We start from the raw sequence: 288,358 nt of genomic DNA, 5'->3' as shown, positions 1-288,358 counted from the left end.
ATAATACAGGAGGTAGAGTGAGTGCTGCAATTTGAGAATGCTGTAGTGTACAGGAAGTAATGGAGGGGGGACAGGACAGATAAAGCCTTGAGGCACAGCTGAAGCGGGCTGAAATATTTGGGAGCGGGTGTGGTTGCTTGTGACATATGTACGATGATGGTGAAGGAAGGATGCTACAAGTCAGATACAGCGAACTGGGAGTACATAGGTTGTAGCTTGAAGAGCAATCCAGAATACCAAATCTGGTCGAAGACTATTTGGGTTATCAAGGGAGACAAATATGGCGGATTTCCGTTTATTGAGTTGAAGGGGGATAAAGTACATAAGGTAAAAAAGTTGGTCGTCTATTGCGTAGTTTGGATGAAAGCCACACTGGGTTTCGGGGATGGATAGGTAGGTTGCAAGGTGTTGATGGATATGTTGAGTCAGAATGGTTCCAAAGACTTTGAGGAAAACTGACGTGAGACTGATAGATCGATAGGCTGAGGTCTGTGAAGGTGGTTTATCTGATTTCGAAAAAATTCATGAGGGTGAGGTAGTAATTGTATTGTGACCAGGTACAGTGCTTCGCTTTTTAGCGAGTGTTTATGTATTGTCTTCAGCTGTTATTGGCATGATTAGTCCCGTTGTAAGTCCTGTGTAAGAACTGAAAGTTTTGTGCGAGAGGTGGAAGAGTGTGTTGTAATGTTCATACACATAGGAGTCCATCAAATAATCAAAGCTGGGATCATGCAGTATAGTGAATGTGTCTTCCAGGTAGGATGTGAATTGATTTGCTTTGGTGAAGTTATCAGGAAGTAGTCTATTGTTATGGACGATGGGAACGGTGGGAGTTGAGTTGTTTCTGGAGAGTCAACAGAATACTTTCCTTTTGTGTTAGCAGAAGAGCCAACACCGTGTTACAAGTGTAGGCCGAAATGCACGCGTTTTAGCTCACGCAGGCTGGCGTGAGGAGGGAAGAACTATACTGACGTGAGGTCTGGAACATGACAAGGAATGAGAATTCAGAAAGCGGACATAATTAGTTTGATACTTAACTTTAATCCATTAATGATGAACGTCGCTCTTGACGGTACATGATTCACAATATTATCTGTTCAGAATACATTCTTGACGTAATTCTTATAGTAACTGAATATGGCGCCTTGCTAGGTCGTAGCAATTGACGTAGCTGAAGGCTATGCTAAACTGTCGTCTTTGCAAATGAGAGCGTATGTAGACAGTGAACCAACGCTAGCAAAGTCGGCTGTACAACAGGGGCGATTGCTAGGGAGTCTCTCTAGACTAGACCTCCCGTGTGGCGGCGCTCGGTCTGCAATCACTGATAGTGGCGACACGCGGGTCTGACGTATACGAACGGACCGCGGCCGATTTAAAGGCTACCCTCTAGCAAGTGTGGTGTCTGGCGGTGACACCACATTTCCAATACTTTATAAGGGTTGTAGGTGTGTTGTTTAGTCCAGTGCATGTCATGTGCCAGTCCGACATTGTTTAGCTTGTAAGTAGCTGTGAATATGTTGGAGCTGTCGGTGGCATAAGAGTGTGTCCCAGTCATGAGTATGAAAGAATTCTCTATGGATGTGACAGGATCCTTTGAGCATGACAAGAGCATATGGAGGGAGAGGAGGACGATCGCAGTAGATAGTTCACAGTGAGACATGAGTTACATCTGAGGTGGTGTGTTATAGGAAATCAGCCTCATGTTTGATATCGTCAGAATTTTGAAAGCTGAAATCATTGCTTATTATGGCATGGATTTGAGCACGATATGCATTCCAGTTTGCACAGAGATAATCCTGGATTTTTCGCAGTGAATGATTGAGAGTGGGTTGGATGATAACTTCTAGTTGGGTGTAGTACTGTAGCTCAAGATTTTAGAGGAGACAATAATGGCATCGGGGGTAGTATCTGTGTCAAGATGGGTGTGGACAGCAATGTGGGTATCATGGCCATTGAGGATGTTAGCAAACTAAGGTCACCGCTGTTTTTCCGAAGGTATGCAGGAATGAAGGATGAGATCGCCAGGGATCGTTTGTGGTAAAGGTTCGATCTACGTGGCTAGTGAAATTGTAAGGGCGGACATAGATAGCGACAAGTATTAATGTGAGTTATGGTAGAAAGACGGTGAGGATGAGGTGCTCAGTCAGATAATTTAGCAGTGGTTGGGGTATAGAAAGCATATTTCGGAGATTGGTGATGGCTACTCCAACACAGCCAATAGGACTGTGATTATCAGTGTGACGTAGGATCTAAGGAGACACGTGTATGAGGTAGTGGGGTTGGAGAAACGTTTTGTTTAAGAAGAGGCTATGGTTTTTGCATTGTTGGTGGGTACGGATAAGAAAATGTTTACTGGAATGGAAACAACGTATATGTTCGTATACGATTTTGCATGTTTGCACGCCATTTTCGGTATCGTAAGAACGTGTTTGAGAGGTAGTTTTAGACTAGTGTTTCGAGGTAATCAAAAATGAAATGGGTGTGATTCTGTGAGTCGGTGATGTACTATGTATTGAGATGGAAAATTGTGCAGGTGGCGAAGCTTATTTGCTGTAGAAAGTTGGGTACTTCAGAAGTGTGTATGTCTTCCAGGACTAAGGTAACAAAACGGATAATATCCTCAGTTGTGGGTCGAGTAGGAGGAAGTTGTTTCTGTAGAGTGGTGGATCAATTAGGCAGATGGAGATGGCGAGTTCAGGTTTTTGGGGAGGAAGGGTTTGTGGAGATGGTGTTGCTTCCAGTGTGGATAGATGGATAGGTTTTTGCAATTTTCGGTCAGATGGTTGTTATACTGGAAGTAACACTGACAACGATATGCTTCCATGTTTGTTCGATTTTTCTTTTCTACAGGATGCTTCCTGTGGTAAATTAAGATCACATTTTTGATAAGTTTGTCGATCGTGTCTGATGATTCAGAGATTGCTCTTACTAAGAAGCGATGTCTATTATCACTCTTAGAAAGTAGTACCTTGCACACATTAATCCATGGTTGTGAGTTTAATTCACTTTCGATACCTCGTGCGTGTACTCTAAGTCAGCCTTTTTGAATACTGCTGTGAGTGTTGGGGGTCGGTATGGATGCTGAGGCTGTTTTGGTGGAGATTTGGTGAGGATCATTATGGTTGCATTTCCTCCAAAAGAGGGGATAATTCCGAACTTTAATGTTGATGGAATCTCTCTTAGGAATGAAATGCTGGATTTGCATTGCTGGTATGTATCGCTGAGTGTGAGGGAGGAGTGTCTTAAGATTTAGATATTTGGGTTCACATCTGAGCAGAATCGGAGAAGAATGTACTTAGTTTTCCGATTCTGGGATGATCTTTCAAACTGCAAGTCATCAGTATCTGGAAGAATTAGCTGAATCTTTCTACACTTCTGGAAATTGAAATAAGAACACCGTGAATTCATTGTCCCAGGAAGGAGAAACTTTATTGACACATTCCTGGGGTCAGATACATCACATGATCACACTGACAGAACCACAGGCACATAGACACAGGCAACAGAGCATGCACAATGTCGGCACTAGTACAGTGTATATCCACCTTTCGCAGCAATGCAGGCTGCTATTCTCCCATGGAGACGGTCGTAGAGATGCTGGATGTAGTCCTGTGGAACGGCTTGCCATGCCATTTCCACCTGGCGCCTCAGTTGGACCAGCGTTCGTGCTGGACGTCCAGACCGCGTGAGACGACGCTTCATCCAGTCCCAAACAAGTTCAATGGGGGACAGATCCGTAGATCTTGCTGGCCAGGGTAGTTGACTTACACCTTCTAGAGCACGTTGGGTGGCACGGGATACATGCGGACGTGCATTGTCCTGTTGGAACAGCAAGTTCCCTTGCCGGTCTAGGAATGGTAGAACGATGGGTTCGATGACGGTTTGAATGTACCGTGCACTATTCAGTGTCCCCTCGACGATCACCAGTGGTGTACGGCCAGTGTAGGAGATCGCTCCCCACACCATGACGCCGGGTGTTGGCCCTGTGTGCCTCGGTCGTATGCAGTCCTGATTGTGGCGCTCACCTGCACGGCGCCAAACACGCATACGACCATCATTGGCACCAAGGCAGAAGCGACTCTCATCGCTGAAGACGACACGTCTCCATTCGTCCCTCCATTCACGCCTGTCGCGACACCACTGGAGGCGGGCTGCACGATGTTGGGGCGTGAGCGGAAGACGGCCTAACGGTGTGCGGGACCGTAGCCCAGCTTCATGGAGACGGTTGCGAATGGTCCTCGCCGATACCCCAGGAGCAACAGTGTCCCTAATTTGCTGGGAAGTGGCGGTGCGGTCCCCTTCGGCACTGCGTAGGATCCTACGGTCTTGGCGTGCATCCGTGCTTCGCTGCGGTCCGGTCCCAGGTCGACGGGCACGTGCACCTTCCGCCGACCACTGGCGACAACATCGATGTACTGTGGAGACCTCACGCCCCACGTGTTGAGCAATTCGGCGGTACGTCCACCCGGCCTCCCGCATGCCCACTATACGCCCTCGCTCAAAGTCCGTCAACTCCACATACGGTTCACGTCCACGCTGTCGCGGCATGCTACCAGTGTTAAAGACTGCGATGGAGCTCCGTATGCCACGGCAAACTGGCTGACACTGACGGCGGCGGTGCACAAATGCTGCGCAGCTAGCGCCATTCGACGGCCAACACCGCGGTTCCTGGTGTGTCCGCTGTGCCGTGCGTGTGATCATTGCTTGTACAGCCCTCTCGCAGTGTCCGGAGCAAGTATGGTGGGTCTGACACACCGGTGTCAATGTGTTCTTTTTTCCATTTCCAGGAGTGTAGTTTGCCGCGCGAGATTAGCCGAGCGGTCTTGGACGCTGCAGTCATGGACTGTGCGGCTGGTCCCGGCGGAGGTTCGAGTCCTCCCTCGGGCATGTGTGTGTGTGTTTGTCCATAGGATAATTTAGGTTAAGTAGTGTGTAAGCTTAGGGACTGATGACCTTAGCAGTTAAGTCCCATAAGATTTCACACACATCACATCTTTCTAGTTTCACCCTGACACTCACTCATAGTCGACCTTTTGTTAGTGCTTGTAGCAGGTTTTGATTTGGTGTGGAAGCGACGACTGGTGGTAGGGAATGTTTGACTGCTGGTTATGGTGTATGTGTCGTAGCTGCTTTTGTGGTTGGCGGTGCTGGAGCTGTTCTCAGCGATGGTGTGGCTGCTACTGTTACTGGTGATGCTATTGGCGATGGTGTGATTGTTACTGTGATAGCTGGTGGTAATGGTAATTGTGCTGTGTCCTAGATGGCCGGTGACACTCTTGGTGAAGCTGGAGTGTTGTCGAAACGTCCTGTCATCGTTCATGTAGTTGTTGCCTATGTTGTTGTCCACGTAGCAGGCAGTGTCATGTAGGCTGTGGGTGTTGTTGTTGTGGCAGCAGCTCCTGGTGATGTCCTCATTCTGATGGCTTGGTTGTAATAGTACAACCTGACGATGAAGGTAGTGTCCCTCCATGGCAGGAGAAGTTATCGTCTCGGCGTTAGTGTTGTGAAGATGGCTTGCGATGTATGTAGTGGCAGTGGCGACAGTCCGACGTGATAAAACAACGGTTTTAACTAAGAGATTTCAAGTGTATAAGAATATCTTCTAGCACTTCAGTTCCTGTGAGTTAAGGATTCCAAACCTTGCTGCTAGTTCTGACTGAAACACCCATAATGCTTCCACCAGATTTGAGAGTAAAAAACGTTTACATAAAGTTAAAAGGCGAATCGTAACCGTTAAAAATGTGGTAAATATATGTGACGAAAGGAATGATGTGTTGCGATAGTAATGGTCTGCAACATAGGAATGTGCAGTGGTTTGGGAAGAAAAAATATCAGCAGCGATAGGCGCAGAACCACCAGTTCCTCCTCTTGTACAAAAGCTGAACACTGTAACCACAAGCCAATCAAAGGAATTCGTGTGAGAACGTGCCGCCCGCGTCTAGGAGACACGCTTCATGGGTGTTCTCAAATCCTAGTAGAGCAGCGAGGCTCTGACAGCTGGCGCGCCCTCCGCCCGACTGGAGCTCTCCAGCAGCAGCGGTATTATACCGAAATTTGCTACCTTTGTTGGAGTCAAGTTTAACATGCAGTGGTAAAACGGCTTGTTAATGTTTTTGCAAAAATTCTCGAGAATAAAGACGGAAAATGACAAAATATTATGGCCCTTACTGTAGTAAACATAATACGATGGGAACTTTACTGCCTGAACGAAAATAGTCAACCAATGTAGAAGAGTCCTGCATGTTTCAGCGAAATATTTCTAACGAATAGTTGGTACAAATATCTATGAAACTCACTGTCTGCGCTAGAATGGCAATGACATTTAAAATCTGCAGGATGCTTACAGTGAAACCTCACCTTGTATTGAAGTCATGTGACTTTGCAGCCAGTTGAGGAATCTAAAAGTGTGACTGATTAACATGATCAAAGAGCACACTTCAAGAGTGTCAATACAGATGGACCGAAACAATGTAACCGCATGCTTAATAGCGTGCTGATCTACCTTTTTGCTCCGAATACAGCGTGACATAGAATGGACAAGTCCTTCATAGGTTGAAAGGGACTGAAATGTGCGACTTTTGAACAGTTAGGCCAGTCTTCAGCTTCTTCAGTCAAATATATTCAGATGAAAACGTTTACTGTTGAATCTGACTGACCCTCATTAGGCGAGAATATTGTAGTTAGATCACTGCTGATGAAATTTCTGTGTCTGTAATTTGCACAAAAGTTAGAATCCATCCTATAATGCATAGTTATTATCCAATAAGAGCTGTCAAAGATCGATCCCTTGGTGCTTAAAATGAGCACTTGGTCGGACACCTTTCAACTCTCTAAAAGTCTCAAGAACGTCTTCCACATTTGTATATCAGGATGTCCATAGATATGTCTCACAAGAGTGCGTATGTGGGATTGTCTTGCTGAGCACAGTGGATACACCGAGATGAAGATGTGCAGTTCGTGATTTCAGTCATTCAGCTGCGGACCAGTGCTTTCCAGTGGTTAGGATCATTATGATTTCAACCTAAAGGAATCGCTGAATCACTCCACATATCCTCATTTCTAAAATCGTAGTTTGTAGCTCAGCAGAATTAGGGGGAAAGTCTTGTAACTGCAAGTGCGCCAATTAGTTCCAGATGTGGCAAAGTAGCCCACTTTATGAGGGGCATGTCAAGTTGCATATCTAATGAGCAATGACAAGGGTCCAAGGTTTGTGACTGGAGGCAATTTGGTGGCACTGTACACCCATTTGGAAGCATTGCAGAAGACGTGCAGCAAATTAATTGTCAGCCACAGACATCAGAATTATATGATCAAAAGTATCCGGACACCCCCAAAAACATACGTTTTTCATATTAGCTGCGTTGTGCTGCCACCTACTGCCAGGTACTCCATATCAGCGACCTCAGTAGTCATTAGACATCCTGAGAGCAGAATGGGTCGCTCCGCGGGACTCACGGACTTCGAAAGTGGTCAGGTGATTGGGTGTCATTTGTGTCATACGTCTGTACGCGAGATTTACAAACTCCTAAACATCCCTAGTTCCACTGTTTCCGATGTGATAGTGAAGTGGAAACGTGAAGACACACGTACAGTGCAAAAGCGTACAGGCCGACCTCGTCTGTTGACTGACAGAGACCGCCGACAGTTGCAGAGGGTTGTAATGTGTAATAGCCAGACATCTATCCAGACCATCACACAGGAATTCCAAACTGCTTCAGGATCCACTGCAAGTACTATGACAGTTAGGCGGGAGACGAGAAAACTTGGATTGCATAATCGAGGGTCTGCTCATAAGCCACACATAATGCCGGTAAATGCCAAACGACGCCTCGCTTGGTAATGGGAGCGTAAACATTGGGCGACTGAACAATGGGAAAACGTTGTGTGGGGTGACGAATTACGGTACACAATTCGGCGGTCCGATGGCAGGGTGTGGGTATGGCGAATGCCTGGTAAACTTCATCTGCCAGCTTGTGTAGGGCCAACAGTAAAATCCGGAGGCGGTGGTGTTATGGTGTGGTCGAGCTTTTCATAGAGGGGGCTTGCATCCCTTGTTGTTTTGCGTGGCACTAAAACAGCGCTCGGAGAGCAATTAGGGGATGGTGATTGCATCTTTCAATACGATCGAGCACCTGCTCATAATGCACAGCCTGTGGCGGGCTGGTTACACGACAATAACATCCCTGTAATGGACTGTCCTGCACAGAGTCCTGACCTGAATCCTATAGAACACCTTTGAGATGTTTATGTTTTGGAACGCCGAATTCGTGCCAGGTCCCACCTACAGACATCGATACCTCTCCTCAGTGCAGCACTCCATGAAGAATGGGCTGCCATTCCCCAAGAAACCTTCCAGCACCTGATTGAACGTATGTCTGGGAGAGTGGAAGCGTCAGCAAGGCTAAGGGTGGGACAACGCCATATTGAATTCCAGCATTACCAGTGGAGGGCGTGACGAACTTGTAAGCCATTTTCATCCAGGTGTCTAGATACTTTTGATCACATAGTGTATTTGCACATGATTTCTAAACCATTCCTGATAATTGCAGGTGTTTCCTTCAAAATGGGTGTTTGTCTCGACTGTAATTAGACTTACATGTGACTCGCATTGTGTGATTCCGTTGAGGAACGAATAAATGCAGAGGACTGATAATGCTAACTTATACTGTTATGTTATGGAAACTACATGAGACATCACCACATACAACAACATTTTACCGGAAAATTGTGATACTACATTACTCCAGATTACAGTAACATTGTAACAAAATACACCATGTAACATCAAAATTATAACAGAATGCTCCAATTTAAACAAAATTGTAAAGTGTATTATAATGCCTCCGTTACGGGGAACTTGTACCAAATAAAAGGCATGTTCAGGAAGTAAGTGTACTATATTTCTACGGTTTTTTTTTAGAAAAATTGCACTTCAAAAAGTTACAAGATATTGTTGATATACATGCTGACTATTTTCCACATAATCACCATCCCGTTCAATGTCTGTGGTAAGCCCTGGCACAAGCTTCTTTCTGTCTCCTTGAGTAACTCTCCTGTCATCTCCTTCCCCCTCTTTGTAACCTCTTCCTGCAACGGCTCGTCGGTTGAAAATTTAATTCCACTCATGAGTATCTTCAGGGAGATGAAAAGATGATAGTCTGAAGGCTCCAAGTCAGAGAAATATGGTGGTGGTGGTGGGCGACTGTTTTTCCCAAAACTCTGGTTTTGAAATTTTTGGCAGATGGAGAGTTGGTGTGATGCCACTGTGACGACTGTCTTTTTGCCTCAGGCGTGTAATGAGCCACCAACATTTCATCTCCAGTCACAACAGAGCTTAGAAAATCCTCATCTTTCGATTGAAGTCGCACAAGAAATTTATGGTTGTTTGTACCAACTATTCGTTGGAAATATTTTGCGGGAAGATAAAGAACTCCTCTACATTTGTTGACTATGTCTGTTGAGCCAGTAGAGTACCCACTGTATCACGTTTACTACGGTCAGGGCGATAACATTTTGTCATTTTCCGTCTTTATTCCCGAGAAATTTCACTGCAAAAACATGGCTTTCAATGTGGGTTTATATAATTCTAGTTGTCAGAAGAGTAGTCTTGAAGAACCCTTGTATGGAGATTGGGATGGGTGCAAGGAGATTAGGTAGTGAGTAGAAGATAACGAAGATATTAGTTGGGTGGTCAGCTCTAATTGGATCGAGGACTTCTGCAGTGAAGCATCCAAGGCGACTCGGAGACGCTAGGGCGGTTGAGAAGGGTGTCATAAGGCCGTTGCATCCTATCCTGAGTCAGAAGGGATGATAAATGTTGTAACTGCTCCTTGATATCACAGACAGTGGCACTGGGACAGAGTTGATGTCACCTGGTCCCAACACATAGTCTATCACAAATAGGCCTGAGGACACTGCTGGCATAAGGAGTACCTCAACAATGCGTAGAAGAGTATCATTCTGCTGACAAATGACAGGATGATACTGTTGCATGAGAGGTAACACATGACGGTGCAGGATGTCTGTGAGGTAACTTAGTTCCATCAGAGTTTCCTCAAACACTATCATCTATGACGTGAAGCCATACTCGATGGCCCACCACATCATGGCACAAGGAGTGACACCGCTGTTCCTATCCAAAACATTGGTATAATGGATTCTCTTCAAGGTCGCCACCATACTAGTCGACAACGGTCATCTGGGATGGTCGAGAACTGTGCTTCATTATTGAACACAGTGTGACTTCAGTAATCAGTAGTCGATGCATGCGGGTCGTAGTACGACTGCCAACACATGGAATGGCAATGACCTATTCCAGTCGCTGCTAAAGTCCGAACAATAGCTAGAAGAAAAGAGCTAAGAGGGGAAAAAAGAATTAAAAATAGGGCTAGAAGAAAAGATAGAACAGGCGCAAAAAGAATTAAAGAATGGGCAAAAAATTACTTGCTGATAAAATAGAAGCAACAATCGAGGAGATAGCAAAAATTAATGGTAAGTTTAAACATTTAGAGAACAGGATTAATTCTCATGAAACTAGAATATGGGCTTGTGAGAAAAGAATTGAACACGAGAGTGAAGAATGGGGTCAAAAATAAGATGACTGTAAGCAAGAGGTTAATCATAAGGTTGATGATGAAGTAAGAATCAAGCAAGCTCAAGATACTTTTGAATTGTCAGTCAGGGATGAAACCATTAAATTAAGTAATGATCAGAGTAAAATAAACAAAACTTGTAAAGACACCCATGAAAGGCAAAACAAACTAGTCTTACACTTAACGGACGAAAATGCAGTCTCTAGTCGTAAAGTATCACGAATAGAATCTGTCCGAACTGGTAATACAAATACAATTCAAGGTCGTTTGAGAGAAATAGAACAGAAGGTAGAAAACATATCTCAACTAAGTGAGGTGAGTAAAAATATAGATAATATGGAAGTTGCTTTAAAACAGAAACTCGAAAAGTGGGTTGAACAGGAAAAGTGTAAGGGTGTTGTTCATTTTAATGAAGTAGTCAGTAATGACAATGCTTACAAATTTCATAACTTTTCTAGCAAAGGTAGTATACATCCTGTTGCTTTCATTCGTCAGTTTGAGGGCATCATATCTGACAACATGACAGAACACCAAACATCAAATTTATAGCCAGCGGAGAGGGGAAGTCGGTAAACGTGTAGGTGGTTCGGACATAGTCCAGTCGCGAACGTCCGATATAAGTGGACCACTAATGAGATTCTTGGGATATGATGAGAGGAATAACATTAAATATGCACTTATGGAAGAGGATAGGCCTGAGGTAGAAGAAACGTACAAAACAGCTGTAGAAATTGAAGTTCAAAGCATTAAGACAGTTGCGATTCTGGAATCAGGTAGCGAAGTTAGTGCAACCTCAAGTGACTTTTACAAGAGAATAAAGAAAAATAAGCATATTTCATTGGAATTTGCACTGCAGGAAAAGACAATCACAGTTAATGCCATGGTAGTGACCGGCCTGTATGTCAGTTTAATCCTGAGAGCAGATTGGTTAACTGTTAACTGTTAATAGACCAATTCCAGATTTTGCCGAAGGTGTAATGAAAATGAAAGAGGGACAGGAGGAAACTGTAATAAAATTTGTAGGGAACTAGGGACCACAGCGTGATGAAAGCAATACCAGAATATAAATACTCAGGGAAAAGATGTGTTGGGAACTCAGACCGAGAGAAACCCTTACTTTATTTACAGGAGTAGAGTTACACGAAGAGGTAAGCATCGAGAATAGGATCATAGAAAAGATTGCAAGCATTAAAGGTTTATTTGAGCAACAAGCCTATGAGTTAGAACACATATTGCTACAGCCTTATTCCATTCCACTGGCAAAAAGGGAAGCTGTGGACAAAGAAATTAAAGAGATGATTGCATGGAAAGTAATAGAGCGCTCCAAAAGTAATTATAGTAGCCCTCTCGTCATTGTAACAACGAACGATAACTCAGAATTACGCTCTATACCAGGGCATTGAACAAAATAATACAGCCACAAATGGATCGGCCTGAAGTGTTGGAGGAATATGAGAGACTGTGGTAAACAACTACTGGTACTGAGAAAAAGCCTTGTTTACTTACAGGGAAAGCGCTGTTGCTGAATTGTTGCTGCTGCAGATACAAATTGAAATTCATTAATGGCGGAAAAGTTACTGTTCTTCAGGAATGAGCCTGTGACAGAGGTCTAACAGGCGCTTTATGCTATTAAGAGGCGCTTTATCTGTTGATTAATATCGAAACACAATGTAATGAAGGAAAAACGTCGTGGGCTTAATTTATGTAGCTGTATGGCCATACATTTATTAGACAAGTGCTAGATAAATTCGGTAGTATGAAAGTACCCTGCCAGTCCGACCGATGAATGTAAACGTGTTTTGACCAATTGCATCTGCAGGTAAGATTTATATTTGACAGCCTCAGTCATTATCTCCAGATTACACCTATCTCCCAACAAGTGAGCTTATTTTGAAGTAGTCACAACAGGATACACCACTACCTATGATGCAGACAAGGAGTATGTGCGATTAGTATTTTACGAGGGTCGTCCACAAAATAAGTTCCGTTTGGTTATATAAAACAAACGTGTACAGATACAGAAAAAATATTTATTGTACAAAAATCTACAACTATTAAACTACTTTTCCACATACCTTCCGAAATTTTATAGGCACTTGTCATAGCGTGGGAAAAGTTTTTGTATGCCTTCTTCACAGAAGGTTGCCCCCTGTGTATTCAACCATGTGGTACCATGTTCTTTCAGCTCGTCATCATCGTTGAAGTATTGACCACCAAGGACAGATTTTAGGTGTAAGAAGAGATGAAAGTCGCTAGGAGCGAGGTCCGGGATGTACGGAGGATGATCAAACGCGTCCCAGTGAAATTCCGGCAAGAGTTGTTTGGTCACATTCGCCGTGTGAGGTCGGACATTATCGTGGAAAAAAACAACAGCTTTTGACGGTAATCCTCGGTGCTTGTTCTGTGCAGTTTCTTAATGGTCTTACAGTAACCATGTGCATTGATCGTTTGGCCTCGTGGTAAGAAATCAATCAGCAAAATGCCTTTTCTGTCCCAAAAACCGGTTCACATAACTTTCGAGCTGTCAAGATTGGCTTAGGCTTAACCTTCGTTGGGGATGAAGTGTGCCTCCATTCCATTGATTGCCGTTTTGTTTCAGGGGTTTTGTACGATACCCAAGTTTCATCCCCCGTGATCTTTCGAGATAGAAAACCATCGCCTTCTTCATTGTAGCGTGTCAAAAACTAAAGTGCACTGCCCATCCGTTGTTTTTTGTGTTGTTCAGTAAGAATTTTGGGTACCCAACGTGAGCAAAGTTTTCGAAATTTCGGTTTTTCAGTAACAATTTCATGAATTAGTGATCGTGAGATTTGAGCTACTTCCATAGCAGGGGCACTAAGTGTAAACTTACAATTGTGCTTAATATTCTCTTCAGTTGTGTGATCCAGTTCATTAGTAACCACAGACGGGCGTCCACCTCGTTCTTCATCGAGCAAATGATTGCGGCCTTCATTGAACAGTCTGACCCATCTTCTAACCATTGAATCACACATAGCATTTTGTCCGTAATCCTCGCAGATTTGCCGATGAATTTCCTTTGGTTTAACTTTCTTTGCATTTAGAAAACGAATCATAGATCTGATTTCACACGCGGCAGCATTTTCAATTACAACTGACATTATAAAGAAGCACTACAAAGCACACGTCGGAAAAGAAGGGCAGGGAGAAGCTCCGATAAAGAATATGCTGACAGATAAGAAAGATTCAGTAGAGCAAAAGAGAAAAGCACAACATAAAAAAGGCAAATGAAATTTTGAAAACAAGAACAAACAATGATCAATAAGAAGAATAAAAATGAACAAATCAAAATTTTTCGTAATGACAGTCCTACACCAAGCACTTCTCAAGATGTTGTAGATGCAAAATGTACTGTGTGTGGAGAAAGCTATGGGTAAAACTGGATTCAGTGCAACAAGTGTGAAGGCTGGGCACATGAGCTCTGTGCGGACATTGACGACTTATTTTTTTTTTTTTTTTTTTTTTTTTTTTACTTTTACGATCTCTGTAAGCTAAATTTCAAATGGTTCAAATGGCTCTGAGCACTATGGGACTTAACATCTATGGTCATCAGTCCCCTAGAACTTAGAACTACTTAAACCTAACTAACCTAAGGACAGCACACAACACCCAGCCATCACGAGGCAGAGAAAATCCCTGACCCCGCCGGGGTAACCCTTTGATCGCTACGAATGTGCTCTCTACATTCTGTGCTGAGAGCAGCTTCGTTGTTGCTGTACTGCTCGCCTAATGCTGCGACCTGTGCTAAGAGATAGCGTTACGGCCCCTATAAAATACTTGTCATCCAATTTTAAGAAAACTACTGCGTGAAAAATTTTGATTTTTGCGCATCTTATAGATTGACACCTGAGCTCGATAAAGGACCTTATTTCTTTTCTTTGTTCATTATAGTTACTGAGCTACGCCAGATGAAGTAAAGCATAGCACGAAATTTTAAAGAGCTTGCAGAGCTGAAAGCGCACTGTGTAAACTGTGTGTGTGGTTGGTTTTAGCACTTGCACTGCTGGGCATGAAATGTAGATAAGATATCCAACTTTTTTTATAAAAAATTGAGAGAAGAACTATGTCTCATTTCGTCCTTGAGTTATTGGTTTCTATATCCGGCTGACGGTCATGTGCGATTCACCCATTTCCATTCCTGAGCATCGGGAACTATGTGGTCATAACAATCGTCATATTTCATAAATGGTTCAAGATATCTAAGCTAGATGTTTTTGCCAATGGATAACGCGGAAAGAGGCGCATATGTTATATGATACTTTTTTATTCGCCAGGATATGGAAGTACCTCGTCTGTAGCAGCGAGAGGGTCGGCGGGATTGGACACATAAACAAGTCAGTAGCACCAATGTTCCATTATTCATATGGTATGAGTGAGTTTTAAGTATTGGTACATGTATGAGCCCTATAGCCCTTTGGTAGCGGGCACGGTAGCTCAGCGTGTTCGATCAGAGGGTTAGCTGCCCTCTGTAATAATAAAAAAAAAGAAACTGAGTTAATAGATCAAGTTGAACAGGAATAAGCCTCATGGGACGTCCGCCCCGAACAAATACAACGACCATTAACGGACAAAATGAGATAAGAAAAATGTGGTCAAGCGCACCGACTGCCAGTTCGTTGGCTCGGCTTCGATTTCTGCTGCTTCCATTTTCTCTCTTTTTTTCTCAATTTATTTTACTCCTCCAAACGTTAAAGAATTAACTATACGATTTAAAAAGTAAGATTAAATTTAAGTGAGATTAATATATTCAATTTAGTTACGATTACCACCCTCGTAATTCAAACTGTAGTCACCACATTGCTAAAATTTTGCACAAGTTGCCACTGCTCGCGTTTGAAACACACCTGTCACCATCTGTGCTGCCCTTCTCTGTTCATGTTCAGTATCCTCGGCTAGTCCTATTTGGGATGGGTCCCACACACGAACAATACTCTAAGATGGGTCCTGTAATTCTTGTAGAGGACACAGGCTCCACAGGAGAGGAGAGTACTTAAGGCACCTTTGGCATCTCTGATACTTGACAAACGCATTTACAGAAATTTTCCAATCGTTTAACAGGAGTCCGTGCGTTTCCCAGATGCTTGCAATGTCAACTAACTCGTCCCATCTTAGAGGACAGCGTTCACAGTGGGGTTGCATTGTGTCAGGAGCAGTGTTTTACGCAGTAGTACACAAATAACTTTTAATTTTTGTATCTGTAAAACAAAAAGAATTACTAATTTTCCTTTAAGAAATGAAGCACTTAGCATGGAAAACGTGATTTCTATAAAGACAACGGAACAACTTGGGGTAAAAGTTACTAATCTCCCGAAGCTTTGAGCTTATAGTCGCCGTCAAACTTGAAAACAGCGTTAATTTACGTTAAATGGAGACAATGTACTCCATTGTTGAAACAGAAAATTAAATGTAACACGACAGCTTGGTTATAATATGTGCTACAGTAATCGTAAATCACAAACACCAATTTACTACAAAATTCAACAGTCGTAACTTCCAAAAATGCTCAAAAATATACGCTTATTAGCGTTGATATACTCAGCAATTCGTGGTGGACAGTTCTTTGAAACGAGGTTACTATTGAAACTTCCTGGCAAAGTGCTCTACCAGCTAAGCTACCCAAGCACGACTCACGCCCCGTCCTCACAGCTTTACTTCCGCCGGAAGTTACATATGAGCGCACACTCCGCTGCAGAGTGAAAATCTCATTCTGCAAACATCCCCCAGGCTAAGGCTAAGCTATGTCTCCAAGCCGGCACGGTAGCTCAGCGTGTTCGGTCAGAGAGCTGGTTGGCCTCTGTAATAAAAAACTGAGTGGAAGGATCAACAAAACGAACTTGAACGGATGTCATGTGACGTCCGCAACGACCAAACACAACGATCAATGAAAAAGAAATGGTAGGGCACTTTCCCGCGAAAGGCAAAGGTCCCGAGATCGAGTCTCGGTCCGGCACACAGTTTTAATCTGCCAGGAAGTTTCATATCAGCGCACACTCCGCTGCAGAGTGAAAATCTCATTCTGGAGAGAATACTATTGCTAAAACTGTATAAAATAGGAATTTTGATTTACAGTTGATGTTATAGGACAAAATTCGAGGGACAATTCATAAATACTGCACACCGATTTTCAATATCTTTTTACAATCCTTCAATATAGTCTCCCCCCTTCTCTATGACTGCATCCCAACGTCTCGGAAGCTGTATTATTCCACCCAGGACACAATTTCTGTTCATCTATCGAATGCTTCGGGTAAAGGTGGTAGCTAGAACTTGCAGAGAAAGATGACGTCCACGCATACGGTTTCTCAACTTCGGGAACAAGTAAAAGTCTGGTGGATCAGTATTCACGCAGTTTTTGAGCTAAAACACTGCCGATATGCGGGCGAGCATTGTCGTAGACAGAGTGGCCCAGCCTCCAGCAACTGAGGTCGGGTTTTGTGCATTTTTCTGCGCAGTCTTGCATGACGTTACGACAATACACTGCTGTGACACTTGTTCCACGTGTGCCTCTGTCTGTCATGATGATTACTTGGTGATCATAAGCAAAAATCGTCATCATTTGCTTGAGCTTCGACTGAGCGCACCGAAATTTTTTGGGCGTGGAGAATATGAACCTCTCCACTCACTGGACTGTGATTTCAACTCAGGTTTAGTCTCTATTCCACGTTTCATCAACAGCGACAGTTCGACACAAGAACGTTTGAGCTTCACGGTCGAAGCATTGTCTGAGCAAGGTTGCAATGTCCAGGCGTTTCTACTTCAATTCACCAATCAAACATAGTGGGACCTATATTGCAGAAATTTTTCTCTTCTTCAAATCATTTGTCCGAATACGGTAATTCCCGTGGCTTCAGAGAGTTCCTCACACGCCGCACTCCAATCATCTTCAGGAGCATCTGCTCCAAGTATCACACTTCGTTCATTTGTTGATGTTTTTGTCCTTCAAGGTCTTGGATTATCGTCGGTTTTCATTCGCCCACCGCGAAAACGATTAACCCAACGTAAAACTGTACTACGGTCCACTTTAAACTCACCACAAACTTCTATCAACGCACTATGGATTTTTGTCGTGTTTTTGCCACTTAAATCTTTATGTACGACCTCCGACCTTCAGCGGTCACAGAACCCTAGTCTCCTGCACGGTCCATTTATAACTCTCGCCAATTTTATGTTAAACAAAAACACATTCTTCTTCCTCAAGCTCCCAACTACATCTGACGTAATTTTCATTGTTGCTGCATCAAACAATCCACAACACCAACCCGTGCATTATTTATGAAATGTCCTTCGTATATTTTTCGTGGCAACATATGATAGGCTACACAATACATCACAACACATGGACGAGTTTTGATACATGAAACACGCAAAACACATTTAAATTTTGCGTGAAGTTTTTGACCTTAGGTTTCGAGGGGAATTTATCTGACATTTGATTTTATTAGTACACAAAGGAAACGCCGAAAGGTACGGATTTTGCACTTATTTGGTTTCGTGACACCTTTTACACAAGCGTACCAAAAATGAACATTGTAGCGTCGGTATACGTCCCTCAAGCGACTTAAAATGTGGAGCACAGCAGACCATGGCACGGATGGCACGGATAATAATGCATCCTCACTAAACACCTAACCATTATAAAAAATAAAAAAAAATCATTTTTGTTGAGACGTAATTCTGCGAAATAATGAAACTATCATTTTCCTTGCAGCCACATCAAATCAGTAAGTGAAAATGTTGCAAATGGACTCAAACCGTTTTCGGTTGACTGTATAACTTCGTTTTACTGAAGGTTGAAAATGGCTCCAGAACCCGTTGGAATGATTTAGGACTAGAAGAAACCAGTGTTGGCACTGGGATGAGCGAGGATATGAGCCGAGCCATTGTACCGAGGCAGTTGTCTTCAATTACCGAGCCATTACAACGAGTGACACGAGATCTAACGTGACGTAATCTGGACGAAACCAGCACCCCTGCGAGAGCGCAGTGCCGTAAGTTTTCCTCGTACCAATTGACGACTAACAAGAAGGGAAGCATGACGCAGCCGGCAATAGTTGATCCAGGCCCTAGGTTCTTTCCCGATAAAGTAGCAGCTTTTAAATGAACAGCAGCAACTTCGTGGAGATCGGACTTCCGCTTTCTTCGCAAATCTAAGAAAAATCAGGGATATTTGAAGTGATGAAAACCGCTACAGCTGCGTCAAAAGGATTTATTAATCACGACTGCTATCATAACATTACAGCCATATCTTCAGATAATAAACGGCGTAAAGAAGATACTAAAATCGTAATTGCAACTATCCTAACTACCTTTTTGACGCCAATTTTGTGCAGGAATATAAGGGACTACTATTATTTATCCTTATAGAGATTTTAAGGTCATTATGTACTGAAAGGTCCACATACTTCAAAATATGGTTCAAATGGCTCTGAGCTCGACGGGACTTAACTTCTGAGGTCATCAGTCCCCTAGAACTTAGAACTACTTAAACCTAACTAACCTAAGGACATCACACACATCCAGGCAGTATTCGAACCTGCGACCATAGTGGTCGCGCAGTTCCAGACCTTAGCGGGTAGAACCGCTCGGCCACTCTGGCCGGCCCACATACTTCACTTGCTAATCAAGATTATATTAAACTTCCTGGCAGATTAAAACTGTGTGCCCGACCGAGACTCGAACTCGGGACCTTTGCCTTTCGCGGGCAAGTGCTCTACCAACTGAGCTACCGAAGCACGACTCACGCCCGGTACTCACAGCTTTACTTCTGCCAGTACCTCGTCTCCTACCTTCCAATCTTTACAGAAGCTCTCCTGCGAACCTTGCAGAACTAGCACTCCTGAAAGAAAGGATATTGCGGAGACATGGCTTAGCCACAGCCTGGGGGATGTTTCCAGAATGAGATTTTCACTCTGCAGAGGAGTGTGCGCTGATATGAAACTTCCTGGCAGATTAAAACTGTGTGCCCGACCGAGACTCGAACTCGGGACCTTTGCCTTTCGCGGGCAAGTGCTCTACCAACTGAGCTACCGAAGCACGACTCACGCCCGCTACTCACAGCTTTACTTCTGCCAGTACCTCGTCTCCTACCTTCCAAACTTTACAGAAGCTCTCCTGCGAACCTTGCAGAACTAGCACTCCTGAAAGAAAGGATATTGCGGAGACATGGCTTAGCCACAGCCTGGGGGATGTTTCCAGAATGAGATTTTCACTCTGCAGCGGAGTGTGCGCTGATATGAAACTTCCTGGCAGATTAAAACTGTGTGCCCGACCGAGACTCGAACTCGGGACCTTTGCCTTTCGCGGGCAAGTGCTCTACCAACTGAGCTACCGAAGCACGACTCACGCCCGGTACTCACAGCTTTACTTCTGCCAGTACCTCGTCTCCTACCTTCCAAACTTTACAGAAGCTCTCGTGCGAACCTTGCAGAACTAGCACTCCTGAAAGAAAGGATATTGCGGAGACATGGCTTAGCCACAGCCTGGGGGATGTTTCCAGAATGAGATTTTCACTCTGCAGCGGAGTGTGCGCTGATATGAAACTTCCTGGCAGATTAAAACTGTGTGCCCGACCGAGACTCGAACTCGGGACCTTTGCCTTTCGCGGGCAAGTGCTCTACCAACTGAGCTACCGAAGCACGACTCACGCCCGGTACTCACAGCTTTACTTCTGCCAGTACCTCGTCTCCTACCTTCCAAACTTTACAGAAGCTCTCCTGCGAACCTTGCAGAACTAGCACTCCTGAAAGAAAGGATATTGCGGAGACATGGCTTAGCCACAGCCTGGGGGATGTTTCCAGAATGAGATTTTCACTCTGCAGAGGAGTGTGCGCTGATATGAAACTTCCTGGCAGATTAAAACTGTGTGCCCGACCGAGACTCGAACTCGGGACCTTTGCCTTTCGCGGGCAAGTGCTCTACCAACTGAGCTACCGAAGCACGACTCACGCCCGCTACTCACAGCTTTACTTCTGCCAGTACCTCGTCTCCTACCTTCCAAACTTTACAGAAGCTCTCCTGCGAACCTTGCAGAACTAGCACTCCTGAAAGAAAGGATATTGCGGAGACATGGCTTAGCCACAGCCTGGGGGATGTTTCCAGAATGAGATTTTCACTCTGCAGCGGAGTGTGCGCTGATATGAAACTTCCTGGCAGATTAAAACTGTGTGCCCGACCGAGACTCGAACTCGGGACCTTTGCCTTTCGCGGGCAAGTGCTCTACCAACTGAGCTACCGAAGCACGACTCACGCCCGGTACTCACAGCTTTACTTCTGCCAGTACCTCGTCTCCTACCTTCCAAACTTTACAGAAGCTCTCGTGCGAACCTTGCAGAACTAGCACTCCTGAAAGAAAGGATATTGCGGAGACATGGCTTAGCCACAGCCTGGGGGATGTTTCCAGAATGAGATTTTCACTCTGCAGCGGAGTGTGCGCTGATATGAAACTTCCTGGCAGATTAAAACTGTGTGCCCGACCGAGACTCGAACTCGGGACCTTTGCCTTTCGCGGGCAAGTGCTCTACCAACTGAGCTACCGAAGCACGACTCACGCCCGCTACTCACAGCTTTACTTCTGCCAGTACCTCGTCTCCTACCTTCCAAACTTTACAGAAGCTCTCCTGCGAACCTTGCAGAACTAGCACTCCTGAAAGAAAGGATATTGCGGAGACATGGCTTAGCCACAGCCTGGGGGATGTTTCCAGAATGAGATTTTCACTCTGCAGCGGAGTGTGCGCTGATATGAAACTTCCTGGCAGATTAAAACTGTGTGCCCGACCGAGACTCGAACTCGGGACCTTTGCCTTTCGCGGGCAAGTGCTCTACCAACTGAGCTACCGAAGCACGACTCACGCCCGGTACTCACAGCTTTACTTCTGCCAGTACCTCGTCTCCTACCTTCCAAACTTTACAGAAGCTCTCCTGCGAACCTTGCAGAACTAGCACTCCTGAAAGAAAGGATATTGCGGAGACATGGCTTAGCCACAGCCTGGGGGATGTTTCCAGAATGAGATTTTCACTCTGCAGCGGAGTGTGCGCTGATATGAAACTTCCTGGCAGATTAAAACTGTGTGCCCGACCGAGACTCGAACTCGGGACCTCTGCCTTTCGCGGGCAAGTGCTCTACCAACTGAGCTACCGAAGCACGACTCACGCCCGGTACTCACAGCTTTACTTCTGCCAGTACCTCGTCTCCTACCTTCCAAACTTTACAGAAGCTCTCCTGCGAACCTTGCAGAACTAGCACTCCTGAAAGAAAGGATATTGCGGAGACATGGCTTAGCCACAGCCTGGGGGATGTTTCCAGAATGAGATTTTCACTCTGCAGCGGAGTGTGCGCTGATATGAAACTTCCTGGCAGATTAAAACTGTGTGCCCGACCGAGACTCGAACTCGGGACCTTTGCCTTTCGCGGGCAAGTGCTCTACCAACTGAGCTACCGAAGCACGACTCACGCCCGCTACTCACAGCTTTACTTCTGCCAGTACCTCGTCTCCTACCTTCCAAACTTTACAGAAGCTCTCCTGCGAACCTTGCAGAACTAGCACTCCTGAAAGAAAGGATATTGCGGAGACATGGCTTAGCCACAGCCTGGGGGATGTTTCCAGAATGAGATTTTCACTCTGCAGCGGAGTGTGCGCTGATATGAAACTTCCTGGCAGATTAAAACTGTGTGCCCGACCGAGACTCGAACTCGGGACCTTTGTCTTTCGCGGGCAAGTGCTCTACCAACTGAGCTACCGCAGCACGACTCACGCCCGGTACTCACAGCTTTACTTCTGCCAGTACCTCGTCTCCTACCTTCCAAACTTTACAGAAGCTCTCCTGCGAACCTTGCAGAACTAGCACTCCTGAAAGAAAGGATATTGCGGAGACATGGCTTAGCCACAGCCTGGGGGATGTTTCCAGAATGAGATTTTCACTCTGCAGCGGAGTGTGCGCTGATATGAAACTTCCTGGCAGATTAAAACTGTGTGCCCGACCGAGACTCGAACTCGGGACCTTTGCCTTTCGCGGGCAAGTGCTCTACCAACTGAGCTACCGAAGCACGACTCACGCCCGGTACTCACAGCTTTACTTCTGCCAGTACCTCGTCTCCTACCTTCCAAACTTTACAGAAGCTCTCCTGCGAACCTTGCAGAACTAGCACTCCTGAAAGAAAGGATATTGCGGAGAGCTTCTGTAAAGTTTGGAAGGTAGGAGACGAGGTACTGGCAGAAGTAAAGCTGTGAGTACCGGGTGTGAGTCGTGCTTCGATAGCTCAGTTGGTAGAGCACTTGCCCGCGAAAGGCAAAGGTCCCGAGTTCGAGTCTCGGTCGGGCACACAGTTTTAATCTGCCAGGAAGTTTCATATCAGCGCACACTCCGCTGCAGAGTGAAAATCTCATTCTGGAAACATCCCCCAGGCTGTGGCTAAGCCATGTCTCCGCAATATCCTTTCTTTCAGGAGTGCTAGTTCTGCAAGGTTCGCAGGAGAGCTTCTATAAAGTTTGGAAGGTAGGAGACGAGGTACTGGCAGAAGTAAAGCTGTGAGTACCGGGCGTGAGTCGTGCTTCGGTAGCTCAGTTGGTAGAGCACTTGCCCGCGAAAGGCAAAGGTCCCGAGTTCGAGTCTCGGTCGGGCACACAGTTTTAATCTGCCAGGAAGTTTCATATCAGCGCACACTCCGCTGCAGAGTGAAAATCTCATTCTGGAAACATCCCCCAGGCTGTGGCTAAGCCATGTCTCCGCAATATCCTTTCTTTCAGGAGTGCTAGTTCTGCAAGGTTCGCAGGAGAGCTTCTGTAAAGTTTGGAAGGTAGGAGACGAGGTACTGGCAGAAGTAAAGCTGTGAGTACCGGGCGTGAGTCGTGCTTCGGTAGCTCAGTTGGCAGAGCACTTGCCCGCGAAAGGCAAAGGTCCCGAGTTCGAGTCTCGGTCGGGCACACAGTTTTAATCTGCCAGGAAGTTTCATATCAGCGCACACTCCGCTGCAGAGTGAAAATCTCATTCTGGAAACATCCCCCAGGCTGTGGCTAAGCCATGTCTCCGCAATATCCTTTCTTTCAGGAGTGCTAGTTCTGCAAGGTTCGCAGGAGAGCTTCTGTAAAGTTTGGAAGGTAGGAGACGAGGTACTGGCAGAAGTAAAGCTGTGAGTACCGGGCGTGAGTCGTGCTTCGGTAGCTCAGTTGGTAGAGCACTTCCCCGCGAAAGGCAAAGGTCCCGAGTTCGAGTCTCGGTCGGGCACACAGTTTTAATCTGCCAGGAAGTTTCATATCAGCGCACACTCCGCTGCAGAGTGAAAATCTCATTCTGGAAACATCCCCCAGGCTGTGGCTAAGCCATGTCTCCGCAATATCCTTTCTTTCAGGAGTGCTAGTTCTGCAAGGTTCACAGGAGAGCTTCTGTAAAGTTTGGAAGGTAGGAGACGAGGTACTGGCAGAAGTAAAGCTGTGAGTACCGGGCGTGAGTCGTGCTTCGGTAGCTCAGTTGGTAGAGCACTTGCCCGCGAAAGGCAAAGGTCCCGAGTTCGAGTCTCGGTCGGGCACACAGTTTTAATCTGCCAGGAAGTTTCATATCAGCGCACACTCCGCTGCAGAGTGAAAATCTCATTCTGGAAACATCCCCCAGGCTGTGGCTAAGCCATGTCTCCGCAATATCCTTTCTTTCAGGAGTGCTAGTTCTGCAAGGTTCGCAGGAGAGCTTCTGTAAAGTTTGGAAGGTAGGAGACGAGGTACTGGCAGAAGTAAAGCTGTGAGTAGCGGGCGTGAGTCGTGCTTCGGTAGCTCAGTTGGTAGAGCACTTGCCCGCGAAAGGCAAAGGTCCCGAGTTCGAGTCTCGGTCGGGCACACAGTTTTAATCTGCCAGGAAGTTTCATATCAGCGCACACTCCGCTGCAGAGTGAAAATCTCATTCTGGAAACATCCCCCAGGCTGTGGCTAAGCCATGTCTCCGCAATATCCTTTCTTTCAGGAGTGCTAGTTCTGCAAGGTTCGCAGGAGAGCTTCTGTAAAGTTTGGAAGGTAGGAGACGAGGTACTGGCAGAAGTAAAGCTGTGAGTACCGGGCGTGAGTCGTGCTTCGGTAGCTCAGTTGGTAGAGCACTTGCCCGCGAAAGGCAAAGGTCCCGAGTTCGAGTCTCGGTCGGGCACACAGTTTTAATCTGCCAGGAAGTTTCATATCAGCGCACACTCCGCTGCAGAGTGAAAATCTCATTCTGGAAACATCCCCCAGGCTGTGGCTAAGCCATGTCTCCGCAATATCCTTTCTTTCAGGAGTGCTAGTTCTGCAAGGTTCGCAGGAGAGCTTCTGTAAAGTTTGGAAGGTAGGAGACGAGGTACTGGCAGAAGTAAAGCTGTGAGTACCGGGCGTGAGTCGTGCTTCGGTAGCTCAGTTGGTAGAGCACTTGCCCACGAAAGGCAAAGGTCCCGAGTTCGAGTCTCGGTCGGGCACACAGTTTTAATCTGCCAGGAAGTTTCATATCAGCGCACACTCCGCTGCAGAGTGAAAATCTCATTCTGGAAACATCCCCCAGGCTGTGGCTAAGACATGTCTCCGCAATATCCTTTCTTTCAGGAGTGCTAGTTCTGCAAGGTTCGCAGGAGAGCTTCTGTAAAGTTTGGAAGGTAGGAGACGAGGTACTGGCAGAAGTAAAGCTGTGAGTACCGGGCGTGAGTCGTGCTTCGGTAGCTCAGTTGGTAGAGCACTTGCCCGCGAAAGGCAAAGGTCCCGAGTTCGAGTCTCGGTCGGGCACACAGTTTTAATCTGCCAGGAAGTTTCATATCAGCGCACACTCCGCTGCAGAGTGAAAATCTCATTCTGGAAACATCCCCCAGGCTGTGGCTAAGCCATGTCTCCGCAATATCCTTTCTTTCAGGAGTGCTAGTTCTGCAAGGTTCGCAGGAGAGCTTCTGTAAAGTTTGGAAGGTAGGAGACGAGGTACTGGCAGAAGTAAAGCTGTGAGTACCGGGCGTGAGTCGTGCTTCGGTAGCTCAGTTGGTAGAGCACTTGCCCGCGAAAGGCAAAGGTCCCGAGTTCGAGTCTCGGTCGGGCACACAGTTTTAATCTGCCAGGAAGTTTCATATCAGCGCAAACTCCGCTGCAGAGTGAAAATCTCATTCTGGAAACATCCCCCAGGCTGTGGCTAAGCCATGTCTCCGCAATATCCTTTCTTTCAGGAGTGCTAGTTCTGCAAGGTTCGCAGGAGAGCTTCTGTAAAGTTTGGAAGGTAGGAGACGAGGTACTGGCAGAAGTAAAGCTGTGAGTACCGGGCGTGAGTCGTGCTTCGGTAGCTCAGTTGGTAGAGCACTTGCCCGCGAAAGGCAAAGGTCCCGAGTTCGAGTCTCGGTCGGGCACACAGTTTTAATCTGCCAGGAAGTTTCATATCAGCGCACACTCCGCTGCAGAGTGAAAATCTCATTCTGGAAACATCCCCCAGGCTGTGGCTAAGCCATGTCTCCGCAATATCCTTTCTTTCAGGAGTGCTAATTCTGCAAGGTTTGCAGGAGAGCTTCTGTAAAGTTTGGAAGGTAGGAGACGAGGTACTGGCAGAAGTAAAGCTGTGAGTACCGGGCGTGAGTCGTGCTTCGGTAGCTCAGTTGTTAGAGCACTTGCCCGCGAAAGGCAAAGGTCCCGAGTTCGAGTCTCGGTCGGGCACACAGTTTTAATCTGCCAGGAAGTTTCATATCAGCGCACACTCCGCTGCAGAGTGAAAATCTCATTCTGGAAACATCCCCCAGGCTGTGGCTAAGCCATGTCTCCGCAATATCCTTTCTTTCAGGAGTGCTAGTTCTGCAAGGTTCGCAGGAGAGCTTCTGTAAAGTTTGGAAGGTAGGAGACGAGGTACTGGCGGAAGTAAAGCTGTGAGTACCGGGCGTGACTCGTGCTTCGGTAGCTCAGTTGGTAGAGCACTTGCCCGCGAAAGGCAAAGGTCCCGAGTTCGAGTCTCGGTCGGGCACACAGTTTTAATCTGCCAGGAAGTTTCATATCAGCGCACACTCCGCTGCAGAGTGAAAATCTCATTCAAGATTATATTAGTTTGATAGTTCCTATTTTAAGGTAGTTCTAATTATGATTTTTGTACCTTCTTTATGTCAACACTTTGTTGCCTGAAGATATGACTATAATCTCATGATACTAGTCATGACTAATAAGTCATTTTCATCATTTGAAATATATCATCTCACCTTTGGTTGCGCCTATTACCACGTGTTTTGTAACAGACGTGGGAAACCAACAAAAATATGGATCAGGAAATGCATTTACATACCACATCTAGGTCAGCAGCTGAGCTCCTGATAGTGAAAGACGGCCTCTAACGGCCAGCCATCCTTTTAGGCCAATTGACACAATGGTGACGGCCAGCAGCACAATAGTGGCCTAGTTTGATACTCTGATACTTTTATGCTATCATGTACCAACGAAGTCAGCTATAGCAGTACATTACACATATTAATTCAGTGAACTGGTCATTTGCCTGTACATGATAGCCACAAGTGTTAAATTCATTTTTTGAGAAAAGTGTATTACATGCCCAAAAATGGGGCACACCTATAGAAATTAATCAACGATCAGAAAGCTTTTCTTGTTACAAAAAGTTTAGATGACATTTGTTAGAGGAAATGGAAGCAAATGACAAGTGGGTACTTTCTTTTTTGCCGGCCGGAGTGGCCGTGCTGTTCTAGGCGCTGCAGTCTGGAGCCGAGCGACCGCTAAGGTCGCAGTTTCGAATCCTACCTCGGGCATGGATGTGTGTGATGTCCTTAGGTTAGTTAGGTTTAATTAATTCTAAGTTCTACGCGACTGATGACCTCAGAAGTTAAGTCGCATAGTGCCCAGAGCCATTTGAACCTTCTTTTTTCTAGAAAATCCTTCAGTCTTTATACGTTTAGGTTAGAATTCTGCTGTCTTTTTTGTAAATTCTGTTTCGAATGACTGAACATTCGTGCATTTTTCTCTCTTGTTTGCCCCCAACTTGACTGGACTTTAGTCTAAAGTGAATGGGGTACACCACACGTTATAACATTTTTTACAAGAGGTGTAATGTGATCGAAACGTTGAAGATCACTGCGTTCATCAGATCCGAAATCCTGTTTACTCTTAAAGTGTTTGAGCACTTTGTTACAATTTATAACTTAGGATGGCTAGATGCCTACAGATTTCTTGTTTGTTTTCGATCCCGTATTCTTCTCATTGTAGGTGGTAGAGTGCAATTTATAACTGAAAGCATTTACTGCTAACTTCTTCTTCATTTTTTTAATCTCTTTGTTTTTGTTCGTGTCATCCCGTGTACGGTTGTTCATTGACAACTGGCCATCACCTTGTGGTCTTACTACTTATCACTGGCGTATCCTGAAAATGTTGGTAACGTATGCAACATGAAACTTATCGGTTTTATGCATATGTACTTTTCTTACTCACCTTTGTTTTATGTCTAGGGTAATTCCGCTCTGCAGTTTTTGCAGATCTCCTCAGTAACGACGTCGGAGAATACGTTTCGAACTTTTATCTGCACCAACAGAACACGATGGGGAGTGCAGACAGACGACTACGTCGTTTCCCATTCCTAATGACGGTCTTTATTCTTTTCAGTCCGCAAATGATCGTTCCAGTGGTGACGATGTAGCCGGTATGATTAAAACCACTTCAAAGAGGTTACACAGTTCTGGAAGTCCGGTGTGAAGCTCATTGTGTGCGAGAAACTTTGTTATTTCCTTCACAGAATTGGCTACAAGATGATGCGACGTAAACATAGTACTCGCGTGAGACTTTAACCTAAGAGCCGGCCGCTGTGGCCGAGCGGTTCTAGGCGCATCCGTCCGGAACCTCGCAAATGCTACGGTCGTAGGTTAGAATCCTGCCTCGGGAATGGATGTGTGTGATGTCCTTAGGTTAGTTAGGTTTAAGTAGTTCTAAGTCTAGGGGACTGACGACCTCAGATGTTAAGTCCCATAGTGCTCAGAGCCATTTGAACCATTTTTTAACCTAAGAATATCAAAAAATTTCCCATATGCTGCCATTAATTTTTCAGACGCCTCCTCAGGAAACACATCTACAAAGTCTGAGAACTTCTTTAGTCAAACATTTCAATAAACTTTAAGCCAGGCAGCGAATAAAATCTGATATTGAATTGTGTGACTGTAGTATATAATATGCAAGTTACATCATCCTGATGTCGTCCTTTGCGGATGTTTAGATGTAGTTTTCCTTTCTTCCCTTCCTTGGAGTATCACATACCCTTTCTACCTTGCACCATATTTTCTCAAAGCCATACTACCTCTTAGAGCGCACCTTTTCTTTCCTGTCGTCCACTTCCATGCTGCGAAGTGTAATTTCTAAGGACTGTGACTGCGCACTGTTAAATGTTACGTCCGTCAGTGAAAACAGTTCTTTAGACAAACACAAAAGGAAAAAATGGTTCAAATGGGTCTGAGCACTATGGGACTTAACATCTGAGGTCATCAGTCCCCTAGAACTTAGAACTACTTAAACCTAACTAACCTAAGGACATCACACACATCCATGCCCGAGACAGGATTCGAACCTGCGACAATAGCGGTCGCGCGGTTCCAGACTGAAGCGCCTTGAACCGCTCGGCCACATCGGCCGGCTAAACACAAAAGGATGTTAAACTGAAAATTTCGCAACATTATGGGAAATCCACTTGCTTTAGTAACAGCAGTTGTATCCCAATTTTGTGGATTTACGAAAAAGTATTCGTACATATCTTCAGGATCAACCCTTTGATCTGCCACAGTTTTTACCAAGCGACTTGAACAACTCTATCTTGCTGGTGCAACTTTTGGAAACATTTTCCGCGCTACTGTATATAACAAGTTTGTTCTTTTCAAAGAATGGACCAAAACGTTAGAAAACCATTAACATTAGCAAAAAAGAAAAAATAACCTCTACATGCACTCATACAGGATACTGTGATAAAACTAAAGTTTACCTTGTGAGCGTAGCAATATACAAATACTGTATTGCATGTGGAATTACTTCTGTAAATTTTGTTTGAACGCCGTTTGATGTTGCGCCATGATGGTCGCCACGTCATACGTTTGTGCGACCAATTAATTTTTGCGCTCAAGTCCTTCAAGACGGTCTACTGCAACCTTCACTGTGACGTCACCGGTCTATCACTGCTAGCCTCGGTAAACCCCACTAATCTTTAACGTATCTGTCCCTTATATAATATCTTAATACAAGCAGTAATTGCGAAAGATTTGTGACCTCCGATGTCTCATCTAGTAAAATAAAAACAACTGTCATTGCTTTCATGTGAGTCTCTATTTCGCAGAGTATAACGCCATGCACGCTTTGAATTAAATTGTGTTGACTGAGAGGAGTTAATCCGTTGAACACAAAGGCTGCAAACGAGTGGTCTCTCAATTTGTCCTCAAACTCAGCCAATAAATGAATGAACTCCACATAAAACTGCCTCGCTTGCTCGAGTCTCAGCTTTTCCTGTATCCTCGAAATGATAATACTTCGTTGTCCTAAAAAGGAGGTGACTGCTGTCAATCCCGGTTCTGTCTCACTGCCTGATTGTGCTTTAAAATGCTTGCAAATTTCTGTTGATATAATTGCAAATCAATTCTACTTTTACCAAATGTTCCGAGGGCTACCCATGCATGGGACTGAGATTCTGGTGTTTCATGCCTTGAAACTGCAGTGGTGTGCAAATTATTAACATCCGAATAACCTCGGCCTTTGTTTCAAGGTTGTCCTTCCCAAACAACAAGTTCTCAGTCATTAAATTGCTAAGATACGGGGTAGTTCGATCATTCTGCTACCTTTTCACTGAATGGCCGTGAGTGCAAATATTTATTAAAAGCAATTACTATAGCATCGCTATTATAATCACTCATTTTGTGCAAATGATGGTTAAAATATTGCTCACACATATGAAACATGATGCATTCATCAGTCACTAAAATGACTAATGCTTGCTAAAGTCAGGTTAGCAGAAGAGCAAAAGTGCTGAATGCTATCTTGCTATTGCATGCGTCTACCCACGTTTCATGCGATCTTGTTCTGACGTCATAAATACCAAATGGGAGTCGAGACTACCGCAGGGCCCCATGTTATGCGTTTCAAGAACTATTACGTCGAAGTGCCCATGCAGACGCGCCTTCTTTTGTGGAGCACAGAAACTAGCTTTCGGTTCAAACGAAAAAAAAAAAAAAAAGTAGCGACTATGAAGTAGGTGTTATATTATGATCTAATTATTACGGATGAACCTATAACGTACATGTGTGACTTTGCGACTCGTATATTTCATTGAACATGCAATGCATGCATTGCGTTCCTGGAAGATACGTCCCTGCCATTTATTTACAACGACCGCTGGTCTCTTGTAGCGATCCCTATCATCTGGACGCCTTCGAAGTTAGCGAATCAGTATAGGTGGACATTCTTGACAGTTTAGTCTTCTTCAACCTTTTGAAAACTTCCAATTCGTGTACGGCTTCGTGCAGGTAATAAGTTGAAAGTTCATTAAGTCTGTTGTCTCTGCAAATGTGTCTTCGTTGCGTTGTCCCATTCTGCGTATCTATAATCCATGACTCGTCTGATCTAGGGGAGGAATATACCAACTCTGCATTTGATTGATAGTACAGATCTTTCAGTGAGCAAAGGATACAACACCCTTTTTTGTCGTTTTACTGCAGATTCTCTTATGTGCTATGCCACGTGAGTATACGAGTAGTGTCCCAGGTGACTCCTAAGTATTTGACAACTCCAATCCACTTGATCGGTTAACCAAATAGCTTTTCGTCCTCATACTTGATCGCTGACACTTTGTGAGGACCACAGCTTGGCCATTAGCAACATTCGTTTCCACACGCCGTTGGACTATCCATGTTTCCAGATCTTGACAATCTTCTTGGAGCCTATGGTCTATTGCATGTCAATATATAATTCTGCTGAAGAAGGATATGCCATCTGCATAGATTTCTCCGCTTATTTTAGTGACTTGGGTTGGTCGGCTATGTAGACACAGCACAGCACTGGCCCAAGCACTGAATCCTGTGGCACTCGAACCTGAATTCTTCGTTCGATATTTGTCGTCTCTCCTGCTACGTCATTCGTCGACGTGCAGCCACAAAACTTGATGTTTCTACACCCACGTCCAACAATGAGTTACATAACACTGAAGACAGATAAGAAGGAATGCCTACTTTCCTTTGTGAGCTGAAAAGCCGGTCGTTGGCACCCATTCATCCAATTCTACCTCGGAAACATCACGTCATTGTGTGAATCTCAGACTGTACCGACAATCTTGGCATTTATATGTAGCATATTTCTTGCGAAAAATTTCGCTTCACACTATAAAAGCATCATGTTAGTACCTTCCTCTTTGCAAGGTCTTTCAAAAGCCATTAAAATATTACATAGCTCCATTTTTAAAGGATTGCAATCAGTTTGTGTCTCATGATTAAAAAATTACGAGTATTAATTTTTTTACCACACAAAAAATCTTCGGACCACTTCATAATCGTCACTTACCAAAAATCTCGTTTCGTTATCATACAGGAAAAGCTGAGACTCGAGCAAGTGAGGCAGTTTTATGTGGAGTTTATTCATTTATTGGCTGAGTTTGAGGACAAATTGAGAAACCACTCGTTTACAGCCTCTGTGTTCAACGGATTAACTCCTCTCATATTAGGGCTATTCACAGTGTATAAAATTATAACATAGGGGCTACTGAATGTTAAAGAACATTGCCCAAATTAATTGTCAACTACAATGGAAGTCCTCTGCAATTGTCTATATAGATACCAGAGTTGAAGAGGTCAATGAGACAATGATTTGTACTCACGAGACAACGATGGGTTTCCGTGAGCGCACGTCATCAAGTAGTGGGAATAGCGTGGCTTAAAGTAATAAAATACGGGTAGTTTGTAATGTAAATCTAGCGGACATTTTTACCCTCAGGTTGGGTTGGAAACTAAAGATGATCATTTTGGTAGTATGATCCTCTTGGTAGTGACATCTACATCTATCAGTTAGAATGGGCTACCTCTCACGCAAACAACTAAAAAGTGTCCTTTGTCAAACATACGTTGCGATTTTCTAGAATTCATGACTGTTAGTGTTCCTGCTGCTTTATTTTCCGAAAGTTAGTTGAGAAACTTGGAAACTGCTATATGTAAAAATATAAAGGTTTGCAGTAACATTACGTACTCAACACATTTCTAGTCATGCCTGGAGTCCATATAATATAAATTTTACCACTCTCAAGTAGTAGGGAAAACAGGATCTGGCACACTTCGTTAGTGCCAGTTGCATACATTCATGGCCAAACTTGATTGATTTATGACCCCTTCCCTTTAATCTGTTGTTTTGCCACTTGATTTATGACCCCTGAGGATAATCTGTCCTTCTGGGAGACACCACAACCCTCTCCTTCCCCCTCCCCCTCCCCTTCAATCTCCACCTCGACCTTCCCCTCCATCTCCTCCCTCTGTGAATCCCCAACACTTCTCCCCTCCCCTTCGCTGATGCAAGCCAATTTTTTATATCAAATTAATTGAACAATTAAATACATCGATAAAATAATTAACCCCTTCCCCACTCGGAAATCCCCCTGCGCCCCTCCTATACCATACTACCTCTTCTTTCGCCCATAAGGAAACTGGTGAGAAAAGATTCTGTGTGTGCTAGAGAGGAAGGATCTCATGGCACAAAGTTCAAATCAATGTCAATTACATGGCAATGGATATGCTGTTTATTTATAAAATTCAATCCCCAGGGGTTGGATCTCTTTATCTGGCAGAAAAAGCTCTGTTGTTTTGGACGACGTAGTTCTTGTAAAATTCATCGAAAAAACTGTAATTAAATATGTAGAAAGAGCACATTTTTCCAATCACACAAGGAATACCATCATGAAATGGACGTCAACACAAGTCACCACACGTAATTATACTGTTCCAGATCGAACTAAACATACCTCGCGGAAAAAAGTCCTGATCGCGATAGCAAAGTGCGCGCCAGCCACTGGGATCCACCACGCACAGACTGCTGCCAGGCTCATAGCCACATGTGCTTTGAATCGTGGAAAGCGATGGCGGGAGTGCCGGTCCACCATTGGTGCCAGCCTCTGGTCGCCTGTTACTTAATCATCAAATAAAGCATCAGATGCCAGCACTCCTTTGATGCTGGGGCCCCTCCCTGTTTTGCTCCCGAACACTTACCTTGCATACCAGGTCAGTGGAAGCAGCTGCTCTATGTGCTCGCCCTGCTATGCAAATACTGACTGAGTTAGTTCACAATACCACTGGCAGAGAACACCTCCCCACCCCTCCTCCCTCCATTCCCCTCCTCCCCTCCCTGTCGCATCAGGTGACAGTAACCCTTTGATGCTGACACCTGGGAAATTCCTATCGAAACACATGCTCTCTCTCTCTCTCTCTCTCTCTCTCTCTCTCTCTCTCCCTCCCTCCCTCTCTCTCTCTCTCTCTCTCAAGTAGCTACTTGCTGTCTGTGTGTGAACCAGTGTTTCCAAGCACACAGACAGACATTTTCATCTCTCGTCGGAATACTGTGTTCCTATTGGCTAATGCTGGGGGCTAAGGGAGACCTGTCACAGATTCAATAGCAATAATAGAGGGAAACAACCCATTTGCACTATCCTATCAAATTAATTGTTTAACAATTTACAGGAGACAAATAGACTGCTTAAAACACTCTGTACCACCTTACAGTGATCCTTCTTCATATTAAAATATGTTATCAACGTTTGAGTGCCACACACAAACATTATGCAAATCAAGCAATTAAATTTCCGTCACAAATAGATCGTAACACTAAATATATCTGAGGTCTTGTATGCATTGACATTTAAAGACACAAGCAACCTCTTCCACCGCTATCTTTCCACTGAATATATCTGGTGGAAAAATCCTGCCAATCACACACTCACGATCGCAAAGAGCGCACTGTCCACCAACTTTCGAGAGCCAGGGCACCACCTGAAGCTGAGACAATGTGTCGTCATGCAAGCGCCAGTCAGGAGAGACAAGCACATGCATCATGAACTGTATACCCATCCCCGACATACACATAAAAGCCCTATTGAATGCTTTGAGGTCGGAGAGACTGTCACCAATCAGTTAACCAATCAATTTACACGGGTGGCATAATCGTTGAGTGCAGATACCCATCATGTTTAATCTTCTCATACAACACATATGTCCACTTCTATCGCCTCTCAGACAGCTACACTGGTTACACTGTTAGTCTCCATGGCTATCGACAAGAGCTGACTACCCGGTAACCAGAATCCTTTCTTTACACCTACTCGTCACACAAGGCTAAGCCGCCACTTGCAGTCGACCGCTGGTCACAGACACTGCTAAACAAGCACGCTTGGCTTGGACATATATAGTAGCTCTAACCAATTCCACCCCATCACAGACACCCCAGTTTAAAAAATCCAATTATCCAATCCGAGACAAGGATGCCATTCACCATACACTTCGAATTTCTTATAAAAAAAAATTGTAGATTTCTCACTTTTACACTTGTTATTTTCGAAGACAGAAGAAGTCAGGGCATACACGTGTTTTCACATAGCTAAAGTGTCGTTACTTGTTGTGAAATTCTGTAACAGCAGGGCATACCCTGTATTTCCTCTAAGTATTCTCTCATCAGGTAAAATAATCTGTTCCAGCCAGCTTAATATCTGTTACGCCCTGCATCGCAGGGCTAGAATATTTAACTCATTTTTGACTTGTGTTAGACTGCCTCTGTCACAAGATGTTTCCACACTTTCGAATTCTCTGAAAGTAGCCAAATGCTTCATCGCACACAAAGTCTATTACGGCAGTACCACAGAGAAGTTGTAAATATCCGGTTTATACGACAAATCACATCCTAAATCTGGTAATATAGCTGACTTTATTGCCATGGTCATCTCTCCCTCTGTAGGTGAGAGATCTAAATTTCATTAAAAGATCTCTCTCCAACGAAAAAGCGTCTGATTACCTCTCCAACACCTGAATCACATCTGCGGTACTGTAACACTTGCTCCCAACCACCCAGCAGCACGTCACTGACATCGAATTGATAGGCTGAATAACTAAACTGACCATGAGAGTCACTTTGCACGCTAAGTAATTTTTTTGCAGCTGTAGGATTACACTCGCCATATAGCTCAGATGGGAATCCTTGGAGGGAAGATGATGTTCTTTCCGAGGAACACTATTGAGCACAGACATTTGAAGCTGACCACAGAAGGATTCTACCTTCGGCAACATAAGGACCACGAAAATAAGACATGAGAAATTAGCGCACATGAGGAGGCATATAAGCAATCTTTTACCCTCACTCTATTTGTGGGTGGGATAGGAAGGGGAATGACCATAGTGCCACAGGGTATCCTCCACCATGCATCGTATGATGGCTTGTGAAGTAAGCATACAGAAGTAAATGTAAAATTAGTCTACCTAATAAGTTGTCACTACATCCATCTATAGGCACACAAACCTCACAAAAGAATGTTGTCTCTAATTTATCGAAAAAACAAAAGACAGAACACCTGCGGCTGACTGTCTCTCGGTAACAGTCTTTGTATTAGCTCCTAATTTTCTCACTGCAGTCACTTCGCAAGATATATGTGAGAGGTTGTAATATGATTGCCCACAATACTTAGAAGGTGCGGTATAGAGCTCAACTCTCAACTTTCGTACCTACTGTATTCTTACGAATCTTCCAGTATTCATTTTATAGCAAATGAATCTACATGATTTCCACGATTGGGAGATGTGCCCCACCAAGTCACAGACGCCTGCTAATTCCCTTGAATATCCATCATGTTCTGACAGTATTGTTCCATTAGTTAGAAGGCTGTCTAGTCCTCCACTTATCTCTGACTGTGTAGAGATCTATCACAACCAAAAAAATAGCGCACTAACATACAGGAAGAAATTCATAATCACGCAGAGTATATGTGTTCAGCACAAAGTAATTCAGAAGCATAACGCATATAATTCATTGATATCGAATGGCAACCTATAAATATCACCCTGTACATATCCTGATCTCCTTTACCATATTCCTACAATTACTACATTAGAAATATGACAGTGTAATGGTGTCAGAGACTTCATTGGCAGCACATTCAGTCTCTCTCTCTCTCTCTCTCTCTCTCTCTCTCTCTCTCTCTCTCTCTCCATCTCCTCATCAATTTTATAACATCCAACGGAGTAAAACTATGATCTCTCAACACTTCGTTAATGTTGCCCAGTAGAGAACTTGATAAGATGTTACCACATCTCTCTCTTCCTATAAATCGAAACAAGTACAATCTGCATGTTGACGTCGACCAAATGTGGTCCTCCTATTAAACATACATGTATTGGTCCATTGGAGTAGGTGGCCAGTGATCAATGTCGCTTCCACAGACCTGTGTAAGGTTCTGTCACCTGCACTGTAGGAAGGCCATATTCCACAGACTAGCAATCACAAGAGAGGATTCCTGTGTTGTTCTTAAATAAACGGCTTGATACATAGTTTTTCTGCTGTAACATATCCAAGCAGAGTAAGACTACAGTTTTGTGCTCTGCCACTCATTGTTTTTCTACCATGACTTTGAGGTCTGTGTCAAGTGGTAAACTGGCATTAACATGTTTCTATCCATTGGCTCTCACAGAAAGCTGGACATCACATGGCATAAATTTAGCTGCTTCTACAACACACAGGATGGTTTAAGTAAAAGACAGAGGCAATGTTTCTTATTGACAAAAATGTCGAAGACATAGTAACATATGGAAACTGGAAGAGTTTGCAGCATCGTGGAGCATCTCCAAACAGCTCCCCAAAGGCGATGACCACATCATTTAAACTCATTTTTTTTTCTCAATATGGAATACCACCTCTGTCTTTTTTTATAAATTGTCCTTAGCTAAAGAACATTGCATTACCAGTGTGGGGATTGCAGTATACAACTACAGAATGGATCACATATTTGACATTTTGCAGGACTGTTGGTGTGTTTTAAACTCTGATGCACAGTACTTACAATGTGGTGCTCTGTTCTCTCTACCAATCACAACCATGCAGTGTCAACTAACAAATAACAGTTGCTGCATGGTTTTTAACATCATTCTGCTGTAGATCTATTGAGGTAACAGGGATACATACAAGTTGACTGGTGTCTTTGATGCTTTGCTGGAAGAGAATACCATCTGCCTCTAAATTCAGACAGATCTGCAATAAAGGATGACAGAAAGTAGATGAAGTAATTGGTCGAGAGGGTTTGTAACGAGGTATGGTGTAACAGTAGACTGATGACGCATTCTAGAGAGAGGGAGATGTTGTGGCGGGAGATTCATCACGTATTTAACGATTTTTTTTTCTTTATTCTCTCAGAGTCTGTAACAACAACGACGTTGTACTATTGTACATATAAATAATATTTTTTTCCATCTGATTTTTCGTTAAACTTGAGTAATTGATGTTCTGATTTCATTTGCTTTTTGTTTCATGCCATTGTGTTAAGAAAACTGTAAACAAGTTTCAATGTGAAGGTTAATGTTTATGTCAAATGTCAAGCAATATTGTAATAGAATTGAAATGTAACAAATGTTGAGACTGTTGTAAGATGCTTAAAATCGTAACTGTGCGTCAGGTCCATACGTAGGCAATGTGTTAGGATATGTAGAATGCAAAACCTCGGGTGAATACCCGGCCTGTCAGGGAGCAGTAAAAGGTGGATGGCAGGCGAGCGCGGGGAAATGCACGCGGGCACTGCACGGCACAACGGGCTCAGCAGTAGTACGAGGTGCATTCAACTTCTAAGGCCTCCGATTTTTTTTCTCCGGACTGGAAAGAGATAGAAACATGCGCATTGTTTTAAAATGAGGCCGCGTTCATTGTCAATACGTCCCAGAGATGGCAGCACCGTACGGCAGATGGAATTTTACCACCAGCGGCGAGAATGAGAACTGTTTTAAATACTTAAAATGGCGACGTTTTCCTTACTTGAACAGCGTGCAATCATTCGTTTTCTGAATTTGCGTGGTCTGAAACAAATTGATATTCATCGACAGTTGAAGGAGACATGTGGTGATGGAGTTATGGATGTGTCGAAAGTGCATTGTGGGTGTGACAGTTTAATGAAGGCAGAACATTGTGTGACAACAAACCGAAACAACCTCGGGATCGCACAAGCCGGTCTGACGGCATGATCGAGAAAGTGGAGAGAATTGTTTTGGGGGATCGCCAAATGACTGTTGAACAGATCGCCTCCAGAGTTGGCATTTCTGTGGGTTCTGTGCACACAATCCTGCATGACGGCCTGAAAATGCGAGAAGTGTCATCCAGGTGGGTGCCACGAATGCTGACGGATGACCACATGGCTGCCCGTGTGGTATGTTGCCAAGCAATGTTGACGCGCAACGACAGCTTGAATGGGACTTTCTTTTCGTCGGTTGTGACAATGGATGAGACGTGGATGCCATTTTTCACTCCAGAAACAAAGCGCCAGTCAGCTCAATGGAAGCACACAGACTCACCGCCACCAAAAAAATTTCGCGTAACCGCCAGTGCTGAAAAAATGATGGTGTCCATGTTCTGGGACAGCGAGGGCGTAATCCTTACCCATTGCGTTCCAAAGGGCACTACAGTAACAGGTGCATCCTATGAAAATGTTTTGAAGAACAAATTCCTTCCTGCACTGCAACAAAAACGTCCGAGAAGGGCTGGGCGTGTGCAGTTTCACCAAGACAACGCACCCGCACATCGAGCTAACGTTACGCAACAGTTTCTTCGTGATAACAACTTTGAAGTGAATCCTCATGCTCCCTACTCACCTGACCTGCCTCCTAGTGACTTTTGGCTTTTTCCAACAATGAAAGACACTCTCCGTGACCGCACATTCACCAGCCGTGCTGCTATTGCCTCAGCGATTTTCCAGTGGTCAAAACAGACTCCTAAAGAAGCCTTCGCCGCTGCCATGGAATCATGGCGTCAGCGTTGTGAAAAATGTGTACGTCTGCAGGGCGATTACGTCGAGAAGTAACGCCAGTTTCGTCGATTTCGGGTGAGTAGTTAATTAGGAAAAAAATCGGAGGCCTTAGAACTTGAATGCACCTCGTAGTTGGAGTTTGGCATTGGTCTGAGCTATACCTTCTGGAGCGAGGAGGCTCTCCAGGAAGACGTAGTTTCACTGAGCCTCGGGTACGCCGTTCCAAATCCCACACAGCATGGCAAAATTCCATAGGCACTAAATGGAAAAGTATTGCGACGTTAGGAAGAATTAAACTGCCGATACGTCAGGAGCCATAGCTGTGGTTGTATGTGTGCTCTATGCCTCGCCATCTAGCCGCTCGCCAACCGCAGCATCGATACAAGCAGGTTGAAACTTTTAGTACTGTATTCGTATGGACGATAGAGTGAACTGTTCAATAATAACCTAAATTTTACTAGAACTTTCCCCTCATTTAATTATCCTCACAACTAACCTAGACAGGGTCCTTTCCAAATGTTGTGCAATCCGAGTGTCCCGAAATGAAAAATTAAACATGGGTTGGTTCAGATAGCTCTGAGCACTATGGGACTCAACTGCTGAGGTCATTAGTCCCCTAGAACTTAGGACTAGTTAAACTTAACTAACCTAAGGACATCACAAACATCCATGCCCGAGGCAAGATTCGAACCTGCGACCGTAGTGGTCTTGCGGTTCCAGACTGCAGCGCCTTTAACCGCACGGCTACTTCGGCCGGCTGAAAATTAAATTTTGTGTTAATAATAATTACTTGCAGACCTAGCTATGTTAGAATGGTGTTTAAAGAACTGTTTTGTTAATGAACCAGTAAATGATTAACGAAGGTCTAACAAAGTTGAAAGATAACTTTAATATTGATATAGTAATGAAGTTTAATTATTTCGACACAGATATAAAGGTATTTAAATGAGAAGTAAATAAGATAAAAAGAGTAGTAACTCATATACTGGAAATCTTGAATGCATGATAATCTCAGTAAAATTTTTTTAATATAGTGATCATAACAGTTTCAAGGTCGTCGCCCCCCCCCCTTTATCCATTTGAATTCTGAAGTGTTCCACATTGGTTTGACCAGCAAATGTTAAAGTCAATATATAAGTCAAAATTTATCAGTGTTATATCTTTATCAAAATTGACATTTTGTGTGTGTCACGAAAGTGCTATTGCTAGGGTAACCTATGCCCGATTTTAATCAGATTAATAGACAGTATGAAGTTTTGTAGTATACATTATTGTGTAGTGTTATGTATTCATGGTTTTTCCGTGTCAGTACAGAACGTGAAACTATCAGTTCAATAGATTTTCTGGTTCTAAAATTCTACTATATTATGCAGTGTTATTACGTGTTGTTTTGCATGAATATACACCAACTTGTACAGGGAAGAAACTCAGTTAATGCCTAATTAGGCTGGCAACCGTATTATTATTAAATTGGTAGCATCTTCAGTGTTGCTTTTGGTCCATCCTGACTTGAAGTTGCATTTTGAACTTACTTGACGAATCATTTTTATTACAGAGTGGGTGTAAGTCTGATTTGCCACCATTCAGGTACATGCGGTCAATATCTATGCAACAATCCTGTCTCGTAAGGTGAACCCCGCTCACTTACCATAGTACAGGCTTTAATGAGTATTGTGTGCCCCACGCGCACGTTACAAGTCTATCAGCTGTTTGGTATAACCTGTGTTCGACTTGTATACAATTGTGTGTTCTATGTGTGACTAAGAGTGCCATCTACCTGTGCTCATTAGCAGCAAACATCTCCATACCACAGTCAGCAGAGGACTTCCAGCGTACATGTGATCAATTGTGTCCACCAAGCCAATGGAAAATCTGTTTCGGTACTGCCCTTGAGACGAATGAAGATGTATGAGAAGTACTCCAGTCCCCTACCACATCTCTGACATAAATCGGGTCTTCGGTTTCATAAGCACAGTGTTTCTAAGTTAGTGACTGGAGTTTGTAAGATACTACATTCCCTGTGTATACATTTGCTTGACAGGTGTTGTGTGTATGGAAGAGGCTGTGTTCTGTTCACAGGATTAGTGCATCATGGCATATAATTTCACATGTCAAACACAGCTGCCATGCATTCCTCTATTTCCTCATAAGATGTCGTAGTTTCATTCACTTTCTATTGCTGATGATCAGTTTATGGGATTGGTGCCAGGGTAGCACAATTTCTGAACCATAATCAGATGAAAATTGTGAGCGCTATACACTACCAAAAAGCCATATAGTGCCATATATGACAAAGAATATATGTTTTCTTCTTTGGTGTAGAAGATAGTAGTTTTACTATCTTCAAGTTTCTCACCATAGTGAGTGGGACAGAAAACTTGCACAGTGAATGTATGACAGGTGTTGGAAATATATTTGCTGCATTTGGGTATTAACAGCATTGCATTCCATGTGACTAATGTATCAGAAACCACACTGCTTTAGCATTATAGCATGTTCAAGTGCAGAATTGTAAGGCCTTAGGAGTGTATGTTTATGTTCTACAATCATTTCTCTCTTTCCAAAATCTTCCTGGTATGGAATCCAAACACTACAACAACATTATAGAATAGATAGCACAAGTGGTTAACGTAAAATGTTTCGAACTCCTTCTGTCTGGAGCTCTGCCATACGTAAACTATACATTTCTTCTTTTTCTTAATCGTCTGTTATATCACCACAACACTCTCAAATGTGTCAGGCTGTATCTGATATACATCAATAAAGGGGGCCAATCTCCTCAGCATGCACGCATCTAGAGATATTGTGTGTAACAGGATTGATGTGAGTAAGATTGGTACAGAAAAGTCTTCATGGGATGGTAATTATCGGATTGGAAAGACAAAGGCGATCTATATCACAGGCATCGGTTGGTTGTGCAAGTTTGGAACACATGTTATGATCTTCCTGAAAAAATATCTTAGTGTACTGATTACGTGGAACTCAGATCGTTCTGTTCCTTAGCGAGATATCGAATGTAGTGGGTATTGTGCACTCCCACTTCTGGTCCATTCCAAGTTAAATCTGAAGCAATCTTGCAAAGGAGGGGATGATTAAAGACAGAGGACCAGCTACAAGGTGCATCGAGAGATCATCTAGACGTTTTCTCAGGAATGACAAATGCGAGAATACTTTGTGATGCCCATCCACATGGGGAGAGATGGCCAATCGTAATAATATCTTACCGAATTGCTAAAGTATTTTGTCTAATGAATGTAGTCTTTGCACCTCCTCTCTGCTGACGGCTATTTCCTACACTAAGAAATAATATTTTTCGTTATGTGGTGTACGCAGCGTAACAGGGTTTGTGATGTGTCGACTTGTATACAGCCCTCACAGACCCGTCCTAGCAATGATACAAAAATTGGGAATCGTGCTGCAATGTCATTGGCTGATAGCATCATGAGATCGTCACAATGAAATGATCTGTTGACATGACAAGTCATTGAGAGTGGTGGTTTGGAATTCGAGTAATTGCAAAAAATGCGTTTAAATCATGGGAAACTTGATGGGATATACGTAAAACTGAAGTATACACGACAGAAATGTAGTTGGATGAGTATACTTAAATATTCGCCTAAATGTATGAAAATCATTCCATTCCTCCATACGTGCAATTGACAAGTGATGGTCCATACTCTCTATGCCATATAGGTTTCAGTCCTGCAGAATAGCCGTTGATCCACAAGCAGTTATGCATTTGTAAACCATAAAAATGAAAGACACAGTGTCCAAAGACTTGGCAGTCATGATGATGGCCACCTAGGACACCAAAAAAGCTATCATGTACATCGTTGCAGTACGCCATGACAACATCAATGGTCTTCGTCTCTTCAAAAATGGAAAACCAGGACATCTGCTATCCTGTGACTGTGGAATATGAGTTTAAATGTAGTGGTCATCACCTTTGGAGAGCTGTTTGGAGATGCTCCACAATGCTGCAAATTCTTCCAGTTACTATGTCTTCCACATTTTTGTCAATAAGAAACATTGCCTCTGTCTTTTACTTCAACCATCCTGTGAGTTGTGGGAGCAGCTAAATTTACACCGTGTGATGTCCAGCTTTCTGTCAGAGCTGATGGACAGAAGTGTGTTAATGCCTGTTTACCACTTGACATGGACCTCAAAGTCATGATAGAAAAACAAAATAAATGATGGTGTACAAAGCTGTAGTCTTACATTCCTTGAATGTGTTACAGCAGAAAAACTATGTATCAAGCTGTTTATGAAAGAACAACACAGGAACCCTCTCCTGTGGCTGATAGTCTGTGGGATATGGCCTTCCTACAGTACAGGTGACAGAACTTTACACAGGTCTGTGCAAGTTACTTTAATCACTGGTCATCTACTCCAATGGAACATACATATATACACTCCTGGAAATTGAAATAAGAACACCGTGAATTCATTGTCCCAGGAAGGGGAAACTTTATTGACACATTCCTGGGGTCAGATACATCACGTGATCACACTGACAGAACCACAGGCACATAGACACAGGCAACAGAGCATGCACAATGTCGGCACTAGTACAGTGTATATCCACCTTTCGCAGCAATGCAGGCTGCTATTCTCCCATGGAGACGATCGTAGAGATGCTGGATGTAGTCCTGTGGAACGGCTTGCCATGCCATTTCCACCTGGCGCCTCAGTTGGACCAGCGTTCGTGCTGGACGTGCAGACCGCGTGAGACGACGCTTCATCCAGTCCCAAACATGCTCAATGGGGGACAGATCCGGAGATCTTGCTGGCCAGGGTAGTTGACTTACACCTTGTAGAGCACGTTGGGTGGCACGGGATACATGCGGACGTGCATTGTCCTGTTGGAACAGCAAGTTCCCTTGCCGGTCTAGGAATGGTAGAACGATGGGTTCGATGACGGTTTGGATGTACCGTGCACTATTCAGTGTCCCCTCGACGATCACCAGTCGTGTACGGCCAGTGTAGGAGATCGCTCCCCACACCATGATGCCGGGTGTTGGCCCTGTGTGCCTCGGTCGTATGCAGTCCTGATTGTGGCGCTCACCTGCACGACGCCAAACACGCATACGACCATCATTGGCACCAAGGCAGAAGCGACTCTCATCGCTGAAGACGACACGTCTCCATTCGTCCCTCCATTCACGCCTGTCGCGACACAACTGGAGGCGGGCTGCACGATGTTGGGGCGTGAGCGGAAGACGGCCTAACGGTGTGCGGGACCGTAGCCCAGCTTCATGGAGACGGTTGCGAATGGTCCTCGCCGATACCCCAGGAGCAACAGTGTCCCTAATTTGCTGGGAAGTGGCGGTGCGGTCCCCTACGGCACTGCGTAGGATCCTACGGTCTTGGCGTGCATCCGTGCGTCGCTGCGGTCCGGTCCCAGGTCGACGGGCACGTGCACCTTCCGCCGACCACTGGCGACAACATCGATGTGCTGTGGAGACCTCACGCCCCACGTGTTGAGCAATTCGGCGGTACGTCCACCCGGCCTCCCGCATGCCCACTATACGCCCTCGCTCAAAGTCCGTCAAGTGCACATACGGTTCACGTCCACGCTGTCGCGGCATGCTACCAGTGTTAAAGACTGCGATGGAGCTCCGTATGCCACGGCAAACTGTCTGACACTGACGGCGGCGGTGCACAAATGCTGCGCAGCTAGCGCCATTCAACGGCCAACACCGCGGTTCCTGGTGTGTCCGCTGTGCCGTGCGTGTGATCATTGCTTGTACAGCCCTCTCGCAGTGTCCGGAGAAAGTATGGTGGGTCTGACACACCGGTGTCAATGTGTTCTTTTTTCCACTTCCAGGAGTGTATTTAGTAGGATGACCACATTTTCTCGACGTCAACATCCAGACGGTATTTGTTTTGATGTTAGAGAGAGAGAGAGGTGGTAATATGTTATTGAGTTCTCTACCACTTTGGCGAAGTGATGAGAGAGAGAGAGAGAGAGAGAGAGAGACAGACACAGACACACAGATACACACACACAGACACACACACACACACACACACACACACACACACACACACACACACACAGAGAGAGAGAGAGAGAGAGAGAGAGAGAGAGAGATAGAGAGAGGGGGGGGGGGGTGGGAGGGAGGGAGAGAGACCGAGAGAGAGAGACTGTGCAGTGAATGAAGTCTCTGACACCATAGTGTTATGCTTCTGTACTTCCACTCATATGTTAGTGCGCTATTTCTCTCCTTGTGATAGCTCTCTGCACAATCAGAGATGGGTGGAGGACTAGACAGCCTTATAACTAATGGAACAGTGCTGTCAGAACATGACAGGTTTTCGAGAGATTGAGCAGGCATTTGTGACTTGGCAGGGAACATTTCTCAATCATGGAGATCATGTGAATTCATATGCTATATATCGAATACTGGAAGATTCGTAAGAATACCTCAGGTAAACGATACTCTGACGGAAGAGGAGTTGAGAGGTGAGCTCTATACCGCACCTTGTGGGCAAATATATTACAACCTCGCACATATGACATGCAAAGTGACTGCAGTGAGAAAATTGGGAGCTGATACAAAGACTATTACCGGGAGACAGTGAGCAGCGGAAGTTCTGTATTTTGTTTTTCAGATAAATAAGAGACAACATCCTTTTGTGAGGTTTGTGTGCCTATAGATGGATGTAGTGACATCTTATTAGGTAGACTAATTTTACATTTACTTCTGTATGCTTACTTCGCAAGCCATCATAGGATTCATGGTGGAGGGTATGGTGTGGCACTACTGGTCATTCCCCTCCCTATCCCACCCACAAATAGGGCGAGGGTAAAAGATTGCTTATATGCCTCCTCATGTGCGCTAATTTCTCATATCTTATTTTCGTGGTCCTTATGTTACCGAAAGTAGAATCCTTCTGTGGTCAGCTTCAAATGTCTGTGCTCAATAGTGTTCCTCGGAAAGAACATCATCTTCCCTCCAAGGATTCCCATCTGAGCTATATGGCGAGTGTAATTCCACAGCTGGAAAAAAATTACTTAGCGTGCAAAGTGACTCTCATGGTCAGTTTAGTTATTCAGCCTATCAATTTGATATCAGTGACGTGCTGCTTGGTAGTTGGAAGCAAGTGTTACAGTACCGCAGATGTGATTCAGGTGTTGGAGAGGTAATCAGCCGCTTTTTCGTCGCAGAAGGATCTTTTAATGAAATTTAGATCTCTCACCTACAGAGTGAGAGATGACCTTAGTAATAAAATCAGCTATTTTATTGGATTTAGAACGTGATTTGTCGTATAAACCGGATATTTACAACTTCTCTGTGCTACTACCGTAATAGACTTTGTGTGCGATGAAGCATTTGGTTACTTTCAGAGAATTCGAAAGTGTGGAAACATCTTGTGACAGAGGCAGAGCACGCTCTTAGCAGTCCAACACAAGCCAGAAATGAGTTTAATATTGTAGCCCTGGGATGCAGGACGTAACAGATATTAAGTTCACTATAACAGATTATTTTACCTGATGAAAGAATACTTAGAAGAAATACCTACTATTACAGGATTTTCACAAAAAGTAACGATGCTTTAGCGATGTGAAAACAGGTGTATTCCCTGATTTCTTCTGCCTTCGAAAGTAACTCATATCAAAGTTAGTGATCTACATTTCACTTGAGAAATTATAAGTATATGGTCAGCAACATCCCTATCTTGAATTAGGTAAGGTAGATTTTTGAAATGGTGTGGGGGGGGGGGGTGTCTATGTCGGGGTTGAACTGGTTAGAACTGCTTTATGCATCCAACCCCAGCCTGCTTGCCAGTGGCCAACTGAAAGTGGAGGTTTAGCCTTGCTTGACCAGCAAGTACAAAGAAAGGATTCTGGCTACCTACTAGTCAGCTCTAATCGAGACTAGCGGGTAACTAGAACAGAATGCCGGGTGAGCAGCAACATAAGCGGACATCTGTGTTGCATGAGAAGATTCCACATGATGGGTGTCTGTGCTGGACGATTATTCCACCTATGTAAATTAATTGGTTGACTGCTTGGTGACAGTCTCTCTGACCTCTGAGTATTCAGCAGGGCCAGCGCGTGGATGACAGGGATGGGCATGCAGCTGCTGTTGCATGTGCTGGTCTCTCCCGACTGGCGCTCATGTAACAACTGGATGTCCATGCTGGCTGCACAGCCATGAATCCTGACAGTCGCTGGTTGCTTCACTCCTTGCAAAGAGGGTGTTTGTGATGGGTAGGATTTTTTCGGCAGATATGTTTAGTGGAAACATTGCAATGGAGGAGAGTGCTTGTGTTCTCAAATGTCAGTGCATACAAGCCCTCAGATGTATTTAACAATATGATCTATTTGTGGTGGAAATTTAATTCCTTGATTTGCATAATGTTTGGGTGTGATACTCTGGCATTGAAAATATGTTTTATTACAAAGAAGCAGCACTATAAGCTGATGGTGAGTGTTTTAAGCAATCTATTTGACTGCTGTAAAGTGTTAAACAATTACTTCGATATGGTAGTGAAAATTGACTATTTCCCTTGTGTAATACCTTAACAATTAACCCCCAATATCATACCTTTTATTTTTTTCTCGTTATTAATTTAGGTCAATGTTTTCTTTTCCTCATTAGTAATAAGAAATTTGTACACTGCCATACAATACAAAAAAGATAGGGTTTTAAATTATCTTTGTAGCAAAAGAACAATGTCTGGGGGATATTCAACTTTTTTAACAGCTTCTGTTTCAATCTCGCTTGAGAGTGCATATGTTTTAGATCCCACACAAAAAGGATATGTAATTTATACTCATGTGTCAACAATGTGTGTAGCAAATGCTATGTGTGATAAAATGCAGGAATATATATATATATGAAGAGTTATCATAGATGCGAGAATATTTTTATTTCTGGTTCACACACCAACAGGAAGTAGCTACTTGAGAGGGAGAGAGAGAGGGAGAGGGAGGGAGAGCGGTAGGCAGATGCGGAAGCAGAGGCAGAGGTGGAGGCAGAAGCCGAATGGGGGGGGAGGCAGAGGGGGTGGCGGAGGGGGAGGCAGAGAGGGAGGGGGAGACAGAGGGGGAGAGGTATGGCGAGCCGGATTCCGAGGCAGAGGCAGAGGGGGTGGAGGGGGAAGTGGAGGGGGAGGCGGATGGGGAGGGAGAGAGGGAGATAGAGGGGGAGGGGAGACGGATTCCGAGGGGGAGGCAGATGGGGAGGGGGAGAGAGAGAGACAGAGAGGGAGGGGGAGATGGAGAGGGAGGGGGAGAGGGAGGGGGGAGAGGGAGAGGGAGGGAGCATGTGTTTCGCAGGAATTTCCGAGGTGTCAGTATCAAGTGGTTACTATCACCTGATGTCATGGGGAGGGAGGAGGGGATTGGAGGAAGGAGGGGTGGAGACGTGTTCTCTGCCAGTGGTATTGTGAACTAACTCAGTCAGTATCTGCATAGCAGGGTGAGCACATAGATCAGTTGCTTCCACAGACCTGGTATGGAAGGTAAGTGTTTGGCAGCAAAACAGGGAGTGACTCTTGTATCAAAGGGGTGCTGGCATCTGATGCTTTGTTCGGTGATTAAGTAACAGGTGACCAGAGGCTAGTACCAATGGTGGGCTGACACTCCCGCCGTTGCAGCCTGCGATTCAAAGCACGTGGGGCCATTAGTGTGGCAACAGCGGCTGGCAGCACTTCGCTAACGGGTTCAGAAAATTTTTTTCACCAGATATGTTTAGTGCGATCTGGAACAGTATAATTACGTGTGGTGACTTGTGTTGACGTCCATTTCTTGATGGTATTCCTTGTGTGATTGGAAAGAGGTGCTCTTTCTACATATTTAAATACTGTTTTTTCGATGTACTTTACAAGAACTACATCTTCCAAAACAACAGGCAATGATGAGGTTTTTCTGACAGATAAAGAGATCCAACCCCTGGGAATTAAATATTATAAATAATCAGTATATCCATTGCTATGTAATTGACGTTGATTTGAACTTTGTGCCATGAGATCCTTCCTCTCCAGCACACATGGAATCTTTTCTCACCAATTTCTTGGTGGGGGAGGGGAGGGGGAGTGTGAGACCAGAGGGGAGGGGGCTGGGAGATTTCCCAGAGGGGGAGAGGTCAATTAATTTATCTATTTAATTAATTGGACAATTTGATATCAAAATTGTATTGGCAAGGGGGTAGGTTAAGGACTTCACATAGAGGTGGGGAAGGTGGAGGCGGAGGTGGAGGGAGAGGGATTGGATTGGGGGATTCTCAGAAGGATGGCTTATCGCCAGGGGTCGTGAATCAATTAGCATAGTACAATCCTATATTGTCGTTAAAATATACAAGTGCTCTCTGTAAATGTGTCATACACCTGTTCATACACACAAGCACCACTTGTTGTGGGCTCAGTTCATTTAAATATTTGGACATGCATTAGCAGACAATGTGCTATTTGGGGACATATCCAGGGCTACCAAGATACGAGGAGTGGCTATTAAGAGGCACACTTTACTCGCTATCTGTGGCTTATTGCCCTTACCATCAGCCACTCCACATCCCACAATTTCACGGCTATTTCATTCAGCAGACAGATGAGTGCGTGTGCTTGAAGGCACATTTTGGTGCACAGCATGCACTAAAAGCCACAGTGGCTTATTTTACGTGAGCTGGTGGTACTCAGCAGAATCATATACACTCCTGGAAATTGAAATAAGAACACCGTGAATTCATTGTCCCAGGAAGGGGAAACTTTATAGACACATTCCTGGGGTCAGATACATCACATGATCACACTGACAGAACCACAGGCACATAGACACAGGCAACAGAGCATGCACAATATCGGCACTAGTACAGTGTATATCCACCTTTCGCAGCAATGCAGGCTGCTATTCTCCCATGGAGACGATCGTAGAGATGCTGGATGTAGTCCTGTGGAACGGCTTGCCATGCCATTTCCACCTGGCGCCTCAGTTGGACCAGCGTTCGTGCTGGACGTGCAGACCGCGTGAGACGACGCTTCATCCAGTCCCAAACATGCTCAATGGGGGACAGATCCGGAGATCTTGCTGGCCAGGGTAGTTGACTTACACCTTCTAGAGCACGTTGGTGGCACGGGATACATGCGGACGTGCATTGTCCTGTTGGAACAGCAAGTTCCCTTGCCGGTCTAGGAATGGTAGAACGATGGGTTCAATGACGGTTTGGATGTACCGTGCACTATTCAGTGTCCCCTCGACGATCACCAGTGGTGTACGTACAGTGTAGGAGATCGCTCTCCACACCATGATGCCGGGTGTTGGCCCTGTGTGCCTCGGTCGTATGCAGTCCTGATTGTGGCGCTCACCTGCACGGCGCCAAACACGCATACGACCATCATTGGCACCAAGGCAGAAGCGACTCTCATCGCTGAAGACGACACGTCTCCATTCGTCCCTCCATTCACGCCTGTCGCGACACCACTGGAGGCGGGCTGCACGATGTTGGGGCGTGAGCGGAAGACGGCCTAACGGTGTGCGGGACCGTAGCCCAGCTTCATGGAGATGGTTGCGAATGGTCCTCGCCGATACCCCAGGAGAAACAGTGTCCCTAATTTGCTGGGAAGTGGCGGTGCGGTCCCCTACGGCACTGCGTAGGATCCTACGGTCTTGGCGTGCATCCGTGCGTCGCTGCGGTCCGGTCCCAGGTCGACGGGCACGTGCACCTTCCGCCGACCACTGGCGACAACATCGATGTACTGTGGAGACCTCACGCCCCACGTGTTGAGCAATTCGGCGGTACGTCCACCCGGCCTCCCGCATGCCCACTATACGCCCTCGCTCAAAGTCCGTCAACTGCACATACGGTTCACGTCCACGCTGTCCCAGCATGCTACCAGTGTTAAAGACTGCGATGGAGCTCCGTATGCCACGGCAAACTGGCTGACACTGACGGCGGCGGTGCACAAATGCCGCGCAGCTAGCGCCATTCGACGGCCAACACCGCGGTTCCTGGTGTGTCCGCTGTGCCGTGTGTGTGATCATTGCTTGTACAGCCCTCTCGCTGTGTCCGGAGCAAGTATGGTGGGTCTGACACACCGGTGTCAATGTGTTCTTTTTTCCATTTCCAGGAGTGTATATGTCTCCTTCTGTCATCGGAATCCGGTGTGTTTTATATCATTCTGTCTGCTGGGTACATTATCAGTATGCCTAAAGGGCATACAGGGAACTGAAGCAGAATGGAGGACGGCTACTTTAATGACGCCATATCTACAGCTGTATCTTCCGCATACAGATCTCTGCAATAAGTGCAGCAAATTTGTTGGAAAGACGAAACTTATAGTGGCATAACGCATGCCGTATACATAATGTTTTAACAAAATACTAATTGCACCCTAGATAATTATAAATGGCTAACACATCAAGGAACTCTGCCAGCTTAACTAGGTACAGGTTTGCTGTACCCCAAGCTAGAAGCTGGGTCCAGTACATTCAGCCAGTCTTTGGGCACTTCCAACATCTGAACATGATTCAACAACTGCCACTGGGTGAGACAGCTGCTTGGTTTACCAACAGTCAGTGGCGAGTCTACCAGGACACCATTCTAAGAGGTGCCAAAGGCTGAGCACACGATCCACCACTAAGTTAATTATCAATGTGCTCTCTTAGCTACTATATTTCTAGTTGCATTCTGCGTATAAACATGGGCAACAGTTCCATTTTATATGGTTGGCTGGCATTTAAACATTTCAGATTCGCATATTTCACTGACTACCCCTTTGAATTCAACTGAAATTAGCAACATTGTCAAGAATTTTGGGAATACTCGAACTCAGAAATTAAATTATTTGCAAATATTCCCGTTGAATATTAAAACTGGACGACTAACTAGCTGTAAGTTTTAGATTTGTGTGTGCAATGATAAATGGAGACTCTACAAATGTGTACTTACAGAAATGCCTAAACAAAATTAATATCCAAAACATTTGTAAATACTAGGGCTGGATTAGCTAAACATCACTCATGAATTAGACCATAGGCCTATTTAAACTGACCACTTGCTGTCTAAAAAGCAATATGAAGAGCTATGGTATCTATGATCTTAAGACAAGATGAAATCTGATGGTGTTGCTGCTTCTGTATTTAAGCAGCTTCTCATTTGGCCTCACAATTGCTGAGTGGATCCCATACCAGACTTCCCAACCTCAGGAAAAAATCGGAGGAGGTACTGGGAACGAAACCCCAGGTCTTCCACACTGAAGGCAGTGATGATAACCATATTTTTATTGAAAATAGCACCATTTTTATGGGAGAAGATTGATTCAAAATTTGCTGTTGAGAACATTCGAACCAGAGACTCGTCTGTTACAAAACTATGGCGTTATCCTTTCTTTCTATGACAGCACTGTATTTCATTAGCAAACTATATAAAACAGAATATAATTATTGCTAATAATCAAACTAAGGTACCCTTCCTGTTGTAGTATGTCAGAATGTCGACCACACAAGAATATCATAAAATAAATGCTGTCTGGGCCAAACACTCCACAGTGGGGACTCACGTATGTCTATTAAGAATACAGTCTTGATCAATTTTCCATTTCGAGATTCAGATCAGTGTCTAACAGAATCAACTTCTCTTACCCGATACCAGCCAGCAGCAGGGGGGAGGCAGGGGATCCATGAATAAACTGTTTCAGTAATTACCTAAGGTTTGATTATATCTGGAAATGTACTGCAATGGATTGTGTGATTCCTGTAAGAAAGTCCAAAAGTCAAGCACATCTTTGAGACAGTCCCGAAAAAGGTAGTACACAGAAAGTATTTTGATTCAGTGAGTCACATGTGTCTTTGAGAGGGTAAAGTAGATCTTAACTGGGAGAAGGAACATTCTGAGCTCGATCATGTGGGGTGCACTCAGATATAGAAGGCAAGCATCTTCTGAATTAGAAGTCATACATTTACAGAAGCTCCACATTCCAGGTTATGTTCATCCATATGTGTCACATGACACTGCATGCTCATTGGGGAGTCAGCTAGAACAATGTTGTGTAGTCTATATCTTGTCAGCAACTTTTACTAAATGATGATTTACCAGGTGGTGCAGATCTCCACTGTAAAATATCTTTGATAGATCACTCACCATACTGCAGGCCATGCCACTTCTGGCTGGCGTCTTTCAGTCAGGTCCTGAGGATGATTCATCATCAGCTGGCCGTACACATCATGCACCATAGGTGCCCTGATACAGGGGACGTTTGTGTGCACATAGCTATAATTGAGGAAGAATGTTTTGATATGGGAGAGTGGAGGTGCTATGTGATCAAGTCCAATAGGGGGACAGGCGGTATGGAGTCGCCATTTCATCAATGAGGAGACTTTTGAAACTGTATCAATAGTGGGTTCACATCTTGATCATGGTGTTGATGTAAAGGGCCATCACACACGCTCGAACATTGATGAGTCCCAGTCATCCACTGTGAGGTCGTAAGGTGAGAGCACTGTTTCATACCTTGAAGAGAAGTCTATTACCAACAAAGCAGCCAAAAGCATCTGTATCCGCTGTGCTGTCACATGAGTCATCAGTAGGATCTGCACCAAGAGGTATCTGGGATACCATGTGGATGTTAATGAAGGCAATCCTTTGGACCATATCTAAAGCTCAGTGGACATGGCATCAGACACTTATGTGAAGAGCTTGTAAAAGGCATTTAGAATTTAATACCATCAAACAGTGGACATCTTTTGTAAATACAATGCCCATACGTCAAAGTGTATCCATCATCTGCAGTGAGGCGACACTCCCTACACAGAGACCTCTGCCAATTTTCATGGCACAGGACTTGACCATGTTCAGTTGCTGCCTACCACGTCATCATACTGCTCGATCTGTCCTAACACCATCCAGATTTCCTCCTCAGAATGGGCAAAGAGGACTAGATCATCTGTATACGTATGGCACTGGAATGTGTGTCCTCTCAGCGTGATCCCCTAAAGATGTTATTTCAGCCCACAAAGAAGTAACTCTGTTGCTATTGCATAGAGGATCATCAAGAGAGGACAGCCAGTTGAACCAAACGTAAGACAGGAACGTGTCCTTCCACCCTACCATTAATCACCATCCTCAATGAGACGCCATGGAGAACGCACACGGCCGGCCGCGGTGGTCTAGCGGTTCTAGGCGCGCAGTCCGGAACCGCGCGACTACTACCGTCGCAGGTTCGAATCCTGCCTCGGGCATGGATGTGTGTGATGTCCTTAGGCTAGATAGGTTTAAGTAGTTCTAAGTTCTAGGGGACTGATGACCACAGTAGTTAAGTCCCATAGTGCTCAGAGCCATTTGAACCAAGAATGCACACGATGATTCAGGTAAAGGCAGCTAGGAAGACCATCCAATACATCACGACAGCCAGGAAAGAATGGCTCACTTTATCAAATGTGTGATCAAAGCCAATTGAGACCAGGGCACTGCGCTCCTACAGGTCGACACAAGGGCGATCACATCACGATAGTCCCTAAGGGCTGTCTGGATATTACTGTCCCCCCCCCCCCCCCCTCCCTAAGATTTTTGTTCGTATGAAATAAATTGATGCAATACTTGCTTAAAACGTATCGCCTAAATTCTGGCGAAGATCTTGAGATGTAGGTTGAGGAGGGTGACGGGCAAGTAATGTACAATCCGTGTGCTGGTTAGGGCACTGGAACAACGAGACCTCCTATGAAAACTGCCGTAATGGCGACTGCTAATGTCAGCAATTCTTGGTACGTCTCCTTCCACTGTGATGCCATCAGACACTTAAAGGTCCAGTAGAATTCCACTAGAAAACTGTCGGATTCTGCTGATTTATTAACTTCCCCCTTGGCAAAGGCATCTGCAACATCATCATTCGTTATCTTCTCTAAAAGGGATGCTGATGCCGTATCATCAAGTGTGCCAATGTGGGTCTGTGGGAATGCCGCCAAGGCCGTATCTTCGTGGTGCACCTCTTGATATAGTCGGCAATTTCGTGAAATCGCGTTCTAGGGACGTTCATGGTTTCAGAGTTCATTTGCAGGAACACACGCATGCCGGGCAGCAACAGTATGACAACTACGGCAATGGAAATCAAAATATCACAGTAACGAAGTCTGTATACAACGTTGTATATTGGTGTCGTTATTTCGCTTACTTTTCTGTACAAGTAACTTTGTGGTGATTTGCCACCATTACCAGAAAATTTGAAGTAAGTTCCTGATTTTTAATTTCTAGCCGGCCGGTGTGGACCAACGGTTCTAGGCACTTCAGTTTGGAACCGCGCGACCGCTACTGTCGTAGGTTCGAATCCTGCCTCGGGCATGGATGTGTGTAATGTCTTTAGGTTAGTTAGGTTTAAGTAGTTCTAAGTCTAGAGGACTGATGACCTCAGATGTTAAGTCCCATAGTGCTTAGGGCCATTTGAACCATTTTATTTCTATATTTTTAATAAATATGATTCCGATTTCCCTTCTTATACGGTAACTATGTTTGTTGTAGGCTATGCCTCAAAGAAGAACACAGATGAACTGAAAGACAAATAGTTAGATATAATTTTTGCGTAGGCAAAGTAATAGGAATAATGTAGGCATTAATAATGATAATTCTATTGTTGTTTTGAATGATACATTTAAATGTGCACTGAACGTAATTCCAAATAATATTGAAGGCTATAATTGCGATTTGGCGAATGTAGGCTACAGTCCAAATGTAATGGAAATCACTTCGCATCGGTGATTACCGGTACTTTAGCGATACAACGGTATTCATATTGTGTTTCCATAACAGATAAGTTAATTTGCCGCCATTAATATAAAATTTATTTTTCAATGCCCCGTAGCAAGCACTCACTTAAAATTATCGAACTGTTAAACAGAAACCGAAGAATTAATTTCAGAATACTCGTACCTAAAATGTAGTATTAGCTGTGGTTCAGTTCTGAGGCTCAAATGTCCGGCACATGTTTGCGTGGGGTGTGTTACTTGAAGATACAGGACATTGTCACAGATCAAGTCCACCAACTTAAATGGTCGAATTTCGACCACAGACGATACCAGAATAACTTAAACTCTGAAGTGTTTTTATCTAAAGTGAATTACTGCATCTACCTTGCCCTAAAGTGTATTTGTCTGTTTCAGCATTAATTTGAGACGAGGCGTCGTGGAACACTTGATAAGGTGACGAAATTGGTCGGCCCTTGTATGCAAATTTGCGTGTTCGACCATAGAACCTGCCTTCATTATCTTTTCATGGTTTACGAAGCCCGATTACAATTTGTTGTGCGCATTTTCATGCACGCCAGTATTGGTGATTTACACCTTTATTACCTATACACGGTCTTGTATCACCCTATTAATGACTGACCACGGAAATCAGCTATGCCGAACTTAAAGTAATACTTTTATTCATTTCATTTTCTTTATTAGAACGTCTCGGCTTTTCTTATAATAACGCTCCTCTCATCGATTTCATTAGTAAACATCTTTACCTCTGAACCGGAGCAGAAATACTGCAAATGGCGAGATCAAAAAAATTTTACATTTATTATTCTGTGTTCCATGGAATTCTGCCTGAACGGTGTCGCACGAGAACATTATTATTGGAAGTTAATTAAAACATATTTCAGACCAAAATTAGACGCAGATGTTGAAGACAACTCTACGTCATCGCTATTTCAGTTACAGACATTGGGATAGAAAGCTTTCTGCTTCAGTGGGTACGATTAATAACCCTAAAGCATTCGTCCATAAATGCTTAATAAATGTGAACTTTCCTTTATTGAATTTACTTGTATGTATAAATCTTTAACGAGGTATGTGCCACAAGACGGCCTCTCTTTTCCTGACGTCTGTAATAGTGAATAACAAATTTCATAGTGTGCGCCCTGGAGTCAATTGCTTATGCTAGCCACTACTTATTCTCACCTTAATTTTGTAGATACTTTTCAAGTCTTTGATTGTTTCAAGATTATTTTATTAAACTTATTTATATCGTGAAGACAGGAAAAGTTTTAAAAAATGACTTCACACATAACAAAAATATTGAGATGAACATTGAGCACAAGGAACTTGACGCTATGGATGTAGGAAAGTCTCATGTTTATGAGTTGAACCAGAATCAAGCTCTGAAATGCAGGTACATATTTTAGCTGGAAGTCTTCTGTGTAAAGGCACTAGTCACACAAACAATCAGCAACCAAATGTAGACCTTGAAATCGATGCTTCATATTAGGAGAATGATCCAATGGACAATACTTCCCATGCATCTGATTTGGAAATTAATGATCAGCTTATTAATCCGATTGTGATAATGTTGCAAAAGTTACGAAAGGATTTTAAGAGTTTTAATACAGAACAGAAAAAACACCCCAATGAATAAGCAACTTTAATGGCCAATTTTAATAATTCGTGTATGTAGTACAATAGCTTAGCAAGCTATGTGTCACAGCTGAAATCAGCTTATTGTGACATTCCAAATGGTATAACAGTTTTGTCAAAAGAGAAAAAACAAATACCACAGTACCACAAACAAATCAGAGAATAAAATAAATACTTTCATCGATGAGGAGGGGGGGTGAAAGTGGAGAAACAATTTAAAGATCAGTGCTAATTCGTTCTTGATGATTTGCAGTGGCCGACAAGGAATGATATAGAAGTAAATGATCAATTAAATTCGAAACAGAAACAAACCCTGAGTAAAACAGTCTCATGCTGTATAGAACTGTGACAGTTCTGGTGAATCTGTTAAAACAGAGCTTGAACAGATTAAAAACACTTTAAGTAAAGATGATACGAATGTGTGTTTTCTGTTCTTTTGGACCTGTCTGAAAAAACAGATACCATGCATTCGTGCAATCGATTCACCTCGATGGCTAATGAATCCACAACCTTTGGTGCAGAAGCACACTTAATTTGACCTCAAGTGGGAATTTAAAATTACTGAGCATGCAAGACATGAATAGGGACTGCAGATAGGTGGCACCAGGTAGGAGTGCGAGTCAGCTAGGGAACACGCAGAGATGTCCACACATTTTCTATAAACACTAATAAGCAGGAGATCCCAGGTTAAAGTTTTAGTCCGGCATGCATTTTCACTCATTGCTGCTGATTCTGCACTAAGTCTCGATGCAGCTGATGTCATTAGTTCCTTCCCTCCTCTTTCCTTTTATATTGGATTGATTCATAAGTTTGTTCATTTTGCTCATGCATTCCTTGTACAGTGCCTACAAACCCAGCATCTACCATGCCTCCCAGGGTAACGCAGTTGTCTAACTGACCCTATGACATAGATGTCGACATCCTGACGCACCACTGAATGTATCAGTGTACGTTTGTGCCTGGCATTGGATGGAACAGCGTGGACATGTGTTTACAAGCTATGTAAAGCGAAAAGTTGTTCAAATGGCTCTGAGCACTATGGGACTTACCATTTGAGGTCATCAGTCCCCTAAAACTTAGAACTACTTAAACCTAACTAACCTAAGGACTTCACACACATCCATGCCCGAGGCAGGATTCGAACTTGCGACGTAGCAGTCGCGCGGTTCCAGACTGAAGCGCCTAGAACCGTTCGGCCACCGCGGCCGGCTATGGAAAGCGAGAAGGAAGATTTCAGACATCTTGTGCTGTTTTACTATCATGAGGCAAGACCTGCTTCATAATGCCGGCAGATTTTCGCTTTATACGAGGATGATGCAGTAACAGCTCAAACGTGTGAAAAGTGGTTTAGTCAGCTTTGAGCTGGGAATTTCGCCTTAACAGACAAACCTCGATCTGGACAGCCAATAATGATGAACGTGGGATGGCTTAATGACATGATGGTGAACGACACACGAATTCAATGCCGTTTTTAGCATTGAAGCTCAGTGTTGCTCATGCTACTGCAGCCAGGAACTTGAAGCTGTGTAATGTCAGTATTCGTGATGTATGGGTTCCTTATGAACTGAGTAAAGCAAATTTGATTCAGCATGTGTCTATCTGTGACTCGTTATTGAGATGCAATCAGAATGCTCCTTTTTTGGAGTGGCTGGTACCTGGAGATGAGTGTACAACAATGCCTGGAAGACCAAATCGTGACGCAACATGGGGCAGCCACCAGTATCAGTTCCTAAACCAGGGTTGCATGCAAGAAAGGTTCTGCTGTGAATCTGAGGGGATTTCAAAGGTGTCATGTATCAAGAACTTTGTCAAAATGAGACTACCACTTCCGAGAAATACTGCTCGCAGTTGGTACATCTCAAGGCATTCATTAATGACAAACCTCCGGATTTGGGACTTGTGTCAATTTTCACCTTGACAGTTTCGGACGACATATCTCTATGATGACCCATTGAAAGCTGCATTCTTTTAAGTAAGATGTGTCATAGAAATCCCGTATTCATCATACAATGCCCCTACCGACTTTCATCTATTCCATTCCCTGCAGAATTTCGTGAATGGCAAACACCTGACCTCCTTGGAGGACTAAAGACTGAGCCTCCAAAAGTTCATCAACCTGAAAACCCCCACATTTTGGAAGAATGGATTTATAAGCTGCCAGAGAAATGGCAATATATTGTCAACAATAATGGTGTATACTGCAGGAAATACGAGGGCAGTTCAATAAGTAATGCAACACATTTTTTTTCTGAAACAGGGGTTGTTTTATGCAGCATTGAAATACACCAGGTTATTCCCCAATCTTTTAGCTACACAACACTATTTTTCAACGTAATCTCCATTCAATGCTACGGCCTTACGCCACCTTGAAATGAGGGCCTGTATGCCTGCACGGTACCATTCCACTGGTCGATGTCGGAGCCAACGTCGTACTGCATCAATAACTTCTTCATCATCCACGTAGTGCCTCCCACGGATTGCGTCCTTCATTGGGCCAAACATATGGAAATCCGACGGTGCGAGATCGGGGCTGTAGGGTGCATGAGGAAGAACAGTCCACTGAAGTTTTGTGAGCTCCTCTCGGGTGCGAAGACTTGTGTGAGGTCTTGCGTTGTCATGAAGAAAGAGAAGTTCTTTCAGTTTTTGTGCCTACGAACACGCTGAAGTCGTTTCTTCAATTTCTGAAGAGTAGCACAATACACTTCAGAGTTGATCGTTCGACCATGGGGAAGGACATCGAACAGAATAACCCCTTCAGCGTCCCAGAAGACTGTAACCATGACTTTACCGGCTGAGGGTATGGCCTTAAACTTTTTCTTGGTAGGGGAGTGGGTGTGGCGCCACTCCATTGATTGCCGTTTTGTTTCAGGTTCGAAATGATGAACCCATGTTTCATCGCCTGTAACAATCTTTGACAAGAAATTGTCACCCTCAGCCACATGACGAGCAAGCAATTCCGCACAGATGGTTCTCCTTTGCTCTTTATGGTGTTCGGTTAGACAACGAGGGACCCAGCGGGAACAAACCTTTGAATATCCCAACTGGTGAACAATTGTGACAGCACTACCAACAGAGATGTCAAGTTAAGCACTGAGTTGTTTGATGGTGATCCGTCGATCATCTCGAACGAGTGTGTTCGCACGCTCCGCAATTGCAGGAGTCACAGCTGTGCACGGCCGGCCCGCACGCGGAAGATCAGACAGTCTTACTCGACCTTGCGGCGATGGTGACACACGCTTTGCCCAACGACTCACCGTGCTTTTGTCCACTGCCAAATCACCATAGACATTCTGCAAGCGCCTATGAATATCTGAGATGCCCTGGTTTTCCGCCAAAAGGAACTCGATCACTGCCCGTTGTTTGCAACGCACATCCGTTACAGACGCCATTTTAACAGCTCCGTACAGCGCTGCCACCTGTCGGAAGTCAATGAAACTATACGAGACGAAGCGGGAATATTTCAAAATATTCCACAAGAAATTTCCGGTTTTGTCAATCAAAATTGGCCGAGAAAAAAAATGTGTTGCATTACTTATTGAACTGCCCTCGTAAATAGTTTATTTACGAAATCTATCCACTTTATTTAGTTATATTGTACATGAACTTGCATGCGAAATGTGTAAGCAGACAGGCCAGCAACCACCCTATCGAAGCTGTGCTGTGAGAGGTGTGTTCCCAGGCATTCTTCGTGATTGCACTCTAAAGGAAAGTTAATGAACTTATGAGACAACCCAGTATTTAAGTGAAGGTTTACGAAAACTGTGTGGCCATATGACTGCACAGATTTTTAGCATATAATAAGAAATATTTACTGTCATAGGTTTAGTCTGAGGTGCAGCACTGACTACAAACCCAATACGTAATGACAGTATTAATCCTACTGTTCTTCCTATGCCATCCGTTAATGCTATGACTAAATCTTAAACACGGCAAACGCCTGACCTTAATTTCAATCCATTCTAGTGCTATGACTTCCAGTGGTTTGTTACCGAGTAATGTACTGTACGGAATACCTGATACCTGCAACACCTATGTTTCACATCATCTTGCTTAAAGAGAGCCAGCTCAAACACACAGTTCCAACATTGTACAACAGAAAAAAGTACTCCTCACTGGATTGTGTTCATTATGGCCTGCGAAGGTGTGTTGCTGCTGGCCTGGTCAGAGCAGCAAACAATATGCTTCACAGCAGCATACATGCAAGGAGATGGAGCTGTATGGGTGACACAAACAGCTGAGAACTATCAAACTTATGAACAGTTAGAACGAGCCTTCTTGGTGAAATATTGGTCTCGAGATCGTCATGAAAAAACTTATAAAACAGGTTTTTAACCCAGAGCAATTCCATTCGAAGCAAGGTAGTCTCCACTACTACTTCAAAAAGTATTTAAGTAAAACAAAGCCAGTCTCATACGAGGAAATGCTAAGAATTCTGAATGCAAAATTGCCATTATTCGTGTAAAGTTAATACAAGTGCTGATAGACGATCTAGAACACTTTGTCAGTTCTGAATTCCAGTGACATTATACACGATGATGTGAAGGCTAATAAAAATAACAATCATGGCTACAGTAGTTCGATGGCGCCGACACCGCTGCATGTGCAGCAACACAGCAACAGCTGGCCAAAGGTCTTCTGTGGACCCCTGTGGCATCGCAGCTGATGTCTCCAGAGTAGGGTGACCAAATAATTTTCGGTGAAAACCGGGACACATTCACCCAGGTGCCAATGGACACCTCATTCCACATGTACCCAGGTTTCTTAATTCTAAATATTAATGTTTTGTTGATACATTTTGTTAACCCGATTATTATAACTAATAAGAGGCTATAAAAGATTGATATAATCTAGATTATCTATATAATTAATGACATTTAATAAACGTATACAGCAATAAAGAAATGTATTACGACTTTACAAAATTTTACAGCCATTCAACTTTTAATTAATTAACATTAACACGAGCTTTAATATTACTGTGCACTTGTAGAAGGAATTGACTGTCCTTGGAGAAAAGGCATTTTTCACTGCCTCCAGCCTTCTTGATCATGTCTATGTTGTTTGAGACACAGTGATGAAACTCTGCACAATCCATTTTGCAGTTGTACAGGATCTGCAGGATTGCTTCAAGAGAGTCCACCTCCATTCTGTTTCTTTCATCAGTCCACTGGATATTCATGAACGAAAATATTCTTTCCACATTGGCATTATGGGCTGGGATTGCAAATAAATACCTTGCAATTATTACCAACTCAGAGTATTGCTGAAGACAGTCACAGCTTTAAAAAAAACTCACCCACTTCTCATGACATTCCAATTGTGGTTTTTTTGTTTTTTTTCATCATTCCACTTGTGAAGACTTTCTTCAACAAAATTTGTCAGTATGCCGAACTGATCAAAGAGAATGGAATCATCGATTTCAATCTCTTTACTCTTCAAATAAGAAACTCTCTCTTCAACACTTTCCCATTTTGGCACTCTCTTCAGTAACATTCAATCAAACACCGGCGATGAGGGTAAATATGAGGCGCTCCACTTGCTGAGATATTCTACACAAGTGTCATAAAACTTGTTAACTTCTTCTCTAAAACTCCTTTCCGCTGCTTCTGCTCTTTTAAGGACAGATTTAACATTAAAAGAAATGAACTGCTGTTCTCTCCTCTTAGTAACAGTTTCCAGAGTATTTTTCAAAACATCATTTACCTCTATTACACTTTTCGTGCTTCCCTCAGTTTCCTTTATCCCATGCTGCAAAGTGCTAAGCTGACTGTGAATGACCCATAAGAAGGCTTCACTTAAAGGATTACTGAAAAACTGAACCAATATTCTGGAGGCTTTGTCTTCATTTAGGAAAAAATCTTTTAACGGTTCAAACAGGCGGATTACTCTTTCAACTGCTGGAAACAGTGATAACCAGCGAGTTTTCGAGTGACACATTACATTCATATATTCAGTTCCCACATAATCACAGAACTCCTTAAGCCTCTCTGTTCTAACAGTACATATGTAAAAGTGTGAGTATACTTTCATGACGATAGTTTCAACATCATAGCTTAAACTGTCAGCAGATGTCTGCACGCTATTGTGTAAAACATGTGCAGGGTACCCTATGCCTTCAATGTTTTCATGCAATGTTGCCTTTAATTTGGTAAATACGTTGCATTTGCTTTGTCTTTTTAAACCACCAAAGTTTGTGTTGGTGTTGTCTCCACAAAATGCAACACATTTATTTTTCTCAGGATCAAACATTTCGATAGTATTCATACAAAATCTTGAAATTTCGTCAGATGTTTCATTAGGTAGGGAACTCACCTTCAAAAGTTTGGTCTGAATTCCCTGATTAATATCGAAAAACTGAACAACAAACGGAAATATTTTAGTGGCCTTATGACTGCTGGCATCGGTGGATATCCCACAGAAAGAAGATTTTTTGATGTATTCAAGGCTTTCCTTTACACTCTGGGGACCAATAACTCCTTTCACTAAGGCTGACACTTTAGTTCTTGCTGAAATAAACTTCTTTGCAATGGAAGAATCATCAAACATAATGCTGTTAAGCTTATTAGTACAATCACTAGATCTATAAGTTTGGTGATGTTTTACCGTGTGGTAGGCTAGTGTAAGCTCGGCTGCTCGAACTATCATGTCTTCACTCGACTGACGTTCCACAAAATAATTTTGTAGAGTTTTACTGCAGCTCAGTGCACTGTATCTGTTAATGTGTTTCTTTGACCTGGTGCGATCAACTGGGTCGAAACGTCCACCACGACTTATACTAATAAAAAACAGTTACATACGGAACACTCCGCTTTGTAATTAAAACGACCTTTCTTAATTTAATTCCATTCCTTGGAATAAGTCACTGAACTTGCAGGCACGTTTCGGCATTGCGTTTCCCAGTACTGCAGCAATAATACCACTAATATGAGAAAAAACTATTGCAGTTTGTCTGACAAAACATCAACTACTACACTGTTCTGACAATGAATGTGTGAGTAAGTGGCGCGACAATCGGACGGTTTCATAGCTCTGTTACAATAATACAACTTACTACTTGGCCAAAGTACCGCTCAAAGTAAATTATTGCCTGAGTGTATCAATACTGATACTGTTATTACTAGTATGGGACAATGGAGGTTTTAGACAAATAAGCCAAAATATATTAATTTCTTTTGTTGTATTTCCTTTAATATAGCGAAATCCCAAAAATTTGAGAAAGTTTCACGAAATGTATTTAAAAACTGAATTCCGGGACTTTTGAGCGTCCCGAAACAAATTTTGGGGACACCGGAACACAGGGATGAAAACCGGGACAATCTAGGTTTTCCGGGACGTTTGGTCACCCTACTCCAGAGTGACTTGTGATTCGATCGCCCACAGAATCTGAACGGAAATAAGGTGTGGTCTCTCAAACCGCATGAAAGGTTTTGATTTCCCTCTGCAAGTTTACTTCTAGCGGAATGCTTCTAAACCTCCCCTTTCCTTAAATCACCAATCCTGTAATGTTTTGCTGTAGGTTGCATTATTGCCGTCTTTGTTTGTTGTTAACACGTGTTACTGACACGTGACGGGGTCTCTTAGAGGGCATCTCGTGAATTGTGTACCTGGTTTCTTCCGTATAGTACAGAATGTGTTGGCAGTAATATGTCAGTTTTAACAATCCTAAGTTTGATGACATGTTATTCTGTGGATGGAGGGAGATGTCAGTACCGGTAGATCAATAAACAGACGAAAAAGGCGAAGATTTTACAATAGTTAGTGATCACAGTTCTGCTAGCGAACATGACGTTCTCTCAGAGGAAGAACTTACGAACAACTGTGATTGGGATCTTTCTGTTTCTTCAATAAAGTAGTTGAAGTTTTAATTAAAATCAAATGTGTCCGTAGAGATGATAAAGGAAAATGTAGATCACAGCACTGAATGAGAGTTTTGCAGTTTATTTTTATACCCATCGAGTATAATTTTTATGTGCAAGTTTAAACCCTGGAATTTAGTTTTATGTGAACATTTACTTGCTACAAATATGCTACAATTTTTCAGAGAGCAAAATTCGGTTGTCTAACAGATAGTTTAGACGAACTATTAAAAATACCGCTCAAAAGTTTTTGATTTTGTGTGATAAAAGTAAAATACCGCAGGCATTATTTAGTGCAAATAAATTAACAAAGTATTTAATGAACTCTTAAATAATTATAAAAATAATTATTACATAATTTAAATTAGAAATTTCAAATGATTTGCGCCTTAAATCTCGGACTAAACTCAGGGGTCCCAGAGACACTACCTCATAGTATATAATAATAATAATAATAATAGTATAATACTAATGATCAGAGGCTTTCAGTTTTATGTTTCACCACTTCGGTCTAAACGTGAGCTTTGGTGTATTTATAACAGTGCTAGGCATTGTGCCCAGGCCTGATTAGATGGATAAGGTAACGTTAAATGTTAAATGACACTCCAATTGCAGCTGCCACTTGGAAAGAACATCTGTACTTACTAGATATGATTTTGTGCAAATGTTCACAGATTGGAGTGGCAACTAATATGTAAAAATCAAAAGTTGGTATAGAGGAAATAAAGTTTGTAGGTCATATTATTTCCCTATTAGGCATAGTACATGCTCCTGATAAAATCTGTGCAATTAATAATTTTCCTACACCATGCGCCAAAGTATGGTTAAAAGTGTTTTGTACCCAGTCAACTGTTGAACAGCACAGCACTAAACAGATTTTGAGCTATTAAAGATGCATGTGTGAATTCAAATATCCTACATCACAATGACATGTTTTCTATTGCCACTGATGCATCATTTTCAGGAATCAGATTGCCTGTTTCATATGCCAGAAAAAGAGGTAAAGCTGAGAGTGATATGATTAGTTTTGTACGTAGAACTTTGTCTGGATGTGACTGTGGATATTCAGCAACCCAGCTCAAAGCTCTAGCTGTCATTTGCACCCTTAAGAAATTTAATTGGCTCTGAGCACTATGGGACTCAACATCTTAGGTCATAAGTCCCCTAGAACTTAGAACTACTTAAACCTAACTAACCTAAGGACAGCACACACACCCATGCCCGAGGCAGGATTCGAACCTGCGACCGGAGCAGTCCCGCGGTTCCGGACTGCAGCGCCAGAACCGCTAGACCACCGCGGTCGGCAAGAAATTTAATTATTATGTTTCTTGCAAACATATCATAGTGTACTGTGATCATCAGGGACTTAGCTCTCTATTAACATGTAAGTTAGTGCACCCTAGAATTGCTAGGTGGACGGCACTTCTTCAAGAATAAGACTTCGAAATAATGCATATACAAAGTAAGAATAATGTTAATCTTTAGAATAGTCTTTATCGCGTCTCCCACAAGGAGTGACTGAACTTTCCGATCTCACTGAACAAATAGCAGATTACAGAATACTTTTGATGAGACACCCGCTGTACAGAGTATTATCTAGACATGTGTAATAACATGGCAACATTGTGGGATTCAGATCCCAGGTGACATTAGCCAAATATACTTCTACCTGACAACCCATCTCAGAGAATTCAGCAATATTACAAGATTCAAATGACATTGTTCTAATGGTGCAATGTCATTTGTAATAACTGGTGTGTATGTATTCCTAATACATCTAGAGAACCTTGAGCTTGGTGTACTCAAAATGCTTGGGGTCACTAGTGTGCTACTAAATGCTTGTAGAAACTGAATTTATGCTGCTATTTCCCAAATATGTGCAAGTACATTGAGCAGCTTTTAAAAATCTGTCTAATGTGCCAGAAGGCTAAGCCAACAAACAAATGCTGTAATATTGAACTAGATGCAATATTACTGACAAAACCAATACATTTAGTATGTGTCAATATGGCTGGGCCAGTGCCGGCTGCATGATTTGGTGTCATTTTTTTATTAGCTTTCTATTATCTTTTCTCTAAATATGTTAAATTATATGCCTTTAATCAACAGCAGCATCAGCTATAGTAAGAAAGGCCAAAGGAAGAAATCACTCTATAAGAAAATGTAAGAAACACATTAATCACACTGATAGAAAACAGTAGGATTTGAAAGACAATGCATGATAAAGAGTTAGGCCTAGAGTGAGTTCAAACATACACTGTTGGAGAAACAGTTTTGCTAAGATCACATCTGAAATCTGCGCTGCATAAACGTAACAATAAATAGAAAATGCTCTACACCGGCCCGTATGACGTCATTAGTATACCTAACCCTGCCAGTTATCTCATGACTTTTACAAGATCAGAGAAAATAAAGGTTTATGTGGCCAACAGGACCTGAAGAGGGTTTCACATTGCCAGCCACAAAGTTTTCAGCCTGAGAAACATCATATTTAAAAGAACATCTTTTTATTGTTGTTAAATTATGAAATGTCATCAAGATTTAAGTTTTGGTACATGTGAAAAGTTATTAAAGTCAGTTTACTGTGTATGCCCAACTGCAGAATTATTTGTGCAAAAGACTAAAGAGCAGTCTGATTCCAAACATCTATTCTGCATTTCTGTTATTTTTTCAGCCTGAAAAGATATGCACTTATGTTCTGAGATGACAATCTGAATGCCCTCTTAGCTGGGTGGTAATGTGCTTGCCTCCCATGCAGTGGGCCCAGGTTCAATTCCCGGCCGGGTTGGAGATTCCCCCCCACCATGAACCATGGACCGTACCATTGGTGGGGAGCCTTGCATGCCTCAGCAATATAGATAGCCGTACTGCAGGTGCAACCACAACAGAGGGGTATCTGCTGAGAGGCCACACAACTGTGTGGTTCCTGAAGAGGGGCAGCAGCCTTTTCAGTAGTTGCAGGGGCAACAGTCTGGATGATCAACTGATCTGGCCTTGTAACATTAACCAAAGCAGCCGTGCTGTGGTAGTACTGTGAACGGCTGAAAGCAAGGGAAACTACAGCCATAATTTTTCCTGAGGGCTTGCAGCTTTACTGTATGGTTAAATGATGATGGCATCCTCTTGGGTAAAATATTCTGGAGGTAAAATAGTCCCCCATTCGGATCTCTGGGCAGGGACTATCCAGGAGGACGTCGTTATCAGGAGAAAGAAAACTGGCTTTCTACAGATCACAGTGTGGAATGTCAGATCCCTTAATCGGGCAGGTAGGTTAGAAAATTTAAAAATGGAAATGTGTGGACTAAAGTTAGATATAGTGGGAATTAGTGAAGTTCAATGGCAGGAGGAGCAAGACTTTTGGTCAGGTGAATACAGCATTATAAATACAAAATAAAATAGGGGTAACACAGGAGTAGGTTTAATAATGAATAAAAAAAATAGGAACGCGGGTAAGCTACTATGAACAGCTTAATGAATGCATTACTGTAGCCTAGATAGACACAAAGCCCATGCCTACCACAGTAGTACAAGTTTATATGCCAACTAGCTCTGCAGATGACGAAGAGATTGAAGCAATGTACAATGAGACAAAAGAAATTATTCAGATACTGAAGGGAGACGAAAATTTAGTAGTCGTAGGGGATTGGAATTCAATATTAGGATAAGGAAAAGAAGGAAAAGTAATGGGTAAACGTGGAATGGGGGTCAGGAATGAAAGAGGAAGCCGCCTGGTAGAATTTTGCAGAGAGCATAACTTAATCATAGCTAACACTTGGTTTAAGAATCATGAAAGAATGTTATATATGTGGAAGAGGCCTGGAGACATTGGAAGGTTTCAGATAGATTATATAATGGTAAGACAGATATTTAGGAACCAGGTTTTAAACTGCAAGACATTTCCAGGGGAAGATGTGGCCTCTGACCACAATCCGTTGGTTATGAGCTGTAGATTAAAACTGAGAAAACTGCAAACAGGTGGGACTTTAAGGAGATGGGGCCTGGATAAACTGAAAGAACCAGAGGTTGTAGAGACTTTCAGAGAGAGCATTACTAACGATTGACAAATATGGGGGAAAGAAATACGGTTTGAAGAAGAGTGGGTAGCTCTGGGAAATGAAATAGTGGAGGCAGCAGAGGATCAAGTAGGTAAAAGGAAGAGGGTAGTGGAAATCCTTGGGTAATAGAAGAGATATTGAATTTAATTGATGAAAGGAGAAAATAGAAAAATGCAGTAAATGAAGCAGGCAAAAAGGAATACAAACGTCTCAAAAATGAGATTGACAGGAAGTGCAAAATGGCTAAGCAGGGATGGTTAGAGGACAAATGTAAGGATGTAGAGGCTTATCTCACTAGGGGTAAGATAGATACCGCCTACAGGAAAATTAAAGAGACCTTTGGAGAAAAGAGAACCACCTGTATGAATATCAAGAGCTCAGATGGAAAACCAGTTCTAAGCAAAGAAGGGAAAGCAGAAAGGTGGAAGGAAAATATGGAGGCTTTATATAAGGATTATGTACTTGAGGGCAATATTATGGAAATGGAAGAGGGGATAGATGAAGATGAAATGGGAGATATGATATTGCATGAGGAGTGACAGTGCACTGAAAGACCTAAGTCAAAACAAGGTCCCAGGAATAGACACCACTCCATTAGAGCTTCTCGTAGCATTGGGTGGCCAACCATGACAAAACTTTTCCATCTGTATGAGACAGGCGAAATACCTTGAGACTTCAAACAGAAAATAATAATTCCAATCCCAAAAAAGCAGGTGTTGACAGGTGTGAAAATTATCGAACTACCAATTTAGTAAGTCACAGCTGCAAAATACTAACACAAATTCCTTACAGACGAATGGAAAAACTGGTAGAAGCCAACCTCGAGTAAGATCAGTTTGGAATCCATAGAAATGTTAGAACGTGTGAGGCACTACTGATCCTACGAGTTATTTTAGAAGATAGATTAAGGAAAGGCAAACCTACGTTTCTAGCATTTGTAGACTTAGAGAAAGTTTTTCACAATATTGACTGGAATACTCTCCTTCAAATTCTGTAGGTGGGATGGGTGAAATACAGGGGGCAAAAGACTATTTACAATTTTTACAGAAACCAGATGGCAGTTCTAAGAGTTGAGGGGTATGAAAGGGAAACAGTGGTTGGGAAGGGAGTGAGACAGGGTTGTAGCCTATACCTGACATTATTCAATCTGTATATTGAGCAAGCAGTAAAGGGAAAAAAAGACAAATTTGGAGCAGAAATAAAATCCATGGAGAAGAAATAAAACATTGTGGTTCGCCAATGACATTGTAATTCTGTCAGAGACAGAAAGGACCTGGAAGAGCAGTTGAACGGAATGGGCAGTGTCTTGAAAGGAGGATATAAGATGAACATCAGCAACAGCAAAAGGAGGATAATGGAATTTAGTCGAATTAAATCAGGTGATGGTGTGGGAACTGGATTAGGAAATGAGGCACTTAAAGTAATATATGAATTTTGTTATTTGGGGAGCAAAATAACTGATGAAATAGAGAGGATATAAAATATAGACCGCAATGGAAATTAGAGTATTTTTGAAAAAGAGAAATTTGTTAACATTGATTGTAGATTTAAGTGTCAGGAAGTCTTTTTCTGAAAGTATTTGTATGGAGTGTGGCCCTATATGGAAGTGAAACAGAGACGAAAAATATTTTAAACAAGAAGAGAATAGAAGCTTTCGAAATGTGGCGCTACAGAAGAATGCTGAAGAGTAGATGGGTAGATCACATAACCAATGAGGAGGTACTGAATAGAATTGGAGAGAAGAGAAATTTGTGGCACAACTTGACTAGAAGAAGGAATTGGTTGATAGGTCATGTTCCAAGGCATCAAGGGATCACCAATTTAGTATTGGAGGGCAGAGTGGAGGGTAAAAATCATAGAGGGAGACCAAGAGATGAATACACTAAGCAGATTGAGAAGGATGTAAGTTGCAGTAGGTACTGGGAGATGAAGAAGCTTGCACAGGATAGAGTAGCACGGAGAGCATCAAACCAGTCTCTGCACTGAAGACCACAACAACAATAATTACTTACTTATGTTATCTAGAAACTAGCTGTGGTGGAGTAAGATTTGTATGTGAAAAAGGTTTATTGTTTCCATGGTATGTATGACCAGTGTGGACATTTTTAGCAATACAAGCAGTTTATCTGAGTAATGCGTGACTACTATGCTCCATGAAGAAGTAAGAGCCACAAGCTACACTGTCCGTAGTGTCTACTATGACTATTTTCAGAAATAGTATGAATATGTTTATACATAGCGGTATTAATCTAAGTTTTGCTGTGAGCTTAATGCTGACTAAGCTGCTATACAGCCATGACTACCAATGACATGAGCTTTTATGGTGAGCACTGAAGAGATTTTCATCATGTAAATGTTTTACATTGAAGCAGTATTCTGAATGTATTTATTCTGCTCTTATGGTAAATTGTATAAGACACTTGAAAGCCTATTTAAGGTATGGGAGTTCTGGATACAGATCATATATGCAATAAACAGTATATACACATATATTTTACCATAAAGACTGATACACATGAACACTGCATGAAGTACAAAGGCAGACTGAATTAAACATGGCGGCTTGTCAGAACAGTTAATATTCCAAAGATTGTAATTTGTGTTGTCGATGTGACCTATCGATGCCACACAGCATCCCCCCCCCCCCCCCTCCCTCGAGTACCGAGTATGGCCTATGAGACCTGAGGGAGGGTCGTGTGGGTGTCAGCATTGGCGTGAGTGTGCAAGGTGGCAGGCACACGACGAGAAGCTCCACCTCTGTCAGGACGGACTGCGGAGGGCGGCTGCTGGTCCAACACGTAATCCAAAAACCAGCCGTGGGAACGGGGGGGGGGGGGAGGGGGGGGGTAGCGGTATGGGATAGGGATAGAGGAGGCGGCTTGTGAGCGTGCCTTCCCCGAATGCAGACTGAGCCGTCCGAAGAAATGAAAGTTGGAACACATGACAGGTCGCACTCTTGTGGGAGGGACAAGCTGTGCACTATCTTGACATTGAGTTCCTCAGTGAGGGACAGGTCTGTGCTGCCGGTGAGTAGTACAAGCACACGATTATCTAAGACCATAATCGACACGTCATCGATTCGGTCAGGTGGTACGTTGCAGCGCAAAACGGACGGGTGTGCACGTCTCTAGTACCTGAAATGTCTTCAAAACCTGTGAATGATGATGACATGCCTGAGGAACCTGTGAACTGCGATGGTGAATCACTGGACGGAGAAAACCCAACTGTAAGTTGAACAGACTCGTTAGTGGGTTCGTCAAAAGAACATGTGCTCAGGCAGTCCGACTAGGATAGCAGAGGTATGTCGGAGTCTATGAAGGCAGGCTTGACCCTGCGTAGAGAAATAGTTTGCGGGCGATCTTTTATCATAATGCCCCTTCGGAATACTTCGAAGGGGCCGAGGTAAGGGGTTGTAAGGGTTGTCTGACAGAGTCGTCCCTGAGCATGACGTGTGAGCAAGAGCTGAGTGCGGTCGGCACGTAAGTGTCAGGTGGGGAATGGCTGACAGGTGGGTGTAGCTGGGTGTTTCTAAAGTGTGCACGCATTCTTCTGATAAAGTCTGGGAAGAAGGGGGAATCCCCAGGATCTTGGGAGAGAATTAGTTCCCCAGGTAAGACTGGGTTTTCGCCGAAAATGAATTCGGAAATCGTCCCATGTATATCTGGTTTAAATGTAGAACATAGGCCCAGCAACACCCAAGGAAGTGCCTTGTACCAAACACAGTCATGGCACCTGAGTGCAGTTTTAAGGGTGCGGTGCCATCATTCCACCAACCCGTTGCTTTGCGGGTGGTAGGCTGTCGAATGTATCTTTTTAACACTGCAAAGATTACAGAGAATCGTAAAAATTGCAGATTAAAACTGTCGACCCTGGTCAGTTGTGATGGTGGACAGACAGCCGAACCTAGTGATCCAAGAAGAAACTAATCCTTTGGCCACAGTTTCTGCTGTGATGTTGGGTGAGGAAATGGCTTTCACCCAATGAGACATTCGGTCTATTGTGGACAGGATATACCTGTGGCCCTCTGATGGAGGCAGGGGACCGTTAAGGTTGATATGTACATGACGGAAAAGTCCCTTAGGGATGTCCAACTTGCCGACTGGTGGAGAGGTGTGACGTCCTATTTTGTTTCGTTGATAGGAAATGCAGCTGCTTGCCCATGTTTGACAATCCCGTTTCACATCTTTCCACACAAAATGCTCGGTGACGAGGCGAGTGGTGGCTCAGACACCAGGGTGGGCGAGATTATGCAAGGCATCGAAAACTGGTCGGCGCAGTGTGGGCGGGTGCAAAGGCTGCAGAATGCCCATAGAAGAGTCGCACCACACTTCATCCAAAATGCTAGAGAACTTAGCCTTGGTAAACATGAGTGAATACTGCAGGTCCATAAGCAGAACCTGAGTGTCCTCATCCGAAGCCTGTAGAGCGGCGAGGTCAGATAAATCGATGATACTTGAAACGGCATTGATCCATGAGAGGAAATCAGCGGGGATGTTCTCCGTGCCTTTGATGTAGCGTACGTCCATAGTAAATTGAGAGACCAGGTTGTAGTGGCGGAAACGTTGGGGGAGGGGGGGGGGGGAGAACCTATGGCGGGTTGCAGAAGGCATCCGCCAGCAGTTTGTGATCAGTAAGAATGAAGAAAGGATGGCCCTCGATGTCAGTGCAGGAATGTTTGACGGCCTCTTACATCACCAGAAGCTCTCTATCAAAAGCGGAATATTTCTTCTGTGCTGTAGACAGTTTTTTGGAGAAGAAATGAAGTGGTGAAACTGTGTCGTCTTTGCTCTGTTGTAATATTGCCCTGACCGCGATGTCGCTGGCATCAGTAGTGATGAACAAATTGGCAGACAGATCAGGGTGGGCGAGTATGACTGTGTAAGCTAAAGCTGTTTTAAGAGCCCTGAAAGCCTCTAGCATTTGTTCAGTCCAACGGACTGGTTTAATGCCCAAAGCTTGTTTGCTGTAGAGTGAGTCCGTCAGCAGGGCATGCACTGCGATGTCAGAAGGTAGACGACGGCGGTAGTAATTTATAGTGCCTAGGAAAAGTCTTGAGTTCTTTGTACATAGCTGGGGGTAGCAATGATGTGATAGCCTGCACGTGGGATTTGGGAGGCTGTATTCCATTTGCGGAGACAGTGTAACCCAGAAATGTCACAGCAGACTGACGCAATTGGAGGTTTTCTTTGTTACTTAACACCGTGGGATGCCAAAGTCTGGAAGACCTGGGATAAATTATCTTCGTGGTCTTCAGTCGATTTGCTGAAAATGAGTATGTCATCCAGGTATGTGAAGCAGAACTCGAATCGTCGTAAGATTGAGTCGATGAAATGTTGCGATGTTTGTGCCGCATTCTTTAAACCGAATGGCATGAAGTTGTACTGCAACAAACCGAGTGGCGTGATGATTGCAGTCTTTGGAATGTCTTCCGGCGCTATGGGAATCTGGTAATAAGCACGTTTGCAGTCAATTACACTGAAGACTGTGGCGCTTGATAACATATGAGTGAAATCATTTATGTTTGGCATGGGGTAATTGTCCATGACAGTGCAAGCATTTAAATGTCTGTAATCACCACACATTCGAAAAGAACCGTCATGTTTGGTGACTAGGTGAATTGCTGAAGACCAATTGCTGTCCGATGGCTGGAGAATGCCTGCCTCCAGAAGTTCGTTAATTTGCTGCCGGGCCACACGCAACTTAATGGGGTTGAGGCGTCTAGCCTTGTGCCTAATAGGAGGGCCAGCAGTGGTAATTATGTTGTGTGTCATTCCGTCAGTGACAGAAGACACTGAGAACTGCACACGAAGCTGAGTAACGTTCTGACGTGGAGTTTTGGGAGGAGTGGGGTGCGATGAGGCGCAGCCGTTAGCGCAAGTGGGAAAAGGCAGCATGAAAGTCACATGCGCCTTTTATGTGAGCATGGCATGCGCTTGTTTGTAGAGGTCGACTGTGCGCAGCACGGAGTGGAGTGGGGCGCGCAGCGACTGTCTGTTGTTAACTTTGTCGTGGGTAACCGGTGCCGGCGAGAGAGCGCTGGTGTCATGTGACGGACAGCGATGACCGCCGAGTTGCTCAGCTGGCTCACGGGAGAGGGGGAATGTTTATCAACAAGCAGGGCGGCTGCCTGCATAGTGGGCATGGTCTTGCTGCACCAACGACTGTTATTAGAGACACTGTTGAAACACGAAGCACTGCGCGTAGTGAGCACTTGGGCGGTGCGGAGGTCACTGAACACGAATCATCACACACAATGAATGTTTTTGAAATAACCTGATGAGCGTTCAAACTGATGCTTTGCGATGAAGTTCAATCCGGTGAAGGAACTGCGAATTGCAGTTTCAACAGCTAGGTGCGGGCCACAGCGAGCTCGTTGTAAGTGTGAGCAATGCATTGTTTCAGCTTGTCATCCTCCCGGTGGAGGTGCTCTGCTGAGACGTATTCTGAAAGTAGGTTAGTGATGCAGGTCACAATCTTGCCTGCGAGGGCGGAACACTCGTGAACTAAATCCCATGTTACGGCAGAAATGGAACGAGGAGTATGGGTGCCGGAGCATGGTTTCAGAGTGTTAGATGGGTGATGTAACACTGAACATTGGACTACGTTTGGGGAGAGCTTTTAAAAAAAAATCCATACTGAGAATTGGTTCAGCGATGTAAATGGTCCACGGGTAATGCAGAGTGCACCATCACTTTCACAGAACCGACAGTTTGTAACATTGATGTGTTGACAGCTCGTAGGAGAGACTTCGTTGGTGAAAAGTCGGTAGGAGCCAATGATCAAGGTATGATAGACATGTCAGCGCCAGTATCAATTAAGTAGACAAATTGCCATGAATTGTCTGTCACGTATAAACAACCGCTCGGCTGAGGGGACGAGTCGACAGAGTGCCATGTTAGGGGATGCCTGTGAAGTTGCCGGCCGAAGTGGCCATGCGGTTCTAGGCGCTGCAGTTTGGAACCGCGAGACCGCTACGGTTGCAGGTTCGAATCCTGCCTCGGGCATGGATGTGTGTGATGTCCTTAGGTTAGTTAGGTTTAACTAGTTCTAAGTTCTAGGGGACTAATGACCTCAGAAGTTGAGTCCCATAGTGCTCAGAGCCATTTTGAACCTGTGAAGTTCCCCGCATGACTTGGCGTCACTTATTTCCTGCAGTCGGCATTTGGGTGTTGGCAAGGTAACCTGCAGTTCTTGGCCTTAGCCCCAAAAATCTTGTGGTACCAACAGTATGGATGATCTGTATGTGGCAATGGTGGTGACTGTGATAGTGGGGGAGGCTTGTCCTCGTTGATATGTTCTGGGACGTAAACCGGGATGTATGGAATGTGGGTGAGTCTTGAGTGCTCGGAAAGAGGAGAGAGTGAACAAGTACTGCCTGGCAGGGTAGAAGGAGTGGAAGTGGAACGGGCTCTGCCCCTGCCTGCAGATGGCTGGTAAACAAGAGGTGTAGTGTCACACAGCGATGGGGGATGAGCTGGGTGTTTCTGGCACAGGAGTGCATATAGCTGATCTGCGATGCATAGGCGAGAACCAATAGACTTGAAAGAGTGGAGCAGCAGGTGTATCTGTAGGTTGGTAGGTAACTTTGCAGACCATGCCGCCCACAGAGTGACATCTGGCATTGTGTGTTCACCCACGAGTAACGTGAGGTGGCGCCAAAGTTATGACGGAATGTGGTCCCCCCAGGTGCTCCTCGTATAGAATCTTGATTATCAATTCCTATGGCGAGCAGTCAAGTCAGTCCAATATCGTTTTCTTGGCGGACTCGTACTTCAGTGGCAGCAGAGGCGATAGTTGGAGATCACAAATTAAATCCGAGTGGTCGTGAAGGTGTGTGACCAAACATAGGAACTAGGAGTATTCATCAGTCACTTGATGCAGCTCGAAGAGATGCTCCTCCAGTGCAAACCGTGAAACTGGATTGTCCTCATGTGGGGGAGGTAGCTTGGGTAGGCGGCCTGGAGGTGGAGACAAAGGTGGCTTCAGCATGTCTTGTAAGGCCTGTAGTCCAGCTGCACAAGAGTTCATGTTGGGATCCAGCATCACCGGAGCGAAAATGTTACTAGCACACACATTCGGAACAATAGCTGGTTATAATGTCTCTGAAGACGCCCAAAAACACAATGTGTCAGGCACGGTCAGTACTGTGGGAGCAAACAGGCGAGCAGCATGTAATGAGGGCCCATAAACTGGACCGGAAATTACAGGAATAGCACTGAGATTGTCCAACTCGGAAATGACGCGGAAGTCCGGTGCGGCAGGTTGTATGGTCGGAATTGAGCCCACCCCCTCCCCCCCCTGTGGGTGAGGGGAGGGGGAGGGGGGGAGGGGGAGGTGACCTGGAGCTTAAAGTGGCAACAATGAGAGTTTTCCGCACACACTGGTTACGCACCCTTCGTGGTAGGACCATAAAACGCTGGTGAAACCTGTTGGCAATCAAACTGTTGTAGTATAACGTTGCTGGGTGAAGAACCTATGTTGGGTGCACTCATACCCACATGGTCGTGAAACTGGGTCACCGATCCAGTGGTTTGTGGCATACTGGATGCATAAAAATGTCTGTTACTGATTTGTGAGGAAGACAAGGTTGGCGTAACTTGGTAATAGTTGACTGCATGTGCGTTTTGCAGTAATGATGGCATTGCACATGGCACTACTGTAACCGACGTCATGGCGCATAGAGGATCAAAGCACATGTGCAAATTTCGGTCCCTTTGAACTTTGTGTGAGTGATAGATCGTCACACAATTTAGTAGATTGTCCACTTCACTTTTCACTTGTTATTGTGCATAATCTGGTGAAACAAAGCCTGAGTCCATTGTTTGAGGTAACTGTGTAACACTCGGTCATTGTGAAATTGCTAAAGTAGATGTTATCCTTGTCGAAGATTGTAGATCATTGTCCGTTAGCTGCAAAATAACCGACGGCAGAATGTTGTGATGGTCTGGTCATCAGGGCTGGGCCTCCAAATCTTTGTAAGGAACGTTCGGTGATGTAGCCATGGCATCGGACGTGAAACCCGTTGATTCTATATGACCGGCGTGGAAGTTGCAAAAGACATAGAACTTTTTTTTTCTCCGGGATCACCAATATGGGAGTTCTGGATACGGATCGTAATATATGTAATAAACAGTTCCCAAGTTTTATATATATACATATATTTTACCATAAAGACTGACACATGAACACTGCATGAAGTACAAAGCAGACTGAATTAAACATGGCAGTTCATCAGAGCTGTTAATATTCCAAAGATTGTAATTTGTGTGATCGATGTGACCTATCGACACCACAAAGGTATTTTTCTGACAGCTTTATGTAGAATAAGAAATTAGTAGTGTGTAGTGGACAAATATTTTAGTGAAGTTGATGGTATGTACACTGTCCAGTGATGCTCCTTGTTTTCTTTGCTTTGTCTTAGCTCATGTGTGATTTTAGCACTTTTTTTTCTGCTGCGTGCAGTTATTTCCTGCATGATTTAAGGTATGCCTTATGTCTGAATTTAAAATAGTGTAGTGCCAGTATTCTAAAAGAAAGCTGTTAATGTTTTTAAGTAAAAGTACAGAATTAGTTCTAATATTTCTTGCCGAGGTCCATAGAGACAAATTTGAACTGTTATTGTACTATGGAATAAACTGTAACATGCTACAGCGTGAAAATGGTATTTGGGAACTAGAGTGAGATCTATGGGAAACCATTTTTTGAGAGTGTACCTGTTGTGATGGGTTCATGAAAGTAAATATTTAACATGGACAGGGTCGAGTGTTTGGTATAAGTTGCTAGTTGCAAATGGACTATTTCGCTGACACTCAGAGAGAACAAACGTTTTGCTTATCTGAACTATCTATTATGAACAGTTGACTACTTGTGGCCTATGGTGTGAGATGCTGGATGCCTATGGACTCTTCATAGGAGCACCATCTTCACATTTTTCATACAGGAATATGTTAAACATTCTGTGGCTGCACTTAGCTGACTGCTTCAGCACATGTGCATGCCTGGTGGCAATCCTAACTACGTATCACAGACACGACTGTCCAGTTGATTATCATGCAAGTAGTACCACTGCAGATTTTCAAGTGACTTAAAGTGCCAATGAATGTAAAGAGAAGGGATAAGTTGGACACTAATACAAAGAGCATGTTGTGAAAATTTATGGTGAACTGGGATGATAAAGACTGTTGTGTTGCACTGCAATCACAGCACTTGTGTGGTTACACCATGACGGCAAATAGTAAACAAAATACTCTACTACTTTAAGAAGGGTCCTGTCCCTTGACAGAAAACTTGACAGATCTCAAAGATAAGTACAAAAACATTTTAACTTTGTATCCCTGTACTTGATGTCAGGAATGACAATTTTGTATTTTTATATCTAATGTTTTTCTTTCAGAACAACCATCGTGCATTGTCCTGTGGTATCACTGATCCAACTGTGTAACTATTTCATGATTTGTGAACTTGTTCATCACCTGAGGCCTAGCTGAATGACATCTTGGTCACCCTACAATGCAAGGTGCGGGTCTGGACAGACAACTCCTTGCTTGGGTTATAATACCAGCACTGGTACCACTCATCATGCTGTGTAAACTCTGTACAGTGTATTGGAAAGTAAGTTACTGATTTATTAGTGTGAATGTGTGTTAATAAGAAATGAATATGAGGGTAATAGACAGCTGACAGCCACCACTTCACTTCACAACATGTTGAATGGCATTGCCAAGTTGAGCAATAAACTGCATGATTGTCATTCAGGGGGACGTTGTGCCTTTAGTGAGACATCTTGTCTCCTCACACTCTTCTGTCATAGCTCCAGATAGTGATGCATGCTTTGATAGGCAGTGTAATATTTTCAGAGTGTGTGTGTTTTACGTTAATATATCACTTAAACCCTGAAATTTTTATCTCTGAAGTAAATGCGTGCATCTGCCTTGTTCTAACCTGTATTTACCGGTTTTAGGATTAATTTGAGATGAAGCAATGCGGAAGTCTTGGTAAGGTGAGGCAACTTATAGGCTGCCATTGTAGCAGCCTATACGCAAATTTGCATGATCAATCATAGAACCTGCCTTTGTTATCTTTACCCAATCTACCAGTCTGATTACAATTTGTTGCACACATTTTTATGCATGCCTGCACTGGTGATTCAAACTTTTCTTACTCATACATGGTCTATCATCACAGCATTAATGACTCACCATGAAAATCAGCTATGCTAATTTTAAAATAAAACTTTTATTCATCTCATTGTCTTTGTCAGAATGTCTTATGTTTCCTTATAATATTGCTGCTCTCATTATTCCATTAGTAAACATTTTTATTAATTATCTCCGAGTCCAAGCAGAAATCTTACGAAGCCTGGTGCTCAACTTCCTGTTCAAACATCATGCCAAAACCGAACTGCAGTGATGCACAGTGGAACTAAGGAGGACAGTGTTCCAGGTGGGGGAAGATGTCATCAGTGAAGTACAGTTACATTGTTTGTCTGTCTTAAGGAACAAATTGATACTACTGCAGACATTAACACTGAGGCTTAATTCGCACTACATTATATCGGGAGACACTGGGAAGTTACTTTAGGTGAGCATGGAGCCAGAGCTGCCTACTGGCATTGTGTGTGAGAGAGCCATTAGAAGAATGTGATGTATCGTACACATCACATTGTTTTGTGTGAAGAAGTATTGTGCATGTGCAAGAGAGAGATGACAGGAGAGTGATACCATTCAGTTCACATAGTTTTGCCACTGATGAGGTGAAGTTGTCTAAGGGGTTGTTGGTAGCAAAATTACAGGCCCTAGAGGAGGAGGATTGGGATACGTCATGTGTGAGCTAAGGTCATACAAAAACTGCTGTTAGAACTGCATTATGTACAAAAGTAGAGCATCTCAAGAGAGCAGTGAGGGTGGAAATGGAAAAGTTGTTACTGGAATTAGAGGATCTATTTAATTCTCATAGTCCATTGCCAGCATTGCCCATAAGCCAACATAGAATTCCAATAGGAAACAAAGCACTGGTATATCGAAGACTGTACCATATACCTTAACATTTACTGCTAGTTATGGAGTACTTACTTCATTAACCACCAACAAGCTGATGGAATAATAAGAGATTGTACTAGTTCGTGGGGCACAGCTGTCACGGTCATACCCAAAACAAAAAAAATTAGCAGATAGTTCAAGAAAGTGTAGGTTCTGTTGCAACTATCAAAATTTAAATATTGAAATGGTAAGAGATGCATACTTATAACCCAATATTATGGAGACCATCGATAACTTGTAGCACTACCAATATTTCTCTATAATAGATTTAAGGAATGGGTACCAGTAGCTGGAGATTGTTCCAGAGAACTAGCCAAAGATGACATACTCATTTCCCTGGAGTCATGACCACTACTGAAGAATTTGGATTAAGAAATGCGCCAGCAAGTCCTGTGTTGTGGTTGTTGGACAGGATACCAAAGGGTTTGAAACATCAACAATGTAAGTGTGCTCTCAAAGGGTATGAAGGAGCATGGGCAGTGGTTAAAGGAAACTTTAAAGAGGTTGCGTGCTGCATATCTAACATTAAGCATTGAGAATTGAGAATTGAGAATTATCATTCTGCTCTGGAAGATATTAGTTATTTGGAGCATATAATTAGTTCAGATGAGGTGAAGACAGACCTGAGGCTAAGACAATCATTTTTGGGGTTGAGCAACAATTATATGAAATGTTTGAAAGGGTTTAAAGATATTTCAGGGCCACTTGTGCAATTGCTAAGGAAAGGAATGAAATTCGAATGGGCAAAGGAAAGTCCAGCTATATTTGAGGGGTTGAAAGGAGCTTTGAGTCAAGTCCTGTGTTGATTTATCTGACTATGAGGAAGAGTTTGTACTATCATGTGACACTTCCAGTCAGGCATTTGGGTGTGTTTAGAGTCAGGTAATAAATGGCAAAGAGCATCCTGTTGCACATGCTTCTTGGCAGTTGAATAATGTGACCATGAAACACTGAAGTAATTGTTAGGGTTGAAGGATCCTTCAAGCAGACTCACTAGGTTGGCACTGAGACTAAGTGGGTTTACACATGTTATTTATAAGCTAGAAAAGAATCGTGGGAATGATGATGATCTAAACAGGAAGGTTACTATACTACAAGCACTAGGTCATGGCCTCGTGGAGTGGCAGACAGAGAAAGTTAATGACATCAAATGCAAGTTATACACAACAAAGGCTTGTGCTTGATAGACTGTTATGCAGGTAAGGTAAGCTGGGATCATGCGTAGTAATACCTGCTAACTTGAGAGAAGAGGCATTGAATGAACTGCATGACTATACGCTATCTGCACATTGGGGTCAAAGGATGGTGAATCTAAGGCTTGAAGAGTGATACTGATGAAAACAACGAAAGAAGATGTTGACTAGTACATAAAACATTCTGTGCTCTGTGGACAATGAGCAGATATCAGCCATCAGCAAGTAGTACTACAAAGATTACCCGAGTCAACTAAACCTTTTGGAATGGTAGAAATGAATATTGTTGGACCTTTCAAGAAGTGTGTACTCAAAGGTATGCCTGTGTCGCAGCAACGTAGAAACCAATAGTGCAGCTCAAAAACCAAAGAATTCCCCATGTGTACTTCTTTGGTTTCAGAGCTGCCATATTAGTCTCTATGTACCTAAATGTTGACGTCCCTTTGAGTACACATTTCTCTGGTTTCAGGGCTGCCTTCTTGGCCTCAACATTTAAAAAAAATTATATTTACATGTAATATCTGTACCTGCATATAATTACTTTTCTCTAGGTCATGTTTTATCAACAAAATAGTGATAAAAATGTTTTTGTCATTCATACCAGTGTCACCTGTGACACTACTTCCTCACTCATTCTGTAAGTTCACCTATTTTTAACCTAAGACTCTTTGCCTAATTATTTGGAATGGTTTAACTGCTTATATATTCATACCTGACCTATGAGAAGTTAGTTTGTTAATTTCATATAACATTGACATTTCACTTTTTGTTGAGGGTTTGGCATAGGCTGGTGGTGACATAATCTGTATTCAGTGTGGAAACTGTACACTATCTAACCTGTGGGTCATGGCCATCTGTTGCCGTTATAGTTGTGCTGCCATGAGAACAGCCACCACCAACCATAGGGGTAAATGCTACATCATTTCTGTATTTTCTTGTAACACCATACCTTTCATACTGCCTATAACTCTGATATTACTACACTTACAGGGCTCACATCTTAAGATGACTATTTTGAAGTTGAAAATGCTCATAACAAATAAATACCATTGTGATCTAGACTGATATTTTAACCAAATTACAGCACCAGGTCAGTATTCTACTATGGAAAATGCTGTCTAAATTTATGAATTTAAAAGGGCTATAGTAGAACCTGCAGCAGCAGTATGCTGAAGACAAGTGGCAGAAAATGGTGGAATGAGACACCATGACGGAATGAGTCAGCAAGGTAGTGGGAAGAAAGAACAAGGCTGTCACACTGGGATTCTGAGAAAGGACTGAATTAGCAAGAGGAGCATAAGTAAAAGAAAAATGAGGCAAATAAGACAGCTGCTGAGAAGAGAAGAAAGCAGATGGAAGAATGGAAAAAGATGATTGAGGAAGTTAGTAGAGGAAGTAAGAAAGTTCTGTATGGAATGGTCAAAATTGAGATAAAAGGTTTGAGAGAGGATGCAACAATGATAGATAAAAATGGGAATGAGATTAATAACAAAGAGAACTGAAGATACACTACTGGCCATTAAAACTGCTACACCAAGAAGAAATGCAGATGATAAACGGGTATTCATTGGACAAATATATTATACTAGAACTGACATGTGATTACATTTTCATGCAATTTAGGTGCATAGATCCTGAGAAATCAGTACCCGGAACAACCACCTCTGGCCATAATAACAGCCTTGATATGCCTGGGCATTGAGTCAAACAGAGCTAGGATGGCGTGTACAGGTACAGCTGTCCATGCAGCTTCAAGATGATACCACAGTTCATCAAGAGTAGTGACTGGCATATTGTGATGAGGCAATTGCTCGGCCACCATTGACCAAATGTTTTCAATTGGTGAGAGATCTGGAGAATGTGCTGGCCAGGACAGCAATTGAATATTTTCTGTATCCAGAAAGGCCCGTACAGGACCTGCAGCATGCGGCCATTCGTTATCCTGCTGAAATGAAGGGTTTCACAGGGATCAAATGAAGGGTAGAGCCACAGGTCGTAACACATCTGATGTAACATCCACTGTTCAAAGTGCTGTCAATGCGAACAAGAGGTGACCGAGACGTGTAACCAATGGCACCCCATACCATCATGCCAGGTGAGACGCTAGTATGGCGATGACAAATACATGCTTTCAATGTGCATTCACCGCGATGTCACCAAACAGATGCAACCATCATGATGCTGTGAACAGAACCTGGATTCATCTGAAAAAATGACGTTTTGCCGTTCGTGCACCCAGATTCATCATTGAGAACACCATCGCAGGTGCCCCTGTCTGTGATGCAGCGTCAAGGGTAACCGCAGCCATGGTCTCCGAGCTGATAGTCCATGTTGCTGCAAACATCGTCGAACTGTTCGCGCACATGGTTGTTGTCTTGCAAACGTCCCCATCTGTTGACTCAGGGATCGAGACATGGCTGCACAATCCATAGCAGCCACGCAGATAAGATGGCTGTCATCTCTACTGCTAGTGACACAAGGCCGTTGGGGTCCAGCACAGCGTTCCATATTACCCTCCTGAATCCACCGATTCCATATTCTGCTAACAGTCATTGGATCTCTACCAATGCGAGCAGGAATGTCGCGATACGATAAACCGCAATTGCGATAGGCTACAACCCAACCTTTATCAAAGTTGGAAATGTGACGGTACACATTTCTCCTCCTTACACGAGGCATCACAACAACGTTTCACCAGGCAACACTGGTCAACTGCTGTTTGTGTATGAGAAATCGGTTGGAAACTTTCCTCATGTCAGCACGTTGTAGGTGTTGCCGCTGGTGGCAACCTTGTGTGAATGCTCTGAAAAGCTAATCATTTGCATATCACAGCATCTTCTTCCTGTTGGTTAAATTTTGCGTCTGTAGCACGTCATCTTTGTGGTGTAGCAATTTTAATGGCCAGTAGTGTAGTTTGGAAGGGGTACTTTGAGCATATGCTAGATTCAAATGTACTTGGAGATGCTGCTGCTGCTGATTATAGACTCTGCTGCTGATTATAGACTAAAGGAGGTGGAAGTATACTCTTTTTGGGTGTGTGTGTGTGTGTGTGTGTGGGGGGGGGGGGGGGGGGGAGCTAACATGGAAAGAAATGGAAATGCCACTGGACAAGATGAACGGAGGAAGCGCATCAGTTATGGATGAAGTTAGTGTTGAAATGGTGAAGGTAGCCAGGGAAGTTGGAAAACAGTGGCTGTATTATGTGGTGAGGGTAGTATGGAATGAGAAGAAGACTCCAGAAGATTGAAAGAGGGCAATAATCATGCCTGCATTCAAGAAATGGAGTAGGAAGAATTGTAAAACTATAGGGCAGATGAGAAGAAGACTCCAGAAGATTGAAGGAGGGCAATAATCATGCCTGCATTCAAGAAATGGAGTAGGAAGAATTGTAAAACTATAGGGCAGTCACAATGATACCACTCTGTGACAAGGTATATGAAAAGATACTGACCAGCAGTATGAAATAAGAGTAAAGAACAAATTGAGGGAGGAACAGCATGGCTTCAGACTTGGGAGGTCAACAGTTGACCTCATTTGCAGCGAGCAACCACCAGGAGCACCTCTATGAATTTGGGTGAGACCTTGTGATGGCCCTTCTTGATATTATCAGTAGAAAACATGACTAGGAAACACTACAAAAGAAGTGAGTGGAAAAAGAGACAACAAGCATAGTGGAGGAAATGCATTGTGGAAGTTTGAGTTGTGTGAAAGTGGGAAATGAAAGGACACACTGGTTCCAGAAAGCAAGTGGTGTGAAACAAGGGAGTGAATTGTCACCTCTCCTCTTCATTGTTGTCTTGGATGAGAAAGTGACTAAGATGGCAGAAAAAACTGGAGAAGACAAGATGAAAGCAGTGGTGCTCACAGATGACTTTATGATCTGGGGAAACAGAGGAGGAGTTTCAGGTACAGCAGGATGCTTGTGTAGAAACTGTGATACAGTATGGAATCAAATTTAATGTAAATAAGTGTGAGGTCCTGGTCACAATTATCAAGAAAGATTGACCAACTAACAGAATAAGGATTGGAAGTGAACAATTGAAGGTGCTTGGGAGATGTGTTAGTGGAAAATGGAAGAAATGAGAGGATCATTGAACATGGCAGACAGGCAGAAGCATTACTACAAAGTGTTAGAAGCTTAGTTTGGAATAATACATCCCACAAAAAAAGCAAAGAAGTGATTTATAGAAGTTACTACATCCCAGTGCTGACCTATGCATCTGCAACTGGGTAATGAAGAAAAGGGATAAAACAAGATTACACGTATTTGGAATGAAGTTCCTTAGTAGTTGGAAAGGATTAAGAAGGAGAGAGAGGATGAGGAATGAAAGCGTAGGGAAAGGAGTGAAAGAGGAACCCTTGCAGAGTGCGACAGAAACATCAAGGCTAAGAGGGTGTATGTATATGAAGAGAATGGAAAACAAGAAGATTCCCAAGAAGATACATGAAATGGAGATGTAAAGGAATGGAAACTGTGCAGCGTGGTGGTGGTGGTGTAGTTAGCAAGAAAGCACATTGCCATCCACGCTGCTAGAAATGAATTTAAGCCCCAGGAAACAATTTTGAAGGAAAATGCTACCAGTATGTAACCCATGTGGAAATGGATGGATGCTGTAGTTTCCTACAAAGCAATTTTTACAGAAGAGCTTTCTGGTTTTAAGATAATTTGCTACATACAAAGCTAAAAGGTCCTGTTTATGGGCAACAATTCTAAAGATCCTTAAAATAAGCACACCTGACAAATTTAAGTCATTCCGTTAAAAGAGTGCACAGAGAGAGAGAGAGAGAGAGAGAGAGAGAGAGAGAGAGAGAGAGTGTGTGTGTGTGTGTGTGTGTGTGTGTGTGTGTGTGTGTGTGGCGCGCGCGCGCGCGCACATGCGTGTGTTTGTGTTTGTGTTTCCAGCCAGTTGCATGACATCATCTCCATAAGGTTTGTGGGCATGGACAGGTGGCAGAATGGCAGTGTTTGGGCAATGACCACTTTCTGAATGAAGTTGCTCAGTTTTTAAGTGGTATTAATTCACTCCATCCAAGATTACTACAACTGGGGGTGTGTCACTCACAGCCATGTAACAAAGCATAAAGACAGTGGTCATAAAAATACCTAACTGATAGAGGTCAGAGATGAATACCATGAATTTTCAATGAGAATTGGGTTCAAACCTGACAGGAATTGCTGCTGTCAGTGAACGCTGGTCTATCTCAAACTGTTCCTAAGTAAATCCTTACCTTGCGAATGTCGCTACACACTATAGTACAACCTGCATGTCTTCCATGAGCCAAATACAGAAACTGTGTAGTGGTTGACAGTCGTATAGAGTGGACCGAGGACTCAAACTTCACATCTTTTCAAAATAGTACAAGTTTTTGAGTGCAGCAAAGAGATGTGCAAATTCTCCTTCCAGCCTGCCTGCCCCGATCTCCCAGCACAACCATTAAAGTGGCTTAACCTGCCACAATAGAGACACGTCAGTACATATGTAGGCTCCTGAAGCACAGTGGTTAAAGCAGGCCATCTTTGGTTTCTGCTAACCTGTCAACCTTCACAGGACGCGTTAAGCCTGCTGCACCTGCCAACAGGTTGGATTATCAATCCAATGTGACTAGCCAGTTATGTGTTTGTGTAGGTAGTTTCACTGCAAGTCACTGGTAGCTGAGTGCATTGTAGCTATTTTTGTTACTGTTTTTGTGATATAAAAAATATATAAAAAAAGTGGTCAGCATGACGGAATGTCATGCCTACCAGCCTTGGTTCAATTCCCGGCTGGGTTGGATATTTTTTCGGCTCAGGGACTGGGTGTTGTGTTATCATTATCATCATCATTTCATCCCCATCGACATGCAAGTTTCCGAAGTGCATCAACTCGAAAGACTTGCACCAAGCAAACGGTCTACCCAACAGGAGGCCCTAGGCACACGGCATTTCCATTTACCATAACAGTGGGAGCAAAAAAATGAACAAACCAAACTTAAAGGAGATTTAGGAGAAATTAAAAATTACAGAATATATACCATTCATGAAACCGAGCCCACAAGAGAAAAGTTCTCATGCATTTGAGGCAACTTCATATAAATCTGCAGCTGTCTTGTAATGCAAATTGTGTAAAAAGTTAGTAAACAGTCGAATATGTTAAGACATGTTTGTAAATTTCACTAGTATGAGTATGTTAAGACATGTTTGTAAACTTCACTAGTAGTTTCTTCACTCCATAAATATTTTGAAAGAGGACAAGTGGCTGGCAAATGTGGCAAGTGCGTGGAAATGTGCGCTAAGGACTTGAGGCCATTTGACAGTATATGTGCTTTCAGAATTTAGGGCAAACATTGACTGAAATAGGAAAAAATATGGCACAGTGTATACTGAGAACCACATTCTGATGGTTTGCAAAATAGTGCAAAGAAAGCTTAGTATGAAAGAAAAGCTTTCAGACACATGCCTTTTAGATGAACGTTACACGAAAAACAAACTTCATGTTTGCTAAAATGTGTAAGGTGAATTTAGAATGAACTATTCTGGCCTCTGAGAATGAATTCAGTGAACATGCAATACGCATCTTGGAAGAAGTAATTAAATTTGTTACTAATAGGGCCATATTTGGCTGGAACACATTAATGTTGCAAAAACTAGAATTCCAAAACCTTACTTTAGTTGATGTTGCCATATAATAGACATCTTCAGGATCTTAGGAGCAAAGGATCTCTACGAGATGGTTCTCCTCACTACAGAAAACATGCATTAGCAGTGACCTGATGGTTCTAATTGAGAGTAGCTAGTGTAGCTAGTACTAGTCAAGAGAAGGTGAAGGTGCAGAGGAGACTGTTCATATGGAAATATATAAATAAGCAAAAAAGTGAAAAGAGGCAAACAAAATCCCCCATTCTGTCTTCTACAATGACACAAAATGAATTTCACCGAGTGTCGCCTTGTGATACTTGGGATATTTTCACCAACTTCCGAACCCTACTTTTAATACTACAGTGAAAGCATATAGAATAAACTGCTACCTAGTGTGGCATAGCAGGAAGACCGGCAAGCAAGCAAAAAAGCCTTTAGCCTGCTTAGGTTGGGCATAGCTTGGCCTGGTCAGGAGCAAAGCAGTATACCCATTCTGCTGATAATGTGCGGCAGCTTGCCAGCCTGACTTACAGGGAAGCATGGACAAGTTAAAATTGGAATTTGTGCCCCTCCAATGCAATAATAGCCCTCTAGAGTATTTAACCCACCATGTGTGAATGTGGTAGCAGCAAGAAGGGTCACACCAACATACTTGTTACTTGGAAAATTAGTTATTAATCCAAACTGTATTGTACACACCAGTGGTCAGGGTGTAGCATCTTTGACTATTAGTCAAAACATCAGTGCCTCCTGATTTGATCCCAACCACTGCTTACACTTTGAATAAAAATCATTAGTGATCATGGTCAAGCACTTCTGGTATAAGGAATCGCCCTCATTCAGCCAATGGCCTGTGGAAGAGCAGACAGGCATTTGGGATGCCCTACTGCACTTGGGGGTGAGATACTGCAACTAAAAGCAGAACAATCAGCAATAATCAACAGCATGATGTAGCAGAAGGCAACATAAATTGCTGCATTAAAGATGCTATGTGTATCTATAGGACACATGGCCTGTAATTGAGAAAGTGGCATGGTGATCTCTCCATTGGTGAAAGACTACAGATTAGTCTGCCAGTCAGATCTCTGGCAGGAAACTGCCAAGAGGTGGCTGCCCACAAGAAGAAGTATGGATAACTGACAAAAAGGTAGCATTCTGCAAACAGGAGCACAGAATGTCAAAAGTTTTAATTTGATAGGAAAGCTAGAAAATCTGCTAAGACTTAATCTATATATAGTGTAAATGGAAAGGAAATGATTTCTGGTCAGATAAATACAGGGCAACAAAAAATGGTTCAATGGGAGTATGATTCATTACGAATAGGAAGGTAGGGTAGACAGTGAGCTACTGCAAGCAGTTCTGCAAGAGGGTTGTAATCATAATCAACAACAAACCAACTTCAGTAACAGTAGTTCAGATATAAATGGTAACATCACAAGCAGAAGATGAAGAGAGAGGGAGAAACTATGAGGATATTGAATGAGTAATTCAGTATATGAAGGGAGATGATATTCTAATAACCATAGAGGACTGGAAAGTGGTTGTGGGGAAAGGTTAGAACAATGAGTTACTGGAGAATATGGACTACTTAGTAGGAATGAGAAAAGATAAAAACTAATTAAGTTCTGTGATAAATTTCATCTTAAATGGTAGATATACTGTTCAAAAATACTAAGATAAAGAGGTATACTTTGAAAAGACGTAGAGACAAGGGAAGATTCCGGATGGATTACATTATAGACAGAAGGCAATTTTGAAATCAGATGCTTGATTGTAAGACACAACCAGGAGAGGATATAGATTTGGACCACACTCAAGTATAATGAAGAATAGACTGAAGTTTACAAGTCATCCAGAAGAATCAGTGTGGGAATAGGAGAACTGATGAATGGTGAGATGTGTTTAGAGTTCTCCAAGGTTATAGCTTCAGTGATAACAGATACTACAACATATAGTTCAGTTGAAGAGGAATGAACATCTTGGAGAATGGCAATGACTGATGATGTGCAGAAAAACAAGGAAGGTAACTGCAAAAATACCCTGGGCAGCAGAAGAAATACTGTAACTGACAAATGAGAAAAGGAAGAACAGAAATGTTCTGGAAAAGACAGGGATACACAAGTACGAGGTCTGTTCAAAAAATTCTGCGACTGTCTACAAAATCGTTCTACACTTACCTTTCACCCATATTGCATGATCTCCTTCAAAATACTCTCCTCCACAATTGATACACCACTTCCAATGCCACTTACACTTCCAGAGGCAGTCTTGGTATGCCTCTTGCTGGATCACGTGGAGCACCATCTGCAAATTTTCTTTTATCTAGTCTATCATTGCAAATTTTTGTATTTTCAACAGTATTTTCAGCTTTGGAAGCAAAAAAAAAAAAAAAAAAAAAAAAAAAAAAAAATATCCACAGGTCTGGATAGAACGGATCATGAAGCAGCATAGTGATTTCGTTTTTTGTGCATAGTCATGCACCAACAGGGATGAATATGTAGGTGCTTTGACATTTGACCTGACATGATGAGCTTTTTTTTTTTTTTGCCTTTGAGAAACTTTCACAACCCATTGTGAAGATTGAATCTTGGTCTCCACGTCTTAACTGTAGCCCCAAGTCTCATCACCAATTATAATTCTCTTAAGGAACATCTCGTTCTCATTTGCACAATCCAAAAGTTCTTCATGACTGCGAGGTGAAGGAATTTCTAATCTTGACTAGTGCCATGGAACCAACTTGGTGACAACACAATGCATTCCAAGATGCTGTGTCAGGATTTCATGACATGAGTCAACTGAAATGTTACATTCTTCTGCACTCTCTGAGAGTCAATCTTCGATTGGCTTGCACGATTTTGCTGACATTCCTGACATGAGCATCATAGATAGGTGTCAAAGGGCTTCCTGAATGAGGGTCATCTTTTACTTCCATCCAGCATTTTCAAGCCATGTGAACCATTTGTAATACCGAGTATGGCTTAAGCACACATCACCATAGACTTTCTGTATCATTTGGTGTGTCTCTGTAAAGGTTTTCCTAAGTTTCACACAAAATTTAATGCAGACGCATTGGTCCTTTAACTCTGCCATCTCAAAATTCGCAAACTGTGTGAAACAGCACTGAACAATAACTAACAGACATATAACAATGAAGCTATTGGCAGTTACACATTATACACAGGCATGAGCAGGGATGCCAACTGGATTTCATTCCCAACACACCATTGGCACAAAATTACGTTATGGAATTTTTTGATCAGATGTTGTATATCATTTAGTAGTGAAATAAATATGAAGTGCACAGTAGTGAAGGTGGAGTGGCTGCAGGAAAAATGTGAAGAAATCAAAAGGAAATGGTTTTTGTAACTCAAAACAAGCTTCGGTGAAATTAAAAACCAGGGCATCAACATTAAACATGCCAATGTAAATTCCATTGTGAAACACAAAGGAGAGAGAGCATTGAAGGCCTCTATGAGGAAGAGAAAGTGTCTGATAATGTGATGGAAAATAAAAGTGAAAGTTTATATGAAAGACATAGGGGATCCAGTATTAAAGTCAGAGTTTAACCCAGTTTTGAAAGACTTGCAATCAAATAAGGCAGAAGAAACATAACATTTCTTCAGCATTTCTAATATTATTGAAGGAATTGGCAACCAAATGAATATTCCAATTGGTATACAGAATCTGTGAAACTGGAGACATAACATCACACTTTTGGAAAATTATCATCCACATAGTCACAAAGATAGCAAGGACAAGTAAGTGTGAGAACTATCGCACCTATTTGGTGGTGGTTTTTTTTTTTATTTTATTTTATTTTTTATTTTCAGTGTATGAAATATGTACATTAATATTTCAAAGTGTTATTGAAGTGCAGTTTCATTAAATTTATTATCCAGTTGATTATATTGAACTTGCTTATCTCAGTGATGCTTTTAGTTTTACTAAAAGTTTGAGTAATGAAAAGTTTTGGCTTATTGAAACTTCTACAACAATACATATGAAAGAACATTTTGAACTGACTGACAGAATCTGAAATATTGCCAGTATCTATTCAAAAACACTCATTCCACTCATTCTGTGAACATACTTAGAAGATAACTGACATTTAAAGCTCAGATGTTCACAATTTTCCAGTGCCAAGTTTACTCTTGGGCTTACCAGGTTATGAACATTGACACTGCACTATACTGTACTATTTTCTGAATCAGTTGACAACTGTCACTGACTGGTTATGCCACTAATTATGATTTTGAATAATTTAACATAATGTTATATAATTTTCAAGACAGAAGCCTTACCTATGTAAGGTATTGCGAACACAGACACATAAGATGGTTTTATATACTTTGATAATTTACTAACCTTCTACACATTCCATGAACTAAATAATGGTTGGGATTTTTAGTCCAGTTAAAACTCAACTTAGCTCATTTTAAAAACATTGTGTAGTTTGAGAATAACAAATACCTGTGCGCCAGTCTTTACATAGCCCACCTCAATCAAAAATCTCCAGTTTCCAGGATTCATTTGTCATGTTAACATCTTGAGTCAATGTCTCCATCCCAATATTATATACACAACTTCTATATATCTGAAAGTTTGTGACCAACAAGCAATCTTGTAACACTGTCATGTTGGTTTTAGCATTTGTACAGAAAGTAACTATTTTGGTAAGTATGAATATGTCTCATGCACATTATTAAGAATGTAACATCTTTGTAGTGGGAAGTGTCAAACAAGCTAGTGACTAACTTCTCAATAAAAGGTTCATGTAGATTAATACACATGCACCCACTGAGTGGTAATGTTGCACAAAATGTTACTATTTTGATGCAGTATTCAATTCTGGTGATTTTATTGAAAACTATAATGTGTTCACTGTTAATGTCATATCTCTAATCCTGTCATGTTCAACAGTTTCTCACTGGGTCAAAACCAAGTTACTATATTGTGGACAAGGGACAACTTTATGGAATGAAATGCAATTCCCTTTAACTGTGTACTATATGAGTGGAACTGGCTATCAAAATCTTCTATGTGCAGATAAAGTGGGAAGGGGCCACTTAATTTTAATTACAGTATTATGTACCTAATTTGGCCACAATCCTTTCTATTGTAGGTTTCCAATATGTTATCCCATAACATCATGATTGAGACTTCAACACATGTGGAACTGAGCGTATTACAGGTAATGGGTACATTGCAAGAAGAGGGATTAAAATTGAGGGCAAAAGGAGATTACCCATAAGATTCAGTGATGACATGGCTGTTCCTCTGTGAAAGTGAAGAATTACAGGATCTGTTGAATAGCATGAACAGTAATCAGTACATAATGTCGATTGAGAGTAAACAAACGAAAGGTGAAAATATTGAAGAGCATCAAAAAAGAGATAAGCAATAAACTTATCATTAAAATTAGTGACCATGATGAAAGTGAAGTAAAGGAACTTGGAAGCAAAATAACACGACAGACAAAGCAAAGATATAAAAATACAGACTAGCACCACCAAAGTGGGCAGTGTTGTGCAAAAGAAATTTCCTAGCAACAAACATCAGAGATAATTTTAGGACGATATTTCTGAGAAGGTGCATTTGGAGCACAACATGTATGGTAGCAAATCATGAAATGTGTGAAAACCAGAAAAGATGAGAACTGAAGCATCCGGGGCATGGTGTCATAGAAGGAAAGTGGACTGACAGCATTAGGAATCAGGAGCCTACACACACAATCATTGAGGAAAGAAACACATGAAAAAGACTGGAAAGAAGAAGAGACAGGTTAATATGACGTGTTAACACATCAGGGAATAACTTCCAAAGTACTAAGAGCAGCTGTAAAGAGTAAAAATTGTAAGAGAAGAGTGGAACACACCCAACAGATATGAGAGAACATAGGGTGCAAGTGATATTCTGTGACAGAGAGCTTGTTACAGCAGAGGAATTTGTGGCAGGGTGTGCTAAACCAGTCAAAAAACTAATGAATAAGTAAACAAAATATGAAAACATAAATTTAAAGTACTGCTTGTAACCTGGTAATATGTAATACCACAAACAATGTTTTTAAACATCAGTTTTACCATATCAATTTTTAAGGTTGGGCTTCATCATACACATCTTTAAAAAATGCTGTAACATTTATTCTATCTAGTTATAAATATATATACATTGCAGTCTTTACAAAAGTTCTTAAATACATTCAAGGTACAAATTTGTACAAAATAAGACTTTCAATAAAGTCACGAAAAAGTTCATAAATGAACAAGTTTTTACAGTACGTCAGTTTATCATGGCACCACCAAATGAAGTTCATTTATCACATGTAGCTACCACTTCAGCCCTAAAGATTTGGATGGATTATAATTTAGTTGTCAATGATCTTTGCCTTTTGCTTCTTAATAAAATCTTTTGCCAGTTTTTCTTGTCTGTTCTCCAAAGCTCTCAGAACTCTTGACTCTGAAAAAATAAATAAATATTCTTTGTAACAAGTTTCCAGAGTAATATACCAAATTTAGGAAGCAATAGATACTAGTATATAACTAGCTACAGGCATTGCAGAGCTAAATTTTCATAAGCTGGTTTTAAAGAAATGAATGAACCACATCAGAATCAATTGCACCTCTTATTAAAAACTTCCCCCCCATGAACCATGGACCTTGCCGTTGGTGGGGAGGCTTGCATGCCTCAGCGATACAGATAGCCGTAGTGTAGGTGCAACCACAACGGAGGGGTATCTGTTGAGAGGCCAGACAAACATGTGGTTCCTCAAGAGAGGCAGCAGCCTTTTCAGTAGTTGCAAGGGCAACAGCCTGGATGATTGACTGATCTGGCCATGTAACAATAACCAAAACGGCCTTGCTGTGCTGGTACTGCAAACGAATGAAAGCAAGGGGAAACTACAGCCGTAATTTTTCCCGAGGGCATGCAGCTTTACTGTATGATTAAATGATGATGGCGTCCTCTTGGGTAAAACATTCCGGAGGTAAAGTAGTCCCCCATTCGGATCTCCGGGTGGGGACTACTCAAGAGGATGTCGTTATCAGGAGAAAGAAAACTGGCGTTCTACGGATCGGAGTGTGGAATGTCAGATCCCTTAATCGGGCTTCTGGTCAGGTGACTACAGGGTTATAAACACAAAATCAAATAGAGGTAAAGCAGGAGTAGGTTTAATAATGAATAGGAAAATAGGAATGTGGGTAAGCTACTACAAACAGCATAGTGAACGCATTATTGTGGCCAAGATAGATACGAAGCCCACATCTACTACAGTAGTACAAGTTTATATGCCAACTAGCTCTGCAGATGACGAAGAAATTGAAGAAATGTATGATGAAATAAAAGAAATTATTCAGATAGTGAAGGGAGACGAAAATTTAATAGTCATGGTTGAATGTAATTCGAGTGTAGGAAACGGGAGAGAAGAAAATGTAGTAGGTGCATAGGGATTGGGGGTAAGAAATGAAAGAGGAAGCCGCCTGGTAGAATTTTGCACAGAGCACAACATAGATAACACTTGGTTTAAGAATCATGAAAGAAGGTTGTATACATGGAAGAACCCTGGAGATACTAAAAGGTGTCAGGTAGATTATATAATGGTAAGACAGAGATTTAGTAACCAGGTTTTAAATTGTAAGATATTTCCAGGGGCAGATGTGGACTCTGACCACAATCTATTGGTTATGACCTGTAGATTAAAACTGAAGAAACTGCAAAAAGGTGGGAATTTAAGGAGATGAGACCTGGACAAACTGACTAAACCAGAGGTTGTACAGCGTTTCAGGGAGAGCATAAGGGAACAATTGACAGGAATGGGGGAAAGAAATACAGTAGAAGAAGAATGGGTAGCTTTGAGGCATGAAGTAGTGAAGGCAGCAGAGGATCAAGTAGGTAAAAAAGATGAGGGCTAGTAGAAATCCTTGGGTAACAGAAGAAATATTGAATTTAATTGATGAAAGGAGAAAATATAAAAATGCAGTAAATGAAGCAGGCAAAAAGGAATACAAACGTCTCAAAAATGAGATCGACAGCAAGTGCAAAATGGCTAAGCAGGGATGGCTAGAGGACAAATGTAAGGATGTGGAGGCTTATCTCACTAAGGATAAGATAGATACTGCCTACAGGAAAATTAAAGAGGCCTTTGGAGAAAAGAGAACCACTTGTATGAATATCAAGAGCTCAGTTGGAAACCCAGTTCTAAGCAAAAAAGGGAAAGCAGAAAGGTAGAAGGAGTACATAGAGTGTTTATACAAGGGCGATGTAGTTGAAGACCATATTATGGAAATGGAAGAGGATGTAGATGAAGATGAAATGGGAGATACGATACTGCATGAAGTGTTTGACAGAGCACTGAAAGACCTGAGTCGAAACAAGGCCCCCGGAGTAGACAACATTCCATTAGAACTACTGACGGCCTTGGGAGAGCCAGTCCTGACAAAACTCTACCATCTGGTGAGCAAGATGTATGAAACAGGTGAAATACCCTCAGACTTCAAGAATAATATAATAATTCCAATCCCAAAGAAAGCAGGTGTTGACAGATGTGTAAGTCACAGCTGCAACATACTAACACGAATTCTTTACAGACGAATGGAAAAACTGGTAGATGCCGACCTCGGGGAAGATCAGTTTGGATTCTGTAGAAATGTTGGAACATGTGAGGCAATACTGACCATATGACTTATCTTAGAAGAAAGATTAAGGAAAGGCAAACCTACGTTTCTAGCATTTGTAAACTTAGAGAAAGCTTTTGACAATGTTGACTGGAAGACTCTCTTTCAAATTCTAAAGGTGGCAGGGGTAAAATACAGGGAGCGAAAGGCTATTTACAATTTGTACAGAAACCAGATGGCAGTTATGAGAGTCGAGGGCCATGAAAGGGAAGCAGTGGTTGGGAAGGGAGTGAGACAGGGTTGTAGCCTCTCCCCGATGTTATTCAATCTGTATATTGAGCAAGCAGTAAAGGAAACAAAAGAAAAATTCGGAGTAGGTATTAAAATCCATGGAGAAGAAATAAAAACTTTGAGGTTCGCCGATGACATTGTAATTCTCTCAGAGACAGAAAAGGACTTGGAAGAGCAGTTGAATGGAATGGACCATGTCTTGAGAGGAGGATGTAAGATGAACATCAACAAAAGCAAAACAGTTTGGACAAGAAGAGAATAGAAGCTTTTGAAATATGGTGCTACAGAAGAATGCTGAAGATTATATGGGTAGATCACATAACTAATGAGGAAGTATTGAATAGGATTGGGGAGAAGAGAAGTTTGTGGCACAACTTGACCAGAAGAAGGGATCGGTTGGTAGGACATGTTCTGAGGCATCAAGGGATCACCAATTTAGCATTGGAGGGCAGCGTGGAGGGTAAAAATCGTAGGGGGACACCAAGAGATGAATACACTAAGCAGATTCAGAAGGATGTAGGTTGCAGTAAGTACTGGGAGATGAAGAAGCTTGCACATGATAAAGTAGCATGGAGAGCTGCAGAAAACCAGTCTCAGGACTGAAGACCACAACAACAACAACAACAACAACGACGACAAGTAATGAGAAATATCCCGACTTGAGAATTGCCAGGGACCAATATTTGTGCATTGGTATATTATTGTTGGCAGCACTCCAGCCTGCATGCTGTCAAGTGACAATTAATTCATATAATACTATACAGTAAAATAATTAAGTGGAAAGAAGAAAGGAACATTAATGTTTGACATGCCACTGATTACAGGTCATTAGAGACTGGGCAAAAACTCTGGGCTTCAAATAATTAGGAAGAAAATCTGTTACATCCTTTTCAAAGGAACAATTCCTATGTTTACCTGTAGTGTTATAGGTGGAAGCTTTGTAGTAAAAATAAGCTAATTACTCAACACAGTAAGAGAAATATGTTCGGAGGCATGCTGTATCAGTGTTGCATTGCCTTTTAAAACAGATGTGTTTTTTAACAGTCATTTTTATTATAAAATATTGAAAAACTAAAGTAGAAGAGATCATTCTGTAGCCTACCAAATCGAGTTGGTCTGCTCAACTTGAGATGAATCTGCTCCAGTTCCTCAAGCCCTTTTGTCATGTCAGTACGTGGAACATCTGCAAATGCAATGTATGCTTCACCGATAAACTGATTTGCCCCAATGAAGTCTTGATCTTTAACCACAAAATGTACAATACCATTTTTGATTCCTTGTTGCTCTGGTGTTAAATTTCTGAAATACAAAATAATGTTCAGCAATATCAGAATCTCTTAAGTATACACCTCTAACAAAAGCACCATCATTTTACTTACATAGTAAATGTTTCATCATATAATGGAAAAACTGTTTTCTTGTGTGTTTTTGTTCTTGGCTTGGTTACATTACCAAATTTTTCCTCTGGCAGTAAGTGTATCTTTACATAAGGGTCACAGGAACCTGAAAGAAATTTTAACACTTCAATATACTTTTGAGATTATATTTGACAATAATACACATGGAAAAAGTGTCAAATAATGTTTAATCAAATGAATACCAAAGGAATAAATCAAATGGTAGTTTTTTTTTCAGTTATGATAAAATTTTGAGGGAAAACTGAAATAAAAATATTTCTCAGTACCACAGACACCTATACTGCCTGACAAAAAAGATGAAGTATCTATAAGACATGGTCTAATGTCAGTGTAACTTTGTACATGTAAACACCATCAATTGTTATGTAAATGATTAGAACTGCAATTCTCTGTGACAGGCAGAACAGCCACCAGACTGCATTAATGTTGTTCATGTTTAAGTGTTGTTTGTGTTTTGGTTGGCAGGAGAGCCAACACCGAGTTATTAGAGGAGGCCGAAAGGCACGCGTTTTAGCTCACGCAGGCTGGCGTGAGGTCTGGAACAGGACAAGGAAATTAGAATTTAGAAAAACGGACGTAGCTGGTGGAATACTTAACTTTAATCCGTTAATGAAGAATGTCGGTCTTGACAGTACATGAATCAATATCAATAGTAACTGATAATGGTGCCTTGTTAGGTCGTAGCAAATGACGTAGCTGAAGGCTAAGCTAAACTATCGTCTCGGCAAATGAGAGCGTATTTTGTCAGTGAACCATCACTAGCAAAGTCGGTTGTACAGACCTGCCGTGTGGCGGCGCTCGGTCTGCAATCACTGATAGTGGTGACACGCGGGTCCGACGTATACTAACGGACCGCGGCCGATTTAAAGGCTACCACCTAGCAAGTGTGGTGTCTGGCGGTGACACCACAGTTTGGGTTATCACTGTAATGGAGATGAAGATGCATACTCATGCGATACGGCATTATCAGCACTTGTCAGAATACGAAAAAACCTCATTGTGGGTCTCCATTTGTCTCTCATCATGCTACTCATACTCAACATCAAGGTCCCTGCCGATGATGCCAGGCCACAAGGGAGGATTGCTGTACTGTGCACGACATGATGTAATGATTTCACTTGTGTACTTGCCATCCAAGAACTGTAATGGTCTCCCTGCAACATTCTGTGTCATTGTGCATCATACTACAGAACCATACTATGGAATTACCGTCCTATGCATAGACTGCCATTAACACCTCAACACACAGATGCATTTAGAATCATGCCATGACAGGAAAGCATGAACCGCTGATGAATGGCATTGCATTGTGCTCGGTGATTAATTACAGTTGTGCACTGCTCCAGATTAACACTGTTGATGGCCATCGTAGTAACCTGGGAAAATGACCCATTCTTCTACTGTTTTGAAGAGGCACAGCAGTGTTACTCCTGGCATCATGGTGGGGGACATTGTTTATGACTTCAGGTGGTAACTGGTTGTGATAGAGCGAACTATGATGACACGTCTGTATGTCGTGGATGTTCTGCATCATCTTTGTTCCATCTCATGTGACAGTATCATGGTGCCAGTTTTCAACAGGACAACACTTGTCCACATGAGATGTATTTGTACAAACTGTCTGTGTGATGTTGAAGTTCTCCTATCATCTGCAATATCCCCAGCTCTATCCCCAATAGGACATATGTGGAACCAGTTCAGGTATCAGCTCCATTACAGTGTCATTATCTATGACATAAAGGCCAAATTGCAAAAGTTGTGGGCCAGTTTGCCTCAGGAGAAAATACAATGGCTTTATGATACCTTCCAATCCGAATCAGCACATGCATCCTGGCCAGAGGTGGTGCAGTGTCATATTGGAAAGTAGACTCATACTGGCAAGTTCATTGTGAATGCTGACAGTTCTTTGCAATCACTGAAATAACATTACATACCGTCTCAACCCCTGAAGTTACACTTTGATTCCTCCTCTCATTCTGGTTGCTTTAATTTTTTTTTCAGGAAAGGTATAACTATACCAAAGCAGTCTAATTCTTAATTATGCACTGGAAGCAGACATCATTATCAAGTGATCATCAAAGTCTGTCCTTCATGCCATCTTAGCAGATTCTTTTGCTTCTTGGTAAGAAAGATAAGCCATCAATCTGATATAACAGTTGCTGTACCCTCATCTACATCAGTTTCTTTTAGCTCATCTGATTTCCTTCAATAAATTTCAGTGCAGAGGTTTTTTTTTATCATAATATGTGCAATCCAATTGGGTCCTTTTCTTGATTTACCTTAGTAGACTTCTTGTTCCTTTCACTCTTTCGAAAATTTCATTCTCTGCCTACTGACCTAATTTTAGCAATTCTTTTCCACAATCCAATTTCAAAACTTTCTAAATATATTTCCTCTTTCTTCCTTTTTATCCAAGGCTCTTAGTCATGTGTTACTGTACTTCAAATTTATTTTGCAAAACTTTTTCTCATAGCAATTTCTATTATTATTGCCATCTCCAGATCCTTTCTGAGGGCTTCCTTTTTGTGGTGTGTTCATTTCTTTATTCCCCATAACAACTTGAGTCTTTAGTAAACAGACTTTGTGAGTAAGTGAAATAGTTCATTTCACCAGGTGTCTTTCCCTCTAGTGTTGTATACACGTATCAGCCAGAACATTATGCCACCTTTGGCATGGATAACAGTGGCAACGTATCGTGGCATGGAAGCAATGAGGCCTTGGTAGGTCGCTGGAGGGAGTTGGCACCATACCTACACACATACAAGCCACCTAATTCCTGTAAATTCTGGGAAGGGGAGCGATGAGCTCTGACGCCACAGTCAATCACATCCCAGATGTGTTTGAACGGGTTCAGATCTGGCGAGTTGGGGGGTGGGGGGTCAGTACATCAACAGGAACTCACCACTGTCTTCCTCCATCACACTCCTGGCCTTGTGACATCGTACATTATCTTGCTGAAAAATGCCAATGCCTTTGGGAAACATGATCAGCATGAAAGGGTGTAAATGGTCTGCACTTTGGCCATTGTGGTGTCTTTTAAGAGCTCCACTGGGTCATGGATGCCCATGTGGATGTTCCCCAGAGCATAATGGAGCCACCACCTTGCCTCTGTTCCACATTAAAGGTGTTGAGATGGTGTTCCCCTGGATGATTATGTATTCACGCCTTCCCATCACGATAATGATGAAGGTATCAGCATTCATCAGACCATGCACTGCTCTGCCACTGTGCCAATGGTCACATGTCCATTTCAGTTGTATTTGCCTATGTCATTATGTTACATTGGCATTGCATGGGTCATCGGTTGCAGAGCCCCATTGTTAGGAGTTTTCGGTGCACTGTGTGCAGACACAGTTTTACTCCGCTCAGCATTTAAAGTATGGTGTTAGTTCCATCACAACTGTCCTCTTTTTACCAATCTGCCCAGCCTACGATATCAGACATCTGTCTTGATGGGTGGCTGCCCAACCCACAACACCTGGACATGGTTCCACCACATGTTGAAGACACTTATTACAGCACTCCTTAAACAACTGACAAGACATGCAGTTTCCAAAATGCTCATGCTGAGACTCCAGATCACCACAACTTGCCCTTGGTCAAACTCAGAGAGGTAGCGCACCTTCCCCATTTTATCCCTGCCAGGTGGTACCACTGTCACCTGGATGGCTTACATCAATAGGTCACTGGTCATAATGTTCTAGTTGATCAGTGTAGACACTGCTCTGAAAATCTTAAGAATGATGTATATAAAGTAACGTAATACAACAACAACTCAGTGGAAATGAGTGAAAGTGTGGGATCAAGTTATCAGAGGTCCCCCAGTCATGCACAGAAAGCTGGTTGTCACATGGCACGAGGCTAGAGTGATTGTAGTTGCAACATGAGGTAGTTGAAGGACTGGGTAAATATTGTGTGTGTGTCAATCAGCAAGCACTGTGGTAGTGGTTATCATTACCCAAAGACAAAATCTGCAAGACTTCAAGTATTTATAGCCCACAAGTTTGGTATTGTTCACACCATTGTTTCACATGCATGGGGAGTATTCCAAACCACAGGCACTGACACCTGAAGAACTAGGGAAGGGTCAATTACAGCAGCAGATGATCACTACATTGTGCAACAGGCAAGAAGGGACACACATCAAACAGCGGACACAACTGCAGCCACATTTAGCAGGACTACAAGTCATACAATTTCAGGCTCCACAGTGGCATGGTTACTGCATGGGTGTGGTGTCTCTACAAATATGCTGTGTTCTTGAGACCTGCATATTAGTGGCACTGTTTGTGATAATGCCTAGAGCATACAGATTTGACCAATGAGGACTGGGGTTGTGTGTTGTTCTATGAGGAGGGCATGTTCCATCTGCATAGTGATTATGAATGTACCCTCATACAGAAAGAGAGGGGAACATGTAAAGCACACAGGAGCATTGTCAAACATTATAGTTTTGATGGTATAGGTGTTACAATGTGGGGAGACAATGTCACATGGCTGTTTTGACCTCCAAATCTTTGAACACCACACACTCACTGGTCTGCATTGTTGCAACAATGTACTGATTCTTCATGTGGGATTGTTCAGGGATTCATTGAACCTCAACTTAATTTTTATGGATGATACTGCACCATACAGCGCAGATGGAGGTGGGGGTGGAAGTGGAGCTGCTCTTGGAATGAGAGGATATTTGGCGAATAAACTGAAGTGCCCATTCCCGCTGACTTAAATCCCATTGAGCACATGTGGAATGCAATGGGGAGACAGACTGCAGCATGTCCACATGTACCAATGACTATCCAACAGTTATCAACCATGCTGGTGAAGGTATGGCACACCCTACCACTAGAACTCCAGACCTACCACGTGGCCAGCACAGGTGTATGTTGCAGGTCAGGTATTGCCATCCATTGTGATCATCCCCCCCCCCCTCCCCTGCCCCCCCACTAAGAACCACGTTCCATACTTTGTAATGCCCAGGGGACCATCATAGATAGCAGTAACTTCAGCGTAATTATTGCCTTTAGATGAGAGTGTCATTTCTATTAACTTCATTGCATTTTTTTAAATTGCCTTTTATACTATAGTGTGAGTTCTTTCTAAGTATGGTCCAAGTTTCATCAAGCTACTATATTACTCAGCAGTGACAGATCATACAACAGTTACTTTCGTCCTTAAGTTTTGCAATGTGTTTACTGAGCTACGTTTCTTTGCTGTTTTCATCACATTTCCCCTGGGAATGTTGCTAAACAAAATGTTTTCCCTTATTTTCTTATTACTTCCATTATTTCCAGAAGTTCCCCACTTCTTCAGAAACCATTTATTCATGTGCATAAAGTATTTAATAATGTTCAGTGTCTCCTATTGTACTTTCATTCTATGTACATTATTCAAAGCTTCACTTGTAGTACTGACAGTTTACAGACCATCAAGAAGTAGTATCTTAAGATTAATAAAGCAGCTATAGACAGTTTTAATAACTGGAGACTTTAGTATTGATTTTCTATCAGCTATTATTGATCAATGAGCTCTACAGTTGTTATTGAGGCTTTTGATTGTTTTCCACTTTAAAATTCTCCATGGAGATTGAAGGACACAGCATAATAGCCTTTAAGAATTTTTTTAATCAACTTGTAAAACCAATAGTCCAATTTAACAATAAAATATACTGACCTGTGAAATACACATTGAAGGGAAAATTGTTCTATCACAGAATCATGAACAGTGACTATCACATTGTTTTAAGAGAAACTATGGGAAGAATGTTGTGGAGAAATTTATAAAGCAGACAGTCTAGATGGAAAATTTACTTCTTTCTTCAATATGTTTCTTGACTCTTTGAGTCTTGTTTTCAGTAAAAAAAATAGGAGGAAAGTTGAACAGAAGTAAAGATTAGGGATGGATCTTGAGAAAGACAGAGGAAAAGCTTCAGTGAAGATTTGTATCTCCATTACCACTAATTATGTAAAAATTCTCCAGCTGGTTACTAAATAGTGCAACAAGTGAAATATGCTTAAAAATGTGAAACATGCTTAAAAAATAAAACAAAAACTATTAGGAATGGATCACAAAATGTACTTTGCAAACTAAAATTTAATGGCATGATATTCTTCTTTGAAGGACACAGTCTTACTTTCTAAGAGGCACCAGGGGATTTCAGTGACAGACTATATCATAGGCATGAAACTAAAGTCATAATGGTGGAACATAACATGTGAAGGACTAGTACCAAGTACACCTTTTTGGTAAACTACCTAAATGATTTTTCAGTATCTTTAAAGAGTAAAAACAGTTAACATAAAGTAAACACACAGCTAATTAAGAAGCTAAGTTCAGCATATCTGCTCTTACAACTGTCTTAATATTTTCTGTTGCAGGCCCGAGTTCAGCTCTTGTGGCGGGCTGCTACAAGTGTCCTACGACAGAGGTCCACCCATCTTCCTCTGTTCATGTCATTTCCGTTGTGCTCAAGGCTTCTCTTCAGCGTTCGCATGCTGTGAACTGGCTTCTGCATGGTGCTTCCACTGTGTGAATGTTTCTGAAACTATTCCAGCATCCTGAAGGACAACCCTCACTTATTCAAAACTGCAGCACTGTCACATACAGCTGTAGTTTTTGCAGGTTCCTTGTGCTAGAAACACATTTTCTGGTAATATGTTTTTGACCACTACTGAGATCAAGAAGCGTGTAATACATGAGGGGCGTTCAATAAGTAATGTAACATTTTTTTCTGAAAGCAGATTGTTGTCATTCAGAATTGCAATACACCATATTATTCCCCACTCTTTTGGCTACAAAACACTATTTTTCAACATAATCCTCATTCAATGTGATGGCCTTAAGTTGCCTCACTGGGAGGGTCTGTATGCCCACATGTTATTTCTACTTTTTGATGTCAGAGCCATCATCAGAGTCATGTGTACAGCTGGCTGGCCCTCAGGAGATCAGCCAAGTTTGTGCAACATTGTTGTGATAACAGATGCCTAGAGCCATCATCAGAGTCATGTGTACAGCTGGCTGGCCCTCAGGAGATCAGCCAAGTTTGTGCAACATTGTTGTGATAACAGATGCCTTGCTCAATGACTCGCCATACTTTGTTCATTGCCAGTTCTCTGTAGAATTCTGCAGGAGCCTCTGAATATATGTGATGCTCTGGTTTCTGGTTTTCAAAAGAAAACAACAGCTCTCCTTGGAATGCCCCTCTATTACATATGCCATTTTGAAGGCCATGTATAGTGCCACCACCTATATAGGACCTGAAGTGGGAATATTCCAATATGTTCCACAACAACATCTGCACTTTTTCCAACTAAGATTGGCTGAGAAAAAAATGTGTTGCATTACTTGTTGAACTCCCCTAATACTTCCTAATAAAGTGGTACTTCAAATATAGTGCCATCTACAGAGCCATAATGCAAGACAAGATGTTCTAGAGTTGAAAAATCTTCAGATGTGAAATTAGGATGAACAACCATCATTGATTGAACTCAAAGAAGAATGTGAATATGAATGTGTGGCAAATGTCAATGACAGTAACAGTCCTGTCAACATTTTTTCCATTTTTTCCCCTACATCAATGGTAAAGCTCATCAAGGCAGAAATTAAGAAGTATGTGAAATCCAGTCCAGATATCATGACAAGCTCAAACAACATGACACCAACAGGCATGTGGAGCTCATAAACTGGTGTAAACTAGTATTAGTTTTTCTTTGCTGTTGTAATTTATGTCCACCTAACAAAGAGAAACACACTGTGTGCATACTGGTCTACAAATAACTTTGTTTTCACAACTTTTGTGGTCAGAAATAGATTCTTTGTTATTCTTTCTTGCCTGCACATAAATGACAATGCCTCATACATACCAAGTAATGAACCTGGCAATGATCCCATGCATAAAATTAGAGATTACCTAAATCTTTTACTTTCACAATTTTCTGAAGCATTCTTTCCTGAGGAATGCCTTATCACTGATAAAGGTGTGTGTTGATCCTAGGGAAGAATTAATTTCCTTGTGTATAAAAAAAAAGGACTTGACAAATATAGATCAAATTATTTGCCTTATGCAATTTGAAGACAAGATATGTTTTAGACATTTAAGTTTACGCAGGGAAAGGGTAGGGAGACAATTCAGTCACTGTCTTGTTTCAGAGACTTTTCTCTGGCTACATCAGCAAGGGATACACAATTTATACGGCCAGATATTACAGTTCATAAGCTCTTTCTGATTTTCTGTGGGAGAACAAGACGAAGACTGTGGGAATGTGCATACCTAATCATACAGGACTTCCTGAACAAGGCATAGTCAACATGAAGCTGGTTATGAGGAAGAAACAATTGTATCGAAAGTGGAAGGACACAAGGGATGGTATGTGTTTGTTAAGTCTTCACAAGATCACAAAAACAGAAATAGAAGTTTGTAGCAAAACAAAGATGACAAAGAAAATAAAATCTGATGCCATTCTGTTCTACAATCTCAATAAGACAGATGTAGACAGGAATGAGCAACTCTTATCTCACTACCCTTTCAAGACAAGGCAAATAAAATGGTGGACAAAACTGTTTTTCCAACTTTTTATATGGGCAGAAGTGAATGCTTTCATATTATAACATAAAACAAGAAATAATCAGGACAAAGGCTGCCATTTGACAATTTTTCTTCTTATGTTATGTGAGCAAAGAAAGGGAGTGTACACCAACTTACTGCAAAAGTGTGTAACTACAGTCTTCTAGGAAGGCATTTCTCAGACAGAATTTCTTCCACAGAAAAGAAGATGCAGCCCACAGGAATGTGTAAAGTTTGTGAAGAAGAAACAAAACTTTCCAGAGGAAAGATTTCAAGAAAATAAACATTATTGTGGGCCCTGACTATAGTGTTCCACTGTACATGCCAGAGTGTTTCAAATTGTACCACACAATAGCAAGTATTGTTAAGTATACCTACTAACAAGAAGCTGTGCAGAATTTTTTGTTGCCAACCATGTACTGAAATTTAAACAAATTTTCTGTATTACATTTGAAGTAAATATGCTTCATTTTTTACTAGACTGAAGAAGAACCTTTCTGTCTCCAAAAAATGTATCCATACTTGTACACACAGTTACAAGAATGAAATGGAAGATACTTAAAGAGATGCCAAAAATGCCCAGGATTCTATGACATCCATGCTATAAGGAGCCCTGAACTCTTAAGTGTTTATACAAGAGTGTATTTGCACACTATGCACCTTTTCATTAATAATAATTAAATACAAGGGTATTTGCTATTTAGCTTTTTCTCACACCCTCCTCCCCCCCCCCCCCCCCCATTTTAGTATGGAATTGTCTTCCATAGCAGTTCACCTACAGTAAGAAAATGTTTACACAGCAAAAGTGGGCAGTAAAAACATTGTGTAAAGTAGAGAATTACACATCAGGAATAAGTCTTTTTTAAGGATTTCTCTATACATTTAAGGCCCCCACCTTCTTAATGGTTTTTGTTGCTGACATTAAATATCAGTATCAACTGATTGTATGTACACAGTCTCAATAAAAGACACCGAAATAGACTGTGGACCCTTTTCTAAGGCTCAGAGTAGAGGTGTGTGCTCTGATGCAGGATGTATTCAATAAGCTACCATCTGACATAAAAAATGAGAAGCTGGATATTTCAATTAGTTCAAAATAAAATTAAAACCTCATTTATAAACTCTTTCTGCAAATTTTTCAGATACCTAGATTTGAGGGACAAAAAACTGTGTTAGCTAACACACACACACACACACACACACACACACACACACACACACACACACACACACACACACACATCCAGAAATAATAACCACTTTCATGGAGGAAACTGAGGAACAGTTCAACCATCCATGAATCGTCTGTTAATATATAAATTTAAGGAATTGGGAAGACTATACTTAGCACAAAGATCCAAAAGAAGGGGACATTCCACCAATAAGTGGGATACTGTCAGTCTGGCTCCACAACCATATTGTGGTGATGGGTCATTACGTAGGAGGAAACAACGCATGAGCCTGATATGACTAACGCGTAGATGGCTTAAAACAGTGGACTCCTCCTGAGAGGAGTGAAAGGAAGAGTGCCAAACTGTATTAGACTCCTTGACTGTGGACAGTTTATTACTAAGAGCAGTAGCACACCGGATGTCATTCCATTTTTGGACAAAGACAGATTTGATGTGGGTCTGCATATCCGCAGCTGGAATCATGAAAGGAAATAGGGGGGTAAGTATCTGCTTCTCTATCCAAACGGGCAGCCAGTTCATTCCCTGGTATGCCCACATAACTTGGGACCCAGAGAAAGACAACTGAGCAGGCAGCACAGCCAAGGCTGAGAGGAGGTCATGGATAGCAGAGACCAAAGGGTGATGACAGTAGCTTTGGTCAATAGACTGCAGGCGGCTCATCGAGTCTGAACAAATTAAAACACTGTGGAGAGAGGCTTGAGAAATAAAAAGAAGAGCTCTGTGAATTGCCAGAAGCTCTGCTGTGAACACACTACAAGATCGCAGCAATAAATGCTGTTCTAAGCCAATAGGAAATGTGAAAGCATATCCCACCTTATTAATTGTCTTAGAACCATCAGCATAAAAGATGGTGACACCCTGGAACTCTGCAAGGATGGTACATACAAGAGGCCAGAAAACCTCAGGCGTGACAGAACTCTTAGGATCCTGGAATAGATAGGCCCTAATCCATGGTCTAGGCACCATCCGATGGGGGGTTGTGGGAGGAAAGATACGAGGTGCATTCCAGTGAGCAGAGATGGAGATCCCAACAGATGGAAGTGAGACACATGCCAACTGGCAATCCCACCCATGGATGGGTGTCAGGAGGGAGACATCCCTTATTGGCAAAGAGCATGGGGTACATGGGTTGGTCAGGGAACTGGTGAGTGGCGATTTTGTAAGAAACCAGGAGTTGGCCCCACAGTATGTGTAGAGGTGGAATTCCCACTTCTGTGAGGAGACTATCAACGGGACTAGTGCAAAAGGCAGAAACAGCCAGACGCACCCCACAATGGTGAACAGGGTGAAGCAGTTTCGAAGTGGAGGGAGCTGCTGAGCCATAAACCTGACTACCATAATCTAGTCTGGGCAGGACCAGAGCACACTAAAGATGGAGAAAAGTGGTATGGTCCACACCCAAAGATGTGTTGGGCAGGAGGCAGAGAGCATTAAGATTGGACTGTGCTACAACATCGAGGAATTGGTCACCCAAATAAAGTTCTGGACAGGGGTGTTCTGTGGGTTGACGACAAAATGCATAACCCTCATTTTGGAGGGAGAAAACTGGAAGCCATGGGATGTGGCCCATGCAGAGGCCCATCGGATGGTGCCTTGGAGCCTGCACTCAGCAGATGCTACTGAGTGGGAGCTGCGCCAGATGCAAAAATTGTCGATGTACAATGCTGGGGTAACCAGAGGTCCAACGGAGGTCACAAGCCCATTGATGGCAATGAGGAAGAGTATGACACTTAGCACAGAAGCCTGTGGGATACTGTTCTTCTGAATCCAAGGGGTGCTGAGTGAAGTGCCAACTTGAACCAGGAAGAGCTGGTGAGGTAAAAACTCAGGGATAAAAATCTGAAGGGGACCACGGAAGCCCCAGTCATGTAGCGTAACTAAAATGCGATGGCACCAAGCCATGCCTTATGCCTCAAACAAGTCAAAAAAGACTGCAACAAGGTGCCAGCAGTGAGTAAAAGCCGGTTGGATGGCTATTTCCAATCTGAGTAAATGGTCAGTTGAAGAGTGTCCTGTCCGGAACCACCACTGATACGGGGACAAAAGGCCCAGAGATTCAAGTACCCAACATAATCTGAAGCTAATCAACCTCTCAAGCAGTTTACAAAGAACATTCATCAGGCTAATTGGGTGGTAGCGGTCAAGAGATGTTAGGTTCTTCCTGGGCTTAAGGCGTGGGATAACTATACTGTCTCATCATTGTGATGGAACGCATGAGCCACATTCAGTTGAAGATCCTGAGGAGCTCTCACCTCTGGGGAATGTCCAAGTGTTGGATCATCTGATCGTGGATGGAATCCGGGCCTGGGTCTGTGTCTTGCAAAGAGGTACAAGCCTGCAAGAATTCCCATTCAGTGAAGGGTTCATTATAGGGCTCAGCATGGTGTGGAATGAAACAGTGGGGGTCTGTTCAACTCTGCATTTCTGCTGGAGAAAGGAAGCAGAACAGGAAGAAGATGCCGATGCCATCACAAAGTGTGCTGTGAGGTGTTCTGCGAGAACCAATGGATCAGTGCACAGAGCACCTTGAAGGTTAGTACCCTAGACAGTTGACTGTCACTGGTGGCCCAGAAGGCTACTGAGCTTGGACCAAACCTGCGATGAAGAGGCATACATCCCAGGGAGGAAACATAGAGCTCCCAGCATTCCTGTTTACTCTGCTTAATAAGGTAATGAGTCTTAGCATGGAGACACTTAAAAGCAAGGAGGTTGGTTTGTGGAGGGTGTCGCTTAGTATGCTGCAGCAAATGTCAGCAGTCTTGGACAGCAAATGCAACATCCTTGGTCCACCACAGTACCTGTCGATGACAATGGGGCCTGTGGAAAGGGGGATAGCAGTGCCAGCAGCATGAAGAATAGTGGCAGAGATGCCTTGCACAACTGCATCAATGGAATTCAAGAGGGAGGTGTTGAAGTGCACAGCAGACATATATATAAAGGCCAATTGGTGGAATGTCCAGTGTGGGGGCCTGTCTGCCTGGGTGCAGCAGTGGAACAATAGAATCACTGGAAAGAGGCCACTGTCACAAAGGTGATCATGGAATGACCAATGTAGGGAAGCCACGAGGGCAGGGGAGGAGATTGTGAGATTGATAGCAGTAAAGGTGCCATGACCGGCACTTAAGTGTGTAGGGGAACCATCATTGAGGAGACACAAATCAAGGTCCGTAATATGTTGGTCAATTAGGAGACCCCTGCCTGTTGAAGTGACACTCTCCCACAGTGGGTAGTGGGCATTAAATTCCCCAAGCAGTAGAAATGGGGGCAGGAGTTGCTGGATTAAGGTAGACGGTGCAATGTGAGGAAATGGCCTACCTGGAGGGAGGTAGACATTGCAAATGGTGAGTGCTGGAGTCATTTGCACTCTAATCACTATGGCTTCCTGGTTGGTACATAGGGGGATCCAGTCACTGATAACATTGGAGCTAACCAGACCCCATCAGATGCTACCCTGGGGCCAGCACAGTTTTGACAGAACACCAGATAACCACGAAATGCATTTCTTGAAGTACAAGATAGAATGCAGAATAGGATGATTTATGTTTTTTCTTATTCTCTTTCAGAGGTGGAGGAGGACAGAGCACAGGGGGAGTACAGGATTCTGCAAGATTCGGAACTGAAAGAGCAGGGGACCTGGGGGCCCACATATGATGCGTCTTATGGCCAAGTGGTGGTAGGAGTCGTCCGGCTTGAGAGACGCCAGGAAGAGGGGTCCTGTGAGGGAACTTTATCACTGAAAGGTGTCGAAGAAGGGGGAATTTCTTTGACCAGCAGGGGAGGGGCTCCAAGACAGGAGGTTGTGGAAACTGCAGGGGAGGGGGAGGGGAGAGGGAGGGGAGAGGGAGATGGGGCTGGGGTAAGGAAGAGGTAGGAGGAGGAAATGAAGTAACAGAGGCAAAAGTTGAAGATAGTGACACTGGATGGAGTGTCTCATACTTCTGGCAAGCCTCAGCATAAGACAGGTAATTGTATTCTTGCGTCTTCTTTTCTCTCTTTTAAGCCAGGCAATCCTGTGAGTGAGGAGATTGGTAGTCAACATAATTGACACGCACAGGTGGTGGAACGCAGGGGCTTCCCTCATGGGGGAGTGTCCACAGTCGCCACAAAGAGGGTCCACCGTACAACTGGAAGACATGTACCCAAAACGCAAGCACCGCATTGGTGGAGTGATGTATGGCTTCATGACACATCTGTAGCACATGACCTTGACCACTTCTGGGAAGCTCTCTCCCTCAAAAGCCAGAATGTAGGTGTCAGTATTGGTGTGGTTGTCTTTGTGACCCTTCTACACACATCAAACAAAATTAACACCAAGCTGCTCCAAATTAGCCCACAGTTCCTCATCAGTTTGCAGGATAAGTTCCCTATGAAAAATCACTCCCTGAAGCATATTCAGAGCTTGGTGAGGAGTAATAGACACTGGGACATTGCCAAGACATTCACACACACACACACACACACACACACACACACACACACACACACACACACACACACACACATACACAAAGAGCTGTGGGTTGGGTGGCAGCAGAAGTTTTGATCAACAGGGAGCCCAATCACATCTTACTAAGAGACTCCACTTCACCATACATGTCCTCAATATTTTCAACAAAAAACAATGGGGCTTTGTGGTGGTGAATGTGTCCCCATCAGTCCTCGTACAGATGAGGTAATGGGGAAAGTGTTTCATCCCTAGACGTCGAGCCTCGCCCTCCTCCCATGATGTCACCAGGGAAGGGAAGGTTGCCAGGTCATAAGAAGCAGCATTCAATGACCACTCACCATTCAGAGAGATGGTTGTTTAAGAACAGACAGATTTTTGCAGCTTGATATGCTTCAGGCACCAAGCATTCGCCCTGATACCACCCACTCTGACTAGGGACTCTCCCCATGGGCACCACCAGGCCACAGCAAGGGCCATCTGGCACGGCGGCCATTGCCAGGTGTTCCAATGCTCCAAGAAGACAAGAAACCATTCCTTGGGATACATGGAGAGGGAACAGCTCAGGTATCAGTAGTGTGATCCATGTGTTGTCAGGTGGCTCAGGTGTATGAGTACGTAACATCCCCACCACACAGACTAGCTACAAGTGCTGGTGACCTAGCAGGGTGGAAGAGGCTACAGAGAGAGGGGAAGAAAGGGGGAGAGGAATCCACACCGAAGATGCTAGGGATGGAGTTCGTCCCAAAATGGCTCACACTGAAAATAGGAAATTTTGAAATGGAGGTCAAACAAGTGAGGACCTAAATGCCAGAAAGGATGAAAGGACAGACAGAAGGAACAAAATTGCAAGCAATACAGGAAACTAGGTTGATAGCCAGGTCGATATAAATCAGAACACCAAGAGAGGGGAAGGAGGGGACAATGGGGAAGGAGTGAGGATAGGGAGGGAGGGCAGGGTGAAGGGAATACAGTCAAGGAAGAAAGAATTGGCTGCAATACCTGGGGGCCCTGTGTGCAACATGGATGAACTCATGAAAGAGGAGGAGGAGGGGGGGGGGGGGGAGGGGGGGGGACAAAAGCATGAATAGGACTAAGCAGTATAGTGTACAGATCATATTTCTGATTTGCTTGTCAGTTGTTAATGTGTACACTGACTGTTCAACATTTCTAAAAGTTGTCCTTCTTGATTGTATCTATAGGATATGATGACTGAATGAACAAATATATTTAACAGGACTAGAACAATGCAACCTTTTCTCACATCTCTCTCAGTAACAATTTTATATATATCTTACTCCTGAATTTTCACCACAGCTCTCTATCACAGGTATATTTCTCTTATTAGTCTTTTTCTTTCACTACATTCGTATTGCTTTCACATTTTAAATATTATTTTCTACTTCGCTATATCAAAATCCTTTCCTCAACCTGTGAAACATACAGTAATCATTAAAATCCATATTGAGTATTGTAAGTTCATTAGTTAATAGACTCTTACATCCAACGACTTCTCTTGTTACTCTTCCTCTATGCAATCCATATTAATTTTGTAGTAAGTTGTCTTTATTTTATTTTGCACTGTTCCCCATACTATATAAGATATTTCTTTGACAGTATGAGATATGAAACTAATATTTCTGTAGTCCTTGCACACATTTGAATCTGCTTTCTTTGCTATAGGGACCACAGTTGCCTTAAGATATCTTGTGGCCCTTTTCTAGCTGCCTTTTTTTTTAATTTTTCAAACAGTGTAGTCTCCTTATTGTATCTGCTCCTGAGCCCTTCAGTGCCTTCGCCTGGGATGTTATTTGTGACCATAATTGCCTCCCCCCCTCACCTCCCCCCTCAGATTTGCTATGGCTTTCCCAATTCTCCTTTTGAGATATTTTAACCAATCCAATCCCTGTTAAATTATTCTTCTTCTATGTCATTGCATTCATTCATGTAGGTTCAAACTTATAAGTGATTGATATTGAGTATTTCCTTACCATTTGAATCCATTGGTCGAAGGTTCCTAGCATTCATAATTTCTACTCTTAGTAAGTCTTCCACAAACTGTGCTCTGATAGTAAGTAACCCAAAGTGTGGTGTCTCCATGGCATTTTGCTCTTCAAGCCTTTCTAAGTGGTAATGATGTATAAGTTCAGATGTCTCCATGCCATGTAATTTCAACATTGAATCTATTTGCTGAAGAACTGGGGAGGTGTTTCTCTCTGCTCCTTGTCTGAAGAAACCTATCAATATATTCAGTGTTTCATGTAGATTTGCAAAAAATGATGGAGGCCTCCTTTTCTGAAAAGCAGAAAGATAATAAATCAACATTAGTAAAGGCAATATTACTTTCTTTACATTCTAATGGTATTTTATAAACCAAAAGCTCTCCCATAAGCAAACTGAATCAGTAAGTCTCTTTGAAAAGCAACTTTAAACGAAGTCAAAATTTTGGATTATGTTAAATCTGACTTTTCTCTTACCTCTAAAAATACAAGTGCAACAAATATACAAGGATCAATATTTACAATTCAGCACAATGTTTTGTTTCAGATAGATGAAGCTCTAACTGGTCTTCCGACTCAATGAAAATTCATTTAACTGATTAAGATATAATAGAATAAAATAAAACAGAAAGAATGCAATAATATTTCTTTATCTTTCAGCATTTGACATGTAATCGGTGTGATCAAAAAGTTTATATACAACAATATGAAAAATTAAGATTGCTACATAGAGGAGACACTGAGTGGCAAACAGGTACACTGAAAATGTTCTGCTGGATATTATTCAGCTATGGGACTAAGTTTTCACACTTCTGCCTTTGGCATCACTATCTGCCACCACCACAACAACAAGAGCCTCCATCAAACCACCTCATAGCCACCAAACCCACTATTACTTGCGTACTACATTTGTCACGACCCCTTGATAGCTCAGGGATGCACCACACACAGAAAGCAGCTACTGGGTTAGCAGAGAACTTGTATAATGCACATGGCTTTTTTTAAGGCTAGGCAGTAGTTTGAGGTATACTATTCAACAATCGCCAGTTTATATGCAGGTAGCAAAATCGAACAACATTCAAGGTAAAGACACTATGACCGTTAAAATTTTGCCAGTAAATTGTTGAAGTATTTGTAATAAAGTTCCAAATTTGGTGCCCTCCAGGAAAGCTCTCACTTTCAAATTAGTCTTGTGGCCAAGAGGTGGGTGAAAACCAAAGTAAAAACTTCTGAGATATTTAATGAGTCATGGAATGTATATCAAAAAGACAGATTAGTGACCAGAGGGCTAGAGGGGGGCGGGGAGTATTCATTGCAGTTGACAAAAATATTGTCTCTAGTGAGGTCGAAACTGAGTGTGATTCAAGTTATCTGGTCACGTATGACAGTTGTAGGTGAAAGCAAGTTTATTGTTTGATGTATTTACTGGCCACCCAATTCTACTGCGACAGTTCCAGAGTCATTCAAAGGAAGTATAAGGACAGTATCACATAAATACCCAGACCTTGCAATTCTAGTTGAAAGTGACTTTAACCTACCAAGTGTAGACTGGCACTTCCATGGATTCATTGAAGGGGGTACAGGCAGACAGTCATGTGAAGTATTTTGGAACAGTTTTCCAAAAACTGTGTTGAGCAGCTAGTTTGGCAGCACACGTGCAATGGAAATATTATAGACCATGTAGCCACAAACAGGCCAGAGTTTATCAATGACATTAGTATAGATGGGGATCAGTGATCATGTCATCATAGTTACTATTGTTAAAATGTTAATAAGTAAGTCAAAATGGCCAGGAGAATGTTTTTGCTAGAAAGAGCAGATGTGCAGTTGTTAGCATCTCACTTAGACAATGAACTGACATCATTTAGTTCCATTATGATGGACACAAAGCAATTATGGGCAAAGTTTAAAAAGATTGTAAATCGTTTTCTGGACAAGTATGACCCTAGTAAGTGGATTAAGGATGGAAAAGACACACGTGATTTAACAATAAAATTCGGAAAATGCTGAGAAAGTGAAAGCTGTTGCGCCGGCCGAAGTGGCCGTGCGGTTAAAGGCGCTGCAGTCTGGAACAGCAAGACCGCTACGGTCGCAGGTTCGAATCCTGCCTCGGGCATGGATGTTTGTGATGTCCTTAGGTTAGTTAGGTTTAACTAGTTCTAAGTTCTAGGGGACTAATGACCTCAGCAGTTGAGTCCCATAGTGCTCAGAGCCATTTTTTTGAAAGCTGTTGCACTTTTGGTTCGAACAATAACGTGCAAATGATGAAGGCCAGGGGTTAGTAGATATTTATACATCTGTGAAAAGATCTACGTGCAAAGCTTATAACAACTACTGCCACCATATCTTAGCTGAAGATCAGACCAAGAACCTGAGGAATTCTGATCCTTTGTAAAATCAATAAGTGGATCTAAAGCTTCTATCCAGTCACTCATTGACCAATCTGGTGTGGCAATAGAAGACAGCAAAACAAAACAATAGTTTTAAATTATGCATTTAAGAAATCATTCATGCAGGAGAATCAAAGAAATACACTGTCATCTGACCACCATATGGATTCCCATGTGGACAACAGAATTATAAGCATCCCTGACATAAAGAAACAACTGAGAGAGTTGAAAACAAGTAAATCACCAGTTATGGATGGAATCCTAATTCGGTTTTACAAAGAGTACCCTATGGCACTGGCCCCATACTTAGCTTACATTTATTGCAAATATCTCACCCAGTGCAAAGTTCCAAATGACTGGAAGAAGGTGCAATTGACTCCTGGCTATTAGAAGGCTAAAAGAATGGACCTGCAAAATTACAGACTAATATTCTTAACATCAGTTTGCTGTAAAATTTTTGAACATACCCCGAGTTTGACTGTAATAACTTTCCTTGAGACTGAAAAGCTTATGTCCACAAATTAACACAGTTTTAGAAAGCATTGTTCATGCTTTTTTCACATGATATACTGCAAAATAGAAATGAAAGGCAATAGGCAGATTCCTTAACTCTAGATTTCGAAAAAGCATTTGACACCATGCCCCACTGCAGACTCTTAACAAAGGTACAAGCATATTGAATAGGTTTCCAGATACGCTAGTGAATTAAAGTCTTCTTAAGTAACAGAACTCAGTATGTTGTTTTCTATGAGTAGTGTTCATCAGAGAAAAGGGGATCATCAGGAGTGCCCCAGGGAAGAGTGATAAGATCACTATTATTTTCCATATACACAAATGATATGGCAGATAGGGTGGGCAGCAGTCTGGTTGTTTGCTGATGATGCTGTTGTGTGTGGGAAGGTGTCAAACTTCAGTGACTGTAGGAGTATACAAAATGACTTAGACAAAATTTCTAGTTAGTGTGTTGAATGGCAGCTAACTAGTTCTAAATGTAGAAAAATATAAGTTAATGTAGATGAGTAAGAGAAACAAACCTGATTGTTTGAACAAAATATTATTAGTGTCCTGCTTGACACAGTCACATTGTTTAAATATTTTGGTGTAGCTCTGAAAATGATATGAAATGGATTGAACATGATTGAGGTATGGAAGATGAATGGTCAAATCCGGTTTATTGGGAGAATTTTAAGAAAGCATGGTTCATCTGTAAGGAAGAGTGCATATAGGATGCTGGTGCAACCTATTCTTGAGTACTGCTGAAGTGTTTGGTATCCATACCAGGTTGGACTGAAGGAAGGCATCAAAGCAATTCCGGGGTAGGCTGCTAAATTCTTTACCATCAAGTTTTAACAACACGCAAGTATTATGAAGATGCTTCATGAACTCAAATGGGAATTTCTGCAGGGAAGGCAACATTCTTTTTGAGGAACACTACTATGAAAATTTAGAGAACCAGCATCTGAAGGTGACTGCAGCACGATTCTAGTGCCACAAACATACATTTTCAATAATGACCACAAAGGTAAGATTTGAGAAATCAGTGCACATATGGAAGTGTACAGACAGTCATTTTTCCCCACATGCTATTTGTGAGTGGGACAGGAAAAGAAATGAATAGTAGTGGTACAGGGTACTCTCCACTATGCACCATGCAGTGGCTTGCAGTGTATGTATGTAGATGTAAACTGTTCTGCCCATGTTTCTCTATTGTTTTACTCTCTTCTCCCAAGATCTGTCACTCAGTTTCTTTCATCTGTACTGTTACATTTATCTTGCTTGTTAAGGTAAGTGAGCTCTCACTGTATTAAAACACATTTGAAGTCCGTAATATTCAGACCACAATAAGCCAAAGGAAATTGTGTCAGCTGATTAAAGACAATGAAAAAAATTACTTATACAAGGCTCTCACAAGCAGGAGCAAGAATTGTCTGTGTCTTCAACAAACAATCTTTTGTGAGAATGGTAGTAAGTATATTTTCTAATACATATTTCTTACCTCTAGATTATTCTCCACAATATCAAGCATAATGTGAGACACATTCTCCCACATAATTGCAAGGATTCTATCAAAATTATCTTCATTTAATTGTGAATGAAGCGTAATTAGGTTATCATCTAGGTATTTCATTAACCTGTCCAAAGTATTGCTGTCTTGATGTAAAAGTTCTGCACCTTCAAGTAAAAATCTGTGTATTGATGGTGTCATCTGGAAAAATGTTAAGTCACTGTAAGTTCAAAATTATTCCAATCACAATGAACAAATCAAACCAAGCATTAATAAATAACAAGTTATTAAGTTTTATATCCCTCCACTCCACCTTTCCGGCTTACACACCGTCTGTCTTGTTATCAGAGGTATTATGTTCTTATTATTTTTAGTGTAATCCAAAACTACTTATAAATTGTGTACCTTTTCAGCAACTGTTTCCAGTAACTCCAGAATTTTATTTCTTACTGTTTCAACGTCATTGTCAATCACTAACTGTAATGTTTCTCTGCAGTGTTCAGCTTCTGTTTGACTTCTGAAGTTTGCAAGGGATGTAATTATTTCCTCCATACCCAGTTCTGACACAAAAGGAACTATCGACTGTCTAACATAGTCAATGTTATTGATTGCCAGACACCACTGGAGAAAAAATAAATAAATTTTTAGGGTTAATTAATTATAAAAAGAGAGAAATATTTCATTGTAACACAATTAATCCCAGAGAATGGAAAGAATTTAAAACCTATGTTACACGGAAAACTCACCTCATTTGTGACTTCAAATTTTGTTTCATACACATTCCGAATTTCGCCAAGACCTTCAACTTTCTTGCCCATTTTGTCTGCATAATAGACTGAGCACTTACAAATATCCTATAAGGAAGGATAATAAATATTAATTTTGTACCAGCAGTTGTAATAAATCTATCGAGATGTTCTAAGTTTCAAAGTGAAATTAAAATTTTGTCCATGCAATTAAAAATAGAGAGCAAGGAAATAAATACAAAGAGAATTAAACAATATAAGGAAAACTCATTGGGTGTTTTTTAGTCTTCTTGCTGTGCCTGTCTAAAACTCAACGTGTCATATTTATGAGGAGTAGCAATCTGTCATTTTCCTTATATTATCAAAGAGAATTAAAGAAATATAAAAGACAAATAGGTCAAAAGTTTTCTTTATTCTAAAATAATTCACTTTACAAAAACATTCTCTAACCAGAACCAAATAACTTAGGGCCCCTCCTTGCATGAATTCATATTTTGGGTACTTACATCAATTATTTTTGCAACAAAAGTGTAAGAACCTTCTACATCTGGCCAGTTTAGCTGCTTCCAGAATATTTTTATCTGCAATCAAGAGAAAACTAAAGGCATTTCTAATAAAGCACTGTTTCTATTCTATCAGAGAATTTCTGAATAAGTAACAAAAGTAATTGTAGTTGGTACCTAATTTGAATTGTTAATATTATGTATTATTGTAACTTATCTTTGACCTGTCCAATATCAATTGTACAATTTGTGCTATATGATAAAACTGGACCAATAAAAAATCAAATCAAATCAAATCAAATAATTTCATTTTATGTTTAAAAGAAAAAACCAGCAATACAAGGCAAATAAAGGGATTACGTGTCTCAGTTTTTACCTGATAAAAAATTGCCAGAGTATCTACAGCAGATGAGCTGTATTTAACAGTGCTATCAACAGGTTCCAACTTATCTAGTTCCACTGCCTTGTTTATCCTCTGTAACGCCTTGTATAAAGCTATATCAAGCCACTGAGCAACACCTCGATGGAACCACAGATGAAAGTTTTTTATTTCAAAATCATCAGCATCTGCAGGACATAATCCTATGCCCATCCTGCAATAATATAATTATTAGTAGATTACATAAAACAGGTTTTTACAGTTCAATAATATGAATAAAATGCACACACTATCATTTTTTTTTATCGTAACTTTCTTGCTAAGCCACTACACCACTAATCTTAATTACCACCACTGGTAATTGTTAAAAGAATTCACTGATACTTCAATATGTTAGTATGGAAACAATGAACATACATGAGCAAAAGCTGTGGCTCAATTGTAGATTAATCATGCAGGACATTTGGCTGATTGAAATGTAAGGTGCAAATCAATATGCAACTAAGAATTATGATCATTTATGAAATGCTAATGAACACTTCTGCCTCCATAATAGCATGCCAGCAATCATTTTACATATTTATGGCATATTCCACATCTGGTAGGGATCTGTTACACTTTTTAGATCATTCTAACAAATTTATTTTTTATAAATTTAAATTTTTACATTTCTCACATATTACAAATATATTATTTAATAAACATAAAGCACAGACAAGAATGCATTGCAGTTCCTGTGCAAAAACTGACACCATCCAAATGGCAGCCACTCATTTCCAGGCACTGTTGCAGGTGAACAGAAAAATCATCCATTCACATTACAAGCAGAACAAGTGGAAGTTCTCAGGTAATTACTTCTGAAAGAGCTTCCAATATGCATGTCAACATACAGAATTGTAGGATATGGGCAATGGAAAATCCACACACAAATCAACCAGTACCACATCGTCCTGAAAAAGTCATGGTGTGGTGTGGTGTGGGTTTAAGCCATCGTTTATCATAGGGCCATATTTTTTCGAAGAGACAGGTGTTCCCAGTCCTGTTACCTGTACCATCACTAGCTAGCACTATAAGGGCCTTTTGGGCAACCAGGTCATTCCAGCTCTCCAACAGTGTGGAGGGGACCATTTTTATCCAAGATGTAGCACCTCAGCACATTGCAAAACCAGTTAAGCAGCTGCCGAAGCACCATTTCAGAAATGCTAGAATTATCAGCTGCCACTTCCCTATAGTCTTGCTGTCCCAATCAGCTGAACTTAATCTGTGTGACTTCTGGCTGTGGGGCTATCTAGAAGATGTGTTCAGTGTTCCAATTACAAACTTAGCTGCATTGAAGGTATGCATTGTGCAACACATTCTGAATGTGACTCTGGAAGCACTTCGGTCAGTTGTGAAACAAGCTGTTTCTCAATTTCAACTTGTTGCAGAAAATAGTGGACAGCAGATCGAACATGTTTTGCATCTGTCACAAGGAAACTGATAATCCAGTTTGATTCTGACTGATGCTTTTTATTCAGTTTTTGGCCTCAGGACAATTAAAACCCGAAGTGATTGATGCTTCTATGCTTCTTATGTGGTTTTTTATCTCTGGATAGCTAAAAACTGATGTAACTGATGCCTTTTATGCATTTTTTGTCCTCAGGACAATTATAAACAGATTTTTCCCAACCAATGTGATATGAACTTGCTTTGGTGGATGGGCTTAAGTAACTAACAGTATCACACCTGTACACCCATGCACACTGAGCAGTATAGTTTGCTTAACACTGGACGTACATCTTAGGCATTGTTGTGTGACTAATTTGTCATTTGTAGTCAACCACTATTAAATTATGATGCTTACAGTACCATCTATTCCTACATTTTTTCTGCCATACGTTTTCCCCCTTATCCAATAATGTTCCATTGCAATTTTACATCATTCTGACCAGTGGTGTTATTTCTACAGTGGTTTGAAAGTTTAACTTTAATTACAATCACCCTGTATATGGTGGTTGTGGATCTATACAATACAACAAATAGCTTACAAACCATTCATCCACAAAAAGTAATACTGACTATCACTTCTCACGAAGTGACCGGTTCCCATGTGTGGAAAACATAGCACCTCAGGTCCTTATATAAAGGAGCGTGTGTATTCGAACAATGGAAAATCCAGGATGGAATGCGTGTATATTCAATCGTATGAATCTATTGTGTAACAATGCTGGCAACAGATTAACATCTAAAGAAATAAATATTAGCATAATCTCTTTTATATTTCCTTTTAGGTGATTCTAATTAAAGATGAAATTCTTTTTTCTGATTTTGTTTCACACTGAAATTTCCCTTGAAATCATTTATTACAGAACTTCTAAAACAAGTACTTACACACAGAACCTTTGGAGAATCAAGTAGAGCTCAAACAATTTGGTGCCCATACTCAGGGGATCAGTATCACCTTCAACAACTTCCATGTTATCGCCAAATTTCAGTGGTTTCAAACACATGCACGCATTTTTGATAACTGGTCCAACTAGTTCTGAAACCTGTAAATAAAATAAAAATGTGCACTTCGTAGAACAGCAGATTTTCTGTAAAGTTCTCTAAAGGGAAAAACAACTGCACAAATAAATGTTCCCATTTGAAAACAATCATGCACATTAAATATAATGTTACTTATGTTTGTTGAAAAATATGATTGGTTGGCTCATAACAAATTCTACCTGTAATATTACTACAGTTTAGTTCCGTGTGTAAAATTTCTCATCCCTTATCTTTCGGTCATGATATTATAGTGAACTTTCTCTTGAAGTAAGAGAACATTACCAGTTTCAAAATCAAGTCAAACGAATGTGTGTAAAAGGCCTCTTACTAACCCTTACAAACAATAAATAAAACTTCAGCTTACATGGTAGTAGAAGGTAGGCATTAATAAAGGCAGATCTTCCTTTTTGGAAGATTCAAATGAACAGTGGCAAAAAGATTAACTGGAAATACAATATATGAATCCAGATGAAGAGTGACTCAGTGGGACAAGAGTAAAACTGGTAATTAACAACACTTAAAAAGTCTCAAATTAATGGTAAGTTAATACCTGAAGTTATCAGTTCATCTATCACAAATCCTCAGTTAATCGAGGCAAATCGCACTTATTAGCTAATTCAAATAACTTGACAGGAACTGTCACATTTACACCAACATCCATTCAGCACTTATTCCCATTTGGCAAATGGTGGCTGGTGTTTTATTTACGTGCTTTTATTATCACAAGTAATTTGCATGATATCTTACATCTTTGCACATACCTTTTGATATTGTGATCTTCACTTTGTGGCCCTGATATGTTGTGTAATAAATATTTTACCTTTTTCACTGATTTAAGAGAGACATTTAAAAGGTGGACTTATATTATTCCTGATATCTCATTATACCTTTTCCCCATTATGGTGGTATGAGGAAATTCATTACTGCAGAAAATATAAGGGGCAGTCAAATGAAGACAGACAGATGGAAAAAAGTAAGTAAACTCTTTATTATTTCAAAAATGGTTGCCATAACTGTTAATACATTTATGTCACTATGCGGTAAGATGGCCAATGTCTTAATGCAAAAATGTTTGCAGTTGTCTGCAGAATCATGATTTTATCCAAGCCACGGTGGCAACAAATGTATTTCTTCAGTGCTCCAAAAATATGGAAATTGCATGGGGAGGGGTTGAGGCTGAATGGAAGATGTGTAAGAGCTTCCCAGCAAGATGTATGCAGTGTAGTCTAAGCCACCTGGGCTACGTCTGGGGAGTAATTTTCCAGCAACAGAATGACATCAGCATCAAAATTCCTTAATGTTTAAGACTGATTGGGTGCTTCAATTTTTGCAGCATCCACATATGCTATGCATGTCACAGAAAGCTCATGAGCAGTGGGTGCTTGCTGTCAAAGAAAAGGCTCATCATGAATTTCCAGGAGCTGGCATACCTGTTGTTTCAACTACACTACAGAAATTTTGCTGTTAAGCCCTCACACATCCTCCATACAGTCCCAATCTCTACACGTGCGATTTCCATAATTTTGAGCCCTGAAGAAAGACATTTGTGGCCACTATGGCTTGGGTACAATCATGATTCTGCAGACAACTGCAGACATTTTGGCTGGAAACTTGCTTTTGTTGAAGAGGTGTATGCCTGGGTGTAGTCATAGGCAACCGCAAACATTTTTCCGTGAAGGTATCAACCGTTTTGTCTCACAGTGGATAAATGTAACAGTTATGGGAATTACTTTTGTAACAATGAGCAGTTTACTTACTTTTCTCCATTTGTCTTGTTTTTATTTGCCTGTCGCTTAAAAAAAGCCTAACATTATTTTCTATCTGCTGTGTGGGTCTCAACCACTGTAGAACAGTGGAAAATTCATAAGGAATTTAGCTGGGTGCACACGCATCCAGCAACCAGTCTACTATATCTTTATTGAGTACATTAAATCTTCGGCAACCAGAGCCTGTGGTCATGAGAGTAGCAATCTGTCCTTTTCATAATATTATCAAATCATTGTACGATGTTTGTTAATCAGAATTACGTGCTAAAAGCTTTACTGAGTTGCAATGTTTAGTACTTACTTTCGATTCATACAATTTGTACAGTGTCTTTGCATATGGTAAGTGGATTGTCCTGGAAATAAACAGAAGCCAAAATAAGAGAGATTAAACATAGACTGAGTAACTATTTAAAGTATATATACTCAATTCTCACATTAAATTCTCAGCTTTTCAAAGATGAGATATCCAAAATGACTCTAAATAATGTCTGAATTATTAATAACTATCCATTAATGTCATAGCATTTTCCGTACATGGAAAGTTTTAAACCTAACCCAGGTTTGTTAACAGTATTATGACATTTGTATGTCCAAATATTTCAGAAACATTTATTTAAATTGTTAAAATGTCCACTATTTAAAAAATGGGGACAATGTTATTCCCTGTGTAAATTCATTATTAATATTCAGTATTTGTACCTAGTTTTTTTTTTTTAAAATGTCAACATGCATACAGGTACACTGCAGTGAGAAGATTGTAGATTATCTACAACCAAAATAGAAATGATTCTTACTGTACTTACTGTTGGAAAATTTTATCATGGTATTCAATTGCTCTCTGAAGATCTGTCCTTACAAGCTGTACAATTTTAATTACATGGTTCAGTTGAGCTTCTTCTTCAGAATCATTTACCTTGTTATTGTCCATTATATGATTATACCTACAAAAATATTCAAGTTATGAAGTCTTGTGCTTATAATACAGAGAACTATCACTATGCTATTTTTATAAACTTTCTTCATTCTGTCTGTTTTCTTTAGTCTGTGGGTAATGTCCTACTTGTGAGAGCTTACCAGTCAGTAGCTCCCTGTGTAACAGCTTGTCTCAATGTCTCTTGTATATCACAATTTGGCTCATCACCATCATAGTTCAGCCAACCATAAACAGACTGAGGAAAAAGTTCAAAACCCTCAGGAGGTTGTAATTCCTTTAACAATGAGAGAATGCTGAAAAGTAGACAGTAACTGTAAGCTCAATAATTAAACTGAATAGCAGTAACAACAAAGGAAAATTTTTTTCATGGATAAAAATAATTATGAACACCTTTGCAGTATAAAAAAGTTTTGTGCTACATTTTTATTATCTAGAATCAATGTTTATAACCAAACAATATTGTATGGAAAAAAATTATAATGTTCTTAGTAAAGATGAATACTACTAGTGAAAGCTGAGGTAAATAGCACAGAAAAATACTATAGATTAGTTTAAGTGAAGTAGCACCTCATGCTGAAAGACTAATACCATAAATATAAACCAGGGCTGAGGTTATGCAACAGTGATGAAACATCTTTTGTTTTTTAGAATGTGATTCATGGAGCTTGTGCATCAAAGTACAAGATTTCCACTTTGAATGGGAAGGACAAAACTAGAAATAGCTACAAAATATAAAATAATAATAATAATAACTGATTTATATGTGACAAGGTAAAATTCTGTGTCAAAATGGAGAACTGAACCAGTGGATAAGGCCTCAAAGGCAACACACTGCTTCAACCCCACTATTCTCACGAAAATCAATAGTTTCTACCTTAATTCTATGGCACTACACAACTGACAGCATTAACCCAATCAAGAATCAGACGTAGCTACAGCATCAATGCTGTAACCAAAAGTAAATAGTGATATCTTGCTGTAACACATAAGGCACCGATTGTGACAATCTGTCACGCTTACCACATGTGTGTACAGCAAACATGTAATATTACTTTTGACTGACTGACTGCTTTACTACTACTTTTGTATTGACTGTTTACGGACTGTGACAAGATAATGCAGTATATTTGATTAAAACTCTTGCTGGGCTTGTATTACACTGTCAGGGTTCTTTGACAAATGTTTTATTAAATTTTGAGTAATGCTTCCTACGTTTTATAAAAGATATGATACATGTTCCCCAGTACAGATATATGATCCTAACATTCCATGCTTACAGAGTAACAGTTTCTGTGGGTTCTACATTCCATTCGTTTTCTTACAGCCCATGTTGATCAAGTGTTAATATTGTGGAAGTAGGGCAGCCAGTTGAACACCAAGGAACTGCTAGCTGTAAGCTGTGGAGGAGATATCATGCAGTGAAGTCTTGTTGAATATGTGATCAGAAATTTGCATAATGGGACATGAATATCTGCTGATTTTGTTCTAAAATGCTCCATTACTGGGGAAGAAATGTGAGTTTGATGTTACAAAACTTGTTGATATCCAATACATGAAAGCAAATTTATTGTGAAGTTAAATCCCTGTGAATAAATCATATTATGATTAAATAACGAAACCATAAATTAAAGATATCAACAGAAATCACTAGAAACATTTGATTCATTCAGCACATTTATGGTTTTTAAATACACACATAGAATTAGAACTGGATAGCTAAAAACTGTGGGCGTGTCTCAGGATCTCTAAGGAAAGCTCATTATTCAACATCAGAACAATAAATGAACTAATATGTGAACATCTTTTTTTTCCATTTTCCGAGCTGGAAATTTAAACAATGACAGACATAGGGTTCGGAAATCATATACTGAATGTGATTCTGTAATGAACTGAACTCTCATCAGAGATTTCGAAGCCCCATTAGAAGAGAGAGTTGAGGGGCACAGAGCTCTTTGTGTGTAATTATACATGATCAATCCAGCATTCTGTATGTTCTGTCAGAGAGTAAAAGAATTACATCAAAAAGGAGGACGGTTGGTGATTTTTAAGCAAATGCTGGTCAAATAAAACCAGTTAAGAGCTCCAAGAGTGAGTTAAGTATCCTATCACCTTTCTTTTCTCTTTGGAGATTTAGGACATGTGTTTACATCTTCAATCTGCTCATACATATCTTAACACCCATAAATAATGCAGAATTGATCAGCAGAGGACACAAGAAGTGGAACCAACTCATCTAAATGTGCCCAAGTCAACTCTTGGCAAAGTGTGTATGGAGAGGAAATGTGAAGGAATGACAACAGCAACACCATGAATGTGCACTTCTCACGTACAATGAACAGGGCCTGCTGAGCACTGCAGAGGGTGGCTGTAATAGAAATATCACATGAAATCAGCAGAAAGAATCACTTGTGAGTTCCAAAGTGCTACCACACATTTCTGTAGTCAGTGCTAAGCAATGATCGAGGCATAAAAAGCAACCCTGCTGGACAGTAGAGACTGGAAACAAGTGATCTGGAGTGATTAATACTGCTATATCCTGTCACAGTCAAATGGAAGCATTTTAGTTTGGCAGACATCTGGAGAACATTACCTGCTGTCATACGTAGCGCCAATAGCAAAATACAGAAGAGGTCATGTTTATTGCGGCTGAAGTGCGGTGCCCTTATAGTTCTTAAGAGAATGTTACACCAAAAGATACGAACATATTTCAGAGTGTAGTTTTCCATGTGCAACAGAGTAACAGAGATAATAACCGTTTTTATCAGCATGGCATTGCACCCTGTTGAAGCAGTACCTGTGGGCAAGGGCTTGTGGACAATAGCATTCTTGAAATGTACTAGCCTGCCCGGAGTCTCTGGTTTTGGCTCTTAACGGAGAATGGGCTGTCATTCCTCTACAGACATTCAGACACTTAAAGTGACCACAGCAGAGGTCAAGTGATCATAAAGGTGAAGAGTGCACACACCCCATATTAATCCATTAATCAGTGTCCAGATATATTTTAACAGTGTAAGGCTTCTCAGTAAAGAAGTTATTTCAATGAAATCAACTACCCTTAAATGGGGTTATATTCCACAAAAAGTGAAAATGGAAGAGTAAATACAAATTGTATGAATTAATATTTGTAGTAAATATAAATAATTGTGTAAAGTGTTGTTAGCTAAAATCTTGAGGGAATGTACGTAGGTTATCACACCATCGATAGTTACAGAAAAACTTGTGTAAGAGCAAAGACCATTGGCTTATGCAAGCTTTCTCACTGATGTTGAAAGGGTTTGGGTATTGGTATAATGCCATTCTTGCCACAATCTTCCTACCCATTGTTTCAGCATTGCAGCCAGTTCCCTCAAGAAAGCTGAAACACTGAATCAGGAGATCCTGGCAAGAATGATGTGATATGAACACTCAATAACTTTCAGCATCAGGAATAATACTTATTTATAATTCTTTCATGGTCCACCTCTGTAGCGCAGCAGTAGCGTTACCGTCTGCCATAAAGGGGATCTGGGTTCAATTCCCAGCATGGGACTGGGTGTTGTGTCTCCATCATAATTTTCATCATCATTGACACGCAAGTCACCTAAGAGGCATCAACTAAAAAGACTTGCATTAGGGCGGCCGAACCCCGAAGGGGATATCCCAGCCAATAAATGCCATATGATCATTTCATTTTTATTGTTTCATGAAGAAGTTTCTGTCTCTAATTTCATATTATTATTATTATTTCTTTCTTGTCTCAGATGTTATGACTGGTTAAAAATGGAAGGTGACGCGGACCTTGATCAAGCGTGACTTCCTTTTAACTGCATGGTATATGTTACATTGCATTTAGGAGCTTTCGGGTTATTGAACAAGTGTCAATAATTACAGATTTCTGTAGTTGTATATATAAGTTTGGATGTAGCTGTATTGCATTGATGTACTGGTGGATATTGTGTGGTATGACTCCTGTAGTTGATAGTATAATTGGTATGATGTCAACTTTATCCTGATGCCACATGTCTTTGACTTCCTCAGCCAGTTGGATGTATTTTTCAATTTTTTCTCCTGTTTTCTTTTGTATATTTGTTGTACTGGGTATGGATATTTCGATTAGTTGTGTTAATTTCTTCTTTTTATTGGTGAGTATGATGTCAGGTTTGTTATGTGGTGTTGTTTTATCTGTTATAATGGTTCTGTTCCAGTATAATTTGTATTCATCGTTCTCTAGTACATTTTGTGGTGCATACTTGTATGTGGGAACATGTTGTTTTATAAGTTTATGTTGTAAGGCAAGCTGCTGATGTATTATTTTTGCTACATTGTCATGTCTTCTGGGGTATTCTGTATTTGCTAGTATTGTACATCCGCTTGTGATGTGATCTACTGTTTCTATTTGTTGTTTGCAAAGTCTGCATTTATCTGTTGTGGTATTGGGATCTTTAATAATATGCTTGCTGTAATATCTGGTGTTTATTGTTTGATCCTGTATTGCTATCATGAATCCTTCCGTCTCACTGTATATATTGCCTTTTCTTAGCCATGTGTTGGATGCGTCTTGATCAATGTGTGGCTGTGTTAGATGATACGGGTGCTTGCCATGTAGTGTTTTCTTTTTCCAATTTACTTTCTTCGTATCTGTTGATGTTATGTGATCTAAAGGGTTGTAGATGTGGTTATGAAATTGCAGTGGTGTAGCCGATGTATTTATATGAGTGATTGCTTTGTGTATTTTGCTAGTTTCTGCTCGTTCTATAAAGAATTTTCTTAAATTGTCTACCTGTCCATAATGTAGGTTTTTTATGTGGATAAATCCCCTTCCTCCTTCCTTTCTGCTTAATGTGAATCTTTCAGTTGCTGAATGTATGTGATGTATTCTATATTTGTGGCATTGTGATCGTGTAAGTGTATTGAGTGCTTCTAGGTCTGTGTTACTCCATTTCACTACTCCAAATGAGTAGGTCAATATTGGCATAGCATAAGTATTTATAGCTTTTGTCTTGCTTCTTGCTGTCAATTCTGTTTTCAGTATTTTTGTTAATCTTTGTCTATATTTTTCTTTTAGTTCTTCTTTAATATTTGTATTATCTATTCCTATTTTTTGTCTGTATCCTAGATATTTATAGGCATCTGTTTTTTCCATCGCTTCTATGCAGTCGCTGTGGTTATCCAATATGTAATCTTCTTGTTTAGTGTGTTTTCCCTTGACTATGCTATTTTTCTTACATTTGCCTGTTCCAAAAGCCATATTTATATCATTGCTGAATACTTCTGTTATCTTTAGTAATTGGTTGGGTTGTTGATTTGTTGTTGCCAGTAGTTTTAGATCATCCATGTATAGCAGATGTGTGATTTTGTGTTGGCATGTTCCAGGAATATTATATCCATAATTTGTATTATTTAGCATGTTGGATAGTGGGTTCAGAGCAAGGCAGAACCAGAAAGAACTTAATGAGTCTCCTTGATATATTCCACGCTTAATCTGTATTGGCTGTGATGTGATATTATTTGAATTTGTTTGGATATTAAGTGTGGTTTTCCAATTTTTCATTACTATGTTTAGGAACTGTATCAATTTAGGATCTACTTTGTATATTTCCAATATTTGTAGTAACCATGAGTGGGGTACACTATCAAAAGCTTTTTGGTAATCAATGTATGCATAGTGTAGCGACCTTTGTTTAGTTTTAGCTTGATATGTCACCTCTGCATCTATTATCAGTTGCTCTTTACATCCTCGTGCTCCTTTGCAACAGCCTTTTTGTTCTTCATTTATAATTTTGTTCTATGTTGTATGTGTCATTAATTTCTGTGTAATGACTGAAGTTAATATTTTGTATATTGTTGGTAGGCATGTTATGGGATGATATTTAGCTGGGTTTGCTGTGTCTACTTGATCTTTAGGTTTCAGATAAGTTATTCCTTGTGTAAGGGTATCAGGGAATGTGTATTGGTCTGCAATGTAAGTGTTAAATAATTTAGTTACATGTGAATGTGTTGAGGTGAATTTCTTTAGCCAGAAATTTGCTATTTTATCTTTTCCAGAGACTTTCCATTTGTGAGTAGAATTAATTGCTTGGGTGACTTCATGTTGCAAAATTATCACTTCAGGCATTTGTGGTATCATCTTGTATGTATCTGTTTCTGCTTGTATCCACCGTGCATGCCTGTTATGTTGTACCGGGTTTGACCATATGTTGCTCCATGAGTGTTCCATGTCTGTTATGTTTGGTGGATTGTCTATTTTAATGTGTGTGTTATCTATTGTCTGGTAAAATTTCTTTTGGTTTGTGTTGAATGTTTGGTTTTGTTTCCTTCTATTTTCACTTTTTTGTATCTTCCGAGTCGTTTGGCTAATGCTTGTAATTTCTGCTTCTTTTCATCTAATTGCTCTATCACTTCTTGTTGTGAGATTTTACCTAACATTTTTCATTTTTTTTCTGACATTTCATTTCTTATAAATTGTGTTAGCTGTCCGATGTCTTTTCTCAGTTTTTCTATTCTGATCTGTAGCCTGTGTTGCCATGCTGTTTTTGTGGGTTTCTTCCGTGTGTTGGTTGGTTCTGATCTCTGCCTAGTGTGTATATTTAGTGTAGTGAGTGCTCCTATATAAACCAGTAGTTGTAACTCTTCCAAAGTTGTGTTTTCATTTATTTTGTTGTGTATGATTGTGTTGATAGTTTTTATTGTTGTTTCGACTTGTGGGTTATTTGGCGGTCTATGCAAGAATGGTCTAATGTCTGTATTTGTGTCTTTGTATTCTATATACGTCAGATGAAATTTTTCTTCTATATCTAACATGTGTGTCACTTCGTGTTCTATTTGTGCTTGTTCTGGTGGCTGTCTTAAGATTTTGTTTTCCTCTGACTGTTTAATTGATGCGTGTTGTTCTTTGTTTGTTTGCTCTGGGATGTTTGAGTCCATTACTGTATTTTCTTCTTCTTCTGATTGCACATTATTTTGTTCCAGTATTTGTTGTACTTGTTGTTTGATGTTTTCTAATTCTGACTGGGGTATCCTGTTATTTTTGATTATTACACGGATCTGATCAGCTAGTCGTCGTTCTGTTAAAAATTTTAATTCCGGGTATCTGGTAATAAATGTTGTGTATACTTGTGATCTGTATCCAGTTGTGTTGGTTCCTAGGTTTGTTGCTTGGTAATAACAGAACATGAGGTGTCGATTAACTTCATCTGACCATCTCATCCTCTGTCTTTGTTTTCCTTCTAGGGTGGTTGCAGGAAGCATATCCTGCAAAACACCACTATTTGGGTTTTAATCATTTTCCGTGTGGCTAGCAGTGTCGTTACCATTGTGGACGGGCATAGGGTTCAAGCGTCGTCCCCGACCATGACAGCGCTTGTCCGAGGTTTCTTTAGTTCTGTCCTGAACCAACTAATCACACTAAAAGGGGGGTTAGCCCTGTTAGTGGTTTGTTCTTTTCGTCGCCTTTTACGACTGGCAGAACATACCGGAGGCCTATTCTTTTCCCGGGCCTCCACGGGAGTTGTTATTATTATTATTATTATTATTATTATTATTATTATTATTATTATTATTATTATTATTATTATTATTCTGCATACCAGGTGGTTATAATCAAACTTTCCCTATTTAACACATTATAACACTGAAACTAATTACTGTACGAGTACCAAACCTGATAGCTTTAATATCAGGGACTTGGGGAAGAGAAATAATGCAGAATCAACTCAACTGAAACATCTCTAATGTGTTGCTATGGTACATCATACCATTACATACCAGTACCATTACTGCTACAAAAGGGACTCAGTAAGGCACCCATCAGTATTGAGAAGAGTCTGAAAGCACAGGATTGCATTCTGCACAGCAGAATGAAACATGTCCCTAGGTATGCTAGCTATCTCTCTTGATATGCTGCTCTTCAGATCAGTGCATGTGTGAAGTTTCCTCTGGTAAACTCTGTCCTTCAGGTAGCCCAACAACCAGAAACCACAGAGAGTGAGATCAGGTGATCATGCTGGCCAAGCATTTGGAAACAATCAGCTAATAATTCAAACATCTCCAAATGTGTTTTGGAGAAGTAGATGAAATTCATGAGCAATATGCGTTGGGGCCCCATCTTGGATGAAAACTAGGGTGGGTATGACATGCTGGTGAAGCATATCATGCTAACACTGGCCAGTCACAATGTACATCTTTTGTCCTTGAGCACAAGTCTGCTCAAAATAGAATGGGCCAATGATGAACATAGCCATGAAGCCACACCATACAGTGACACATTCGGCATTCAGAGAAACTTTATGCACAGTGACTGGAGGTGAAGATCCTCACACTTGGCAATTCTGTGTGTTCACCTTTCCCATCAGAGAAATATGAGCTTCATCTGTCCATAGGATGGTCAAGGGCCAGTCCTCAACAACTTCAACCCTTGCGAGAAAGTGGAGAGTGAAGTCAACATGTTGTTGTGCATCCTGTGGTGCAAGCTGCTATATGATATGGATCTTGTAAGGATATTACTTGAGAATGATTCAAAAGACCTTCTGTACAGAGGACCACAGGATATTCAACTGTCATGACACAGCACCTTGCACCGCCTGACAATCATGAATTGTCCAGAGCATTGCCTGCCATAGCAACACTGGTTACATCAACCATCTGTGGTGCAATTGGTCATTGACCTCTTTCCAGAGCGACTCCCAGTTCTCCAGTTGATTCAGACTACTTCTTCAAGCTCTCCTGAAGTGCAGCTGCAGCATTACTGTTGTTTTGATGATAGAGCATCACTGATAATGCCCTGCTCCTTCTGTCCAACCTCATGTTCATGCATCAACAACTGCACTGAAACCAATCAGCTGAGTGAGATTATGGATCACTGTGACTGTTCACAGCACCTGGTGGCCATAGTTGGAACTGGACAGTGGCACCCTGATGCATGGAAATCATGCACCCCATACTGTGGACATTAATGCTATGAAGTTTGGTACTCTTACAGCAATTACTGTCTTATGTTACAATGCATTAAATAGGAAAAGTTTAATTATAACCACCCAGTAATATAGCTTCTGTAAATTACTACTGTAGTGATGATGTATTTACCTAATAACAGAAGATAACTGATTTAATGTGTTCTTATCACTTGGAGTCAGCTTACGTATTTTTCTTACAGCATTGAGACAAGATGGTAATAACTTCTTTGTGGAATCCCAGAACAATTTTGCCTGGAGAAAACAAAAGAAACAAATTACATTATAAAATGTCAACACCACTCTCAAAATACCACCAACCATCAACAAACAACAACAACATAGTTGTTCGTTCATAAAGTGCATGAAGAAATATTGAAAAAAATTGAAACCTTATTTATGAGATTGCAGCTTGGATCGTAAAATTACAAATGCCAATCAATTAATTTTAATACATTGATTTGTTCGTAATTTATTTTATGTCAAATAACTTACATTATCTCCTGATATAATTTCGCCTTGGATTGGTTTCAGGAGCTTCTCTAGAACAACTGCAAATAATCTAAAGTTGAGGTGATGGTCAATATGGACAGTTATAAACTCAGACCACTGAGCTAGTGCCACATCTGCAGGTGACAAGCCACACTGTACTACATGCTGGGTGAGAATAGTCTCCGCTTTCTCTTGGAATGCACCATTCCACTGATAAGGTTGAGTCTATAAATAATTTCAGTTGTGAGAATTAGTATTTTATTGAAACAAATTTTAATCAGAAGACAAATATACCACAGGACTGAAGAAAACTATTACAGTTCTAAGTAGCATGGTCTACTCAATTTCTCTCTGCAGTCAGCAAATATATTCATAATTGACATACTAAATTAAAATACAGCATGTACATTTCTATATGGAGTATAGTTTACAGTTTACTTAAAGGTACAAAATGTAAATCTATATAAGCTTAACATTTAAGAACTGAATGCTGCCCCTACAGCACATAATTAGTTAGTACAGCACTGAAAAACACTAAATGCATATTAGTTGACTAATATCTAGCCTTGCACAAACATTTTTTCCAGATTATGGGATGCTGGAAGTGCTCTGGCAACCTGATATAAAACAATTAATTGCAGTTTGAATACATCTACAACTACACAAAGAACAAAATAACTAGACAGAGTATCACTGCTACATCTTATATTTCACAAACAAGTTTTAAGTTACATGATAGTTTCAAGGAATATGATCTGTGAGCAAAGCTACAGAAAGCCTAGAAATTCATACTGCCTGTCTTGTCCACCATATTTCAATTAAAAAAAGGTATTAATCAGTCTGTATGTCATTAAAGGTAATTTATTTATTTTTTGTTATAAGCTTTATACCATTGACTCCAACAGTGTCTGAAGTTGTGAACTACCAGATCACCACAAGACTGAAATATTTCATTAGAAGATGCTCACATGTTTAGAATTTCTTCCTTCGTGTAAGCTACAAATTTTAAAATTTATCATTTTGTTCATGCAAATTGTAACAAATTTAATGTTCCATAAGTACTGTGTGGTTTATGTATCTTCAATCTGTATATACGGCAAGAAACTGAAAAGCATTTGCAACACTGTTGTCCAAAATCCACTCACTTTAACTTTGTGAATGTACTCCTGTTGGCAAAACAAATCACATGCAGTATCCACAAGTGCAGATAATGTTCCAGAAAACTCGGTAGCAAGTGTGTAAAAAAATTATTTTGCTTTAGACTAAAAAGTAGTTGCACTTACATATTTTGATATCAGTTTATACTTGGTGGATACTTGCTTAGATCATTTTTAATTTTTATCATCAGTAGTGGTATATCCGAGCAAATAACGTCAATGTTAATTGAAAGGAGTCCACATTGTTTACAAACAAATGCTCACATGAAGGTTTGGTTAATATGACACCTAATGTTTGATTTCTAGTGCATCTCATGCTGCCGGTAAAGCATAAGTGGAGTGAAGCAGAATCAATTTTTGATCAACCCGTCTTTGCCCAGGTCACACAAAAGTTCTGAAATGATACACCAGAACAGTCATGACTGTTATACAACTTATGTGTTGTGGTAATATTATGTGCCTGCCATACTGTTGGTGGACAAGAAATGAAGTTGAAGTCTTTGGCTGGCAGCCTTGAAGTGCTGCACTTCGACTTCTAATTAAGGAAGATATCACTGGCTAGTTTGTTCCACTACTTTTTTGATTCGTAGTTTCTTATAATAATGACATAACTACTTCAAATACAGAACAGTTACATAAGTGCCCCTAAAATACTTTACACAACAGTTTTCAGTAGGAGCTATTGCAGGTACTACTACTTATGACAAGGATTTAAACTTCCCTCAACACTTGAGCCATTGAGAAAAACTCCTCCACCTCACAGAATTCCTGCAGAACAAGCACATAACACATAACAAAAATTTGCACATACTCTTGATAACATTGCTCCATCTGCTTCATCCGATCTTAGAATATGTCGCTTTCCAAACAAAATGTTTAGAACTTTGATGATTTTCTGAAAATTACACATCCATTGTAAAAATATTTAGCAAAGCAACTTCTTATATTATCATTCTTTAATATGAAACCAACCTTTGCTTCTTCTAAATCATGTAGTAGTAACAATCTTAATAAATGTCTGTGTTCCTGAAGTGCTACCATTGGATTCTTCTCAGCCCCAAAACTTAACTTAATTTTTATGTCACCCTGCTTTTTCCCTTTATTTTTCCTTTCCAAGCTGCACCAGTACATTTGTCCAGAGGAAGGAATATTCTGTAAGAACAAAAATTTAATCTTAGACGCACAAAGTATTTGTGATTTGTGTACCTTAATTTAAATACTTTTATGAAGTTTTTTAAAACAACAATATTAGCAATTTAAAATAACTGGTAACATTAGATTTTACTCAAAATGCTTTGCTAAATATCCATGCTTTATTACTGAATACAAAATAGCAGCTGTGCTTACTTTTGCTCCAGTGAGATGCTTACACATTCTTCACCTACAGCTATAGCTTGATTCCATTACTCAGTTATGATGGACTAATTTTTCAAAATAGCTTTATGGAAATCAGAGGCCGGAGTTACAATTGGCTGGTATCTCAAGACCATGTGGTGGGAAAAGGAGTTTGTGTTTGTGGAGTCTGTCTTTGCCCTGTATCACTTTGTACATTAAATTTTTAAGCATTATTCTAAATTTTAGAGCATCGCCTCAAAACAAGTAGGTTCCATAGTGTGAACACACCATATAAACTGACAGTTGGCGTAACAGTCTTGACTTAAGCCAACTCCTGAACTTCAGTGTTTTTCCCTGTGATTTATTTACCATCATCATAAAGCTCATTTTGAGCAGGAACTAAGATTTCTTGAAATCAAAAAGTAGGCCACTAGAGATCAATGGAATACAATTTTTATTTATGATTGAACTAGTTAAAATAGTGCCATGGACTTTGTTGCAAAGTAGCAGTTTAACTTGCAGCATTTCACCAATTGCTGTCACCTCCTTTTTTAATTAAGAGTAAGAATTGCTGTATCATGCAACTATTCACAGACTTATCTTTAAAGTGAGCAGCATCTCAGTAAAACATTCCTATCAACTTCAGAATTTTAGTTACTGCAGTGTACAAATCATTCAGGATAACTCCCACATTGCCTATTTCTGGGTGGACACCTTTCCCCAGTTTGAGCACAAAGAGAGAAAATCAATTAGAGGACTTTTCACCTCTCATATTCTTGGAAATACAAATCATCTCTTGAGTTGTATGTTTATTTCATCAGTTGTGTTTCTGTTAACACCACTAGTGAAGTTACGCAAAACTTTTCCTGTCAGTAACACTGCAGTTGCTTTAAATGCTTTGCACATTACTGTTTAAACTTTCTAAGTGTGGCATAGTGAGTGGATTTTTCTTTTTTTCTCTCTCTTTTTTGCACATAGTATTTTCAAATTTGTTATCAAATCTGTAAGTGAGGGAGATTGTGTCATTTCTAAACAGCATTTTCAAAATTGTTATAAAGCTATGAGGTTTGTCTACATTTGGGCTAAGTGTCCCAGTAGAATCCCCTTGCACTGCATGCTGATGTTGGCAGTTCACTGACACTGGTCATAAGCAATCAGGTGTTACTGTACAGTAGACAATGAGAATCACAGAACCCAATGATTTCTTTTGGTGGAAGATACAAATTGATTACATTTGTTTTCAATATGGAGAGCACCAGAATAATTTTTACCGATCCAATTATTAAGATTGTTGAGATTGGTTGCTAAACTTCATATTTATTTGGTGACTGGAGGAAAACTACATATGTTGACAGACTGACCTGCAGCATAGCCCAAAGTCTAGGTTAGGTTGGACTGTGACAAACTTGCTTGTGATTTGTCAAAGCCAATGCATCTTGACATTAAAATATGATTGCTGTAATATTGATGTGTACAACAGCCTGAGATGCACATTCATCATTGCAGTAACAAACTTTAATGTATTACATTTGATTTTACTAACTTTATTTGGAAATAATATCAAAATCTGAATTAGCATTTTAACAGACTACCAGTACCCAACTTATACTCGTCATATTTGGTTCTCATTATTCATCACGCATGTTGTTACCAACGTTGGCATGTAATGCAACAGCTGCTGGCACTGCAAGTGCACTTGTACCTACATTTGGCTTTCAAAAGGTTGTGACAGCTGATAAATATAAATAAAACTGCTTTCTGTGTCAGTCATTTATTTTGCCACTATGCATTTTGATGGTTCACACCGTCACCTTTAAGAGTAGAATTTTTTAGTTCCACAGCTGGTGTTGGTGAAGAGCACAAATGCCTTTCCAAAGCAGAAGACCAAGTGCAAAGCATATTATGTTTTGCCTTTTTTTAAAAAAAAAAAAAAAAAAAAAAAAAACATGAATTTGTGAGTAAACTTTACTCTCACAAATTCATGTCTTTTTTATTTAGTTTGATAGGGCCCTTCCTAAAAACACAATTTTACCAGCAGCAAAATATGCAACATAACTTGCCTTGCACTTTGTCTGCTTCTGTAGAAAGGCATCTGTGCTCATCACTAGCACCAGCTATGTAACTAAGCAATGCTATACCTGAAGATGATTGTGAGACTCATCAAAATGCATAATGGATAAATTAATAAGTGACTGAGGCAGAAAACTATTTGATTTATATGAACTGCTGAACAATTTCACAGTACAGAACTTCATTTAATCTCAATTTGATACTTACCCTTAATGGAATCTGGACACTACCAACTAGTTCATTATCATGTTTCCCGGTTGATGCCGTCACTGCTATCTCTTTCATTAATTTACGTAGTCCTTTCACACCTTTCACTTCTCCAAACTTCATCATTTTCTCTCTAACTGTCTCTGCAGGATCAAAATCCCTATAAGCAAAGGACATAAATTATTTTCTTGCTAAGTAATTAGGTGGCTGTAACATTGATAAGTAATAGACTTACCATACTTCTACAAATAAAATATCTTCAGATGGATTTTCTACTGGCCTGAAAAATAAAACAAGAAACATCAAGGCCCCATTTCTGCCAACAAGACATCAGTAGTATACTGCAACAGTTTCAAGAAAATAAAAAAAAGAAGACATTACAGATTACAAGCTTACATGAAGTTTTACTATGGGTTGGACTTTTTTCTAATGCTGTAATTTCTTTTTATTCTAAGAGTGCTATATCTACTTACAGAGAAAAATGCTCTTCCCAAACAGGTGACAGTGTTTCAGACTTCACCGAAGTATTGTAGCGGGCAGTGTTGGCTGAATTTAAGTACAATGTGCAAAATGGGTCACAGAGACCTACAACAAAAAAAAGTTTCATTAACTGTGTCTTCTTGTTTTGTCTTCAACTTCTAGGTTTTATTAACTCTTCAACTGAATACTTTAGGTTATTGGAGGTCAGTCATACAATATAAAATCTTAATTATCAACCTGCATTATTTTTATATTTGTGAAAGTGTTAATAAGACTATTACTATTATAGAATTAATTCAATGCATTGCAATGAAATGACTAGGTTGAACGGGATGAAATCAATAAAAATTCCATAACGTCAAAAATATCAGTGTAAACCATTGTGGTACTTTAATGTGCAGGTTTAATGAACCTGTAGAAACAACAGAACACATCAGTGACCATGAAAGTTTTAGCAAGACCTGATTGTCTATTAGCAAGACCTGTTTGACTAATAGTTGTGGTAAGAAGCAGGAATTTTGTTTCTGGGTCCCATACTGGCATAAATTTTCAAATGTTGCTAAGGGTTTATTACAATTATGGCACTATTTAATAATCTTATTTTGTGATAAGGAGTAGTTTGTTCAGTTAACTAATCTGAAACATGAATGCTTAGTAAAATATTTTGGAACAGGTAAGAATACATCACAGTGTGAATGCACTACTGCTCTTAATTGGTCTGATAGCATACTCCATACTATTTTGATTCTAATCACTGCATGTAAATTAACATGCTTTTATTTTTATTTGTTTGATGTAATTATGGCATCTCCATTCATTTAACATTTTTGTTTCTGTCAAACTTGTTGAAATATTTATGGATTCAACATCCTCTCGAACACATTTCAGCATGAAGTACAGGAGAAGAAAAAGGAGATGACAAATGACCACTCAATGGTTGAAAAACCTGAATAATTCAGTGCCTATGAAGGCCTGCATGTAGTTGGTTTGTATAAATCAGTTCAGAATTTCCATGGTGTATGTTATTCTTATATCAAAGGAGCAAAAATTACTATTACTCTATCAATGAGAGTTACACAGACATCAAAAACAAGAAAATTACAATTTTCAACAATAGTCTAAGAAAGAGATATTTCAATTCAATTGCTGCCCTCACACTAGGCAATATGCCTCATTACAGGATATTAGATCAAATCTAACTACATTCTTCACATTTCTCACTTAAGAGATGATTGAACACAATGTTATCTCACTATCACTTCCAGAATATTCTTTTCTGAAACAGTAACCCAGTAATAGGAAATTGTGAGGAAGACATTGAGACAAGATAAATGATTATCTCAGTCATATTCCTGATTCGACTATGATACATTCTGATGTTTATTATAGGACACATTTTCCTGATTTAGAGAGAGAAATGTTTGTGGCAGCAGTACTTACCATTTGCATCCTTTGGTGCTAAATCCTTAGCTTCAATTACTTCAACATTTAGTAAAATGTTTGGAGCCTGAAAGTATAAAAATAAGATAAAGAACAGAGCTTTTTGGCCTACCAGATTTTCTAGTTCATACATCTTTATGCATTTACTCACCTCTTTTGACTGTGCTCTCTCTAAAAGATTGGAGTGTCTCTCATTATCTAATTTGAAAGCTTCTTGCAAATAACTTAGCAGAGCATCTCTTTCATCACTTGTGACATCAGAACCCACAGTATGGAGCAGTTCATAGAGGATTTCTGAGTAAAGTTCTTCTATCTAGTTAACAAAAAGTAAAGATCTTTGGTTAGACAAACATGAGTACTGTGGTAGTATACATATTGAAGAAAGCACTCAACAAATTAAAATATATTGAAATGTTTAAATGCTAGTAAAATTAATTAAGAGTCCAATTTACCATATTAGCTGTTTTATTGTAATCAGTGAAAGACTGGTACAACCAGTTTCATAACATGCGGGTACATCCTCTGATGTATTTAAGGTATAATTTCCCATGTTGTCCAAGTGGTTTAATGTGTGAGCCAGTGCAATGAAGAACACTAACTGACACAAGCAACAACAGTAATCAAGTGTAATATAGCCAGTTATCACTGATAATTTACATTCAGAGAACACAAGCTCTAGTGGCCCTACTTAAGATGTGTGATCAAAAAGTGATGCGAATTTTTACTTTCATAAAAGATAGATCAAAAAAATCTGCATTAAATTTTGCTTGGAAAATGGAATAAAGTGCAGCACCACATTCAAAATGTTGACCGTAGCTTGTGGTGAATCTACTATGAGTAAGAGAAGAGTTTATGAGCAGTATAAACATGTCAAAGAGGGCTGAAAAGACATTGAAGATGACGACTACCCTGGAGACCCTAGCGTATCAATTACGGACAACAGTGTGGAAGAAGTAAAGAAAATGGCACTGGAAAATCACCATTGTATAGATATTTCTGATGTCAGCATATCCTTTGGCTCATGCCAAACAATTTCTTTCTCTCTCTCTCTCTCTCTCTCTCTCTCTCTCTCTCTCTCTCTCTCTCTCTCTCTCTCTTCCCCCCCCCCCCCCCCACTTTTTTTTTTTTTTTTGGGCATGAAATGTGTAGCAGAAAAGTTAGTTCCAAAAGTGTTGAACTTTGATCAGACACGCTACTATGTGGATGTCGCTCAGGAATTGCTGAATGAAATCGACAATGATCCGGAAGTCTGAAGAAGGTTGTAACAGGTAACAAAACATGGATATATGGGTATGACATTGAAACTAAGGCCCAATTGTATCAATGGACACTGCCTGAAGAGCCAAAACTGGAAAAAATTCAACAAGTCTGATCATGACTAACCCAGGAATGCCATGCTCAATTCTATTTAGGTGATATGTGTTGGCCTTTGACACCTGGGAATGTGCTGTCACAGCTTTCAGTCTCAAGATGCAGTTCTGAAAAAAAGCAGATAAGATTGGAAGTCATTGAATGGTAACATGAATTTACAAATGTATCAAGTTTCCTACACTACCACACTTTACAACATAAATATTGTTTGTTTCATGGGTACCATCCAACTTTAAGACAAGAGTAGTGGCAGTAACAGTGACAGTCCAGGATCTTCAACATTATCTCAGTTTGGAATCACCTGAATAGAATAGAGCATGGCGTTCCCCAACCTGTATTCCTAGGTTAGCCCATAGAAACGACTTTGTTCTGGGACTGACAATATCAGCTTTAGACTGTAAAATAAATGCTTAAAAATTTTCACAAAAGTGGAAGAAAAACAGTTTATGGTTGTATTACTTCTGCATACAATATTTATTATGGCTTAACTACCAAAATCACAGAAATTATGGCATGCAAATTTGCTAAGGGAGATGGAAAATCTGTATCAAAGAACTGAGAAAGAGGGAACATAGTAGGGCTAGAATGGCTCAAGGCATTCGTAAAACAAAAGACATGTTCACAACTTACAAAAGAACAGACAAGTATATCAAAAGCCACTAGAGGCAAATTTGAAAGTAGTGTTTGAAGATTGGATTTTCCTTAAAGGAAATACAAGTTTGACCCACAAGACAGACACATTCTGGATGATACAGCAGCAACCATTGTGCAGAAGCTGCCAAAAGTATTGGTTCGTATGGGCTGCAGAGCAGTTGGACAAGCCACATCTGTTGATAGAAGTTCACTTGCGATAGTTGTTGCTGTGTCCATGTTGCTTGTGTTTCCTAAGGTGCACTTTGAGGGACCACGTGCTACACAGTGTCTCACCTGTCTTTGTGGGTGGAGCCATAGTCTTGGTCTGGATGAACAGTAAATTATTTGTACAGCTTCTTCTGCACTTTGTCAAACATTAAATGTTGGCACATGATTCTGGACACTCATGGAAGCCACACAATCTTAGCAGCATTATCATATTCTAAAGACAATGGTATTACTTTGCTGACTGCCATCTCGCACAAGACATGTGCTATATTCTCTTGATTTGAGAGCTTTGCTTATTTCAAGAAATTCCATAATAAGGCACAATGTGATCTTCTGCAGGCACAGAGTTATTGATGATGTTGGCTGACTAGCTCGTAGAGCATTCCCTCTTGTCTTCACCAACCAAAAAGGGCATATGGTAGTGAATAACTAAATACAGATTTTTTGGACCTGAAGACTGTCAGCCGCCCATTTTTGTAACTGACATTTGCTGACTGAATCTAAAGGAAGGTCTGATTGATGTTTCTGACCATGGCGTAACTACAAGTCTCAATGTTTCTTAACCTATTGAAGCAGTCAAAGTCAGTTGCAAAAGAACTGAGGCAATATACACAGAAGACATTCAGCTTCATTCTAAAACTCCTTTTCCAAGAGGAAAAACTAACAAAACTAAATCAATGATTCTGCCATAAACCCATCAAAAACAGTCTTGAAGAAGAATCTTGGTTAGCACAAGAAATTTTATTGAAGAAATACACTGAAGCGCCAAAGAAACTGGTACAGGCATGAGCAGTCAAATACACGCACATGTAAACAGGCAGAATACAGTGCTGCGGTTGGCAACCCCTACATAAGACAATGAGTGTCTGTCACAGTTGTTAGATTGGTTACTGCTGCTACAATGGCAGGTTATCAAGATTTAAGTGAGTTTGAACATGGTGTTATAGTTGGTGCACAAGCGATGTGTGACAGCATCTTTGAGGTAGCGATGATGTGGGGATTTCCCTATACAACCATTTCATTTCAAGAGTGTACTGTGAATATCAGGAATCTGTGAAAACATTAAATCACCAACATAGCTGCAGCTGGAAGAAGATCCTGCAAGAATGGGACCAATGGTGACTGAAGAGACGAATGTTGAAAATTAGGTGGATCAATAAGGTAAGGAATGAGGTGGTTCTGCGCACAATTGGAGAGGAAAGGAATATGTGGAAAACACTGAGAAGGAGAAGGGACAGGATGATAGAACATCTGTTAAGACATCAGGGAATGACTTCTATTGAACTAGAGGGAGCTGTAGAGGGCAAAAACTGTAGAGGAAGGAAGAGACTGGAATACATCCAGCAAATAACTGAGGACGTAGGTTGCAAGTGCTACTTGGAGATGAAGAGGTTGGTACAGGAGAGGAATTCATGGTGGGCTGCATCAAATCAGTCGAAAGACTGATGACTCAAAAGACAAAGAAAAAGAAAAAGAAAATTGTAAAGCACACAGAGGATACAGGAGTTCTGAGCAAATGCATTTGTTGTTTATGATTAATGCTAAACATGCCATATTGATAAAACATATAGTGATATACTGAAGAGCCAAAGCAATTGGTACAACTGCTCTAGTATCATGTAGGGACCCTGCAAGCACACAGAAGTGCCACAACATTACATGACATGGATTCGACTAATGCCTGAAGTAGTGCTGGAGGGAAATGACACCATGAACCCTGCATTGCTGTCCATAAATTCATAAGAGTACAAGGGGTGGAGTTCGCTTCTGAACAGCACATTGCAAGGCATCCAAGATATGCTTAATAATGTTCGTGTCTGGTGAGTTTAGTGGCCAGCGGAAGTGTTTAAACTCAAAAGAATGTTCCTGGAGCCACTCTGTAGCAATTCCCAATGTGTGGGGTGTCACATTGTCCTGCTGGAATTGCCAACATCTGTCAGAATGTACAATGGACAAAATTTGCGTGCTGACACTTATTGACGGCCCAGCATTGAAATCTACAGCAATCTGTGGAAGGGTTGCACTTCTGTCATGTTGAACGATTCTTTTCAGTAATTGTTGGTCTGGTTCTTGCAGCATCTTTTTCCGGCTTCAGTGATGTTGGAGATTTGATATTTTACCAGATTACTCATATTCATGATACACTCATGAAATGGTCGTATAGGAAAACCCCACTTCATCACTACCTCGGAAATGCTGTGTCCCATCGCTCAAGGGTCGACTATAACACCACGTTCAAACTCACTTATATTTTGATAACCTGCCATTTTAGCAGCAGTAACGGATCTAACAATGGTGCCAGACACTTGTTGTCTTATATAGGTGCTGCCAACTGCAGCGTTCTATTCTGCCTATTTACATATCTCTGTATTTGAATAACCCTGCCTACAACAATTTCTTTGGCACTTCTATGCACATTACAACATAACTTCATCAGTGGCTTTTAATGAAATGGTTGTGAATTAGGAATGTACTAACTTAAATTGATTTGCCAAGCTATTGATTAGAAGTACTAGTTATAATTACTATTAGTGAAGGATTATTGTTGGAGAAGCCTCTAGAAGAATCGTTTTGTTTTGTTTGGGGTCCAGCACCTTGGCCAGTAAAAACAGAATTCTTATGGGATCATTTTGTTGTTGTTGTTGTTGTTGATCCATCCATCATAAGCTAACTATTCAAAACCTATACATGAACCATCTGCATAAATGTTGGACCTGGTGATTTAGTGATAGAGTGCATGCATGGAAATCAAGAGGTCATGGGATCAAATCTTGGTTGGACCAAGAATTTTTCAGCCTTCATTTTAACCTAGTATTCACTTCTCAACCATGTGTGGAATCAACTACATCATGTTGTTTAGATTGTACGTTAAACATGGTCCCTTTCCATCACTAAATGAAAGGGGTGGTTTTAGGAACATGCAAATGACTGAAGTGGCCTCCAGCAAAAAAAAGAAACTTCCAACAGGCCACTGAGCCAGACAGGAGAAGAAGTAGTAGTAGTAGTAGCATGGGCGTACCCAGCGAGGGGCAGGGATGGGGGCAGCCGCCAGCCGCCCCCCCCCCCCCCCCCCCCCGCCCTGGGGCCTGAATGAAATCAAACTCTGAGGATGTGTAGAATAGTGTACCTGTAATATACAGTTAAAATTGTGGCAAAATGGCATCCTCTTACTCCCAGCAGTGCCATACTCTCCAGTGAGAACCCTTGGATGGTATGGAAAGACAAAATAAGGTACCAATACACCTGCATGGAGCAGAATGTCTCAGAGAAATGAGTTTGTCGTACATCAATGTTTCATGTTGTATAGCACTCACTGCTATGACACTGATACATGTGTGTAACCAGTGGACAGAAGAGCAACAAACATAATGTCAAGCAGACATTGGACCTTACAATATGACCACCACATGTGATCACCACCATCCTGACTTCATACCAATGATGAACCATATAGCTTCATCCACAGTGTAGTGAAATGCTGCAAGGGGGCTTCGAACTATCCGCATAGACAGTTCAACATTGTCTGCTAAAGGAGGTGTTGGTGGCACACAAATGACTTCGCTGCTTGTTGACCAATTAGCTTTTGTTCCACTTCAGTCTAACTTAAAATGATGGCCATCCATGTGTTGGACACTATTTCTGTGATCACAATCTGGCTGCCTGCATTTGTTGAGTGGTGTGTCAGACAGAAGCTAAGTGTGATGGTTTGGGTAAAACAAATACTTTTGTCTCCCATGCAGTTATGAGATATTCGAACAGCAAATGCTGAGCTAGTGAGGCTTCATGCCAGAGATACTGTCCCTTCTTCAAACAATTCAATATGCCATATTTCAGGAGAACAATGGACAGACAAATGTGGTGAGAAATGCAGAAACCTTTTTGAGGAGTACTGCTGGACCTTACTTCCTCGGCCTGGATGCCCTCTTGACATGGCGAACATATACACGATGTGGCTGGTCAGCAACTCATTGCTCACAGTCTTTCAACAAGAACTCTTGCTTTGTAGGACAAATACAAACAATAAGAAATGTGTGACCTCACACTGTAATGGATACTCAATGTTGGAGATAATGGGCAGTTTTGTAATCCCAATCTTAATCCTAATAATTTGTATATTGTCTTGTATCTAATAAGTTGTATAAAGAGCATTTCTGTCATATGCATGCTTCTTGGTGCTTTGATTTTCACAAACATTTGTATATTTTCTCAGCAAAGCTGGCAGATGCAGATGAAAATAGACTAGTAGAGGTGAAGAGACTAATTGTTACAAGTATTAATACCATAAAACACAGATAAATTGTTACTTTTTAGCTGAGTAAAGAGTCAAAATTGTGTGCCGCACCGAAAGTTGAAGTTGACTCCCTGCTGTCCTCTTCTCCCATCCAAAGGAGTTTGGATGACATGGAGGGAAAGGAATGGCAAACTGGAGCTTTAAGTCGCTACTGATGTGTGATAGGATGATGGTAGTGCTAAACTCCGTCTGTAAACAGCAGTGATCCAGCTACGAGCCACGGCCCTGCACACAATTTCAAGTGGGCACAAATGATTGCATTTGAGAACTTAATTCCCTTATCTTGGAATAAACACTTCTGGCTTCAAGTAGCTTGTCAGCATTCAGACAGAAGCTTCTTAATCAACTTTTCATAAAATTTTTGTGTGCTATTATGAGTAATCGATAGGGGTACCATTAAAACAAGAGGATGGAGATAAGGGAGATGTAGTACTTGTATTATCACATGTTAGCACCTACCTCTCCCTATCTCTATCTCTCTAACAAGGGTGACCATGTGATAGTAAGGGGAGGGGGGGGAGGAGCCAAGACCTGGGGGTATGGAGAATTATTAATTTTTTGGAAGACAAATGGTGACTTTTAAGTATCCATAAAGAGTTCCATTTCCAACCCCATTAAAAATCTGCATAATACCTATTTTTCAGTCATTTCCTTCAAAAAAGTAGCAACTCACTACACTGTATTTTTTCCTTTCACTAAGAGCTAGGGCGATGGGGGGTGGGGGGGGGGGGGGGGGGAGCTGTACATGGCCTGCACTTGCCCCCAGGTATGGGCGACTTTCTCTCTAATCCACTAGTCGAGCTCGAATATCCAAATCGCTTGTAGAACTTGAGTTAACAAGAGATTTCGAGGGACTTCAAGCAAAGCTTTTTTCACTTTTTGGCAGGCAAGGAAATGTTTGTTTGACTTGGTCTCGCTGTAGTACATCTGGAAGACATAGGAAGTTGGCGATACAGAGGAACTAACAAGGCAATTGATTGATGAAATATTCATGAATCTGGTGAAGGGGATGAGATATGAGTAAATTTTTCAGATATCATCAGTACTGCAATACACTGCATTACGAGAAGTGCTGGTCTTTTCAGTAACTAGTTGATCATAGGATGGAAGAGGGAGTATGTTAGCAGTTTCCTCTGTTATTCGTTCAGATTCTTCTGTACTATGAAACAATTTCGTCTGCACCCTTCCACCCCAAAATATTACGGTTTTAACAAATCCTCAGAAAATCTGGTGTGGAACTACACTACACTACACTACATTAGTTGTGTAGAGAAGTTACTTTGATTTGCTATTTAATTTCCTAGTATTTTACTATCCAGTTTTCTTTCTTTTTAAACTGATCCTGTCGAGATGACGTGGTAATAAGTCGGAAGCAGTAATGATGTCACTTGTGTGACCTTAGGCTGAAATGTACAAGGTAGTTCCCTGACGATATTGCAAGCTTTCAGGGATGATGAAGGCTAAACGTATCAATTTGAGGTAAGGGACCCTAGACCCAAAGCGACCTAGTCTAAAGTTTTAAGAGAAAATTGTTCTGATACCTCTGACAGTGGAATACCTGTACTGTTGTTGCTAAGATTGAAGGGTACGCAACTTTGAGGTCGCAGTATGGACAAAAACATGAAACATATCTGTTCTTCTGAGAAAGATTCCGTACCTTTTGATACATGTATTTAGAACCCGCGTATTTACAGGACTTTTTTTCCTTGTTTTGGTCCACGCCACCGCATCTGAAGATTGCCTACCCTACAGTCTTAGCAACAAGACTGTCAGAGGTATCGGAATGATTTTCGCTTGCAGCTTTCGTTTTCAGACCACCGTTCCTTACCTTCAATTGATACATTTACCCTTCTCCATCACCCTCGAGAGTTTGTATCATCTGCACAGAACCACCATGTGCAACACAAAAAAATTACAGTAAGGTCACTGTGTTTCCCTAAGGCAGTAAGCGTAGGCTTTGTAATGTCAGTCCCGTTGTCCCGCGCCCATTCACAGCACGCGCTGTTCCTCCCCACTCACTGTCATGGTTTCGAGGTATATGGTGGCCTGCCTCTTGAGGAATTCCTTCTTGACGCCCCTGAAGATGTTGCGGCGGCGCGGCGGCCGAACGGCCGGCAGCGCCGCGTCGGCCCCGACCAGCATGTCTCCGGCAGGCGTTCAGGGCAGCAGCGACAGAGGCGGCGGCGGCAGCGGCGGCTCCAGCAGCCGTAGTCGCCGCGCAGCAGCGGCGCCGGCACACTGGCCACGCGGGGGCATGCGCGCCGACCAACCCTGCCTGCCCTTCCCTCCTCTGCCCTTCCCTTCCGGCGCCTTATTTATAGCTGCGCCCACTTTACGAAACAAGCGACGCGCTAAATTATTACTTTTTTCTTCCGGCGCCGAGAGGTGGCGAAAAACCAGCCCCCGAGTGTACAGACACGGCGGTGTATCGCTGCGGCCCCGCCGTGGAGCGGCCGGCGAGCCGCGATAGACTGAGCGCTCCTACACACACACTGCTGGCGACAGGTTTGCCAAATACTATTTCTGTTGGGGGGCCGGGCGTCGAGCGCTGCCTCGTGCTGGCAGCCACCAGACACTCGGTGCATCCGCTACCTGGGCCAAGGCTGGACACCGGCCGCAGTCCTCCGTCTCACATTCCGAGTACACTCCTGACCGGAAGCTAAGCGTGACCGCCTCTCTGCCACGGATGCCTCTAAACCCCAATTAACTCACAGCCTGTTGGGGCTCGTAGATAAAAGCTCTGACAATTAGCCACCCCAAAATCTATTAAAATATATTTTTGAATAACACGAGGGGGCGTTCAGCAAGTAATGCAACACGTTCTTTTTTTCTGAAAGCATTTACATCTACATCTACATCCATACTCCGCAAGCCACCTGATGGGATGTGGCGGGGGGTACCTTGAGTACCTCTATCGATTCTCCCTTCTATTCCAGTCTCGTATTGTTCGTGGAAAGAAGGATTGTCGGTATGCTTCTGTGTGGGCTCTAATCTCTCTGATTTTATCCTCATGGTCTCTTCGCGAGATATACGTAGGATGGAGCAATATACTGCTTGACTCTTCGATGAAGGTATGTTCCCGAAACTTCAACAAAAGCCCGTACCGAGCTACTGAGCGTCTCTCCTGCATAGCCTTCCACTGGAGTTTATCTATCATCTCCGTAACGCTTTCGTGATTAAGAAATGATCCTGTAACGTAGCGCGCTGCTCTCCGTTGGATCTTCTCTATCCCTTCTATCAACCCTGGTACGGATCCCACACTGATGAGCAGTATTCAAGCAGTGGGAGAACAAGCGTACTGTAACCTACTTGCTTTGATTTCGGATTGCATTTTCTTAGGATTCTTCCAATGAATCTCAGTCTGGCATCTGCTCTACCAACGATCAACTTTATATGATCATTCCAATTTAAATCACTCCTAATGCGTACTCCCAGATAATTTATGGAATTAACTGCTTCCAGTTGCTGACCTGCTATTTTGCAGCTAAATGATAAAGGATCTATCTTTCTATGTATTCGCAGCACATTACACTTGTCTACATTGAGATTCAATTGCCATTCCCTGCACCATGCGTCAATTCGCTGCAGATCCTCCTGCATTTCAGTACAATTTTCCATTGTTACAACCATTCAATGTACCACAGCATCATCCGCAAAAAGCCTTAGTGAACTTCCGATGTCATCCACAAGGTCATTTACGTATATTGTGAATAGCAACGGTCCCATGACACTCCCCTGCGGCACACCCGAAATCACTCTTACTTCGGAAGACTTCTCTCCAATGAGAATGACTCATTTTATTCAGTATCTCAATACACCCCCACTCTTTTGGCTACAAAACCCCATTTTCCAACGTAATCTCCGTTCAAAAATACGGTCTTATGTCACCTTACTATGAAAGTCTTTATGCCCGCCTGGTACCACTATACTGATCGACGTCGGAGCTAAAGTATAGCTGCATCAATAGCCTCCCTACGACTCACGTATTGCTTCCTGCGTAGTGCATCCTTCGTGGAGTCAAAGAGATGAAAGCGGGAAGGTGCGAGATCTGGGCCGTAGGATAGATGAGGAAGAACAGTCCAATGAAATTTTGTGAGCTCCCCTCGGGTGCGCAGACATGTATGAAGCCTTGCGTTGTCATGGAGGAGGAGCAACCAGTTTGCTTTTTTGTGGCGACGAACACACTAATATCGTTTCTCCAATTTCCTGAGAGCAGCACAATACACTTCAGAGTTGATCGTTACTCCATGAGGGAGGTCATCAAACAGAATAAACGCTTCAGAGTCCCTGAAGACCTTCGCCATCACTTTGCTGGTTGATGTACAGCTCTGAACCTTTTTTTTTTTTTCCTTCTTCGGAGGAAAGGTAGTGTGGTGCCACTCCGTTTTGTTTCCTCTTCGAATGAGGAACCCACGTTTCATCGCCTGTAACGATGTTCGACAAAAAAATTGGCACAATCAGCCTCGTAACGTGCAAGCAATTCCGCTGAGATAGCCTTTCGTTGCTTTTTATGATCTTCCGTTAGGCGGCGAGGAACCCAACGGACACGTACCTTTGACTACCCTTTGACGAGTGTGTCCGCACTATCAACAGAGATGTTCAATTGCGCAGCTATGAGTGTGATTGTAATCCGTCGATCACCTTCAATGTCTCCGCACTTTCCAGCATTGTAGGAGTCACAGCTGTGTGTGGCCGGCCGGCAAGTGGGAGATCAGACAGGTTCGCGCGACCTTGTTGCAATGATGACAGACGGCTTGCCCAACGACTCATTATGCTTCTGTTCATTGCCATAACTCCGTAGACATTCTGCAAGCGCCTATGTAACTCTGCGATGCTCTGGTTTTCCTCCAAAAGAAACTCAGTGTCAGCTCTCTGCTTGGGACGCACCTCCTTCACATACCAGATGTCCCACAACAAATTCCACATTTTTTCCAACCGAAACTGGCCTAGAAAAAAATGTGTTGCATTAAATATTGAACACCCCAGGTATATTACAGAATTTAAATTATCAGGAAGAATTTCGAATATTTACAACGTGGACTTAAATAATGGCAGTCTACGTTTCTACAACTATTGATACAGACTTACGTTTTTCGAACAGGTTATGCACTTACGGCGCCTTCAAATACGCGTTAGCTCCATATAGCAGTGGTTTAGGGGCGTGGCTTTTTACAGGCTTCCACGAGGCTAAAAAAATATGACCTTAAGGGGTTTTACTACCACTCACAGGGTTTTCACGTTCCGCAGGACAATCAACAGAGTGACTGATCCTTCACTCTCGAATCCTTGTCTCTGCATCTCTATTATGCTTTAATGCGTCATTAATACAGGCGTAATATTAATATTTTGATAGTAGCAACGATGTCTTTTTGTTTCTTGTATTGGTAATTCTACCCCATGTACTAAAGATGTGATAAGTTTGTACAGTGCACGTCTCGTTAGAGTGTACAGAAATACAGTGAAGTGTTGCCACTTAGCGACAGCTTCATCAACGGTTAGATTAAATAAGGACGCGGAACATGTTTTCAATTGCTAACAAGTGCTTTGCTTGCAAACAATATTTGCTTCATAAAGTGCATTCTTTCCGTTGTTTGAGGTACATTTTGACGGCATTTCAGTATGGGACTGTTCAAGCTGGTGGAGGCTCTGTAATTGTGTGGGGCGTGTGCAGCTGGAGTGGTATGGGACCGCTGATACATCCAGATACGAATCCGACAGGTGACAGGGACGTAAGCATCCTGTCTGATCACCTGCATCCATTCTTATCCATTGTGCATTCCAACGGACTTGACAATTCCGGCAGGACAGTGTGACACTCCACACGTCCACAAATGGTACAGAGTTGTCCCAGGAACACGCTTCTGAATTTGAACAATTCCGTTGTCCACTAAACTCCCCAGACATGAACGTTATTGAGCATATCTGGGATGCTTTGCAACGTGCTGTTCAGAAGAGATCTCCACCCTTCGTTCTCTTACGGATTTATGGACAGCCCTGCAGGATTCATGGTGTCAGTTCCCTCCAGCACTACTTCAGACATTAGTCGAGTCCATGTCACGTCGTGTTGCGGCACTTACGCGTGCTCGCGGGAGCCCCACACGATATTAGGCAGATGTACCATTTTCTTTGGCTCTTCAGTGAATTACTCCACCAAGCAGCGGAACTACTTTCCTCATTAACTTATCCATGACCGCACAAGTTCTGTGGAAAACAGTATGGTTTCTTTTCCTCCTCTTAAGTCTTTCCTCAACCCTATTTCACGCTCTTTCTTTCTCCTTGCTTTATCTCTTAGTTCCATAGTCTACTGCTTTCCTGTTCACTTCTTATACTTTTGACAAGCGTTATTCTGTCTCCCCTCACTGTCTATACTGTCGTTTGACGAGATCATCACTAATTATTTAATTATTCCCCAAGTGATTTTGATACGACACACAACACCTCTACTGCTCTGCAGGCGTTCAGCATAATTTCCATCTGAAGTTGCAACTCAATAAAGAACGCAATCTTAGGTAGTGCAGGTTCTTGATAGTTTCATTGGAATCGTTCCGGTGTCCAATGCTTCCAACGGAACGATGTGCACCGACTGAAGTTTACATGTGTCTTTTACTTTATCTGTCATATCCCCGTATTTGCTTATTTTTGCTGGTCATCGAGGAAAGGAGGTTAGGGTTTTGCGTCGCGTCGACGGCGAAGCGATTAGAGGACCAGAACAAGCTCAGACTCAGAAGGATAGCGAAAGAAACTGGTCATGTCCTTTTCACGGAACCATCCCAGCATTGCGTTAAGTGATTTCGAGAAGCCACGAAAAACCTAAATCTGGATGAGTAGAGGGGGGTTTCGAAGCGCCATCCTGCGAATAAGAGTGCAATGGGCTAATATATAATAGGCCACCTCGCTCAGTTTCTCACTTCTCATCTCATCATATCCCATACAGCTCAAGTGGAGAAAAGTCAGGAGATCGTGTTTGTCAGGGAAGTTGCTGTATGCCTTCCAGAGCACGCTGTGTTTCACAGACAGTGTGTGGGCGAGCATTATCATGTCGGAATAATACATCACTTTCCTGTTGTAAGAACGGCCAAAGAACGGGTCCAACAACATTCTGCATGTACCGAACGCGTCCCCTCCAGAAATACCAAACGTGAACGAAAGTTGTATCTTATTGAACCCCAAACTATAAGGCCTGTGGTAAGGCCAGTGTGTGAATGCACTCTACGAGACAGCGATCACCAGGTCTATGACGTACAGACAAACGACCATCACGTGCGTGCAGGTAAAATCTGCTTTCATCGCTGAAGACGACGCCGCACCATTCTATCTTCCAAGCGACCCTCTGACGGCACCACTCGAGTCGCGCACGTCGAAGCTGTGGCGAGAGTGGAAGAAGGGCTGGAGGTGTGCGTGCCCGTAGTCTCATTGCTAGTAAGAGGTTCGCAACAATTCGTGTTGACACGTCTGGGTTCACAAGCCCTCTTATCTCTGCTGTGGTAGCTGCTACTGCTGCACTTTCAAAACGACGATACTGGCGAGCGTCTGTGCTGTGTGGACGTCGAGGACGTTGTCTACTGGTGGGAGAATGTTCACGTGACCATTGATACCAGCATCACTGCAAAACAGATGCATCACGTCCAACGTGTGTTTTAATTCTCCGAAAGGACCATCCCGTTACTCGGAGGCTACAATTTGTCCCCTTTCAGACTCGCTCAGTTGGTTACAGGAATCGGAGTGTGCCTCTGTAGCGTCACCACGCTACAGAGGCGCACTCCGCTTCCTGTAGCCAACTGAGCGAGTTGCTTGCTTCACACGTTTCCACCACACAGAGTCTTCTGGCTATGAGGAAGACACAGATGGCGCTCTGACAGCTATGCCATTGCGGTATCTGTTGGCGGATAACGTTGAAATCATCATCTTTCTGTCCATTCTCCAACAGATCATGTATGCCGTCATCGGATCAAAATCGACATCGTCTTTCCAGGTGCACTAATTTTTTTCCGGTAGTTTATTTATTAAGAACACGCAAAAACCTGAAATCTCACTTTTGTTAGTCAGTAAAGTGATCATACCTTCAACCTTTTTATTTCAAAGTGAAGCTGTTAATAAAATTCTCCTGGGTTTGGCTGTCTCAAACCCAGAACAATATTTATTGACTGGAACAACCGCCGTGAAAGCCTACGTTTACATCAAAGTGAAGCTCCTTACACTCAACGGTACAATCGTGCGTCTACTGAGAAATATAACTGTATATCCAAAGTGTTTTCTGTTGCTGTATGCATACATATTAAATTATTAACGTCTCGTTGATCGGAGGAGAGCTACTATCGTTGTAGTGTGTGTGTGTGTGTGTGTGTGTGTGTGTGTGTGTGTGTGTGTGAGAGAGAGAGAGAGAGAGAGAGAGAGAGAGAGAGAGAGAGAGAGAGAGAGAGATGGTATATTATTTTTAATCATCCCAATTCGAGAAGGTAACTGTCAATTATACTAATGGTATCGTTATTGACGTAATATCGAAGCAGCTTGATTTAGAACCAGAATGTGGGCCGGCGACCATGTACGAAATAATGGTTTCTTGAAGATGTATTCAGTGAGTTAAACAACAATCGCTACGTCGAGGCAAGAATCAGGAGAAAAACGTGCTACATCGATTTACACAAAACTGATACAGGTTTAGTCCATCAGAGAATGACTGTTATAGCACCACGTATACGTTCAAAATGTCCCACTTTACCGTTCGGGGCACTTTTCTTGCAGAATTACGGAGGTCGTTGAGAAGCTGTACTGAGATTTTGCTATCCTTAAGATCGTTTCCCAGTTGACACGGTAAGGCGTGAAAACATGCATACATTCTTTCCTTGTTCAGATCAGGAATGGAACAATCAAGAACAATTAATAATGAAACAATGGCACGGAGTTACCACACGATCCACTGAGCAATAGTTTGAAATGTGGTAGTGTTGTGGTCTTCAGTCCGACGACTGATTTGATGCAGCTGTCCATGCTACTCTATCGTGTGCAAGCCTCTTCATCTCCAAATTACTACTGCAATCTAAATCCATCTCAATCTCCTTATTGTATTCATCTCTTGGCCGCCCTCTACGATTTTTACCATCCACACTTCCCACAATACAAAACTGGTGATCGCTTGACGTCTCAGAATGTGTCCTATCAAGCGAGCCCTTCTTTTGGTCAAGCTTAGCTACAACTATCTTGTCTCTCCAATTCTATCCAGTACGTCCTCATTAGTAACGTGATTGACCCATCTAATCTTCAGAGTTCTCCTGTAGCACGATATTTCGATAGCTTCTCTTTTTATCCAAACTGTTTATCGCCCATGTTTCGCTTCCATACATAGTTACACTCCGTACAATTACTTTCATAAGAGACTGCCTGACACTTAAATCTATACCTGATGTTAGCAAATTTACTTCTGAAACGCTTTTCTTGCCATTGCCAGGCCAAATTTTATACCATCTCTACTCTGACTATCAGTTATTTTGCTCCCCAAATAGAAACATTCACCTACTACTTTTAGTGTATCGTTTCCTAATCCAATTCCCTCAGCATTACCTGATTTAATTTGACTGCATTCCATTATCATTGTTATGCTTTTGTTGATATTCATCTTATATCCTGCTTTTAAGACACTGTCCATTCCGTTCAACTGCTCTTCCAAAACCTTTGCTGTCTCTGACAGAATTGCAGGGTCATCGGCAAATCTCAATCTTTATTTCTTTTCCTTGAATTTTCATTCCTACTCCAAATTTTTCTGTGGTTTCCTTTACTGACTGTTCAATGTACAGATTGAATAACATCGGGGATAGGCTACAACCCTCTCTCACTCCCTTCTCAGCCGGTGCTTTTGTTTCATGCCTCTCAATTGTCATGACTTATCTGTTTTTTTTTTTTTGTTTTTTGCAAGCTGTCAATAGCTTTTCGATCCTTGTCTTTTCGCCCCACTACCTTCGGACTTTCAAAGAGTTTCCAGTCAACATTGCCTAAACTCACTCTAATTCTACAACTGCTGTAGAAGTAGGTTTGCGTTTCCTTGACCTATCTTCCAAAGTAAGTCAATATTCTCACACGTCTTCCTGCATTTCTCCGGAATCCTAACTGATGTTCCCCGAGGTCGACTTGTACCAGTTTTTCAAATCTTTTGGAAAGGCTTCGTGTTAGTATTTTGCCTCCATGAATTATAGAACTGCTTTCTTTGAAATTGGAATTATTACATTCTTCTTGAAGTCTGAAGGTATTTCGTTTGTGTCGTACATCTTGTAAACCATATGGCAGAGTTTTGTCATGGCTGATTCTCCCAAGGCTATCAGTAGTTCTGACGGAATATCGTCTATTCCCGGGGCCTTGTTTTGATTGGGTTTTTCAGCGCTCTGTCAAGTTCTTCTCGCAATATCGTATCTGCCTTCTGATTTTCATCTACGTCCTCCCCACTTTTATAATATGCCCTCCAGTACAACTCCCTTGTATAAAACATCTATATAGTCTTTCCAACTTCAGTTTTTCCCTTTGCTTAGGAACAGTTTCCTATCTGAGCTCTTTATTTTCATACAACAGCTTCTTTTTTTCCAAAGGCCTCTTTAATTTTCCTGTACTTGATATCTATCTTACCCCTAATGATAGAAGCTTCTAAATTCTTACATTTGTCCTCCAGCCAAGCCCGCTTAGCCATTTTGCACTTCCTGCCAATTTCATTTTTTAGACGTTTGTTTTCGTTTCACCTGCTTATTACTGCAGTTTGATATTTTCTCGTTTAATGAATTAAAAGTTTTGAAACATGGACATAAATGGATGAACGGAAGACAAGTCGACTGCAATACTTGTCCGTTCTCGGTGATACTATATAACACCAAAGTGACGTCTTACTGTAGGTACCCGATGTCAGTAGTGGCTGATGAGTCTTATTTATGTTCCTCAAGAATAACTGTAAAGTTTACTGGGCGCTCTAAAGTACCATTCGATTTATTCATTATCAGTTTCATAAATGCATACATTGTCACAGCAAAATGGCGAAGAGACTTCGCTTGTAGCTCCAACCGTCTGAAATTCCAACCCGAAGCAACTTTTCTATTCTCGCGCACATAAAACCGTGTGCCCGACGGCGGCATAGTTTTGTTCATTCCCCGAATTCTCTCTGAAGGCGAAAGGGAAATAAAACGCTCTAGTGATGAATGCCAACTCAGCGTTCATAGTTACAGTTGTCTCGGCAGTAAACATCACCGACACCAAATGCTCTGGCAGCTGCAAGGCGAGATTGCCCGCACGTGGCACAAAATCAGTGACGTTTCAAGTGCCCGACTTGTCCGTTTTCTCATACATAATGGAGCAAATCAAAACAGTGGAAAATGAAACGAAAACATCGAAATGAAATTTAGATTACGCTCTATATGAAACAGAATCAGGACAATAACAACAGAATGAAGTATTTTTTGGGTAGATCCAGACTCTAAAAGTTATATAACTATGTGGATTCGGGCCATAGGGTTAAGAATTTTCATCAGGAGACGGCCATCTAATTTCTTCAGAGAGAGAGAGAGAGAGAGAGAGAGAGAGAGAGAGAGAGAGAGAGAGAGAGAGCCGCTGCCTGTTCGGCGTCTTAAATTTGACGTTTATGGCATATTGGGTGGTGTCAAAAACTTCATTCAGTAAACAATATCGACTTCAAAACGAAACATTTCAAAACTTTGATACACGGCTAAAGCATGAAGTGAGTTCAGCACTAATATAGTTGTTGATGTGCATCCGAAGCGACGAATGAAAATTCGTACCAAGGGCAGGATTCGAACCCGGGTCTCCTGCAACTAGGCACGTGCACCAACTACTACGCCACCCTGCACAACTGCATGGACTACCCTGTTACTCCCTTCTCAATTCAAATTCCCATTCACGTCTAAGCCCACTTGATAGCCCCCCTAAACACTAACGGCACTGCAGATTGTGCGCACCTAATAGCATCTTGTTTCTGGGCGAAACGTCTCTGATTTACTTAGTTCATTTAACTTACTACTCCTCTCCTCTGCCCTGGATTTATGGTTGTTACATAGCACCTAAATCCATTGACAAGCTCTACGCTGAGTATCCTGTTATAGCAAACACAATGCGTTGCAAGAATCGAAGATTCTCAGACAGAAAGCACTTCGACCTAACGAAGAGAGCTTTAGTTCTTCCAGTGATTCGTCATGATTCTTTCTAGTTTATATCCGTGTAGACAGGCAAGCTTAAGCGTGACTCATCTAATGAAGCAATCTGTCTGCAGAGCTCCCTGACGCATAGGCGTACTCTTTGAAAAGGTTTGCGTTCAATGCCTTTCAATTATCTTTTATTACTTACCTCACTTGTAATGTCAGGCTGGCTATTCGTCCAGCTTTCGTCACACAATACTTCCGTAGATAAATTCAAATTCAGTTTGAAAGTTATTACATTCTTTCGTAAGTACTGCATATTTAACTGTGTGTCATTAAAACAAAATTTTGAAACAGGCGTATTTTTAAGGCCAAAGTACTGTAAACTTCTTCCTTTTGATAACGAGGATGTAATTAATATTGGAAACAGTTCCGTGTTTGGAGCACGTGTATTACCGTAAATGTAAAACACAAGCTGCATAGCCATTATAAGAACGTCCAAATGATATGAAACTTTCAGAACATTCAGAGCAGCGACATCTGTAAACGGCAATGTGAAGTGGGTTTAAGGACTGCGGTAGAAGAAAGTGTGTTATATACATAGGCGAACTTTTCGTTAGATAGCTGTATCCAGTCAACCAAGAAAGGGCAACATGACCAAGTTACGAAGTTTGAAAAGCCATTAGTGGTCATCCGTAGCCAATGTGGTACGTTGTATCGTGAAACTGCATGTCATTCAATACATTGTGCAAATATGTCGCGTCAATGCAAGACGAGTGACAGAAAAATCAGGCGAATAGTAAAATCAACTGATTTGAATTGTAAAATCAACTGAGTTAATCTAAACTTGGCGTTAGTTCAGAATTACATTCGCCTCTTCGTATGGAGAGACCGACTGTTGACCGGCCAGTAGTAGTACAACGCAACGCACTTCTGCGGATGTGGCACTTTGTGCGGCGATAGTTCGACAATGTCTGACGTACTGCGGCCTGCGTGCAGTTATTTTGCGTAGGATGCACGTATGGTGTGCTTATTGGCATCAGATCACTCTTATAGACGTCCCCCCTCGATAGCTGAGTGGTCAGCGCGGCCGAATGCGGTGCAAAGGGGCCCGGGTTCAATCCCCAGCTGGGTCGGAGATTTTCTCCGCTCAGGGATTGGGTGTTGTGTTGTCTTCATCATCATATCATCCCCCCATGTCTCTCTACCCTGGTAAGATGCACGCGTTCGAGCACGAATGTTCTGAAATCTTCCGTTTCTGGAAATTCGTGAAGATGCTCGATACAATTCATGATATTTGTAACGCTTGGGGCAACGTCAAGACACCAACAGCGCGCTAGTGGAAAAAAGTTGCTACATCCCCCACTGAAAGCAAATTTGATGGTTACAGCTGTGAAAAATTTGCTGCTGCTCGTCTAACAGACTGCGAAACCAATTACTGGTTGTGAAGACGTAGACGACGAAAACACCCACGACTGGTTGATGATGTCTATGAACCGAGGTTTGAGCAGCTACGAGAGGCAGATGTAGTAAACAATGTGTACGGTAGAGGAAGAGCGCGAAGACGAGACTATCTTGGAACGCGCAGTCACGAATCCCAAGACACGGAAATCAGCTTATCTGTCATTAGAGTATGCAGAACGCAGTTCGTTTGTCTGTACAGATTTTTCGGCTTTTCGGAAAATGTGAACCGTAGTAACTAACAAAGTGAACGTAAAACATAATCAGAAAAGAATTATTTCTCCTAGAACTAAATGAAACTTAATGATAGGAAATCGGCGTGTCTTTCGCGTAATACTATAATTAAGTCGTCAGTTTGCGAAGGAGGCGTTCAAAATGTTAGCTGTGAAACTTTTTGTAAATACGATAGCAGTCTCTGGTAAAAAAATGTGTTTTTTGGTTAGCCGCGTAGTCTCCACCTCACGTCAACCCGGATAATCGGGAGCTTTCTCCACTTCCACTTACTCTGGGTCGGTGTTTATACAGTGAGGTAATGTAAGTCACGGGGGACCTCCTAACATCTTGTCGGGCATCCTTTTGCCCGGCGCAGTGCATCAACGCGACGTGGCATGAACGCAAGTCGTTAGAAGTCCCCTGCGGGAATATTGAGCCACGCTGCCTCTAAACCCGTCCATAATTGCGGAAGTGTTGCCAGTGCAGGAGTTTGTGCACAAAGTGACTTCTCGATTATATCCCATAAATATTCGATGGGATTAATGTCTGCTATATAGGTTGCCAAATCATTCGCTGGAGTTCTCCAGAATCTTCTTCAAAACCGTCGTGAACAATTATGGCCTGATGACATGGCTTACTGTCACCCATAAAAATTCCACCATTGTTTGGGAACATGAAGTCCATGGAATGACCGAACACAACAATTTCATGTAAATATTCGGTTTAGATGGGCCAGAGGACGCAGTCTAGTTCATGTAAAAATATCCCCCACCATTATGGAGCCTCCAGAAGTTTGCACAGTGCCTTGTTGACAACTTATGTCCACGGTTTCGTGGGGTCTGCACCACAGTCGAACCTATCACCGGCTCTTACAAACTGAAATCTGTACTCATCTGACCAAGCCACGGTTTACCAATTGTTTAGGATCAAACCGATATTGTCAAGAGCCCAGGAGAGGCACTGCTGGCGATGTCGTGTTGTTAGCTAAGGCACTCGCGTCGGTCGTTTCCTGCCATAGCCCAGTAACGCAAAATTTCACCGCACTGTCCTAACGGATACGGTCGTCGTACGTCCCACATTGATTTCTACGGTTATTTCACGCAATGTTGCTTGTCTGTTACTACTGACAACACTACGCAAACGCCGCTGCTCTCAGTCGTTAAGTGAGGGCCGTCGGCCACTGCCTTGTCCGTGGTGAGAGGTAATGTCTGAAAGTTGGTATTCTTGACACTGTCGATCTCGGAATACTGAATTCCCTGTTTCCGAAATGGACTGTCCCATGTGTCTAGCTCCAACTACCATTCCGCGTTCAGAGTCTGGTAATTCCCGTCATGCGGCCCATCACTTCGGAAACCTTTTCACATGGAACACCAGACTACAACTGACAGCTCCGCGAATACCTTGCGTACGCGATACTACCGCCATCTGTATACAGAATGAGCATAGCGCTACCCCGTGACTTTTGCCACCTCGGCGTTTTGCCGCCGTTGCTCAGCGGTGTACGACGCTTATCGGCCCGCCGGCCGCCACACAGCGGGTCGAGCACTGGGGCTATGTCCGGAGTGTTTCCCGGTCGTCCCTTTCAGCGCCGCCGGCCGTGTAAACAAGCCGCGGCACAGGAAGCGCGGAGAAAGGGATTGGGAAGTGAATAGCGGGCGCTGTTTGTAGCAGGCCGGCCGGTCACGGCCACACGTGGCGCGCCGTACACGTGTTTACGTTTGCGCTACTGTAGTATCAGCACGCGGACGCGCCGCAAATATTTGGGACATCGATCATCTATCTGCTCAGCAACTCGTTTCAAGCAGTGTATACACACGCTCAGCTTTCCACAATATAAAGTGACTTGATAGGGTGCAGAAAATCCTTCTTCCACGAGTTTATTTGCATTCTTTTAGCACAAACTGTGAAATACACATAGCTGCATATTTTCAGTCACGTTGTTGTTAGTGGTTCAGCCAACCGTAAGTATCGGCCAACGTGTGTACGGACGTCATTGTTGTTGTTAAACATCCTACCCTCACTTCCCTCCCTCCCTCCCCCCCCCCACGCCAAAAAAAACGGGTCAGCTTTCTTCAAGCACCAATTAAGTTTCTACAGGTAGGATGCGTGGCTTCACTTTTGTTATTCAAGTAGCTAGGTCGGAATTCTCGTGTGTTTCAACCGAAATCAAGTAACTCCAAAACGGAGTGGTGGGCTTGTGGCAAGATCCGGATATTACGCAGAAATTTTATCGGTAGTTATAGCTGGTGAGATATTTTAATCACTCAAAACGAAAATTGACAGAATTTTATGCGTAATATCGTTGGAACAAACTTCGTGACTCGCCTCATCGTGTCCGCAACTACCTACTCCCGTCCTTTCGCCGCTTTTGAACCGTGTTGAGGCGGTACCGCTTTTGAACCGTGTTGAGGCGGTACATCATTAAATGTAGATACCTATCAAAGCTAGATGAAAATGAAGAAGATAGCAATGGAAACATTGCTTGTAGCGTACAAAATTAAGTACACACACGTTGTAAGAAATGAATAATTTAACACTGCGGGAGGAAGAGAGGCTCTCTGACACCCTACTACGAGAAGAAAAGATTCATTGGCACACTGCAGCTACAAATGGTATGTAGAAAGTCTATTGTTGTAGAAAATGTCGTATAAAACAAAAATATTCCTTGCTGTGTCTGGCGGCATCGGAGAATTGGATGAGTCACGCTTGGCAAACGGCCTTCAGCACGACCAGGGTAGTCATAGTCTTGAGCGTGCTTGTCGGACAGAATGATTTTTGTGTCTGAGTACGTCTCTTGGTAATAAAATATAACTACGGGTTTGACGCGTTTATTACTATTTGGAATGTTACGTGATTAGTGCAGGCGGATGATTCGCAAACACAATATAAGCATATTTCCGAAGAAAATTTCAGCCTGATCAGCGTGAATTTTCTTTGATGACATTTCCTGTACTTTCGACGGGCCGTGACTCAGTGGCCAATCTAACGTGACCACATCCAACAAGTTTTCCACGGATGTGTTTAGATATCGGTAGATGCGCTCGCTCATGTACATGTAGAACTCAAATGACGTGCACATGTGGCGCTTAACGTTATATGAAGTCTGTACAGAACTAAAGCCAAGGCTTCTCAGGACAGACTTGTATCGACGCACAAGAAACAGTTTTGGGACACTAGGGTGAAATTTTTACCAGCGAGAAGGTCATGAATGCTAGGAGATACTAGCCGAAAACTTACAGTGTTGCTATGTGTACGGGCAGATGTTTTGTTAAAATGTAGTCAAGCTTAAATTCTACGCCTCTATTTGGATTGGAGTATCCGTGTATCATTTTGGTAGAGGGGGAAGAGGGCTTCGGAAAATATTTTTAAATGCCGACTTAGTCATGCCCTATCAAACTGGGCGAAAAAGGTCTATTCAATGCATCTAAATCAGAGTACCGAAGCGACTGTTTCCTTTTATGCATTAACTATTAGACAACGTCGGCGGATTGTGAGTGACTTAAATCACTAGCCACGAAACCCACCGTTCCATGCATACTTAAAAGCACTGTAAGGTTATTTCTTAATAGGTCTACATTAACACTCTGCAATTCAAACTTAAGTGCCTGGCAGAGGATTCATCGAACAACTTTCACACTACTTTTTTACTTTTCCTCTGCAACAGCGCGCTAGCTTTGATCTATTTTATTACAGTTATCATTTCTCCTTATGTATGTGGGTGCCAAAAAAATATTTTCGCATTCGGAGGAGAACGATGGAAATTGAAATTTCGTGAAAGGATCTCGCCGCAACGAAAAACGCATTTGTTTTAATGATTGCCACACCAACTCGCTTATCACATCCGTGACTCTCTCTCCTCTGTTGTGCGACAATACGAAATGAACTACCCTTCTTAAAATTTTTCTAAGTCCTCCGTCAATCCCATCCGGTAACGATCCAATATTGCACTTCATAATTATAGCAGAGGACGGGTGAGTTAAGTGTACGGGAGTCTCTAAGAGGGTAGACCTATTGCATCTTCTCAGTGTACTGCAAATAAAACGCAGTTTTCGGTTCGCTTTCCCCTCAGAATATTATCCGTGTGATAGTTCCAGTTTAAGTTGTTCCTAGTTGCACTTCCTAGGTATTTAGTTGTGTTAACAGCCTTTAGATTTGTGTGATTTATCATGCAACCGAAATGTAAAGGATTCCTTTCAGTACTCGTATTGATGCCCTCACATTTTTCCTTAATTCGGGTCAACTGTCACTTTTCGCGCCATACAGACACCTTGTCTAAATCATTTTACGATTGGTTTTGATCATCTGATGACTTTACAAAACAGTAAATGACAGCTTCATCCGAAAATAATTTAAGATGGATGCTCAGATTCTCTCCTAAATCGTTCACATAGGTTAGGAACAGCAGAGAGCCTATTACACTTCCTTGTGGAACGCCGTACATCATTTCTGTTTTACTCGATGACTTTCCGACAGGAAATCACGCATCTAGTTGCACAACAGTATACAGCTACGCACCGTCGACTGTTTTACACGTTCAAGAATTCCAGGAGTTTGGCGTACTAATTCCGCGGCTGCGATAATCTAACGACTAGGTTCGCGCGAATATCGACCGGGGTCTCGTAAACTAAGCTCTTCACATGCCACGAGAAGAAGTAGTCCATTAGTGACACGTCTAGTGGCAGAACTGGCCATGGAATAGGACCACCACGACCAATCCATTGACGTCCAAACTGAACTTCAATGTGGTTCCTAACATAGAGTGCAATATGTGCCGGAGCCCTGTCCTGTTGAAACCACCTAAGCTGACGGATTCTCAACAGCACATCTCTAGGAACAGTGGTAGGGTATGCTGAAAGTGTTTTTTTTTACATGACTCCGTTCAGTGTAACAAAGTAGTGAGGTCCAATCACAATATCGTTGACAATACCAGGCCATACATTCGCAGCAACTTCTGTTGATAGGATCGGCACAGCAGTGCTTGTGGTTCAAATGGTTCAAATGGCTCTGAGCACTATGGGACTTAACATCTGTGGTCATCAGTCCCCTAGAACTTAGAACTACTTAAACCTAACTAACCTAAGGACATCACACACATCCATGCCCGAGGCAGGATTCGAACCTGCGACCGTAGCAGGAACATAAAAATAGTGTTATGTATTCACTACTTGTTTTATTGTATTTTCATTTTAGTGTTTATCGTACCTAAAAACTTTCATCTGACTGATCAACGTGAAACTATGACAGCGCTGGTGCCTTACACTGAACAAAGACACGCGAAACGCTGGTACTTCGCTGATTTATCTTCAAGATTTTATGCAAATCAGTTTGGACTTATTGAACGTTTGGGTTCTTTGGAACCTAGTTTCGTGGCTATTACAGCTTGCGGAGAGCAGAATAAACTCCACTGAAGCCTGGTAGAATTGCGCCACAAGGGTAAGCTAGAGGTAGACGTGTGGCGCCTGGCAAGCGGGTCGCTGTGTGAGCGGTGCAGACTCAGCCGAACCGCCCACACTCGCGTCGAGTCAGCTTCTGCGTGTGCCGCGCATGCCCGCTGTCAGCCGAAGCAGAACATGACTAACGCCCAGCGGTGCACTCAGGTCTTCACAGGAAGTCCGCAGTAACTGCTGTGTAGCACAGCAATCCAACACGAACTAGCCAAATGTATCGCTGAACAAACTAACAACGCGGATACATACCTACGTCTACATCAATACTCCGCAAGCCACTTGGTGCGCGGCAGGGTATTTCTGGTACCACTATGTGATTTCCCCCCACGCCTGCACCCTCAAACCCGCCGCTCCCATTCCCTGTTCCCTTCACGAATGGCGCGTGGGAAGAATGATTATCGGTAAACCTCTGTATTACCTCCAATTTCTCAGATTTTCTCGTTGTGGTCATTTCGCGAGTCGTATATCGGAGGAAGTATCTGTTGTCCCACTCTTCGCTGAAAGTACTCTCTCGAAATTTCGACAGTAAACTTCTCCGTGATGCACAATCCCTCTTTTGTAGCGTCTGCCACTGGAGTTTGTTGAGCATCTCCGTAACCCTCTAGCGCCGACTAAACGACCATGTGACGAAACGCACTGCTCTTCGTTGGCTCTTTTCTCTCTCTTCAATCACTCCTACCCAAGAAGGGTCACACAGTGATGAGTAATAGTCAAAACCGGTCGAAGAAGTGTTTTACAAGCCACTTCTTTTGTGCATTTCCTTAACATTCTTCCTATGAATCTTCCTATGAATCTCAGTCCAGTATCTACTTTTCCTACTTGTTTTATATGATCACTTCATTTAAGGTCTCTCCGGATGGTTACTAGTAGATATCCTATGGTAAACACTGTTGCCAGCAGTTTGTCAACAGCAGTGGATGTCTTTTTCTATGTATGCGCAATATGTTACATTACTGCCAGAGCCTGCACCATTCATCAATCCTCTGCCGGTCATCCTGCAAATCGGTACTGTCTTCTGGCGTTGCTAGTTTCTAATAGACAACCGCATCATCTGCGAACAGTCAAAGGGCATCCGACGCTTTTTACCAGCAGTAACGGCGCTATCACACTTCCGTGGGGTTCTCCGGAAATTCCCTTTACATCTGCTCCGGTAAAAGTGACGTGAGTTACATCTGCAAGGAAGTCTTGAATCCAGTCGCAAACCAGGTCCGATACTCCATAAGTTTGTATGTTTTTGTTTTCACCGAACGGCAGAACAGAACGGTGTCAAGTGCCGTTGTCTACAGCGCAGTGGATCTCGTGGAGGAACAGAGCGACTTGAGTTTCGCAGGATCTCTGTGTGCAGAATCCGGGATGATGTTTATAGAGGAGATTCTCGTTCTCCAAAAAGTCACAATTCTTCAGCATAAAACAACCCTTCATTGCTCCAGCGAACTAAGATTAACTGCTGCCACTAGGGGAACAAGTTCTTTCGCATAATCTCTGTTGACTTTTACAGTTATCCGGTTTGGTCCTGTGCCTTTCTTGTACTAAGCCATTGTAGTTGCTTTTCTATTCCGCTATCGCTTATCTCGATATCTGCCATTTCGATGTTCGCAAAACGATTGAAACGAGGGATCGCATTAAGATATACCGCGGTGAAACAATTTCCTAAGACCGAATAATTTCGGCCTTCTCTCTTTCATCTTCCGTTTCGGTGCTGAGTGACTAAGTAGATGCTCTCGAGCCACTTACTAATTTTACGTAAAACCAAAATCTCTCAGGACTTTTAATCAGATTCGGTGGCAAAATTTTACTTTCAACGTCACTGAACGCTTCTCTCGTTGCTCTCTTTACGCGTATTAGTAAACCGCAGTGGGTCTTTCTCGTACCTTAAGACCTTGCTCGGAACATACTCGTGCAAGGTATAGTGATCGATGTTTTTTAATTTTTTGCCATTTGTGCTATACGTCTTCTCTCTCATTTCTCTTTCCACAAGATTTTAAGGTAGCAAGTAGGTGCAACTTGCTTTCACTATGTGCTGTACTGCGACGAAGACTATAAAAATATAGTCAATGACTAGCTCAGCGCCCGCTGTTTCACTCACGTAGATTGTACAGTTGGCACAGTTTTTTTTCTTTAGTTGAATTCTTACGTCGTTCTCACATTGCAACACCTTCTAAATTTTTCACGCTAATTAAAGTCACAGGAGCATGGTCTTTTCCGAACGTACTTCTGACCAAGAAGTGATTCTGGTAGCTTGAGTCCAAGGTTTCTGTTAACCATGCCTTTTTGCGTTCTTGTGATGATATTTAAACAGCAATTTTCATCCCCTAAAACACATTTCTTTATATGCAACCGAGAAGTGAAATACAAATTTTTATAGCTTTAAATAATTTTTAATATAACGAAATATTTTCTTAAATATTTTCATCCCCTATTCAACCTCCTTATGGGTTGAATTTCAAAAAACAATGAAACACGACTTTCATTATTCTAACAGGGAAGCCGAACACAAATTTTCATAGATGTAGTTTTAAAATACTTTAGTTGTTCTTTCATAAGGATTTATAATAAAAACAACTTTCATTATTAGACCCCCATATGGGTTACATTTCCAAGAATGCTGTAACACGTAATTCTTTATTTCTGATCTAGAAACAAAATACCATTTTTGTAGGTCTCTGCTGTTCAAAATTGCCTTAACAGCGGCGAATTTTCAAAAAAACTTTCCACTCCCTATTTCACACCCTTAGGAGTACGACTTTGAAAAATACGTTCTTAAACGACTCCTACATTTTACCAACAATACCCTTTCCAAATTTCAAGTTTCTATCCTTAAAGGTTTTGGGGCTGGGCGATGATTAGTCAATCAGTCGGGACATTGCCTTCTATATATAGACATTGGTAAGTAATGATGAATGAACTTTTTATTCCTTATGGCACTTGAAGGTATTGAACGTAATACCGAGTTACGAGTTGGTTTCCTCACGACGGAACCACAAGTTAAGGACAGCTGCTGACAGACGCAGCCACGGATGAGACACGTCGACGAAGACACGCCCTCACGCGGTATGGTACGCCGCTCGCCTCACTCTCTGATAGCCCACCCTGATAGCACCCTCCTCATCGTTCAGATCCAGCAGCGAGCCCGTGTCGTTAGAACTGGGTACAAAAGTACATAGTCGAACATAAACCGATACTTGCCGGTCAAGTCACTTATATTTGTGTTCCACGATTGTATCAAATTTATATCGTCCCCAATATAGACATGGATTTCTTCCAAAGTTTAGCACCCTGTGTTAAAGTGTTTTACTGAAATTTATCTAACATCCAACATCCACTATACGTTGCACTATGTACCTCATCCACAAGGAAAACCTTAGAACTTTCATCTAGGCTTGCTACGACGTATGAAATCTGTTAATGTGTCTTACGTTTTCGTAATGCTAGGTAGTTGGAAACTAATTCGAGACATTGTCGGGATAGCTAAGGAACAGCTATCCATGCTGCCCAGCACATTTCGATATCAAATTTCAGTTTATCGCTAGGACTCGAACCAGACAAGTAAACGTCAGATAACTTAATCAATGTTGATGGTGGAGACATGACTATAAATTTCGTGTAGCCGGCCGGTGTGGCCGTGCGGTTCTTGGCGCTTCAGTTTGGAACTGCGTGACCGCTACGGTCGCAGGTTCGAGTCCTGCCTCGGGTATGGATGTGTGTAATGTCCTTAGGTTAGTTAGGTTTAAGTACTTCTAAGTTCAAGGGGACTGATGATCTCAGAAGTTAAGTCCCATAGTGCTCAGAGCCATTCGAACCAATTTCGTGTATTGTGTGTGTAGTTATTAAACTGAATCTGATTTCACTTTGTTCACCATCCATTCACAGCACCAAAATTTATCCATCAAATATCAGCAGTATGAGAGTTACCTATACGAGCAGTAACCAATAAAAAATGCAGCCTGGCAACAGCAAAATCAGATATAAGAGAGAAATATGTCAGCTTCTAATATGAATTTAAGTACAAAACAGTCTTTTAGAAGAGTGTTGTGAGTATAGTTTTCTAGACTTACAATCATGGCAAACCACTCAAGTTAACAGCAAATAGTACTTCCCACTGTACTGTACCACACATTGAGTTTTCTTCCTGTCCCATTCAAGTACAAAGCGCGAGAAGAATGACTTTAAACATCTCTATGTGTACTGTAATCAAGTTAATACGGGTCTTCGCGGCCCACGCGGGAGCGTCATGAAGGAGAGTAGTGCATTCCTAGTGCATTCTTGAAACCTTTTAAGTAGCTTTTCGCATCATCTCCCTTCAAGTGGCTGCCAATTTCTCGGTATTTTCGTGACGCTCCTCCATTAGTTGACATTCTTTGTACGCGTTCAGTCATATTTGGTAACCTTGAGCAGTATTCTAGTGTGTGTCTCCACAACGTTTTGTAAGCAGTCTATTTTCTTTACTGGCTGAGTTTTCCCAGCATCAAAGATCAAATCATGAACTGAACCTGCTTTACTCATTACACTGAGGTGACAAAAGTCATGTGATAGCGATAAACACATACACGGATGGCGGTAGTATCGCGTGCAGAAGGTTGTGCATTGGCGGAGTTGTAATTTGTACTCAGGTCATTCATGTAAAAAGGTTTCCTACTTGGTTATGGCCGCACGATGCGAATTAACAGATTTTGAACGCAGTATGGTAGTTGGACATAGACTCATCAGGCATTCCATTTCGGAAATCGTTAAGGAATTCAGCATTCCAAGAGCCGCAGTGTCAAGGATGTGCCGAGTACACCAAATTTCAGGCATGACCCCTCACCACGGACAACGCAGTGGCTGACGACCTTCAATTCACGACCGAGAGCAGCGGCGCTTGTGTAGAGTTGTCAGTGCTAACAGACAAGCAATACTGCGTGAAATAACCGCAGAAATCAATGTTGGGCATAAGAAGAACGTACCCGTTGGGTCAGTGCTGCGAAATTTCGCGTTAATGGGCTATGGCAGCAGACAGCCGACGCGAGTGCCTTTGGTAACAACACGAAACCGTCGGCAGCGCCTCTCCTGGACGTCTGGAAAACCGTGGCCTGGGCAGATGAGTCCCGATTTAAGTTGGTAAGAGTTGATGGTGGGGTTCGAGTGTGGCGAAGTCCCCACGAAGCGATGGACCCAAGTTGTTGTCAACGTACTGTGGTGGCTCCCTAATGTGTGGACTGCTTTTACAGTGAATGAAGTGGGTATTCTGGTCCAACTGAACCGATTATTGACTGAAAATGATTATGTTCGGCTACTTGGAGACTATGTGCACCCATTCAATGATTTCATGTTCCTAAACATCGATGGAATTTTTATAGGTGACAATGCGCTATGTCACTGGGCCACAACACTGTTCGCGTTTGGTCTGAAGAACATTCTGAACAATGCGAGGGAATGGTTTGGCCACCCAGATTGCCCGACGTGAATTCCATCGAAAATTTACGGGACATGATCGAGAGGTCTGTTCTTGCATTAAATCTTGCACCGGAAACACTTTCCCAATTATGGTTGGCCATAGAGGCAGCATGGCTCAATATTTCTGCAGGGGACTTCCAACGACAGTAGATCGATGAAAGACGAAAGTAATGAGTAGCAGCAGAAATGAGATTAATGATAAATTTGACACCAAAATGAGTAACAACGAAGTAGCTGAAGTGAAGCATTATTTCGCCTTGGACGCAAAGTAACACATGACGGACGAATCACGGAGGAAATAAAAAGCAGACTAGCGCTGGCAAAATGGCAATTCCTTGTCAAAGCAAGTGCAATAGCATCAAACATGGCCTTAATTTGAGGAAGTAATTTGTCAGAATGTAAATTTGGAACACAACATTGTATCGTTACGGTAGGAAAATCAGAAAAGAATGGAATCCAAGCATCTGAGATTTGGTGCTACAGAAGAACGTTGAAAATTAGGTGGAATGATAAGGGAAAAAGGTTATTCGCAGAGAAGAAATGAACATATGGAAAACATTGACAAGAAAGTGGGATAGGATGATAGGACTTGCGTTAAGACATCTGCAGATCACGTCCACTGTACTAGAGGGACGTATGAATGGTAAAAACTAAAGGAAAAAACAGAGACTGGAATACATCCAACAAATAATTGCGGACTCAGGGTGAAAGTGCTATTCTGAGATGAAGTGGTTGGCACAAGACAGGAATTCGTGGTGGACTGCATCAAAACAGTCAGAAGACTGATGACTAAAAAAAAGCACTCCTTCCTGTGTTTTGTAAATCCACAATTTTATTTTTCTGGACATTTAATGCAAATTTCCAATCTTTACATCACTTGAACGAGTGGATATATGAGCGAATATTTTTCTGCTAGTAGTTCATTAAAGGTGAGTGCATCACTTGCAAAAAGTCGGAGGTTGCTATAAGCATTGTTTGTCCGCTTATTGATATACAAAATGAAAAGCAAGGAAGTCAACTCACGACTCTGGGATTCAACGGAAGAAAGGAAGGAAGATTACGGTTTAATTTCCCGTCGGCAACGGAAGGACCGTGAAGGAAATCGGCCGTGCTCTTTCAAAGGAACCATCCCAACATTTGCCTTAAGCGATTTAGGGAAATCACGGATAACGTAATTCTGGATGGCCGTCCTCTCTAGTACTAACCCAGGGTCTCATTACTGTCCCACAAAGCTCTGTGAGACGTGTGTCGAAAACAAAACAATACGCTCCGTCCTCGCTCCCAAGAAATTCTTAAACCAGTCACAAACTTCGTATCACACACTGCACGATCGAAATTTCGTTTGAAAAAGGTGGTGTGGTACTGAATCAAGTGCTGTTCTCCTTTTATTGAAATGAAATGAGGGCGACAAGAAGCTAAGTTTTTAAAATTTGCTGCTGCAGAAGAATGTTTAAGTACAGACGAATACGAGGTTCGTCAAAAAAAAAATCCGGAATATTCGTAATTTCGCGCCAATGGTGTCTTGGAGTGACATGCAGTTATCTCTGCAGGCGCTTGTGTTTAATACGCCGGACGTTTCCTTGTAGTATGTCTGTTAGATATTGTTCAGTGTTGTATTTAGAAGAGCGTTGTGTCGCTCGCTTTGCGAATTTTGAATTGATAGAGTTCGAGGGGTAACGCGTCTGCACTGAATTTTGCGTAAACCGCACGAAAACTCTTAAAGAGACACACCAAATCGTCAGGTCAGGTGAAATGTCAAAGCCATGCGGATAGATTGATAGTTTTCGTTGACCTTGAAAGATTAGTTAATCGTGAATTCATACCACAGAGACAAACTGCTAATCGATGGTACGGTCGGGACGTGTTGGGACGCTTGCGAGAAAATATGAAAAGGAAACGGCATGAAATATGGTGAGACAATTCGTGGCTCCTGCATCACGATAACGCGCCATGTTAGTGGGTGACTATTACACGAAAAACGAAATTATTGTTCTGCTTCATCTTCTGCACTCTCCAGAACTGACCTCTGTGGACTTAATTTCCAAAATTGAAAACCCCGTTGAAAGGACAAAGATTTGCAACGACAGCCGAGATAAAAAAATCGCAGACGACGGCGTTTCGGGTGATCCGGCAAGAGGCGTACTAAGACTGCTTCTGGAAGTGTAAACGACACTGGGAGCGGCATATCATTTGTGGTAGAGAGTACTTCGAAGATCATGCGCCAGAAGTAAAAGTTAAGAGTAGAAAAAAATTGTGGACAAAGTTCTGGAATTTTTTGAACAAACCTTTTATATCGAATGGAGATGAAAAGTGCTTTATGACACAACTTGACGAAAAGAAGGATGCAACCATAATGCAGTAAGGTTTGTTCTGGCTGCATAAGAGGTAAAATCCAGTGAAAACCTACTACATTATGCAACTAATGAAATTTCATAACTGAATTCTGGAAGATCAGACTAGCACTGCAACTCTACGGGACGTTAGACACGTCCCGTAAAGTTGGAGTGCTAGTTTCTTTTAATTTGTTTTAAAAGGATAAGAAAAGAAATTGGCGATGCGCCTATCAAACGAACCTTCCTGGCGTTTGCCTGAACATTATAACGAAACGAACCATTCACAAGAACAGAATCACCATCATTATTGCCTGAATCACTTGTAAACACTGCGGCGTTACACGTTTATACAAGTCTAATGTCACTGACCCTGGAATCGACCACGGAACCATAAAAACAATCATTCACGCAATCATCTTGATCGTTCTCCCTTGCAACATCTGAAAAATCATCGTCAAAAACATCCGAAAGTATTTCAGATTCGTCCATATCAGAACAGGACTGTCTTTCAAGGCAGGAGGAAATAGTGACTACTTGGAATATCAGAATACTAAATAGGCAGATAGTAAATGAAGGAAATCACGTTTGATACATAGAATACAGGTGCAAAAACCTAAATAGACCGAGTAGTTAAAATATATCACAGTAGATGGCATCTACAGACAGTGTGTAGCGAAACAGGCGTTATCTCGAGAACTGTCTGTAACGGGTGACGCGCGAAAGATCTGTGCGCAGTGTCTTAACCAATTACGAGAAACCAAGCAACACTTAAATCTGGTTGATGAGGGTATCCGGATGAGAGTCTTGCTTACTGTGCCAGAGCTCTCGTGAACAGTTGTTACAGGTATAGTCAACCGGGAATGAATGTCTAAGAATCCTTTTGAACCTCGGGTGTAAATGCAGAAGGCTAAATCTGAGGGGAAAAGAAGTAGGTATAAGCTCAAAGCAGATACGCCCTAAAACAAATGATTTTCATTTTATTCATGCCATGCTGTGCTCTGAACTGTGAACTCTAGTGGGCGACAAACTGTCGTTCCTTGCTAGAGACCGAAAGTGGGTTGGAACCCTACTGACTAGTAGCCAAGCAACGCTTCGCATCATCGAAAATGTTTCTTCTACAAGAGGAGGGCACCCCTCCCCTAGGAAGAGCTAATGTGTTTCCCTTGTGAGGTGTGTGGAAGTACGATGACTCCTGGCAGGATAAGAGAGAGAGAGAGAGAGAGAGAGAGAGAGAGAGAGAGAGAGAGTTTTAGTGCGTGCAAATGCTTGGATTTGCGCGAGTAACAACGTGATAGGCTAATTTACATGCTAAGCAACTCTGAAAGGGTGGAACGTATCGAATATTTTTCTTAACAATTATTTCACTTCACAACCTCCCCTGAAACTCCCTGACACGCTTTTCAGACTGTTTCTGACCACTGTGTGTAAAAGCTGTGACCCCTTCAATGCTGTGTTGCAACTCGTGAAGAAATAAGCAGTTAACTGTTGAATAACGCAAATGCCTTCGTAGGGAACGGTGCTGCCTTCTGGTGGGCAATGACAACATGTCGAAAACTGTACTGTACAGGTTGCCGCATGATACTGGCTTCTCTTTCAGAAACCACACAATCACCCATAAGTTCATTGGATCTTATTTTTTCTTAATCCTATCGTGATCCATCCTGCAGTGTCTCCACTGTGCAGTGACCTTTTATTTATACGCACATATCGCTAGCAATCAGGAATTACAAAATTAGTATTAATCTCTTTTACTGAGTCAAGCACTTTCTTGCGATCCACAGTTTGGCAAAAGCATCAACATGTTTGAAACATTGGAGCAGTGCGGTTTCGTCGTGAAATAGGGACCGCTGCTTACTAAGGATCAGGGCCAAGTAGTTAGGAAATAACTGTACGTTAATACGCCTACTTGCCTTCCTGATCGCTGTCAGAGGTATAGCTATTGTGCTGGACACTTGTTGGTAAGTTGTCTGGAGATGTATGCATTCGATTACAGCCCATTGCTAACCAGGCGAATATGGCAAGTGCCACAATCCCCCGATTTACTTGGAACTGCGGTTGTGGAAGGAGGGTCAAAATAAGCGAACACGTATCTCAGCTTATCCTTAGATATTCGACCGTTTCAGATAAAACGACAGTCAAAGTTTTAGAGGTAATTTGTGTGTCTTTTAGCGAGTGAACAGTACCACCAAAGCGGTGGCACAGTGTCTTATTTCGTCGTTTCACACTTCTGCGCCCGAGTTTGAGACCCTATTATTATTATTATTATTATTATTAATTTACGAGAAACTATCAATGTCGCAGAGGATTACTACACGAATGTTTTCCAATGTATATTGAAACAACGTTGTTCTTATTCGTCTACTAATTGTATGTCACGGAAATGAAATTAAAAAAGGAAAAAAAAACAATATATGAATGGAATAATAACTTAAAAAATTGTTTTCGGCGAAATTCCTGTAGTTTATCTTGATACATAACCAATTGCAAACGCCAGTTATGGAAAAAGTGATCCATCTTGCATGGTTTGCCGCGAAATTATTGCCAACGTATGAAATCTTTAGCAATGTTAACAACGTTTATTTCTCGATTAAGATTCATACGAAGAAATGTCACTGTGGCAAATCAGCCTTCGCGCGGTGCTTGTGGTGTTCGGAATTTCTCTGTTTGGAATATCTCTACGCTCAGTTTTAGCCAGGGGAGTGCACGAAATCTTCCTGAAGCATAAACGTAAGAATAAAATACAAGAATTAAGAATATGAGAATTTAAAAAGATTGTAACTCCTGAAAGTACCACATATGCACACAACACACGACACTTATTGTGAAGTCCAGTTGTAAGTTTACAGTTAAAATAACGCCCTTGTTTCCCCTAATTTGATACGAAACATTCGTGTAGTAACCTCCCACGGACATCACTAAATAAATCAAAGAAATAAAATAAAAATAATCATGTTTCGAACACTGGTTTCAACAGAGATGCCGAAACCCTAGCCACTAGGTCACCAGCTGGGCCGGGCAAAGACATAAATTACGTCGAAAACTTTGACGGTTGTTTTCTCAGAAACGGCCGAGTATCTACGGATAGGCAGAGAGATGTGTTCGCTTATTTTTGGCTGCTCTTCCACTGAGCTAAGTATCTCGGAAATTAGATCATGGTACTTGCCGTGTTCTCCCCGTAAGTGTACATCGGTAGCGTTGTCTGGAGAACCTCATATTCGGCAGGGAGTGTGCGCATGGACAGACACAGAGGGTACTCACGTTCCAGCCCATGGCGTCCGAGATGAACTGCTGCTTGTCCGTCTCTTCGGGCTCGGAGTCTGAGTCCGTGGGCGGCGGCTGGGCGCCTTCCTCCGCCTCGCCATCGCCCTCGCCGGCAGCGGCGGCAGCGGCGTCGTCCTCCCCCGCCTCCACGTCGGCACCGTGGCCAGCGTCTGCGCCGCCATCGCCGGAGCCGCCCTGCAGGGCGCGCTCGTCCGCAGCCGCCTCCTGGTCCGCCTGCTCCTTCAGCAGCGAGCCGAACTTCTCGAAGAACCCGCCATCCAACTCCTGGATCCTGAAACAGGCACAGAGCACTTCCATTAGATGGCAGTTGGGAAACCCGTGGACACACAGTAGCCGATGAAAGAAATGGGAAAAGCATGATCTGTTTACACTTCATCATTAGAATACCAACAGATTGTCCGTGGAGCATCACTGCACCAACCTTCAAAAAGAAAGGAAGCCCTGCTCAGTGCTTGATTAACGCCCAGTCAGATTACTGACATATGCGATGAGGATCTTTGAACGCTTTCTCGATAAAAGGATTCGCGTGATAGCTCAGATCACAAAGAATCGAGCTGGATTTATGAATACTTGTAGCACAACTGACGCAATCGATACTGCGCGGCTGTTCGTTGAATGTACTGCGAACAGAACAAACCACTGTACAGTGCTTTTCTAGACCTCGGAAAGGCTTTCGATCGGATACCAGATGCCGTGATGTGGTAAGCGCTTCGAGACCATGGCATTCCAAGAGTACCTGCGTACGGCTTCTGTATGTACAACGAGGAGGTATGTTCATCTGGCTCCAGGAGTGTCAAATGTCTTTCGCATCACAGTATGAATCCACCAAGGCTCAGCCGCATCACCAATGTTTATTCTTGTGACGGACACTGTCACACGCCGCGCGGGATTAGCCGAAGCGGTCTAAGGCGCTGCAGTCATGGACAGTGCGGCTGGTCCCGGCGGAGGTTCGAGTCCTCCCTCGGGCATGGGTGTGTGTGTTTGTCCTTATGATAATTTAGGTTAAGTGGTGTGTAAGCTTAGGGACTGATGACCTTAGCAGTTAACTCCCATAAGATTTCACACACATTTGAACATTTTTGAACACTGTCACATCAGACCTGCACATGCCACTACCATGGATACTTCTCTATGCTGATATGTTGGCTGTGGAGAACAAGTTTGATCTCCAGCAATGAACACAAGAGTGGTACCTCCGACTCGCGCGATATGGCCTGCGTCTCAGCAGGATGAAAACTGAGTACGTGACATCAGATGCGCGAGACGTTGGGACCATCAGCGTTGATGGAGAAGACCTACCCTCAGTATCAAAATTTAAGTATCTTGCTTCTACAATTTCCGGCGATGGGCAGCTTGCAGACGAGGCCAACAAAAGGACGCTCCAAGCCACGATGAAGTGCTAAGTGAAAAAGTCTCCACTTGCGATCGTAGGCTTAAGGACCATCTGAAGTCAATATCTACCGGGCTGTCACTCTTCCTGTTGCTCTCTACGGCCTCGAGTGTTGTCCAGTTACAAAAAGAGACAGAATGACGATCGGGGGTCACTGAGACTAAGATGCTTAGACGCACAGGTGGCATCACTCGACTGGATCAAGTTCCGAACGACACAATCGGGCAATGTTTCGGGGTCGCACCGATACAGAAGAAAATGCGAGAAAGCCGTCTGCAATGGTTTGGACATGTGCTGCTCTCAAGAGGGCGATACCATTGCAAAAGCAAACATACACAGTTGAAGTCGTACGAGACAGGATCAAGGGATGACAAAGACAGCAATGCGGTGACAATCTCCACAACGACCTAAAGGCTGTAAATCTTCCTTCAGACATGATCCACGATCGAACGAAATGACGACAGCGAATCCACTCAACAGATCCTGGCACTATTCTGGAGAAACGCTACAGAAGAAGAATATGGCATGCGCTCTCCATGCTGGCAGTGTACGTTTGCTTGGTGAGGTACACACAGCACTGCGAATTGTGTTACTTTTGACCGAGGATATGGAAATGTAGAAAAGTTGACATCGAAGCGCTGCAATAATTTACAGTGATGCGTTTAGTTAGTAAGACTGATACTGAATTTAAGAATTTCTTCTTATTGCTTACAGACTTATCTTTAAGAGACGGTTTTGTTTTTCCAGGAAACACTATATAAAACGCTAACCCCCAAACGAATGTATGTAATTCATTGAATGTACATAATAAAACATGGTTTTTCCGTATTTAATTTTTTATCTCAAAACGTCTTATTTTCTGATAATTCTCGTATATTTTATTCGAAAAAAATCCAACGACAGATCTGTCCCATAGAAGGTTGTTTTGTCAGGGCCAAGCTTACGTTTATTTTCTTTCCACAGACATTTCGTGTGGCCTGAGAAAGTGATAAAATACCATTTCTGTGCAAACTGTGGACTGCAGTCAACGGAAAAATTCTGAGTCTCATGTCAGCCTTGAAGCAGCATATTTAGATTAACAAATATCTCTAGGGAGATGAGTCATGGGCCGCCCGCAGTGCATCCCAACACGGCCTACTTCAGTTCGTCTTCGTAAGTGGGTCACATAAACCTTCACATGGCTCACAAGACTCTCTGTGTGTGTCTAGAAGACGTCAGAATACAGCAAAACATAAATGTAAGGCTAGCCGTTTTGCTCCTCACGTTTTTTGCCTGTAGGAATGTGCTCTATGAAAAACCGGTTGTCTTAGTATTGCTTCACACTTGCTAGGCAACTGGATCACAGCTTTTGTTATTGTGGTCTGCAGTCCGAGGACTGGTTTGGTTCATCTCTCCATTCTAGTATATGCTGTACAAGCTTCTCCAGAAATGCTTAGCCATTGCAATGTGCAACTGCTTGAACTTACTTACTGGTCAAACCTTGGAATCCTATATTTTTGTCCGTCACATTTCGCTCCGTTACCTGATGAATACGCCAGGATGCATCCTATCAAATGATCACTACTTCTTTTAAATTTTGCCATAAAGCACGTGTCTCCCCAACTCGACTTATTACCTCTTCATTCGTTATTAAAACCAGTGGCAGATACAGAAAAACCTCAATGAATGGGTGCTAAAAATATCTTGAGCTGCCTTTACTCTTACCGTAATAAAAAATAATCAAGTCACATGCAAATTTTAATAAAGTTTTATTTAAACTGAAAATACACAATACAAGAAAATGCCATCTTACGATATAAAAAAGTTACAATTGTGGTTTTCTTTCTTAAATGATGAATTCTATGCGCCTATTTTTCCTGGCTCAGTTGTTTCGAGAACATTCGCTGCCAGAATGTTCGCTTCCAGACTTACGGAGTGTGAACAAATACCTACTGTGAAAGCGACAAGCGAATATGTACCTTACGACGTATACTGTAAGGGCTAGTTACCAGTGATGACGTCATCCGGCAATTTGTGTGTGTGAAACTTTTATTGTCGATTCCGTTCCTTTCTAGTGCATTCGATAGATGGCCTATGAAATAACATACCTCCTAATATCGTGTCGAACCGCCTTTTGCCAGGTGTAAAACAGTTATACGTGGCTTGGAATCAATAAGTCGTTGGAAGACGGCTGCTTAAATACTGAGCCATACTGCCTCCATAGCTGTCCATAATTGCGAAAGTGTTGCCAGCGCAGGACTTACTGCACGGACTGACCTCTCCATTACGTCCCATAAACGTGTTTTGGGATTCATGTCGGGCGATTTGAGTGGCCAAATCATTCACTCCAATTGTCCTTCGGTGGACTACGTTGTCCATGACGAGAGATAATGCCTCGAATCTGGTAGTCTGGGCGCACTCTTGACCTGTGGATCTCGGAATGTTGAATTCCCTAACGATTTCCGAAATGGAAGCACCCATGTGTCTAACTCCAACCGCTATTCCGCATTCAAAATCTTAATTCCCGTGAAGCGGCCGTAACCACGCTGCAAACCTCTTCACACGAATCACCTGAGCATAAATGACAGCTCTGCCAATGTAATGCTCTTATTTGAAGTGCACACGATACTACCGCCATTTGTATATATGACTTTTCTTTCACCTCAGTGTAAGTACTGTACGAAATTCGAATGGGACTGAAAGACGAAATGGAAAGGCTAACGAAATTCAAAAATTCAATTGGTTCAAATGGCTCTGAGCACTATGGGAGTCAACATCTGAGGTCATCAGTCCCCTAGAACTTAGAACTAGTTAAACCTAACTAACCTAAGGACATCACACACATCCATGCCCGAGGCAGGATTCGAACCTGCGACCGTAGCAGTCGCGCGGTTTCGGACTGCAGCGCCTAGAACCACGTGGCCACCGCAGTCGGCTGTACGAAATTCGAATGGGACTGAAAGACGAAATGGAAAGGCTAGGAAGGTAACAAGCAAAAGTAACTTACTCTGTCTTTCTCTACCGACTTCCGCTCTGTAACATTATTTCGCGAAGGCTGCTGGCAACATTTTGGGAACGAAAAGCTGAAGATAACAGCCCTATAGGCGAGAGTCAGGGCGGGCACGTGGGAAGTTTAACGTGGGCGGGGAACGGGGAGCAGGCGCCTGCCGCCCGCCGAGCTCGCCAGGAATCTGACGGATATGACGCACACCACACTGTGTTCGCGTTATTTTTACTGTCCGCTGCACCACAACACGGGGAAGATGTATGCGGTACCGCCTGCAGTGTTGCTTAAATATCCGAACGTTGTTGATCAACGGCAGCGTGCATGTCTCAGGCGATTACTCCCGTCACTTTTATCTGTTGTGTTTCCAAAGAACGCTGCAATTCTCTCTCTCTATTTAGAAATCAGTCAATCAGAAATCGTATCAAATGATAGCAGAATAGTGCCCAAATTTTATCAGAAACATCAACTCTTTTTTAAATTACTGAGGTTGGGAAAAAATATGGAAACTAAAAACAATTATTGTGCCTAATAAGGTGTAGGAAAGCTGATGGCGCCGGCCGCGGTGGCCGAGTAGTTCTAGGCGCTTCACTCCGGGACCGTGCGACTGCTACGGTCGCAGATTCGAATCCCGCCGCGGGCATGGAGGTGTGTGATGTCCTTATGTTAGTTAGGTTTAAGTAGTTCTAAGTTCTAGGGGACTGATGAACTCAGATGTTAAGTCTCATAGTGCTCAGAGCCATTTGAACCATTTGACAGCGGATGGCATTCAAAACAGCTTCCAGTCTTCTCCTAATCGATAAATACAGGGCCTGTATGGTTTTCAAGGCAATCTTTTACCATTCTTCCTAAAAATAATTGTTGTGGTCAGGGGAGATGCAACAATTCATCCTCGTGCTCGCAGAACAAGTCCTGGACGACGCGAGTTGTGTGAACAGGGGTCTCGTCATCCTGGAGTGCTGTATCATCATGGGGAACCAACAATGTACGATGTGGCGAACCTGATCAGTCAAAATTGTCACACAATCTTTGACAGTGATGCTACCTTGCAGAGAAATCTTGGATCCCACGGAAAACCACAATATGACTTGCAACGTATCGAGGACATCGCAATGGTGCCGTTCGTGGTCAGATACAACAGCGCACCCTGGAGACTTGGCTATCATAAGCATCTATATTCAAGCATGCATTTATCGCAGTTTTTCCATACTTTTCTCTAGCCTCTGTAGGTTAATCATCTAAAGAATATAAAGTAGAAATACTTAGATATCTCAGAGTATGCCTAATGCACAGCCTAATATAAAGTAGCAACGTCTTTTGAAAGTCTTGAGCAGCTGTTAGACTGAAGTCCCAGTTTTATCAAATGCGAAGCCCTTACTTGGCTGGACACCTCACGTTGCTCCTAGGGGCTGAGTGACCAATTTGCATCCGGAAGGTGCGCTGCTTTGTAAGATCAAACTGCCTGCTGCTCTGGCACGTCTTCAGCGCTAGGTTATTCCCCACACCTCAACCCGGCTTGCGCTGTTTTTACGACGGCGCCCTGCTGCCCCTGCCGCAGGTAACACAAGTAAAATGTGACTCTTCAACCGAAATACGCACAGTCCGGAGTATTCACCAAGACCCGAAACAGAAGTACGCTATCTAAATCCAGCCTATGGTTTTTTTTATAATTACAGTCATCATATCACCCTACAATCCCTCGACTGCGTCACTCTCTTCATATCTGCGTATTCATTAAACGCTTAGTTGTCAGAGCGAAGTTTTTCTTTCTACCACTCTCTCAACTGGCATGAAGTTACTTTTAGTCTTCAGTGTTATATGTGGTCTGCATCCCCCACCAATCTTTCTCAATAATAAGAGCTTTTTAGGGTACTTTCTTCGCATATTCTGTTTAACAAGCTTGCATTTCATACCTCATCTCCTCAATCTACTACATCATTGCTTACTATTTTTTCAGTGTACACAATTTCTCCTTTGTTTCATGTTTCACTCATATGGAGTGATACTATCCTAATTATTTGGTTCAGAAATCTCTTCCTTCATTCTGATCCTGCGTGTGTCATCACAAAATTTATTTTGTTGACGAAAACTGTGGGACGCTCCTTTATTGCTTCCCTTTTGTCTCCCATTTTGTGTAATTTTAGTTCCTATGTAGCAATACAGTCCGCTTCTGTTACTCGCAAACAAGTCCTCCGATGAAATCCCAACTGAACTGCCCGTGACGAGACATCAGCTGACATGACCCACTCAGCTGTCGCGGGCCAACACCTATAGGAGACGCTGACTGAACTAACTTTCGACTGCAGGCAACTGCTGACGGACGAACCTTGCTCAGAAGTGGGATGTCCTCAGATATTGCACAGCTTCGCTACCCCTAAGGCACGTGGAGTGCTTTACTTGTTATTGCAGCTAAAATGGTTCCACAATAGTTCCAGAGTTTGTTAGTTATGCAACGCTATACCACATAATGTGTGCGGCTTTAATCGAGAACGGCTTGAAATATAGGTTCTTGGTATGGCCTCTGGAGGAGTAGCGAGAGAGGAGAAGGTGGCAGTGACAAGATACCTCATTTTTTATGTCTGTGTACTAAGTTTTTCTTGTCTGTTTGACTTGTCATGACTACAGCTTTTTCAATACGTGTACGCAGAACACACTTCATTCCGACAGCTGTCATGTAAGTGTCTCTGCACACCCTCAGTCTTCAAGCCGATTTTGGAGACGACGGAGACACTAAAAATTTGTCAAATCAAAGCATCTGAGGTTTGATTATCCATTTCGAAATGGTATTTGTCTTTAAGAGGGATTGCCGTCTTTACGTAGGCCTGCACGCTAGTCTACCATTAACTTCCCACCTTGTCTCCGTTACACCCAAGTATGTGAAATGATATAAAAAAGACCGCTAGAGATATTATTACCTTACAAGTATTCATTAACTGCCAAAATTATTATGCTATTTACACGAAAATATGCATGTAGTAAACTGTACGTTGTTCCACAGCCATCCTCAATCAGTGACGTTTCCTCTCGCTTGTAGTAACGGACGTAACATGCCTTTATGATCCAAATAACAATGAAATTCGAAGATGTTAGTCCGGCTGGTTAGCCGAGTGGTAATGTGCTTGCCTACTATGCAGCGGGCCCGGATTCGATTCCCGGCCAGTAGAAGATTTTCTCCGCCCGTGGACTGGGTGTTATGTTGTCGTCATCCTCATATCATCACTGAAGCGCAAGTCGCCCAATCTTGCGTCACCTGAAATAAGACTTGCATCCGGCGGCCAACAATGCCACACGATCATTTCATTTCATTTCTAAGATGTTTAGCGATCGATGACGCACGCTCGCCGGGATAAATCCCGGACCACAGACTAATCTGGCATGCTACCTTCGCAGTTATGTACTTAATACAATAAACAAGTAAATTAAATAAACAAAATGCAAGTGTGTGTTGTGACGTTTCTTGTCTGAGTCCTAAATTATCCATTAGAATATCGAAGATGAGTTATGCATATTTATTTACTTCGTGAGTATAAATCATCTTACGGATGAAATTAAGAAGCACTGGAGTCTGAATAGTGACAAACAGTTCCCAGACTTCACGAAACGTTAGCTACCACGCTGCCGCCAATTTTATTTTACGGTCCTGACTAGTTGTAAAAGATGTTTGGGAGCGAAAACTATTGTTCTGAGCGGCTGTCCTCTGTTATCTCATTGATCATTCAACGGTGATATCGACAAATTCTGAATTTTTTTATGTAATTACACGACGAGTGCAAAATCCAAACTAGTCTATTTATGCACGTACGTGAGCAGTAGAATACTTCAAAAGACTTATTTTGTGCAGCACTGGTTGGCCGCGTGCACATGTAGCGCAGTATGAGCGCATATGTTCAAAATGTCAATATTTAGTCAGCAACCTGTTCACGGCCGACTAGATAATTTTTTGCGGGCCTTGATTCTGTTCTACTGAGCTGCGACAGTGACGTATGGCTAGGCGGCAGCCGGCAGCTCAGCTCGCGGATGTGTGGAGCTGACGTCACCAGAGGTATACGTCACGCACAGCGTGTCGCCCTCGCACGGCCTGCCGGCCCTGGAGTCTTCACAGCTGGCCAGCACCTGGCGTTCCGCGGTCTGAACTCTGCGCTTGTGGCTCGCGTTATTGCCTAGCCGCCTGTCACTGGGACTTCGTGGGTGCTTTCAGTGTCCTCTTCCTCGTTTTTAACGTCCTCACTGGTATTAGGAACACTTCAGATGAATTACCTGGAACACATCCGCCTCTGTGACCGATATGACTAAATTACTTTGACAAAGTAGCTTTCGGCTCTAGTGATAGCGTCGTTATGTAAAGTAAGGGAAGCGTAGGTAATAAAGTAACTAACAGCTAATACCAGTCTCCTCTTTCCGAGATTCTCACTTCACTGAAAGATCAGGGAAATCACAGGGAAACCGAAATCAATGAAGAAGTTAGAAAAATCCCAGAATTTTGAAACACTGAAGAAGGTGGCAGGAGAGGGGGTGAACTATCCGGTGATGGAAAGAAGTATGCTAAGTCATACTTTGTTACAAATGTACCTGAGAGTCTGTTTCGGAAACTGTTGCGGAGCTGCATAAGGCAAGGTGAATACGTATGGTCTATTGAATACATTATGGGAGTGACAGTGATCAATGTGTTACAAATATTTACTATTAAAAACAGTCTTGATCACGATTTATTTATTAAGGTGACCGGTTTCGACCACTACTGTGGTATCTTCAGACCATTGAGTGGGAACCTCTTTCTGCTGGAGGATCACTACTCTCCAGCAGAAAGAATGGCTGGTTCAAATGGCTCTGAGCACTATGGGACTCAACTGCTGAGGTCATTAGTCCCCTAGAACTTAGAACTACTTAAACCTAACTAACCTACGGACATCACAAACATCCATGCCCGAGGCAGGATTCGAACCTGCGACCGTAGCGGTCTTGCGGTTCCAGACTGCAGCGCCTTTAACCGCACGGCCACTTCGGCCGGCAGCAGAAAGAGGTTCCTACTCAATGGTCTGAAGATGACCACAGTAGTGGTAGAAACCGGTCACCTTAATAAATAAATCGTGATCCAGACTGTTTTTAATAGTAAATAAATGTATGTTCTATTGTTGCAATTTTTATTGCCAGATAGTCGCTACCTCCGGCGCGGTCGCCGACCTCGTAAATGTTCGTTGTGTTGTCCATGGATTTCCCTGCTCCATATCTGTTTCCCATTGCATAACTGACTGCGACGGAGCATAAAGCACGCTCGAGAATTTATCAGTGAGTTCGTCATTCGCAAAATCAGCAAGATTGGGTTTTCTGATATGAAACAAAAATTCATTTACGAATACATATCTGAATAGGCTTTTCTTGTACATCAGCACTGAATATTCAGTCTTCGGTGCTTTTCAACTAATTTCAGTCCAAAGTAGTACTCTTCTGCAGTGATTTTAGACTAAATTTAACATGTCTGAATGACAAAAAATGTGGACTGCATATATAGTAATTCTCAGTGTCTATTAAATTTATGATGAATTTAAAATGTATCCGCAGTATCTGTGTTACGAAATATTGTGACTGAACAGTTTATATTCAAAAACATTTTGGGTCTTACCTAGATTGAAATAATCATTCAAAACTTTTCATATACGACTAGAAAAACTGATTGTGTAAAACTGACTCTCCAATACAACAAAAAATTAACTCATAGAAATTTGAAATTTCAACCGAGAAAAGCTTAGTAGCCTCAAAGAAATCTTATGATGCACCCGTCGCCATCCTGTAGTAAGTGGCGGCAGTTCATCTGTGAGAGCTGGCGGGTGTGGCCAAGCAGTTCTAGGCGCGTCAGTATGGAACCGCGAGACCACTACGGTCGCAGGTTCGAATCCTGCCTCGGGTATGGATGTGTGTGATGTCCTTAGGTTAGTTAGGTTTAAGTAGTTCTAAGTTCTAGGGGACTGATGACCTCAGATGTTAAGTCCCATAGTGCTCAGAGCCATTTGAACCTTTTTTTTTTTTCATCTGTGAGATGTAACTTAAGAAGCGCTTATGCGCAATTCATTATTCGATCACATTTTCTTTGTACCAAGTGATTGTGAGAACCACTTCAACTGCTTTAGTCTAAATTCAGTACAAGTAATTGCTGGTTTTTCATTACATAGGTCATGTTCCAGAGGTCTCATCGCTTGTCGCAAGATGGTGAATAATACGTTGTTATTGTTTAAACCTTTCCCGTGGCGAGACTTTGCACTTGGGTGGGGGGAGTGACCTTTTCCGTCTCACCCTCGTTTCATGGTGTGCAAGTGCCTTGATGTTTTCACTGCTCCCCACCCAAGAGCAAAAAGACCGGCTGACAGTTTACAATTAAGTTAACACTTCTCTCTACTTGATTGTGTGTGTGAAATCTTATGGGAATTAACTGCTAATGTCATCAGTCCCTAAGCTTACACACTACTTAACCTTAATTAACCTAAGGACAAACACACACACACACACACACACACACACACACACACACACACACACACACACATGCCCGAGGGAGGACTCTTACCTCCGCCGGGACCAGCCGCACAGTTCATGACTGCAGCGCCCCAGACCGCTCGGCTAATCCCGCGCGGCTACTTGATTGTGCGGCTTCTGTCAGAGTAATTAGTGTGTCTTTTTTCTAATCTGCTGCATACTATACGGACATTTATCCAATCCTGTGAATTAGTGAATTATTAAAATGACAACACGTCTTCTCCTTCGAGCACAGCGGAACTAAGTAATTCACATCAGCTCACGTGCCTTATGCTGAATACCTTGTTAGAAAGAAAAACACCTGCCTACACTACATTTTTCTCTTTCTCTGAGAGCCAGGGAGAAGATGGGCGGCCCTTGCCCCCAGGGTGATCGATGCCTGTTGTGCCTACTTGATATGGATTCCAAACATTGGATCAATACTTGAAGAATTCGTCGCACTACCCTCGTGCACACGATTTCCTTTACAGATGCACTGCAGTTTTTCATACGCACAAAAAAGGAGAAGACTGAGGAAGGAGTTACATTACTTAAGATAACACTCAAAGGAGACAAAAGCGAACTGTTCTAGGTGCGTTCATCTTTCACCACTGCGGACTGGCTGATACGTGCCTACCATCACTGATGCATTCGCTAGACGTCTACATGTTGCCTGTACCCCGCCAATAAAGCGCTGATCTGACACCGCAGGGGTTTTCATGAAACACATATGAAATGTTAAAAGAACTTCAACACGTTTAGAACAAACGATCGAAGCAGTCCACATTTTCGATGTTCTGCAGCATCATTGGATTATGCCTACGTGCATTTATTTCTAATCTCAGTTTGTTTTTCCTGGCATTCGTTATACTACCTCTAAGTTTCAACGGTTCGCCCTGTAGAACAGAAGATGTAGAACACCTTCTTAAGCCTCCGTTATTGCTTCGGACGAACCGTTAGGATTCCAAAAGGCGTTTCTTTCGCACTATAAGAAATGTTAGGACGGGAGCCAGATAAGAAACTTCTTTAGAACAACACGTCATGAAGCTTATCAGAAGTCTCTGCCTGGTGCTACGCAACGCGCTTTCTCGCGAATTCGCTCACACACTACTGCTGCCTGGCAACAGCAAGGAAAGTGGGGAAGAGAGACAGTGCTTTTTTTTCTGGATCACTCTAAAATAAGCTGTCTGGAATGATGATTTGGTGACTCTTGAGTAGCCGAAACAGTCATTCGTACAACATTAAGTGGCGTTAAACCGGCAAGCATGTGCTTGATCCCACAGAACTCTTGATTCTGGCGTGTGCAGCTTGCTGTACGCATAGTAACTAAGTGCTCATGAGGCAAGGAATGAACGACGTGCAGTGGGCGTCTTCGTTGTGTAATTCGGTTTAGCTTCGTTTCACACCAACGTCGTCAATTGTCTTCCGCGTCACGACAAGACTTTAATTGTGCCGTAACAGTTCTCAGTTTCCTTCCTGACCGAAACAGAATGGTCAATCTTTTATGTTCGACATTAGATAGTATAGATCATAGTAACAATTAAATCCACATTTTTTGGTTTTATCAACGTCGTTAGTCCCTTTTGTCTGTGTTTCTTTTATGTGCAGTAATTATTCCGCGGAAGTGGTTAATCAATGAATAGTTGAGAAACTTAACAATTAAGAAAGTTTGATAGAACGTAGTTATTAGGATTTCGTTGACCCCACTCAATAACATCTTCTCCACAAGATTTCGTCATACTACAAAAATTAAACCTAAATATGGCGGATATTCCATCCCCGTTAAATTTTTTAATTACTCTATCAGACTTGCACAATTATTTGAGTGGTCCTAGTGACTATGCAGAGGGCATTTCATACTTCATTTTAAGATTTTCTCCATTAGGCTGAAGGTATATTAATATAGTGAAAATGAGATACATTCTTCCATGCATTAAGTACTCTTGCATGGAAAAAAAATATATATCGTTCGTTTTCAGCATGGATGTGCAGCAATTTTTTTCAATACATTGAAGATTCTTGAGAAATATAAAGTTTTCGTACGGAAATGACTATTGTTCACTGCAGAACAACTGCAGAATTACCGAAATACTTTGCCATATTTCAGGTTTCATTTTGGTATACTTAAAGAGTTTCATAGTTTCATTATTTTTCCAAAGTGATTCGCAATTATATTATTTGTTTCTGCGAACTCTCTCTTAAAACTAACTAACAGATCAGTCGTTGATAAAGTGTTTTAATAACGTTTAACTCACTGTAGATGTAATGGACTCAAGAGAGAGGAACAGCATTCGCTAGACGATTAAAAATGTAAGACACCACTATTCTTCCGCCACGGGATCCAGTCTACTCTACGACCATTTTCGACGATATTGTCAAGCATAAAAATCACATTTGTGAGTATTTATTTTGGAATCGTCAAAGTGCAGAAAACTCTAGATTTAATGAACAGATCCTTTTAAGAAGTTTTAATTAGATAGAAGAAAGTACCGTAATGTGTGTGTGTGTGTGTGTTACTCAACAGAACGTGGAATTTGCTGATAACCCTAAATTAACCATTACTCAAGATTGAAATACTGTAGAAAGGATGTTTTTTTCTCCACCAAGTATTAGTTTTCTTTCACGCTAAAACGTAGGGTGTTACACAAAGTCGTTGAAGGCTGTTAAAAAATAATTCGACTGCAACGACAAAGAATGAGGAATGTTCATTCGGCTGTAAGAACATCGTTTTGATTTTTAAGTGATTAGGATTACGACTGATTTGATGTTGCTGTTCATAGTTTCCTCCCATGAGCTGACCTTTTCATGTCTACCTAACTGTTACATCCAGCACCCTCTATAGTCTCGTTTAGATATTCTATTCCCGGTCTGCCCTTTCTGTTTTCCATCTGAACAGCTCTTTTCAGGGCCAGGTTAGTTACTCTTGGATGCCGTATCATATGTCGCACTATCGTGCCCCTTGTTCTCGCGATTATTTTCGATAGACTTCTGTTCTCGCTTCTCGTTTTATTATGTAATGGGGGGGGGGGGGGAGGACGTGGACCTCAGAAAGGAGTATGTTGAACATGTCGTCCCACTGTAAGAGCACTGTGCAACAAGGGTGGCGCATCGTCAGAAGTGAGAACATGTTATCGGTTTCTTGCAGGGAGAGTTCTGCTGTGATAAGAACAACAGGTGCGTCATAGTGTGAGGGTGCAATGGCGTGGCGAGTGGAAACGTACTACAGACCCGAAGCTCGGGTGCAATACGAATCTTGTGAACAAAACGTCTAAATTTCACACAAATTCACAGTAAAATTCTGGAGTTTATCCCCGCAGATCCAAAATGTTTCGAGACTGGATTAATAAAAAACAGAGACACAGCAACGATGAGACACTACGATCACACGTCCGCTACTTAAACAATGTTCTATACAGTCTCCCCAGGTTGAGCGCAGCACACAGAACGTTGATACAACCACGTTAAATTGTCAGAAAGGCCATTCTTTGAGATGTTGTGTAACTCCCGCGTCACATTCGCTTGAATGTCGGCTGCGCTGCCAGAGCGTTGACCCTTTGTGACTTTCTGCCCTTTGTGGTAAGATCGTACTGATAACGCCTAGTCTCGTCACCCGTCATGATTTGTTCCAGAAAAGAGTTTTTTACACGTTTTGCATTTCAAACAAGCAGCGTCAGGCTTCCACACGTCGTTATTGTTTTGGAGTCAAGGTGTGCAGGACAAACTTTGCACTCACTATTCTCTTCTTCGAGGCATTCTAGCAATTGCCTTAGCACTTGATTTAGAGATGAGTCACTGCGATTTGCGACACAACAACGATGACACACTACGATCACACGTCCGCTACTTAAACAATGCCTGCTCACAACCGACTGGTCAAATCCTCGTCTGTTGTTTATAGTTTTTACTCCGCGCTGCCAGCATAGTTACAACGCTGACATCGCTTACACCCTAAGAATACAATCAGTCTCGGAACTTTTTGGATGGATCAAATGGAATGTAGCTTCCAGCCATAACTAAATGGTGCCAATAATTAAAAAAAAGGTCCTCTCAGACATGGGTGACGGAGATCTGGAAGGAAGGCCGTCGACGTCGAAACAGACAGTGTCCAGGGAATGGAGGAACTGTTTCGTAGCAGTCGCAGATTTTCCGACGATGAGGGCGCTCTCACAGAGGTTCTCGAACGGTTCTGTCGTCCTTGAACTGAACGATTGGCAAAACATCCCGACCGCTGTTTACAGATAGTTGGTGCCTATGCTGGAAAACTCTGGCATTTATCTGTCTCTCTGAAGTGTTGTGCAGCATTCAATAAAAGTTACTTGGGCTGCCATAATACTGTCTAATTTACCCTGTAAAGTCCCCTCGTACCACTTCATATCTTTGTTTATTCGTCTACTTCATTTTTAACATTCTGAGATAGCACCACAATTTCAAATGCTTCCAGTTTCTCCTTCTCTTTATTTCTGATGGTGCACGTTTCACTTCCACACATTGCGGTGTTTCTTGGAATTCCTTCCAGAGTTCCATGTTTGTGTAGATGTTGACGCAAGTTTCTTTAGCCTCTGGCAATCTACTACTAATATTTACTTCGCTTCACCCATCTTGTCTAATACTGCTTCCTCGATAAGAGACGTCACTTCCTCCACTTCCTTGTAGTTCCCAATTTTTGTGTTAAACAAGTCGTCATTTTCCTTTCAGTCGCCACACGCAGCAACTCCTGTGCGGAGTAAGGGTCCTGTGTTCTCCGCTGCTGCCAGAGCATGCGAGGCTCTACTGCAGAGAAAACGTAAAGCTCGTTAGAGCTTTCCGAACGACTTGCGCAACGGCCGCCTCCATTGTGCTGTGTCCCGGTGCCGTGAGGCGTACACTCACCTGCAGGGAACGCGAGTCTTTCCGCTCTGCCCGAGCGGTCTGAAGCCTTGAGATCCTCCAACTGTTCATTCTCTGTTACTTTCCAGCCCGATATAGGTGACCATACAAGCGTCTAAAGAGCTACGCTGTACGAGTGCGATGACAAACTGATAACAGTACTGGAGTTTAACATTCGTGTTGTACATGTATTTCCTGGAAATGCCGAGACTACTGACGCTTGAATTCCACTGTGGTGTTTGTGGTAGCGGCTCTTTCATCTTCATCGGTATAATCTTAAATTGCGGTTCAATCAATTATTGATATAATTTCACAATAATCGTCCCACTTCTTGGGAGCATGTTATGACCGTGTGCAGCGAGGAAGTCTGAAAGGAACTGTCTCCTCTCCCCAGGCCGGGCCTCTAAACGCCGCCTGAGCTGAATGCGGTCGTGAAGTTGATTGTATCCAGGAGAGGAGCCTTTGTTTCAGGAAGCACTTTAGAAAGAGCAGAATCCCATCGTGTGTCATCGGCTTCGCGCTAGTCACTTCAGTAGTGCAAGGAAATGTCAAATTGTTAGGCTCAATGATTTTCAGTGCACAGATCTAAAACAGCGACCCTGCGAACAATGCAGATTTAACTGAGTTGAGGAAAGTGTAATATGATTTGTGAAATACCAACAATGTTTCCGTCCGCAGCTCGTGGTCGTGCGGTAGCGTTCTCGCTTCCCGCGCCCGGGTTCCAGGGTTCGATTCCCGACGGGGTCAGGGATTTTTCTCTGCCTAATACTTAGGTTTAAGTAGTTCTAAGTTCTAGGGGACTGATGACCATAGATGTTTAATGACCATAGATGTTAAGTCCCATAGTGCTCAGAGCCATTTGAACCATTTTTTGAACAATGTTTGCTACTATGTTTAAGAGTGATCAAGAATTATATTTTTGATTAATAAGAGTGATTAGTTACTTAACGTGTCACTCTTATGGGCGTATGCATTACCGTACCATACCAGAGAACAGTATCATACTTTGTCTAATGCGTAATAAAAAATGGGTGACATCCTTGTAAAACTTGTGAACGTACTATTTCGGTAGGGCAGCCGCAGCCTAATTCTTAGTAGTTCGATTGTAACCTCACAGCAAAAGCATCTCAATAGAGACAGTTACACGCCATCTGTGGTTACACAGTGAAAAGAAATGCAGTAGCATTACCTCTGATGATTGACTTACATTACATTCGGTGGCTATCTGTATTTAACTCCACATTAGCGGGGATCATCATATTATGTTCATATACAGGGAACGTAAAATTTTCAGTATCTGAAACTAATATTATAGTTTAGTATGCGAATGTCGTCTGTTGACTAAAAGCTGGGTGTCAGCTCCGAGAAAGCTACCGGTATCGACCAAGGCCACTCTACTTCTGTCGAGCCAGCTACTCTGTTTTGTTGTTGATAATGAACTCACTGTTACGCATGGATATGTTTCACAGCTGTATGGTGCTGTACTGTTATTTTCATTAGTTGTACATCACTGTTAGGCAGTGCACTAGCAGCAAAAGACACTTTTTCAGTATGGCTATTATGAACAGAAACTTTACATTTAATATCTGTATTTTGCTGTGCACCGGCTCTATAGTTCCTTACTGTAATCAAAGTATAGCCAGCAAACACCCAATCAAACTCATTCTTTTGTCAGCGCTGCTTAAAAAATGAAAACTGAAATCTCCAACAACTGATTCATTATTGTCTGATACGTAGCTCAACAATCAACAAAGCATTCTCGTATTCTTTAAGTTCTCCAGTGTGCTCGTATGATGCAGGCTGTTACGTAAGATATGTGTTATTCCGTAACAATTCACAAGAACATATCCCTGATCAACAAAACCTGCTTGTTTTAATGTTTTTACCTTGAATTCTTATGCGTATGGTAACGTCTCTTTCAATACTGACTCAACATGGAAATTATGTTAGCCAATACTCACTTCCATTTAATTCGTCTATCCTTGTGGTCACGTGTACTTCAGATAGGCACAGAACATCTAACTCGCGGTCCTAATATTTCAAGTTGTGCCTCAACCATGTTTTTCAAACCATAAAAGTGATGGTCTATCTGTAACTGAACCGCAATCCAAAACTGAGACTCTTTGCTTTAGTATGTACAGTAATATTGCCTTGTGCGATAGTTTCCGACACCACCAAATTTCTATACATTATTATACACTGAAGAGCCAAAGAAACTGGTACATCTGTGTGCGAGCACGCAGAAGTGCCGCAACACGATACAACTTCGACTAATGCCTGAAGTAGTGTTGGAGGGAAATGACACCATGAATCCAGCTGGACTGTTCATAAATCCGGAAGAGTACGAGGGGGTGCAGATCTCTTCTGAACAGCACGTTGCAAGACATCCCAAATATGCTCAACAATGTTTATGACTGGGAAATTTGGTGGCCAGTGGAAGTGTTTAAACTCAGTAAAGTGTTCCTGGAGACATTATGTAGCAATTCTGGATGGGTGGGATGCCACAATGTCCTGCTGGAATTGTCCAAGACCGTCGGAATGCACAATGGACATGAATGGATGCAGATGATCAGACAGGATGCTTACGTACGTGTCACCTGTCAGAGCCTTATCTAGACCTATCAGGGGTCCCATATCATTCCAACTGCACACGCCCCACACCATTACAGAGCCTCCACCGGCTTGAACAGTCCCCTGCTGACATGTAGGGTCCTTGGATTCATGAGGTCGTCTCCATACCTGAGCACGTACATCCGCGCTCTATACAATTTGAAACGAGGGTCGTCTGACCAGGCATCATTTTTCCAGTCGTCAACAGTCCAGTGTCACTGTTGACCATCGCAGGCGAGGCGTAAAACTTTGTGTCGTGCAGTCATCAAGGGTACATGCGAAGGGATTACTCTTCTGTCACGTTGAACGACTCTGTTCAGTCGTCGTTGGTCCCGTTTTTCCAGGATCTTTTTCCGGACGCAGCGATGTTGGAGATTTGATGTTTTAGTCGATTGCTGACATACACGGTACACTCGTGAAATGGTCGTACGGGAAAATCCCCACTTCATCGGTACCTCAGAGATGCTGGGTCCCATCGCTCTTGCGCCGACTATAGCACCACGTTCAGGCTCACTTAAATCTTGATAACCTGCCACTGTAACAGCAGTAACCGATCTAATACATGCACCAGACACTTGTCGTGTATATGCGTTGCCGACTGAAGCTCCGTATTCTGCCTATTTACATCTCTCTGTATTTGAATATGCATGCCTATATCAGTTTCTTTGGCACTTAAATGTACTTTCCTTGAAGTTCAGCTAGTCTTCCCTGTCTTAGTTACTGATCAGCGATAGTAGATTCCCATCTTCCAATTGTGTACAACGGTTTTTTTGAGACTTGGCTGTAGCCAACGGCAGCCCACATTCCTCTCTTGTATTACAATAATGAATGACAGCTGTGTCGGTCATCGCGCTGGAACGCCTCAACAAAACATGTGTGTCACCTAGACAAGTATTCGAGAATGCCGTAAGTAAGTCATTAACGAGACAGTATCCTGCTCCTAATACTATGATCAATTACCATTTTCAGTCTAAATCTCTGTACAAGGACCCTATGTTCTTCGTTGTTTCAGTTACAAACATTTTGTTTCACAATACTTGTGACCTGGTATATTGTACATCACTTTACCTGTAGTATCTGGCCTACAGCGCTTCCATTACTGCTACCTGGCAGCAAAATTAATTTCTTGTTTCATTTTGCACCTCAAATAGCGTACATACCGTTCCTGCTGCATCCCCCATTGCTCGAAACATGAGCGAGTCTCTTACTCAGAAGTCAGACTGGTTGCTATTCCCTCCTTGCACCTTATTCTTGTGATGGTTTCTTATTTTCCAGACTCTTTCTCTACTTACCAACTTTTTAAAGATATCATTTGTAGATCGGTCAGAAAGGCACAAAACTTCGTTTCCCCTTGGCATGATTCTCTTAGTTCCATGGGAGTTGTATCCGTTACTTCACTAGTCTCCACACCACGAACAACACAGTGAAAGATCAACCCCCAATTCGAACATGCTACTCGCAGATATACGACAATACCCATATTTATCACACATGGTGCTAATTTTTATAGTGAAACGAAAATAAAAAATAACATACCTAACACACTAAAACACCTCCACTGTAAGAACTACTGCAATATTTGAGTAATACTCAGGCATCGAGCAAAGTGCTGCACAGAAAAGTGGCGATGCCTGCTAGTGGAAGTACGGTCATTACTTCTGATGTCTGATATTCAACGAAACTTTATTTTGTAAAATCGAAAGCAAAAAATCAGAATCACCTTGTGAACGAAGTTGCAAAATATGTCTGGTTCGACAAGGGTAGCAGGTAATAATGTGGAATACATTATACGTAGGAACTTATTGGACAACAGACGGCTAACGAAAATTCCGTGTAAGTTTGACAACAGTTTCTGACAATATTGCTTAGATGGTGCTTCCTTCAATAACAATTTTTTTGTCGTTATTGTAAACGTAATCCATCACTTAAATATAGCTTTCTCAGTATTTAAAATAATGTTGCAACACTATGTGTAGCAAATAGAGTTAGTAGTAAAGATGTAATAAATTAAAAAATCCTGCCTGTGGCTGAAGTTTTACTGCATCAAAAGCGAAATTGTCGTAAAAGATAAACTTCTATCATCATTTCACGGAGGTTGTCAGCGAGAAAAAGTTTCACAAATATTTGAAATTATGAGTGAAGTTTGTTGGATGTCGCCGAGTGCTGTCATCCTCAAATACCGAATGAATATAGACTGGATAATTTGCACGCATTGAGTTGCTCCGCCTCACGGCATATGCAGTTTCTAACAGTAATACTTGAAGAACTGTATTAAATGTTTAAAGTCAGGTTATCGTTCTTAGCAAGTACATTGTGACAGCACTTTAAATCTTTAATTTCGGCGAATAATTATGAGAAATTTAGAAAATCAGATTCCTGTTGCCCTGGAATCCTTTAGGTAAGCGACCTGCAGCTGAGACTACGTGGCTTGAACCGTTTAGTAATGTAGGTATACACTGAGGTGACAGAAGTCATGGGATAGCGATATCCACATATACAGATGGCGGCAGGTTTGCGTGCACAAGGTACAAAAGTGCGTTGGGGAAGTTGTCTTTTGTACTCAGGTAATTCATGTGAAAAGTTTTCCAACGTGATTATGACCGCACGACGGGAATTAACAGACTTTGAACGCGGAATGGTGGTTGGAACTGGACGCATGGGAGATTCCATTTTGGAAATCGTTAGGAAATTCAGAATTCCGCGATCTACAGTGGCCGGCCAGTGTGGATGTGCGGTTCTAGACGCTTCAGTCTGGAACCGCGTACCCGCTACGGTGGCAGATTCGAATCGTGCCTCGGGCATGGATGTGTGTGATGTCCTTAGGTTAGTTAGGTTTAACTAGTTCTAAGTTCTAAGGGACTGATGACCACAGATGTTAAGTCCCATAGTGCTCAGAGCCATTTTGATCTACAGCGTCTAGAGTGTGCCGAGGATACCATACTTCAGGCATTACCTCTCAGCATTGACAACGTAGTGGCCGACGGCCTTCACTTAACAACCGACAGCAGCGGCGTTTGCGTAGAATTGTCAGTGCTAACAGACAAGCAACACTGAGTGAAACAACCGCAGAAATCAATGTGAGACGTACGACAAACGTATCTTTTAGGACAGTGTAGCGAAATTTGGTGCCAATCGCCTCTAATGTCTCTTCTGGGTTCGTGACCATATCGGTCGAACCCTAGAGGACTGGAAAACCGTAGCCTATCAGATGAGTCCCGATTTCAGTTAGTAAGAGTTTGACGCAGACCCCAGTTCGTCAACAAGGCATTGTGGAAGGTGGTGGTGGCTTCATAATGGTGTGGTTGTGTTTACATGGAACTGACTGGGTCTTTTGGTTGAATGGTTATGTTCGGCTACCTGGAGACCATTTGCAGCCATTCATGGACTTAACGTTGTCAAATAACGATGGAATCTTTATGGATGACAATGCGCCATGTCATCGTGCCACTGTTGTTCACGATTAGTGCGAAGAATATTCCGGAAAATTCGAGCGCCCGACAATAATACCATCGAACATTTATGCGCGTTTTGGAAAGCTCAGTTCGTTCACAAAATCCTTCACCGGCAGCATTTTCCCAATTAAGGACGGCTATAAAGGCAGAATGGTTCAATATTTTTGGAGGGGACTTCCAACGACTTGTTGAGTCTATGCCACATATAGTAGCTGTACTACGAGGGGCAGAAGGAGGTGCAACACGATATTGGGAGGTATCCCATGACTTTTCACCTGTATGTATAGCGATAGAAAAACCATGTAACAGGGACTGAACTAGGGAGGGGGGAGACTCCACAGAGCCCGTATTTCCATCATAACTGACCTGACCCACATACAATTCGTTGATATCTTTGTTGAACTGTAGCCTTTTCTTTCTTCAACGTCTGCACTCAAGTCTTTTTGTTACGTATCGAGATCGTGTGCTCGATAGCGTCCCTTGCCCCAAAAACTAAAAGTTGGCGGTTCCTCCGCGCGGTGCCGCGGTCCTCAAGTGATCGTAATAGCTCGGCTCGGGTTCCCCCCGCACGTAGGCTGACGTCACGGCCTGTAGTGGGCGGTGCGGCGCACAGCTGACTCGAGAAGGCGCAGTCGGCCAGCCGCCGCGTTCCTCTCAAGGACCCGGCCTCCGCGGGCTGCGCCGCTCTCGCCTTATCGCCCACTCCTCGTGCCGCTTGCTTACGTAAAACCAGCCCCTACTCACTAGATGCCTTCTGGACCATTCTGCCCGCTTTCTGGTACCGTATGTTCTCCGATTCAGCAATATTTTTCTAGGGCGTGTTCTGTGAACAATTTGATTTAGGCATTGGTTTGCTAAGACTGTGTTAAGCCACCTGTTTAACGCACAATGTTTTCCGAATACTGAGAACTGGGTACCATATTCATTCACAGAGAACATTTATCTGGTACACAATTATGGTTTTCTGTCCAGATCAGGCCACTACATACGCCAAGATGCGAGTACAAAAATAGCACACTTATGCGGTGACTTACCACTAAAAATACACTACTGGCTATTAAAATTGCTACACCACGAAGATGACGTGCTACAGACGCGAAATTCAACCGACAGAAGGAAGATGCTGTGATATGCAAATGATTAGCTTTTCAGAGCATTCACACAAGGTTGGCACCGGTGGCGAAATCTACAACGTGCTGACATAAGGAAAGTTTCCGACAAATTTCTCATACACAAACAGCAGTTGACAGGCGTTGCCTGGTGAAACGTTCTAGTGATGACTCGTGTAAGTAGGAGAAATGCGTACCATCACGTTTCCGACTTTGATAAAGGTCGTATTGTAGCCTATCGCGATTGCGGTTTATCCAATCGCGATTGCGGTTTATCGTATCGCGATATTGTTGCTCGCGTTGGTAGAGATCCAATGACTGTTAGAAGCATATGGAATCGGTGGGTTCAGGAGGGTAATATGGACCGCCGTGCTGGATCCCAATGGCCTCGTATCACTAGCAGCCGAGATGACAGGCATCTTATCCGCATGGCTGTAACGGATCGTGCAGCCACGTCTCGATCCCTGAGTCAACAGATGGGGACGTTTGCCAGACAACAACCATCTGCACGAAAAGTTCGACGACGTTTGCAGAAGCATGGACTATCAGCTCGGAGACCATGGCTGCGGTTACCCTTGACGCTGCATCACAGACAGGAGCGCCTGCAATGGTGTACTCAACGACGAACCTGCGTGCACGAATGGCAAAACGTCATTTTTTCGGATGAATCCAGGTTCTGTTTACAGCATCATGATGGTCGCATCCGTGTTTGGCGACATCGCGGTGAACGCACATTGGAAGCGTGTATTCGTCATCGCCATACTGGCGTGTCATCCGGCGTGATGGAATGGGGTGCCACTGGTTACACGTCTCGGTCACTTCTTGTTCGCATTGACGGCACTTTGAACAGTGGACGTTACATTTCAGATGTGTCACGACCCGTGGCTCTACCCTTCATTCGATCCCTGCGAAACCCTACATTTCAGCAGGATAATGCACGACCGCATGTTGCAGGTCCTGTACGGGCCTTTCTGGATACAGAAAATGTTCGACTGCTGCCCTGGCCAGCACATCCTCCAGATCTCTCACCAATTGAAAACACCTGGTCAATGGTGGCCGAGCAACTGGCTCGTCACAATACGCCAGTCACTACTCTTGATGAACTGTGGTATCGTGTTGAAGCTGCATGGGCAGCTGTACCTGTACACACCACCCAAGCTCTGTTTGACCTAATGTCCAGGCGTATCAAGGCCGTTATTAAGGCCAGAGGTGGTTGTTCTGGGTACAGATTTCTCAGGATCTATGCACCCAAATTGCGTGAAAATGTAATCAGATGCCAGTTCTAGTATAATATATTTGTCCAATGAATACCCGTTTATCATCTTCATTTCTTCTTGACGTAGCAATTTTAATGGCCAGTAGTGTATTTTTATTAAAATCTTTATAATCTTGGCAACCACAGCATCCATAAATCAAGTTGAGAAATAAAACAGCTTCAACTGCAAAATCGTTTTATTTTTAGCCACTATGGGTTTCACAGCACTTAAAAGCTGCATCTTCAGGTGCAAATGGAGTCAAGTTACGATATACATAACAAATTGCGGGAAGAACAAGTGTTCATAGTCATATATCATGGAATATATTATCCATCAGAAGGTATGTGTCCTAAAAGTAATTAATACTGTGGAGAACACGCTCGTAAAACCAAACGTCACAAGCCAGAGGCGAACACCCACTATGATGTGCTACCTACGTTAATGGCTTTTGGTCGGTGGACTGTCACGTAGATATCAATTCATAGTAGGTGTTCACTTCTGCCCGGTCAAGTTCGGTTTTATGGCAGTGTTCTTCACCGTTTCTTATTACTTGTGGGACATACACCTTTTTGTTGATAATTCCATGGGACTCACTATGAACACTAGGTCTTCGCATTATTTGTTACGTATATCATGACTTGAATCCAGTTTGGACCTGAAGATGCAGCTGTAAGTTCTTTGAAACCGGTAGTGCCTAAGAATAGAAGGATTTTACAGGTGAATTTTTATTACGTCAGATGATATACTGGAACCTTTTATCTGCCAGACATTACTATCTTTGTACAGTTTTTTTTCTACGATTTTTCGTTGTGATCTTATGTTATCTGTTGGAAAGTCGCTGCAATCACCTGCGGTTTTCGTTTTTATATGAAACCGTCTTTGCGACTAAAAATATGCAAGCATATGTATGGTGACACGGATAGTTCTAAAACTGTGAACTGTGCTCAAGTTTCATATGAAGAGCGTACTGGATTGTACTAACCAATTAAGTATCCTAACACAGCACGTTTAAAAACAATCGGAGAAAATCGTCGCCAGCAAAAACAGGAAAGTAGAGAGAAGCTTATGTCAAGAACTCTTACTAAATCGCGAAGGCGAACCTCAAAAGAGAAAATTCACATCTCCATGGAAATCTCCCTATTAACTTGGTGTAGAAAAATCTTTACAGTCTAATGCCCGCGTTGTGATTTACACTTTTTTTCTGTTAAAGACTTCGGTAGACATGCGTATAAGTCACGTGTGGGTCATGCCGAGTCGAATAAATACGACAGATAAGCCTCAACTTTACCAGCCCAGTCTTTTTTTCTACAAGTTGTAAATGATGTCATGAGTTCTGTTATTGTTGCGGTGAAAGACAACTATCTTATATCTGTTAGTTCTGCGCGGTTACTTTGAATTTCTTGGACCTCTCTCGTAAATGCGGGAGGTATACATTTTAATTAATTGTCCTGCCTGATTGTGAACATTCATAATCAACACAACTTTCAAAATCTCAAAATCTCATGCGTGAAATCAGCATCTACTTTCCTCCCCCCACCCCCTGTCTTGCTACTGCTGTTCACTGAGCTATGATGTTAACACTACTCATTCCCTCTATTCCTCCTCCCCCACCCCTAGTAACCAGAGACTCCAAAACCATTTTCTTTCAGCTTTTTGTAATCAAACCGCATATCGTTACTCAAGTACAGACTTAGTATTACTTATTCAGTGTAGAAAGAGTTACAACGCGTAGGCTGACAGGAGTAGCTGTTTCCACAGAAATTTTATGATTTCGAATCGATTTTCACTTCTTACTGATTGCTACGTGCGGTAGGCGATCGGCGCTCTACGCAGCCTGACCAGCGGCGTAACTAGGCTAGGGCAGCAGGGACAATAGGGGCACCCAGATGAAAGGAACAAGGAGAACTTAAAAGGGAGAAAAAGCTAAAAAGTAAAGCATGCACTCAAGTATGTCCACTAAAGTCCAGAGTTTGTTGATGGGCAGCAACGGTATTCCGTACCCAACCTTTCCAATGCAAGTAAATGAAGTTAGGAGGAGGAGGAGGAGGAGGAGGAGGAGGAGGAAGGCGGGGTCTACCTTGGGGCGTTCGATGTTCAGACGATGTCGTAACCGAGTTTGCGCTCATTACAGTTGACTAATAGTGTTATAGTAAGAAACATTTTGTTACTACAGTGACAAAAGGGCTGGACGTTGTAAAGTACTGTTTCCGAGGAAAAATATGCATCAGGTACGGACAGCCATGTTCATTGTTATTTGAAAACTAAAAATTCATATTTGCTTGCAGGCATTAGGGATAAATCGAATGGAGTGTGGTAGCGTAAACTGTGAGTCAGATGTACAGTCGTGGAAGAGCCTTAAGATCTGTTTGTTTACATAATAAAATGGGATGCAGATCCTATTACGAATTGCAACGGAAGTGCGTTGGCATTTAATACTCGACTCCGTAGGTTGGCTGTGCGCACGAAGGATGGAACGACACAGATCCCTTTCTGGTCGCAAATTGGTATCGCGTACGGTTTACTGAGAAATATTGGGAGGGCTTTAGTGGAAAAAGTAAGAGTACCCCGACAGTCTATGCCTTGCATTCCTGGTTCCAGATTCACCCCGCATACTGATGAATTAGCATTAACGTTTTACGGCAATAAAATGAACGGTCCTGAAGCTCTATAAGTGTCGGAGGAGCTTTGGTACTACAAACCAAATTGCGAAGATCTAATCAGACAGTTTTGAGAGGTTTACATAGATTCCATATTTATGACTAACGGCATTCAATCTGCATATAGATACTACGATTTTATGTTAATGTGATACAGACCACTGTGGCACATATATTAGAATGTCAACAAACCATAAACCTCAACAATCATTCTCAGCACACAGCCGTAGGCCATCTTTAGAAAATGGCCTCTTGGCCAAGGAGGCCTCAAAGTCATGGTATCACACTTAGGCTCCGTCCAGAAGCAAAAGAGGAGTTAGTAATGGATATCCTGGACAATGAAGCAAATGTCGCTTTTCGTCGGTGCTTTGTAGAACATCTTATACACTCCGTAAACACACAGTTTTATTTTTATACAATGTTGTGAGGTGGTTTTCAAATTTTAAGCCCTTATCAGTCTGAGGTTTAATGACGAAAAGAGCCTAAGAGCGTCGTAAACTCCAGAACAGTCGTACATACTTGACACATTACGGCTCTCTCTCTGTTACAGGAACAACGCCGTTTGAAGGCTTATTTTAAGCCTTATTTTATTTTTAGGTTTAAGGCTAAGTTACTTTTTATTTTTCTTACACAAGAAATTAAAATAAGGCAATAATAAATTGTTCTCTCTTAATTTCATTGCAGCGCAGAAGCCATAAAACGGATGTTACACAAATGATAGCTGATAAAGAACCTAGTCTTCCATATGATATCATTGAGAAACAAGACTGGATCTGTCTGTCCCTGAGAACAACAATAAACCTATAGACTTCCTTTTCATACCAGTCGGTAAGCTTTCCATTGCCGGAAAAATACCTACGACTAGTTTAATACAAATTATGTGAACTTTTGAAATTGGTATTTCCAGTTTCTAAACGCCATTATTCAAAGCCAGATGACAATTCTGCCGGAGTTACCAGACTACCAAGATGATTCTACGGTGAAGTAGCACTAATCTTAGTAAGGCCCCTCTGACTTTAGGTGTATTTGTGCTGAACGGTCTCAGCGAGAATTTCCACATGAGTCTACGACTCATATCAGAAGCCGTTCCTCGTAAACAGTGATAAGAAAGTCTTTGCTCATGGAAGCTGAGTCAGAAGTAAACGCGCTACAATGGGGCGCAATCCACAGGGCTTACGAAGGATAGGACACACACTCAGTGGAACTTGTGCTATTTATGTGCCAAGGGCCGGAAAGAAACCTTTGTATTTAAGAAGTGCGCAATCACAGATTAACATGGAGTTCACCACTATAACATCATCTATTCCTGACATGATTGTTCGAGCTTTTCTATGATTTTCGTTCTCTGATTCGTTAACTGAAGCCACTACGCACAAAACATGGGTTATGCCTACAACACTTCGCAGCTTGTAAGAAAGACTGACGTTAGAAGCAACTTCACGGGAAGCCATCAAAATTAAATCGCGTCGTACAGTCTGATTAACAAATGTACCTCTCTTGCTTCGAACCGTTTCAGTTTACTCTTTTGATCAGGCTGGCCAAATTAGTTTTCGTCCTCCTCAAACGATCGTCACAGAATATACAGAAATAACGAATTTTCTCCAAAATTCTGAACGTCGCATATAGTGAAGATGGGTACGTACGAAGTGTTTCCTTGCTAATAGAGCAAACTTTCAGGCCTGATAGACCAGGGAAAATATATCAGCTTAGAGAGTCGTTTCCGTACCTGGGTTCGGTGAGTCTAACGTCAAGAAGCCAAATAGGTTGTGGGAAATCTCTTAAGAAACTACAGTCATCCCCTTATCGTTGTTTGTAAGACGTAATCAAAAATGATGCTAATGGCTCTGAGCACTATGGAACTTAACATCTTAGGTCATCAGTCCCCTAGAAATTAGAACTACTAAAACCAAATTAACCTAAGGATGTCGCACACATCCATGCCCGAGACAGGATTCGGACCTGCGACCGTAGCAGTCGCGCGGTTCCAGACTGAAGCGCCTAGATCCGCTCGGCCACCGCGGTCGGCAAGACGTAATCGTTTATTTTATTAGGTACGTAACTCCCAAGATTTTCGAGTATGGAAACACAACCAACAAACAAGCGCACATCATGAGTGGTTGGTGACAAAACTATACTAATGCACACAGGCAACACATGTTAGGCGCTGAAAGTGTCTTGCCGATAATGCCTAGTGAAATGTCATTGAAAATATTTACAAAGGAACAAGAGCTTCTTTTACAGACAAAGAGATGGAAACTCTAGGGAAGCCGACACATTTTACTGTGCCAAGTATCCACGTAGGAGGTAGCTAACGCACACCATTTACCCAAGGTTGTTGCAACGGTTGAAGTACAGCTCTGTGGGGGAAGTGATATGTGAAGAGTTACCACACCGCTACCGTTTTAATTCCTGCTGACTTAGGACCTTGCGTCGTTTTGAATCATCGGTGCTGCAGTGCTGTATGGTCGAATCTCATTTCCACGCTTTTGTACGTCTCTCGGATGAAGCCTGTTTCAAAGACGGAATGCAGTCCAACGTAGGGAATCTATGTGCTACAGTTGTGAAGAGCCACGGACAGAGATTTTGCAACAAACTTAGGAATGAATATAATCAAAACTTAGTTAACAGGTCCGTATTTGCTGTCTCTCACATAAGTACACCATTGAAGACATCCTACTTGATATTCGCGCACATACATGGTTCCAACACGTTGGGGCTCTAGCTTATTTTGCAAATCTTGTTTCGTCAGCCGTTCCCTGAAAGGTGAATAGTGATTGCAGGTCGTATTTCGTGACCAGCTCTTTCACCTGATCTGAGAGAAACTGATTTTTTTTGTGTGGACATGTAAAAAGTCGTACGAGTCATGTGCTGAAAAATAAGGGAATTCCTGGCAAGAGTTATCGCTGCTCGTGATACTGTTTGAAAAACGCGTGGTTTGAAACTTCCTGGCAGACTAAAACTGTGTGCCCGACCGAGACTCGAACTCGGGACCTTTGCCTTTCGCGGGCAAGTGCTCTACCAACTGCAAGGTTCGCAGGAGAGCTTCTGTAAAGTTTGGAAGGTAGGAGACGAGGTACTGGCAGAAGTAAAGCTGTGAGTACCGGGCGTGAGTCGTGCTTCGGTAGCTCAGTTGGTAGAGCACTTGCCCGCGAAAGGCAAAGGTCCCGAGTTCGAGTCTCGGTCGGGCACACAGTTTTAATCTGCCAGGAAGTTTCATATCGGCACACACTCCGCTGCAGAGTAAAAATCTCATTCTGGAAACATCCCACAGGCTGTGGCTAAGCCATGTCTCCGCAATATCCTTTCTTTCAGGAGTGCCAGTTCTGCAAGGTTCGCAGGAGAGCTTCTGTAAAGTTTGGAAGGTAGGAGACGAGGTACTGGCAGAAGTAAAGCTGTGAGTACCGGGCGTGAGTCGTGCTTCGGTAGCTCAGTTGGTAGAGCACTTGCCCGCGAAGGGCAAAGGTCCCGAGTTCGAGTCTCGGTAGGGCACACAGTTTTAATCTGCTAGGAAGTTTCATATCAGCGCACACTCCGCTGCAGAGTGAAAATCTCATTCTGAAAACGCGTGGTTTGTTTGAAGGTACAAAAGAACTTGACGTGACGATGTCATGCCTGTATCTTCATTTAGCTATAATCTTTAACTCAGTCGTCTCCATATTAGACTTAGTTGTTTTAATTTGGCAATTTGCCCTTTCACATCATGCTATGAGGATTGTACCTTCACAGAAATACCTTGTATTTCTGAATGCTACTTAAATAACGTCGATGATGTTCATCTCTGCATTTCTCGGATCTGTTTTAAAATTTCTTCAGTTTTCCTCCCAGCAATAACTATCTAAAAGACAATAGCGATTTTTACCTTTTTTCCCCTTCATCTTGGATGCGGCTCTACAAACGATAGTGCCCGGTTCCTCTGTATATATCAAGAGCAGCTTACTCTTGTTTTACAGCACCACACGAGGAACTCCTTAAATTTGCAGTATCGTTCGAGTGTTTTTCTATTGTGTTTACATTAATGCTCCTATGACCTCCCCTCTTTCTTTATCGTATCGTACTAGAAGTGCACTCTTCAGACAATACCAGACTGTGAAGTGGAAGCGATTCTGAAGGCGGTTTGTATGGACATGGAAACCTTAACAACGTCATGAACTTAGGAGAGCAGCATTAACAGTAGGACTAGCTCTGAATACAAATCACGCTACAGCAGCGGTCACTCCTGTGACGCTGGCATTTCTCATAAACAATGCAAAGTGGCGCTTAACTGTGTGATTCATTGCCATCTGTAAGGTATAATTTTAAATCTCTTTCCTTTTCACCGACTAATGGGCGGCTGTCACAGAAATTAGTTACAAGCTCTTGACGCTAATAAAATGTTGGGGCGTTTTTTGGCACTACATCTAGACACAAGTATAGTGGCAGCAGCAGGAAACGACATGTTGCGCTCTTTCTGTCATTCATCCGGTGTGGAGAATCAGTGACGCGGCTCTCACTGCGCTGGAGCTCTAGTGGCCCATTGTGTAATGAGTTTCCGGCCGTGGGCTTTCTATCTCTGTGTAGCTGCTGGTGCCTGCATTCACACGCACAGACAGCGCAGTTATGCCGTTTGCATAAACGTGCACCGATAAGCCGTAGCTATCTAACGTAAAATACAAACCAATGCACACATGTCATTTTACGGGTCTGTCATCTTCTGTCAATGACTGTGCTGTCGTTGCTCTAACTAAATTCTGCGCTAGAGAAACGAATGAATAAATGGAATAATTCAAGAGTACCGAGTACATGATTGACTCAAGCAGCAGGAAAGTGACGAAGTCATTAAACATAATTTCAAAGGATGTAAGGATATCGACAGTTACAATATTATATCATAAATCATATAACAAAAACAACGATCGCTTGAGGAAATGCTCTTCATCATCATGTCGTTACGAAAAAATTATTTATTTCTAATATACTTTAGTTTCACGTGGCGTAATAGTGCCGATTCTGTTCGCTTTCTTGAGACCAGAGGCACCTGCGATTTGAATCATAGCATATTACTAACGAAAATTCTTAGTTTTTTCATCGGACACTGTTTTCGGGTATCCTATGTGCTACCGAACACTTCCGTTACTTTCCGTCACGTGTAACATAAAAATCGGAATTTTTAATGTTTTCTCAACAATACTGCAGAATTTCTTCATGTCCCAAATAAAATAAAAGCGTCTTCTCGTACTAAATATTTAGCAGCTCAATGGACTTGCAGATCCGTGTCTTCATTGTTTCAAGTTTCAACAGTAAACGATGAGCAATGGGGTGGAGTAATTTCAAGGAAATTGATTGTCACTTTATTCTCTTATAGAGCCATCATCCTAAGAGGAAAAATCGACGGCGATTTCTTACGTTCTCGAACATATCCCTGTAATTCGATGATTTCGTTATGTCAGAAACATACGTGGGAACAGTCCTCTATTGTAGAAGTGGTCTGCAAAGAGAATAATTAGGTCCCATCAGATTTGAAGAAGTGAGCTTAAAGTCTTTCTGAGAAGGGACCTATTACTGGTGGAGTTTAGATATACTTGGGCAGAATGGGTGGGGGAAGAGCGACAAGGCATTTTTTCCTACAATCCTAGCATCCAGTTGAAGCCATCTCGTGATAACATAGCTTTATCCATCATAAATGATATTTTTCGAAAGACTGCAACTGTGTCAATAATGATTTAAATAATAAATACTGAATCAGTTGCTTTTTTCCATGTTTTGAAACCTTTCCCTTACGAGTACAGTCCCGTATGTTGCCCACTGCATCATCTCACTTGTTAGACTCTAAGGAAACCTCATTTTCGTTAGTAAAATCGCTTTGGTGGAAATTTGAGAAGCACTAAGAAGCACAACATTATGCGGAAGGGCGGCACTGTTTTTTGGTATTATTTATTTTTAAATTGCCAGCTATTCGACTTATACAAAACATCTAAGAATACTTCAGAATTTTGGCACAAATATAACATTTATTTGTTGCAGTCTTCTAGACAGCTCTTCAGATATGGTAATACCGCAACGTTTAAGAACAACCAAATTTTTGTCGACTTCGTTATTTACTGGCCGGCAAAAGCATGTCGAATATGTTCCTGACTTTCCAGAGTATCAGATGCCACTAAAGGCGCATTTTTTTTTTTTAACTGGCAACTGTCCTACCAGAAATGTCAATAACACAAACAGATGACAGTTGCATCTGCTAAGTATCAGGGTGGGTGTCAGGGGATTTTCTGGAAACGGGAATGTAGCTGAGGGCGACAGAATCTCAATTCCAATCTCTTTAAATCGTCATACGGCATATCCATACCAGCAACAATTTATTTTGGGCATTGGTGAATCTTATTTACTATATACTACTATAATTAATGTGACCTTTTTTCGTGTACTTTGCGTGTAGACACTGCTGACGAGGAGATCAAAGATTTAAATTAAGTACTGACCTTTATGTACAAAAGTACTGCAAACTGCAGGACTGAGAACCTTAGAATACCAGTGATCCTCAACAAAATGGTGGATGACATCATAAAAGGCAAGTAAAGTCATAAAGATAAGGAGCCTCTCGGAGGTTGCTGTTAGTGGCGAAGGAAGACTCGCTACGCAGTATTCAAGAACAATGGGCGGAACACCATTCCTGGCACTGCAACAGAAATTTAGTTCTGCTCTCCTTTCTCAGTCGCTTCCTGTATCACACGGTAAATTACAGTATTTCCCTCTCCTAAAATTTGCACTCTTCCAAGAAAAATATGACTTGAACGGATGCGTAAATGAAAGATTGTCTAAACCTCAGGTCCCGTAGTGGGCTTACGGAGATCTTTTGTAGTCATTGCATGAGTCGTTTGAAGTACAATCTCACCGTTTGTTATCTTTTTAGGCGATAACAGAGGAATACTGTAGCATAATTACTATGTCGTGTAAATGCGGCGCGAGCGAGTAGATTATGATGCACTCACGAGAGAGAGAGAGAGAGAGAGAGAGAGAGAGAGAGAGAGAATATTGTCCCTTTCCTTGAATAAACACATTTTCATATTTACAGGCATTATAACTACTCTTACAGTTCTACCTCAAACCAGATATATTTCTTTATTTCTTTCACAGGTCTGCCAAACCACTATGATTTAACGCATTTAAATCACACGACTGCACGGATAAATTGAGATTATATCATGGCACTAGACCTGTTTGCTGCCAGTTCACAACAAATGGGGTTGGAATTTTTCTCAACAGACTCTTCACAGATGGGAGAGGATGGTTCAAATGGCTCTGAGCACTATGGGACTTAACATCTGAGGTCATCAGTCCCCAAGAACTTAGAACTACTTAAACCTAACCAACCTAAGGACGTCAGATACATCCACGCCCGAGGCAGGATTCGAACCTGCGACCGTAGCGGTCGCGCGGTTCCAGACTGAAGCGCCTTGAACCGCTCGGCCACACCGGCCGGCGATGGGAGAGGAGACGGTGGACAGTTCCTGATGAAGAAAGTGTATCGATGGTCTACGTTAGATCCGTAACCTTTCCTGATTGTCTCATTACATATAACACTGTTCATGCTGCACTTATATGCTCCTTGGTCCTGTTTGAGAGGAACATTCTACAGGCTGACTGCGTATATTAGTACCCTTCACTGTTACGCAACTGTCGCACATTTGTCCAGGACTATAGTGCGGGCTGCAGACAAGAAGTTTGTGGTTCCCTCGAACGACTGATGGTCGAAGTGTGTGGAGTAAAGAACGTGTAGGAAAAAAAAAAAAAAAAAGGAAAAGAAAATTGGTGTACGTCGACAGTAAGAGGGTAATGCTCAAAGTTTCGTGGATCACAGAACTGTTGTATAACAGTTCTGTGATCCACGAACTTTGTTTTTTTTGCTGTTGTATAACAGCAAAAAAGACAAAGGAACGAGCACATCTTTTTTTTTTGTACTTGAACGGCTAGTTTTTCGTATGATGTAAGGTTAAGATAATTCAGCCATAATACAGGGCTATTAAAATGATTCATTTGTTTTCAAAGTTCTATATTTTCCTGCGTATTACATATGCAAATATGATTGAATGAATAGGTTAGTAAATTCACCGAGTTCGCTTTGTGCCCACCACCTGGTTTTCCGAATGCAGTGCCTTACGAAATGGCGACAAAGCAAGAAAGAGTTATTGTGTGTTGGTACATGCTTGTGTATCTGTTGCAACAGGGCAGCGTGCTTTCAGAAGTAATTATGGAAAAGAACCACCATGAAAACAGTACTGAGCGTTAGTACCGCACTTTAGGGACAAAAAATGTTCAAATGTGTGTGAAATCTAATGGGACTTAACTGCTAAGGTCATCAGTCCCTAAGCTTATACACTGCTTAACCTAAATTATCCTAAGGACAAACATTCACACCCATGCCCGAGGGAATTTAGGGACGCTGGATGTCTCTTTAGAGTACTGGTGGACCAAGTGTGCCAGATTTTACCCGTTTCAGTATGTTGTGGATGTAAAGTTCGTTTTATGTCGGAATGTGTCCTTTGTTAAGCCTGTGTAACTTCTTACAGAGGTACGACTTAAACTAATGTCCACTAATAATTGTGAAAACAAATTTTAGTATAGCAATTAGAGTGTCGAGTATGGCCACCATCTGAGAGCCAAGAAATTAAAATGTGCCAGGTACAACTGCGGAAATAGTGAGAGAAAGATTCGTGCCCAGTCAAAAATCAATTATACATGCAAACCGCGAACTTGCAATACCACAGCTGACTGAGTGTAAGATTTAGCGACGGCGGTCCGGGCAACAATGAAACAGGAAGATAATGGCCGGCGCCTTCGATTTAGGGCGAAGTAGCCTTCCATTTATATGGAAAGGTTAATCGCCACAATGTGAGATGGTGAGTGTGGGGATATGAATATCCTCGTGGGAGATTAACCGAAGGTTAGTGTTTTCTGTGTAATGTCACAAACGAAGCTGTATGAGCCGCTTTTCTTCTGAGGGAAGACTGTGAGGGTGTGGCTCTGTCCTTTGGGTCCCAGGACGCCTTCTGACTTTTTTTGGGGGTGCATTAAGGGCAGTGTTCACGTACCCCTGTGCCATGAAAGAAACAGTTCAAAGGAGACATCAATGCTGCAGTGATGACTGCTGACACGCTGTTGCTACATAAGGCATGGAGCTGACTCAACTACAACTTTGGACGTGTGTCGTGTAGCCAGAGGGCCATTCACAGAACGTTTGTAGAGCGCGAAATACAAACTGGGTATTTTACGGTTCTATTCCTGCTTCAACCATATTTGTGCACGTAACACTTGTCAAATTTAAAAGAAAGCAAAATGCCCAAGATTGGCAAAGTTTTGCAGAAGTTGGAAATATAGTACGTACTTCAATGTGAGATGCTTTTAATGATTTCCACAACGAAACTCTGTCTCGGAATCTGGCAGAAAACCAAAAGAGATTGTAGTCTACATACCGCACACCAGGGGCAAGCCGCAATCAACACCTCCACGATAACAATGGTCAAGTCACTGATGACAGTGCCACTGAAGCAGTGTTAATAAACACCAACGAAGACGAAGTAAACATTCCTGAATTCCAATCAAGAACAACTGCTAGGATGAGGAACACAGAAGTAGATATCATCGGTGTAGCAAAACAGCTTAAATCACTTAATAAAGGCAAGACCTCCGGTCCAGATTGTGTACCAGTCAGACTCTTTTCAGAGTATGCTGATACAATAGCTCCATATTTAGCAATTGTGTACAACCGCTCGCTCGCAGAAAGATCCGTACCTAAAGACTGGAAAACTGCTGACGCCAATACCCAAAAAGGGAAGTAGGAGTACCCGCTGAATTACAGAACTATATCACTAACGTCGATTTGCAGTAGGGTTTTGGAACATATGCCGTGTTCGAACATTATGAAGCACCTCAACGAAAACTATTTATTGACACATAGTCAGCACGGATTCAGAAAATATCGTTCTTGTGAAACACGACTAGCTCTTTATACTCATGAAGTAGTGAGTGCTATGGACAGGGGATATCAAATTGATTTCACATTTTTAGAGTTCCTAAAGGCTCTCGACATAGTTCCTCACAAGCGTCTCCTAATCAAACGGCGTGCCTATGGAATATCGCCTTAGTTGTGCGACTGGATTCGTGATTTCCTGTCAGAAAGGTCACAGTTCGTAGTAATAGACAGAAAGTCATCGAGTAAAACAGAAGTAATATCTGGCGTTCCCCAAGGAAGTGTTACAGGCCCTCTACTGTTCCTGATCAACATTAACGACATAGGAGACATTCTAAGTAACCGTCTTATATTGTTTTCAGCTCATGCTGTCATTTACCTTCTTATAAAGTCATCACATCACTAAAAGGAATTGCAAAATTATTTAGATAAGTTATCTGTATGGTGCGAAAAGTGGCAGTTGACAATGAAAAAAGAAAAGTGTGAAGTTATTCACATGAGTACCATAAGTAGTCCGCTAAGCTTCGATTACGCGATTAAGTCACACAAACCTAAAGGCTGTAAATTCAACTAAATACTTAGGGAGTACAATTACAAATAACGTAAATTGGAAAGATCACATAGATAATGTTGTGGGTAGAGCAAACCTAAGACTGCTATTCATTGGCAGAACACTTAGAAGGTGCAACAGGTCTGCTAAAGAGACTGCTTACACCACGCTTGTTCGCCCTATTCTGGAGAATTGCTGTGCGGTGTGGGATCCGCTTCAAGTGGGACTGACGGATGACATCGAAAAAGTACAAAGAAGGTCAGCTCGTTTTGTATTATTGCGAAATAGGGCACATAGTGCCACAAGCATGTTTCGTGAATTGGAGTGGCAATCATTAAAGCAAAAGCGTTTTTCGTTGCGACGGGATTTTCTCATGAAATTTCAATCGCCAGTTTTCTCGTCCGATTGCGAAAACATTCTGTTGGCACTCACCTACAGAGGGAGAAATGATCATCACTGTAAAATAAAAGAAATCAGGGCTCGCACAGAAAAATTTAAGTGCTCATTTTCCCCCGCACGCCCTTCGAGAGTGGAACGGTAGAGAGAGCTTTAAGGTGATTCATTGAACCCTCTGCCAAGCACTTTATCGTGAATAGCAGAGCCATCACACAGATGTAGGTGTAGAATACTTAAGAAAACAGAACTCAGAAAACAAATGTACCATTTACAGTCCCCCTGTATTACAATAGGATGAGGAGAAACTGAAGTCGACAGTGTCGATAAATACTTTAGTAGCCCTCTTTCGAAAATAACGCTTTAGCGAAAGATGTATAAATCTTAATAACCAACTTTGATTCAGTCAGGAACCGTTGTGCACAGCGACCGTGTATTGAAAGGAAGGAGAGACATACAGCAGTCAGTCGCAAACTCATTAGTGTGTATTACAATTGCAAATCTAGAAAAACTAATGGGACTGCGAATGATTTCTGTGTACCTCTTTCTCGAATCTTAATGACCATTAAGTATTTCACATCTACGTATACACTCCGCAAAACACAATACAATGAATAACGGAGTGTTCTGGCCCACTCCTTTCTGCGTACTGAGCGAAGGACAAGTGACTGCATCACTTGGTATGTGCCACTCTCTTATCTTGCTCTCAAGATCCCTGAGCGAAGCATGTGATGTTTTTTAAAGGAGCCTTCCTGTAATAGCAACTAAACTGACTCCTGACACGTGTCACAAGAACAACGTCGCCTTCTTTCCAATGAGGCCTATTAAGTTTCTTAAGCATCTCTGTCACTTTTTCGAATGGCCCTAGTCATGTGTTATCATCCTAGCAGGAACTCTTAATATTTGTCGATGTCTGTTGCCATGCTTGATAACGACTCAAACCAAAGCTGGAGCAGAGCTTCTCAGCTCGTCAAACAGATTTTCTAACGACAAATTGTCAGTTCCATCAAGCATGTAATTATTTTTCATGAACTATTTTTAGTCGCTGTAATATAAAATATTGCATCGACAAAATTTACATGCTTTGAGATGACACAAAGCTTCTCCCTTTCATTTTTACCTCATTATATTTCAAAACAGTACCGTTCCACGTCTGTGGGCCTGTCCTTGTGGTATGACATAGGCGTTTATGGAGACATACACGGCCGCGCGGGATTAGCCGAGCGGTCTTAGGCGCTGCAGTCATGGACTGTGCCACTGGTCCTGGCGGAGGTTCGAGTCCTCCCTCGGGCGTGTGTGTGTGTGTGTGTGTGTGTGTGTGTGTGTGTGTGTGTGTGTGTGTGTGTGTGTGTGTGTGTGTGTGTGTGTGTGTTTGTCCTTAGGATAATTTAGGTTAAGTAGTGTGTACGCTTAGGGACTGATGACCTTAGCAGTTAAGTCTCATAAGATTTCACACACATTTGAACATGTTTTGGAGACATACACGTGATGAGAACTATCAAAAAAAATGTTTTAACAGGTCATTATAGCAAAGTAATAACATGAATTATTTACAGAAGAATGAGACGATTGTCAGAAGGTGACCTGTAGGAAGTATAGTTTGGGTTCCAGAGAAATGTGAGCTGCAGCAGAGGCCTACGACTTGTAAGACTGAAGAAATGGATACCTACATTTACATATTTGGGCACAGCTTTTCTCAGTATTGGCTGGAAAACACATTTCGAAATTCGTAAGTTGTCAGCGATAAACGTTATCCACAATTTGTACAGACACTAGATTACAGTTAAGAGTCAAAGAACAAGAGAAGAAAGCAGTAATTAAAAAAGGAGTGAGCCAGAAAGACAGCCTTTCTCCGGCGTTACTTTACCTGTATACTGAACGAGCAGTGAAGGACACCATGGACAAATTTGGAAAAAGAAGTAATGTTAAGGGAGGAAGAAATCTTGTGTGTTTACCGATGACATTGTCGTCCTGCTAGAAACAGAAAGGACTTGTAAGGTCGATTGAACGGAATGCACACGATAATGTATCGAAAATACGTTACAGAAAGAGCATTAAGAAAACAATGTAGAACAGAATATAGTTATCTCAGGTGGCGCTGAGACAATTATATTAGAGAATGAGGCAGTAAAAGTACTAGGCGAGTTTTGCTATTTGGGCAGCAAAGAAAAATGACGACAGAAGGTTTAAAGAGAAATAAAATGCCGACGAATAAAAGCAAGAGAAACCTTTCTGGGAAAAAAGTTACGTCGAAAAACTTGTGTTAGTAAATATTTCTTTAAAGTATTAGTCTGGAATGTCCATCTTTTCGTCTCTCTTAATTTATGTAGAATAAGACAAATACTCAACGGACACATTTACAAGGGGAATTTATACATCTGACACATCAGGTTCAGTTCGGTTCAAGTAGATTAACATAAACATTATGATGTCCGCCCCTGGTAACTGAGTGGTCGGCGCGGCCGAATGCTGTGCAAAGGGGCACGGCTTCGATTCCCGGCTGGGTGTTGTGCTGTACTTATTTCATCCCCATTGACACGCAGTTCGCTGCAGTGGCGTCAACTCGAAAGACTTGCACCAGGCGAACGGTCTACCCGATGGGAGGCCGTCGCCAAATGGCAAGCAAACATTATGATACCGAATCTGTCAACTGAACATAACTAGTATATATCGCTTTGTTCTTAGCTTCTTATTTCTAGGAAATAATATCTATGTGGCAAGGAAGGAGTCGTCAAAGGGAAAAGAATTATGCTTTCGAAAACGCTACTGCTGTTTCTCAAACATTTTGTTTTCGTGTGGAGTTTGTGAGATCGCAAAGGGACACTTAAACCATAATGGTTCCATCTTTTTTGCGAATGGATTGTTGTATTTTTCATTCATTACTGTGTACAGGTTTCTTAGAAGACAAATCTGATCATTTTTCCTTCGGATACTTCAAAGTCGTAGAAACACTTCCATGAAAATGGAATTCACCGGTGGATACGGCGGCTTAAAATGTCCGCGTAGGGCCAATTAAAAAACATTGCTCGTAGTCTGAGACTCTTAGCAGGTGAGATTTGTAGATGAGATCCAAGAATGTGCGGTGCGTTACGTCATCAGTATCTGTAGCAACCGCGAGAGGGTGGCGGGGATGGTCAGCCAGTGCAATGGCAAGCGCTGCAAGACAGGTGTCTCGCGTCACACAGGTTTACTCATAAAATTTCGCGAATGCACGTCCCGAGAAGAGTCAAGAAACATATTACTTCATCCTTCACTTATCTTACAAAAATCACGACGAGTAAATTAAATTCCAACTCATGAAAGGCTTACCGAGAGTCGTTCTTTTCACTCACCATTAGGGAAAGTAAGTGGAAACGGAAGGCGGATGATAGTGTTATACTGTAAGGTGGCTCGTGAAGAAGATATGTTGATGGGTTCTTAAATATTTTTTTTACTTTCAAACCCAAATGGATTGTTGCAGACAAACCTTATCAATGAATAAACGTACTGCTAGCTTTAGTTAACCAAATTGTTTAAAAGCTGTACGATACTCGTGTGTGAACCTCAAGAATGATTTACACTACGTTCTTTAGTGGATTTACACGAAGTTCCTTAGCGCAATGAATACTTTCTGTTTGAGGGAAGATAATATACTGCAGGGCACGAATAAATGGAAACATACGAAAACTTCAACTTACTTACACATATGAACCCATTATCTTATTCCTATGGCATAGGTAGCTGACTTAATACACGAGTCTTCGATTGCAAGTTTTCATAAATATGGACGACCAACATTTTAAACTTTTTACACTGATTATTTTTTCTTGTTAATCGATAATTTGTAACAGAAAAAAACTGGATGAGCTGTCTCAAAAATCTTTCTGGGTGTACTGCTGCGTTATCTCAAAAAATAAATAAATACATCGCCACCAGAAGCCTACGAATTTATATGGGTGAGTTGTGTTTGTTCAGTTTAAAGATACCGTAGCCATTTGTCAATAATAATTTAGCAAATTACATATTTGTGTTATTTTTCTGTTCGTGCTTCTTGGTTCAAACTGACAACTATTTTGTCACATGCAGAAAGAAATAACTCCCCTTCCTGACTCAAGTGGAAACCTAGATCCTTACTATAGAGCAAGAATAGAAACTGACCCTTCGTTTGAGGAGGATTACGGAAAATCACTTGCACCAGCGCCTTGTCAGGGAAACAATGACATTATTCTGAAGTTGTGTTATTGAAATATTTGTAAGCCCATGAAAATTAAGTTTACACACATTTTCCGTTTTAAATCAAGGAGAAGGTATCAATTACATATCCTTTTTCAAACTTGTTCGAGTGAGTCCTCCTTTAATGGCCCCCTATTCTACCTACCGACCGTTTGTCTGATGTGTGTGGCGCTCACGTGCCTAACAACCCGACATAACTTCGTCTTTTGGCGCTGCTGCTGTTCTCATGCTCATGACAGGATGAGAGGCGGACAAAGTTTAAAGTACAGAGTTTGTGATTAAATCGGAAGACTGCAGACGTTCGTGTGGCATGTTGTGCGAGGAATGTAGCGATGTAGATGTAAGAAATAAATCACTTTTTCATTTTTGTAACATATCCATGACTGTTTCATGGTGCACGCAGAAAGAATACAAATCCGCCGACTTTCTATATTTCTGTTTTTAAATGTTATTTCCGATGCTTATCTGAAATGAAATCTAAAAATACAAACATCGACATTCAATGGCCGTTAATCCATGAAATATACTTATTTCATTGTCATAACTGTTAAAAAAAAAACTCCAGCTCATACGCAGGCCCTCTGCTATGAAGAGCGAACAGTAGCTAAAGCTTCATTTCTTATGTGTCTATTGCTGTATTATTGAAAGATGAGCCCCTTGTGTAGCCTTTCTTCTTCGCATTTAAAATGAGTTTCTTAAATTTACAGGTCATCTTTTAAGCTACATACGTAAATGAATAACGTTTACGTGGACGTCTTTTTGTTTTATATATTTTTTTGCCGTGATGTATTTCCTCAGTCAACTTTAATTCAAATAGCAGGTTTCAGGAATAATTTTAGTTAATAATTGTGGGGGTACAATGGCACTGGCCGGCCGGTGTGGCCGTGCGGTTCTAGGCGCTTCAGTGTGGAACCGCGTGACCGCTACGGTCGCAGGTTCGAATCCTGCCTCGGGCATGGATGTGTGTGATGTCCTTGGGTTAGTTAGGTTTAAGTAGTTCTAACTTCTAGGAAACTAATGACCACAGATGTCAAGTCCCATAGTGCTCAGAGCCATTTGATCCAGTTGAAGTGTTGTAAATAATCTACTACAGTTCAAAAGGAACGATGAGGTACATAATTACAATACTAGAAGAAAAAATGACATTCATTACTCAACATTAAGGTTGTCTTTAGTACTGAAGGAGATGCACAACGCTACAACAAAAATTTTCGACCTCTTACCTAGTAATACAAAATGTCTAACAGGCAGCATGGTAAAATTTGAAAATAAATTGAAAAACTTTCTCCTTGACAACTCCTATTCCGTAGAAGACTTTCTATGTTTGAAATGTGTAAAACGTGGTAGGAAGAAATTGCTAACTCAATCTGTATATCTTGTTTTCATTTCGGGAGAAATAATAATATGGTGATTTTTAGAGTACAAATAGCTGTACAAATTAATTTGCAATATGAATGTAAATGAGTCGTTGTACATCATGATGATTTATAATTCCTAGGTATTTAGTTGAATTTACGACCTTTAGATTTGGCTGATTTATAGTGCAACCGAAGTTCAGTGGATTCCTTTTAGCACTCATGTATATGACCTCGCACTTTTCGTTATTTAGGGTCACCTGCCAATTTTCGCACCATTCAGATATCTTTTCTAAATTGTTTTACAATTTGTTTTTATCTTCTGATGACTTTATTAGTCATAAACGACAGCGTCATCTGCAAACAAGCTAAGACGGCTGCTCAGCTTGTCTCCCAAATCGTTTATATAGATATGGAACAGCAAAGGGCCTATAACACTACCTTGGGGAACCCAAGAAATCACTTCTGTTTTACTCGATGACTTCCCGTCAATTACTACGAACTGTGACATAGCTGAGACGATATTCCATAAGCACGCAATTTCACTGTCATCGGATCTCAGCTGCTTAAGTAACAGAACGTGGGCGAATTTATTTGCTTGCATTAGCATCTTATTTGGCTACAGATTTCTGCTTTTTTGGCCTTGTTACCCCCAAAACAGCCAAAAACAAACTCCCGTTTTTGTTTCTGCGTAAAACGAACGGAATCTCGTAGAACATGAACACAGTGAACATAAGAAAACAACAGGGCGGCGCTGCAAACGCTTAGCGCAGTTGGTCGGGACGTGTGAAGGGGTTGCCACGAAATTGGTCGGTCGGCTGGCCGGCCGATAAATTGGTGCGTGTATAGTAGTGGCCTTTAGTACAATACTGGACGCGTGTCATGTAGCGGCGTGCGCGCTGAGAGTGGCCCGGCCGCGTGGTGCTCAGTTTGACAGCCTCTCGCCGTGGCCCCCTGGCAGCGGTGGCGGAGCTAGGCGGCAGCCGGTTTGCGTCGTTGCCAAACGCGGCGTTGCTCTGCCGTTCATAGCACTAGGCGCTCCTTACATAAACTCCCTATCTGCACTGCTCTCACACGAGCCTCGTTCGCACCGTAGTGTGAATTTGTAGGTAGCTCGCGTGCTGTTAGCTCGCATTCGTATTTAATAAGCACTAACCAAGAAAGAGGCCACAGAATACATTCTAGCCATTGTTGACACCGGACTATGCAACATGCTCCGAGGCACATGAAACGCAGAGAGTATCAGTCAATACGTAATGCGTGTCGGATACCTGTGTTCGTATTACCTGGCTGCCTGTATTGGTTGCAAGCTTTTACGAACTTTTAAAACTTGCAGGCTCATGAATTGTACGATAACCGCTATGAAATACTATTTTTACTATTAGACATATAAAGAAGTAGTAAACAAACTGCACTTCTCACTCGTCAGTTCTCCACAGGTATCCGTCGCGCACTCCAAACTATGCCGCATATCATTAAAAAAATAATTAATGGCGAAGGACAAAACTGGCATTTTTTCGTCCACATAACATCAGGGTACACTAACATAAGCTTCATCGATCTTTCATTTCCTAGTCAAAAAGGAAGGAGGCTTTTTTTTTAAGTATATTATTGTTCTTCCGGTGAGGAGGCTGTGTTAAGGTAATTTAGGCATCTGGTGACTATAAATACTGTCTGTACCACTTTAAATGCAGAATTTTATTTTATGTAAACTGCCGGGCAGGTAGTTTTTTCAAAGGCTCCAGCGAACAGTGTTTTGTCAATGAAATATTATCACGTCGAAGGCCATGTATTGAAAATGTCATCATTCGATGTACGAAAAGCCTCTAACCATCTATCCAACGCGTTGTTACACACTTAATGGAACGCACGATGTGAAAGCATGATTTAAACTTCGTCGAGAAATGATGCTAGACCTCATTACATGTGCTGTCTTCTGCGGCGGTAGATAACGAACGTGATTGTTCATGTTACGTTAAATAAGGTGTTTTAATTCTCCGTTACGAAATATCGAAGCCTCAGATTTACAACAGCACTATTGTCCACCAAATTGCAAGACAAAAGCGGAGCATTTTGCTGCGTATGACTTGGTGATCGAAAAGTTTAAACGTCTGTGTTTGGTCTCACAGGGACTGATTATTATACCATGGTAGTACACATCAGAATAGTGCCGATGGGCGCTGAGTTAAATGAAACTGAGCCTTAAGATCCGGAGAGAAACTCTGACATCTAAGAAAATGCCACTGGGGTGTCACTACACGTTGTCGTAAGCATATAGTTGACTGAGGACACACGACAAAGCGATTGCAAATACGTCAGTACACAAGAGTCACACGCATCTCTTTTTGACAGAGTAACAATCACTGTGCGCAGGTCGGCAACTGGCGACATACAGTATTGTGTTTACAATGCGACGGCCACGCCGCTACTGACCACACCCGCACCGACGCCGGTGCGCCGAGCCGCTATTAATAGCGCGGACGCGGACCTGGGCCAACGCGGCGCCTTACCTGATGTCGTGCTCCGTCACCTTCTTCTCCTCGGCCTTCCTGCGCTGCTCGTCCTGCAGCTTCTCGTACAGGTTCTTCCACATGGCCTCCTCCTCCATGGCGTGCGACTCGGCCGGAACGCGGGACGCAAATGAGCAGCGTGGCCTGCGCTCGCGGCCAGCTGATTCAGCCCTCTGCTCCGCCAATGGCGCGCCGCGCACAGCTGGGAACCGCCGCGGCCGCGGCCCGATCTCCGCGCTACGTCAACTCACGCCCGCACTCCTATCTCGCAACGCAGTGCGTCACGCGCATCCGCGAGTGCTTACAGCAACAGGTGGGGGCGTCGGAATAGGAAGAGTTCCAGAAACACCACGCCGAAGAAATCTAGGACGGACACGGCACAATGAAGTGAACTCTTGAGACCCGACAGTGGTAAATGTAGGCCGAAAAAACAATAGACAGGAGTGATAAATATGGCATTGTTGAGAATGTTGGTCTAAACACTGTGCTGTCAGGTTACTGGTGACGGTATTTCAGTATCACCAAGTTGTACGTTCATCATATTCTGCGTTGTTTTCATTTGGGTTGTGAAAAAGGATGATTAGAGAGGAAGCAGTAATTCATCTTGCACAAGGAAGCGAAAGAACCTCGGCGGTAGACTTCAAATGATTATAGCGACATTAGTCTGAACTAAATGAAACAAACCACTGAAAACTGTTAACTTTATGGCAAGCTGAGAATCTGAAAATCGCTCTTCCGTTATATGAGTTCATATCTTTGACCGCCGCGCCTCTCATTCGATGTTTGGTTTGGACTAACGACAGTTTGGTCGTTACTTCCCTTACTACAAGAAATATCTGTCATCAGAAAATGAAGTGAATTACGAAATTATTTCAGAATGACGGAAATAAGAAGAGTAAATTAAACAAGGGAATAGATATTTACTAAAGCAGAGACTAAAAATATGCCAAATATTTCCCGCTAGAGTGGTTAAAAAGGGCTTGCTTGTTGACTAAAATACGCACTCTTCCCCAAGGATTCAGCTACCAAGGAGTGGGCACAAAGCGCTTAACATTCTTTGTTTCGTTGTCCGTGATAGATGAAAACTCTCTGGTGCAAGTGTAAACTACTTTCCTAACAGCAGAGAAAGTTAGTTAAACGAAAATGTGGTGTGACGTCGCGTGAACGACACATACACTTTTGGGTCGTCGTTTTGGAGAAGAAAGCCATGGGTCTCGTTAACGTACTTCACCTCATAAGATAAGTTTAATGGATGGACAGACCACTCACTTCACCATCTACAGATTGTTATCCCTCACTTTCAACCATTCATCGTACCCCGGAATAACCATCCTGTGGACCAACGAGTCAGACCGTGAAGGCAATCATTGTGACTCGCTGTCAGTATCGATTATGCAAGCTTCCTTACAAGTGGCATCCGCTACTTCATTTCCCTTATTCCAACACAGAAGACAGGTAGCGAAGGCCGTGCAGGGTGGATTATGATACTTTGCCGGCCGAAGTGGCCGTGCGGTTAAAGGCGCTGCAGTCTGGAACCGCAAGACCGCTACGGTCGCAGGTTCGAATCCTGCCTCGGACATGGATGTTTGTGATGTCCTTAGGTTAGTTAGGTTTAACTAGTTCTAAGTTCTAGGGGACTAATGACCTCAGCAGTTGAGTCCCATAGTGCTCAGAGCCATTTGATTATGATACTTTGCCTCCTGAGTGTATATGTACTGGAGAACTTAGAACCTTGCCGTACGTAAGGAAACATCGCCTGAAGACATTTATTTGAACCAGTGAAGCCCATTTCCAGTAAGCGATTCGTTTTGGTATTCGAGCGTATTACATCTTTTCCACGTCGTTTGGCGCCAGTGTGAGAAAGGAACTACACTTTTGTGAGAACGCTGAAACCTTTAACCTTAGCGATGCTTATTAATGCAAAAGGATCAATTTCCACTCAATGTCTCTTACAATTCTACTACGCACCTTGCAAGCGTTTGTGTTCGCCTCGCTTTCTCTCACCACAGGTATGCGTAACAAAAACCGCGCCACTCTCAGTTTCCATCTACAAAGCGGTCTCATGACTTTTAGTAGCTGCAACCTTCTCAATCATTATGAACACACAAATTAACAGTATGCAGCGTCGCCCACGTGTTGTGAGCGTCAGCAATGTTTTGTAAACATTACGAGCTCTGAACATAATTTCAGGTGGCAGTACAAGAGGCGTCAGCACGCATACTGAGAATCGTCTTCCCCTCCCCTCGACAAACCATGATTTCTATAACCCAATCACGACAAATGCAACTAGTGCTATAACTTGTCGTCATATAACCCAAACTGGAAGTTGAATTCTGCCACAATATTAAAAATAATAATGTCAGTCTAGTTGTTACTATAACATCTGTATCTTTTAACTAACAAAACTCTACCAGAAGTAATGCACTTGTAGCCACTGAATAAGATTCGAGTACAGTGCAACAGTTGAGTCACAACACGCAAAATACTCCAAAAAGTGACAGAAGTTTTGTGAAATCTACAAATTATCATAAGATTAAGCACAGTAATGAGTCCTAAACGAAGGAGCAAGTACAACGTAGATGCTGTTAAAGGTATTATCTCCTACTCATTACTTGAGATTGTGAATTATCTTCGTGCAAAAGAGATATAGTGTCATTGGTTTCATGACGATTTCATTGTTTTAAAATTAAAAAACGGAAGCCAAATTCAAATTACTTTGTTGCTGACTTCGATGATTTTCGCTACCGGTATCTATTTCTCAAAAGTTGAGTTGTAATCCATCTAGTTAACTCGAGGATGACGGTGTGTAACAATTATAATATTTTTAGCGATAGGCACTCGGTGCAGCTTTTTTCCTCGATAGGCTTGATGAAAAATTAAGATATGCTAATTTACGGCTATACGCCAAACAGTGCCTTAGAAACTTCCTAATGGGCGAAAACAGTGTGCTGAATCTGAGCTTCACTCATTGTTGCATCGAAAGCCCCAACATTTGTAGCATTGTAGCATATTTTACACAATGGAACAGTGTAGTTTGCCCTTAAACATAGCGGGTGTCGTTATTTCTTTTACAGGGGCGTTCTAATTCAGACAGCGCCGCATCAGAGTGGCCTACTGTAATCAAGAGAAAGTAGCTTGCATCGTGCGGACGAGCTCGCGTGATAGGATCGACGCAGGGATGGCCGCTGTTCTATTCTGAGCAACCAGCTGAGGTGTTTCAGCCGGTCGATGTGACAGAGGCAATACTTAACCACACGTTTCCATCTTTTAGGCACTAGACAACTCTTAAACTTCGGCAGATATTGCAGTAATTGCAACAGGATTACATTAAACAGCTAATATAAAGAAGAAATAGTACCCTTTCTCTTGCAGCATAACACACAGTATGGAAATAATGAGACATATTAAGTGCTCAGAATCAAAAACAAGCACTTTTCTTTTAAGCCACCGCTGCAGTTATATTACCGTAACTCATACGTGGCATGCCCGGAAATGAAGTGACTTTCTCGGTGTATCCATGTTTACCTGTTTCCTCGATTTATAGCTTTTAACTTTCAGAGATACTCTGTTGTCATTCAATTTCGTAATTACCCATTGTAATTTGTTCTGTAATCTCTTATTTCATCTCACTCTTTATATATGCTCTTCTCTTTTTCTTTATGATTTATTGTGAGTCTGGACAGTGCTCAACATTCTCCCGTTGTCGTAACAACTCTCATTTATGATGCTTCTATATGGTCATCTTGTAGTCCAAAGTTCGCTTCCGTATAGCATAATCGAAACAGTCACTGCACTCTAAAATTTACCCGTGGTTTGTTTTCGTACGTTTCCTAAGTAAATATCTATAATTTCGCACTTCATTCAGCAACTCTGCTTTTTATTTGAAATTTTCTTATTTGTGAATTATTTTACTGCATGTGCAATTAAAATAAATAAAGTGATCCATTATTAACAATTTTTTAGTTTCTTTAGTGTCCTTTACGCTAAACATATAACTTTTGTTCAGTCTGGAACCGCGCGACCACTACAGTCGCAGGTTCGAATCCTGCCTAGGGCATGGATGTGAGTGATGTCCTTAGGTTAGTTAGGTTTAAGTAGTTCTAAGCTCTAGGTGACTGATGACCTCAGATGTTAAGTCCCATAGTGTTCAGAGCCATTTGAACCATGTAACTTTTGTTTTCTTCTCGGATATCGTAAACCGGATTGGTCACAGATTTTGTTCAGAATACATCCTCATTTGTAAATCATCTTTATTTTCCGAAAACATTGTAAGATAAAATACTTATAAAAATAATCTAATATAATATAGGAATGACTTATTCTGAAGTTCAAATAGTTTTTGTTCTTCTAGGTTGCATCAAATGGCTCTGAGCACTATGGGACTTAACATCTATGGTCATCAGTCCCCTAGAACTTAGAACTACTTAAACCTAACTACCCTAAGGACATCACGCAACACCCAGTCATCACGAGGCAGAGAAAATCTCTGACCCCGCCGGATAGGTTGCATCATTTTGTAAAGAGTGAGTCTCGTATTTATTTTATGAGTCCTTTTGATATTATATGCTTAGAATGACAATTTAGTGCAGTGTACGATTGACTCATTTCCACGTTAAAATTCACTTTTCGTTTCTGCGTTGCGTCACATTGTAAAAAGTGAGTGCCTGACCTGTTTGTTTGCTGTGACAGACTGTGTCAAACTGTTGTTTACATCCAGAGTTGTAACACTGTACATATTTCGTAAATATTTTATTACAGATGGAAATTATTCCCTTTTCAAATATTCGCCTCTCTTCCGCTTACATTCTTTCCTTACTGCGTCACGTGCACGCAACACCACCAGCAGGCATTCAACCTCGCGGTTGGCAGTGGTCACAATGTTTTGGCTCATTAATGTGTAGTCGATACAATAAGCGTAGCATTTTATGCAGTTACTATTTTATACTTGACATGTTGGCATAGTAAAGTTTTCTTGTTCTTGAAATATCTTTTTATGATGGTACACGTTATAGTGTGTACTTGGTCGAGATCCATTAAAATGTGTTACATGAGATCCGAAGATGGCAACATGGCTTGCTGAAACCGGTAATCAAAATAAATGCTTTACTATATCGATCTTGTCTGTCTGAAGATTCTGCTTCTGATTTCATATTACTGTAGGTCACTCTCATATCTGAAGAATGTCAAGCATATATAAAAGAAGGAAAGAGAATTAGTGTTTAACGTCCCGTCAACACCGATGTCATTAGAGTCGGAGCACACACTAAGATTGTTTCAAGGATGGGCAAGGAAATCGGCCGTTCCCCTTCAAGGAACAATCCCGGTATTTGGCTGGAGTGATTTAGGGAAATAACGGAAAACGTAAATTTGGGTGGACGGACGCTCATTTGAACCTCCGTCCTCTCGAGTGCGAGGCCAGTGTGCTAACCACAGCGCCATCTCGTCCGGTCGAGAATACATAATGTCACCGTAACTGTCGTAGTCCTCTAAAACAGGTCTATGGCAAACTTAAGAATTCCGGTAGATCGCGTGAGGTCAAAGGAGAACAACCGTTTTTCTGACAAGAGGAGTACCTAATCTCTATTTAGACAGAGGAAAAGGCCTAAATGGTTTCTGGACCACCCTACTTCTGTCTTCAGACCGATTCTTCGTCAACAGAGCACGAAAAATGCTGCACGAAGATATATGTGTCGCCGAGATGTTGACTGTCAAGGGGCGGCGGTCTACAAGTTGTGACGGGACGGCGGTCGCACTTGGAATTCGTGTCAGGCGCGGCGAAGCCCCGTGCCCGCCATGCGGAAGTCAGGGCGCTCGCTGCCCGGCGTATCGATTTGCCGCTTGACATTGACAGCTCTGCGCGAGCCAGTGTTGTGTCCACATCGCCTGGTCGTGTACCCTGCACATAAATTACATTACTCGTATACTTGAGTGCTAAGAGTTTCTCAACCTACAAACATTCGACTTCATCGCGGCTCTGTAAACTATCACAGATCGACACGCGCGTACTTGTGTGAGGCAGAGTTATCAGCTCCTGACAGAGTTTGAAAAGGTTCTCGTTGTCGGTCTTAATTTAGTCATCTGGTCGAATCGGGCAATTACCAAAGTTGTGGGATACTCGAATGTGACAGTTACCTGATGCTGGAGTGCAGTGGAAACGGGAGGGCAGGCATAATCGTCGTCAGGTTCCAATCTACCATGATTGACCGTCACAAGTGAGGGTTGCCATATTCTGCACCAAGCACATCGTAACCCCTTCACAACTGCTCCTGTCATTCGACAACAACTAATGGAATCCCTATAACATTCTGTGTCATCCCTCATCAATGGTCGGACCTTAGCAGCAGCCGATCTAGGGCATTACCATCCCATGCTCAGACAGCCGTTAACACCACAACAATAGCGGCTGCCGTTGGAGTGATGCCGCAACCGGGAAACATGGACTGCTGCTGAATGGCGTTGTACTGTGTTCAGCAATTAATCACGGTCCAGCACTACCCCGGATGGCGAGTATGGTGGCGGTCTGGACGAATGCCTCATTCTCCCAGTGATTTTAGAGGCAATTCTGTGTTAGATCTGTCTTCGTGGAATGGGGTGCCATCGGGTATGACTCCAGATCTCAGCTGATAGTAACCCAGGAAACTCTGGCGGTACAACGGCACATCACGGACATCCTGCGTCCTCATGTGTTACCTCTCATGCGACAGAATCGTGGTGCCATTTTTCAACAGGAAAATACTCGTCAACACATGGCTCCTGTCTCTAAGACGGGTCTGAATGATGTTGAGGTACTCCTATGGCCAGCAGTATTTCCAGACTTGTCCCCACTAGACAATGTGTTGGACTAGTCTGGAAGCCTACACCGTCTCAGTGCCTGTATTCGGGATATCAAGGACCAGTTACAACAAATGAAGGCCGACTTGCTTCAGGAGGTGATGATGAAGCCCATACTCCTTGACAGAGCGTAGGGGAACGATGCCGGAGACCCGCACCGCCGTACTAGGCAAGGTCCTAGTGGAGGTGGTTTGCCATTGCCTTCCTCCGACCGTAATGGGGATGAATGATGATGGTGAAGACGACAAAATAACACCCAGTCATCTCGACGCAGATGAAACTCCTTGACCCCGCAGGGAATCGAACCCAGGACCCCGTGCTCGGGAAGCGAGAACGTTACCGCGAGACCACAAGCTGCGGACAGCCTCAGGAGAGGATACAACTATTTTAAGACACACTTTGCAACCGAACTGGTGTATGCATCCAGGCCAAAGGGGGAGTAAAATTATACTCACGATTGGGCTCGAATTGCCAATAATTTGACTCGAGCTTGTAATCACTAAAGTAACATCGCATACTCTCTCAACCCGCGGAGCTACATTTCGTTTCCTCCTCTCCTTCTGGATGCTTCACTTTCTTTTTCAACCAGTGTAATTTCGCCTTTTTCTGGGATGAAGGAATCGGTGGCGATCGGACGAGTTCGGGCCAGTGCGGATTGTTTGCAACTGTTGCCAACCTTAGCTGCTAACATTAGAACACGTCGTTACATTGTAGCAGGCACTACGAGTGCAGTATTGATTCCAGTACGTTGCCTGTCCTGCCAGAAAGAGGCAGGGCTTGTTTCCACTCCTCTCCACGGAGCATCCCATAAACCAGGTAGCCATCGCGTGCGTAACATTCCTCGCGTCCCCGGCAAAATCGTCATGTTATATTGCGCGTACAGAAACAGCGCAACGGTGCAATCGGAACACCTTCAGGCAATTATGACAATGTGCAACAAAACTTTGGGATAATTATGGAGTGGAACCTCGTTCAAATTCCTGTCCGACTGTCCTTACATATTGCAGGCTTTTTCTTTGTTGTACCGCCTGCTATGTTGAATAAATAGTCTTTGGGATGATTTATGAGTAATACTTGTTCGTACAAGAAGACTCGTTAGAATTAATGGGTTGGGTTGTTTTGGGGAAGGAGACCGGACAGCGAGGTCATCGGTCTCATCGGATTAGGGAAGGACGGGGAAGAAAGTCGGCCGTGCCCTTTCAAGGGAACCATCCCGGCATTTGCCTGGATCGATTTAGGGAAATCACGGAAAACCTAAATCAGGATGGCCGGACGCGGGATTGAACCGTCGTCCTCCCGAATGCGAGTCCAATGTGCTAGCCTCTGCGCCACCTCGCTCGGTTAGAATTAATGACGTTGTATAGACGTAGGCTGTAATAGCCCTAAAACACAAGCAAGCAAAGGAACATCACGGCAACTAGTGCAAAAGATAACTTCTTAGCACAAGTGGACTTGATTATGATTGAAGTGATCAGGTGATCTCATTGCCAAAAGTACTCATGTCCTGTCGGAATGGTACATTGGTTCTGAAGCAGAATAAAAGAAATGAAAGAACACACACCTCTTAGAAATTATTATATTTTACTGAACTTCATTACAATGACTCATTGATGAATTCCAGATACAAGTCCTTGACAAAACAGAGACAAGTCAGACACTTCTGCGGTTTACAATGAAGGCCAGTCCTGAATTATTACTTTTGTAAAGAAAGTTGCGGCTACATTAGGTCGACACTAGACTGATTTAGACTGGAACCACACAACAACATACCAAGAACCCGCCTTAACAACTGCTCACAACTGCAGTCGGTCGGTCATTTTATCTCGGTGAGCCATGGCGCCAGTGGCGTCTCAGCTCAGAGGCGTGACACTCGTGCTGCTAGCGGCTCTGGTATAGCCGCCTGCGTGGTATCGATAGTCTATAATACCACAATAATAACTAACGAGAGCTTAATCATCAGAGTTACCGGTAGAGATGCTCAATTAAACCCAGTTGCCTGGCAACGACCGTCCACAGAAGCTGCAAAAGAAATCTGCTCTACAGGATGTAACCTATATTGAGATACCGTTTCGGTTTTTATTCTAATCGGACAGTCAACGGTTTTCAGAAGCGGTCCGTTTCGTGTACCTGGGCAACGCGAATTGATCATCGGTTACTGTGGTGGCCGGAAGTAGTGTGTATACGTCTCCGCCGCTGCTGGCTGAGCTGCTTTGTAAACTAAAATGGATCACCGCGTACGGCGAAGTACTTTGTAGATCGACTTTGGATTCGACCAACCTCGCCATAGAATTCATGACTTCGACGCCTGAGTTTTTGGTGACATCGGTTTTGAGGTGGACGAGACCTGTGGAATTCAGCATGATTTTGTTCCTAGCGCTTTCTACGTCACGGTTGTTGGCGAAGAGAAGTGTGCAACAGCCATGGATTCAACGGGCGGAACTTACACCTTCGTGCCCAGCAACAACCAAGTGTAACGTGCAGATAAGCTATGCTGGTTTTGGGCTGAGGACTGTTAAGGTGTGTAATTTGCCTTTCGATTTTGACCATAATTTCTTACGGTCGGCCTTCTCTTCTTCCGGAACTGTCTACAGTACTACAAATAAGTGGGCAGTAATACGCAGTTCGAAGTATATAACGGAATTCCGACCGTGAAAATTGATTTACAGAAACATATTCCCTCATTGTTTCTAGCATTTCTAGACTTAGAGAAAGCTTTTGACAATGTTGACTGGAATACTCTCTTTCAAATTCTGAAGGTGGCAGGGGTAAAATACAGGGAGCGAAAGGCTATTTGCCAGCCGGTGTGGCCGTGCGGTTCTAGGCACTTCAGTCTGGAACCGCGTGACCGCTACGGTCGCAGGTTCGAATCCTGCCTGGGGTATGGATGTGTGTGATGTCCTTAGGTTAGTTAGGTTTAAGTAGCTCTAAGTTCAAGGGGACTGATGACCTCACATGTTAAGTCCCATAATGCTCAGAGCCATTTGAACCAAAGGCTATTTACAATTTGTACAGAAACCAGATGGCAGTTATAAGAGTCGAGGGGCATGAAAGGGAAGCAGTGGTTGGGAAGGAAGTGAGACAGGGTTGTAGCCTCTCCCCGATGTTATTCAATCTGTATATTGAGCAAGCAGTAAAGGAAACAAAAGAAAAGTTCGGAGTAGGTATTAAAATCCAGGGAGAAGAAAGAAAAACTTTGAGGTTCGCCGACGACATTGTAATTCTGTCAGAGACAGCAAAGGACTTGGAAGAGCAGTTGGTCGGAATGGACAGTGTCTTAAAAGGAGGATATAAGATGAGCATCAACAAAAGCAAAACGAGGATAATGGAATGTAGTCGAGTTAACTCCGGTGATGCTGAGGGAATTAGATTAGGAAATGAGACACTTAAGGTAGTAAAGGAGTTTTGGTATTTGGGGAGCAAAATAACTGATGATGGTCGAAGTAGAGAGGATATAAAATGTAGACTAGCAATAGCAAGGAAAGCGTTTCTGAAGAAGAGAAATTTGTTAACATCGAGTATAGGTTTAAGTGTCAGGAAGTCGTTTCTGAAAGTATCTGTATGGAGTGTACCCATGTATGTAAGTGAAATATGGTTCAAATGGCTCTGAGCACTATGCGACTTAATTTCTGAGGTCATCAGTCGCCTAGAACTTGGAACTACTTAAACCTGACTAACCTAAGGACATCACACACATCCATGCCCGAGGCAGGATTTGAACCTGTGACCGTAGCGGTCGCTCGGTTCCAGACTGTAGCGCCCAGAACCGCACGGCCACTCCGGCCGGCTAAGTGAAACATGGACGATAAGTAGTTTGGACTAGAAGAGAATAGAATCTTCCAAAATGTGGTGCTACAGAAGAATGCTGAAGATTAGATGGGTAGATCACATAACTAATGAGGAGGTATTGAATAGAATTGGGGAGGAGTTTGTGGCACAACTTGACTAGAAGAAGGGGTCGGTTGGCAGGACATGTTCTGAGGCATCAAGTGATCACCAATTTAGTACTGGAGGGCAGCGTGGAGGGTAAAAATCGAAGAAGGAGACCAACAGATGAATACACTAAGCAGATTCAGAAGGATGTAAGCTGCAGTATGTACTGGGAGATGAAGCAGCTTGCACAGGATAGAGTAGCATGGAGAGCTGCGTCAAACCAGTCTCAGGACTGAAGACCACAACAACAACAACATTTCCTCATTTTCGTATGTTAAAGGATTACAGGCACTGGCAATCTATTGAAGGGCAACCTAGAACTTGTTCTATTTGTTAACTCTACAGAAATCTTACTGGCCGAATGCACTCGCCCGCTATAAACCTGCGCCACTGACCGCGCCTCCCCGGCTAGCGGGAAACACGGTAGACAGCGCGGCTGCCCCCAGATACTCTGACGTCATACGAGGAAGTAGCGTTCCCGCACTGACTCATGCTGAGATTTCCTCAAGATCAAACCTGTCACCTAACTGTATTGGAGGCTATAATCTGAATGTACGCCAAACAGACGTCACGTCTAAAGCCTGCAGTAGCGCCAACAGCAATGATACGCCTCTTTCTTCTATTTCCGACAAAAAGCAGACCATTCCCAATTGGATTTAAGAAGCAAGAGAGATAGAAAACAGCTCTTGGAGATCAATGTGGTTTATCAGACGACCCTGCAAAATAGCATCTGAAACAGACTGCAAAACACAGTACAAAAGACGTAGCTCGGTTTCCCAGTTATGGCAAGGCCATCAAACAAAGGGAATCTCTCGACGAAGATAGACTGTCGTCGCCCAACAATAAGAAAATTCGTATCACAAACGGCAGGCTTGCGGATGTCAGAGAGAAGCGACAGGCAACAATAAACACGATCGAACACATTCGAAGCCGGCCGTTGTGGCCGAGCGGTTCTAGGCGCTACAGTCTGGAACCGCGCGACCGCTACGGTCGCAGGTTCGAATCCTGCCTCGGGCATGGATGTGTGTGATGTCCTTAGGTTAGTTAGGTTTAAGTAGTTCTAAGTTGTAGGGGACTGATGACTTAGATGTCAGGTCCCATAGTGCTCAAAGCCATTTTTGAACACATTCGAACCCAAGACGCAACTCTCACAAAAGAAGTGACCGTTGGGTCGGATAAGGAAATACGTGCTGATGAGATTGAGATTCAGCCCTGCGACGTGGTGGAAATATCAAGATTGTAGTATGCTGGACGATACAGCGATCACTTATGGACAGCCTGCAAACCTTTAATATAACCACTCTCAATAAAATCCTGATGCTAACTAACTGAAATTTAGACGCCTCAGAGATTTCATGTAGGAGATTTCTCGTTTGAATTGACAAAGATGTGGCAGTTATTCAAGAGTTTTTTACTGAAGATTTTTTTTTACGTATCTGGATACAAACAAGTCCTTAATCTCTGTAAAGAGAAGAAAAAACTGAAACTGCCATTTTAATTCGCGAAGGTACCAATGTCTTTTAATTGGGAGAGGCATCAGAGTGAATGTTAACGCCGTTCAGGTTTTAAATCGTTATGCACCGCGCAGAAGCCAAAACTGTCAATGTCGAGTAGCCTTATTTCGCACAGATATTATAGGATTACTTGCGAAATGCACTGACGCCAGAATTATTGGCCGCGATTTCAACTGTGTCATATGAAATTAGGAGCAAGTCCCAAATCTGAAGAACTGCACTGAACTGGAACACCTCGTACAGTGATAACGTCTAACACCTGGGAAAATACCTGGCAATGATGCGTAATATATAATGCACAATATACATTCGACTGTGCTGATTCGGCAAGCAAGCTAGACAAGATGTATGTTTCACCAGAGCTTACTAGCAAAATCACAAATCGTGGCATTGCGCCTATGGCTACCAATATTACATTCATTTTCACCGTCAGACAGTATACCGTAGCAGAGGTTATTGCACACTCAATGTAAATCCTCTTAACGATCGGGAAATTGATGAGACGATACAATGGAAATAGCAGCAGATCCTTCAACGCAGCACTGTGGAATGGTGGCTCTATTACGCAAAATCACAATTGCGATTTGCGATTATTAGCTATTCAAGACAAAAATATTTCCGTTTGCAAAAATAGTGTAATTTTATTAACAATTCCTTCGAGAATACTGTATCAATATGTGAACATCCTTAACGCTGACAGCTACTACCAAATTAAAAAAAATAAATATAAAGCTGAAATTACGAATATTAGACAACACCACCTGCAAGGCATTATTCTTAGATCCAAACCGAAAGATGCAGCCCAAGATGAAAATGCACCTCTATTATATTTTACGATCAGTGCGACGGCGCAACGCCACAGTGATCTTCAAAGTCAGTGACGAATCCGAACAATTGTTACATATATAAGTGGGCGATTAAAATGTTTCCTTTCGAATGCCGGCCGAAGTGGCCGTGCGGTTAAAGGCGCTGCAGTCTGGAACCGCAAGACCGCTACGGTCGCAGGTTCGAATCCTGCCTCGGGCATGGATGTTTGTGATGTCCTTAGGTTAGTTAGGTTTAACTAGTTCTAAGTTCTAGGGGACTAATGACCTCAGCAGTTGAGTCCCATAGTGCTCAGAGCCATTTGAACCATTTTTTTTCCTTTCGAATGTTGTACAGTCTAGAATCGGTATACCAGTCAGGCAAAATCGCCGTGAGCTTTGAGGCAGTCATCGCACCGACGCACCAGGCTGAAGAAACCCGTTTGTTAATTCACCGTGTCCTGCTGCGTGAAGATGTCCGTAACTGCCTGGTGCACACCTCCGTTCGACAGGAACCGTCGACCCTCCAAGGCCTTTTGTGAGGGACCGAAGGCTTCATAATCGCATGGGGAAAGATCAGGACTAGAGGCCGGGTGCTCGAGTGTCTCCCACTTGAGTTGGCTTAACTTCCGCGTTACGACATTTGCGGTAGGGGGAGGCTGATCTCCCAGATCGACCGCCGTCTTATATCCAATAGCGGCCAGCACCGAACTGGGTGCACCATTCCACAACGCTGGTTTTTGACAGACATGCTGCCCCATACACATTCTCCATTCTCCGATGGATGGTTGCCGTTGTTTATCCTTCGGCAACCAGGGAAATAACAGCAGCATGACGGTCCGGTTTGGACGCATTTGGTAAAAACGTCACCACAGTTCACGTTTCCTCATTTAACGCGCGCACATCGGAAAGACACGAATGCCATACAAAACCCTTGTCTTCACGTCGGTGCTTATACTCCCGCATCGGAGCCGCGCTACGTTGCATACGCGCAGCAGCAGCGCATTCAAACGGAAACTCTTTGGTCGTCTCTTATACGACACGAAGTAATGTCTCACGCACACGCCTACTTCTGTGAATTTTACCAGCAAGCGGCAATATACGGACGAGGACGTCAATCAGTCTCCTAGGCACAGAGAGGAAAATCATCCGGCTTTCCACTGAATTTCACCAACATTTTGTCGTATTATCGGATCATCGCTACTGGATTTGGAAATGACAAATTGAGTCCTAACCGAACAGCCAATGATCTGAAAGAGGAAATTATAGTGGTAATACTAAAAAAGGAAACCAGGGAAAACGCCAAAAGGATGGAGCACATGAAATTTATCACACTCCTCAGAGATGATTTCAAAATGAAAACGCAAGTGTTCTAACTACGGATGGAATCTATTTTGGCTAAAAGTCTTGGGGACGTATCAGCACTGCGTCATGCCTGGGCAAAGTGTTACAGCTGCAGCATGTACCTAAATGTCATCCGCACAGCTGCAGAAATTAAAATCAAATATGCCTTATTATTCATTGATTTTGAAAAACTTTCGATAGCATCAGCCAGGCTGCAGGCTACTTACGCTCAAGACAATGGAGGTCTTTTGGCGAGCCTCATAAGGAAACTTATCACGAACGCTAGCTCCAAGATCTGACGCATTGGAAACTTGGCTCTGAGCACTATGCGACTTAACTTCTGAGGTCATCAGTCGCCTAGAACTTAGAACTAAGTAAACCTAAGGACATCACACACATCCATGCCCGAGGCAGGATTCGAACCTGCGACCGTAGCGATCGCTCGGCTCCAGACTGTAGCGCCCAGAACCGCACGGCCAGTCCGTTGGAAACTTGGGCAAAGATGTTTACACTGGTCAGTCAGTGAGGAAAACGTGTTGGCTGCCAAGGCGATATGTGGTATCGCCGTCGAACCGTTATTGGTTACCGCAGCATCCAGAACACTGCGTTGTTCTTTGTTCTCTGGATATAAAGTTTTACGGTCATGTCATTGAAGTAGTATCTAAATTTTCAGGGGTTTTCCCAACGCTCCATAACATAAAAAATGTCTTGCATAGCATGCACAGTGCCTGAAGTCTTCATTTTATCAGAAACTTCAGGACAGTGTTGGGTGCGAAGCTGAGTACAAAGAAAACGACTCTGTTACACATCGGACGAGGAATTGACATTACTGACAGCAGAGGCAGGTGCAAAACTAGAATATCACTTGGTCTCCAGTTAAATGAATTCCATCTCAGATAATAACCTACAGTTGCAGAGAAATACTAAACAAAATAAGAGGCGTTTTGAATATTCACTCTGATAGCGTACTAGACTTCTTTCAAAAAGTGAAGACGATAGCCATATCATTAGCAAGTAAACTATGGCACATCAGGAGACAGATATTGCCTGTCCCAGACCCACGGGCTAACATCCAAGGAGTCTTTTGCTGGTTGTTGTCAAGAGGAAAAGTGTTAAAAATTCAACACGCTGACTCAACGATTTGCAAAGGGCGACAATCTTGTAACCGTTAGACGTAAGTGCCGAACACATTGAATTAACTACTCAAAGAAAGAAATGAGAAGGTAAAACCCAAGCCTATTTCAGAGTCTAGTACTCAAACATATGAAGAAAAGTACAACGCCACCGATAAACCTAGAGGAAATTAATATTTTTTGTCGGCACATCAGGCAATACTACAAAGAGCTATAGTTGCATATACAGCAAAGCGGAAAACCAAAATTACTTACTAACATTGACATTTACAATATCCTTACATCAACAGCCCACTGTAACCGAATCGAAGAAAAATATCGTCGTTCTAAATGTAACACTATCTGAAGAAATCTACACAACGTTCACCTTACGCCGGCCGTCGAGTTCAAACGGTATATTATCCACAACAACTAATCCCCGACCGATGAAGACGTCCACAGACATGTTTGTGAATACGCAGAATTTACTCCCTCATATCCTGGCAGTGATCGACAGGACAACCGTTGCAAACGTGGACTTACTTGAAGATCTAGGTACCCGAGATGCTCACACGTACTACCTCATCCACTGACGGAAAAAATCGTAGCAGCGAGAAAGAGTTGTGCGTCGTAAACGAAAATTGCTCGGCGTGTTTCTGTATCCGAAAGATGATGTCTACTCAAATTTTGCGCTAGTAGCGCCACTACGAGGATGCAAATCAGGCTTGCTTTAAATACCGGCTGTAACGGTGTTGAGCGTTAATCACCTTTGAGATTGGACGTGGTGAGCTGATGCTAGTCAAGAATGCCTTTAAGGCTACAAAGACGCCATTATGAACACCCTACTGCGTTTCAGAGAGGTCGTGTGATACGGCTATGAGAAGCTGGATGTTCCTTCTGCGTTACTGCAGATGGACTAGGCAGGAAGGTAGCCACTGTACATGACTGATGACAGCGGTGATCACGAGAATATACGGTCACAAGAAGACCGGGCTCTGGACAGCCACGTGGTAATACCGAGAGGGAAGACCATCATGTATGGCTATGGCGCATCATACTACATCTGCAGCAGCAATTTTAGCAGCAGTTGGCACCACAGTGACACCACTGTTACAAATCACTTACTTCAAGAACAATTCTGAGCCAGATGCCTTGTAGCGTGCATTCCACTGACTCAAAACTACCGCCATTTGCGACTTTAGTGGTGTCAAGTGGGAGCTCATCGGAAGGCGGGGTGTAGGTCTGTTGTTTTCTGATGAAAGCTGGTTCTGCCTGGGTGCCAGTGATGAACGTGGTTCAAATGGCTCTGAGCACTATGGGACTTAACATCTGAGGTCATCAGTCCCCTAGAACTTAGAACTACTTAAACCTAACTAACCTAAGGACATCACACACATCCATGCCCGAGGCAAGATTCGAACCGGCGACCGTAGCAGCTGCGCGCTTCTGAACTGAAGCGCCTAGAACCGCTCGGCCACCGCGGCCGGCGATGACCGTGTGTTGAGAACCTGCAGCCAAACTGTCTGCGTACCAGACGCATTGGACCTACGCCTAAGGTTATGGTCTAGGGTGTGATTTCGTATGAGAGCAGTAGCACTCCCGTGGTTATACCACACACCCTGCCTACAAATTTGTACGTCAGCTCGGCGATTCGACTTGTGCTGCCATCATGAACAGCATTCTAATCATTATTATTCAACATCATAACCATCTTCCAGGTACTGCTGTTGTGACCCAGCATGCTCTACAGAGTGACAGCATCTTGTGTTGGCCTGCTCCATCACCAGATCTGTCTCCAATCGAGCACATATGGGACACCATCGAAAGACAACTTCAGCGTTATTCGCAGCCAGCATTAACCGTCTCTGTATTGACCGACAAGTGCAACAGGCACGAATCTCCGTCCCACAAACTGACATGCGGCACCTGTGCAACACAATGCGTGCTCATTTGATTGCTTGCATTAAACAGTCTGGCGGTTAGAGTGGTTAATAATGTACCAGCATTCCACATTTGCAGTGGCTTATCCCGCGCTTACATTATCTTGTGATCTTGTAATGTTAATCAGTTACATATATTACCCAGACAAATGTATTCCCGAAATTTCGTTACTCTACATCAGTTATTTTTTGGTGTTGAGTCTTTTTTGTCAGTGTATGTAATAGATCACAGAACAGCAGCGTACTGCGACTATTTATCATGTATTGAAAACGAACAATGGAAAATCACGACATATGCCGAATATACGGAAAGCTTTGGTAACATGCTAAAACTTATAACCTTAAATACTAGAAGAAGACGAAGAAGGAGGAGGAGGAGGAAGAGGAGAACAAGAAGAAGAGAATGACGATGAACTACTGGTTGTATTAGTGAGAAAAAACAGGAACTTTACAATGTGTTGAATAATGAAGATATTTTTGGTGTGGCACTTGATGAGAATGTGGCTGTCATATGTTGATAAATTGTACAGTTACTATTAATAAATTATTTTTGAAAACAAAACCCAAATACCCTGAGCAAACAACACAGTAGTGAAAACACAAATGCATCAAACTCGTTCTGTTTCGTAAAGCTCAATGTACCAGTATAAGCAACGCGGCCTAATGCTACAATTTAAAAAAATACCAATATAACTTTCACTCCACAAGTACCCGGGAGATACGGCGTTTAAATTCTCGACCAAGCATCTGTATTGGGGTTCTTCGAGGCTTTCCTAAATAATTCAAGGTGAATACGATGACTTTGTTTTAGAGAATGCCACGGCCGGTTTTCTGTCTCGTTTTTGCCCAGTCCGAATCTGTGTTCCGTGTCTAATCGTCGGCGGGAGATTAAACCCTATTCTTTCTTCTCCCTAATTCGTTTGTCAAGCTTTCTGACACGCAAATACTCCTGAAACGTTAAGCGAACGGAAAAGCTAGTTCTAGACCTCTGGTCAATACAGAGCGTATTAATAAGCGGTATCGGAAAGGTAGCAAAAATTTCTACAGGCTCTTGTGAAGTAGACTTTCCTTAGAAGGTGCAGCTGACCGAAGAGATAGGAAGAATATTTACAAAATAGGTAGAGAGTAATCAGAAATATTACTTCAGGAGGGAGAGCAGGAAATAAACATTAGAAAAGTAGCAACGACAAATAAAATTGGAGAAATATCGGCACGAGACGTTTTACTGACGTACATGTTGAGCTAAGCACATTGATGGAGAAGCGTAGGGAGCGCAGCACTGAAGGCATGGGTCAGTAAATTGGACTAAGAAATTCAGAGCTCTCGTCTGGGAGTCGCTGGTAAAGGTTCTCCGACGGTTTCGTATCGCGGCATCACAAAACGCTACGTTGCTTCCGTCTGGAAAGCCGTAAGCAATCTACTTACCGCGTCTCTTTAAAATGAAATGTGTTCCGACACTGGGATAATCAGTAGGTCGTATCGGGAACAGCCTTCTATACCCTTCGGGGTATAGATTGAAAATAATTTTAAAAAATTAGGTTCACAAAAGATAATAGACAGTATAGCAGAATCTAAATCTAGCATCGAAGGAATATCTCTTGCCACAGTTAAATACAAAACCAAAAATTATACAGTAATAAATTTTCATGAATCAATAAATGAAGACTACAGGAAGAGCCCCAACAAAATAGTCACTGAGCAAAGTGTTGTAATACTATTAGGTGACTTCAACGCACAAGTAGGCAAAGAAAATAATTGAAAGTATAGTAGTCTATCCGGCACATAAAAGAACATACGAAAATGGCACTAAGCTGATCTAGATTTATAAAACTTTTCACTTTAATTTAATAGAAAACTTCCAATAAAAGCTAAAAGATGGATGTCAATAAATCCCTTGTTAGGAGAATCCTCGTTCGATCAAGTGGCCGTTTCTGAAAGCAATATTAAGGATATTATGAATGTTAAAGTAAACAAAAATGGTGACTTTGATTATTATCACTATCCATTTTAAATTACAATAAAACTTTTTATTCTATAAAAGCACAAAAAGGACAAATAAATAGAAGCAATAATGCAATTTCAAGATGAAATAACAGTAACTAAAACTGCCAACTGAAAGAGCTACTGGGTAAATCTACACTGCAGCAAACAAAACACTTATGGTAACCAGAAATAAAAGGAAGCTGTGATGGAATGAAGAGTGTATAAAAAGGCAATAGCAAGACCAGAAAATGAAGAAAATTGAAAATTCGAAACGTTACGAGCAGTTTAAACGACAAAGAAAAGAAATGTCTAATATGGATAGTCAAAAGATCACCTCGAAAACAATAAGTTGTTGAAATGTAAGGAAACTTAACAAAAAGAGTTTCAGAGATGTTTAACAGGACTTCAAGAATAAACTGAAGAGGTACCAAGCATCAAATATTTACTGCAAAAGAGGGAGAAATAGATTAAAGAATTCTGAAAATTGTGAAATTCTTGCAAAATGTTTTGTGACACTGTAAAAATGCTCTAGTTTTTACGTAAACCAAGACGAAGGCATACCGCCAACTACTAAGGAAATGAGAGAAACAATTAAAACTCTGAAAAATTTAAAGCCAGTCGAGAAGATCCCCTAACGGTTGGACATCCGAAACTGTCACGAACAAAGATTATATTTGATTTGGATATGGTTTTTGAAGAAATATAGAAAACAGAAATGATGAGAGGAGAATGGAAAGTCGCCCACTGCATCCTCCACATCATAAATGAGCCAAAAAGATGTCGATATCTACAGTTTTTTGAACAGACTGTTATGATGAAATGCTGACATTGAACTGTAAAATGAGAGCAAAATTAATAAAGTTTAAGGTCTCCTACTTCTTTTATGTGGGCACTTATACAAGTTAAGAAATAATATACATCCACGGAAGGAAATAATGTCAATCATTAGAACAAATGAAAAAACACCTTTTGCTCCTTAATTTGAAATCTTATGCATTAAGTAATCCCCCAAAAATTTCCTTCTGAGCTTAGAATCTATAACTTTCCTTCTTTCAGAATAAAATCATTTGTCCCTATTAGACGCAAACTTCCTTCAAATAAGTAACATACTAAATAATTAATCAATTCATGGCAGACTCCTTATGATGATTAAAGAGTTTTTTTCTTATCACAGTCTGTAACTGAGAAGTTTAGTCATGTAAGAAAAAAAGCTTGAAACAGTCTAGACCGAAAATCAAACGAATATCAAGGGGGATTAGGAAAAGCAGATCCTACTCAGAACGGATAGTTAATTTCGAATCTATAATCTGCACAGACAAACCAAATCTTAAGACACAGTTTTTACAATTACGATTTTCAAGTAGGCATTTAACTCTGTAGGCAGTCTCAGAAGTAAAGTTCTTAAGCGAATTTCCTAAGCTCTTTTAAACAGATGCAAATGTACGAAAGGGTAATGGCTTTTCTGCAGTCCGTTTGAACTGTGTATTAAAAAAAGGTAATAATATGTAATGAAGAATTAAAAGAATATCAAGTATCACGAATAATACTGAGAAAAAGAAACTGTGTAACGAAATAAACTGCGTGGAATTTGCAGATGAACTTGCTATACCACCTGAAAATGAGGTAAACGTAAAAAAATTAAGTCAATTTCTTGGAGTAGATAGCCAGAAGACTGGGTTTAAGAACCTCAGCAGAGAAAACCGAATTCATCACTAACATGAAAAATGGGCCAAAATCTTTACAGGCAAAAAACATAAAGTGCAAAAATTGCAAGCATTTAGGAAAGATAAAGTAAGAAAATGGGATAGAAAAATCAGTCATGAATGGTAGGCTACACAAAATGGAAAGGACTTATGGAATAACAAAAAATGTATACGACAATAATTGCATATCAAGAAATGAAAAGTCACAAAATGCCTCTACGCAAATGAACTAGACGTTAAACAAACTGGAAACATTAGAGAGAAGAACCATATGGAAAATTGTACCTCTAATAAGAAGAAAATAAGCCTGGAAATTAGAAGCAATGATGAAATGCAGAAAAAGTAACAGAAATCATGTGGAAAAGAAGTCAGGTACTTTTAATACCTTTACACAAGATGCATGACAATACGCTTACAAAACTAATCATCAAATATTTTTGGGAAAAGAAATTAACAAGAAGCTAGAATCGATAAATAAAAAAGTGGAAAAACACAATATAAAAACAGAAGAAGCAACATAAGCGTCTAGTTTCAGAAAGGAAGGGTTAAATTTAGAAAGATACAAGGGTAGAAGCAGTAAGAGAACAGAAGTGGTCTGAAGGAAAGTAAAAGAGACCTTGTGAATAGATGATAGACTATTGGAGGAAGAGAAAAAAAAGAGCACGTAAGAAGGTGTTGAAATTGTCAGGTAGTTCCCAGTTGGCAAAAGCGAAAAGGGGTCAGTAGATACTAGTGACCGTGCTATAGGTAAGATCTTAAACCGTAGTAAACGAGGGAAGGCATAATAGAATCATGACAAATTTCGAGTGACGTCTGGTGCGAATGTAGCCGGCTGATTGTATCCGTAGCGCAGCAAGCGGTGCGCGGTAAAAGCTTTACTGGTTTTCCCCTCACATACTTAGCTTCAAGCACAATCATTTTTTAATCTTAAGATTTCTTTATTAAAATACTGCAACGATTACTGAAAGAGAGTATTCGAGAACCGATTTCTTGAAAAAAAAAATTACAGAGGAAATGGGCAACACCTGAAGATTTATTTCTAAATTTTACCTCAAAAACTGAGCAAAACTCTTCCATAATTACTACGAGTGCAAGTGCGCGGAACATACATAAATATAGAATTTATGTTATTTGACATACATGCACTGAGCTCTAGAATCGTAATATGTTTTGATGGACATGCTTTTTAACGTTAGTGGAAAACTACGTCGAATTAAAGAATTGTTGAGCTGGACTGAAGTTGCATTCATGTTCTCATACCAGAAATTTACGTGTATTTAGTGGTAGTGAACTAGTTAGAACCGTGTGTAGAATATGACTGTTAGTACTATGAATACTGATTTTAGCCACTGCTCAGCCAAAAGAGTTGAGCTATGCATGCGGTAGTGAGGAAGGGAGTTGTAAGGGGTTGAAGAGCGTGCAGGACGGTCGTTACCTGCGAAGTACGCCTCAAGTGACGCAAGCGTTAAGCATTTGCAGCAGAAGGGCACATTACTCCTGCACCGTGCGATGTTTACACACGCGAACGCGGTAAACGCAAGTCTCGCTCGTGTCAAGTAGCTGTCCCGTGTAAGAAGCGTGTGGCGGAGCAGATTGCAGAGGGCAGCCGTGGCCGGAAGCGCGGACGCACCAGAAGGTGACAATACGGACGGTTACCGGCAGGAGGCCTCGCAAAGGCGCCACACGACGAGCCGGTGCTCCAGGCACAGAGGCGGCGGCGGTGCCGGCGTCGCCTGCGCCAGCCCCATCGCGCTGCTGCCTCTACCACTGCTGCACCTCTGCCCGGCCGCATCGATCGCCGACACACTTACTGTCCTGCAGTCTTGGAACCTCCTATCCTCACTGTTATATAAAAACGTACTTACTGCCTTCCCACCGTAACAATGTACCGTCCATTTGCCATGTTCCACGTCTTCCTCAGCGGAAGCGAAATGACTTATTTGAAACGACTATTTAATAAAAAAAATAAAAAATAAAAAAATCAACCCCTTTGACTTTTTATTTCGATGTACGGCTATTGATCGCCAAATTTCAATTAAAAATTGCCGGTGCATCCTAATACTTGACTGCACGCCGCAGAGTAAAAGCTCGTACACACGAACCAATTTAGCGACCGACCAACCGACTGACCAGTTTCGTGGCATATTTGCAGTCAGCGACTACAGCACCATCCTGTTGTGATTCCTTAAGTTCATTGTGTTTGCTACCCCACCGCGATATTACCGCAATTGGCCTCCCGTGGTCGTTAATGGAAACGCGCGGTGATTTTACAATAAACAAATACAATGGTGAAGAAGGAAAACGAATGGCACTGTGAATGATTTCAACATAGTTGTGCTTATACTATCAAGTGTTTCAGTGTGTCCTCGCGAAATATACCAGACTGGCGATAAGTAGACCGAAGCGCTTCTCTCCCAGATGCGATAATATCATGATCACTAATATTTTCTGCGATGTTCTACTTAATTTTATACAGAAATAAGAACGAGAATTTGTCTTGGTTATTTTAGAGGCAACAAGCCAAGAAAGCCGACAGAAAATTTCGGGCAAAGAAGTGGTTAATGCAAAGAAATAATTCACCCACGTTCTGTTGCTTAAGTAGCTGGGACCCGATGGTTTTCTTAATTATCAAAGAGTGGATGAATCATGCATTTCGGAGCTGCTGAACATCACAAAACCATTGTTAATGAGAAAGAATACACTCATGATAGGTGCTGTGAGCTGCGAAGAGAGACTGTTAGCTACTTTGTTTTCTCTCGCCTGGCAGAAGTAAAGGTGACCTCAGATTCAGTGCTGTTGCACCCCCCGTGACGTGATTTACGGATCACTGAGGAAATACATCATGGTAATGCAAAATAAATAAAACGAAAGTCCTTCATGCAAACATAATTAATTTATTTATGTATGTAGCATAAAAGATGACCTATACGTTTAATAAACTCATTTCAAATTCGACGAAGAACGACAACACATCGTGATGGCGTACATAAACTAATAAATACAGCAACAGATACATAAGAAATAAAGCATTTAGCAACTGTTGGACCGTAAAAATAATCCCACACTTTGATCTTCATAGCAGAAGTCTTGGATATAGGCTGGACTTCTTTAAGACTTACAATAATGAAGCATGTATATTTTGTGAATTAACGTCCATTGAAAGTCAATATTTCGTTTTTAGAATTCATTTGCGGTAAGTATCGGAAATAAAACCTAAAAAACAGAAATACAGAAGATCGACGGGTTTTTATTCTCTCTATGTGCCGTTGTGGATTCGTTAAAAACATGAAAAAGCGCTTCATTTATTGTACGATGCACAACGTGTCCAGGAAACGTCTGCAGTCTTTAAATTTCTCTAGAAACTCTGTATTTAAAGTTTCGTCCGCCTCGCGACCTGTCATGTATATTAGAACAGTATTTAACAACGCACGCAGTGACAAAAGCCGAAATTCTGTCGGGAAGTTGACGCTACATCAACGATTTGTTATGGTGGACTGGATGGATTGGGGGGGGGGGGGGGGGGAAGACGTGTCGGCTGTTGAGTGGTCCTACCCGCCCTACATCCCGACAACGAATGTCCGTTGGTCGGTCAAAACTCCTTCACACTCCATGTTGTCGGTCTGTCAGTCTGTCAGTTGGTGTGTGTGTGTAGGGTCCTCATGGGCACAAACCACCTCCGTTGGCGTCCATCGCCATTTGTTGGACGAGAAGGCTCAGTGGTTATGAGTCTGCAGTCACATGCAAGATGATTGAACCCATATCCCTAAGCTAGCATCCAACTTTAACCAAGCTGGTCCCTCCAGTAAGCTGCTCTTGCCTTTCCCATCTTCTTTTACGCCATTGACCGTTCCGCGTATTATAACCTTTCTTCCTTCCTTGATCATTCCGAGATTCCTAATATGAACAATGAATTTCATGGGCCTGAGAGAATGCAGTGCCGACTAGAACATATGTAACTCTGTTAACGTAGAATGTGTTAATTTGTTGCCATAAAAGAGTGTCCGTGTTTGTCTTGTTTATCACGCACTCAATTTAAAGCAGTGTCGTCAAGAAAGTCTCCCCAGTTACGTACGACAGCCGAACTAAAAGTGTCGCGCGCAGGACGCGGCCAGCACGTATCGACCAGGAGGTGCCCTGACCTGCTGCAGTAAGGCGTGGCCGTCTCAGGCCACGAACGAGGCAGAAATGTTGACCCCTCACTCGCTGGCGAGAACGCCCACACTTAGACACTGCACGTGCTATAACTCTGCAGTCTAGATTTCAAAGTCGAGAGCATTCATAAGGACTTGACATTATTTAACAAATTAGTTCCAGTTAAAGCTTTTAGACGTACCAGTTGACTACAGTTGTTCTTTTCATAAAAATTCTTGCTCAGCTAATAATGATGAAGTGTGCGTGTAGAAATTACAGAAAGAAATTTTAGTTTCGTAAAAAAAGTGAAAGTATATTTTTCAATCTTAGTGATCTTATAATAGTAGAACAGAAAACAAGTCTTCAAAGCCAGTTCGCATCTTAAGTCATAGTCAGCTGGTATTGGCATCCTTATATTGGTCAATATGAGATTTGCTGAACTTCCTTCGTCGTGACAAATACAGTAGCGTATAACAGAGAATTAATTCAAAATTGACTATCACATATCTCACTCATATCTCATCCGTATCATAAAAGGTTGCTATTGGAAATTCCTGTTTACCTTATTTATATGTATCATATCGTTTCGAATTTTGTCATGAGCTCTTATTTGGATTTTCGGAGTGTATGTTTCTGTCGCAAATGAAAATGATGTAGCATGCTTACTGTTGAAACAATAAAATAAAAAAAATACGTATACTGTTCAGGACTCTCGAGCGGACATGGTAGGCATGATGTGAGCGTCCGGATGTGGGCGATGGTTAAGTAATAAGAACACGAAACACGTGTGTTCAGAGAGGATAACTTGGCCTTATTGCCATAATTCTATCGCTAAGGGTACAAAAGAATTTAGGGCGCCTGGGGGCTGCCGACAAACAGGCATTGGGCATGCTGCCCTGTAGAGAAGCGAAGCGGTACGACTAGATCGGGCGAGGGCTGTCTAAGAAGAGAGAGAGTGGTCGGAACGCAGCCCGCCCACCAGTCTTCTCTGCGTCCCCACGTGACCATTCTCCTCCCCCTGATAGTCTGCCTGATAGTCTAGTAGGGGAGGGGGTGGGGGGGGGGGGTGGAGGTACTTTAGACGAGCGTGCCTATCTAAGTGATGCTCTTCGAAGGTGATATCCCGTCAGCAGCATCTACTATGAGAATGTACCATGTGATCCGAGTACGGGTGGGTGGAGACATCTAGTCATACCCGGTGCTCTGCCGGCCCACGCCCACCACAGTTCTGCAGAGAAAGTTTTCTACGGCGTACAATGAACAAAAGTTAAAAAATTAAAAATTAAAGATTTTAAACCACGAATAAAATTCTGTTCCCAGTCTGTCTCTTTGTCCACCACAGTGGAGGTCACATTTCGTTCCTTTCCTGTTCCTTCCGTGAATGGTTCGTGAGAAGAACGGCTAACGGTAAGGCTACGTATGAATTCTAACTTCTCTGATTTTCCCATTGCCGTAATTTCGCGATAAGTGAGTGCCGGAGAAAATAATACGTTGCTTGACCCTTCTCGCAACGTACGCTCTTCGAGTTTTTAAGTAAACGCCTCCGTAACGCGACGCTCCTCTCGTAGCATATCCTCCTAGAGCTTGATGAGCATCTCCGTAACTCTCACGTAATTAACTAGCGAACCCAAGACGAAACGTGTCGACGTTGGATCTCCTCAAACTCTTCTCTCAATCGTGGCTGGTGAAGGCAAACTGCGCACCAGTTTTCGAAACTATCGGCCGCGTGCGTCATATAAACCACGTTTTTCGTGGATGAATAACATCTCCGTAAGACGATTCGAGACTCCCTCTTTTACTACAACTAGATTCATGTGGTCTTTTCACTTCAAACTACTTCGGACGTTTACTCCTACGTATTTTACGGTTGTTACTGTTTTCAGCGGTTTATCGCCAGCAGCATAATCGAATAGTAATGGAACTCGTAATATGAACCAGGTGTCAGCATTAATAATTATTTTCTTTTTGTTTTCTAAGCTTAGGGAACTCGATACTGTGGCCAGAATGCATGTTAGCGGAGGAATGGAATATCCGTGAACATTGGATATATGGTATTGTACAAACTGTATGTTTCGAGTTTTATTACGCTGATGGCGATTTTCTTAAACAACTTGTTTAATTTTTTTGAGTTGCGTTACAAGAAAAAAAATCAATTACGTCGACTTCTTCGATGATCATTTACGACTCGATGAAGGTTCTTTATTTAAAGAAACCAGTAGTCACGTAATATTTTCAATGAATGGTAGCCACTTTCACAATGTTTAACTATAAGCCACGTTTTACGTATGATAATGGCTACAGGAGATAAGAAGTCAGCGGAGCAAATTCAGCACTCACTTACATGCATGCACCAAAGCAGTCGAATATAAGACTGTATCTGGCCACCTCCTCTCTGAATCTACGTTGATTTGTAAGAGAGACCCGAATGCGGCACGCTCTTCTGGAAGGTTTCTGGAGCGGCCTGGGGGACAGAGCGCCCTGTGTGCTGGGCTGCGCTCCCGGATCCCGGCCAGCCTTGGGGTCACGCTGCGTTGAGCGGCCGGCCGCCTGGCGCTTCCGTTCTTGCTTTTCGTTTCTGCTCCTGCAGCCTTGAGGGCTCAACACTGTCCGCCAGGCCTGACTCAGCATCAGCTACTGTCCACTACACAAGCTGATCCAAAGTTAAATTCATCGCCTCAACGAGTAACTACCGTTTATCAAAGGTACATCACGAAGGAGTAGTTAGAAATGAATAAAAATCAACTTAAGTATAAGCTATACTGACTAAAAGAGGCAGTAAACATGCAGAACAGTAAAATAATTTTACATATGAAAAAATCAGAGTTTGCTGCACAGAATAGGAATTTGTTCCCGAGGAATTACACCTCATAAATCTTCGTTTCAGAAAAAAAACTTAGTGTTCTATCTGCTGGGCTAGTGTCTGCGAAGGAGATGCTAGCCAAAGAAGTACCATATCTGTTCAATGGATAATATGTCATCTGATTGGCTGTATTTAGGAAGAGCGACACCATGGTCAGAAGTCTTGGAAATGAATCGTATGAAAGGTGAGGGTAATGTTGGTATAAATCTCTCACAGTGCATTAATCGAAGAGTAGTGTCGTAAAACTACCGTAGGATACCGTAGACAACCAGAAGTAAGGAAGACTGCGGAAGTTTCCGAGTAACTTTGGTTAGTTAAGATCGTGCCCGCATTACCTGTACGTTAGGTGCGTTGCATACCTACCGAGTACAACCTCATAACGATCGCTTTCTTTACGTATGCGATCAGTGTCTCAATAGATTCCTCTAAAAGCAGGAAGATGTGAATCGTCTAGAAAGTGAGTGAGGGCCGGGTAGCCCACGCAACATTTTTGTTCTACATAGGTGTCCTCCTGTCTGTCACTTGAGAAATTGAAATTGTCAATGTTTAATTCAGGTTTTATTCGACCATTGTTGAATTTTAATGTGAAATAGAGGAGTTTTGTAGTAAAAATAAGGAAAGCACTATAGATTTTTATCATATATTGCTAGAAAATACAACTTCCTAAAGAAGAAAGTAAAATAAAAAAAACTCAAAATAAAAATGTATCAAACATCGCTTCAATACCACGCTGAACTTTTATAAAACATGTTTCTGTTATTCACAAACAACTTTCGTATTTACCAATAGCAACAGGAAACTCTTGCCTTTGATCATTGTGTAGAAAGTTCTAGTGACAACAAAATAACAATAATTATATTAATTTTTTATGTTTGTGCATGTAAATTGTACTTGCTTCAAAAGTAATTGCTTTGGTTATACAAAAGCGCAAAAGTTACGCGATCAACTAAGTTTCATTGCTTAGAAAATTCAATTTATATTCCGTAAAAAAATATACGCTGGACTAACACTGAATGATGTGCGGTTCTAATTATGTGCAAAGCAAACAAACAAACAGACAAAGACGTCGGCACCGATTTTCTCTCTTACCCATTCATTTACGTTTCTTTCCCTATCAATTCTACCGATACTACCGCTAATCCTATAATTTATTGTGTTATTTATGTAGTGTACCAAATGCAATAATTTATTACGTTATTTATGTAGTGTACCAAAACATCGAACCGTAGTTTTGGTAGAGAGCATCTCTACCGAAGAGTAAAATTTCAGATTCCATAACTTGTCTGGCATCGTAAACGCTGTTGACTGAAGACGCAATGTGAAGCAGCCATGTTCGTCGTGGTACCTTTTGCTGGGCCAGACAATCAAGCCTAGGATTCTCTTGTTGTGCTGCACTATAACGCCTCATACAAAATAGGATTTAGCTCTACAGTCTCCCATACGTATTCGGCCAACGGTAGCTCATACTGAAGCGAGACTAACGTTAAAAGTCTATTCATTATCACGGTATTGTCCTGAAACGCCTATTGCAGCCGGTACCGTCTTCGTATTGACATCAGAAGTACACGTACATGTATTCCGTGGTTCAACAGACGGCAGAATACCATGTTAGTAGAACCCGTTTCATACAGAGCGGTGCTGCTACGTTTCGGCCACAGCCGGCATTAAATTATATAGTTGATGGTTGCAGAAGACATCACCCAGCTGAATTCCTGTAAGTTATCTGAATAAATTCCGTGGTGTTTTCCTGCCATTTGAATGAGATGCCTTCTCTACCACGTACGTATGTTACAAATCCACTGTACGATTAACAAATCGTCCTATTCTTTTTATTTCACGTCTACATGCAGGAATCACTACAGTACCATTACGTACGTATTGTATGACTGTGGTATGAGCAAACGAACAGAGGCTGTAACAAATGTTAATCCAACAATTCCTTTCGTCGTTACTTTGTAACATGGTCATATCAACGAGACGCGTTGATCTCAAGGACAACACATATCCTTTGCAGATGACATACCAGAATCAGCACTTTCCTATACCGCTTTACAGATAACAGTCTTCCAGAGGGTACTATTTACCACAAGAGCACAATATTACTTGTCAGTTCTAAATATTTTCATGTCATCTACTGGTTGTAATGACTTGTAGGTATCATAGCAAAGAATTTTTCGTAAATAATAATGTATATATAGCAACCAAAATGTTCACAAATAAGATTAAAGCAAGAATGAACTTTAAAAATTTAAGTGATAACAGAATTCTAGAGCACGTATCGAATCGTGATTATGAGGATGTAGTATTAACTACGTTGATAAAACACACATTACTTCAAGAAAAAACGAGTTAGAAACAGGAGTTAAGCTATATTACACTAAATTTCCTTCTTCCTTTCCTTAACTTTGTGAATGTGTAATAATCGTTTAGTTGCTATATGTGTTTCCACTTGATGTAAGTCGTATTTTGATTTTGACCATCTGAACGTTTAGCATAACGTTTTGCAAACAATTATGAAATACATTACACTCTATTTAACTGATAAAAATCATTTCAGTACTGTATGAGAAATCAGTAACTCTTCAGTGACTCTCAGTCAATCAGGGTCACTTTCTACAAGTCAGAGTGTCTTTGTGCCACTTAGCAGTTTTGTTTCAAATGGCTGCTGCTCCATCTGCTTGCATTATTTTGCACTAAAAGTAACAGTTTTATTTCCTCTGTGAATTCTAGTTGTCTTTCCAGCTTCTTACAAACTCTTAGACTTGCGATTGTCCTTTAATTGCGTTGGCTGTGAAACGAGCATCTACTGACAATGATTTAAGATGAACAATGCCAGGTCGACCCAAATATCTTGATATTTCAAAGTAAATGTACAGTTCTAAATTAACACTATTTATTTTTACTTCATATGAACATCTGATTTCCTTCAGGGACGATGTAAATTTACCCACAGTGTTAGATATAAGAAACATTTTTTGTTTTTTAAGACTAGTCTAAAGTTGTTCCGACTGACTGTGTGAGTTTGTACCAGCATTAAAGCTGAAAGTTTTCTCTGATAGGGTATAGTTAGAATACATTTTCACTTTTCCAAGAACTCAGTAACTATAGGTGTGAAATGATATAGTGTTTGTTGCAATGTGTAATTTTTTTGCGTAATATTCTTCAATCCTTAGAACCATTCTTATGTTTGCTTACGGTATTTGCTACATTCACCAATAGTTTCATCCCTGTATCTGTGTTCTATCCAGTGCCTTCCATAATGTGTTATCAGCCGTCACCAAATAAGTGTCACATGTCCCTTCATCTGTTAATGGTTTTCTATTAACAACTCCCTCGTCTCTGTTTCTTGCTTAATCTTTCTTGTTTCTTCTTGCTGGCAACACTTAACTTGATGCCTTAACCCTTCATCAAATTCCTAACAGACGTTTATGGTGCCACATTAATAATTCTTCATTACTTTCCCTACTGTACAAGTTTCATCTCCGCAAAGCACTGTGCGCCTTAAGTAGTAATTGTGGATAGATTCTGTTGGACGTTGGTGCCATTATGGTGGGCTAGAGAGAGCGGCTTGGATTTCATTCAGGGTAATTCGTAACTTGCTTGTGTTACTTAATTCATACAGTACTATCAGTGACGGATGACTGTCCACTGGTATGCAAGCATCGCTTATATCATCATTCACTTGCGTTACTCTCATGACACCGTTGCCGGAACTTAGCGAATCTTGTGAAATATTTCTTGGTGTTTTTGTAGAAGTTGAACAAAGTAGCCCTTCTTCATACAACCCAAAACATCTGGCAATATGAAACTACAGCTAATAGATTGCGCTTCAGTCTTCTCGACAGTGATTTTATATTGAGACTGCGACGGCGCCAGTGTGTACTAACAAAAGTTGTTTCTGCTGTTTCAGCAGGATCGTTTCTCCACTAAGTAGGAAGCTACCCAAATAAGAAAAAAAGGGTATCTGGTGCCCGAGGCTGTGTTTGCTTATCAGTAGTTTTTGTTAATGATAAGTGATGGCCAGTAAATAAGCTACAGTGCGTGCAACATCGCCGCGGAGCGGTGCGTACAGACGGATGTGGGCAGAAGTGCGCATCTATGCCTCCTGTTATTGAAGTTGCTGTACATCATGCATCAGATTTAATAATTTTTGACATGGGTTATGCTAACTGATGTAAAAAAAGTTCCATTAGCTACATCACCCTCTTAGGAGCCGACATTGTTATCTTTCTAAAGTAGACTATGATCTTCGGTTCAGTCGTGAACGCATAACGGATAGGATTACTTTGATATTTATAATATTAGTATGAATTATGGCAGATTTTTTCTTAAAGTTTTTTAGAACGCACACAACAGGTTACAGATTACTAATGAAATTCCAAAACAAAAAGACAATGGTTAATAAGAAAAGTGCTGTGGATATCCCTTAACAGAAGATATAGACGAAAACCAATCCAGTTTACAGATTATAGTGGTTAGTAACATACAAGTGATTTGCAGTGTTAGAGAGCTCCTGGGCATTCTCTTGGGACTTACGTTTGTAATCTATTCAGTTATTTTCGTATGAGACAGTTAGTTTGTAGTGATTGCCACAAGCAAAAAATATGGAAACCATTGCAGGCAGAGCTTTGTGTGGAAATGATCCACTACGTAACAATAATCATTCGATAATAATCGAGGGCATCGCTGCAGGTGAAGAGATTTTGGTTTTTTGGTTAATTCTGCAGTGAAAGGTAAAGTCCTGGATACGCAATCGTGCAAAAGAAGACTAATCGCGAGCGCAGAGAGTAAGAGGCTGTTTTTCCTGCGTGTATGATCAGTTCCAGCCTAAAAAAAAATCCGTCTTCTTTGAATTAAGTAATTCAAATCAGTCTTTGACAAGTTGCTGCGGACGTCAATGCGAGATGCTTTTAATAGTTTTCACAATAAAATATTGTCTCAAAATATGGTAGAATACCCAAAAAGATTCTGGTCGTATGTAAAGTACACCAGTGGCAAAAAACAGTCAATACCGTCACTGCGCGACAGCGATGGAAATGTTACCGATGATGGTGCCACTAAAGCGGAGTTACTAAATACAGTTCTCCGTAATTCTTTCGCGAAAGAAGACAAAGTACATGTTCCAAAATTCGAAACCAGAACAGCTGTTACCATGAGTTACATAAAAGTAGATATCTTAGGTGTTGCGAAACAACTCAAATCACTTAAGAAAGGCAAGTCTTCCGGTCCAGATGGTATACCAATCAGGTTCCTTTCAGAGTACGCAGACACAATAGCGCCTTTCTTAGCAATCATATACAACCGCTCACTTGACGAAAGGTCTGTTCCTAAAGACTGGAAAGTAGCACAGGTCACACCAATATTCAAGAAAGGCAATAGGAGTAACCCAGTGAATTACAGACCCATATCGCTGACCTCAATTTGCACTAGGATTTTGTACTCGAACATTATGAATCACGAAACTTCCTGGCAGATTAAAACTGTGTGCCGGGCCGAGACTCGAACTAGAGACCTTTGCCTTTCGCGGGGAATTGCTCTACCAACTGAGCTACCCAAGCACGACTCACGCCCCGTCCTCACAGCTGTACTTCTGCCAGTACCTCGTCTCCTATGACTCACCTTGAAGAAAATGACTTATTGATACATAACAAACACGGATTCAGAAACTGTCATTCTTGTGCAACACACCTAGCTCTTTATTCCCATGAAGTAATGGGTGCTGTCGACAAGGTATCTCAGATCGATTCCATATTCCTAGATTTCCATAAGGTTTTTGATACCGTTCCTCACAAGCGACGGTTAGTCAAATTGCGTGCACAAGGAGTATCGTCACAGTTGTGTGACTGGGTTCGTGATTTCCTCTCAGAGAGGTCACTGTTCGTAATGATAGACGGTAAATCATCGATTAGAACAGAAGTGATATCTGGCGTTCCGCTAGGTAGTGACGTAGACCCTCTGCTGTTCCTGATTTCTATAAATGATCTAGGTGATAATCTGAGCAGCCCCCTTAGATTGTTTGCAGATGACGTTGTAACTTACCGCCTAGTAAAATCATCAGACGATCAATTACAATTACAAAATGATCTAGAGAGAATTTCTGTATGGTGCGAAAAGTGGTTCAAATGGTTCAAATGGCTCTGAGCACTATGGGACTTAACAGCTGATGTCATCAGTCCCCTAGAACTCAGAACTACTTAAACCTAACTAACCTAAGGACATCACACACATCCATGCCCGAGGCAGGATTCGAACCTGCGACAGTAGCGGTCGCGCGGTTCCAGACTGAAGCGCCTAGAACTGCTCAGCCACTCCGGCCGGCGGTGCGAAAAGTGGCAATTAGCACTAAACAAAGAAAAGTGCGAGGTCATCCACATGGGTACTAAAAGAAATCCGACGAACTTTGGGTATACGAGAAATCGCACAAATCTAAGGGCTGTCAATTCGACTAAATACCTAGGAATTACTATTACGAGCAGCTTAAATTGGAAAGACCACATAGATAATAATGTGGGGAAGGCGAAACAAAGACTGCGCTTTGTTGGCAAGAACACTTAGAAAATGCGACAAACCCACTAACGAGACAGCCTATATTACACTTGTCCGTCCTCTGCTGGAATATTGCTGGGCGGTGTGGGATCCTTACCAGGTAGGATTGACAGAGGACATCGAAAAAGTGCAATGAAGGGCAGCTCGTTTCGTGTTATCGTGCAATAAGGGTCAGAGTGTCACTGATATGATACACGAGTTGGGGTGGCAATCATTGAAGCAAAGGCTATTTTCTTTGCGACGAGATCTATTTACGAAATTTCAATCACCAACTTTCTCTTCCGAATAAGTAAATATTTTGTTGACACGCACCTACGTAGGGAGAAATGATGATCATAATAAAATAAGAGAAATCAGAGCTCGAACGGAAAGATTTAGGTGTTCCTTTTTCCCACCCGCCATTCGAGAGTGGAATGGTAGAGAAGTAGTATGAAAATGGTTCGATGAACCCTCTGCCAGGCACTTAAGTCTGAATTGCAGAGTAACCATGTAGATGTAGATGTAGATCCCTTAGCAGCCCCACGCCCGGGATCCTGAGTTCGATTCCCGGTGGGGTCAGGGATTTTCTCTGCCTCGTGATGACTGGGTGTTGTGTGATGTCCTTAGGTTAGTTAGGTTTAAGTAGTTCTAAGTTCTAGGGGACTGATGACAACAGATGTTAAGTCCCATAGTGCTCAGAGCCATTTGAACCTTAGCAGCCAAAGAAGCGCCAGTTCTAACGAATGGCTTCAATGCGAGTCTGCACTACGCATTTTATTTGAATTGAAGGGAGAAGGGGAAGGGAGAAAGGAGAAGAGATAGAAGGAATTAATGATATCAGCTGCGTCGAGAGTTTGTGTGAAATCAGCGGCGACGAGTGAATAAGTGTGCCAGACCAGGACTCGAACCTGGGATCGCGTGCTTACTAGCCAGTGGCGCTAACCACTGCGCCAGGTGGACACAGTGTTTATCGCAAATGCGCAGACTACCTCGGCACGCTCTCCGGCTGACCCACATTCCCACTTAGCGCCGTGTATCCTCAGTCTCCGACCACGTCGTCACAGCCGCTAATTTTAGATTCCGTAAATGTGCGTCTGCACTGAAGAACGGACACCACGCATTCGTATAACATGCATTTTGTTGCCGGTGGTTACGCCCTCGCCAGTGGTGAGTGGATGATGTGAGCAGCGCTCGCCCCCGCGGCCTGAGTCACAGTGAGGCCGGCTTGCTCAACCGCCGACGGCGGGTCGCCGTCCTCAGAGAGCCGTCCCCACGGCTCACTTGGCCCGCAGCCACCCTGCAATATCTGCCAGCGACGCCACGATCCCGCTCGTCTCGAATCAAAACAACAGCGTGCTAGTTTTGGGTAGTACTTTCAAACAAAACAGAAGCATTCACCGGACACAGATCTTCTGTTAGCAGAGACATCGCCATGTGTAAGTCATCAAGCCACTGCAATGGGCTGAATGTGTCTGCGCAGCTTTCTTATTCGAGAAATTCTCAGCTTGTCTCACAAAGCTGTGTGGGCCACGTTATGAAATACGCCACATCACTAAAGGATTCGGTATTTACCCGTGAATGAGCCTCTGAATGAACATGTCAGTAACTACCTGAGTTATCCACCAAGGAACAGGTGTGGTCTCATCATTAGGTTAAATGCCGAAGAACTATAGGAGGCATTTAAAGGGGAAAAATGTATTTGGTATACTATGTACAACGTTTTCTTTAGCACCTTCACCATGAAAACAATAAGCAAACCGAGGACATGGAAACGCAGCGAACCTGATTACTCCAATGCGCTGTGTGCCAAGTTTATTTAGGTCAGCAACTGGAAGCAGTTAATTCCATAAATTATCTGGGAGTAGGCATTAGGAGTGATTTAAAATGGAATGATCGTATAAAGATGATCGTCGGTAAAGCAGATGCCAGACTGAGATTCATTGGAAGAATCCTAACGAAATGAAATCCGAAAACAAAGGAAGTAGGTTACAGTTCACTTGTTCGCCCACTGCTTGAATACTGCTCAGCAGTGTGGGATCCGTACAAGATAGGGTTGATAGAAGAGAGAGAGAAGATCCAACGGAGAGCAGCGCGCTTCGTTACAGGATCATTTAGTAATCGCGAAAGCGTTACGGAGATGATAGATAAACTCCAGTGGAAGACTCTGCAGGAGAGACGCTCAGTAGCTCGGTACGGGCTTTTGTTGAAGTTTCGAGAACATACCTTCACCGAGGAGTAAAGCAGTATATTGCTCCCTCCTACGTATATCTCGCGAAGAGACCATGAGGATAAAATCAGAGAGATTAGAGCCCACACAGAGGCATACCGACAATCCTTCTTTCCACGAACAATACGAGACTGGAATAAAAGGGAGAACTGATAGAGGTACTCAACGTACCCTCCGCCACACACCGTCAAGGTGGCTTGCGGAGTATGGATGTAGATGTAGAATCATTTAAATTTGTTTTTCTCTCGCTCTTATTTTTACCGTTAAACAAAATGCATTAATTTAAATTACTCACTGTTTGTAAATGTCTATCATTCAACCTAACTGACGCTTGTTGTGAATGTAATATGTATCTCCCTACTACTAACCAATATTGTATTACAGATTCTTTGAAGATCTGCAATCGATGTAGAGTGTATTTTTATGGTATCGTTAGTGTTGAAGATACGGAATATCAGAAAATTGCTCAGAAAGAGTAATTTTATTGTGAGTTCTTAAAATACAGATCCTTTGTGATTGTAATGCAAATAATTAACTGATTAGAAAACAGAGATTGCTTTTTGTAATCTATACACCGCAGCCATTGTGGACAGTAGCGATTATCAGCGAAACATGGGACTGAGAGCATTCGATCAACTAATACAAAATTGATCGTAGTTCGCGTTAAGGCTTTTGATGGGTCTTACGTCTGGTCAGAACTTGATTAACACTTGCACTAACAGCGATAATCAGAGTAAAGGCGTCAGAGCACGTAAAATCGCAGGTAACTGATACTAAAACCGCCAAAGTACGATGATCTTCGTTACAGCAGATCCTGGACAAAATGATTCAAATGGCTCTGAGGACTATGGGACTTAACATCTGAGGTCATCAATCCCCTAGAACTTAGAACTACTTAAACCTAACTAACCTAAGGACATCACACATATCCATGCCCGAGGCAGAATTCGGACCTGCGACCGTAGCAGTCGCGCGGTTCCGGACTGAAGCGCCTAGAACCGCTCGGCCACCGCGGCCGGCAGATCCTGGACAAACTATTTTTTTTAATTTTTAATTTTTTTTAGATTGCGTTCATCAGTCGTATCCAAGACAACACTCATATTCACTTTCTTCGCACAATCCTGCGTGCAGAATTAAAGTAATCTCAAGTAAAATTCCCTACGAATCTTAATATCCACTCTTGTAAAATAAGACATAAATTTGCATACCGGCACATGTTTGCTGTCTGCCTTTATGCTGATGAACGGAAGCACAGTTGTCTTGGATAAAGTTGTGTATCAGAGCTTCACGGGACAAGCTTTTGCGACAAAAAGCTTTTTTTGAGCTAAGATTTCGACTCAGCATATCTGTTCATCATAAGAGAAGCTGTTATCTAGCAAACACGCGCGGTTCTTTGAAACTAATTTCGTACAATGTTTGTCAGTTTCCGAAAGTGAAATAAGACACTATAACAATATGCACAGACTAAACGAAAAGCAGTTTTTAGTTTACAGGTATGGGACAGACACAACCGAATGTGTCAGGCTTCCATGTGACACTTGAGTGTAATCCGTACATGTCCTTACAAAATTATTTTGATGCTAGTCAAACCGAGCTTACTGGAAGACAGTCGGGCTACGTGATAAAATGTAGAGAAAGAAGTTGTACACTCGAATACAACTGTGTAATTAGGCTTTTTACTTCCATCGTACTGCCGCACCGAACTTTTACAGAATACTGACAAAACTAACGAAATGAAAACGTTTCACGGCAATAGTTTGTTCATCCAGTCGTAGGAAAACAGTGTACTCGACATTCTATGTGTTAACAAATCGGTTTAGAAAGGTGTGAAAACTAAAAGTATTAGTCAATACTTTTCTGCTATCAGCCAAGAATCCTTTAAGTGAAACTGTTGTTTTTCTTTGTCCAAATACATGCGACAAAAGATCTTTCATGCCCCTAAAAGTTCTTTTAATATCACACGTGGACGTAGTGGTATCTGATATTTGAAGCCAGCAATACGCAGCTATTCCTTCGATCGAGAGTCGAACGTTGCTCTCATCTCTGGATGTTACATTATGAATAGCACCTGCCATATCTTTGCATAGATGAAAGCAAGGGTGACGTCGCTACACACGTAAAACAGTGCGTTGAAGAATTACTCGGCCTGAACAGGATAATAATGAAAACTGTCGGATTTTCGTATGCGACGACGTGTCGTATTCCAGAATGATCTATTTCTTATTAGACAACACCGCCCTTCGAGTTCTGAAACACACTCGTGGCGCTCAAGGCATGTCCCCCATCTACCGGCCGATGGCAGAACTACTCCAGATTGAAGCGGTGTTGGCAGGCGCGCTAATTCTGTATCGCGGTCGTCGCAACTTTTGCGTAGCCTGGTATGCAGGTTTGAGGAATTTATCTTGTCACTTAGGAATTTGATGTGGCATGTAACATTGAAAGTTTATGTATCCTTGGTATAGTAGAAGATGTCAAGCGAGAGAATTACATGACCAGAAATAAAACATCGGCTTAGGCTTCATACGCGTTAATGACATGACTAGGTCAGGCTTAGGCAGATTGTTGATAACAGTAATTTACTATAAACTTTACGCGTAGAAGATAAGCATATTCACACGTAGGCCGGGATCCATAACCACTAAGCAAGTAGGAGCTTAGCTTTCTTCGTTTGGAACAATGCTTTCCGATGAATAGCAGTCAAGGAATGGTAATACTAATATGTCCTTCATCATGTACTGCATTGTCATGGTATTGCTTTCAGCTGTTCAGTTCACTCAGTAGGGTACCGTCGGACGTCTTGTGAGTGCAGACAGCGTGATGTTGTATGACGCAAGAGGAGCAAAAATTCACGAATGCGTTGGGAAAGAAGCAGACGATTCACTGGCGTGTCTCATTAAAAAGAAGCGTACTAAGTCAGTTTAATTTGTATCTGACTTGTTCCATAGGTTCTTCTACTAGTAACAAATGCAAGGGTCTAGCTATGTGTTATCCCACATAACTTGTCAGAAACAGAAACGCAAAGAATCACGAAAACGACTGTCGCCACTATAGCGTCGCACTTTTACGCTGACCAGTGGTGTTTGGTGGAAAAGATAAACCGTTAGGCCAGAGAGATAATATAAGCTACAAGTGGCAGGAAGCAATAACATAACTGTTCTTTAACAACATTTAATGGCCCACTTTATAATATCTTTATATCCTTGAAATCTCAGGTACGGTACCTGTAAAGATGTTTCATGTAAAAGTGGGATGAAATTAAGATCGTGCGTTAAGTGACACAGAGCCGATGTAAGAGACCGGTCTCATGGTAACAGCCCTTGTCCGACATAAACCTGATTTGACTTTTCCATAGTTTTCCAAGTCATTCCCGGGCAGTACCGGGTTAGATTGTTCAACAAGAAAACTACGAATTTTTCCCAGTTTCCGACTCAACTCCAACGGCATCTGTGTCGTCAGGAAGCGGGCTCCTCCGCATTCGTTCACCATGACGACAGAGGTTTCGGTACTGGAAGCTCACACCAAATTTAAGCTTTTTTTTCTAAAGAAAGCAGGTATGTAATAATGGTTGATATTGACCTACGCTCGTAATGCGGACAGCCAAGTAAATCCATAAAGAATAGAGGTAAATTACAGGTGGGCTTCTTCTTGGTTTCACCTTTCGTCTTTAGTGTGCAATGTTCAAGCTGTTTCTGTCCACGATATGCCAAGCATCTGAATCATCGAGAGCCACTTCACCACTTCACTATTCTTCTGTGCCAGTGGGGACTCATCATAGGGCTTGGATCATTGCTTGCTAATAATTTAACTGCTGATCGCACTTGCTGCCTGAGCGATATTGCTTTGACAAAGCGCAGCCTCTCTCTTTGTCGCACGTAGCTGAGCAACTTAAAATGTGAAAAGTTTGTAGGGCTCTCGTCATAACCAATGTAAGACGGAAAGAGCAGTCGCATATATAATGGCAGTGACTTCCTGTTAATAAAGCTTCAGATAATCACTATATACTAAAATCACCTCGTCAGCAAATTATTATAGCTCTGAGTGTCCTTAGATCGTGAAATTTATTATCTTTGCAGAACGAGACAGAGATGGTATATTTAGTTTTCGTTCTTGGTACATTATCGACAGTTCACTAAATATTTACAGCCAAGGTAAACAGTAATTATAAGAAGAATCTTGAGACTATCAACGTAGTTATATCGAAGAATAGAAATAAACACAAGGCCGACGATGTTCTAGATAATATAATGTCTATCACCTACATGGTCACGTTTTCTTTGCCCAGGCTATGGCATATGAAGCTGACAAATAATCTAAGTAGATTATACTTTCAAAATGTCCATGAGACCGCAGCCCTATTTCCAACAACAAATGGGAACATGCCTTTCCTCTACATGGTCAGCAAGGAAACACCCAGGACTGCAGTCGAGGAGCTCCAGGCGAGATTCACCGCGAAGGAGCTCACTCTGCCTGCGTCGTCATTACGCCGCAGATAGTGATGTAAACAAATATTGGTGCAAGCAAATTAAGTTGCCAACTTTCCGTATTGGTGTGTTGGTTGTTAGATGAGTGTGTCAGCCTTGCTTCGGCCCGTGAGATAAGGTTAGCTTGCTACCGCTATGAGCCCTTTGGTATTGTGAAAACTACTCTGAAAACGCACTTATTCGATCATAGAGCCGGACGGTGAAACACTGCTTATGTCATCCCCACGACCACCCGGCAGTGTCCCAGTCACCTTGACAGGGAGGAGTTTGCAACTAAATGTTATTAGGAAGAAGAACCAACATTTTCATTCAAGAAAATTTCGTTGGAATAACGGAATTAGCTCGTTTAATTCAACCGCACAAAGTCCGTTTATACAGATACTTCTAGCAGGAGCCTGACGCAAATGGTGACGTATCTGTGGGTTTTGAAATGGACTTATGAGTCTAAGCAGATGTAGCCATTAAAGAATTTATGCAACTGCGTGAACTTCGTTGTTGAGAGTAATGCGGTCGTCGCTGATCTCTGTCGTTAACAGGGGGTATATGACCAGAGACTGTTTTTGGTGACCATAGCCGCCTCCAGTCTCTTTCAATGGCAGAAACAAAGGGCTCTGAGCACTATGGGTCTTAACATCTGAGGTCATCAGTCCCCTGGAACTTAGAACTACTTAAATCTAACTTACCTAACGACATCACACACATCCATGCCCGAGGCAGGATTCGAACCTGCGACCGTAGCGGTTCCAGACTGAAGCGCCTACAACTGTTCGGCCACACCGGCCGGCGGCAGAAACAAGAGCAGGTCGTAATTTAAATAGGGTCCCATTTGTGTGCCTTCGCCTAGCTAACAGCGTGCATAGTTCATCGCCTGTGCGGCTGATCCCGGCGGAGGTTCGAGTCCTCCCTCGGGCATGGGTGTGTGTGTTTGTCCTTAGGGTAATTTAGGTTAAGTAGTGTGTAAGCTTAGGGACAGATGACCTTAGCAGTTAGGTCCCATAAGATTTCACACACATTTGAACAGTTCATCACCGCATCAAGTAGAAGACAAGTTTTGGGCGTACTTAATTGAGTCATCTGGAAGACGGACCAGCGGTTAGACATTGTTACTAAAATCAACAACGGAAGGCCGAACACCTAAGCTGTCCACGTGTATCTCAGTTTGAGATGCTCCCAGTCTGGCAATGGCCCTCTTTCGAAGCGAAGTGTGTAAATGACTCAGTGTTACTGGACTGCCTTCTTTGCACCCGTCGTCTTCTCTCGCTCTACAAGTGCGAACTGCGGCCTTGTTCTCAAACCTGCAGCTGCTTGCTACGGCTGAACGCCGCCAGCGTGTTGATAGATGCTGCTCTACATTTTGTGGTTTTGTGCAGCATTACTGTGCTCATAACATACTCAAATATCGTTCTGAATTTCAATTTTTACGCCGGCCGGAGTGGCAGTGCGGTTCTAGGCGCTACAGTCTGGAACCGAGCGACCGCTACGGTCGCAGGTTCGAATCCTGCCTATGGCATGGATGTGTATGATGTCCTTAGGTTAGTTAGGTTTAATTAGTTCTAAGTTCTAGGCGACTGATGACCTCAGAAGTTGCATAGTGCTCAGAGCCATTTTTCAATTTTTACTATTTTTCCTAGTTGGTGTGAATCAGTGTAGATGAAGTGACATCTTACATATATAGCTGTGGGAAACATTTCAAAGAGTACGATACGATGTCCGCTTCTGAAACAAAGTGGTTGACATCGTTTGAAAAAGATTGTATTTCGTCTGCTGATTGGTTCATTAAGTACTTTATTTCACTGTACTTCTCTTAAATTTAAATGATCAAAAGTTACCGTTGAATAACACAGTATATGACATCAGAACGTCCGAAAGCACATCATTATCCCGCTACAGCTTCTATGAATGGTAACAAAAGTGCTGATATGTCTTTTGTAGGCGTTCGTAGGTGAAAAATCTCATATTACTTCCAGTGACTGAACAGTTATTATTACCCTGTACATTTTACTTTGTAATAACAATCAGATTACGTGAAGTAGTCCAGAGAATAACCTACACCGGACGCATGGTGTCATTAACTCACAACTTAGCGGCTAAATAACAAAATTGCCACGATGCGCATTGATTTCGCAATTATCCAGCTGGCTTAAGCGTCGTGTTACGCCGATTGCCTACCTGCCAGGCGTCGTTCGTGTATCCATAGCTCGAAGCGAGGGACGAGAACCTTGAGTAAATTATCTACGGTCAAGGGCAAAGGGGCACAGGCCCCTCTGGAGGCGCCCAACGGAAAACGTACTACATCAGGCAGCTTCTGGTGAGAAACCTCAGAGGAAAAAAGAATAAAAAGAACTCAGGTGTACATCACTGAGCGGAAAATTGGTAGATACTTTTACAAATTCCACGGTAGAATACTCAAGTTGTGCATACAACATGATTTCGCAGAACTAATCTTAAGCTCACGGTTAACTGCATACATCTTTTTCTCTGACGTAAGGCATAGTCCGAAGGATGTTTCAAATAAGACAGTTATTTAACGGTCAAGGTCCTTGCCTTTCTTCTGGATCGACGTACGCAGCGAGTTGTGAGGTTAACGTGACGCTGTATGACAACGCAAGATGGCCCTTATAAATTGAAACCTTCATGCAAAATATGGATTTGCAAAAATTACGTTGTATTAATTGCCAAAATACATTTTAAGAATGAAATGAAAACTTTTATTTTCATTCTCTTCCAAATTTTGTAGACCAAGTACTATGCAATTCTCGGATATTCACAGACAGACTCTAGTCGGGTTGAAGAGGGGCCATGAGATTATCAGTGGACAATATTTGAGAGAGGATCTCCGACTGTAGTATTTACCTTACATTCAAAGAGAAATTGCCAAATCTTGGTCGAAATCGACGGTAAAACAAATTACAAATTTTTGGAACAAGAATTTCTTGAGTCCAGAACAAACGATGACGTAAGATTTCAAACTTTCGTGATTATGTTTTACTGAGAACTCATGTTTGAAATACCTTCAATAATTACTGTCCGAAAACAATCTTTACATTAGCAAAACAGCCAAATTAAACGGAACAAAAAGTATTTTTCTCACAAATTTCGGTTAGGTATTTTATATACGACAACATGTTTTCCAGTGCGTGGAATAAAAAATAAAATCTAAGTAACAGTGAAGCACTAGAAAATCAAGACGTGATGAAAAAGAGCACGTCCAACTCCAAAAGACAAAGAATTTACTAGTTGAATTTTCTTAAAACTTAGAATGTTAAAAGCTCAGAGTCATATATGCAAGTAATGTAGCAGTATGTACGCCAGCGACGCGTCTCGGGTCTTGCATTCTAGCTTAGCTCAAGGATCATTTGACTTGATGACTCGTGGTTACTCGCGCGAATGACAGCATACACTGAACTACTACACTGTTCATACTAGTTTTATATTTGGTAATAATTGTGAATGCAGAGAATACTGATCTGTGGCACAGCTTTCTCTCGTTGTGACACTTCAGATCCGTATACATCGTCCGGCGGAAACTGATTGGAACGGCGGTAGTTCCATTAAGCTTTTTCTGATAAACAGTTAAGATGTAGATTAAAATTTAAGAATGTAATAAAAGTGGATGATCTACCCAGAGGTAATCTTTATCTTTTAAATTTTAATGGAATATCAAGAAAAGACAGTGAAACACTAAGTGTAACTCCACGTTAAGCAATCTACTCACAAAATTTCTGAAGATTATGCTACTGATAGTGCATTATTTTTCTTGTAAGATATGGGTTTATTAAAATTCAGCGGCAAAACGTAAGATATATTCTCATGTAGAGAGAAGAAGAAATGACATTCACAACAACATTGTTGTGGATTTTGACAATTACAGAGCTATCCTGTGTGATTATCGGAGCGCTCTCCGACACCACCAGCGATGTGTTACGCTCAGGTCACATGCTGGACTAATCGTCCGATGTGACATCATCCTGATTGAACACGGGACACCAGTCATTGTCGCACAAAAAAAGAAAATAAATCAGGTGTAATACATATCGTCTCACAAGCTGCTAAAACGTACACATGTAGAGTTAGTAAATCATCAATAATATCAAATAAACAAAAAACTAAATCTGTCTCGGCAAGGGAGTGTCCAACAGGATTAAATTAAAGAGTTTTGGTCAAATAGTCTGTCCGCTCCTGTCTATCTTGCAACTGTGAAGTGTGCAATAAAGTGCCTGTTTGCCGACGGTGTAGAACCTGCGCAACAATAATTACTCATGAAGTAAAATAACTAACTGTCAGTGGCAAGTATTCAAAGATATCAGGACACGCAGTACAATATAAAGATGTTCTCAACCCTCAGGTTGCTTTGAACGCCGCAGTGCTTTACTAGGCACGGTGCTTAGCAGAAAGACAATTGATTGCGTCCGAACTTTAAACTGACTTAGACATCTAGACATAAGGGAACCTATTGTTTAAGTTAGACTCCAAACAACGGTGCAGCTTGGTGTTTTTCTAATTACAAACAAACCGTTGTCGGAGGAGTACGGAGTAACCCAGAACAGAAAAAGGCATACTAGTACCGACCGAGGATTGTTGCAGGACCTTAAAAGTTCCTAGAGCTTAGGCTCTGCAGTTTGCCTGTTACCAACTCAGTCGCCGAGCATTCTTGAACGAAATACGTAGTGGCTGATCCGTCGTCGGCGTGCTCCCCGTAGTGTATATGTCGAGATAACTGCGTAATTATACATTTCCGAACTTACGCTGGTCATTTCTCCTTTCTAGCCGTATGAAAAGCCCATATCTATACTTCCTTCCCACTGAGTTTTGATGCATCATTCTAGATTTTAGTATTTAATAAACAAAACCTGTGGATTATACGCTCAAAAGACTATTTACGACACATATGCAAAAAATTATCCATTTAAGAATATTGCGCCTATCGTACGATGATAGCTTTGGTTGACATAAATTTGACGATGAAGCACCTATTCATATCGAAGGTAATATTTCAGGCGGTACCGATCTTTTGTTCAATACATTAATTCTTCTGACAATTTAAAAGACACATTGTCTGTTAAACTACGAGCCTTCAGATCAGCAAATATAAAATCACATCAATACCCGGAGTTATCAGCCGTATAACTGCCCACGTAAAATGTGAATGATAGATGCAGGTGTCCTTTCGTCTCAATCACTAATGTAACGACTGTTTTTAGTAGTGTAATCGAGCACATTTGCCTAACATCGCCTTACAATAAGTATTATGCAGACAAAGTTGGGGAGAATGGCAGTCTACGAGAGCCCTGATTGAGCTGTTCAAGTAACAAGAAAGCCGTTAAAACAGTGTCGTGAAGGTTTATGGAGTAGTGGAGTCGCAACTGCAGAAAGAGCTTCACAAAGGATAAAAGAGCACACTAAGGTGCATTCATTATACACTTTTCTTTTTCTTAAAGCACACAGCGTTTAGTCGAGCAAGGCGGTTCAGAGGTAGACTGCTTGTTCAGCTGGTCATTAGTGTGAGAAGGAATCAAACCTGGGCTTACTGAAGTATTCTTTACAGCCTCTGTTGGATCATTAAAAAAAAAAAAACCAGCAGAATAGTATCGTTGTTTCTTGCCGTTTTTGACCACATTTTTAAGAGTGACTATTGTGTCGGGCCGCTCTATCCGTTACATTCATACATTAGTATTTAATACTGTACACGATTCTCGAAACTATTGAGTCTCAGAGGAAAAGGGTAGGTCTTATCAGATATCTGACATTATAGCATCAAATTAGGGACATGTTGGTGATACACTTTCCAATAACGTTCCTTCCTACGAAAGAAATAGAAGTGCATGCTGCTACATGTTGAACACGGCTTCTTATAAAGATCCGTCAGCTTTCCGTAATAGGCAGGTGTGTTGGATGTGCAACAAGTGCAGTACGACGGTGAGTAAAACATAATCGAGAACTTTTAATGAATGTATAGATGTAGGCATGTCAGTTTCTGTTGTTGTGGATCTTACACGCTTTCGTTGCACACACGATTTTCATTTAGCCAGAGCCGTTCAGATTAATAAATGTTTTTCATAACAATTCAAGGGCAAGACGACGAAACACTCCGATTTATGGTGAGTCAAAGCTACAAAACTACTTGCAGTTCCTCACAAAGCAGACTGAAGACATTCTGAAGACCTACGAAAACTCCATTATTTAGTTTGCCCCAAGCGAGCGACCGAACTTGTAAGCAAATAAATGAACCGTGTCGCTTTACATCAATTCGAGGTCGAACCAATAACAGGAAGGAAGTGGTGTTAGCATCAGCAATACGAAACATGGCAGACTCGACACTGTAACGTGGTGGAAATAATGATGCTTGGCAAAGATATAGTAATCTTGCTCACCCTTAGAAATTTACTGGTAAAAGTATTGAAATACTGTACGTCGTGGTCGGTTTTAACGTGGATTTATTGTTTCACATGTACATGAATAGATCGTTAATCTATTAGTGACTAGAAAAACGTTTATTTTATTTATTTTTTATCCAACAAGGGTTCCTACGCGTTATTTTTATGCCCCTAATACAATAACATCGAGAAATTTGTTTTAAGAGAGATGTGACTTCCTAAATTGATTCCTAAATTGATTACTACGGATGCCCAGTGTCCGAGAGTTCTGATGTGGGGTATAAGAGCGAAACAAATAAAGTATAATTTATGATCATGCCCTCTAGTTGTCCCATGACTAACACACTGTTTAATTGCCACTTTTTAGCATTGTGGGTGATGCATTGTATCCGCAGTTCACACTGGGGCATCAGTACATGTTGAAAATGCCCACGTGAAGTTTTGCCACACACTGATACCCCATCACACTTCTTTCTGAATACAGCTTCATGTTCTAAACCTTGTACGAAACACTCTTCTTCTCATTTTACGTCACTAAGTTCACGCAGGGATGAGAAGTCGGGACGGGGAGGCACTGACCGGTGCGGTACGTACTTGTTGAAGAGTCGGAAGAGCCGCTTGGGCGAGTGGTCCTCCCCGTTGCGTGGCGGAGCCATCTGTGTCGGTGGTGCTGGGCTGCAGGATGGCCGTTCGTCCGCCGCTGTCCCTGTGCCTCTGCGACTACGACTGCCACTGTGTGCGGGCCGCCGCCACGCTGGACTTTATACTCGCACGAGCCGCGCACTCCGCGGGTGCAAACAGCCTTAGCGATACGTCACAGTCCACCCCTCAACGACCGAGTAAGGAAGTAGTGTGTTTGGTGAGAGTGGGGAGGGGCCATATTATCAAAACAATTACATCACGGCTGCTTGCATGATACCAGTTTGTCTGTTCGCCAAGGTACAGATCAGTAAGCTGAGTCTTGAAAGTCTCTTCGGGTTTGCTGCCGGATCCTAATATCAACTTGACTCGATATTTTGGCGATCCAACTGGTCGCCATCTTCAGGACAATGCTGCTTCTGTTGATGAGTCCCGCTGAGAACTGACGCCAGGTTGCAAATCGACGTCCTATATAGGCCACCGTTCAGTACACGGGGTATGCGCCGCCCATCACGGTTTCTGCCTTCCGAGACAGGGAGGTGGCGCCGCCCTTAGGAATTTAAATATTAAGAGTGTGTTCCGTCCACCTTCTAGGATTAGGGCTCTGGTCGGCTCTGTGAAAGATGATTTGGGGCTTAGGAAACCCGGTGTGTACATAATTCCGTGTCAATGTGGGAAGGCTTACGTTGGTCGTTCGATTCGCACAGTGCATGACAGTGTGGAACACCGCCGTCATACGAGGCTACAACAGCCGGAAAATCGGCGGTAGCAGAACACTGTCTAAATGAGGGGCACAGTATGAAATTTGATGAAACTGTGGTAGTTCCCAACATTTCCGGTTTTTGGAACAGTGTCTATAAAGAGGCGATTGAAATTAGGTTGGCTGATAATTTAATCAACAGAGACAATGGGTTTCCTCTTAGGAAGACGTGGAATCCTGTATTATCTCGCATCAAAACTGAACGTTCTTCGGTGCGATATATCGTAGCCAGCAGTGTTTCACTAAGGGCGGCCCCACCTCCCTGTCTTGGAAGGCAGAAACCGCGATGGGCGGCGCTTGCGCCGTGTACTGAAGGGTGGCCTATATAGGACGTCGATTTGCAATCTTGCGTCAATTCTCAGCGGGACTCATCAGGAGAAGCAGCATTTTCCTGAAGATGGCGACCAGTTGGATCGTCGAAATATCGAGTCAAGTTGATTTTAGGATCCGGCAGCAAACCCGAAGAGACTTTCAAGACTTATTACGCCGGGAAAGCCTACGTAATCACAGTAAGCTGAGTCGTACAGAACCAAAACGTTCACCAAAATCCACTGATCGTCTAGTTATCGCTGTTTGTGTGTCCTCGGCCGTAATAAGGCATTACGGCAATCTGGAGAAAACCCACCGACAATCTAGAACTAGATGCTACGGAAAGAAGGCAGTAAGTACTAAGTTTCGGAAGGTATCCTTGCACATCTGGTGTCAATGACCTGTCTACGTCTTTATCACTTAGAGCAGCGGTTCTTAGACTTTTTTGCTAAAGAGCCAATAGTGATGTTTTGGCCTGTGGGACGCCAGCTCCGGCCACTCAAGTACTGATCTTAGCATTTACCAGCAACCTCCATAAATTAGAGTGTTATGAGCCCCCAGTGGACTAGCTATTGTAAGGGCGTGATACGTTGGCCACCAACCCCCAAGTACTGAGAGTTAAAAGCCTGCGCTATTTGGAGTACTTCGTGTCGACTGCTCCTGTTTCAGAATGCTGCCACCCCCAGCGAGCCCAAAATCGTGACAGTGTAGTTACCTGACGAAATGTTGTTGGATTGCCAGTGTGAGCGGGTGATTAATCGATTAATAACAATAACTGTACTTATCTTTAAATGGATAATGCAGTACGAGACACAACCACAAATGTTTACTAAATATTTTGAACGTCATTTTTTTCCCTACTCACTACGATGTACTAGAACAGCCTTAGTTTATTTCAATGGTCCTTGCTACAAATAAGTACCGCATTTGAAGCAACAGCGCATGCGCTAATACGCATTCACGAATCCGCGTGACTTCCGTGTCAAAATTTATACTATAGCAGCTGATCGGTAAGGATCGCGCATGCCTTTCGGTTGCCAATACTGGAAAGCAAACAATGAAATATTCCCCCTCTCACATCTTCTGGCCCAGCTACCTACCCCTTTGCCCCTAAGGTAAGCAGCCAACTTCACTTAGTTGACTGACGAATTCACGAACGTCAGTTAAAGTTAAGTACATGTTGACATATTACTGTCTATTATTTTTATTTGTTTCTGAGCAGGAAGACTAAACATTGTCAAACTACCAACGTGAGTTGACTTCTTTTAAATGCAGATTTTTGTTGCTAGATACACGTTATTGTAAAATAGGGCCCCACGAATGTTTGATTCGGGCCGCGTATCTTTACTAATTACAGCCGAGATGCCAGAAACAAAGTAAAATATCGAGACTAGAAGACTTTAATTCCTCAGACGACATTGTCACAACCCTAGTTACTCTCCTTAACACTCTGTAGTTACTCAAAACACGAAGAGTGACCATAACGGCTTCCATAGTTTGTAGTTGTTGTTAAAATAAGACGAGATTTCATAAATGATAGCAAATATACTGCAAGCGCGTCACATTACATCTAAAAAGGTCTTTCGAGTTCTCACACTGAATAGGCAGGATCCCACACCTTTCGTTTCTGACACTACATACCGACGTCTGTATCGTGATTTAAAAAGAACAAACCCCAAAAGAAAAATAATTAAACTGAGCCCACATTTGTCCAGGAAAGCACAATTACTGTCTCCTGCTTCAGTTTTATTTCACCTATACGATGTCTGAATTTCAATAACAGCACATCATTCCCATGGATCAGTTCTTCTTGACAAGTGTATCAAGCCTTTAGTCCAGACAGCGTCGATGGCTGCAGATTAAGGATTCCCAGTAACTGTTAACCGAGGACACTGTATTAGAATGGTGCTGTTTATTCGCTGCCTAGTACGGTGACAGACCATGCATTAACGTCATCTTCCAGATATCTTCTCGCGTACAGCCGAGAGCGGTAATAAAGTTAATACATTATGTGTCAATATCCTCTGTTAGAAACATAATAAGACTACAGCGTTGATCCCCATTTTTCACCAGTGTGGCATCTCTGCTTTCCGCATGCATTCCAGCACAATCGTGCACAGCCGCAGTCCTGACAATTCTCTTTGACCACAGTTGATAGAAATATTGAATTTCGAAACAGCAAACAGTACCACATACAGAATAGCTTGATACACTTTTCCTGCGTCAAAACGGTAGCATCAGAACATTGTCCCTAGAAGCTATGCAGTATGTTTGTGCCTCTTCTACTAAAACCCATGGTTAATCCTGGTGGAGGGATTTTCTACACGGAACGATTTCACTATAATATTGTGCAAGAGCCCCCGGGGAAACAGCTTCCGCAGGTGGATAGCGGAATCTATCCCTCTCTATATCACCACCATCAGACTATAGAATAAAAGATATTTTACCGAATTTTGAGATTTAATAAATTTCCCGTTCTTCCTTCGGCAGGAAGTGCATCTGGGTACCGCGAGAGTGGCAAAAGATCCCGCAGTTGTAAGACGTTGGCGTTGTAATATGGAACCTTTAGGTAAGGAACTTCATACCGCATCTAAAAGGGTCGTGTAGGTCCGTACACTGAATAGCTCTTGTGTATTTGCTGGGAGAGTCGAACACTTCTAGTTCCACGATTTTATTGTCTGCGTAACACCAGGTGAATGCTTTTGTTGAAAATTGTAACGGCCAACGAGCTAGCACCCCGTCTCTACAGAATTAGATGTATTAGGATTATATAAATTCTTACGATTTCCTTTGAAGTTTTTCCTACAGAATTGTCATTTTCATTTACAAATATGGCCAGAATGGTAAAACTGCGAACTGTGGACGTTTTCCTTGTCACTGTCTAAGATAATTCCATGACTTCATTGCAGCAAGACGGTGTTGCTTTTATAATTGACTAAACTACTCGATCATGGAGCGAAAAGTACTTTCGGCTGTAGCAGAGCTGCCTCAGATAATTCTTTTAGAAGAATAAGGAGCGACAAAGGTCTATAAAACGTTTGGACATCCAATGTACAGTGACGTGGAAAACTATGGAGCAAAATAGACTAATTTATTCCAAAGTAGTTGAGCAGCAGAGAATTGCTAAGAAAATAAAGGAATATTTAGTAGGCTGCGTCTAAGGTATCTCTCAGGTATTCGAATGAAGCCAACCATCGCAGTGTAGTTTCAGTGTGGAAACAGAAATGGCCACGCCCAACAGTGCGTCACTTGCCTCCTGCAGTACGTGACGCGTACGCTTGGTTGCGCTGGACACGTTTCCTTTACTCTGCCGACTGGCAGTAAAAACCGTGACGTTCGAGCGGCTGGCGACCCGTGCAGTTCAGCTGAAATTTTGTAGCTTCTGCATCTTACAGCGTGGAAGAGGCTTCACACTTGGGAATACAGATGAAAAACTTCACATGAAACCTGTTGTATATTAAAAAAAATACAAAAAATACAAAAGTGCTCGCCTCTATAGTTGTGTGAATCTGACACACATTCGTGGGACAAGGCTTTGACCTTTGATAGCAGCACAACTTTTTCTTTGGTATGAAAATGGCGAAGAGGTCCACTCATTCTCGTGATGATAAGAGAGAAAATTCTTGAAGGCACAGTAGCAGCTCTGGTTTCGAAAAATGGTACCAGCTGACGAGAGGATGATATGTTGGCGACATGCCCTCGTTCAACTATACCACTGAGCAGAGAAAAGCGAAGCGGTCGGCCATTAGCACGTGAGTTAGTATAGTAAGTTTACAATTTTTCATTGCGTATTTGAGTTAAGGCACCTGAGGGAAGGTAAACCACATACAGGTTTTGAAACATGCGCCGTTGACACACGTAAAGGACTGACAATCGGAAAACTCAGGGTTTCACTGGTCTATTGAAGATAAATTCCTCCTTGTGCAGGACACAGTTAATTTGTCATGTTTCTACACGTTATGTGCTATCTTAAGTGCCTTTTTATAATAATAATTCTGCCTAATATAAGGGTGTCAGTTATTTAGCAGTGGGGGTATGGTAATTACTTTATACAGCTTGTCATAGTTCCTGGTGCTGTCGTCTTACTTACAGTTATACTAAAGCTACTATAAGAACTTACTTTTCCAGTACCGTTTCTTAACTTTTTCACACGAATTTTCTCATTAGCCACATATCACGCACAGCCGGATACAAAAATGGTTAAAATGGCTCTAAGCACTACGGGACTTAACACCTGAGGTCGTCAGTGCCCTAGACTTAGAACTACTTAAACCTAACTAACCTAAGGACATGACACACATCCATGCCCGAGGCAGGATTCGAACCTGCGACCGTAGCAGCAGCGCGGTTCCGGACTGAAGCGCCTAGAACCGCTCGGCCACAGCAGCCGGCAGCCGGATACGAACCTGTTCCAGATTTCGCCATAAATTGTGTTATTGAGGCTTTTGGCGTCCAAGTTTGTTCTGCCTGTTATGTCTGTCATATTTCATAAGGTCGCCCAGTCAGTACTTCTCCTGTCAAGGCGAATGCAACACTGAATCTCCTTCGCCCGTCTCTCATCATTTTGTCTATGTGGCCAGCCCATCTCTGGTTGTTAATCAGCCACTAGCAGTCTTCAACTTCCATCTTTTCTCTTTCTCTTTGTCATTTATGTCCCTTCTTCAACTGCCGGGCATATATCTTTTCATTTCTCGCTGATAATCCCTGAATTTTTTTAACTGTTAACGTACTGAACGTCCATGTTTCACTATCGTATATTAGTACCGTCTCTATGTACTGATTGCAGACTTGCAGTTTAAGGCACGCTGGGAATGCACTTCTGAAAGCTTTCGATTTCGCAAATGAACTCTAAGCTACACTACTGGCCATTAAAATTGCTACACCAGGAAGAAATGCAGATGATAAACGGGTATTCATTGGACAAATATATTATACTAGAACTGACATGTGATTACATTTTCACGCAATTTGGGTGCATAGATTCTGAGATATCAGTACCCAGAACAACCACCTCTGGCCGTAGTAACGGCCTTGATGCGCCTGGGCATTGAGTCAAACAGAGCTTGGATGGCGTGTACAGGTACAGTTGCCCATGCAGCTTCAACACGATACCACAGTTCGTCAAGAGTAGTGACTGGCGTATTGTGACAAGCCAGTTACTCGGCCACCATTGACCAGACGTTTTCAGTTGGTGAGAGATCTGGAGAATGTGCTGGCTAGAGCAGCAGTCGAACATTTACTGTATCCAGAAAGGCCCGTACAGGACCTGCAACATGCGGTCGTGCATTATCCTGCTGAAATGTAGGGTTTCGCAGGGATCGAATGAAGGGTAGAGTCACGGATCGTAAAACACCTGAAACGTAACGTCCACTGTTCAAAGTGTCGTCAATGCGAACAAGAGGTGGCCGAGACGTGTAACCAGTGGCACCCCATACCATTACGCCGGGTGATACGCCAGTATGGTGATATCGAATACACGCTTCCAGTGTGCGTTCACCGCAATGTCACCAAACACGGATGCGACCATCATGATGCTGTAAACAGAACCTCGATTCATCCGAAAAAATGATGTTTTGCCATTCGGACACCGAGCTTCATCGTTGAGTACACCATCGCAGGCGCTCCTGTCTGTGATGCAGCGTCAAGGATAACCGCAGCTATGGTCTCCGAGCTGATAGTCCATGCTGCTGCAAACGTCGTCGAACTGTTCGTGCAGATGGTTGTTGTCTTGCAAACGTCCCCATCTGTTGACCAAGGGATCGGGACACGGCTGCACGATCCGCGGATAAGATGCCTGTCATCTCGACTGCTAGTGATACGAGGCCGTTGGGATCCAGCACGGCGTTCCGTATTACCCTCCTAAACCCACCAATTCCATATTCTGTTAACAGTCATTGGGTCTCGACCAACGCAGCAGCAATGTCGCGATACGATAAACCGCAATCACGATAGGCTACAATCCGACCTTTATCAAAGTAGGAAACGTGATGGCACGCATTTCTCCTGCCTACACGAGGCATCAGAACAACGATTCACCAGGCAACGCTGGTCAACTGTTGTTTGTGTATGAGAAATCTGTTGGAAACTTTCCTCATGTCAGCACGTTGTAGGTGTCGCCACCAGCGCCAGCCTTTTGTGAATGCTCTGAAAAGCTAATCATTTGCATATCACACCATCTTCTTCCTGTCGGTTAAATTTCGCGTCTGTAGCACGTCATCTTCATGTGTAGCAATTTTAATGGCCAGTAGTGTATTTCTCCCCTTCTTGTTTACTTTGCTCATCCAGTTTTTGTATATAGATTCGGAAACTGTATATTTCATCATTAATATTTACTATATTCATGTGGACATAGTAATTGTTCATTGTTTGGGTCTTCCTGTAGTTAACCTTCAGACCTACTGCCTTATTTGTTCTGTTCAGTTCCTCCATACGTTGATGAAGTTCTTCTGAATTAGAAGAAAACAAAACAGTGACATCTGCAAATCGAAGGTGGTTCAGGTAAGGCCCATCTATGCATATTCCTTCTTCATTTCAGCTGATAATCTGAGACCTCTTACAATGCTGTGAGAAATGTAATTACCTTGTTTAACTGCTATCGCAATTTGTGAACTTTTCACACTCTTGGTGTAATTTTGTGTATATTCCCAACAAAATGTTGTAAGTTGAGTCTGTGGTTTGGTTTCCAACTGCTATCAAACAGATTTTATTATTACAGAATCAAACGCTCTATCATGGTCTATAAACTCCACATAAAGTGGCAAATGCTACTCGTTAGTTCGTTCTGTGGTTTCGTTGACAGTATGTAGAGGGTTCATTATTATATACCCGCTTCTAAATGTGGATCACAATAGAAACGTGACTGACAGTTAGTCATGGAAGGGAGCGGTGTTGTCTTTTCTGCGCTGCCCACGCGGCGGCAGCAACAGCACTGCCTCTCGGGACTGAGGCTGCTCACACGTTTCCCGAGGCTTCCCCAGTTTGCCTTGCAGGATCGTAATAGCCTTTATACTTTTTCTTCATGTGCTGCTAGGTCCGTTTTGTCGAATATAAAAATCGGCACAGAGAAACAAAGCCACACGACGATGATAAATCCCAACAGTTAGCTTAGCAGTAGCGATTGTTTTCCGCACCTCTGTGTGGTATCCGGTAGTTGGTGAAGCAGAGAGATATAATAACAGCGAAAGTAAAGTCTATGGCATTGTTCTCAGGGAAACGCCGAAAGGCATGTTCAGCCGTCTTCGAAATGTTCGCTTTCCTTCGTGAAGTCTAAGGCTTGTATTTTAAAGTGTAATGTGGTAAGTGTAGGTGACTGTAACAGGCGTGCGTCGTGTGGTATCATGTTTGTACTCGTATATGATGAGAGAACGCAGAGGCCAAAACTCAGTGCCAGCACATAGGCCCACACGAACAAAACTGAAGCATAATGTTGGAAGATAAAGGTAGAGGTCGGAGCATTTACTTGTAAGCAAAAGGAAAACGCGAAGGTTTTACTTCATACTGTATGAATAACCTTAAACTTCCTGCCATTTACGTCTAACACAAAAGCAAAAGCTTATGGTGATCTGCATTTTTCAGCAACCTTTGTTACCGAGCGGGCTGGTGCAGTGGTTATCACACTGGACTCGCATTCGGGAAGACGGTTCAAACCCGCGTCCGGCTATCCTGATTTAGGTTTTCCGTGATTTCCCTAAATCGTTTCGGGCAAATACCGGGACGGTTCCTTTGAAAGGGCACTGCCGATTTCATTCCCCTTCCCTTCCCTAATCCGAAGGGACCGATAACCTTGCTGTTTGGTCCCATCCCTCAAATCAACCAACCAACCTTTGTCACGTAAGCATTTGATTTCGCTGTTTTGTCGGTCGTAAGATTTCCTTTCGTTTTGTTTGTTCTAAGTGAGCAGATGTGAGTAGTCAGTTAAAGTTGTCCCCATCCGATTCAGTTGAAAGCTCGGTATGTGCAGAAAGTACAATAGTGTTTTTAAGCAAGGCTGTGGAAACGTATCATGAATTATAAGAGAAATCACAACTTCCGGAAGCAAAAAGAAATAAACACGAAGTAACTCTCCGTCTAAAGAAAGTTCATATCACAGGCCACCATCTCTGAAGAAAGCAAAATACGAAGGTGCTTATTACCACGGAATTATACACAGGCTGGTGCTACTGGAGAAAAAGAAATTGACAAGAGTGCAAATGGGAAATAGAAGCTGCGATAATGAACTTCGGTAACGTACACATGAACTACGAAAAGAATGCCCAAGAGGCGAAAAGTGAAAATAGTTTTATATATACTGTTCTTTAGATTGTGTTACCAATAGCTTGCCGGCCGGGGTGGCCGTGCGGCTATAGGTGCAACAGTCTGGAGCCGAGCGACCGCTCCGGTGGCGGGTTCGAATCCTGCCTCGGGCATAAATGTGTGTGATGTCCTTAGGTTACTTAGGTTTAATTAGTTCTAAGTTCTAGGCGACTGATGACCTCCGAAGTTAAGTCGCATAGTGCTCAGAGCCTTTTGAACCAACAGCTTGAAATAGACGATAAACAGTATTGTATGTTTTCATAGATAAAATAGTTAAAACCTGAATTTTGTATTAGAGCTGTAATTTCTCTTTTATCATGTCCTCTCCTAAGAATTTCCCTCTCAGTTACACGTTCCTCATCATTATCGCTATCGTCACGAAAATCATATGCAATATCTTCAAAATCTTCATCCTGTAAATGTTTTACAACATTATACGGTACAAATCAACAATCTAAAATTATTGGAACATTTGATAAGGAAACTCTTCACACAAACTGCAAAACAGGAAAATGCCTCTTTAGTTGACCAAGCCAAACTCTAACACGACCTTTTTTTTTAAATGCCTGTTGAATGATTTGTGACTCTCCTCCGTTGGATTGCGATAGGATGTCATCAACCAGGGTCCTAGGCCATGGCTTTCATCGCCCAAAAGAACAGTGTTCAGTTAGCACTTCCCCGACACTTGAATTTCTCCGTAAGCGCTAGTGAACTGTTCGTTTACATTGCACTTAGCCTGCACATTTACACTAGCGTGATTCATTCCATTCATGTATTCGTCTCCATACTGCATTAGTTTTGGAATGCGTACGTACGTACAGTCAGTTACACCAATAGTACTTCCAAATTTACACGTTTTAGCCGCTCTTTTTTTTTGCCATAGTCACATCATATGGGACGACGGAAATTTTATCGCCAAGGCAGCGTTTTCCATGATCTTACTAGAAAATCTGCTCTTTTTTACTAACTGTAATTTGACGAATTCTAGATCAGCTGCATATCGAAGGAAAATCTTCTGGCAGAAAATGATTTGGAATCACTTTAACATTTTCTTCATTGAAAAGAACAGTTCACTAATGTTGAGGCCAGCTGGCCCGGGTCAGTACAAGACAATCGAATGTGGAGAAATTCAAATGTCTGGGAAGAGTTAAGTGAATTATAAAACACTGTTCTTTTGAGTGATGGGGGTTATGGCCTAGAGCCTTAGTTGGTGACTCGCTATCGTAAACCATGAGAGAAGAGTCAGAGGAGAGTCACGAATCATCCAAGAAACTTTTTTTTTTTACCTTATCGAATGTTTCAGTGATTACAGTTTGTTCCATTGTAGTGCATAATGTTGCCGAACGTCTACAAGATGAAGATTTTGAAGATACTGCATAGGATTTCCATTAAGATCTTTCATCTGCATCGGGTAAGGACATCTTTAATGGCCAAGTCACGTGCGGTCGTTTACAACACATAAAGGAAAGGACGTCTGGTGGGGAGAAAAACCCAGCGAAGTCAGGTAAAGGATTTTCATACAGTCTGAAGCAAAGGCTTAGCTTCTTCCTACTGCTTACAAGTAAACGCTCCGACGTCTACTTTTATCTTCCAAGCTTGTGCTTCAGTCTTATTCATACAGCCCACTGGAGCAAAGACTGCTGATCAGGGACCTTACGCCTTCTCCTAACGGCAAAGGGAAAACAGCCAACAGCGTGTGGCGTACCTAGGACAGTTACTCATCCAAGTACTCGCCTCGCCAGATATTGTTTGACATCGGTGGTGCGACGAGAACCGCTATATTCAGCTAGATAAAGCCTTTGGCATGATAACGGCGAGCAGAACAGAAAGCGCGATCAGTCTCATTCTCTGGCTGTTGTTGCAATGGTAGCTGTCATATAGACCATTACCTTAATTGTCAATCTCTTTTTTTCGGGGTGATTAGTAAGAATTTTTTGTAAGAATCTTGTGAACCACTGATAAAAGACCATGGGGAGCTGTCTGACACATAGGGGGTGACAACCACTGCAGGACTTCCATTGCCTTCGTAATCATTTGTCAGTCCATCCCGGATTTCATCCTCTTTGTCTGTCCGCCGCTCGTGGTCTCGCGGTAGCGTTCTCGCTTCCCGAGCCCGGGGTCCCGGGTTCGATTCCCGGCGGGGTCAGGGATTTTCACCTGCCTCGAGATGACTGGGTGTTTGTGTTGTCCTCATCATTTCATCATCATCCAGGAAAGTGGCGAAATTGGACTGAGCAAAGATTGGATAATTGTACGGGCGCTGATAACCACGCAGTTGAGCGCCCCACAAACCAAACATCATCATCATCCTCTTTGTTTGCGGCTATGTGTTTTTGTGTAATTGCAGGTGTGTTTTCCTGTCTTGGGAAATGACATTTGTTCTGATTTAAATCGCACGACTCATAGATTACGACAGTGGTCAGGTTTTCTCGAAGCAACTTGATACTGATACTGTTGCTCAAACTCAGTGACATCCATTCTCTACATCTTTTCAATTCAGTCGGGGTGAACACAAAATACGTCTCTAACTTTGCTGCCTTGTTTTGTTCCATTTTGTGACAGATGGCAACATGTGGCCTGTTACCAAAGACGACTCTCACCGAGAGGATGCGACACTATAACAGTTTAACGGACTCTCGTGCATCAGCACTGACGTACCGTATGCCGGCCATCTCCAATGCGTCAATGATAATGGCTCGTTACACAGCTTTTTAAAACGTTCTTTGTTACACGCTTTCGGTATTGTTACAGTTTCTCGAAACAATAGATAAAAATGAAACACGTGCCTCGAAGTAGGGAAACATATATATACATAGGCATATATTCGTTTTCTGAATAAACAAGCTGCTGGTTGCAACCGTAGCGGAGATCTTCCCAGTTAGTCCTCACCCCCAAGGCAGTTTTATTGTATTTATTTTCTTATGTGTGCATTCTACAGAACTATAGGGAAACAACTTTCCAACACCATCAGCGTATAATGTTATCGATATTTATAGGTAAGTGGTCTACCGAAATTTCTAGGTAATTTTCTGATTCGTTGATTACAACAAGCCGGCCGCTGTGGCCAAGCGGTTCTAAGCGCTTCAGTCCGGAACCGCGCGACCGTTACGGTTGCAGGTTCGAATCCTGCCTTGGGCATGGATGTGTGTGATGTTCTAGGGTTAGTTAGGGTTAAGTACTTCTAAGTTCTAGGAGACTGATGACCTCAGATGTTAAGTCCTATAGTGCTCAGAGCCATTTGAACCTTTCTTTTTTTTATTACGACAAACATTGCCCATTTGACTGTACAAAGCCCCGAATGTAGGTAAGGAAACTAGCTAATATGCCGTCGACATGAATCAACATCTACACGTACAATATAATCAGCAAGCCATCTTACGGTGTGTACTTTGGCTACCATTATCTTTTCCCCCCTTCTCTGTTCCGTTCACGAATGGCGCGTGGGAAGAACGATTGATGGTTAACCTCCGACCAGCCAAGTTACAGCCTCAGACGCCGTGTACTTTCCAGCGTCTGGGGCGAATCCAGCACGTGTACATCAGTGTTACAGTGGACTACTGTACTATTCTCGTGGAAGTTCCATTTGCTTCCTGACGAACGGGTCGTTGCGTGTGGACTGCTAGTGAGTGGGTCTGCTCGCAGCCAGACGTGACGTCACGGCGACACCCCGCGCCTGTCCCACTGACACGGATCAGCGGCCGGCGGTCAGGGGTCGCGGCTGCGGAGGTGGAGGATACAGATAGCCACCGCCAGACACACCGATAGCCGAACGGCGGGCTGCGTCGTGGCGCAACCGCTGCCCCCGTTTCTTATTTGTTTTCCTCTAGAGTGCACGTGGAATTTTTGTGCTCCACTGTTAGTCAAAACATTGGCCTTGGAGAGCTCCGGAGTGAATATGATCCACTGATTAATCTTACGTCTATATTGCGAGATAATTTAACATCTCTGTTATCTTAGAGAATAACTGATTCTGCTTTCAACTCGTACGAGCTAAGTATCGAAATAAATGCAGAATTAATCGCAAATAATTCATAACTGATGGAGATCGTTCACACTGTACTATATTTTGCGCAACTCTACAGGGATTTACGTATATTGGTATTATTATTTTAGTTTTTATTCGTGACTGTTTTGTTGTGTATTCCAACCAAAAGCTACACTACTGGCCGTTAAAATTGCTACACCACGAAGATGACGTGCTACAGACGCGAAATTTAACCGACAGGAAGAAGATGCTGTGATATGCAAATCATTAGCTTTTTAGAGCATTCACACAAGATTAGCGCCGGTGGCGACACCTACAACGTGGTGACATGAGGAAAGTTTCCAACCGATTTCTCATACACAAACAGCAGTTGACCGGCGTTGCCTGGTGAAACGTTGTTGTGATGCCTCGTGTAAGGAGGAGAAATGTGTACCATTACGTTTCCGACTTTGATAAAGGTCGGATTGTAGCCTATCTCGATTGCGGT

The 288,358-nt window shown here is 42.1% G+C and overlaps 1 protein-coding gene and 1 non-coding gene across 4 annotated transcripts; one reads left to right on the top strand and one right to left on the bottom strand.

Annotated features, from left to right (window-relative positions):
* Positions 1-22,854: 22,854 nt before the first annotated feature.
* Positions 22,855-22,929, top strand: Trnas-cga. Its single transcript has one exon. It is a non-coding gene; the product is annotated as a tRNA-Ser (tRNA).
* Positions 22,930-95,764: 72,835 nt separating this feature from the next.
* LOC124710756 (protein unc-13 homolog 4B) lies at positions 95,765-274,592 on the bottom strand. Of its 3 annotated transcripts, none has more exons than XM_047240952.1 (23): positions 274,481-274,592; positions 180,312-180,606; positions 143,673-143,834; positions 143,522-143,588; positions 142,075-142,186; positions 141,837-141,881; positions 141,602-141,761; positions 138,962-139,141; positions 136,836-137,057; positions 136,474-136,595; positions 127,554-127,706; positions 127,283-127,420; positions 126,781-126,832; positions 124,558-124,715; positions 122,185-122,401; positions 121,812-121,886; positions 121,306-121,413; positions 120,965-121,180; positions 120,551-120,760; positions 116,156-116,459; positions 99,926-100,049; positions 99,649-99,845; positions 95,765-96,102 (listed from the first exon to the last, which is right to left on the bottom strand). In XM_047240952.1, exons 1-23 carry the CDS (start codon positions 274,540-274,542, stop codon positions 96,011-96,013), a joined length of 3,471 nt encoding a protein of 1,156 aa, XP_047096908.1. In that variant the 5' UTR covers positions 274,543-274,592; the 3' UTR covers positions 95,765-96,010. The 3 variants fall into 3 exon arrangements, with proteins under 3 accessions (XP_047096908.1, XP_047096907.1, XP_047096909.1); XM_047240951.1 differs by lacking the exon at positions 274,481-274,592 and adding an exon at positions 226,129-226,317; XM_047240953.1 differs by lacking the exons at positions 180,312-180,606; positions 274,481-274,592 and adding an exon at positions 152,064-152,246.
* Positions 274,593-288,358: the final 13,766 nt, after the last annotated feature.

This window comes from Schistocerca piceifrons, chromosome 1 (genome assembly GCF_021461385.2).
Source record: "Schistocerca piceifrons isolate TAMUIC-IGC-003096 chromosome 1, iqSchPice1.1, whole genome shotgun sequence".
Taxonomy (NCBI): domain Eukaryota; kingdom Metazoa; phylum Arthropoda; class Insecta; order Orthoptera; family Acrididae; genus Schistocerca; species Schistocerca piceifrons.
The sequence above is the reverse complement of the archived record's forward strand: the minus strand, read 5'-3'. Positions and strand labels throughout refer to the sequence as shown.

What these genes read in the sequence shown, in the direction of transcription:
- LOC124710756 (XM_047240951.1), bottom strand. Translation starts at nt 226,226, where the DNA reads ATGGAGGAGGAGGCCATGTGGAAGAACCTGTACGAGAAGCTGCAGGAC. An exon ending in AGCACCAAAGGATGCAAATG is followed by an intron (nt 142,187 to 143,521) that starts GTAAGTACTGCT and finishes TTTTTGTTGTAG; the next exon opens with GTCTCTGTGACCCATTTTGC. An exon ending in TGGAAACAGTTGCTGAAAAG is followed by an intron (nt 120,761 to 120,964) that starts GTACACAATTTA and finishes ACATTTTTCCAG; the next exon opens with ATGACACCATCAATACACAG.